Source organism: Brachyistius frenatus, unplaced genomic scaffold (genome assembly GCF_029030835.1).
Source record: "Brachyistius frenatus isolate BFR_SWC_R1_liver_20210118 unplaced genomic scaffold, ASM2903083v1 Contig_109, whole genome shotgun sequence".
In the NCBI taxonomy this organism is placed as follows: Eukaryota; Metazoa; Chordata; class Actinopteri; family Embiotocidae; genus Brachyistius; species Brachyistius frenatus.
The window spans coordinates 1,177,830-1,390,839 of NW_027210708.1; the positions used below are offsets into that span (position 1 = coordinate 1,177,830).

Here is a 213,010-nt window from a genome sequence, read left to right on the forward strand (position 1 = left end):
TCCTCATGATTGGCTTTGGAAAATGAAGCTTGATCTTGTAATAAATGCTCGGGAGCGCAGCGCCTCACCCTCGCAGTGCCCTTTTTTTTTTTTTTTTTTTTTTTTAGTTTGTTTTCCTTATATGGCCGAAGTGATGATTTGATGAATCATAATTTTTCAAGGTGCTTGACGATGTCCATGTTTTTCTGTTTGTGTCTCAGTGTGTTTGAGTCTCAGAACCCCCCCGACATTATCACGTGGTATCAGTGTTGAATCAAAAACTGTCTTATACAGCCTCTGTCTGAGAATGTGGCAGAGCCGGAGGTGCATGTTCGTGTAATATGGTCTTAACTTTTGGATCACTCTTGGTTGCATCATAAGGCAGGGATAACCATTCACATATTATTTCAGCAGAGCCATAGGAGGTCTGTCCTAGTAAAAATGATTATTTACAGATATCTTTTTCCAATTGTATTTTTTACTCTCCCTTAATATTGATAACTTATGCTTATTTTCTATAATCGCATGTTTTGCCACACTAATACAGCACTGTTGTAGATAGAGGACATGGTGGTTGATGGTGCCCACTGTCACCAACAGCTAGAGAGCAGAAAATCTTGCAACTAATGTTGTATGTTTATATCGCCTCAATGTCACTGTTTACATCTCTCTGGGATAATGCTATATTCATGTTATGTGATGTCATGAATAATCCATTGTCTCACTATGTAACACATTAAAGAACTGAAGCCTTCTCGCACATGAAGCTGGCTGGGGAGAGCCTGAAAACAAAAAGTCTTCCCCCCCCCTCCCCTTACTCCACGGGCTCCGCATGAGTCTCGGTAGATTTTTAAGTGAGAACCGTACGGAGGTACATAAACGCCTACTTTTCTGGTCATGCGGTGACGGGAAAGAGCAGCTTGTCTGGCCTTGTGATGAAACCGTTGGCTGTCATGTCCTGACAAACTGTTCATGTGGTGCCTGAAATGCTCCGCTCCAGCATATCTCAATTTGTTTTCTTTTGATAATGGTCTTGAGAAGTATTCGAGTCATGGATTTCTTCAGAGCAGGCTCTTGGATAGATCTGACTTAGTAAAAAAAAAAGAAAAAAAAAAAGAGGCATCACACTCATGCCTGCAGAGGACTTCTGTGAGTTAACTCTGCTGGCTTTAAGACTCAGCTATCTTATTTTTAACTCTTCACTATACTGTATATCGACTGTGTTATTTTACAAATGGCTCAGATGATCCTTTTCACGGCCTCTGTTGCTTTAGACAGCCGACCCGTTACTGCGAATAGACACAGAGGTACAATGCAGCAGATTTCTGCTAAAGTGTGTGTTGATGATTATGATGACGACGACGCAGCAGGGGGACGAAGACGCTTATCTGAGCTGCAAATATGTGATTACGAGTAAACTAAACACTAATAACAGGCCAAGGACTACGTTTACTCCCATGTTTACATTCCAGCGATGCGTGAAATGAGTTGGGGGGGGGGGGAAGGAAATGCACTTCATAAGTTTTTAGCTTGGTATATTTGAACATGCCAAGCGTCCACTAAGGAGGTACAGAGCCTGTCACGAGGAGACGTCTACAGAGTGGTCCTGAGATCATGTTCATGTCCCTGCCAGGCTTAGTTAAATGACTTCACGCAGCCAGCTGGAGGCCACACTGCAGATATTTGTCTTGTACAATTTATATTTAATTCCAATAACTCTCCCCTTCCTCCTCCTCCCCCCCTCAGACATTTTCTAATGTTTTATGACCCCTTTTGCATCACATGCTTACACTCTACTTTTTTACTGTCACTCATGTGTGAATGGTCTGAAGTGCAAACATCCGCCGGATCATTGACTGTCCGAAAATAAAAGAGGTTCAGTTCTTTTGCAACTTCACTTTGTGGTTTGTGTTCGTGTCTTGTTTTACTCAGACGCTTCTTTTACCTGCCGGAAAGAAGAAAAAAATAAATAAAAATAAATACAAGTCAAGTCTTTGCGGTGTTTACAGACGTCCTGTGTGACGCTACCGAAATCCCCCCTCCCCCTCCTCCTCCTACTCCTCCTCCTCCAATCACTGTTTACTTCCGGGTTGCGCGATTTCCAGCGGTTCATCAAGCTAACGTAAGCTCAGCCGATTCGCTTTTAGCGCCGTTAAGTTTATCCGGGGAGACATCAAAAAGCTGCCTCCGTCGGGAAAGCGGATTACAACTGCTTGGGTACGTTCACACTTTGTGTTTATGACTGTAAAACTTCCGACACAAGTATTTACAAACACGCTTTCAAGCTCGCCTCCTCCCTCCTCCCCCCCACCACCCCCATACCTTGTATCGGAGAGTCCACGTTAGCAGATAAGATAGCTGCCCTGCTAACTTAGCACTCAGCCGTAAACAGCTGATTGCTGACTAAACTAAGTCATACGTTCACATCGGTTTCAACTTTGAAGTGAGTTTTAAAACCGGATGAAAGTCGAAGTCTTCAGGTTCTTTTTTAATTTTCAGCGCGATAATACTCCCTTTCAATAGAAAGTACACAAGGACACAAACATCAGCAGCAAAACAACAACAAAAAATGGGGTTAAAGTACCAAAGTCCTGGTTTTGGTCCCTCTGACTGATATATTATCATATCTGACATCACTGAAATGTTGTAAAGAAGCACCGGTGTGTCGGCAGCTTGATGCTGTTGTAGGAAGTAGCTTATTTCTAGTTTTATTAAATATAGGAGAGTTCAAAAAAAAAGAAAAAAGAAGAGATTAGTGGGAACAAAGGAGAAAGGGAGAGATCTCTGTTTGTGTGAGCTGTTAACAGCTCTTGGACATCTGAAATGTGACCATGGCTGTTGTGATCAAACTGAACGTTGAGCCTATACTGGCTGCTTTTATTTTCCTCATGTGTTTCCATTCCTTAAGTTCACAGCGTCCTCGGGTGCGTTAACTCCTCAGGTCTTACTCAAAAATCGTTAACACCGCTTCTCTTGTGTGATTCGACGCTGTAAGCGGACAGAATCTAATTACGCGGGGCATTTTCCACTGTTTTCTGCATCTGAAGGTTCAAGTGTGAATTCAGAAAATAATCCGCAGGTTAGTCAACAGCGAAGATGTCAGTTTCAGCAGCACAAGTCGAGACCTCTCTGAAACCGTCGAAACCAAAATGCTGACGTTATCCAGAGTAATTGCAGAAAGTACAATTTGAGCATGGCTTTTGTTTTGTTTTGCAGGTTGTTAAAAGTTTCTGTCAACACGATGCGTGGACGGTGATCATGACATCTCAAACAAGGGACGGAGATGGAAAACCTCTGGTGAGCAGTAGCTGCGATTGCAAACCGTCCCTCGGCAACTGCGTGGAGCGGTGAAACCGTTGCCGTTTCTCTACATTATCCGCCATGTCATTACCGAAGGAGTCAGGAAACCGAGGGAAAGATCGAGAGAGGGGGGCACGTCCCAAGGTGAGACAGAGCCGGTCCGAGGAGAGACGAGATGCGGGCGGTGGTCGGAAAGGTGGAAAGGGGAAGAAAAAAGGCCTCGCCTCCCACGAAGCAGCAGCTGAGCGGCCCGTCAGCGATGGCTTTGAGTACGGGGAGCTGTTGAGTGACCTGGAGACCAGGGAGCAGTCCTCCTCGTCCCCTCTGAGGGACGGTTGGAGGTGGCAGGGCTTGGACGTTGCAGCCTCATCAGTGGGACAGGAGCGGGTAGCAGCCAGGCCAGGTCTGGGAACAGTTAGCTCTGCTGCAGAGTTCCCTGCACCCAGTGAGGGTGAGGGCAGGAGCTCAAGCAGCAGTCGCACTCTCAGGCAAAAAATTCAAGATGCGATGGGGCAATGTTTCCCAATAAAGACACACAGCGCAGCAGCAGCAGCGGCGGCGGCACCGGCTCCGGCTCCACAGGCTCTTTCATCATCACCCGCTTGTGCCTCCGCCTCCTCAAAGCGGAAGATCCATCTCAGTGAGCTGATGTTGGACGACTGCCCTTTCCCTGTAGGATCTGAGCTGGCTCAGAAGTGGAATCTCATCAAGCAGCACACAGCCCCCATTACCCAGCCTCCCCTGCTGGACTCTGCAGTAGTGTGCAGCGCCCCGACTCCCGCCATGGCTTCTGTGGTGGAGGACGTGGACGACAGGTTACGGGAGCGGAGGCGCATCAGCATCGAACAAGGCGTCGATCCGCCGCCCAATGCCGAGATCCACACATTCGAGGTGACGGCCCAAATTAACCCTCTGTACAAGCACGGCCCCAAGCTGGCGCACGGTATGAACGATTTAGCGGCGACCGACAGAACCTCTGCTCATCAGCAACAGCAGCTTCTTCTCCAAACGCAGCAGCAACACCAACTCCTACTCCAGAGCTGCTTGGACACTCTGGACGAGGTGGTGGCCTCGGCGTCGGCGTCGGTCCACACCGGCGACTCTGTCCCCGAGGTTTCGGTCGATCCGGAGGCCACGGCCACCAACGTGACCTCCGGAGCCGCACTTCCTCCGGCCGAGCAGAACAAGTCTCAAGACGGCTACCGCATTCACACCCAGATCGATTACATCCACTGTTTAGTTCCAGACCTGCTGCAGATCACCAACCTCCCGTGTTACTGGGGGGTCATGGACCGCTACGAGGCCGAGACGCTGCTGGAGGGGAAGCCCGAGGGCACTTTCCTCCTGCGCGACTCCGCCCAGGAGGACTACCTCTTCTCCGTCAGCTTCCGCCGCTACGGCCGCTCGCTGCACGCGCGCATCGAACAGTGGAACCACAATTTTAGCTTCGACGTCCACGACCCCAGTGTCTTCCACGCTCCCACCGTCACGGGGCTGCTCGAGCACTACAAGGACCCCAACTCGTGCATGTTCTTCGAGCCCCTTCTGTCCAACCCCATCCACCGCACGCAGCCCTTCAGCCTGCAGCACGTCTGCCGGGCGGTCATAAGCAGCCGCACCACCTACGACGGCATTAGCATGCTTCCCATTCCGAATGCATTGAAAAAGCACCTGAAAGAATACCACTATAAGCAGAGAGTGCGTGTACGGCGAATGGACACCTGGTGGGAATGAAGGAAAGAAAAAGCGGACTAAAAGAAACTACCAAATAGGTTTTTAATACCAGTCTCTCCTTACTGGACCGAACAACGAGTCTTGTTCTCGTTTGCCGTATTAACCTACACTACACTGTACTTATTTATTTTATTCCTGCTGTACACGTCTTAACAATTGTACTAAACTACACTGATGAGGCAACATGTAATCTCACTGATCTTGCACACTTAAAAGAGTTCTTTATGCTCAAATTAAACAAACTTATTTAGATCGGTGGTGTTGGGTGAAATGTCTTCTCGTCTTTTGTGTTTTCGACTGTGACTAAATCATCTTAATTATCTCGACGACGGGGGGAAGCAGCCGTAGTGCGAGTGGAGATAATTATAATAGAGTTGTTCATCAGTGGCATGCTGAGAAGGTGAATCACACGTACAGAAAAAAACTCCGTTACGAAGGTGTTGACGTGCAGCAGATCCGAAGCATTTATAATTGTTTTGAACAGCGGGCCCAGGTCTGATAATAAGGGCCGAGAACTAAGAGCACAAGTATGACCAGTTAATCTTGTTAAAAATGAAAAGGCTCGTCGTGTACTGAGATCAGAATTTATAGGTTCTGTGGTTTAATGGCGGAGAAGGTGGGAAATGAGGAGTAACTGAATAACCAGAAAACCTAGTTTTTGCAGAAATCCTGTGGCGTAAGTCCCAATTACATACTTCCCTCAGTACACCAATAAATAGTGCTCCTCCACCTTAGGACTCTTACTTGTGTAGTGCAGGAATTTCGACAAGAGTTGTGCTGTTTCAAATCGCACACTGACGTTCTGCACTCACAGGAAATGACCTCGCAACGTGAACGCATCACCCAACCAAAATATCTGCAGCTTTCATCATTTCACCCAGAAACCAGTGTGTTTTGATGTCCTCTGTTCAACACACTCAATAAACACACTTGGTTCTTCTGTCCAGCAGCAGCAGCAGTGGAAAAGAAACACTTTGCGCTCAGGAACAGCTGCCTCTTCCTCAGACGCCTTCATCGGCAAAATCCTAACGCTGGTGGCCCCGCCCCCTTCCTCTACGTAGCCAAGATGGCGACCGTTTAGGGTGGAAAGCGTCCCAACGTTTCACACACTTCTGCTTTTTGGGGACTCTGCATCATCCTGGTGCTGGCACCTGCATGTTTCTGTACTCGACAGTGTGAACGCACTCACGCGCTCAACACAGCGAGCGTTAATACACGAGTACGCCGTCTGGAACGCAGCGCCGGTGGTGAACTCCGGTGGATGTGGGGTTAGGTGGTGCGGCAAAGCACGCCTCTGGCCACGCCCGGTCGCTCCTGTCGCGGTGACACTGGATGCGGTCAGAAGCGACACCGGCGTGAAAATATCAGCCAAAGAACGGCAGTAAAAACCCAACTTCTCAGCCTGCTGCCGAGTCTGCTGCTTCGTTTTCAGCTCACATCAAATATCCATCCGTGGCTTCCCTTCCAGATTAAGTTGCACGCAGACAGTGCCAACGGTCTTCATTAGTTTTGAAGTGAAGGATCAAATATGGTGTGCGGGAACTCGTCAGCAGCTGGGGAAGCCGCTGTATTATCAGAATGCAAATGATGAAGCTCAGAGGTTTATGGCCCTTATTTTGCTTGAAATCTGACAGTTGTGCTGCCCACTTGTTTTAAAAAAAACTGCATCTAATTTAATGTGACTATCGAGATCCTTAAGGAGAAAAGGATTGTGTCGCAGTACGACCTGCTGTGCACATTTGAAAGAGGTAGGGTGTCTCCACGCTAATCTTCCTTTCCACAAGTTCAATGACAAAATTACCATAATGAATTAGCACGGGTGAATCTCAATTAACAGGAAGAATGATGGCAGATGGAATGTATTTTGAGATTTTTCTGGGGCTTGACACCAAGTCAGTCACAGAGACATGAAATCTGCAAGCGCTGAAAAGCTCTGCGTGGAGGAATCAGCCGTGAAGTGGAAACCCGAAGGCATCGAGGAGAGGCAGAGCTCAAAATGCAGTGAGGTGAACACTTGAAAGCGCTGGTAAGTTTAAATGTATTAATACATCGCTAAAGAATATGCTGCTTCACCAATAAACTGCAAATTCTTCAGTGAAAAATTTTATTATATTCTGAAGGATCCATTTTAAACAACTAACACAACACGTTCACTTTTATGCAATAATTCTCTTGAAAACTACTGTAACTATATTAAGATGGTATATGATCAAACATCTTCATATTTGAAAGTACAAATAAAATCTGTAAACATGCCACAACCAACACAAAGAGAGACTGAAGTATTTCTCGCAAGACAGACTCTTATTTGGCTTATTATCGATGACTCGTTCAAAGATTAATTGCCAGATTTACCCCTGCAGTGGACTCCTTTTCAGCCGTGTGCGAACAGCATTTGGTGTTAACGAAAACACACGAGCGAGACCACACTGCTAGCTGTTGTGGGTAATAATCACACAGGACAAGCATCCCAGTGTTAATTGGAAAGTGAGGAGAATGGCTCTCTCATGCTCCTCTGAAGCGCCGTGCTGCTGTTTTCTCCTTGAGATGGCCGATTTGATATTCAGGGTAGAAATCATCCGTGACAAGCAGCCGTCCAGTAATGAAGTTGCTGGAATTTAAACGGCGGCTCTGATGCGCCATTAAAGGCTGCATTCAAAATGCAAAGGTAGAACTTTTGACCTTTGTATACTTAATTAAGTCACTATAAAAGCTGCCCCGACGAAATAAGATTTACAGTGATGGAGGACCTTTTTGACCTGTCATGCATACACAAGTGTGAGCCACACCATGAACCCTCCACACATTCAATTTCAGCCCTCTGCCAGCTCAAGGCTTTTGTCTTGTATCTCCCACCACAATTCAAGGCTCTGCACCGGGATATTCCTGCACCTCATGCAATGATATCATGTTTAAGACATTTTGACACTTTAAATTACAGATAGATTCATCATTTCACAAAAGGAAATTGATCTCTTACTGTAAATCATATAAAGGTTCCTGGAATGAAGTGTCTTAATTTGGTCATAATTACTGGTTTAAACATTTACGTAATATCGCCTAATTTAGATGTATGAAATAAAATGTGATTGAATTAATTTCCAGTTTAGCAGTGAGTCTTAAGAGCACAGCAGATCAGATAAACATGGAAAAATGTGAAAAGTCTTTACATAAGTGTACAATTTCACACACACACACATATATATATATATATATATATACATGCATATATCTTTTTATCGATTAATAATGGATTAACATTTAGTAGTCCATAACAAGAGCAACACTCAACACAACTACAACTATAAACTGTATGTGTTTTAGTAAAACCTAATAACAAATGACATAATTCTTTATAGGAATTTTAATATAACATTATTAGGAAATTACAGACTTGTAAAATAAAGTACAATAATTCAATAACAAAACAACACCGTCTTTTAATTTAATATTCTATTTCCATTCGTGTGAAAATGCTGTGTTACATCAGGCACAGCAGGTGGCTGTAAAGAGCTTCAGTGTGTTTGTCACTGGTAGCTCTCAGACCTGTGTACTCTGTGTGTGTGTGTGTGTGTGTGTGTGTGTGTGTGTGTGTGTGTGTGTGTGTGTGTGTGTGTGTGTGTGTGTGTGTGTGTGTGTGGTGCATTGAGATGGTGGGATTGAGGGTGGTTGCTGCAGCTGGCAGCAGCGTTGGACTCATCATGCAGGTATTACAGGTCCTGGGGGGAAAAGCGGACTTTTCTTTTCCTGGATCAACAGGCCCACAGGGACGGGATGTTCAGGCAGAGCAGAAAGCTGATTGGCTACACATACTTAGTGAGTTTGTGCCTGTTTGGACCTATTTTTCCTCTTCTTCCATCGAGGGAAAAGCTTTTCCTCTGAGCCTAATCTCTGCAGTTGAGAATCATAGGGGTGGAGAATAAGCTTGGGTTGTTCATAACACCTGGGGACAATGACTTTCCCAAATAATCTGCCGGTCATAATCTAACAAGTCGCCTAAAAGGGCTCGACATGGGACAGCATTAGTTTATTTGAGCCTGAAAATGGCAGCAGCGACTCTGTCTATTTGTAGGTCTATGTTTCTGGGTACTGTATGGAGAGCCATATGAGCTCCACTGCTAGGAGATACAGTGTGTATCTGGGCCATTAGCACAGGGAAGGGCGTATCAAAGTGATTTCAAAGTCTTGCAAGATGCATTCGGCCAGACATGATTCTTGTTATCCGCCCAGAGAGGAAGAATACATTTCTGTGGCAGAGGAATCACTGCAGCTGAGAGAGAGGCAGAGAGTTATTTTTGGTCAGTAAATGAATCCAGCTGAATTCCTGCCTATTTGGAACCTCACCTTTTCAAACAAAGCGCTTCTTGTCAAAGCCGAGTTAGCAATTCCTGAGTTATTAAGGTTTCAGTTCTTAAAAGTCTCCCAATCCCCCCCCACCTCCCCCCTTAGGAGGTACATTGTCACACGGTGACACGCTACGTTTGATTTTTGTTTCCCTGAAAGCAAGCCTTTGACAGCACAATATTTCCTTTCCCACCTATTTAAAATCCAAATGCGCCCCTGTTTTCTCTCAGGCACGGCGGATCATATGAGGCCTTGTGCTTACAGAAAAACATCACTTTTGTAATTTGCAGCTGTTCGTGTCGTCGCTGCTCGATCTCTTACCGACTGTGCTTTCAATCTCCTCTGCGCTGACAGGTTGTTGATGGAATAATGGGGCTGTTGGGCATGCTACAGCTAAGCCGGTGGATACAACACAGATTGATGGGACTGCATTGTAAATGACACACAGCAGCCCAAATCTCACGCTTTGGTCTATGAAGTCGTCAACCAAGGGCCTGGAAGTAATGCAGGAATACACCACGGACACAGTCTAAAGTTTGATTGTGCCAGCGCTGCAAATTAACGTAATAAGTCATTTGACATGAAAATGTAGTTGTAATTTGTACCATAATGTGTTTGTACAAACAGACTGTAATGGCTAATGGATGGATAACACAGATATAATTATAGATAGGCATTGTTTGTTTTGATAAGAATGGTTAATTAGAGCCTCCACAATGACTGCCAAGAGGACCCATACATCATTAATAAAAGGTAGGGACGATGTATAATTGCATACATAACACATCTTCTCCGTCACTAATTATGCAGTTGCAACAGCTGCGGTGAACGGGATGTCACAGCGAAAAAGTACAAATGGTAAAAGAATCTGAGGAGCTTGCCAGCTGTATTATTGTAAAAGCCATTGCTCACAATGGGCACCTTTTGGACCCGGTGATATTTTTTTCAGGTATTCATTTTCTAACCAGCGCGTGGACAGGTTTAATTTGCAGACAAAAAACATGTTGGTTGAAGCCAGACACCTAAATTATCTGGACTCCAAGCAAATCCCATCCTTGGTGACTTGTTGTTTGTTTGATGATAACATGCTTTTTTAATTCATGATATTACTTTTGTTGTTAATCTTGTGAGAAAGTGTTTTTTGTGAGTGTCAGTGTTGTTGCCGAACTGGTTTGCCTTTATTTTCACGTTCTATTCATCCCATGCCTTACATCTACCTGGTTGTGACCTTATAAACATCAGATTGTGACGGGGCTGATGGAACACAAACATCTGAATAAATCTTATGACTCATTCTGTTCGGATATAAATAATAGTATACGATTTATTTGAGCTAGCTGGAGGCTTTTGTCTGTAGATAAAATTTCAGCAGCAATGGCGTCATTAAGTGTAAATCAAGTCCATAGTACAAGAACAAAAACAGCCATCGGTTATTATCAATTACATCTGTGCTATGCATATATATATAAAATGTCACAAGCCTTTTCCCCTCTCTCTCTCTCTCTCTCTCTCTCTCTCTCTCTCTCTCTCTCTCTCTCTATATATATATATATATATATATATATATATATATATATATAACATTTTGCATTGATGATAACATTAGAACCATTGAATTGTGGTTCAATGGATCTTTTTCAAACCTGAAGATGAATAGCTTCTATGTAAACAGAAGTTATTCACTCTGTTTCATAATATTGCAAAAGTTGTTAATATCCAGAAGGGATATAACCTTGTTTAAAAGTCCGTAGCCATTATTTTTTTTATAAGTAATTAAGAACATTCAAAATAAAACAAAATAAAATGAGATTAAGTCAATAAATAAACTGCTGAATTAACCTGTGAATAAGAGAATAACAATTTAGTCATGAGTGACAAAGACAATGGATCATAGATTCTTGATTTTTTTTAAATAATTTGTTTGCTTACGGCTGCCATATTTGTATGATTAACAAAGTTCAAAAGTTCGAAATCTCCTCTAAGACTGAGCATCATGAGAAACGTTAAAGGGCTTTAATTTGAAAGGATCGCTTTTAATTGGAAAAAATACAGGAAGCGGTCGTGTTCGTTCGGCCAATGGCGTGCACATCAATCAGTCACGCGGCCGGCGGCCGACCAATGGTATAACTTCTGTCTCCACTCTGTCTGACAGACACCGGCTAACAAGCAGGCCCTGCAGCTGTGACCCCGCCAGCATGTCTGTGTATCACAGGGAATAATATGTCCCTGTTCGACAGGAGACTCTTTGAGGTGTTTGGAAATGTGTTCAAAAAAGCAGAAACGTGAGTGTTGTCAAACGTCCTGCTGGGGCTTTGAGGTTTTGAATTGCCGCTCGCTAATTATGTTGGTGGAAAACGACTGCTTGGCTCTGAGTCCTAAACTACATGAAGTGCAAAACTATCAAAGGGCAGGAGCTTGAAACGACCGCCAACAATGTAAAAAGCTTTTTTTTTAATCTCTTTTTGTTTTGGACCCACACCTGTTGCTAACTGTTAACATACACAGTCAGTGCTGCCGTGCTACTAACCAGCTCCACATGGCAGAGGAGGAACAACAAAAAAAAAAAAATTCTCCTGCAAGTTGATTCACCACTGACACACAATGGACTGAAATGTTCCATTAAGAGCAGACTTTGACAGCCGCGCATGATTGAGACGGTAAGAAGACTCGGGAAGCAATTTTCAGCACAAACAGTGCTGCACATAACGGAGAGTTGGAGCGAGGATATTTGGAGAAGGTGTGCCGTGTGACGAGATGAACTGAAGCCCACTCGGATCACCCTGACCTGCTTGGGGGAAAGTGTGCGCAGTACTCCTCCAACAAAGTAAGTAATTCTTTTGAAATGTTATATCCCGTCGCTGTGTTGCAGCGAGAGTTAGCTGGGCTGCTCGTGCTTTGGTCTTTTGTTCAGCGTTGTAATTGTGGTCATTGAGTGCTGAAGCACGGTCACAGTTTGGCTCGCGTTTAGTTTGTCTGATTGTTTGGGATTAGTTGAGGTTGATGGAACATCGGCCTTACACCTGTGCCGAGCCTGTGTGTGTGTGTGTCTGCCAGCATATTGTTTTTGCTTACAGTATTTGTGTGATTAGGTTTTGCTTATATAAGCCACACCGACATTCAAATACGCACAAATGTTCTGCCTACGTAGGGTGATATTATAAAAAGAAACACAATTTTAAAGCCACTGGAGCACTGTGAATGTCAGCTGCGGTGCCGTGAAGCAGACACGACTTGCTCTAAAGCAGCAGCGCTTTTGGATTAAGCCGGTATCGACTTGTCTGCTTCTCCAGTGCCCATGGGAACTTTGGTCAAAGTCATTGGCCTCCATTCTGCGGTCAAAATGAGTGACACAAGTTGGTGGAAACAGCTCGTTCCACTGCAGTGCAGGCAGCAAAAAGTTACACATTTTAGCTTTAGTCACATCATTTTACGAGTTTTTGTATTTTTTTTTTTTTCTGTGATTTGTGTATTTTTGTATCACACATGCCACCCGGAGAGGAGGAGCTTTTTTTGTTGTTGTTTTTATTTTTTTTTTTTACAAGTGTGTGCTCCAGGTTAATATATTTCTCAAGCTTACTTAATCAAACCTGAAAGAAAGCAGTCCAACATCCCGGCATGCTGAGCAAACAGATTTAAGAGACAAATGTGCCAACTCAATTATGTTCAGTCCCTCAGAATTAAAAAAAAAGAAAAGAAAATTACTAAATAGACTGTAGATGCACAAACACTGTATGGCTCAGTAGACTGTGTAGATGAACAGCAGATGGACCCATCATAATACTGACATTTCTTTTTTTTTTTTTTTTTACCAAAGAAACTCAACTAAAAGCCACGACAACACAGATAAATGTGTTTTAGCTACCTTAAACTGATTTTGTTGATGATATGAATATGTAGGTCCATCCAGAGTACTTCCTATTAATTAATTAATTATTGTTATTATTATTATTATAGAACAGCAGATTTGAAATAGTCTCCAATTGTGTCTAAACCAGCAGGCATCTGGAATTGTTTCTGCTAGTGTCACATGAAAGATTCCCACATCTATCAAAGGCCAAGTCTTTTTTTTTTCTTTTTTTTTTTAAAAGAGAAAATGTCATGCACATCCCACAGACTCTACTTGTTTTGTATAATTGCTGGAATTTCAGGGGGAACCATGTTGTGCTTAAACTTCACACAGAATTTAGACACAAAATGTAAATACAGTAAAACCAGCAGGTGAGGAATTGCTTAGCCAGGTGGTTTGAGGTCTTTTTTAATTTTTTTTTATAGATGCCTTAACAATTATTAACATTGGCACACAATACAAAATCATACAGACACACACAAGACTACAACAATTCATGCCTCTGGGTGCAGGCAAATGTCCAACAAAGCTCTTCATTCAAAAGCGCAAATCACATCAGCAACTTCATTCAAAGATTCAATTCACTACGTTTCAATATCGGTCCTGCGTGCTCACAAATGTTGTGTAGACCTGCACTGTCCTGAGAGCTTTGGAGTTCTCTGAACATTTACTTAACATAGTCACTGGCTTCATTCTTCAATACAGGGAAGACTGATTTAGAGCCACTGAATTTACATTTTTGGATGCGGTATTTGGCGGGCAAAATTACAAGATTTATTGTAAAAGTTTTAAGGTCTAATCACGTGTGACTGTGGAGACAAGATACCATCAGCGATTGTCGGCGTTTGTTTGTCACAAAGGCGGAAAACAGATCCATTGCTGGGTCCCATTTCCTCGAGGTCTTTTTACATTAACGTTTTCTGTTGCCGTTTTAAGTCCCCACTTGACTTTCTCACAGTTTAACACTTCGACATGTCTCTCTCTCTCTCGCCGCGTTTAAGTGGAACTCGTGAGCTCGTGGCTACAACATGGAAAGTCGTACACACCGCGTGCTTCGCGTTAAAAGTCGTAAAAACACCGTTGCTGGGCAACGGCGCCGTGGACGGCGTCTAAAAGCCACAGAGGCGAACAATTTAGAACGCTAACGGGGAGATGACGTCATGCAGGAAATGAAGCGCAGAGGGAAACGACGAGGCTGTTGGGAAGATCAACGTTTTCCTCGGACGCAGGACGTTATCCAAGTTATGAAGACAAACTCTACATGACTCAAATTACCAATACATTAGCTGAACACCTAACATAAAATGTTCTTGGGGGGGGGGGGGGGGGGGGGGGGGGGGGGGGGGGGGGGGGGGGGGGGGGGGGGGGGGGGGGGGGGGGGGGGGGGGGGGGGGGGGGGGGGGGGGGGGGGGGGGGGGGGGGGGGGGGGGGGGGGGGGGGGGGCACCCCCCCCCCCCCCCCCCCCCCCCCCCCCCCCCCCCCCCCCCCCCCCCCCCCCCCCCCCCCCCCCCCCCCCCCCCCCCCCCCCCCCCCCCCCCCCCCCCCCCCCCCCCCCCCCCCCCCCCCCCCCCCCCCCCCCCCCCCCCCCCCCCCCCCCCCCCCCCCCCCCCCCCCCCCCCCCCCCCCCCCCCCCCCCCCCCCCCCCCCCCCCCCCCCCCCCCCCCCCCCCCCCCCCCCCCCCCCCCCCCCCCCCCCCCCCCCCCCCCCCCCCCCCCCCCCCCCCCCCCCCCCCCCCCCCCCCCCCCCCCCCCCCCCCCCCCCCCCCCCCCCCCCCCCCCCCCCCCCCCCCCCCCCCCCCCCCCCCCCCCCCCCCCCCCCCCCCCCCCCCCCCCCCCCCCCCCCCCCCCCCCCCCCCCCCCCCCCCCCCCCCCCCCCCCCCCCCCCCATTTCCGTAAAACGTCAGCAAACGCGTCACAGCTCGTGAACTCGAGGCTTATTGAAAGTTCTGACGTCGTGAATACCACAAGAGGGCGTCGTTCATGTGGACCCTTCTCGTGTACGCGGTAAGTACGACCCCATTCGAACGCAGTACATGACGAGCGCTGGTGAAAGTATAAAACTGATGATGGCTAAATGGCATTTAGCATCTTTAGTTTTCTACTATGCGCTGTCGCATTATAATGGCATCCATGAGGCAACATCAGTGTTGTTAATGAACACCTGTGGTCTTTTTTTTTTTACTGTGACAAGTTCAAACGTTTAAAAAAAAAAAAAAAAAAAAAGCCACTTGTAAGTGTAAAGTGAAGAGATGACCATAAAGTATATTTGGAGCATCTCATTGTTCACACAAACAAAAAATACCCCACATCTTTTCAATAACCCTCGCTAATTACCCCCCCCCCCACCACCACGTTGAAGTTTTGTCGATGTGCTACGAATCAACAAAAGTGTAATTTTAGGACATTTTTGATATGAATAAAAACTATTTTTGACGACACAGTTGCTCAAATTTTTACAAGACAGTACGGGCGATAGAGTTGCCCATTTCCCTGAAAAACACAGAGTACTTTAGATCCATGTTTAAGTTTTAGAAAGGTTGATAAGAGAAATTCTAAACCACAGTGTCAAGTGAGAAAATAGATGTCTGTATTGGAATATAAAAATGCGATGCAAGATGAAAATTCGATTTTAAATGCAGCTGAAACTGTCGTGGATTTTGAACATGAAAATAAAAATCGTCAGGTAAACAAATTAAAAGTTAAGCTTAATCGGCTGAAATATGAATATGAAATGCAACACAAAGCCAGATGGCTGTAGCAGGTAAACAATTTTTAAATACTGTGAGAAGTTTTTGTTAGAATTACAAATAGTTCAGTAATATGGGACGCTAGAGTACCTTCAGGCATGTAAGAGTATTGTGTAACGTTTCCTTTACATTTGCAGAAGGAAGGCCATGTTGTGTCAGGAATATTTGCATTCTGTGCCACATTTGAACCAAAGCTGGGATATGGTCCAAGGGATTTGGTCAATTTAATCAATCTGATCATTTCTAGTCAGAGTCTGTCAGGCATGTTTTAACCAAATTCAACAGTTTTGATGATTCACTGACACCAGCAAATTGCAATAAAATGTAAATGAGGCGTGGAATTTAGAGGAAGTCCTGAGGTTTCTGTGGCAGTTATTTTCCTCTAAATTCATTCAAGCTGTGTAGTTGAGCAGCCGAGCACGTAATTTCGTGCAGGAGAGTTGTGACGCCTGGACAACTTTGTTTCATTTCTTCTGTTTTTAAAGCCTCACTACAAATGGTCTCTAATGTAACAATCAAGGTCAGGGATTTTAATTCATCTCAAGAAAAAAACAAACAAAGCTGTTTTCTTATAAATACAGCAAATATTTTACAGAAATTTGACTGATTTGGTTTTATCTTTACCTTCAGTTCAATGATACAGAGTTCAGTGTAGACTGAAGCACTGCTGCATGAGGTAGAATTACAATGGTGATGTTTTATCTCGACAAATATCCACGATGAATACCGAGCATAGAGTTGAATTTAAAAGAAGAAGTTTGGAAAGAAAGCTGGACTGGAACATGGTTGGGTTGTGTTATATTAGATTTATCATTGTTTTATTTTGCACAGTAGCTTCGATCCACCTAACTCTGAGCTTCATACTCTGGAAGACAGCCCTGCCAAAAACCCATGTCCTAATGAATTTTAACATTGTGGTGATTTCTTTGGCTTTTCATGACCTGAACCGTTGTTCTTTTAAGTCCCAGCTGTCAATTTATAATCGATTGGAGGATGTGTTTTGTTTAAGGCATGAGGTGTTTTGTTGTGTTGTCTCTGACATATTGATGAGTCTTTTTTTTTTTTTTTTTTAAAGAGAGTGGTAAACCTGAAAACAATCCCTCCCAAACATTTTCATCATAAACATTTTAAAGTTCCTCTTCCCATTGCTTCAAAACGATTAAATATCACATCTGTTACAACTCGATGGGCTGTTATAAAAATTGGTTCTAAATTTCAATTGGACACTAAAGAGCCAAATATAGCATTAACTCAAAATGTACACTGATGTAGGTGCAGGGTAGAAGAGCAATACAAAGTATTTTTGTGGATATCCAAGTGTATTTAGAATTAATATAATTGGCACAACATTTTGATCATTAATTCAGTCTCCTATCACACCTACTCCTTTTTTTATACCAATAATGGAAAACGATCCCACCGGGAGGGAAGACCTTGACAGCTCTGAAGTACTGCGTTGTTTACTAATTTAAGGTGTGGTTTCTTTTTGCCTGTGAGCACACCTCCACGACTCGGCTGGATCCTCGCCTCCTTTTAGACTGCAGTATTATCACCCGTTCATGTACGAGTCTACTGTGGCCAATTATATTCTGTTTGGAAATTCTGTACCTTCTCTGTGTTTGGGCAGCGGTAAAGTTTTCATACATTTTCTGGATTGTTTTTTTCCCCCTTGCCAGACAAACTTTGGACTTAAGGCTTTGTTTTTGGATTTAGAGGCAACATCTAAATAGTGATAGAACAGCTGAGATAATAAATTCATTTTTATTAATGGACCATCCATGAAATGGGAAAGTTGATCCATCTGTTGGGATCATTTTGGACACCTTTAAGTACTTTTCAGTTTTATCATTTTTTCCCCCAATGTTTTGTGTTATGATTATCAATAAATGGGAAAACCCTTATGTTGAAAAAGAGAAGAAGGAAGTCAGGCAGAGTAAATATGCCCTCATATCTATTGAGCTGTTGATCTATTAAAATTATTGTTATATCTGGAGTAAATTAAGAGCTTGTATGACTGAGCGTAGGTGTTAACATGCCTGAGCGGCCATGGAGGCAAATGAGCAGATCAGGAGTCTAGGAGGGTTTTCAGATGAAGCTTAATTTATTTTTATATTTTAACAACACACCAAAAGTTCACCATCACCTATCAGTTCCCACCAGTCTCTACCAGACTCCCTACACAAACACACTGAGCTCCTTATATACATTTGCTCACTCTAATTAGCCCAGACCTACCATCTACAGGTATATCTATATAGCCACAATTAAAATATACAATAAATATTTACATTATTTCCCCAACCCCAAAGATATCCATAATAATTTACAACTATTTACAGTCCTATAAATAAAGGAAATGATCAATACATAATTTATCTAAATAAACAGAGCAACACATATCTTGACTTGCCGCCTACCGCTTCCTGTGTTTGGTACTTCCCGGGACTATAAATGGTTGCCTGAGCCCCCGGGGAACTATTTTGCCTGAACACCCTAGAAAGAGGAAACGGGCAGAGGTGAGTTGTTGCCATATTTAAATTAACATTTATTTTTAGCTTGGCAATATATATATATATACTTTGTTGTTCTGCCACATAACTAATTAGACATTATCCCAATCAGGTCTGTTCAATCAGTCTCTCACTGCAATTGTCTATTTGTTTTTTTCCCAGGGAGAACAAAAGGAACAACCCCGTGTCCTAGCTGTGCACACGGCTCCACAGTCCAATAATAAATACATCCAACAAAACTATGCGTGTTCTCCTTGGCACCTTCATCACACCACATCTCAAATACTGTCCGCAGCACAGGTAAGGGCGGTGCGTCGTTACAGTAAGGATGGTATGGATTTCTCAGGTTTGGAAATGAACAATAAACATCAGCTGCATTAAGCACAGTCTTGTTACACTGGGAAGGTTTTCTGTCTTTATTATGCGAAAAATGTTTGATTCACAACCAAAAAGTCTAGTTTAATAAACTGAATTTTGTGACCAATACTAACAAAACTGCAAAGAGAACATTTGTTTGCAATGCATCAAACAAACACAGTATGTAGCAGATTTAGTTCAGACTCTTGATACAATCCTGCGGTTTCTAAATGGCCTCAGCTAGTAGTTTAATAGCTAGTGCAAAGAAAGAGTTTAGATTGCCTCCATAGGATGCCGCTGACAAGTGCCCTTGACCTTGATGAATGATATCATTAACCTTGGTTAACCCAGTTTATTTTTCCAGGGCTAATTTGAAATTAAACCCAACAAGTAAAGGCCAGCCTATTCAATCAAAAGCCATTTCTCTTTTTTTGAAGGATGCCTTAATGGTTTTGGGATTATTTATTTCATATAGGTGGTCGATAAACTAATAAGAATAGGAGCCACTGGGTTCAGAGGGTGTACCCTTCTTTAAGATTTAAAGATGTCGTGGCTGAATAAAAGTAGAGGGGAAAGAATCTTTTCTTCACTGAATGGAACTTAATGAATCCTGAAATGTTTTATTAAAGCTAATAAAAATGTCCAAGAACGTTGCCACTCTGTAGGGAGTTTATTGTACTTATGACCTCAGATCACAGGTTAGTTGCCTCCCAAGAGCATTCTGGTCTGCTGCAGAGAGTGATGAAAAGACTAAAGTTTTCCAGAAAGCTATGTATAGAGTGCATGTCCAAGAGGTAGAGTTTTTCATAAGTTATTCATTATCCCTACTAGAGATTTTGTCTCCCGTTGGTTTCTCCCACAGTCATCCTTCAGCGCACAACATGGGAAGCACGTCTGTCCACTGCCAAGTGTGCAAGCAGCCGTCTTGGGTTGTAACCCATTTCAAATAATCTGTGCTTGGCAAAGAAAGATACTGAAGATACTTGAACAGAATTGCTGAGTTATTGTCTTTTAATTGCTTTTCTTCTAAACCGTTGCTCTTTAAGTGCATCTCGTTCCCTGCCGGTACAAAAGGAAATAATGACTCCTCTCAAATCTGTGCATCCCAGTAGTTTACCATATTAGATTCTGCTTTTCACAGAATTAGGAAATTGCTGCTGATTTGTTTATGGGAGCCGGTGCTGCTAAACAACAACAACCTGTGATTCTCTGGCTTAAAAAAAGAAGAAGAAGTGAACTGCCCCAGGTAATAGCGAAGATTGATGGAGACGGCTAGTACCCTGTCTGTGCAGTGTAGGTGTGGCAAAGCAGAGAAGAGGCAGACCTAATCACATTTCTTTCTTTTTTTTTTTTTGGTATGATGACATGGCACACTGCGAGTCCAATCCAGCTGCCAATTTCCTGCCCCTGTGGTCAGGCAGGGCCAATGTGAATAAAGGTTCAGGGCACAAAGCATGCATTTTATTTTACCCATTAGGTGCACAAAGAGGTTATTTTGGATTCTACTGAAGGTTTGCTGGTGTAGCATCGCTGCCCCGCTGTTCCTTTTTCATCTTCACCTGGTCAGAAATGGATCGCAGTGCGGTTAGGACTACTTTTCTTGTTTTTTTTTCCTTTTAAGGGCCGAGTAAAAACGGCTTATTTGTCAAACTGCTATGGCCAACTTGAATATTTTCCACAGTTTTTGTGTGTGCTTCAGGTTTTATTCTGTAAGGTAGTTGTTGTTGGGTGGAGGCTGTTTTAAGCATGCAGCGGCTTCAGCGCGAGTCAGACTCGGATTAAGGGTGTATTGAATTTGTGTTACTTTAACACGTGATAATATTATGATCATTCCAATACCTGCATCTACCTGGTTCACATATCAACACTGCAATTGGTGCTAACGTCACCTTATACTTGCTGCCATTCACTATACAGTTGAAAAGAATCAATACTTTTTGTCCAGCCTTCAGTGTCGTCAGTAATGCGTCTTTAGTTGTCATTTAGGTGGAGTTGCAGCTTATTTATTCCTTTCACGCATCTGGTTTAAATGTATCAAACCCATCTGCTGGTGCTGTGTTAGAATGAAATTGGTATGTATACCACATTCCTACCTTGTACACGAATGGTTTGAGTCACAGCCTGTTTTATTCATCGTTGTTTGTCTTTACTGAAATGTTCCAAAACTGCAAGTTTTGTAATAAATGAATGTTTCTCTGTATAATTCGATTGCTTTGTTCTCAAAAGTTCCGAAGCAGGAAGGCATACATGAAAATGTTTATTTGTTTATCCTCTCTGCTCAAGAGCAGCCTTGACAGTGTGTTTACACTGAGGTTGCTTCTTCACTCTGTCTTTATATGTTTCATGGTACTTAAGCTTGTCTTTGCATGGAATCACCAGCAAACTGTGCAAACACATATCAGAATAGCTGTTTTCCTCCCAGGAGCAATTTTCCCTTCACAAAACTTGAAAGCTCATTTTTCTTTTCTGGAGCCTTTTTTTTTTTTTTTTTTTTTTTTTTTTGCAGCACTGGTCAGCTGCAGCGTAACATAATTGAGATTGACGTGTGAAATAATAGTTTTCTTTAGCCCCTTCCGTCATCTCAAAAAACCCACATATGACATATCACGAACCAATTGGCCTTTCTCAGCATGCCCTCTTCCTTCGTAACTTTTTAGAACTAAGAAAACCAATTAAATAGGTCTAAGTAATGGGTAGAAATAACACTGGTTTTATTATAAAAGACAAAGATAAATAAAAAAGGCCATGACCTTAAAACCAGAAGTGCAGCAGGTGGAAAAGTGGTATATACAGCAATAACAAGCACAATAGATGTATCTGCAGTGGTGCATGGGTCATAGGCTGAAAAACTTGACCCACAAATAAATTGTTCCTCCATTTGAGAATAGACCTATTCTTGAGAAGTAATTGAATTAGATTGGACTTCAGTGTGCTGCCTCACGTCGTGGATGGGTTTTATTCCAGTAGTCAGGAGCAGTATAGGTGCATTGCAACTTGACATCTCTCCTAATATAATTTTTGGGAATTGTTAAGATCATAGTCCATCAGTTTTGTGTTTTATTTGTGAAAATTGTGTAGTGAAACTGCAATTTCTTTAACAGGTGTTAAAAACTTCAGCCTAGACTCTTGAAGATCACTTCAAGGGTAACAATAACTTCTGATTCATATTTATTTCAAGATCAATACATTAAAATCCGCATGCTGTATGAGAAATTCAAGCATGTGGAGTTACCATCAGCTACTTATTGAGAGTGTTTTGTTGAATTTGATTGAACCATTTATTGTACAATGATGTTGCGTCCTACAGTGCACATTTTCTTTTCCCCGTGTAGTGCCAGAAATTCTGTACTTGTTCAAATGAGAAGTTCGATAAAGGGAATAGTTCTATAAAATGGTTGTAATGATAACTCGCCCGCTTTTGCCTGGTGTTCCAGATTAAAAGGTTTTTCTGTTCAGAGGACAGAGCTCTCAAATGTCCATCCATTTATGATGTTTAACACTGCCCCTAGAAAACATTTCACAGCAATAATATCCCTTATGTTCAGTAAACATATGAATGTGACTACAATATTGATATACGAAATGGCTACAATTTCTTCCATCAGCCTGAAACCGTGCTCAGTTTAGCCAGAAGTCCTTTTCAGTTGTAGCTTGCATTGACCTGACATCATGTAGCTAAAGGCTAGCCGCTGACTGACAGTGCCATGTTTTATCAATGAGAAAGCAGTGACAGTCTGCGACTGTGCCCATCTAATGTGAAATGATATGTCCCTCTGAGATGCAGAAAGCAAAATAGAGGGTGAGGTGAATTTTAGCAACACTGATAAAGGTCTCATTTAGACTTGTGCAGTGCAGGACTTTATTGTCAGGATTATTTCTACCTCCGCCAATGAGGTTGTGTTTTTGACGTGGTTTGTCTTTTTATTTAGCAGGAGTACTGAAAAACAACCTGCCCGATTTTCATGAAACATGGTGAAAGGGTGTAGCAAGGACGAAGCCATTACATTTTGGAGCAGATCCCAATCTTGAGGCATGCAGGACTAAATGCACCGCATCTTAAAATCTAGTAATACATCAGGAAAGTTCATTAATGACAAAACATAGGCTAAACTAGTAATGCAGTCCACATTCAGAGGTACCAGTAATCCTCTCGGCTACACATGCACTTGTTTTAACTTAATAAAGGCAAGCACTCACGGAGCAGTCGGGTACAGTGGTTTCAAGAACAACAGTTGAGATGTTAAGCTTCAAAGAGGCACAGTTGTGTTTTTAAATCATTCTAATAGTTTTCTATATATATATATGTAATCATATATAGTGGTTGTAGTAGTGTATTTTCATTCCATAAAAGAGTGGACTATTGGCCTTGGTAGAGGTCTAAGCTGTCTGAATGCCTTTTAGTTGTATGTTGGATTGCCTTTTTAATAAAAGCAGCACTACTGCATTGAAGGATTTCAGCAATCAGCTGTGTCCAAATGCAGGACAGCATTCTTAGCTGTATTTATTGTAGGCCAAAGATGTAAGAAATAAAACAAAAATATAATGAATAATTATGACCATGGAGTTGGTTTAAGCGCAGTTCTGACAGAAATAAAATAGAGGAACAGGGAGGAAAAATGAAGGTAATGTCAGCTGCTCAGCAGCATGCCGAAAGAAAATGTGTCTATCGCGACTAACCCACTTATAAAAAAAAAATCCATACCGAGAGATACGATTCCAACACAAGTTGGTCTGAGAAATTCTTTACCTGCTGAGAGGACTGGAATTTAATTTGCATGCTCTACTCAACCACAGCATCCTGAAAGACTGAATCACATGCTGCTGCACACAGTACGATGGGCATCCTGCCCCCAAGCCTGGAATAATAGCAATGTCAGCACAGTGTACACTACCTCACTAGTTTCTACATGCAACTATAAGAAACCCAGCGATGAACCTGTTTTTATTATGTTTGAATAAGAAGCCAAAAGATCTCCGTCTGTGTAGTTGAATAACAAGTAAAAACAGATATGATGGTTTGGTGTCATTTTTAAGGATTGAAATGAGCCTTGGATTGACGGTTAGAAATACACATTTCAACACCTGTCCTCACGGCATAGAAAACGATGCGCCATACCTGCAATGATCAGTTTCACCTTGAGCTTGAAGTGGGGAGTATTCTGCCAGGTGGTTTAACTTCGCGGTCAACAGAGAACAAAAGAAAACTGACCGGAGAAACAGCATCATGGATGAACACGGTTTGTAAAGCGGGAAAGAGAAATCATATTATGAGAGTGATAGTGACAAATTAGCACAGGTGATGTTGTAATAATTCACTCCAATCTGGGGTTGGTAATTATTCAAAAATGTTTAAGAGCGGTTACCAATGGCTTGAATTTGATTCCATTTCCTCAGTGATACTTTTATTTTTATAAAATCCATTTAAAAACAATTGTGATACAAACATTTAGTCACATTTCAGGGGGGAGAGTCAAACCCAGGTTCTTTTATGCTGATCTGATTTACACATGCTAGTGCTAGATGTTCCTTAAACACCTCACAGGGAAGCTGTGGCGAGACGCTACAATTTTCCGATGTTCCCTAAACGCCTCACATGCTATCAGTACTCACGAAGAATTTCTTTTCCCCTCTAAAAACGTTCTGAGAATTTTCTGCAACGTTTTAGTCTTGTTTTCAACAGGATGTTGGGAGAGAACATGCGGTACATTAAGGCTTTACTACGACTGATTAGAAAGACGACACAGAATTAGGTTTGTGTGGGAGTTATGATCATACATTTGTGCACTGTGCTGTGGCTATTAAATGAGACCTTGGGTAGACTTTGCATATAAAAGAGTTTGATTTGTAGAAAAGTATGAAAGAAAATTAAGAGAAAGAGAAGAGTGAAGCGTTTTATTCCCCCCTTGTGTAAACACAGACCACTGCTTTGAACATCAATCAAAGTTTGGTTTTAAGATTGTTTATTTTATGCAATATTTTATAACATTTACTTTACGGTGATGTGACAACAAAATATATTTTTGGAAATTGATTTCGGCCACATTAAGTAGCTTCTCCGTCAGTACCAAGAAAAACAAACAGTTCAGCTGATGGACTCCTTCAGTCTTTCACTTTACTCTCCTATTTTTTTTATGAAGGAGGGAAAGAAAGAAAAAGAGATAGAGAGGTTTTTATTCATTTTGGCATATTTAAGCTGAAAACCAGTTGTTGGCTGAATCAAACAAGTCATGTGGAATTATGCTGGATAATGGAGCCTGAGTTTATTCTGTGATCTTGATTCATGAGATAAGAGTGACAGATAATGCAGTTGGTTATTGCAAAAAGAGCAGCCAGCCTTCCTTCATGATTTGCCTGGCTTGGACAGAGAGTGAGGAGTTAGTAATTGAAATACATTGAAAAAAATTGTCTGAATCTTTCTGTTTTGATTTGTCCAATACAAAGCTAACTGACGCGTATCGACCAAACTGAAGAGCGTAAGTTTGGCTGCATGTGTGCAAGCTAAAAAAAAACCCAGAATGAACTGAAAGTAGCATTGTGGTTTAGGTTATTGTGTGCATGCTCAGATACAACCATCGTGATATTTGTTTTGTAAAACGCTGAGGCTCTCTGACTTTGTTTCCTTCGGCTCAGTGACATTTTGTCCAGGACATTTTGTCTCCTGCTGGGGGCTACTGTCCATTTTATACACTGGGGATTTTGGTTGTGTCTCTTCATTAACAAAAACAATATGCTTCAACGATATATGTTCATATACTGGAAAATTATTTCTCCTTATCTTGTCTAAATCTACTGATTATCAAATAGAATAACTGTGACTGTCCAAATGAGTTTTTGTTCACTATCACTTGATGCTGTTGTTTCTGTGTGAGCTCCAGACTACACATTAATAATGATTTGCAGGGTGATTCTTGGATAAGAGGTAACATTTAATGGGATAGTGGCAGTGCGACTCGATATTAAGCGACCTCTGGTGCTTATCTCCGACCTTCTGTGTGGAGTTAACATGTTGTAGTGTCCCAGCAATCCAGTGGATTGGATGATAAGTGCTCATTACATGTTTAAATAGTTATGTAGTGTTCCAGCTTCACCGGTGGCTGCCTTTCACTCAAAATATACAGGGTTTTATTGCGGAGGATATAATTAAGCCCGAAGGGAAAATTTATGTTAAAGGCCACTTCAAGTTTGATTGGAGTGTGTGCTTATTTCCTGCATTCCTTCATCGTTTTACACCATGAAACTTCTGTGCTGTTGTCAGCTGGTTTGTACAGTATGTGACTGACAGGAGGCAGGTTCATCATCACTAAATGTCCCCATTGTGGGATTAATAAACTTTAAATCTAATCATAATTGATAAAGTAAAATCTGAGGTGATACTCTTCAGTAGTGCTGCATACATGATTCAATCGAAAGAGAAAAAGGGATGTTTCTCGTATTTAAAAAAAAACGATGAAAAGAAAACAATTTCGGTGTACACTGGGAGAGTTCCCCTATTATACAGCTACTAACTGTACGTCAAATTTTTAATTATGTTCTGTGTGTGAGTGTCACGGTACCCCAACAAGCCTTCGTGTGATGGCTGTTTGAAGAGAGAGACTGATTGCATCTTTTGAAAAACTTTGATGTAATAAGATTAATTTTCAACGCAGCAGTTTAATTTCTCCAAGCTTTTGATCAAGAACTGGCTTTGAAATCTATTCTTAAATATGAATTGTGCGTCATTCGTGTGAAGCTGCGAGGAAGTGTCAAGCCAATTTGCCTTCATGCTGTGAAAGTGCATTGTGTGTGAAATATGGAAAGAAATTGGAAAAGTGCATATTTCTCGAAACTACATTACATTATTCTATACCATTGTCAATTGGCAGCAGGAATGAAAACTATTAAAATATTGACATAAATGAAAACAACAACCAACTAGCAATTTCTGAATTACACAACAATCTAACATTTCTGAACAATAACCGAATTTTCTTAGTTTCTTAGTAGTGACATTCTTAATAAAGCAGACCTTTAAATAATGATCCTGTCTTTTTATGTCATGATGTGCAAAAGTATAACCTGCACATTTACATGTTTTTGGTTTGACAACACACCCTGGTGGTTATCTGTGTCTCTGAATGTGTGAATTCATCAGGAAGGGTGTGTTAAACTTAGCATCCGTCGTCGAGCCCTTTTCTCCTTTCAGAAATACTGACAGAGTGCCACAGGCCCTGGTCACTTTCATTATAACGGACAGCCGAGAAGATTTAGTTTCTGCTGCAGTCGTCAGGCAGCTGCAATCAGGACCACGGCGCTCTCATGCTCTCGCTCGGTAATTAGAAACGGAGAGGATGGAGGGAAGAGCTCGTGTTTAACCTTCACGTCCCCTTGTTTTATAATAAGTGAATTTTCCCATCCTATCATTGCAATCCTTTTGCACGAATTATGTCTCTATTTATCCAATTTACCTCACGTGACAGTCCTCTTTTATTACACACATTCAAATGTATTGGTTATCAGAGCATTTTTGTCATTGCCGGTGTTCTGACAATAATTTGCTCTCGAGTACAGGTTTGGATTTGTTTGTAAAAAATTTGGCTTTTTATAAGACACTCATACTTATCAAAAAACACTGGACTTTGCGAATGGACTTCAGGATAATGAGTTGTGAGGTGTTTGCTTCTTATCCACACCACAACTAATTGTGTATGCTAACCAGGACGCTTGGCTCGCTGCCCTTCACTGTGCGCACCGAGGGAATCCCAAATTCCTGTCGTAAAAAAGCACAGGAAGCTGTGACCTCTTTTGAAAGACTATGAATCATCCTCTTATCTCCATCTCCTCAGCAGCAGGTACTTTCATTCCAACGTATCACTGTCGAGTCGGGGCTCGGTTAACGAAGTGGGGAGGCAGTAGTAATGACATTGCCGTGTCATTTTCTGAATTGAATTGAGGGAATTTGCATGGCCTCCGATATAATAACAAATAACATTACGCACAAACTCTAGAGAAAGTTGATGCAGGTGGGAGCTTAAATTGTGTAAAAGGCAGGCTGATAGAAAGATCTGTTTAGTAGTACTCTTTCCAACAGTGTAGTCCCAGGCTGGGGTAATGAAGCACAGACAGTCATTAGTATGCCCTATGTGTGTCTCGTCAAATCACCTCTTGGCCTTGCTGCTGTGACAAAACAACCAGCCCTTCAAGTCAGCTGATTAAATGCAGCAAATCCCTGCGTTGCCTGAGTCTCTCTTAATTGGTTGTGAAACCTCAAACCGTGTTCACACTCAAAAATATAATTCTTGGGATTCCCCATGTCAGAACGCTCTATATTCAAGCTCACCAGGGATCTAATTTATCTGGGAACTCTTACCGTAAAATGGTAATTTGGAAAGACAGTCACAAGTGAAAAAGGTAAACTGTTTTTTTTTTTTTTTTAGAGCAGCACAGCATCTCTTTTTATATTTATTTGAGTTAGCATATGCACACTGCAGCCTCATGCAGGGATTTGACTGGTTCTCTTTGATCGGTTTTATTCTTTCTGGCATGCACATTCGGTCTGTATCATCCTCCACGGTCCTCCAGATAGGATGGGATTTAGACCCATTCATGCCTATGAAAGCAACTGGTAAATTTTAAGCATATTTGCTATAAACATGTTGCTTTTTTCCCAGCAATAATCCTGCAGTGTTATTATTCATGTTTGTGAGGGAGACCTCAGAAACATGGAGGACATATGATTGATAAAAGGAGGGATTTGTGCACCCCCTTCTCGGAGGAGAATGAGTCTCAAAGGTCACTTCCCTACCTCAGACAGACCTAATGGATATGTCACTTCTCTCCTGTTTGTCGTGGCTACAACCAGAACATACACGTCACGCCACACGTTAGACATGTATCCTCAAGCATGGAATTATATCCCACCCGCTTTAAGTAAGGCACTGTAACAATTTATATTTGATAGTTTTAAATTGCAGTTTTACTACTCTGAGTCGACGAGCAGGAGTTGGCCATTTTATTTGCCTGCTTTAAAAAAGCACAGAATTTGACGACAGCATTGTAGCGCAAATTCATTGTCAGGAACGTGTCAGCGGCAAGCCATTTGCAGGTATGAATTATTGTGTTCATACATGCGCTCAGGGAATAGACATTGTAAATCACAGGCAGCGTTCACATGCAGCACAATGCCAAATTGAATTCTTCAGTGAAAAACAGTTTTAAGCTGGCTCTCTGCCAAAATGCTAAGTAAATCTTGCCTGTTCCAAATTACAGTGTTATCCAAGCTACATTTGATATGGTTTATGCTGTGTAAAGATGGCTAATAATGGCTGTTATACAAATGAGAAGATTCTGGATTAAGAGTCCATTGAATAATGTACCATCAAGTCTACAATATCACTTTGTGTGCCAGCCTCGCTCATATTTTTTTTTCCCCTTGAAGAAGCTAGGTTTGGTTGGATTCTCTATTGTTAATGACTGTGACATTTCTAAATGTCTTGTAAAATAGGCCACATTGCCCGTCTTTGAAAGGGGAGTTGGGACACCTGGTGGTCCAGAGCTGGCCAGGGGCCCAGGAGATGGAGAAAAGGCTAACCTTTTAAAATAAAATGAGATTAGGTCATTCATCCTTGTCCCGGCATTTCCATTGCAGAGAAAAGATGAAATCATAGCAATCTCAGGCCCCCACACACAAAACCTAAACTCCAAGATTAGGTTTCACGCCGGCCGTCTTCGGCATACAGCGCAATACATATAGAGGAGTAGGATACTGGAAAGACGCACAGTTTCTCACAGCGTGGTGCTTCTGTCTGGCATGACTTTGTCTCCGTCATCTCCTCCAGTGTAAGGTCACTCCTTATCTCGGTTAACATATTGATTCTGGGAAGTTATTGTGCGGACAAAACCATCATCATGCCACTTCCCACTTCCCTTCGACTCTGTCAGGATGATAGTAATGTACATTACGTTGCACATCACACTGTTGTTTGCTGGGTGAGATCAGTGTGTTCAAAGGGTGTTCTCATCCCAGCATTAACGGTTATATAGTTCGGATTGGAAGATATCCAGAAGTGATGATTAATTCTCTGAAAGTTGCCATCTCTTCGTGCAGAACCATTCTGTATTCCTTTTGACTTAATATTCATGTGTTCTTACTTTGATCAGCTTGCTGTCAGTGGGAAATAGCTCATGATGAGGTGCTGCTAATCCCCCAGAATCAGTGCAGTGTTTGCAGTGATTAGTATTCTCTTGAAGTTAATATTCATAGTATTTAAATTAATTCATTCCCACTGTGCTCGAATAAAGCACCTGACACCTGTACAGAAGTAGACAACAAATTTATGACATTTGGATTTTTCTTTTCTCCTGGATTGCTTTTTATTCCCACATCTGTCTCTTTGTCACTCCTGGAATAAGTATCACCTGACTCAAAATCCCACAAAGCGAGTTAATTCGATGGGAGACTTAAAATAATACCTGAATAATCAATAGTGTCTCTACGCAGCACAAATACTTCTGATCCTTTTTTATTGATTAAAATAAACAACAAAACAATTTTTCTCACCCCACTTGTTACTCACTGAGGATATTCTCATTGTGGATGCTTAGTTTGATGATTCTGTTGTGTATCTGTTGTTGTTGGACTAAACTGCCATTTTGTTGCAGGTTTAGGTTTACGTGTTTTTAAGAAAGAGACCGTGGACATTAATAAACATGAGGACTTAATTTCGCCATAGTAAATGTGCCAGATGCTGCCATACAGGCTTATTTTCACTAGTAGTCTCCTGGGCAGATTCATGGTTTAAGGAGCATGAATAAAACATAACACACATGTCACACTGGTATCACACTAAAGCATGTAATACACCAGTCAGTCTAACAGTGTTATTGCCATGCTTTGTGTGATGAAGAAGGAGCTGTCATGTGCTGAGGTAAAAAGGAGCGCTAAAGAACCCATAGGGTGGAGGTTGCGGACTGTCACTGTCAAGGAAACAGAACTTGACGGCACTTCTTTTTTTTTTTTTTCCAAACTATAAGTTGTAGAATAGCCAGCAAGTTATTGAACATTGCCCCCCCCCCAAAAAAAAAAAATCCTCAAAATTAAGTAAAAGCACATGATCCTAAACTAAGTGTTGTAGTATAACAAACAGGAGACCATTGATGTGTGAAGTCATGTAAGTTAATGTTGGAAAAAGGACCATTAAAAAGGAAGTACTGAGAATGAATATCAGCTGATGGATGTAAATGGTCGCAGAGTGGGTGAATTGGGTCAAACTAAAACATGGGACGTTGTTCATGTATATTTTTTGTTCAATAAATGTCAACAGTTTTGAGTGCACAAAACCTGTTTTTGCGCCGGCGTTAACTTTTTTGTTTTGCGTGTACGAGTGCTTCATGTCCGCTGCAACACCTCCATCCTCGTGGAAACACTGACAATGTAATGTGTCATGTCAGTAACTTAATGATGCACATAACGTTCAGTAATGTAAAATTACTTATTTGAACCCGAACCCCGATCTCTTCATAAACCTAATGGAGCAGCTTTGGTAACTAAACCGAACAACAGGTGCAGCTGTGGCTTCAGATGGTAGAGCCCACTAATCATGAGGTTGGTGGTTCGATCCCCGATTCTTCCTGGCCACACGCCGGAGTGTCTTTGGGCAAGACACTGAACCCCAAGTTGCTCCTGATGGCAGGTGAGCACCTTGCATTGTAACGCGACTGCCTTTGGTGTGTGAATGTGCATGAAAATGGGAGGCAAACAAAAGGTCACCATATAAGTGCAAACCTTAAACTACTTATCTTTTGACTCTGCAAAGCGGGCGGTCGTTCAGAGAGTAATAATCACAGTAAGCTGCTGCATGAGAGGGAGCCAAATAGAGCAAGTATATTATACATAGTTAATAATTAAACCACACTTAAAACTTTCCAAATCTTAAACTTCCACCATTGCTTGAATTTTTCAGCTCTGCTTTGAAAGGGTACATTTTGTAGATATGCGACTGTAGCTACTGTTTTAATGCGCTCAAGATGCCAATGAAAATCAAAAGAGAAAAACAGTGTTTGATTCCTAAACTTTGTACTTTTAAGGGAACCAAAACAGCTGGAGGAAGGCAGAGCCCTGGACAGCATCGGTGAGTCAGAGGCATCAGAGCCTCCAGTCTTAGACCTCTTGTCATTCCCATTTAATATTTTCATTAAAGGGATTACACACAGAATCTTTTATAAAACTCATGTCATTGTTGTTGCAAATTTAATTCTCTGCCCTGAGGAAATTAACTGGGTGATGTTAACCTTTGGTGTGATAAAGATAAGTCCCCAACTTGGGAAAGGCGTTGTTTCATGAGGACACCACCATCCTGAAATAGAATAAACTGTTATATCATGCTTCAGTGGCGCTTGAACACTAAAACAGTATTGCAGTTAGTGCTCTGTTCTGCACGTCCACCAGCTCTTCTTTTTTCAAATCACAATCTACAGCTTATGCCCTCGGCATTGTCCCCAGCTGGAAGATCAAATGCTGGGTGTTCTGGTTTGGGGCCAGTGAAGTCGGTAAGGAACTTTTGAGCCACTGTGAAACCCTGTAATATGATCTGTATAATCACCACTTTGTTCAGTTTTGGAGAGCTGTAATCACAGTAGTTTTAATCTCGGGCTCTGCCGTGTGTGTGTGTGTGTGTGTGTGTGTGTGGGTGGGTGGGTGGGTGTTTTCCTTTGCAGTGGAAAAGACTTCCCATGTTTGTGTGCTCCGTGAATTACAACATTATTCCAAAATTTTCTATTGAACCAAAATAGATTGTAGTTGTTCCAGGCCAGTATTAAGGCGAAGGCTGAAGTACACCCTCTGTGAACGTTCACAAGAAATACATGGTGAACGTCAGGTTTTGCTTTCCCATGGCGTAAAAAGTACAAGTAGATAGGACCGGGGCTCAGGGGTGTGCCATATCATATCAATCACAATGACACCCGTGTCATTTTTCAAAGCTATAAAAAAAATGTATAGCATGTAATGACGTCATACTTTTACGCAGTGGAAATGTATAGCATACATTTGCCGCTTAGAAAGCAACAAGCATGGCTGAAAGCCGCTGTACTCTTCAGGTTTTCAGCTGAGTGTGAGTTTAATTGACGGTCGAGCTGTTTCTCCTCCGTTCCTCCTCTGTCCTCCTTGAGCTCCACACACTGAGAGCAGCAGGTGCACAGGTGAACGAGTCGAGTCGTAACAAAACAAAAGTTCAAGAAAAGCCCCAACTACGTTATTAATGGATAAACTTCAGAAAATCCGACCAGAACATTGTTGAATCTGCTGACAGTGGTGAGAAAGTAGTTGGAAGCTCTGCAAGTGATCTTGGTAGTCGACCTGGCAGAGCAGCAGCTCTCTGCACAGCTGCAGCTCCACATCTCCCCTCAGCTCTGTGTACAGGATCTGAATCTCACTTTGAGATACTTTTTTGTACAAACTAAAAAAACCGAGAGATGATTTTTAGTTTTTAATGAATACTTGAAGACATAATGTTATGTTTGTGCTGAAATAAATCTATAACACTTTTGTTGAAATTGTATGTAATTAAAATGAATAATCACATATTTTTCAGTATTTTGTCACATGGTCAAGAATATCATATATATATGGTGATATTATTTTAGGGCCATATCGCCGACCCCTACCGGGGTTGAGGAGGTGGTCATTAAACAAAAGTCATGTGATGGAGGTCATGTGATGAAGGGCAAATAGTGATTAAGTCAGAGAAGGGAAATAGACATGGACTGTATTTAAAACTAGATGTCATGTTCATGTAAATATGTAGAATTGGGGTCGCAGTGACCTTGAGCTTTGACCTTTGCTACTCAAATCTAATCAGTTCATCATTGCAATGAAGTAACTGTTTCTGCCAATAAGTGTGACCAGATTTCCTTAAGGCGTTCTTGAGATATCGGTTTCACGAGAATGGGACGGACTGACCTACGGATTTATGGACACCCAGAAAACGTAATACCTTCGGCTCTGACTATCGCCGGTGCGGAGGCATAAAAATGTATGTAAAATTACCCGCTGGTTTCCTGAGGAGGGGTTTTGAGGCACATTGTGGGTGCCTCCAACTATCAACTTCTTGGCAGTGCCTGACTCCGCCTTATTCCTTGATAATCCAAAAATATGGTGCGTGGGTGGAGGGGCAGTCTACTAAAGCCTGGTTGCTGAAACCAGCGCCCTGTGGAGAGTCTGTATGAATGGCTCTGACTAACAGTCTATGGTTGAAACCTATTGACCCCAGCTGACCATCTATACTGGTCAGTCAAACACACCTGTATTACACGCTTTGGCATTATGCCTGGTTAGCTGTTCACGCAGAGGTGTTCCAGCAGCCACATGTATTTCACTATATTTACACCTGGTCATTTATGAGGAACAACCATGATGAAAAATCAAACTAGTAAATATACACTTCTTCTAACACTTAAAGAAATCACGAAACTTGCAGTAACACCAGTCCACGTGCTGCACTCCTTCGATTTGACGACAACCTCTTAAAATCAGGAGGTAGCCAGCCACCACATAATCTGACTTTGGTGCCCTAATTTTAATGATTTGTCCTATCTGTGTAGAGACACAAGAAAGTTGAAAATAAATAATTACAGGATTTACTGAGACTGCAACATGTCCAACAAAGCAGCGTTGGACCAGATATTAATGGACTGAAAGTAATTTCACGGTAAAAAGAAATGGCTTTCCATGAACAAACAAAAAAGTTTAAAGCTGCAGGTTAATTATTTGAATAATGCTGCACCGTAATCACTGAAAATGCTTTTGTACCTTTGGCTCTAAAAGTTGTACAAAACTGCCAATATCAACTCTTCTAGATAAATACAGAGGCTCATTAATGTTTATGTCAAAACCATTTTTTTTTTTAACACATGAATCTATTTCATCATAATTACTGCTAAATCTTTAGCAGTGTAGACATTTGCAAATTAAATCATAAATATCCATTAACTATCCACACAGACTAAGTCCTATGTGGAAAGCGGCTGACAGGATTTAGATAAATGAACTCATGCATTAAAAATTCTGCCTGTAATTGTTCAATTTTAACCATATCAGATGGAGTTAATTGAATAATTATCTCCATTATATACCTTTTGTTAAAATACATGAAGGCCAAATAATAATATTGTGGATATTAGTATATTTTAGTGGTGTGATGTCTATAATTTATAATAATAATTGCTTGTGTTATTACCAAACATCATTTAAAATGCAATCCTGTACCAAATCACTGGGGTTGGCGAGGTCATGTTGATTTTGTGTAACCTGGACTGTAAAATGAATGTTTCCCGTCAAGTTCTTCATTACTACGTCACCGTTTAAAACCCGCTAAGGATACCAAAGGAAGAATGATAGCTTTTCATGGCAGCATCTGCAGAGCCTGATAAGCCGAGTCCAGCTGGTGTTAGTGAATCAAGACCCTTGACTATCTCCACAAGCCCTGTTGCAGTGGCCGGTTCTGAGATGTGGGTCTGGATAAGCTCCGGTCCGTACACTGTTGACAGCTTTCTAGCAAGGATAACCAAAAGGATGAAGAAAGAAAATCAGTTATGATACATGTTCTGCGGGTCACCACGCAGACCTCCTCCTTCAGTCAGCTGCTTTGTATCCAGCTTTAAAATGTGGCGTGCGGTCTCTCGGCTCTGCAGCTGCAACATGCCCTCTAGCAGGTATGATGGCAGGAGGGTGTAATGCAGGATTTTCAGAGACCTCAAACATGCGCTTGTTGACAATATGACACACAATTGTGTACAGGGGGTCTCACACAGACAGCCCCAGGCTCAAATATGAATAACCAGCTTGTGTGTGGTCAGTAACCAGTATGGAAATTGAGCAGGGGCAACATTTTGAATGACATAAAAATGGCCAAAAAAAATTATAGTTATAACTATAATCTTCCTCCTACTGCACAGAATAAGAAAGGAAACATTACTTAAGTTCAATTTAAATTATTTTTTTTGTATCATCCTTTTGTGTGAATTTTTCCCTGCTTCTTTCAACTGCTGTGGGAAGTAGTGCCTCATGAATTTTAGGTTGCAACAACACACTGATTAAAGTAAGCAGAAAAGCGCAGGTTGGGGAATGATAAAGGTTTGTTGAAGCTGTAGACGAGGGCTGTGCTTTGTCATTGAAAAAGTTGCAAATCAAATGGTTCTTGAAAATCTTTCAACAGTTACAGAAATACAGTGAAAAATCTCTGAATGTGTTATTGCTATCTGATAATGTGTCTTTTTTTTTTTTACTTGCTTTTTGTTGCTCAAGGATGACAGTTGATGTGCACAGGAGTCTCAGTTGCTGTTTTTAAATGCATCACAAAAATTCCCAATTTATTAAAGATGAGACGGAGGAAGAAAACTTGATTGATTGATTGCATATGAAAAAAAAAAAAAAAGCGCTACTACTGAATTCTTGTTTTACCGCAGCCTGCAGGATGCACCTGACATTTCAAAAGTTTGAGCCGTACATGACATCTTGGAGCAAATTAAGAGAAAAACCAGGAAGTCAAACGCAGACTTTTCTTCACAAAAACTGAAAACTAGATAAGCCTGTCTGTGGTTGCTTTGTCTTGTTATCGTCATGCCACATGGCTGAAAGTACGTTTTGTTTCTGTCTTAATTTGGGTGTTGTTGGAAGTAGTTTAACGTTGTTTGAAGCGAGATGTAAAAATTGAAGAAAGGCATTGGAGAATGGAAAACAGAGTAGCTCTACTCCATGTTGCTGTGATATCAGCTATAACACATAAGTTATGTTTACTGGTAATAATGCATGTATGAGTCGGGGGCCAAATTCATGAACTGAAAGACTTAGCCTAATAATTTGTAGCAAGGAGTGTTAGCCTAGGAGTGATTTAGAAAAACCCTCAGAGCAACTCTGAGCAAGGAAAGGACAGAAACTTTGATCTTAGTGAGGAGGTGTGGTTGACCCCGTTGCTACGTGTGACGCGTCCTTTTAAAACATGTGATTGGTTGATAAAAAAAAAAAAAAAAAGCACTCTTTGGGATAATGCAACCCAGTGTCACGGCAAAGCTTGAAATCGACACGCCCCTCCACTACAGCAAAACGTGAGATAGCAACGCTTGGGGTTGTGTAGGCGTGGCAGTTACACGTTTTGCTGTAGTGGACCCGCGTGTATATTACCCGTTTTAGGCGTGAATCTTACACGCACGTAAATGTCACGTGATAAAGGTTCACGTGACCATTGTACCACAACGGAGGCATTGGGATCAAAAGCTGTTCTTTAGTTGTTGTTTTTTTACCCTAACTCCAACCATTGGGTTGTGCTAGTTGTTTTTCCTGTAAATCACATGGTTAAAATGATGCAGTAGGTTTTTATTTTCCTATAAATCGCTAAACAGGCCGAAGCGTATAATAGACACGCGTCCACTTCTGAGAGGGCTATTTTTGTTTGTGATCTCTCTGGCTGATTGAAGGTTGCGATAAACCCGAGTCATCGCTGCTGCACACATTAATGTCTATAATTGCAGAATATCTCCATGCTGTGATCAATTTAATTTCCGGCATTGTTAAGTTTAGACGTGAGCGACGACGAACATCATCCATGCACAATATAATTTGTTTAACTTGCTGTCATTCAGCATTTGAATAATATTTCTCTTTCCTTGTTGTATTTACATTACATTTCATTTAGCTGACGCTTTTATCCAAAGCGACTTACAATAAGTGCATTTCAACCATGAGGGTACAAAACCCAGAACAACAAGAATCAAGAAAATACAATTTCTTCAAGAAAGCCAAACTACAAAGTGCTATCAGTAAGTGCCATTTTAAGCGCTACTAAAGTTCAACTATTCAAGGTAAAGTCGGAAGAGGTGTGTTTTTAGTTTGCGGCGGAAGATGTACAGAGTTTCCGCTGTCCTGATGTCGTTGGGGAGCTCATTCCACCATTTAGGAGCCAGGACAGCAAACAGTCTTGATTTTGTAGAGTGTTTAGCTCGCAGTGAGGGAGCAACAAACCGATTGGCCGATGCAGAGCGGAGGGAGCAGGCTGGGATGTAAAGTTTGACCATGTCCTGGATGTAGACTGGACCCGATCTGTTCACAGCACGATACACAACTACCAATGTTTTGAAACAGATGCGGGCAGCTACTGGTAACCAGTGGAGGGAGCGGAGGAGCGGAGCAGTGGGAGTGAATTTCGGGAGGTTAAAGACCAGTCGAGCTGCTGTATTCTGGATGAGCTGCAGAGGTTGGATGGCACTAACAGGTAGACCTGCCAGGAGGGAGTTACAGTAGTCCAGACGTGAGATGACCAGAACCTGGACCAGAACCTGCGCCGCCTTCTGAGTGAGAAGAGGACGTATTCTCCTGATGTTGTGCAGCATGTATCTACAGGAACGTTTTGTTGCAGTGATGTTGGCAGTAAGGGAGAGTTGACTGTCGAGTGTCACGCCGAGGTTCCTAGCAGTCAGGGTCGGGGATAACACAGAGTTGTCCAAGGTAGTAGTCAGGTCGAGGGTGGGAGAGTCTTTCCCTGGAAGGAAGAGCAGTTCCGTCTTGTCGAGGTTGATTTTCAGGTGGTGTGAGGACATCCACTGAGAGATGTCAGTCAGACAGGCAGAGATTAGTGCGGCTATCTGTGTTTCAGATCGGGGAAAAGAGAGGATCAGCTGGGTGTCATCAGCATAGCTGTGGTAGGAAAAGCCATGCGAGTGAATGACAGAGCCGAGAGAGTTGGTGTACAGAGAGAAGAGGAGGGGACCCAGGACGGAGCCTTGAGGGACACCAGTAGTGATAGGACAAGGTTCAGACACAGATCCTCTCCAAGTTACCCGGTAAGTGCGGTCGTTAAGGTAGGATGAGAACAGGGAGAGAGCAGAGCCCGAGACACCGAGGTCCTGAAGGGAGGAAATAAGGATCTGGTGGTTCACTGTGTCAAATGCAGCAGAAAGGTCAAGAAGGATCAGGACAGAGGAGAGAGAGGCTGCTCTAGAAGTGTGAAGCTGCTCAGAGACAGCAATGAGGGCCGTCTCTGTTGAGTGGTCTGCCTTGAAACCAGACTGGTGAGGGTCAAGAAGGTTATTATGGTGAAGATAGGAGGAGAGTTGATTGAAGATAGCTCGTTCGAGAGTTTTGTTGTATTTCTGCAATTTTCTCCTCTGCTTAAGACATTTTGAAACTTCTTCAAAGTCTTCCATCCTCCTAACAGTTTCTCACCTTAGGAGCTCTGTTAAGCTCTAAGATGTTTTGTAAATAACTTCTATAGAAGGATTTACTTTTCACTTTAAGGGAAACTTCTTAGAAAACATCATAAATATGGCCTCTTGTTTTTGTCTTTGATAGTAACAGTGTTTTTATTTCAGAAATCAAGAAATGTTTTAAAGAGTTGACAACAAAAGTCTTACAACCTGCCACAGACCAAGAAGTGCACACTCTGTATTGTCTATTTTGGATGAAATTTCTCCATCCACACGTTTGGCACATTTGTTTTCTCAGGTGTGCTTTGTTGATCGAAGGATTTCAGAATCTGCTGTAATACACGAACAGAGCCTGACTGTAAAAGACTTCACAGAGGTTATTAGTGTTTCATTGCAAATGCATTAATGAATATTCATCTGTATATTTTACAGTTATTAAATTACAGTCACCAGAGGAATTACTCTTTGTAATTATGCAAATGTTGCACATCAGTTTTCTGCATCTTTGGCTTTGTGTTAATGTAAATGTTGTTTGAACGAGACTATGAATGCTGCTTTAGATTACCTTTTTTTTTTTTTTTTTTTTGTTCGTTGGTTGCATGAAATAATCATAAGTGAAATAACATTACCGTGTATCATTCAGTGTTTCTTTAGTACGAATAAAAAGAAAAAAATGTATCTGAAGAACACTTTAAAAATTCAGAATATTATGTGAAGTTGTTATCAGGAGTGGATTTAGCAAGGTAATAGATCTTCCATGTGACTAACTGCTTTTTTGTTATACCTTATTTCCTTTGTCACGGGGAAGCTAAATGAGCTCATGTTCAAATGACAATGCAAGAAGCTGAGTCAGCTGGTTTGGGTGGAGCTCAGCTATGTGAATAAATGTTACTCAACATGAGTAGCCCTCAGACACTTTCATTTTGTCAAAGTAGCTCTCAGAGAAAAAAACAGTTGGAGAACCCTGATCTAATGTATTTTCATCCCAAACTCCAGTTCCTAGTGTTGCCAAACATGGCCTGACTCTTGTGTTGTAACTTACCGTGTTAACGACATGCTACCATCATTATTTCTAAGGAAGGAATATTAGATTGCAGCAAAGCAAATTGGAGTAGTGTTGCTGTTTGTATATGCATCACTTCAGTTGTTTGCTTTATACTCTGTAAAAGCTGTGATATTCTTACAGTGCAGCTGGATTGATAAAACAAAACAGTAATGAATAGACTGCCAGGGATAAGGCAAAATAAATTGGAAGATGTTTAATGAGGTGTAGCGACTGATGCACGATCCATTATAGAGTGATGTTATTCATAAATGATATGTCTTAACAAAATTGATTTGAAAATGCCTTTTTCCCTTTGAGGATTTGTAATTCATAAAGTATTGACTAAACTGATGTTTACAGCCAAATAACTCCATCTGTAGTTATGCTGTTTGGTTGATTGTCTGTATGAAGTGACACAATTATTCATCTAGTTCAGTAACACCTGAAAATGATAGTTGTCACTCGGCTCGTCTTTTCTAGGTCTGGACAGGAAAGTAGTCCGTCACTGCGTTTTTGTGTTAACACAATCGAGTCTAATCAGGAAAGAGTGGAAGAACTCCTTTTGCCATGCTCGACAAACATGTAAATACATGCAAATTTCTGAAGCACTGCTGTTGATCTTGAGATTTTTTTAGTCCACATATGCTCTGCAGGAATGAATTTTGACCCTGGCAATGTAGTGGGGGAATCAGGGAGGCTCTGCCAGGGTCCTCTTGTAGATCTGATGAAACCAGAGATGGGAATGAGGTGAGGGGTAGAACAAGGTTCTTTGATCTCCATCTCCTTGAATGAACACTGGCATAAATTGGCACATCCACTATCAGCAGTGAAAATCAAATGAGATCTACAAAGCACGGGCCTAGTTTGCCTGATGTGCTCTAACCACTGGCAGGGTCCAGTAAGATATCATTAACATCATTGTAGTGAGAAGACACAGATAAGACGGACAGATAGGCTGCAGAAATGTGATAGCTGAGTGTTTAGGATCTTTTGATCTATGGTCTTTATATTTAGTCTTTTTCAACTCATTTACACTGTACGGTGGCACTGGGATGTTTGTGTGGTGAGTGTATACCAGCGAAGGGTACTGGTACTGAACTGGTGGGGGCCGTTGTACCGATAAGCTCAGAAACCTTCAGCACCGCTATCCGTATTCGAGCGTCATTTTTGTATTTAATGTTCAGTGTCTTTGTTTCCCTCCTGTTGAATTAACTTCTCGTGTTGCATGACTGTGTCGCCATCATCAGCAAGTCACTGAGTATTAGAATTAGTTATCGTTACAACTTTCTTCTTTCAAAGAAAAATTGCATTTCTACATACTCCATAATAGTAAGTAGTTACTCAGGAACGTAACTTGCGTTATTTTTTAAATGTCTGCTTCAACCCTTTTATGGTTTTCTGTATATTTGTAGAGGGGGATCAGTTATTTTCCAATAGTCTTATCGGTTCTTTTCATTACTGACAGATTGTTTGTTTGTTTTTTATATACACACACACATACTAACTATATATATATATATATACTAACTATATATAGATCTAACTATATATATATATATATATATATATATATATATATATACATATATATATGTGTATATATATATAGTTAGTATGTGTGTGTGTGTGTATATATATATATTGTTAGAATTTTGTTTTGGTTTTATCCATGCTCTGATTTGTCCAGTTTTATTTTCCAATAGTCTTTTCGGTTCTTTTCACTACTGATTGTTTGTTTGTTTTTTAAATGATTTTCTTCAAATCCCTATAAACTCAAAAACATCTCACTGGAAAGAAATCTAAAACTGTCAGTAAAGCAAGACCTTTCTCCGCTTGCTGTTCAGTGAGATGGTCACTTCAAGGAGCAAAGTTGGTGCACATTATTGGTCAGTCCTCTTCAAGTGAACCCATTAGGGTGTCGCTAACTTCGGGGCTTTAATCAGCAGATGGCAAGCTGGACACACGAACTTGAATTGGTATGGCTTGGATGTTGAGGAGTGGTGGCATTTATTTACTGACAAATAGCTTAAACTGTAGACACATATGCTCACACAGCTGTAATGCGATCTTCATACTCAAAAACCATGCGCACATGGATATTATTTTGTCTGCCAGCCTACCGGCCCTGGGCTAAAAGGGCAGTTGCGATCCCCTGTCATTCTGGATTGCTAAAGATCTCTCACCTGGTCCGCTTCCGGAGGTGCGGCCCTTCGCCCGCAGACGCTTCATGAATAGTGCTGTCCAATGGTTGAGAAGATGCCAAACTAATGTGACAATGTGTTTGTGGTGTTTTAGATTTACTGCATGAAGTGTCTTTCTTCTCCGTTAGCGCTGCAACATACCCACTCCTAAGTTAACTAAGTTGCTCCGTGATAAGGTAAAACCTGTTATTGGATGACAAATTTACAAAGTTCCACCGTTTAATCTCCAACATGAACTTTAAAAAGCTACACCAACAATGTGGTTGAAGGGCTGATGTCCCATTCAGCGAGTTGCTGTCCCATTCTCGGAAATGTGTGATGTAGCCTCCTGTGTATTTTTAACACTTTATCACATCTACTGCGTTGCTTGGTGTGAAGCCACTAGACTCATTATGCATTACTTGACTCATTGCTCCAACACATTAGCTCCTGTCTGAAAGTTACCAACCATGTGTAGCCATCCATTGGTAGATCGCCCACACACTGAATATATCAACAACTGTAATTTGATTCTCTCACCCTCCCAGAGAACAGTAGTTAACAGGAAGTCATGATTCTTATGGATTTTTTTTATACCATAAACTATATAAAAAAAAAGGAAAAAAAAAGTAACATTGTGCACTAGTGTGCTTAGTTATACATTTTAATTGAATTAAAGTAAGGGAATATATTAATAAGTAATACTTTAGTAATAATACTGATAAGCTCAATCATACCGTTATCATGAGAATCTTAATGATAATCATATCTAGTGCATATTTTACAGAACTGCAGATAACAAGTAACAAACAAATAGATGTGTTTTCCAGGGGAGCAATTTTGGCAGTGAGTTACTACATTTAAATACATTACACTGTCAAACTATTCCCATGAAACATCCCCATACACTGTTGGGTGACGCACACCAGCCTGGAGGGAATAAACACAGCCACAGACAGATGTATTAGTTTCAGAGCAAAGAGTGATTTTTCTATGACAAACCCACAATGTGGGCTGCCCAAAAAAAAAAAAATCACCAAAGTTTTTATTTTTGTAAAAGATGCAGCACAATCAATCTCAGCCATCGATGAGGAGGTCACTCTCTGTCTTGCTGAAATTTGTTTTTGGATTTGTATAATCTGTGCAACCTGAAGACATATCGTGAGCTCGAAGTAATTACTCAGTGAAAGTTTTATGACTTCTTTTCGGTTGAAAAATCCTCCACAGCGATCTTTAAAGAACCTCTTGAAGATGAAAATGGTGATTCAAGTTTGATATGCAAGTTCTTTGAGGTGAGGCATTAATGTTTCAATCACAGAAATAAAGCTGAATTTAAAAGAAATGCATAAAATATGATTGAATAAAAATCTCTGTTCTTAACTGGAGAATAATTTTTCATCCGTCAGGTTTGAGTTGTATTTTCTTCCTTAACATAATAGAGTTAATTGAACCAGCTACTGCTGGTATTTAAGATTCAGCGTGACTTTACCTCATCACTCTGATTTATCAGCATGCGCGGGCCCTTGATGTGGGTGATGAACATTTAGGCAACAAATGAACGGCGTCTGTGTTCTGCTGGTTGTGTGGAGACAGATTCACAGTGTCTGGTCATGCATTGAAATTCCAGTCCTGTAAAAGACACAAGTGTGGAGTGGAAAGATAACAAGCTCACTCCCTAATCTCCCTAAATGTGTTTGAGGCAGGTGTTTCCTGTAAAATGAGGACAACACACCAAGATCAAAGCACATTGCTTCATAAATTCTGTCATCTCATTCTGCATTCAGAAGGAAATGTCCTAGAAGCTTTTTGGAACCGCAAAGGAAATACAAATACAGATGTGTTTGCGTCTGTGTTTGATACCGGAGTCGGTGGCTGACGCTGACAAGACCACAGGTTTCATCTTAGATTTGAGATGGTGGGATGTGGAGCATCTACTACGAGACGCGGTTAATGGATAATACAGTGCAGCATCCGGAAGCAGAAAAAACAAAAGATACTCTCAAGATGTAATCCTTGCCTAAAGAAAGGTCAATAGATGAAGAAATGGGATGAGAAAATACAATGGAAACCGAATAGTGCTGTGTTTTCATTGGGTGACACCTTATCTGCAGCAAATCTTCTATTTTCAGAGGAATGGAGAGCTCCACTTGCACTAATTCCTTCCTTACTGTTCAGTGTGAGGCAAGTGTTTCCTGTCTGGACTGAATATAACATCTTTGATCGAAGAAGACAGGATACCAATATTCCTCTGACCTATTTCAAACCTGCATCTCATCATGAATAACCTCCAATGTGTAAAATATCTACAGCTGACAACAATGTCTTTTTTGTTGGTATTCAAGGCTTAAAATTCTTTTTTTTTTTTACTTCTGCTAAAAGAGAACAATTCACGATTTTGATCTCATATTTGTTTGATCACATTGTTTAACCCAATAATATCTTACACTGAGGCAGAGCCGCTCCAAAACTGCAGGTTTTTTTTTTTCTTTTTTTTGTTTCAGAAAAGCAAATATACCAGAATGACTTTTATTCGAAATAGTCCAACATTGTCCCATGGATAGGCAACATTATGTATTTCAAACACAGCCTCTGTAATGAGAAATAGATTTGATTTCACACTGTAAAAATGACTCTGCTGTCGAGAGGAAATGCACAACATGCTGCTTCTCCCCCAACAAACCAAATTGAATCAGTTCCTCTTTACATTAAACAATTGGCACCCTGAAAGCAAACAGTTGTGTTGCTTTGTTCTGCAGAGGAAGTACGTGGACGGCGATGGCTTTTAAAATTCAGGCCATATCCCAGCAGACAGCATCTGAAATCGGTGACCATATGATCCTGTCTGCACTGATTACCTGCAGCATTGTAAACTGATTACTTTGGCTAATAAGTTGTGTTAATAATAATAGGGTGTGATATCTGCAGCGGAGTCATCTTCATCCCTTCTGATGGAGATATCAATGCAGATGTCGGTTTTTATAGCTCCTGTTGCTGTATCAGGGCTTATTTACACCTCATTTATGAAGCAGTAAATTATTTGTGTATCCGTCTCTGTGTATCTGTCTTCTTAGCACAGAATTATTTCCGAGTCTTTCAGCATCAACTCAGTGGATCACAGAATTAAATACGCACTGCTGATAACTGATTTGACACCTGGATTTTGTTGAAGAATCTATTCAGTTCAGTTTTCTCCATTATGCTGTTTTTTTTTTGTTACCAAAGCACGCAGGCAACATCAGGTTGAATAAAACCTTTCATTGAGTATTGATTTTATTTATGAATGAAGCTCTGAAGAGCAACAAGGTAAAAAGGTAAAGCAAAGAGTTCATTATTGTTCTCTATATTTAACCAGCTCGGTTACATGCATAGCATAAATAAGACCCCCTCTTTGTCAATATTTGCTAACAAGCAATACAATTTACTTTTAAACACTTATGAAGACAAATTGCTGATTTAAGTTGCATAAATAGTCCAATCACAGCTAACTCCCATCTCAGTTGGAAAACTATTCAGGTGCTGACTACCTTTCAATTTCATAATCATCCATTAAAAGGAAACAAAACATATAATTATTGTGGGAGAAATGGACACAGAAATCAGATGAAATCTAATTGTAATGTGTGCGCGCGTGCGTGCGTGTGTGTGATGGCACTAATTTGCTAGGCTTTTAAGTCTGCTTGTAAATACGTGTCCCTGTACTACTATTTAGTGACTAGTAAAGATGTCTTAGCTTTGTGCCGATAAGAATAAATTCATATGTAACCCAATTGTAATCACCAACATGTTGAATACTAACTAATTTATTTACATATTGTTTTTCTCAGTTACTGTAACAGTTTACATATTTATGTAACTCTATTACATGTAACTAGTTACTCCTCAACACTATTTTAAAAACAAAAACCTATTAATGTGAATGTAGCCTTGCTACTGCAGTTTGGTACCTAGTCCTAAGAGGGATGGACTTTTGAGACCCACAGGTTATGCAACACTAACGATGAAAAACCAAACCTCATTTCAATCTAGCCTCCATCCCCTTCAAAGTTGTCCCCTTGTGCAGTCATATAATAGTCCCAGTGCTCCGGCCCGCATTTGGTTCCCCTCTTCAGCTTCAAAACGGTAACGCTTCTGCTTCAACTTCATTTTCTTCCACAAAAACAAGTTGCAGGGAGCCAAACCTGGCAAATAGGGGCGGTGGGGGCTGACGATTATGTTGCTGTAGGCAAGAAGCTCTTGCATTTTTAACGCGCTGAGTGGGCGTGTTATCATGTTGGTCAACTCAAGTGCTATCGTGCCACAGTTCAGGTGGTTTGCAGCAAATGTTTTCCCTCATATCTCAGAACATCACAGCAGAGCTCTGTGTTGACAGTCTGACCCTGAGGGGAGAAATCATGGTGCACAACCCCATGAATGTCAATGAAAACTCACCTGCTTGTGCTCCTGACCTAAAGGGCCTTTTATTTTTTTTTGGTCTTGGACAGTGACATTCTGCCCCTTTTGAAACGTGAATGCCACTCGAAACACTTCGCCCGGCTCATTGATTCGGCGCCGTAGGCTCTCTGAAGCATCTCAAGGGTCTCTACTGCCGTTTGACACAAAATCTAATATTTCTCTGCTAATGTTTCAGTTCCATTGTGAAATCCCAAATGTTCATGTACCAGTGGTCACAAAAACACTTTGCAACGAAGGTGCTGTTGTTGATCAAGGAACGTAACTTTCTCAAAGGTTACTGCTTCCCCTTGCTCCATGCACATTACCGTGCTGCACTCTGTTTGTGTACAGCCGGAACTTTTTGATCGCACCTTGTAAAAGTTACTTGCTTTTCTGTGTGTTAGAAGTTTTATTTCTTTAACAGATTCAGTCCAAGTAAAATCTGTAGTTTTTCAGTTTCATTAAAATGCATAAATAAACAAAGTGGGATCTTTTAAGATGAAATTAAAACTACAGCTGAATTTGATGAATGTTTTGGTGCAGAATTGAGTATCTAAATCTCCTCATGTATGGGAAATATCCAAAATGGGTGAACTGAGGTGACAGCTTTGGCAGCTTGTTTACAAGACAGATGGAAATGCTGCTTTCTATTTATGCTGGGCATGACACACCAACCCCCTGAAGCCACTCTGAGAGTGGGAGTGGGAGAGGGAGAGGGAGGGGGCAGAAGACACAAAGTTGTTTGACAGTGATTATTCTGTCTTAAGTAGCATTAGATCAGTTTCACTGCAGCTTTTTGGACCTTTCCCTCACTACTAGACTGTCCTCAGCTCTGAGGGGAAGTCCTGACACGCACAAAATCCCTTTTGACAAATTGAGGCCAATGGGAAATAAAATTGCAGTGGTGGGTACACATCTATGACACTGCGGCGAAACAAGTGCCTGGACTGTTAATGTTTTTTGTGACTTCACACTCAAGTCTGCTGGAGCATCCATTCAGCATGTCCCCCTCTGCCCCGTTCATCGCTGCCCTGGGTCCCTCCAGGCCTTGGATTAGGATCATTGTGAGTCAGAGAGCTCCACCAGACCTGTCAGTTTTTTTTTCACAAATTGACATCGGGACCCTGCCAGGGAACGCGAGGTCTTAGACAGCCAACTTTTAACTGATACACAGCGCTTTGGTAATTGGCCTTGACAGCTCATTGAGAATTAAGGGGAAAACTTGAGTTGAAATCATGCCTATGTACAGTGATTATAAACCCGTACAGCCAGCGTGTGACACATTTGCCTCAGAGGCAGCAGTGAAAAGAGTGTCCTTCAGTTCTTTAATCTTTTTAAGCTGGTGAGAATCTGCCTTGCTAAAACATCCTTTAGCAAAAACATGAAATTGTGACCCTGCAGGCCTCATTGCGGATTAAAGAGAACAGAATAATCGAGCCACCAATAAAAAAAATAAAAATATTATTATTACTGCCATTCGCATTCATCGAGATGCCATAGATTTGCCCTAAATGATAGTGCACACCTGTGATTTTCAAACACATTCAAGGGGGGTGACCCTTAGTGGTACAGCAGACAAATCTGAAGGCTTATCGTAGTTCAACAGGATTTAATATTCCAATTAGTCTCCTTTATCAGCACAATTACACAGCATTACTATTTACAAGGAGAAAAGTCATTATTGTTTACAGTTGTGTGGGAGTTGCAATGGGAGGGCTGGTCCTTCTGCTTTTAAGGGAAAGGGGAGTGTTAGAAACTGGTATGCAGGTTCGCAGTGAAGGCCCATGGGGTCTTGCAGCAGGGTGTTTCCTTTGATAAGGTAAAAACTTGCACTAGTTCCTGGGGTCCGCAGCTCAGTGTAGAATTTCTAAACAAGAAAAAGAGAGGGGTATTGATGCTGAGGCACCAGGGGTGGGAGCTCGTCTTTCCTTAGGGAGAAAAAGAGTCTTCTGAGCATCCACATTTACTGGTGAGAAAAAAATGACTTCACTTGAACAGAGGTTCGACGACAGATACAATAAATGCTTTAAGACTTTCCTCAAACAGAAACTCTTCTATTAAACTAGAAATTAGTTCATCCATAAACTGTCAGACTGAACACGTAAAGATCACTGAAAACCCTCCTTTTCAAAAATGGACTTCGCAGCAATATTTATAATTTCAAGCTGAGAGCTGTGTCCCCATACCTCCTTTATGAGCGCTGTGTGTTATCATCACTGTTTTATGGGGCTTTAACTGGCGATCACACAACTGTCTTAGGACAATATCATTTAATGGTGTTGTGTCTTTCTGTCAACTTCCATTGTAGGCCTGTAATATTGATTTTGTGTGGCGTTAAAGATCACTGGCAGCTGGCCAATGTTCTCATCATTTTGTCAAGTTTTGAATCAAAGAGGAGCCCATCCGCAAGCGGCTCATGTTAGCCTCATCATTGCTTAGGCACTTTAAAGGCCAGACCAATTAGCACCCAGTGGCGGTGGTGAGGTCCGCTGACGTTTCGCTCTAAATTTAGTTGCAGAGGTGGAAGATTTTTAACATTTATGGTAAGCAATTCTGATTGGTTAAAGGCTGCAACACTGAATTAGAAATTAAACCGACATCTATGCTCATCAGGGTGAAACAACTGGAAATGATTGCCTATGGAGAGCGGTTATACCCAACTTCTCCAACCATGGTATGTGACGTTGTATGAATATAGACATGGGCGTACAATTATTCAAAGTCTCGCTGCTCGGAAAGACTCATCTGCTCTGCAAACAGATCCAAGCTGCCATTACTGCAGTGCAATCCCATTTGTTAGTCTGTGCAGTAAGTCTGTAAAGTATGTACAATATTTGGCATCTCTTTGAGCAGCTGATGCAAAGACATATGTGGAGAGAATCTTGAAGACAAAAACTGAGCTGGAGTTCATTTTAAAGACAGTTGTGCTGCGAATGCCTTGCATCCTTAGCATATGTTCCCTTGCTGAAATTCAAATGTGTTTTTTATCACAATGCTCCGAGGCCTATTACACAGATCTTCTACATCAAGAGCGTGGAGGTCGAAGGTCATGTTTTGGTGGGGGCAGTTGACAACTGTGTTTAACCCAGTCGTCTGTGCTTTTACTGTCGGCAAAAATGTGCTCGGTTCAGCTGAAGAACAGTAATGGCTGCGTCCCTACAGAGTAAACACACACAAACAAGTTTATGAGCTGAACAATGACAAGTTTTAAAATGAATACGATATTTTTAAAGAATTATTTTACCCTGGAACAAATAGTACAAAAGCAAGTACTCTCTTCTTTGCCCAGCTTTACACACACACACACACACACACACACACACACACACACACACACACACACACACACACACACACACACACACACACACACACACACACACACACACACACACACACACACACACACACACACACACACACACACACACACACCTGATGTGATGTTCAGCTGCTCAGTGATCTAGAACAGTGCTGTCAGGGAGCTGCAGGCTTTGTAAGACATGAGTTGTCAACCCGAAACAGCAAAAAAAAAACAAAAACAGCATCATTATAGTATTTAGCATCATTGTTACCTTTTCTACTCAGTAATGGAAAAGTAACCCCGTCTCTTCAAATTACAGACCACCGTGAGCTGCATTAGTCACCTGTTGATGTTGTTTTTTTTTTTTTTATTTCAGTCAACAGTGAACATTGGATGGAGGAAAGCAATAGACTCTTCTGTTTAAAAGGTTTTTTGCCTTTCTAATCCTTATTTGCAGCCACACTGAACTGGTAAACAACAATGTGCCACAGACAGTTCATGGATGTCACATTACATAATTTCTGGCAACTGAAATTTTCAAACTGTTACATCACATCACTATCTGCAGCTGCCATTGTGGGAATTTGCAACTTGATCCTATTTTCTGTCACAAGTGCGCGCTGCCCATAATCGTACTTTTCTCGGACAGTGAGCTTTCAAATAAGGCAATGGTTTTTTATACTTTGTCTACCCAACCATAGGGCTGGGTGCTGATACCAGTTCTTGAACGATACTTCAAATCCAAGAAAAAGAAAATGACATTACACGCTGTGGTAGAAATCTTTTGTTTTCATGCAGCTTGGAGGGGGGAGTGTAACCCAGGTTGTTTTCTGTAGCTGCAAATAACAGAAGCTCCTTTAAATGCCTCACATGCTGTTAATAGAAAGCTGTTTGTGCACAGGAAATCCTCCAGTTACTGCAGCACACGCAACTCAAACAGTGTAGCAGTGATAAAAGTTGTCCTAACGTAAGATTTACCTCAATGTTGTGGCTCACTGACGCTGTAAATGTAGCAAAAGGTATATTTTTTACAGCAAAAATGTGTTAGTGTGGAGGTATAAGTATTTGGTCCCGAAAGACGAGACATTTGTTTGATACTACTGATACTGAAGCATTTCGATCGGTGCCAGAAACGTATTGAAGGTCACTACTCGGCTCTACCCAACAGTCCAAAACCTAGAGGTATTTATTTTATATAAAAAGAGGCAAGTCCTCACTTTCTCACGAGATGGCTGACATATTTCCTTGATTTTAACAATGTACTAATCATCTGTGTACATCTTTGACTTTAGGCTGTAGTTGACTGACAAAGGAAGTTCAGGGGGTTGCCCACACAAAAAAAAAAAAAAAAAGCACAGACAAACACTTTTTTTCTCGTCAGTTTAGACCGACATTTGATTTAGTGAAGTCAAAATGGCAGTGAGAGAAGCAGGACTTAAGAGTAAGCGGCATTCTTGCAGGACATCCTTATCACCTATTCTTTCATTTGTCCAAGGCGAGGGTTGAGACCCTGAAATTCAGGGGGATTAATGTCTGCTGTGATAACCGACAGGATGTGGCGTCGGACTTGGAGCTGCAATCCACAAAACTGCTGAACCGTGACGCCCTTGCAGAGAATTTCATTTATATTTCAGGGATGAAATAAAAAGAAATAACTAAATCAAATGAATGATAAATGAAAGGACAAGGATAATGAAAAAACATTCCGTGTAATTTCAAATCCTGACTGTGGATGTAAGGTGAAAATTGGGAGTGGAGGCACAAGGAACGCTAACTTTATCCTCTCTGCCAGAGCTGAGGCACCTGCCTCATCAGAGAGGGGGGGTCAGGCTGCCCTCATCACTGCCAGGTGGGTTTCATTAAGTTGTCATCCTCAGCGGTGTGCTGTTTGTGTTGGTGGCTCTCCGGAGTGCTGAAATTCTTCACGCTGGCTGCCCGGTGAAACTAGAGCTCGCAGAGAAAATGTCCTTCCCATATTTGCAATATGTTTGTGCATGTTCTTTCGCCACGTTAGTTAGATTTAATTTATTAAGGAAATGTCATTGAAGTTTATGTAGCTTATGCAAGACAAACCAACACTTCAATTACATGTGACACTCACAAACACACTGCTTAAAGCAGTTGAGTGCTCAATGATTACATAACCTCATACCACAATATTGGTATGTTTTCATGCAATGAATGCTAAATGCTAGTAAATGCTAATTTCTTGCAACGGCATGAAATACTGCCGTTTCACAAACCAATGGGTTACGTCACAGTTGGCTGCTGCTTGGGTGGAGCTCAGCTATGTGAATAAATGTTACGGAGTAGCTCTCGGACACTTTCGCTTTGTCAAAGTAGCTCTGAGAGGAAAAAAGGTTGGAGACCCCTGCTCTAAACGATATATTTAGTGGATGCGTGTCTAGTGGATCCTCGCATGAATATTAAGCTTATACTTGGCAGACAGAAAAAAGCAGCTAAGACTGCACAGAAGGAAAACAAAAACGGTCAGCATTGCATGTACAGATTTTGTGGCCCAGAGACACTGCAAATAGAAATTTAATGTTACCGTTGGACCCTTTAACAGAAGATGACTAAAATTCATGGCTGTGCTGGTGTGTAAAGAAAATAAATAGTGTAGTGATGATTGAAGCAATTAGTGCCATTTAATTTAATTGTCCACATATTCCTATTTAATTGCCCCACTCATGCATATCAATCCATTGTGTCTAAGAAAAGGAATATGTTTACAAACTGTGACAGCCATTTGAGCCTTGTATAAATTGATGATGGTGACATTGCAGTGCATTTTCCATAACAAGGAGTGAACTAAAAAAAAAAATCAACTGTATTTTTTATTAGATTTTATGCAGTACAAAGGCTTGTCTGCATATAAACAGTCTAAGCAACTGTCTGTCACAAAGCAACCTAACAGTATCAGGCTATTGGCAGATACATTTTTCATATTTTACAGCAGAAGTACGCAATTTATTCTAATTTGTGTGGCTCTTTTGGACAGAAACATTATTTTCCTCGCTGCAAATGAATATTGTCTTCTCTCTCACACCGTCAAAATATACCTCTTACCTTAATAATAACATATTTCCCATCATTTGTATTAGTTTTTATAATTGTATCCACTGTTTATATAGTCCAAAGTGCACATTAAAATGTACAGTGTTTTCATAGCCTGTGTGTATGCCTGCTCTGCTCTGGACTGCACAAGAAATGCAGCACGGTTCATTAGGGACCATTTGGCAGGAGGCACCGGCTCATTTCTAGGATCCAATGAGGTTATAACTGTGATAATACCACAGTGACATCATTTGATAAACTAAGCTGCATCATCGTATCAAATCTGTGCGCAGACTCGTTTAGCTATCTTCTCTGCGGTCCACAGAAACAATGAAGACAGCCTTTCAGCAGAGTATTGAGGTTTGTCTTTTCTAATCACGCTGCCAAGACTACTGATTACATCCGCAGTAATCAATGTGGCATCTTTAACAGGGAAAAAAAGAGTGAGAGTATAGGAAGAATGATAGGATGACAGATTTTATTTGTTAAGACTTATAATTACATTTTTAAGCAGCAGTAAATCAGGTGTGTCCATGTTTGCGGGTGCAGCTCCCTATTGGAAAGACATCAGGATGAAATATGGGTATTGCTGCTCCGACCTGGGAAGATGCTTGTTTCAGCACGTTGGCCGTGTCACCCTTCCCACCACAACCCAAATCAATGGCGCCTTGACAAATCTCCCCCAGAGTGGGAATCATATTTTCAAGCGTTTGAAGGACGTTTGCTCACACTGGGCCTCTCGGTGACCCAGCTCCGGCTCACATTCACAACCCTTTCACTCTGCGTGACACATATCATCCACCCTGTGTTCACACACCGACTCCAGCATGTCGTATATCGCCACGCTGTACTCCATCTATACATCCGGTATATGGGATTAGCATTTGAGTGAAATATATAATTAGTAAAGCACCTGACAGATGGAGCTCAGTGTTCACATATATGACTATATACATAGAGCTCAGTTCTTGTCTTTATCTTATTTACTGAAGCCAAATTGTGCCCACTCGGCTGTACCAACTCCTCCTTGTCTGCATCTGTGGCTGCTCCTGTTTCTCCATCACCATTAGTTGTTTTAGTTATGCATGATTATGCATTTAGGTATCATTGTAATTAATAATGTATTAATCTTGAATCTGCTTTTCACTCCAAAGCAATCTGGATGTATAAAAAAAAGCATTTTATCAGAATAAACCTGGTTAGAAAGTGCGTTTCTTTTGGAGAAACAGCATCCAAATGGACTTTGCTCTTGTAGCTGTAGAAACTAGCCATGGTCTACAGAACAGGTTGAAATGAGGATGTACCTGCATTCAAGGAGGACTTATTTGTAAATCATTGAAAAAGACTTCATATTTTCCTTTACCCTCATTGGTGTTTCAGTTTTGTTGCGAAGGAACACAAACATGCTGTTCCAGCCTGAGCTATTTCAGAAGCCCACAGACTCACAAAAAAACACAGCTGCACGTCTCTTCACATTTACTGTATTTTGACAGCTTCTGCAGACTTTTCCCTGCTCGCTGTTTGCGCATGAATGCACCTGAGGTGCGGGCGTGTAAGTGAATATTACAAACCCTCTGACCCATGATGATCAGCCGGCCATGTGAACCAGTTTTGATGTTCAAATCTTTTCCTTCCCATTGGTGAGTTTGCTTCTCCTGTAATATTTGACACATGCTAACCTTTGAAATGAGAATAACTGAGGCCCCAGATGAAAGTATACATGAAGAGACTTCTGGGTAAGACGGGCAAAAGCATCCATTTAGCCTTCCTTGTTCTTCAAGTGCTGTCAAAAGCAGATCAGTTCAGTATGTTATCCAGCATTTGATTAGGCAAAAAATAGTCGTTGAAAAACAACGTGGAGAGGAGAGAACTTGCGAGTAATAGAGTGGAATTAATTGTGTATGGATCATGGTGTGTGTGTGTGTGTGTGAGGTATGAGGTACCTTAAATCAGGTTTAAGGTAAAAGACAATTAAGAGGGGAAAAAAGAAATATAAAAAATTGGTTTCTCCTTTTTAAAAAAAATTATTTTCCAATTGCTTTTCATAATCCACAGCGATAGAAATAGTTATCTAGCAATTCAAGCATTTGGACAGTTCCTTTTTTTGTGCAGTTGTTTTGTGGCGCTTTGAAGTTTAAATATATGTTTACACACCCTCCAGTCTTAATTAAATCTAAATGAAGCCATCTAACAAATGTTTCATGTCCTCACTTATCTACCAGAATGATTGGGAGAAAAGCTATAGTAATAATAATGGACGCACATCCCTCAAATCATGAGCAATATTCCCCAAATTTGAGCTACACTAAATTCCAAAGCTAACGCGATAACACTTGCGGTGCATGTTTTGATTGTCTTTCTCTTCTGCAACAATATGCGCAAGAAAGCAGAGTCTGAAATAGTTGATAAATACTCTGAGAAATCTTTCCAGTAAAACAGATTAGAAATCTAACTTCCAGGCAGCGGCAAACATTTTTTAATGAGAAAAGGGCCATATACGACTGCCAGATAATCTTTTAGCTCTGAAGGAAGACGAGTGAGTTCTTTTTTTTGTTTGGACAATAACCAGCACACAATATATGGCAGAGAAGACACGCAGTGTTCTTCCAGATGCAGAGGAAATACAAATGAAATCGTGCCGCATAGCTGAATATAACATTGTCCTGTTCAATTCAGGGCTTATTCAGTGTCAGCGCAACCCGATGTCACGCCAAAGCATGTAATTCCCCCGTCAGTCAGCCAGACAATACAGAGTCAGTGTCACGTTGTGGCTCGCCAAGGCATGAAAAGTAAGGTGCCTCAGATTTGGGGACTTTCGCTCTCTCACGGGAGGTCCTGTGTTTGTTCCACAGGACTTCAACACGGCTCATACAGGCGTGTGCTTTTCCCTCCGAGGCGATACTTGACACCGACATGGTGTCCTCGAGTGGACTGATGGCTGGATTACATGCTTCGGAGTGATACTGTGCTGGTCAGAGCCAGTCAGGGAGTTAATAGCATAAAATGAATTGCATTTTTTAATCCCTCATCTTAATCCCCCTAAAAAGATCTGAAAGTGCTGCCTGGAAAGAGCCTATCCTCAAAATCATCTTACTTAAACGTAAAAATATATAAATTAAATTACAGTTACATGATAACCTGTATGTTTTTCGAGTGATTAATTTTGTGCCATGTGAGCAGAGACCTTCCTCTGAACAAGCACAGAAGGAGCACTAAAGAACAACCTTGAGTGGTAGCTCTGCAGAACTGCAGTGACTTAACAGAGGTGGTAGAGATGAATGAATGCATAAATGTCATGACCTGAATGTAGGGCAGCGCAGGGATCGGACAAAAATAAAAGCTCAGACCCGACAACCAGAACCCCGGCTTCCTCTCGAAAGTGACAGTGCAGCTGCACGCAAATGAAAACACGGATTGAGGCTGCCATCTGCACTCCTAAACTTTCAAGGTGATACCTGATTCTTTGTATCGGCAGGAAACTGTTGCCAAGGGAACAGAATTACTTGACTGTTGATAAAGAATGTCAGGCAATCAAGAGGGAGCTCGAGGCGCTGAAGCACACTCTGATAGGGCAGCGGTACCTGCACCTCTTCTCTGAGCACGGCTGTGGGAAAGCTTACGATTCGTCAGCTTTTCCACGTATGCCGGTCAGAGTCACTGTGATCAGCACTACACCGCCGTGGTGGGCTAATTATCTCCACGCCAGCACCAACTGATGTGAGAGAAGCAATGTAAAGCAAATGCATTCATAATGGCAGTCATTACCTGAGAAAAATGGATACTGGAAGGTCACCTGCAAAGCACAGACAGTTTTACAGAGAGAACAATAGATGACAAATGTCAGCGCGCCGTTCTCGCAAGGCCTCAACCGGATAGTCAGGTAAACCAAAGATTTGAAGCTTGACATCTTTTTCTCCATTTTGACAGTGTGTCGTCGGCTGCATGGTTTCAGAGGACAGAGCACTAAAGAACACACACACACACACACACACACACACACACACACACACACACACACACACACACACACACACACACACACACACACACACACACACACACACACACACACACACACACACACACACACACACACACACACACACACACACACAAACAAACAAACACAGGGCCTCTTGTCTTTATGTAACATCTAATTTAATGCTACTTGTTTTAAGTGGACTCTCTCCTGACCACCCGGTGCACAAGTGAATGTAATGAGTTTTGTTTCTCGCTCTTGTATTTTAGAGGCAGTAGTATTTTTACTTCCTCTGGTACACTTGTGGGAATAGATGTATAAACAATGCATAAGCTCGGAGACCGTGCATACACCGTACAGCACCTGGTGTTTATTAAAGGTGAACGTGTGCATCTTGTTGTTTGAGTTAAAACCTTTTGTGTACACATGATTTTAGGGCCCCTGCTGCAGGTGATATAAGACAGAGATGACACGTACCATGATATATTTAACCTTGTAGTAAAAACATTTTGTTCAGGCTGTTTAACTGATCATAATATTCAGAGTAGAATCTACACAGTGATGTCTAAAATATCAAAACAAAGCACATCTCCTGTTTCTGAGTTTTACAATTATCTTACCGTTTATAACTATACTATTGTCTGTATTTTCCTCTAAGCTGTCATTTCCTTTGTTAATTTTCCTCTTTTCTGTTGCTGCATCAGTTCTCTGGGTTTTCACAATAATTAATAAGATGCCAAAAATAATGGAGCTATATGCAAATTCATAGCATACTTTCATGAATGTACCCGTGTAGTCTCACTGTTTCGTAAATACTTGGTGTTTTTGCTCTAACATCTTTTATTCTAAAGTTGGATGGACGCACATCAGTTTTGTCTTTGTGTGCCTGTGAAGCTCTTCATTTTGATGAATTATATGAAGACAGGTTTTACTGGCAGAATTTCACTCACAGAAGAGCTACAAATTGGTAGCTACAAAATGCGTTGGATAACTTTATTTATTTAAACTATAAGTAATGATGCATTTACTTTATCTTTAAAAAGACACCCTCAGATTGATGAAAATGCCTGATGTTAATATTGTTAATATGGCTAAATTGGATCATTACACAGTAACTGGGATTGCACTGATCTTTTAAAATTCTGAGCTCCGATGGAAGCAAAGAGCAGAGTGAAAACTCACTATGCGCTCATCTGAATCCCGCTCACTTTATAAAACTGCAAACTGCAAATTAGCAGTAATTATGCTCCACTTACCACAGAACCACCTCTCTGAAGACTCTCACGAGCTGACATGTTTGAATAACATCCGAAGACATTTTATTTCCATTTTTGTTCATCTAATTAGAATAATGAACTAAAATGATAACATATACTAGATGAATACTCTGGTACCCTGCACTCGTCCTCTGTGCTTGGAATAACATGAGAGCAATAGTTAAGGTAAAACTGGGAACTGAAAAACAAAAAAGCAAGTCAAGGATTTTTGGCTCATCATTGTGTGTAATTCATTGACAGTATGATGCGGAGCCATATTTCTAAGATTCTTGGCAGAAATGATGCAGAAAAAGCTGTGTGAAAAGATGCTGCCAATTTACCACCGATTCACAATCCACCAAATTAATAACCTTGACTAATTACAGTTGCTCAGATTTGGATTCACACAGAGCTTAGTTAGGATCATCCAAATGAAGGTTCATAACTTTTGTAACTACACAGGTATCCCATAACTGACACTAATAGAGGCCCTTATGTCTAACTGGGAATTTTCCTTTGATATTTTGCATGAGTGGATCCTATTTCTGTAAACTAATTAAACAGTAGTTTGTCATTTTTAGCTTGGTAATGTGACTAGCTGTGACAGTCTGAGGCATCATGCCATGTCTGAGCAAAAAACCTACTGTCACAACATACAGCATACACTGCCAAAAGTATGTGCACACTTGGCTTTTGAACATCTCTTTCCGAAGTCATTTACATTAATCTGGCCCCACAGCAGCCTTCACTCTGCTGGGAACGCTTTCCACTACATTTGGGAACCTGGATGCTCCCATCCAGACACAAAAGCCTTAGTGATGTCTGGCTCTGATGTTTGACGATAAGACCCGGCTCACAGTTTGTGATCCAATTGAAGGAAGACATTTTCAAGTCACAGCTCATCCCAAAGGTGTTGGAGGGGGGTGTTTTGAGGTCAAGTTCAAGGTCAAACTTAGGGACGCCATTACAATACTGTCTAAAATATTATTGTAACGTGGAGAATTCTGATTTTTGTTGGCCAACCCATGAAAAACAGCCCCAGACCAAAGACACAATAGTAAAGCGGGCAACAAACTTTTGACATATAGTGTCATTGGAAAAACATGTGGTACAAATAATTGTGCCAAAAGCAGGTTTCTTTTTTTTTACCTACACCTGACAATATATATTGTTGATTATACAGTATTTTGAATAAGAAGATATTTTTACCCACGTGTTGGCATTTATTTCAGTTTCCTTGGCTCTCATTTATTTCCGAACAAAGCAAACATTCATGAGGAGGCACATGAAAAATGTATTTTCAATCATCTTGCCCTGCTAGAATGAATCCCCATTGTGTTTATTTGGCCACTATCACATCCAACTGCCTTGACTCATTTGTTTGACAGCTGAATTAAATATAGTTTGACAAATTTCAACAAACACAAGCCAGAATTAAAACAGTGTGTTCTTTTTCTGCTTCAGTCAACTAATAAGCTGCTTGGTTTAAAATATCATTTATTTTTTTGGTCCAAATTAATCATTTCTTTTGTAAAAAATAAGTAACAATTAATTGTTTGAATTGGTAACACTTTATTGATCCCAGAGGGGACATTAGTCATGTTTTAGTTGCTCAGGTTTTTTTTTAATAGAAATACTGCAATTAAGTAAATGGAAATTAGATAAAGAATAGAAAAATGAGAAATTAAAAACGAATGGTACTACTGCATTCTAATACAGTATACAGAAACAATATAAATATGGAAAAATAGTAATTCAGAAAAATAAGAAAAATGCAACGCATAGCACCAATATACAAAAATACAAAACTAAAAATTAAATAATAATAAGAAAAAGAATAAGTTTAAAATCTTGTACATCAATAAGGAATAATACAAATTTGTGAATCATACAGTATTCATAAATTAAAATATGTGCTCCCATTTTACACCACTGAGTTACATTCAGTTCCATGTCTTATTTATTTTTTTATGCTTAATTTTCAGTTTTCCCCTCCAGCTGCCTGACATGAAATTACAATTTTTCTATCTGCTGCTGATTCAAAAGAAAAGCTGTCAAAGCACCAGCTTCCAGCTGAAAGTTGGAACAGGCTCAGCTGCAGAGCATCGTCTGATTCTGCCGCAGCAAACCTCAAATTCTTTTCATCTGTGAGTGTAACCTCTAAACACAAAGTTTCAGCCTCTGAAATGCATTTATTGCAAAGAAGGTTAGAAAATTTCATTTTCTCACACCTTTTAACTTTTTTTTTTTTTTTTTATTGAGTATCACACGACTATCTTTTTTTGTGAGTGTGAGCTGCTAAATGTGAATTTTATAATTGAGATGAAGTATCTACCGACCGACCGACCGACTACCAGCCTACGATTGTAGCTACCTACAGTGCATCCGGAAAGTATTCACAGCGCTTCACTTTTTCCACATTTTGTTATGTTACAGCCTTATTCCAAAATGGATTAAATTCATTTTTCCCCTCAAAATTCTACACACAATACCCCATAATGACAATGTGAAATAATTTTTTTTTTAATTTTTGCAAATCTATTAAAAATCAAAAATGGAAAAAAAAAAAAAAAATCACATGTACATAAGTATTCACAGTCTTTGCCATGACACTCAAAATTGAGCTCAGGTGCATCCTGTTTCCACTGATCATCCTTCAGATGTTTCTACAAGTTGATTGGAGTCCACCTGTGGTAAATTCAGTTGATTGGACATGATTTGGAAAGGCACACACCTGTCTATATAAGGTCCCACAGTTGACAGTGCATGTCAGAGCACAAACCAAGCCATGAAGTCCAAAGAATTGTCTGTAGACCTCCGAGACAGGATTGTATTGAGGCACAGATCTGGGGAAGCGTACAGAAAAATTTCTGCAGCATTGAAGGTCCCAATGAGCACAGTGTCCTCCATCATCTGTAAATGGAAGAAGTTTGGAACCACCAGGACTCTTCCTGGAGTCGGCCGCCCAGCCAAACTGAGTGATCGGGGGAGAAGGGCCTTAGTCAGGGAGGTGACCAATAACCCGATGGTCACTCTGACAGAGCTCCAACTTTGCTCTGTGAAGAGACGAGAACCTTCCAGAAGGACAACCATCTCTGCAGCACTCCACCAAGCAGGCCTGTGTGGTAGAGTGGCCAGACGGAAACCACTCCTCAGTAAAAGGCACATGACAGCCCACCTGGAGTTTACCAAAAGGCACCTGAAGGACTCTCAGACCATGAGAAACTAAATTCTCTGGTCTGATGAAACAAAGATTGAACTCTTTGGCCTGAATGCCAAGATGGCCAATACCATCTCTACGGTGAAGCATGGTGGTGGCAGCATCATGCTGTGGGGATGTTTTTCAGCGGCAGGAACTGGGAGACTAGTCAGGATGGACGGAAAGATGAATGCAGCAATGTACAGAGACATCCTTGATGAAAACCTTCTCCAGAGAGCTCTGGACCTCAGGCTGGGGCGAAGGTTCATCTTCCAACAGGACAACGACCCAAAGCACACAGCCAAGATAACAAAGGAATGGCTTCAGGACAACTCTGTGAATGTCTTTGAGAGGCCCAGGCAGAGCCCAGACTTGAACCCGATTGAACATCTTTGGAGAGATCTGAAAATGGCTGTGCACCGACGCTCCCCATCCAACCTGATGGAGCTTGAGAGATCCTGCAAAGAAGAACGGGAGAAACTGCCCGAAAATAGGTGTGCCAAGCTTGTAGCATCAAACTCAAAAAGACTTGAGGCTGTAATTGCTGCCAAAGGTGCTTCAACAAAGTATTGAGCAAAGGCTGTGAATACTTATGTACGTGTTATATTTTCGTTCTTTATTTTTAATAGATTTGCAAAAATTTTAAACAAACTATTTTCACTTTGTCATTATGGGATATTGCGTGTAGAATTTTGAGGGAAAAAAAATGAATTTAATCCATTTTGGAATAAGGCTGTAACATAACAAAATGTGGAAAAAGTGAAGCGGTGTGAATACTTTCCGGATGCACTGTACGTTCACAGGTAACAGAAGCTTTAAAGGTCCTGACTAATGGATTTGCATGCTATTTCCTTTTTCTATGCCTCTCCCAGTTGTTCTTGTGTTGTCATACAATTTACAAATCTCCCATTTTTGCTGAATAACTGAAGCACTGTGAGTATTGTTGAGTGACTAAATTGGATAGCAATTCAAATATTGTATTGGAGCTGGTGATTAATTTAGGCTGCCCATAGCTGCTGCACAAATTGAAAAATCACTTAATTCGAGGGGTTGAGAATAATGAGTAGTCTGAATCGGACAAATACCTGCCTTCCCAATGACTCCAATCTTGGCTGCTCTGCAACTGCTCCTAATCACTCTCTCTGACTCTGAAACTCTTTGACTTGTTCAGTGCTTGAAGTGGAAGTGTCTGCTGCCAAGAGTCTTCCACCTTTCACAGACTTTCTAAACAAATTGGTTGGCAAAGGGATGAGTTTGTAATTATTGCAGAATCATAGAAAAAGTTCCCGGACTTGCACGCTTTGAATAACTGAGTTCCCCCAAGCTAAACGAAGTCGCTCACAGTGGGTCATTTGAAGTCACGTATAACCTCACTAATTCGTGTTTTATCTCATAGGTTTGTCCTGAATTTTCAGTTTCAGGAAAGCAGCGACCAAATCTGTTGTTTTTCTGGCACCAGCGCTGTCTTTTGGCATTTACAGCTACGTTGTTGGTGACTGGAAGTACTACAGACTAATTAAACCGTCTGGGCAGCTAAGGGGTGCTCTCGACACTGAACAAAACCTTGCTCTCTTTGCTTAAACTACAATAGCTACACTTCCACCTTGTGAAAATGTCATCCCAAAATATGAGTGCAGAGGACGTTATAGACAAGGATCCATTTTTCAGTGTTTTGGTTGACTTGGATATTCAGCCATATTTATTCAAGCTAGAGTACACAGCAGAAGAAGAAATGCAGCTCAGATATTTTTTGCTGTTACATCCAGAAACTGAGCTGCTGAGAGCTAACGTTGCCAAATGAAACTGAATCATTATGCTGCAATCAATTTTAGTGTGGTCAGTTTGTTTTGGAGGCCACTGCCAAACAAGAAAACCGTGTGCATCACTAAACATGAAAGTTTTACTCTACAGTTTGACAAAGATGTTCTGGAGACGTGTTTTCGGACACCGATAATAAACTGGAAAAGCAGAGCTCCACCTCTGCTGCACTGACATGGTGCGGAGCAGACACCGGTGGAAGGTAGAGAGGGGAGATTGTCCACTTGTTATTCGATCGCTTTGATAGTGACGTTCTCTCAGAAAGATATAAAAAGAAAAAAAGAAAAAAGGCTGAAATAGATCACCAAACGTATTTGGGTGGCCGTGAATATACCCGAGTGGCCCGCTCAAGTAAGTCTATGTGTGGCAAACACTGCATATTGTTCAAACCTTTAGTGGGCTACTGGTAGCTCATGAGCTACGAGTCCTTTGCTCTCATAAAACAACATTGTATGGCTGTTTATCGTTTTTGTTGCGTGGAAGCGACACAGGGAGAGATGGCTCTTCTGGGTCAGTTGTCAGAAATAGTGCTTCCTGGTAGATGTAGGCACTGCCAGCGCACCTCCACGAGCAGGAAGCTCACTTTCTTGCTCAATACAGTGACATCGAGGGATGTATTGCTTCAGCTGGCAATTTACTATCAACACTGAGTCGATATCCACATCAGAAGTGGTGAATTTTTCCATTAAGCAGCAGCTTCGTACACCCACGGCACATGTCAATCACAGTTTCCCTCAAAAATGTGATGTCTGAAAGATACTTATGACATGTTGCTTTTCCTTCACGGAATGAGTCATTTTAATGATTAGGGCTATCAAATCACACGTAGCATTCTTCTATCAATGCATTTCTGAACGTTTACAACAGTTACAACACTGTCATGGTGTGAAAAAGAGATTTCACAGTATCCGCCACCGATGGCACAGTTAATCACTCAAAAGAGTCCCCATGCAGGAAAACCAAAACAGGATTAAACACCAATTGATCTTCCCCCTCATGCTTTACACTGACACCCTTTACCCGAGAATGTATATTGTAAACGGCACTAACAAGCGTCAGTCCTCACCGCTTTTCACATGCAGCTTTACAAAGCCGCAGTTTGGCTGCTGTTTTTTCTGAACGCAGCTCAATAAGACATCAATCTGTCAGAATAACTCATTAAAAATGTGATATCTGTGCACAGTCTCCTGAACTATTTTAAAATTTGCTGAATTTTATTGCTGTTAAAAAAATATGCACTTGGTTTGAGAAATGCTAAATGCATTTATGTGTACCTGTACTTCCTGTAGCATAAGGACCGTTTTGAAAGAACACTTTGTACATGATGATGAAGTGACACTGCCAAATGTATGCATTGCGAAAGATCAGCACATTAAAATGGATCACAGCCTGTCTGTATTTCATTCACTTATGCAGTCACTTTATAGATTTTTTTTCCCCAATGTATATTAATGGAGCAGACATATTTTGCATGTAACACGAGTTAGAGCCAAACTGACAACTGAGATAGAGAGAGATAGAAGATTTTTCAAAACAAGGTTATTTTTGTGTCTCAATGTGATCCAGCGATTCCCTTGCAGAGATTGTTTTGAGCTCCGATTATATTGGTCAGGAAGAAGCAGCCTCGGTAGCTTGATCCACAGTTGGTGCTGCATAACACTGGGTATTGAATATTGAATGATCAGCCCCTGGGGAAATTAATGGGGTATCACAACAAGCAGGCTCACTTGTCTGGTTAAAATGACAGTGGCAAGAATGAGGGAAAAAGAAGCTTGGGGGGTGAAAACGCTGAGCATACTTGGGGTGTTATCTATTGAAGTTGCAGAGCTGCGGGTGCCCAAGGCTCAACTCCACCTCTCTCTCTTCCTGTGTACACACTTGACTCCTCCCTGCAAAGAGCAGCAACAGCTGTTTAACCCCAAGCACGATTGTCCAACTGACGGATCTATGGATTAAGGAGTGTCCATGAAGAATAGAAATGGAGTCGTCGGAGTCTCCATGTTCACTATTCCAAAGTATGAAGCCTGAGCACCTCTCAAACTTAAATTTAGCAAGCTACCAAACAAAAGCAGACCCTATAAGGAAGAAGAGTGAGCTCAAAACCCATATCAAATGGGATTTTCTGTGTTAAGGGATTCTTTGAAGGGGGATCCCTGAACAGGCTGCCTCTCTGTTGGACAGCTGTACTAATGGAATGCTGCATAGTCTCAATTATTACCAAATCCCAGATGTACCCTTAAGTGCCAGGTGGAAACAAGACATTGCATATTTATAATGTTATTTCCCTACTGAGACCAGAAAGAAAGTACAAAAAAATAAATAAATAGTGATGAGCCTAAAGGCAAATATTGTAGATTCGAAGACAATAGCATTAAAAATAAAAAGTATAATTCAGTCAAGTAAAAATATTTAATTATTTATTTATACATATTAGAAATGATTTTTTATTGCAGACAGTGCATTTTTAATGAAATATTATAATGATAATCATCAGAAATTCCACAAAAATGCATAGTTTTTTAGTCCAATAACTGCCCATTACACCTGCTGCTATAACAGGACCACAGCTTTCCAGAAACCCTGATTAAGATACTAAATCTGCAAAAGTAAAGGGGATTTTTGCAACACTGTCTTTAATGGACAACACACACTCTTGTATGAGCATCAAAATACCGGCACCCATTGTTACCTGGACCAAGGGGGTTGTGTTTTTCGTGCCAGTTGTTTGTGTGTGAGCAAGATTATGGAAAAAGTGCCTCCTCGCCTTTCATGGAGCTTGGTGGGAGGGTGCAGTTAGGCCAAGGTAGAATCCATCAAATTTTTGAGCAAAATGAAATCACGGGACGGATCCAAGAATTGTTTTCCACTGCATTTACATTGCAAGATAAGGCATTTGGCCTACTAAATGTTATACATATTAAAATCCAGCAGATGGCAGGGACGTTCAAAAGAGACAAAACATAGGCCATTCTCGAAATACAATGACCCCCATAGACTGTATATAAAAGTGAATGTAGCTTCCGGCTCTGAAAAATGAGGCTGATGCAAGAGTGCCTTAAGCTGCAATACCACCGAGTGCCACTAGAGGTTGGCTCCATAGACTCCCATTCAACGAGTCTCACAAAATTCTCAGCCAATAAAATGTCTCCACCAGTTATCTCAGTGTTGTGAGCTAAAGCCACTACTTATACATTTTCTGGTGATGCATCTGAATATAATTCCTTCATAATTTGTAAATAAGCCTCAAAAAGCTGTGTTTTTGAGGGCGTGTCTGTTTGATTGACAGGCCTGTGGTGCAATCAGGTTATAGCTATCGGTGGGCGAGATGTGGTATCGCCGGGTTTCCAATCAGATCAGTCAGATCGACCACTCGCTCCTCCCCAGCCCGCCCAAATATGGTCACTTCCTGCTCCAAACTTCATAACGGCCGTTCACAAACCGATGGGTGACGCCACTGCTGCTTGATGACTCCATATCACAGTGTACATTCACAGGTACCAGTGATCCTCTGAGATGTACTTACTCAAACCTAATATAGAAACCAGTATTGGAAATATACTCAGACATATATAGTAGTTGCAGTTTCAGATTCACATATCACAGGATAGTGGACTGTTGGCCTAGGTATAGGTCATCGAGTGCACTTTGAGTTTTCTATGTACAAATTACCTCTCTCTGCAGTATAGCGTAGCAGGAAACCCAAGATTTAACCGCTGGTCTTTTGACTTTCTGAAAAACAACCACAGAAGAAGTGATATGAAAGGTACTCCAGGAAGCTTAATCTTCACGAGGTGTAGAAAAAAGGTTGTAGGTCAAATGGTCGCGCAGTCTTTGCTAACACAGAAGCCATTCGTTGCCCTGCAAGCGTTGGCAGGCTCACCGAAGTTGAGCCAAGCAAGTGGTAAAGGTGATATTGTTTGCTTTAAGTGGGTCTTCACTAAGCCGGCACTTGTCAGGTTGCACTGACCGGTCTGTTTCCAGGCATAAACTCTTTAAGAAGAAATGTACAGTGCATCCGGAAAGTATTCACAGCGCTTCACTTTTTCCACATTTTGTTGTGTTACAACCTTATTCCAAAATGGATTCAATTAATTTTTTTCCCCTCAAAATTCTACACACAATACCCCATAATGATGACGTGAAAAAGTTTTTTTTTTTACATTTTTGCAAATCTATGAAAAATAAAAAACGAAAAAAATCACATGTACATAAGTATTCACAGCCTTTGCCATGACACTCAAAATTGAGCTCAGGTGCATCCTGTTTCCACTGATCATCCTTCAGATGTTTCTACAAGTTGATTGGAGTCCACCTGTGGTAAATTCAGTTGATTGGACATGATTTGGAAAGGCACACACCTGTCTATATAAGGTCCCACAGTTGACAGTGCATGTCAGAGCACAAACCAAGCCATGAAGTCCAAAGAATTGTCTGTAGACCTCCGAGACAGGATTGTATCGAGGCACAGATCTGGGAAGGGTACAGAAAAATGTCTGCAGCATTGAAGGTCCCAATGAGCACAGTGGCCTCCATCATCTGTAAATGGAAGAAGTTTGGAACCACCAGGACTCTTCCTAGAGTCGGCCGCCCGGCCAAACTGAGCGATCGGGGGAGAAGGGCCTTAGTCAGGGAGGTGACCAATAACCTGATGGTCACTCTGACAGAGCTCCAACGTTGCTCTGTGAAGAGAGGAGAACCTTCCAGAAGGACAACCATCTCTGCAGCTCTCCACCAAGCAGGCCTGTATGGTAGAGTGGCCAGACGGAAGTCACTCCTCAGTAAAAGGCTCATGACAGCCTGCCTGGAGTTTCCCAAAAGGCACCTGAAGGACTGTCAGACCATGAGAAACTAAATGCTCTGGTCTGATGAAACAAAGATTGAACTCTTTGGCCTGAATGCCAAGCGTCATGTTTGGAGGAAACCAGGCACCGCTCATCACCTGGCCAATACCATCTCTATGGTGAAGCATGGTGGTGGCAGCATCATGCTGTGGGGATGTTTTTCAGCGGCAGGAACTGGGAGACTAGTCAGGATGGAGGGAAAGATGAATGCAGCAATGTACAGAGACATCCTTGATGAAAACCTTCTCCAGAGCGCTCTGGACCTCCGACTGGGGCGAAGGTTCATCTTCCAACAGGACAACGACCCGAAGCACACAGCCAAGATAACAAAGGGATGGCTTCAGGACAACTCTGTGAATGTCTTTGAGAGGCCCAGGCAGAGCCCAGACTTGAACCTGATTGAACATCTCTGGAGAGATCTGAAAATGGCTGTGCACCGACGCTCCCCATCCAACCTGATGGAGCTTGAGAGATCCTGCAAAGAAGAACGGGAGAAACTGCCCAAGAATAGGTGCCAAGCTTGTAGCATCAAACTCAAAAAGACTTGAGGCTGTAATTGCTGCCAAAGGTGCTTCAACAAAGTATTGAGCAAAGGCTGTGAATACTTATGTACGTGTTATATTTTCGTTCTTTATTTTTAATAGATTTGCAAAAATTTTAAACAAACTATTTTCACTTTGTCATTATGGGATATTGCGTGTAGAATTTTGAGGAAAAAAAATGAATTTAATCCATTTTGGAATAAGGCTGTAGCATAACAAAATGTGGAAAAAGTGAAGCGCTGTGAATACTTTCCGGATGCACTGTATTTGCTCTCCTGGTGCTTCCTCACTATTTAGGAGGATAGCATCTTCTGTCAGCGCGGTTTTATGTTAGTCGAGTGCTACAGCCTTCACTTTGCTCGCGTTAAACGAGGCCTCTGCTTGAACCGCTTTTAATCACACTCGCAGTCGTCAGTGTGAAAGCATACGGAAACCCGGGGCTCTCTGTGGATGACATTGCTCATCAGTGCTTGGTTTAATATAGTGTTGCACCACTAAGAACAAATAAGGCATAAATCAGCGCAGGGGTGACTCACCCTCCGCCCCAGAGTGTTTCCCTGTGATTCAGGCAGCTTTGCCATTCACCTGTGTGCCTTCATGGGCAAAGCAACAGACCAGTAGCTGTAACCTTTACTCAACCAGTGATTTAGCCTGCCTGTCTGCAGTGATAACACACTCTATCAGGGTCGGCCAGAGAAGAGGAAATGAGGGCTGCTTTGGGGCGCCGCTGTGCTCAGGAGGGGCCTTTAGTCACCGCCACCCCATCCTCTGTGTGTTAGCCGGCATCCTCCTTTTATCTCAACCTTGGTAGCCTCTATTCCATACACCCACTGAACCTTAACACTCATCTGTTCTACAGCACAAAACCATGGCGCGGAGCCTTGAAACTCATACATAAACTCACACAATGGGAGCCTACAGATCCATCTAGCCAACATGTCCTTTCACTGACTCCTGAGCTCAATTCACATCATCTGCAGCGGGACTCGAGCTCCAATGGTATTGGACGCTGGCATTTTGATAAGACTACTCTTCTTTTTTTTTTTCTTCTTTTTTTTTTTTTTTTTGAGAAGAAATGTTTAAATACCTCAGACATTCATTAGAAGCTATATGACTAATTTCTTTATTGAGTTCTTTCTGCAGTTCAGCAGAGTAATCTGCGTTTTATATTGAAGACCTTGATGTACTCAGCAACTTGTTTGCAGAGTTTGTGGTAAAGCCTAATTAGATGTAGCACATTATTAAAGTTCTGAAAAAATATGCATATTTATAAAAATAAATAAACCAATAAATGTGTTGAAAATGTGTTTTAAAGAAAACCCGTTTAGTGAAATGGTCTCAGGCTGAGCTTTAAAATAAGGATTAACAGTTCTGACTTGGGTGACATTAAATCTTTATTCCACTCCAAAGTTTTCATGTCAAACATCAAATATAAATATTCATTCAACCCATATGGCATCAAAGATTCTCTTTGAGTTTGCTGCCTTACAAATGATGCGTTCAAGCACATATTTTTGAGCGTGGTGTCTGCGGAGAGCTCTCTGTCCATGTTATTGATGACAAGGACTGTTTACAGAATAGTCATCACCTATTCAAGATTCACTGAGATTTGTGTATTTAGCACAAAAAAGGTGTTCAGCCGAGTTTTTTTTTTTTCCACATAATTTCCCACTGGCAGATGCTGTCTGATGCTGCGCTGTGAGTAATTATGTTTGTCAGGACGATGGTCTGTTTGGCGAGCACTGGAAAGGGAGATTGGAAAGTGTGAGTAGCCACCCAAGATAGACAGCTGCAGCGCTGTGTTGATTGCCACTTCCTCTTGTGTGATTTGAAATAGTTTTTTTTAGGTTAAAGAAAAAAAAAGTCTCGGCCAACTGAGCTGTAGACTGAGCCCTTCATCTCCCTGCCAAGTCGCTGCAGCCGCTCTCACTCCTCCTCTGGCTGAAGGGCCATGATGGGACAGAAAAACTGTGTTTGCACCGTCGTCCTGATGAGGAATACAACACGATGCTTGTGCATGCGCAATCAGACTCTGTTGCTCTCGCAATTGGAATAACAAATTGTCTCCCATGTAAACAGCCTCTGTTTGCATGCTGCTCCCATCAAAATGCTGTGAATGCTTTGTTACCATGGTACCTTGACAAATCTGCTGCCGAGATTTTCGTTTTAAGATATTAATGCTCATTTTTCTACCTGCTCAACTAGCAGACAAAATTTCTTCTGATCAATTTGAGGCAGAATTAGTACATAATACAAAAATGAATTGTATGAAGAAGAAAGAAGAAAGACATACACTTAGAGTATAAAAGGAATAATGTTCTGCTTTGTACCTTGTTCTGCTTTTTTGTTGAATTAATTCTGTCTGAATGCAAACACAAACACTAAAGAAATATGGGGATTGAAATTGCTCTTGGCAGGACTGTGGAGACTCCATCATGGGCAGCGGTTGTAATCACGGTCACCTCACAGCCTGCACACAGATCTCAGGGTGTCAGATCTATATACAAAACAAATATTAAAGGTTTTAGATTGAACTGCTCGGCTGAAATTCATAGTCTTTCTCTCAAAATACTTTTCAGAGAAGTGCAGTTAGGCATGACTTCCTCAACACCTGGATGATCCATCAAAAGTTCAGTGAATCACATTTGAGATATAGTGACTTCATTTGGTTTGAGTAAAGATAAAGTATTTCAAAATGGTCATTTAAAGCTGCACTGATTAATATTTGTATAATAAAAATGGTTCAAATGACTGTGAGTAATGTAAAACACAGAGACCTGTCACCCCACTCTGATATGATCCTCAGTGCAGTGACCATTTTAGCATTTTTCAGCTCATTGTTTTGGTTTTATAGCCCAAACCTGTATCTGTCATCACCTTTGTTTCCAGATGCAGCAAGAAGCAACATGTACACATACAACATCTGCATTAGGGACTGGCATTTCAAGCAAAAATGACTATTTGATATCAGCTGGGAAATGTAATTTATTAATTCAATTTATGAATTTACTAATACTTATTATACAAAGAGATCTATTATACAACAAGTAGTTCCGAGCAAGAAATCTGATTGGTCAACTGTACATTCGGAACGTGCTCAAATCAACACATCGTGCTCATCACTAGAAAATATCACTTCGCCATCATTGAAGCAGAATATGTCGTTAGGTATAAACATGTTGTGAATTTTGGAAATGATTACATCTATATTTCTTCAATGAATTTGGACTTTTAGATTTTACAATGCTCTGTTGGGTTTGGATCATATCACCTGAGCCGCTGAGTGGGTGACACAGTGTTATTTAGTTGGTAACTTGTTGTATAATGGCAATATTACAGAGGAGGATGTCCTCTAACATCAATTAATTGTGTAATATTTCTCACAGTGCCAAACATGTTCTACCGACACCTAGGAGAAATGTATTCTTCTTCTCCTCTGTTTGTTGTTTATTAGTAGTTGATAAACAGCTTTTAGGTGCATTACTGCCACCTTCTGGCAGTTGTAACACTTTACCACCAGGCACTGATAAAAATAAGAGAAGACGATAGTCATATAAGCTATTCTATTTAAAAAAAAAAAAAAAATAATAATTAAAGACTCTTTGAAAATGTTAAAATCATGACCCAAAATGGCAGACCCAGCAGCTAGCCTGCAATGCATTTAACAGCTTGAGTGTCAGATATTTCCCTACAGAGTTTGTGGAGACAACCTCCAGGTTTTACATTGATATAAACAAATGAAAGTGAAATGTGGATTTTGTATGTTTTAATCTGTTTTGAACTGATGTTCAAAGGCTATGAAAACAACACGCCACGATCTTGCATTCCCTCCTAAACTGAAGATCAAACAGACCCAGAGCAACAAAGCAATCCAGCTGCTCTGGAAGAACAACAAAGTTTTAATGTCGAAATCTCTCACTCCGAGCCTTCATCGGCGTTACGTAGTAATTTGCATTTAACCTTAAAGATTTCGCGCAATATCCAAAATGCCTGCGGCCTGAATTGACCATACACAAGAAATACAGAAAATGCTTCTGAGACTGCAGGCATGCAGAGATTCATTAACTCTAAAACAACAAGTGTGATGGATGATTTCATGCCCTTACGGAAAGTGAAGGAGAGTGCTCTTTGAAATACTACATTACTGAGTGAAGCAGCTCCATTAGGAGAGAAGGGGCCAGAAAACTGTTTTAAAAAGGCCAGACATCCCGTGTTGGCTTTTCCATTTTTTATTTTTTTATTTTTATTTTTATTTTTATTGAAAAGGTTTTTCTAATTTAAATTTCAGTAGAAAAGAAGAGCGAGACCTTTTGGATCTTTCTTTTTTAAAAGTCTTAACCCAAGCTGAATAAATGGGGGATATGATAAAACTGTAGCTGCTTTATTATAGTATTATGTCAGAGCCTGATTTACACTTGGTTATATAATTTTTCTTTAAATACTGCCGTTTGTGTGGCTTTTCGATGTCCCTGAGAATTAACTATACTGTATATTTCTTATGCAACACTGAGGAAATCTTTTGCAGCTGCAACAATTTCATGTTTACTCTTAAAGGTATATCTTATGCAGGATTCTTGATCAAAACCTTTTCAGCCCTAATGACCTGCAGGCTTGTGAGTGAGCTGCTGCTCACACTTGCAAAGTAGCACTTGTTTTGTTTAGAGTATAGCGGGCCAAGGCTGACACAGTATTCTTTGATTGCACTCGCCATGCAGGTGTGAAATTATGTGTGTCATTTGTGACAGAGGTACCTCGAGATTGACCCTTTAGTCACGCCTGGCAACAGCAGCCACGGAGGATCCTTGATTTTTGCAGTAGGTGTTCCGTAAAGGACGTTCAATTGCAACACGAAAGATGAAGACCGCTTTCTTTAGATCTGTATCATTTTCTTTTGAATCGATACAGTTCAGAAGCCAGCGTGCTTGAAAAGATAAAAGCAGCATTGAGAGCTGCACATATCTGTTGTCTGGATGTACCCCATACAGGCTGACGTGTGTTGATAACAAACCGCATCCTGCTCACGCCTTTTTTTTTTTTTTTCCAAGCAGGTTTAAAAAAAAAAAAAAAAAAAAAAGCTCTTCTAAACGAACCAATTAAATACCCTTATAGTGGAAATGGCTTCTATGGTGCCACTACATTTGATGGTGAGATGGACGGTTTAAAGCACATTAGCGGGAACTTTTTGCACTGTGTGCGAGAGCGCTAATGTACTGGGTGATTCAGTGGTATAAACAAGACTGTTACAGAGCACTGGATGTATCGTAACGATGTTGCTGTTCCTGAGGACTCCATTTTATCGTCTCTCCCACACTGCACTCTTTTTAAACTCCCAATTCAAGGTACACATACACACACACACACACACACACACACACACACACACACACACACACACACACACACACACACACACACACACACACACACACACACACACACACACACACACACACACACACACACACACACACACACACAAACAAAACCATTCACTAACATGCTGGAGCATCACATTATTGGTCATTTGGGTCACACACACGGGCTGGCCATCGGGAGCGGCGGGACATTTCCCCGTGGCCTGGGGGTAATTTTGACGTTGACATGTCTGCAGGCACACCAGAAAATGAGATAATAAAACATGCCATAATATTTAGACAACCAGCTGTTACACTAATGATATTTACTATGATCAAGCTATTATAGCTATTTACTGGTTTATATTGGTATCTTGCATTTTCTTGTCTTATGGCTGTGGCATGATTTAAATAATTTTCTTCTTTTTTTTTTTCGGATCCCAGGAACACTTTTGGACAACTATGTATAAGCTAATGGGAATCCACAATTAAAGATGACTGAAGTTTGGAGAAAGTTACACAATACTATTGTTTCTCAGAGATGGAGTACCATGTTTGACCAGAAATTCATATTTTCGCATGTATGCATAGTAGTGTTGGGTCTTAGTGTAACACAAGTTACAATATCAGTGTATCAGTGATGTAAAACAGGTAGTTGTCGTGAACGGGGTGGTCTGGGATGGAGCAAACTTCCCCGCCTGAATTATAGTTTCAGTCCGCCCCCGCTTTGGGGTCAAGGGAAGGGGAAAATAATTGGGAATATTTACTGTCCTCAATTGAAATTGGTCTGAACAATTTCTCAAAACAGCAACAAGGGCAAACTGTGTTGTGTCAAAAATGACATTTTGAGATGGACACGTACAAAGGCTGCGCACACCTGAGCCCAGATTGAGCAACCTGAGTGAGTAATATGTTCCAGGTCATTAAGCACACCCTCTGAAGGTATTAGTGACTGGGTGGATCTGAGTGCAGACCCCCTGTCATGTTTTGCATTTTAGGGCATGGTAAATTTCCTGATTAGAGTGGATGAATCACAATAATCTGCCATTATGCTTCCAGAGACTAGTGCGCAGTAATTTCATCATTTTGGCGAGTGAGAACTGTTAAGACAGACAATATCTCAATAACACACTAATCAATCACTTTGAGAGTGCATTACTGTGAGAGCTCGCTTTGCCCCCATGGAGTGCGGCCTGATATAAATAGCAGATTGGCTTCCTTCATGGCTCTTTCTTTCAATTTCCATCAGTATTCGCTGCGCGCGTCTCGCGCGCTCACCCACCTCATGAACACACACATGCTCATTCAGATCGGGGCCGTGAGCATCTACACAATCAAACTTAGATTCCACAGCACGTCCTGCAGCAGAAGGGTGTTTTTCTTTTTTGAAGGATTGGAATCTGTTTAGAAGACACAAAATAGCCTTGAGGGTGCATTTAAATCTAAATTCCCATGGTGGTGTTTGTTGAGGTACAGTTAAGTTGGTGTGTTTTGGTGTGAATATTCTCCTTCAAACAGGGAAGCTCTCTTTTTGCAAGTGCACGTGTCTCCCAACATGAGTTAGTGTCACATCCCGCTAATCCATCTAAAATGCCCTGCAGGTGCCCCACCCATTTTGAACTGCCCTTTAATTATACTAGGCTGCTTGTCTTGTACTAACAACTGATCATCAGATAACTGTGACACCTGTCATGTCGCACTAAAGTGAAACAAAGATGATGTGAAACCCGCATTGTATTTATTTCTGAAAAGAGCTGCAGCTAAAGATTGACTGTTCTTATAAAGTGGGCTTGTGCTCCTCTGTTAGACTTAACCTTGTTATTTATGGTACTCTAACTCTTATGATCTCCATGGGTCTTATATTTTGGGACTTGTTCTGTCTTTAATTCTACCTTAAATTTTCTTATCTGATGAGGCACCGTTTATGGCTTATTAATTCAGCTCACACAAGACATTTAAATCAACTCAACTTTAAAGGTGAATCTATAATTTCCTCTTCTGAGTTTTTCTGCATATCTCAGGTCTCTGTTTCATATTCAATACAAAGCCAGCGTCAGTCTGTGCAGCACGTGTGATGCTCCTGCAGCCAAATCAATCGGATTTGACAGGATTTAGGAAGTCCACACACAAATTCCCTTGTGCTCATCACGGGACCTTGTGGCCTCCGCACATGTAAGGCAGACAATAACACTCGAGGATAAAAAACAACACAAAAAAAAACGCACATTCAAAAACATGTGGCGGGTGTTGGCATTATGATGAAGGGTGGGTTATGTCTAGTTTTTTTGGGTTTTTTTTTTTCAACTCTGAGAGGATTACCCATTGTTTTGTTTTTTTCTTTCATCCAGTGAGAGGATATTCATGTTTCTTTTCCTGCAGGCCGAATTTCCCATTTCTGTTCTGATCTGGGGTGAGGAGTGTTTGTCCCAGAGGAAAACAGAGCAAGGAGGTGTTTGTCTGAGACATGTAAACAGCATGTGCTTCTGATTTACTATGATTGACTCTTGTAAGATTGTAAAAGGATAAGAAACAAAACAAAAAAAGGGGGGAGCTGAACACAAAGCAGAGTGAACACTTTGGGGTACAGGGATTTTTTTTTAATGCAGCAATGACCCCACAACCCCTTTCCATCCCCCCTCCCCTGCAGTATCTTGTGCCGGACTGAGCTGCCAGCCCATCCCGGACTATCACAAATAGCGCCCCCCTCCCCCTCGCCCCTCCCCCTCCCCTTTCTGAATCCACCTTCACGATAAAACAATCTCTTCTTTCTCGTCTCCACCACTAAGACAGAACCCACCCCACCCCACCTCCACCACCACCACCACCACCTCAGTTTGGCCGTGAATTTGTCTTTTTTAAACGCAGCCCAAATGACATCACGTTGCTGCAGTGCTGCACTGTCCACGAGCGGTGTCAGTCGTTTGCGCTGATCCCAAGAATTTCAGTCCAGCGGCCACTTGGCTCCGCTCAGCTCCAGACATCATGGCGTGACAACGTGTATTCCTGTTACAGCGGGCCCGCGCTACGCAGGTGGACGCCCGCAGGAGGAGCAGAGGCGCATTATTAAAGGTTAGCCTTGTTTCCCCGGGACGCAGCAAAGATCCCCCCCCCCCCACCCCCACCGCCCGGAGAAATCCACTGCGTTGCTTTTTGTTGTAGGAGCGGACGGACCAAGTCGAAAACTAATTGCTCGCATGGGCATGCATAGTATTACAGGAGAAAGAGAGAAAGCACCAGTGCATGGGTGGGATCGCTTCATTGCGCTTCAGACGGGGGAAGTTCTGATAACAGAACGGCGACAGTGATGGCAAAGACAACGGCTGTGAAGCAGGCGTGAGAACTGCCGGATAGGAAGCCGGAGACTTTTTGACCTTCGTGATTTTTTGTTTGTTTTGTTTCTTTGTTGATGGACTCGCAGCCCAGATATTGACGCCGTCAGAAGCTTTTTACAGGAGCGAAACCTCTCGCTTAATAATAAAAAAAAAAGAAAAAAAAAGAAAAACCCTCCCCGGACTGCAGTTCTCCATTCCGACACCATCTCTGCTGCAATTCATAACAGGCGTGAGATTTATTGGAAATATAATCCACCGTATTCCTGCGTTACAAACCCGGAGGTGGTGGTGGAGAAGGGGGGAGGGAGGGAGGGAGGGGTGGATTTGAGACGACTACGTCCTGACGCTTTAACCCATTTGAAGACGGTTCGGACGTGAAGCCTCGGACCCTCCAGAGCTTTTTTGGATTTGGGAGATTTCGTCTTTCCGTTTTTTTTTTTTTTTACTGCCTTCAAACCTCAATCAGATCGTACTGGGATTTTAGGTGGTTTGTTTTTTTAAATTTTTTTTAATTTGTATCCCGACGCAGGTAACTGGAAGATACCCCTGTGTGTCTTGTTGATGACACTTCAAGCAGCAGATCGCTCATCTCGTACCCTTTTGGATTTTTTTTTTCCGCACAATTCTGAGCGGTGTAGTAAATCAAAGGTTTTTTTTTTTTTTTTTTTTTTTTTTAACGCGTGAATTTGGAATAAATGAACTCTCGCCGCCGTCTGAGATGCGTTGTGAATTTGTCCAGTGAGACAGGTGTGTGTGGACAGCTAAACCATGTCCTGTGGGATCAACCCTTCGGCATCTGCTATATAGTCCCACTTTTGGTAAGTCCCCGAGACTTGGGAGAGAAATGGGAATTGGACTTTGGCAGCTCTGACACATGTGGGTGAAATACATGTCTATGATAACTGTACGGTTTTCTCTGATGTGCTGCATAGATTATGCAAACTAAGTATGGAATGATATGAATGCAATATTCTATCTATCTATCTATCTATCTATCTATCTATCTATCTATCCATCTATCCATCTATCCATCTATCCATCTATCCATCTATCTAGCCCTGCCTTGCTTGCATAATGTGCAACTCAAAGCTACTTTAAAGGCAGCCATTGACAGTAGTGCGCTGGATAATAAGATGTCTGTCTAGCAGAGATGTGTGCAGGCTACTTGAGATAATCAGCCCTCATGTGGCGGAGCAGTTATAGTATTAGTGCTGCTATCCAGTCTGTTGGACTGAGTCTGATGGGCCCCCAAAACAGCCCTGTCATACCGTGGTGCTGTAGCGTGCTGTGCTGTGGCTCCCTTACCATGCAGTAAAGCTGGTTAAACAGTGACACGAGTTGAATTCCCACAGACAGAGGCGCATGTGGAAATGGCCCGGGCGTGTCTGCATCAGCACGACGCAGACTTTTCGTAAATTAGCTGCAGCAGCAGCTGGAAATCCTCCCATCAAGGGAAAACTGCACTTCTTGCTCGGAGAGTGGGCAGCTTGAATGACGAGGAAAACTTGTCAATGTCAACCTGTGAGCGTAATAGGCATACAGCTAGATGATTATCTGGTTTTGTGGTGAGCTGGTGGGGGGGGGGGGGGGGCTGCTGCACACCACCCTTGTTTTGGACCATTCAGCTCAGTTTAGAGATGATAAAGGCCATCCAGAAGCACTGATACAGCATGATAATGATCTCATGGGTGCTGTAAGTGAATGCTGGCAATTACTTTTGCAGGTGGAATTTTTTTTAATTTTTTTTAGCCCCTCTCATCATTTTCTAGTTACCCAATAAGCTCAGCCTCCTCAGTTTCAACTCGGCATCAGTGGGAAGTTTGACAACACACTGCTATCCAAATCTGGAGAGGTTTAGTGTCTGGTCTGTGGACATATCTGTTCATCACTAAGAGGCCATCAGCAACAGCAGATAGGAGACGAGGGTTCAGGATGGAGTTAGAGGGGCTGTAAGTCTATCAGACGGAGGTGGGGTTAGATGTTAATACTGCACGCTAAAGTCAAGTCAACATCCTTCATTTGGCTTCTGCTTTATCCACACAATACCTTCCATGACATCCCCCGGGGAGGATGGAGGCATTGGCCAGCTGTGTTCGCACTTCAGGGCAGACAGCGAATGCTGCTGCATCTTGCAGTGCCATTAGAAAACACATGACTACCAGCTGTATCTACAGTATACACCCTCCCGTACCATGCTTGGTCCTGCACAGCAGTGCTTCTCGCCTCTGTCTGCAATCAAACGAAAAACGACAGCTGTCACATGGCCCTGGCATTGCTTCATTTTCTGATGGATGTCTAATGGCAATACAATCTCATACGTTATTTGTCATGTAAAGCTTTTATGGTTAAAAAAAAAAAAAAAAAGAAGAAGAAAAGAAAGCGGGTATTTCAGAAGCTCGGCTCAAGGTCTAACACTGCTGTTTGTGACTGGCTGAGTGACAAGAGCAAATTGAAATGAGGTTTGGTTAAAAGTGTGCATCATACAGGTTTTAACATAAAGGGCTTGAAAAGACTCCTAAAAACAGGTTAATGAGGGTTCTTCTTAGGGAGGTTGATACCCCTGAGCCTAATTGGATTTGTAATTTGAATTAACTGCATGTAGCAGGGATCTTATGTATTTAGATGTCTATTTTTTGGTTGTTTTTGTCTAGCTGTGTGTGTGTTGCAGTAAGTGGAGAAGATTCTTTGGCTTGTCAATGTGTTACAGGATGTTACGGCAGAAGCTTAGAGCACTTGCTGTCATGTGTTCACCTAATGAAATCAGACAGGATGGTCATTATCATTATCATGCATTATTGCCAGCGCTTCCACGTTCAGCAGGCAGGAAACGACTGCAGAACAAATTCACTGACTCAGCAGGTAATATATAAAATGAAAATTACAGTGACATGTGTGCAGAGATGTTTTCTTGCTCGTGGTGCCGGTGTCGGGTGTTAGCATTGGTGTTAGCATTATGAAATCGCGATCAGTAGATCAGCCACTGCAGGAATGAGAGAACAACAAGCACAAGCTATCAATCCATATTCAGGAGTATAAAAAACGTCATGAGACAATATGTTGTTCTATAAGTTTTATTAAAACAGTCATGTTTGTAGCATGACATTTTCAAATTGAACATATTTTCGGCTACTTATTACAAAATACTCTTAAGTTATAATTCTATGAGTTAGAATGACTGTAACTTGTGTTTTTTTTTTTTACCATCATTTCCGGTGACCGCTGTGCACTTTATGGTGCAATATGATATTGTGTTGTTATTTGGTGGTGTAGAGATAAGACGGTGATCCCCGCATTATTGAAAAGTAGTTTGTTCAGACTGAGAAGGGTCAGTGGTCATAACATGTAAAGGAATTTACATTTTCACTCTCAAAACTCATCCTTTCCATTGCATTTGTGCATTATTTGGAGATAAACAACAAAGGATTTGAGGGTAATATGACTCAAGCCGTGACAAATAATGAGTGGTGTCAGGGGGGATAGATCAAAAAAATAGACCCACTTGTTAATTTTGTTCCCCGCATGTAGAAAAGGGAAGAGTCAAGAAGGGGAAAAAATAAGTACCAATTAAGTTATCAGCGGACAGAACGAGATAGATGTTCCTCCCAAGGCAAGTTGATTCATTTAACGCTCGAGATGCATGAGAAAAAGTTGAAGAAATGGCGTAATTACAACTAGCCAAAAAGATCAAAGGAGTAGCCACCAAAGCACTGAAGCAATTAAACTAGAGCTATACTCCAAATTTATTTTTTTAAGGTTTTTAAAGTGACAGAAAAAAAAGAAGCAGCGGTGCACTCAGCGCTTAACGCTGGAGGAAACAGGTAAATAACACAAAGGCCTCAAGAGGATGGAAACACTTTCCATTTTTCAACTTTGCTGCATCATGAAATTCAATTGAAAGAAAAGGTATATGAGAGCAGGAAAATATTACACGAAATGGCTACTTCAGTAATATTGTTCAAGTCATACATAGAGCCATTTATTACGTATGTGAGGTGCTGGGTTTGTGTGCATGTGTCAGAAAAATAAAGCCATGCAGAGCCAGAAAATATGCACATCAGATGGATTTGAAAGATTGTTTTGCCTGTTTGAAGGTGACTTTGAGTTGAGACTTCGGATCTGTCCAGAGTCGCCTCCCGCCCATTGCATGCTGGGACGGGCTGCTGTCCCCTGCGACTGAGAACATGACGAGCAGGGTTGTAAATGGATGAATGGATTGTTTTATTTGCCCTAACTGACTTTCTCTGTTGCCTGTGTTGCTCCACATATGTTACACTCAATAAAATGTCGGGAGATGAAGATGAAACAAACTGCAGTGAAAGTGGAGCAGCAGAAAAATCCACCAAAACAGCCCGACAATACAATTTAATGGCGCGCAAACCAGAGTAGATACTTTGTTGCTTGTGTACCTTTTGTATGTCTCAAGAACATTTGTATTCTGACTTGGTAACCTTTGGAAATAATGACTAGTCTGCGGTTCCTACTATCTCAAAGGCTTTTATTCTCTCAGGTATGAGCAGTATGAACTGAACAAGGGAAAGTGTCATCTACTGTCACAAGGTGTGATGGTGTGCCTGGAGGGGTCACTGTTAACGGCGTGAAGAAGTTGCTATTGTGGTGTTTCTGACAACGAGTGATGAGAAATAAATGCTTAGCGATACACGTGACTGACACTGGCAAAATGGAGCTATAGGTGGTAAGCAGAATGTACAGTTGGTTCCGTTGCACGTTGAGGGAAGCAGTGGAGAGTCATATTGAGAGAGGCGAGCTGTTTTTGACTGGAGGGTCACACTGAAATCCATACGGAGGTTAGAGAGCTAATTCTTTCAGGAATGCTGTGCAGGATCTGGTACAATGAGCTGATCCTGGTGGTAAGCAGCGCCTTTAATCCCCAACGTAGTATAGTCTGCCCGTCGAGAAGAGCTCGAGTCGTGACACAAATATTCAATTGCAGAAAAATAATGTAAGCTGCTGTAGAGCACATGACATTTAAACTGCAGAAGAACATCACTTTTTTATAGCTCTGCGATCTGCTGCATTGGTACCAGCCAGTCGCCTGTTTTTTGTTTTTTCTGTCGAGTCGGGTAAGAAAATTGTTGGTGGCATCTGTCCCCCTCAGTGTTGTGCAGTCATCCTTCCACTGCCGCAGCCTTGAACTCCTGACACTGTGTCAGATTTTTCACACGGCCATCTACATACTGTAAAGTGATATGATATCATTATGTGAACAAGGAAGGAATGAATGAGCTTGGTGTAATAGCAAACTTCCAGATGCCTTGAATCGCGTCTTCTCCTCTTCCAACCGTGATTTAGTTTAGATGCTGCTTTCAGTTGCTGCATCTGCTCACATTGATCAATATCTCCTACTAAAACAGCATTTCTCTTTGGCTGTCTTCAGAAAGCCAATTAAGAGAGCTGCATGCTCTCATACGGAATTTGAAATGTGCACGTCCCCAGTCTACCCCACGGTCCCATTAAATAATGCATAAGAACAATATATTATTGTGCAGTGCATACTACCACAGGTCTCACTGTAGTCCTATTAAGACTTTGTCCTCCGAACTAAAGAAGCATTCGACAGAAGGTAGTGCATTTCATGCGCTACTCAATCTCGAGTGAGCATTAGGAAAAAGCTAATGCCTCTGTAAATTCCTCCTGCTGAATATATCATTGTGATGGGAGATCCTTCTGTCCTTTCTTATTGATTTGTTTGTCAGAAAGATGTATGGTGCACGCTTCATCTGACATCAGAGATGTCTCACTCTGCTCCCTATTAAAGGCTGAAAGAATAAAGAAGCATTAACTATTCTAGTGAAGCAAATGGTTAAGAGCCTCAACCTTCACATTGTGTTTTCTCTGTTACACTGAATGTCTGGCTTTAACAGAGACACGTGACTAATCTAGCACCTGAGCGCAAAACACAAGAAGCCTGTGAAAAATGTCCTGTCACTGACCATATTTTAATCCAGTTGTCTTTCACAGTATCTATGCATGCTGTCACTGGATATGCTTCACTTTGTATGCGGTTTTTGATGTTGTGCAACCACAATAAGAATTGGTATAGATCTAGTTTGTTTTATTTTTTCCACAAAGACTTTCTATTTTAATACCTAATCAAAGAGCACGATGAGTTGTGAGAGATGAACAGTCAATCAGGCATTTTGATTTCCTGCTTTTCGAGCCGACAAACAACAGTGGCATAATTCGACTCACCTTGATTGCAACTCCCTCTTGACTTAATGTGTGTGAGCAGAATTGCACAGGACCGCTCCTGCATTGACATGACTTTTAACAAGGCTGCATCATCACTAAAATGCACAGCTTAAACAAGGTGAAAAACAGGTTACCTCAAAGAAGCAGCAGCAGCAGCAGAAAAGCCACACATTTGGCCCAAATCCATAAAATAAGTTTAGCTTTGGTGCAGTCTTTTGTGAATGGGTTATTTGGTATTTATCTAATATGTACACAAGACCCACAAACTGATGATTTATTGCCTTGTTTTTTTTTGTGTTTTTTTTTTTTTTTTTTTTTAAACAATAACAACTTGGTAGGTTTATCTGAAGGTGCGGTATATATTATGTTTGTGTAAAAGTGCAGATTATTGCGGTTTCAACCTTTGAAAGCTTTATAACTCTGAAATACGGAGCTCATTCTCCGCTGAATAGATTTAAGATAGAGCTGGGCAGAAATGTAGCGCAAATAATTATTGATTAATGTTTTTCTTACAGTATTGGATGTGGAATAGGTCCCCTCTATAAAGATAACGTGTGTGTTGTAAACAATATTTGATTTTATGCGTGATCTCTTTCTGAAATGTAAACGCGGAATTAAGAAAATCCCTTCAGGAGGTGTTGGTGCACTGTGGTCTATCTACTGGGCTTTTCTTTTCTTTAAGTGAGCAGTATAACACTTAAATCAGCACATTATTACACATAGATGAACTAAAGGACACTTAAGCAGGCAGAATTTCTTGCTGACACAGCGTGAACTCCGGCTCAAGAAATCTATCCCTCAGATCAACATTTATTGGAGGTTTCTATCCTTGTTTCCAAAGTGTTCGCTGAAGTTCAGCTATTTATTACAAGAGCTGCAGCTGCTGAGCTGCTGAACTGCTGTTTCCAGCTGTGAGTTTTAATTCAGCAATCCTTTAATTGTGGCAATCTTTATGGGTTTATGTCTTGACACAGATTTTTTTTTTGTTTTTTTGTGCGCAGTCACTCCCATGTGTCCACAGGCTGTTTAGTAGGCTGTGCACAGACCGCAGAGCATGAAATTTCCATCTTTTGCATGCATTCAGTGGTTGACCATGCTGAGTGTTGCATAGATTAGCATATCATAATTTACATGATAAAGCTGTACCTTATTTCCTGGATAAATCAGCACCCATTCTCAGTCTTTCCTTTGGCTGTCCACCCACCTACACTTTGTTGTCAGCAGCACTTCTTGGTTACCCCTAACACCCTGGCAAAAATTAAAGCAATCTAATGCAACAGTCCTCCAATAAGTCATGCCTTTGCTACAAAAAGGAATCGTTTCTCTTTGTAATAAATTAAAGACAACAAAAGTGACAATACACTTTATTGTACAAATCTTTTGTTTTCATGCAGTTTAGAGGGGGAAAGCGTAAACCAGGTTATCGTTCTGTAGCTACAATTTAGCAGATGTTCCCTAAACGCCTCGCTGCCAAGTTATTGCAACATGCTACAATTCACCAATGTTCCCCTCACAGCTAGACGCTACAGTTTACCAGTGTACTCTAAACCCCTCACATGGAAGCTCTCATTAGACCCTACCATACGCCAATGTTCCCTCAACACACGTGCTATCACTAGGGACTAGCTACCTGTCACTGCAGCACACACAACTCGGACAGATATGTGGCCAAAAATGAGTTTGAAAAGAGTGAAATAAGGCGCTTTAAGTAAAAGATTTAACTGCGTAGCTAAAGTTTCATGTTTTAAAATGAAAATGTACAAATGACAAGACATTTCTCAATAGTAGATGATATTGAAGCAATTCGGTCGGCAGCATTAAGTATCAAAGTTCGGTAATCATCCCTACATAGCAACCACAATGCCTTCAAAATAGTAATAATCATGCCGTATCTAAATTCCATGCTATACTAGTTGTATACAGCATGCATTATACTGTGTATGTTTTTTTTTTTAAATATAGCTCTAAGATCATTTCATGATACAAAATGTTTGTCACATTGCACATAAATCAAATACGAATTAAGAATCCCACCAGTAAAACTTTAATCCTTACAAAGAGTATGCAAAAATATTATCATCAAGATATTTATGAGGCTGTTGCACCACAAGTTTATTTTAGTTTATGCAGCTGTGAACAGATCCTCGATTTCCTTTGATCATTGAATTGTGGGAAAATAGCTTCGATCAAAGAAACGAATCAAAAATCTTTCAGCATGCTGTCGGCCTTTTTTAAGTTGATCTATTTCCGTCACTTTTCCACATTGAAATGTGATTTCAAACAAAGCTTTTGACCTTTTATTTGGTCCTTCTGTCTGGGTATAATTTAACTATTTGGTTATTTTATGGTGCCTAATGACTCCCTTAAATCTCACCAAAACAGATCCATGAATGTATGTGTCTGTTTGTTTCCATCTTTCTTTGGTGTCTCATGGAACCACCCTTTGTGTCTAAGCTCATTTTCTGGGCTATTTGATTCATTTATACATAATAAGAGTCTGCTGTAGTCGGTGATTGAACAAGCCAAGAAGAAACTTGACTTGAAACTATAAAATTGTCAAATTGTGTTCAACGCTACAATGTGATGTGATTAAAACTCAGCCATTCCACCATTTTGCAGACAATGAACAGTGACATTGTTGAAACCGGGAGATGCATTCAAGAAAGAAAAAGAAAAGACAATGGCTCCGAGGGAATTTCTGTCCAAACCTTTTGGAGAGGATGCTTCTTTTCTTTAGAGGGGCACTGACAATAGCCTAAAAGAAACTGTCTTCATTTCTTCTGGGAAGGCCGCATGTGAAGTGGATCATGTGCACGCTATGCTTTATGCAGCTACTGACAAGTCACAATGCAACCTCAGCCAAAAATAGCACATAACGGACGGTAATGGTACAATCTCTGCACTTGTGCTTGAAGCTTGTCGGGGGCCTACTTACTATAGGGGTACAAAGCAGCTGCAAGTACAACTTAACCGTTCATTGGAAAGAAATTGCCAGACTGACAATGTAAGCACGACAAGCTGCAGTTTCCACTGTAAAGACAAAATCCTACATGCCAATGATTGAAGTGCAAGTCTCTTGTGTCGCCTACATAAATGCAAATTTTCAAGTTGCCGTGACTCCAGCACACCGGGTTGGATCTCTGACTGCAGCATGATCTTAATGCTTGAGATCTTAATCTGATCCAATGCTGTTTTATAATTGAATATTGAAAACCCCTTTTCGATTTGCCTCTAATGCTCGTGTGAGGTTTGTGAATTCTTCAAAGAAATGAGGATTTTCTTCCACTCAATATGTGCAGGGACTGACCACACCGCTGGTAATATTCTCTTTAAAACTGCCCAATTTCTAAACCGTAGTGCTTACATGAGTCAAATCCGCTGAAGGGTAGGGGTAGTTTGCATGCCGTCGGACGTTTTTGTGATGTTGGGAATCGTCTGTACAGGCCCTGCTCTCGGGGCAGGTGGGGATAACGTTGGCTCACATGAGATATAACTCAAACTTTTACCTTTGGAAGAAAATCAGCAGTGGCATAACAGTCTCAACCCTCAGCGTACCTGTCTGTCAAGATGCACTGAGACATGCCCGCCAAAGAGAAAACAGCGCCCAGGAGAAGGTCAGCTGTATATCATGTTCATGTGGGCGGCACTGAGACGTGAAGCGAGATGAAAGCTTCATGGTTTGATGCTGAAATCAATATACAATGTGGCAAAATAGCAAACAAACAGGCCCGGCACTGTAAAGTTCTAATCTTGTTAAAGAGTGATAATCTTCCGACAGTCTTTTGAAGTTTCGGAGTCATCCGTGCTTAAAGTTATTGATGACGGGCTTCAGCGAGATCAGTTCATTAGATTTTGGTCTGACAAACTGCTTTCTCCATGGTGACACTTGATAGATGATGACCGGGTGGAGCTGTTGTGGGCTGCCTGTCTATCGACTAAAAAGGCCTCATTTATGGAGGCCAAGATTAGCGATGTAGGACATTCATAAATGTGTCAGCCTCCTCCTGGTTGTTTGGATGGATGGATGGTTGAAGACTCCAGGCTTATCCGGCAGATAATGTGTTTGTGCATGTACTGTGGATATTGGTGCTTGACCTCCGGTTTACCACGCAGCACAGATTCATGCCTTTTCTATATTTCAAGGGAAAATATTGAATGCTGAGAGTTTAAAGGGTTTATTCTCCTGAGTGAAAGGTATTACTTTTGATAGTTCAGCACATTTGCTTAATTCATTCCAAAACTGACATAGGGAGCGATCTTACGCCGCTTCCATTACACACAATAAGTGAAGGATTTGAACATTTTGTGTGACATTGTGTTCACAGACTCATACAAAGAGGCAGGCCTGCATCAAACGATAGTTTTTAATGAGTATGCTAATTGTTTGGTCTTTTAAAAACATCCAAAAAAAGGTGCAAAACGTCCATAACCTGAAGATAGTCTGTTCAAGGCTGCAACCAGTGACTTTTTTCATCATCAATTTATCTTTTTTATTAGTTGATAAGAACCAGAGAATATTTGGTCATTTTCAACTATCTTTGCCAGAATTTTGTTTTAAAATCATTATTTAATTAATGAATCAGTTATCAAGAAAGCTAAGCGGCTTGTTTTTCAGTTCATCCACTTCAGCTTTAATTGAGTTTTCTAGCGCCCAAGACAAACAAATGCAGCATATCCCCCATTGAGAAGCTGCAAGAAGGGCAAGCTTGGTACATTTTCTTGAAAAAAACAAATTCCTTAATCATCTATTGATTATTAAAATAGTTCATTTTTATTAAAGTCAAATTGTAAAATATTATTAGAGTATCCACTGTTAGGACAGTGGGACATTTCAAATAAGTTTAAATTTCACTTTCATATTGTCTTATGCCGTAACTATATTTATTCAGTCTCTTATTCCATATACTGTTAGTTATAAAGGACAGAGCTTGAGAGTGGCACTTTAAAGATGAAATAACTACCTCTGCTGGTTTTCATCCACTTTTTTATTCATGCACACAAATCTCGACGGAAGTGTGCAGCGAGGACGGGACGTAAATTTAGGGAGCATTTTTGCCATCAGCACCTCTCATTATTAATCCTCCCAGCCACAGGAAACTCCCATTATTGACTCTGGTTGTCTTCTGTCACCTTCCTTACCGGATAATGCATTCCTACATGACACAAATACGTGATTGAAATGGTAAAATTGTGTGTGTTAATGTGACAAACAGGAAAATACAAAAATGACACGTCCTCTTGTTGTTGTTTGTCTGTTGGGTGCATGTATCCGAGGGAACGAAGCTCTAGTTGGAGATGAAGGGGAGATAAGGTCTGAGAAATCCTCAGACTGAAAGAGTGTGTGGCATTAGCTCCGTACAGGCAGATGGATCCCCGTTTGATCCCCCATTGGGGAGGAGAAGTCGATTGAGTGACTGTGATAAGACATTCAGCTGCTAAGCGCCTCTATTTTATCTTTCAGTTAGACTACGCAAGCATTTTAATAACACTATTATTCAAACAGGGGATTGAAATAGAATTACCACATACGTTATATTTCTGTACTATCGCTGCAACCATCTCGTCAGAGTTTTAAATTGTGAAGGCGCTTTGAAGTTGGAATCACATGTGCTGTCACTAGAGAAGATATGAGGAGCGTGTGTGCAACTGGAGTAAGTTACAGCCACTCGGTGTCAAATTGAGTCGTGAAAATAAAAGAATTCCTCATGAATAACTGTACAACTGAATAAAAGTCTTTGAATTCTGACATGTTGGTAATTTTTAGATTAGACAGCTGAACAAGCAAGATGCTCGGCAGCTGGTTGTTACAGGTTGATTTGGAGAAGAGACCTCATCACATTAGACAGTGAAATCCGATGTGCATTTTACTGTCCTCGCTGATTTCCCCTGTGGTGGTTACACACAGCCACGAGGAAAATTATGCTTTAGATCGCACATTTAAAGAAGTTACTGAGATTAAAAAGTTGATGCGTGTCCACTAAAGCTCGCACAACAACCGAAATCACTGGCAATGTTTGATCTGGCCTTCCTCTGGGGAAAAAAACAACCCCAAAACAAGTGATTTTTGTTTTGTTTTTGTTTTGTTTTTGCCTTTCTGTCTGCTACAAAAACTACAAAAGCTCTTTTATTGGAATAACGGGGAATGACAAAGCTTTGAGCAGATTTCCTCTCCTGGGAATCTGCGAAACAATTTTGAGTCTGTTGACAATGGCGTTGACTTTACTTCACTCGTGTGACACAGTGGCTCCATCTTTTTTTTTTTTTTTTCCCTCCCTTTGTTGATAGGACACGGTGGTGTTATTTGCTTTGTTGCCATGGCTGCAAATATCCCTTTAAAAACCTGTTAGGTGTTGGTGGCTCAGCTGGATAAAGTGTGCGCCATGTCATCGTGATATGCTGTGTTTCAATCCAGGCAGGGTCTTTTTTTCTCTCTCTCTCTCTCTGTCCCATCCTTTCTGCTTTATTTGACCATGAAAATAACCTTTGAAGCTGTTACAAAGTCCTACCGCCCATCGTTCCCCCGATTCTCTATGTTTCACAGACGATGGGGAATGTTTGCTTTGGAATATATCGATCAAACCTGAGTGAAGAAATCACTCTCCTCTTGCCTAATGTGCTGGTAGGCGGTGAAACTTTAAATCAAGTGTCCCTTTCAATTAGATATGCAATAAAGATGCAAAACAAGCCCTGTCCTAAACAGATGCATGCTTGTGTTTGACTTGAGGGGTAGTGTTTCTCTCAGCGTGGCTCGGGTCTAATCGGTGGCCTAACATATGGCGGATGAGCCTACAGCGCATTCTGCTCCAAACACACTTAATAGACCGCAAATGACTTGGCTCCAGGTGGAATCCTTACTCTGACAGAGAAGGCCTCATTACAGTGGAGTTCACTTGATACCTAGAACACAGTACCACTGTGGATATCCTCAGCCGAGACTATTTCTAGGCTGTTTTTAGAATCCTGAACTTTGTTATCCTGCATAATTCAAGATATATAGTCTGTAATTGTACATACCTCTTTTTCATTTAACTGAAAAAAAACCTGCCTATATTTACTCCTGGAGTTCGTGAATATTTATATCATTTAGTTGATTAGTGCTGCACGATTCTGGATAAAGTTTGAATTACAATTCTCAGGTTTTTTTTTTCAGTATAACATTTTATTGCACTCAAAAACAGAAATGTTTGTTTTTAGCTTAAAAAAAAAAAAAAATCCAGCACTGAACATTAGAACAATCAATTCCAGTTTCTTGTTTTCTCTCATGAAATGCTGTGAAAAGTTGACTTTAGGTGGCTTTCTTCAGAGTTTCTGCATTTACACACCGGTTAAAGCATGAAGACCAGACTGAGAACTTCTAAGCAATAGTTGACTTTCACAGATGGTGATTTTATAGCTAAAAAGGCGGATGGAAATATGAATCAATAAACAAATAAACTGAAATAAATCAAATTCAAAGCACTAAACAGTCACTAAGGAACAAAGAAACAACAGTAACTTTAACCAAAATTCACAAGTTATTCAAATCTAGTGCACATCAACTGTAAAATGATGGGGAGCCCCACATGGAGATTAAACAAAAGAAGACACTGAAGAGGTGTGGCCTGATAGGTAAAGCCCCGCCCTCTTGGCCCAAGCAGGAAGCAGGATTTTCCTCAAACACAGTATATTTCGGTGTGTTTTTTCAGTGCCTCTCTCATTGGCTTTACTTTCCTTGCTGCCACTTTCTTCCGCTCTGCATCACGTGGTATAACAAGGTCATTTGTTGAGGGAGAAACTGGGAGCGCTTGTTTTGATGCAGCTCATGTCCTGAAAGAACATACCGCCAAATCATTGTCATTTAGAAATGAGATTCCACACAGGTGTGAACCGATGTTGTGTTGCCCAAATATAAATCTTTAATTTCACTCACTAAACCCCTTTTTCATTTGATGGAAAAAAACCGCACCTGTAGTTACTGCAGGAGTTATTAAACATATATCGCACTGTTCATAGAGGTAATGATATGTAAAAGTCAAAACGTTCTTTCAATCTTATAACATCAAAGCTTTTGATTATTGAATAAATTAGGCCTGAGAAATACTGGAAAATTAGCAGTGTGTATTTTTTAAATATTATATTACAAATTTGAATTCATATGTAAACAACTGCAGTGCTGTACACAAAGTTGAAGGCACTAAAAGAAGAGCGGGGATGCTTTCGAAAGCGATGCGATGAACAGTTGTTCTTGAAAACAGCTTGAACTCTCCTCGCTAGTTGACATGTGGGCTGTTCCGAGCATCTTGGAGAGCCTGTGACACTTCTGTGGAGTCAGTCTGTCTCAGTGTCTTCAGTCTCTTCATGTAATCCTCGAGTGACTCCATGATATCGAGATCAGGGCTCTGCCAGGCCCACACCATCTGCTGCACGACCCCTTGTTCTTCTTGTGGCTTGTAAGATGGTTATGTATGACTCTTACTGGATGTTTGCCTGATAATTTAGCACCTTTGTCTTCTTTTTGTACATGTTTGTCTTCTTCACTCGGTTGGATGAAAAATCGACAGTCTGTTTTTGTCTTGTCTTTTTCCGAGGCTTTAGATGATCTGTAAATGACTTTCAACTTTATGTTTCAAATTCTGTTCATGTCAGTACATACATGATCACATTCAGAAAAAATAAGTTTCCCCATATTGTGTGCTATTTTCTGATACACAGCCGTGCTTCATAGGAAGGTGATGCTGATTTTTCTCGAGTGTTTTGCATATCATTTACATTTCATTTGGCTGGTAGCATGTTAATTTAGCATTACATCTATTTAGACTGCCGTCTTGTTTCCACTTAAATAGGTTTCAGTATGTAAAAAAAGCAGCTAATGCACCCCTGCCCACATCATCATAATGCAAGTAGAGCTGACATTCGTTATGGCTCCCATACAAAAGTCTCCCTGACGTTCTATTCGAGTATGTCATTATTTTCTGAGTAATGTATTTGTCATTGTTCATCGTGCTGGATCAGATTACTGTAGAATCGTACATGGACAATTATGTTTACTTTACGCAACAGTGATCCTCAAAACTGCTCCAGTTGTCTTTCATAAATTAGTTTTTAGGTAATATGCTAATAACTAAAATGAAGTTATGAAGTTGTCAGTCTGGCAGGTGATGAGGTGCCTCAGCAAACAGTTTACATGGGAAAGTCAGTGTAGATGTGCCAGAAATAATGAATGATCAAGCAGCATTTAGAGGGTCAATGGGATGAAGTATCTGCTGATGGTAAATTATTGTAATACTTCTAATATTTAAGAATGTATTTCAGTAGAATGCACGCAACTTTGATCAACTGTTTATTTTGTTACATGTTTGGAAACATGTCCCTAACATGTTTTTCTCTTTGCAGTTGCGCCACTCCTTTACATAAGTGATAATCACTGTGGCAAACGGGAAATTATTTTTTCATCTTGACAAACTCACAATTGCTCTAATCTGATATGCACTATGTTCCCATTTCTGGTGGCAGCGAGTAACATAACTGAAAAGCCCAATGAAAGAGACTTTTGACTTTGAAGCAGCTAAATTAGAATGACAAAAGACACATGAAGATCCATTTTAAAATGAGTACCAATTAGCAGTATGCATCAGCTCTTAAAATCTTTTGGTACAAAAAAAAAGGCTCGCTGTGAATTATAAAACAAAAGAAATCACAGCCACAGCTGAATTAAATATTAGGATATAGCGGCATCACAGTTTGAGCTTAAAAAAGGATTGTGGTGGACGAAGGGCTGATGTAAGAAAACCTTGTGGAATAATATGGATAGAAGACAGTTGTGCTGCTTTTATAGTGAATATTCATGGTTATATGTTCCTTCATGGTTTTTTAAGTAGGTAATTAAATGGTTTCCATATGTTCCAGTTCAAAATTCATGATTTTAGGCCCCTCATCCCTGGCTGTGTTCCCTGAGAAGGAGGTTGTCTATGAATAATTAGCTCAGTTTGAGCTTACTCGTTAAGAAGCTTAAAAGTTCTATGAGCTAAAGTATAAGCCGGCTTAGCGAGGTAAGTCTTGTGCACCAACTATTGACCACATGTTGTCGTGTAGTACAGACATATTTTCACAATCTTTAAGAGGGGATGCGCTGTAGCCCGATCATCTATCGGATTATGGTGTTTTCTGAACCTGACATCATAAAGAAAAAAAGAAAGGCACCAGTGGAGATGCTAGAGCACATAAAGGACTGAGCTGTCACCCACTGCTCCTGGTCCCACTCCAATCCCACATCCTGTAAATGCTTGAAAATGACTCTGGTAGGAGTAGTGTTTGGGATAGACCTTGTACCAACCTATGCCGGCAACCATCACTAAACGAAGTCCCTGTGATGGCGCCTCCTTTTCGTTTTGGGCCGTAATGCTTATTAGAAAGCAATAAGCTAGTGACCCTCGGTGTCAGCCTGTCTAAGCTGTGATGGGAGTGTCACTAGGATAAGAAATGTATAATGGCCCTGTAGTCCCTGTTGCCTTTTAAATACGTCCTGATTTTCTGAGCCAGTACCTTTGAGAGATGAGCAGCGGTAAAGAGTGAAATATCCTGTTTGAGCGGCGTGTTCGACGTCAGCATCGACTTGCACGGAAGGAGACTTTGTTTTTTTTGTCAGTAAATCAACATGGCCTGTGAGTCTTGGAGCTGCACACGAGGAGTAATCATTGGCAGGTCCCATCCTCCAGGTTCGCCTCTGTCGCCTGCATCTGCGACTGCTTCCAATGATTAGCGGGACTGTTAGAGACCTGGAAGGTGCTGCAACCCGAGGTTTACTTTCCATCTATAAAAACGCCTGCAGCAAGTCACATTTAGTCACATTTATCGTGAAAGCAAAGCTCATTTGTCCCCAACTACCTATTAAACAGGACATGAATTGTAAACCTTTCTATTTTCAGGAGATGTAGAATTAAGGCTTTACCACCATTAGAGCAAATGGAGCATGTCAGTGCAGTGTACTTCACATAGCAACCAGCTAAGTGCCAATAAATGTACCCTTTTTGTAATTCAGGCTGATATTTTTTCATCCACCATTTCCCCTTGAGATCTTTTTCTTTAGATTAACAATGAAAGCTCCATCTGTCCATCCATTTTGAAAGTACAGTAGAGAGAAATTTCGACCCTTCTTCTTTTTCTTCTTCTTCTAATGGCGGCATCGGATGAGATTTGCCAGAGGTATAAAGGCTTGCTCTTCAGACCCCTCACAGAAGCAGATAGTGGAGCAGAGAAGAGAATCTCTGGGTCATTTCACAATGGCTGAACTAAAAAGAAAGCCTCGGCCCACTAGCTTTATTCAATTTCGAACTTTTTAATGTGCAGTATGTCTTCATCAGCACCAAAATGTTAGTTAACAAGAGCACCCTGGTGTCTTTTTTTTTTGGCCTAGATACAGCATCCTCCTTGCTAGATTTTTAAGAAAGTGCTTGAGCTTTGTTTGATAATGGATGTTTAACTTTCTTTGTTTCTGTTTAAACTTTGTAAAAAGATGTAGAAAAGGCCCCGGGCAAATGAACCTATAGCTGGTTCATGTTTGACATGTGGCTCGCACTGTATGTCATATCTACATTAACTTGTTTGCTCTACAGGCTTGGCTTCTCTTAGATCAAACTAAAATAAAATTTCCTGTTTGCAGCACACCGCCTCAGCCACCAGTGAAGCTGCATCTAAAGTAGGAATGACGCAGATGTTACCGTCTGTTTTTTTTCTCTCGCATGTATGTAAATTTGGAGCCGAGCCGTATAATATCAGTTTATAAACATGTGCTACAGTCTCACGAAGGGGCAAAAAAAGGTTTTGGACTGAATTTAACATCTTGACAGCTGTTTCATTTCATAAATGTTATTAAAATAGGATAACAGTAACGTTGTGAGAAATCCTTTGTGCTGAGCTTCATTGTGGAGTTAATCCACTGTATTCCTGCAGACAGTTTGCCCGTATAATAACCCAGACAAGCAGGACGTCATTCATTTATTGAGGATATTTTTGCCCATGATTTAGTTCTTTTCATAAATGTCTTATAAGGGGGCCATCTATATTGCTTTGGTGCGGAGTAGTTTCCGGAAGCACATAGTTATGATGCAGGCGTATAGCTACAGGGCAGGCTCTGACTACGTGCTTGAATTTCACTGATTTCCTGTATCCAGTTGCTGCAGAACCACAAGAGAGGATCAATTTAACGTCGTCAAGTTTAACTCTTAATTGTCTCGGTTGATTTAAACGTGCTACATCTGAGACGTGGCGATGGAAGGAGGCACATTTTCAGACCCGTGTGGTGCAGTTCACCGCTCCGCTGCTCGCCACGGCCATCGGCAGTCACACTATGTCCATTATTATTCACATGGTGCTCAAGGACGACATCTGTGCAAATTAGTATGCTGAGAGCGCGAAGATCACTTACCAGCAGTCACTTCAAAATTTTGTATTAACAACAGATTTCTGGCCTTTTCTAGCTGTGCGCTGAGGTTGTATCTTTCTCCTGCAATGGCCATGGGGAATTTGCAGAAAATTTCAGGCTTTACAGTGTTTGCAGCAAAATTGACTGTGTGTGACAGATAAAGATATTGCTGTAATATTAATATTTTTACTTTTGCCACCTTATCTTTGAATAAAGCTTAAATAAACTGGAGACTCGCTGAATCCCTCCATGAAATCTATTTTTCAACCTGCAGTATGAACAGTTCTAATCATTGCTTTGAGTTGGCTTTTATATTCAGTTTATATTGATATGAAAAAGGACAGCTGTGTGAGATATAAGTAATGCCTGGAATCAGCAGCTGACAGAACAATCACCTCAAAACCGACCTATGTAGCTGTTTGGGAGCTTTTGATAATATCCAAGATCTTCATCTCTCCTGGATTTGTAGATGCTCAAACCTCCTCTCATTACTTTATCAACCCCTCCAGCTATTTTTTTTTTAAAATTTCCACCTGAATAAACGCCCTCAAACTCTGTCAGTTACAGCTCCACTAACTGGAGGGCCAAATTGAAACCAAGGGTTCATTGATAAAAGGTACTTGCAAGGATTTTAAAACTTAGTGAGTATTTGTGGCCCCATCACCAGGCCAGAGTGAGAATTAAAATAACATTTGTACTTTTGCCTCAACAAAACTGTTAAGTAGAGGAGTCGGTGACCCTGATATATTAAATATTCTCAACTGCAACTAAATTTAATGCAACAAAAATGATGCACGATAAATGCCACATCCTTTTTAATCATAGTGGCACTCTGCAGCCTCTTCATTCAATATGCTGTATTTGGCAACCTTTGAAAAACGGTTGTGTTTTAAAGAACAGCTGCAGCCTCGTCCCAGTACAGTTTGCAAAGGATTAATTTTGCGTTCAAATGGGGTCGTATTTACCGTGTACAGGAGAAGAGTCCATATGAAAAGCAATATAAATTGTTATCCTCTGTGGCTTCTGGATGTCATCCATGTTTCCGTTGCCTAGCAATTGTGTTTTTAAGACTTAATCGATGTTCAGGAACCAGTTGCGCAAGTTGTTAAAAAAGACAAATTTAGCTTTGTTAAGGTGCAAGTTTGAATTGTGTGGAAATTTTACACATCACTGAATTTAAACTAGATTTACTACCTAGAGTATTTCTTATGGGGATATTAGTTCTGATTATTCAACCCGGGAACTGACAGCTTCTGCTGCCATGCCATTTGACAAACCAACATTAGCTTGTTAAAAATATAACATTAATATGACCTCACTCTGTGAATTGTTGTTTAATAAGGAACATTTTAAATTGTGTTTACAGTCAACCTAAAAGCAGCACAGAACAACCAACTAACACCTCAGTCACATGTTGCTGAAAGAGACGACATGCTGCAGATTTTCTGATTGCCAGATCATCTGTATGAAAAAAATAAATAAATTGGGAGTCAGGTACAGACCGACAGAATAACCTCAGTCAGCTTTGCTTTGTCAGTTTAGTTTGTAGCATGATGAAATACACACACTTCTAAATCAACATTGATTTGTCGTGCGTTCAGGCAGCTGGGAAGTGGGAAAGTTTTGATTTGGTAACCTCCGACCTCCCAGTTGAGAGCTTTCACATGACAACAACAAAGAGGCAACACGGCAGCCTGCAGGAAATCTGCTCTATATCTGCTGTCTAAATACAGAAAAGTGACAAACAACTCAGTCACCCAATTTAGACCATCACGGAGACAAAATGGAGTTCAGAGGGTCATTAGTATTTGTGTACCACATTTCTAGATATTGTTTTTAGCAGATAACGTTTAAAACAGCCAGCAAACTAATGGCAACAAAGTAACGGTTGTGTAGGAGGACTGTTACGACTTGTCTTTGTCTGTCAGCACAGTAATTAGTTGTTTAACAGCACAACACCCTGCTGTAACTAGTTTGACCTAAATTAACCATGAAGTGATTATTTTTGTGCTGAGCGTGTATATCTCTACCTTGTGGGAAATTCCCAGTTCGACAGGCGTTCAGGTGTTTTCTCCCACTCGGAGGTTGAAACTTTCCCACTTCCCAATTGCTTATGAGCACACCCAAAATTGTATTAATTAATTTACAAAGTGTTGTCAGTTATAAAAAAGACTACTGATTTGTAGGTTGCAGTTCTGCTGATTTCCTGTTTACCTACTTGATTTATTTTGATTGGATGGGACAACTGAATTACAAATAACAAAAGCCAAAGACAAGTTTTGATCGTTTAGTAATTAACTAGTTTGAAAGTAGCGAATTGTCACTAAGAACTTTGACAGGGTTTTAAACATAAACTGCAGTCCAGTGGAAATGATATGACTGAAAGCTCTGCAACAGCTACTAAATAGACGTTGAGGTAACACTTGAGTTTGGAAGTTACACACGTTTAGTGTGGTATAGTTTTGGCTAAATTCTATGTTTTACACACAAAATCCTTTTCCCTGGTTGCGGTCCGTGATAAACTGGCAATGATCTTTGCGTATCTGTGGTGTCTGTGGATTCTTGGACAAGCTTATCTGAAAGGGGCCCGTCTCAGAAACCCATCTTCTCTCATACTGAGATTGGAAAATGAATATCTTCTATCACAGTAAAAAAGAAAAATCACTTTATAGAGGGCAAAGGTTCACAGATGAAGTTCCATTGAAATTTTCTTATCAAAAAAGAGAGCCATTATATTATTAAATTATCTCGTGGAGGACTTCAGTCTCACTAAGGGTCCCCTTTCATGTGGTGAACTCTGGCTGAAAGGCAAAGCGCTGCCAGTGCACACTTAGTGGCTGACATTCAGCTAATGAATCGTCATGCTGTAATGTATTCATGCCCCTGCTGTTTCTGAGAACAAGTCGGATTTGGGCACGGAGGGATTCATCATGCACTTTCATTTTATCAGTGGGTGAACAACACGAGCGAGTAGGGACTGGTCACGCACTCAGTCTGAGGCACAAACTGTGCCACTTTTTCATCAACAGCCCCGTGACACAATTGACCCCTCATTGAAAACGGGGGATCGATGGACTGGCAGACTGAAAGGGATTCAGCAAGTTCAAAGAAATGAAAGTCTGAAGCCCAAACTTCACTTTCCTCAAAACCTATTGTGGCACTTGAAGGTAGCAACGGATCCTCAAGGAATTGCACAAGAACAAAACCATCTAATGGTGAAAACATCATTTTCTTTGTCCAGAATTACTCTGCCAAACTGCTGCTGTCCCAGATTGAGAACAGACTCTATCAGCACTGTGACCTCTCACTCGTAAATAAGTGCACTCTGCTGACTTGGTGGTCTGAAGACTTGCAGGACCTCATGCAAATCCGATTTATGGCGTTCATACAGTTTAGAAAGAGTAAGCAAGTAAGTGAAGTGTATTCGTGTAGCAGGATTTTGAACAGTTAAAGTCACAACAACAGTTCAAATAACAGTTCAAATCACAATAACAACAAACAAACGAGGACACTCGTGGAGAAATACGCCATTTCGATTGTGTTCTATTTATATAGCGCCAAATCACCACGCAAAGTCATTTCAAGTTGTTGCAACAGAACTTTACAACATTATACAGAGGAACCCAACGATTCAATATTCAAAGGAAAATGTTATAGTTCAGAGCAAATATCGAACAGTAGTTTTGTTTGAAATACCCATCCCTAATATACACAGGCTAACCAAAAACCTGTCTGAATAAAAAGGTTTTTTAACTGTCTTTTAAAAATGTCACCGGAGTGCACAGTTCGTGGTGACGGGGGGAGAGAGTGCCACTACTTCGGTGCAACAGTTTAAAAAAGCTGGGCCAGCTCGGGTTTTAAAACGTGCTCGAGGGACGGCCAGTACATTTTTGATCGTTCAACCTAAGTGATCGACAATGTACCGGGGTGTTGGAACATGGAGATCTCTCAAGGTTAGCGACAGTATTTTAAAATGAAAGCAGAAGTTAAATGGAAGCCGGTGAAGTGAGCATAGAGTCAGAGTGACGTGCGAGCTCTTGTCGTGATCAGATAAAAGACTTAAAAGAGGTTTAAAAGAAGTCTGACTTAAACAGTTTAAAAGAGCGTTACAGTAGTCTACACGAAAAGAAATACAATCATGACTGATCATCTCCACCTTTGTCACATTTCCTAGAGAAGTCATAAATATACCTAATTTATGATACGTCAATAGTCTAAAGATAATCTGATTACCACTTTGTGGTAACTTGAGGAAACTACCATCTGTCGGTTCTCACGTGTCTTTCAGAGACTCATGAGGAAGAATGTTCAATGCAAATGGAGAAGTCCCCAGTGTCAACTCACTCAGGCTGACTGACTCACTGACTGAGATGTCTTTGAACTTGAGATTCCAAATTGATTTTCTTTAAGTTGCTTTAATGGGTCGGGGCTGTCATCCCACCACCGCCCCATATCTCTCTCTCTCTCTCTCTCTCTGCCTTTTTCCCCATCATGTGCTCATTAAATTTGAATGTGATCTGGGTGTGTTTCAATCCGAAATGAATCATCACAGCTTCCCTCTATTGTAACACGTTTCGCCCTGCGGTACTCCCCCGTGACGTTGGCTCGCGTTCCTCATTGCGTTTCTCCGTCGCGTAGCCACGAACACCTAATACGTGTGATATGTCACCGGGCACCACGCCACTCGGCTGATTTTGGAAATAAGATAATGTGGCGTAAGGGTGACTCGTTCCCGAAAAGCAGCTAGTTTAGTTAGGTCCTCGGGTACGAGACGCTTAACCTGGCCAGTTAATCAGCCGTGCTAATGGTGTCTGCCCTGGGTCCATGTTCATCAGCAGCCAATAACCAACAGCTTTCATCCAAACCAAAGATTATTGTGTACTTCAAAATCTTGTGCTTGATGTCAGTTCAGGAGTTTCACTGTAGGCTCCACATTTTGACTTGCATCCAAAAATCAATCCTGCTGTTTGTAAAATAAATGATCAATTTATGAGCTCAATCTTATTTGTTTAGTCTTTCTGGATTAGGTTGTAGAATAAATTGTGTTTTCTTTCTATATTGTAGTGATTGTGACAGAAGAGATTCAGATAGGAGCAACCAGGAGCATTGCAGCTACTTGCGTTACGCTGTCTGGGATTGATCTAAAAACAGATTTAAAAAAAAAAAAAAAAAAACATTTTTAGGAGGGCTGGGTCATGATTGTCGAATAGTCCTTAATAATTAATCATAATTAACAAAAAAAAACAAAAAAACCCCGAATTATTTCTGCTACTATTTGACAGCCTCTTCGATTACAAATAACGCAGATTTCCCTTCATGTGAAGTTAATGAATTATTTACTTCCTATTGGATTTCTGCAGAGTCATTTCAAAGGGATCTATTAGTCTATCTTATATCTATGAAATATAATTCTTCATTGTTTACCTTATCTATTCAGGTCTCATCTCAATTGCTTTAAACTATCAGATTGAGTCATACAATTACCACCATTCATTTCTCAAGGCCTGCCATTACCGAGGTTATATAAAGCCTACTTTAATCCTCTTCTTGTCGGCTCTCTGTATTGTGTGATCGACGGAGGATGTTGAACTGAATCAGGACTCCAAATAAGAGTCAGACATGAAATGGGTTTAATTCTCATGCAGATGCCGTAATATTGTACCGAATAGGCAAACACTTGTGCCAGTGTTCTGAAGTAGTCTTTTTACTTGCCGGTGTGTGTGATTTTTTTTTTCCCCCTTTCATATTAACAGTGTGGAAAAACCACACACAATTTCCTTTCACTTTGCTTTAAGGCCCGACACATTTGTACTACAGTCATGTTTTCATTCTCCCAGCTGACACACTATCGAGGTCCTGAGGTTGTGCTCAGGATTTCTGTGGCATTTAGCTGAAAGGTGGTAAAAAAAATTTTTTAAATGGTTTGCAACAACTCACCAGTCATACAAGCACACTTGTCTCATAATTTAGTTTGTATGCCCCTCCGCTGTGACCACGTTTTAGTTGTAACATCTCTGTGATGTGCTTTCCCTTTTTTAACAGGGCTCACAAAGACCTCTTAGAAAGATCACAGTTAGCTCGTGTTATACTGCTCACACTTAAGAAAAGATTTCCGGCTCTGTAACACGATGCTGTCAGGGCCTTAACTGCGTAGAACAGCCTCAGCTCCATCCAGAAAGGTAGATTTTATGCGCCACTCAGATTACCATTGGCGTGTGCAACCCTGTGTTTACCCAGTCCTTATGGAGCACCGCTGTTCAAGGCAGAAAATACAGTAAGAAAATGAGTCCAATTTGCCAATGCATTTGTTCCCTCATTAGCTTGTTCGGCCTGCCTTTTAATGCTGCTCTGCCTAATGTCTGATCGGCTATTACAATAATAGAGGAGACGGTTTAAAAGCGAAACGGACTACGAGGAACGCTGTTATGTGTATGATTTCATTTCCTCCTTGTTCAGATAGATGGAAATAAGATGGTGGGAAGTGCAAGGTTAGACCAGCAGAGGTTCAGATCACTGCACTCTGTGAACGTGTTGGTGAAAGAGAGTCCTAATCTCTCCTCTCCCTCGGTCGCGACTGAAAGTGCTCTTGAGCAGGAATGGAGGCCGGGCAGCGCAGAGTGAACAGAGACAGCGGAGTATGTACAAGGGTGCTTTTGTGTAGCTGCTCTTTGTTCTGCTCTTTCCTATAGGAGAGCAGGAGGAAATATGAAGCAAGATGAAATGATTCAGGGCTGGGCAATATATTAATATCACATTGATGTCATCGTATGAGAGTAGACATCTTCCATCTGTGTCGTTTCCTGGTTTTAAAGGCTGCATTACAGTGAAAGAATGTAATTTTCTTTACAGTACCAGACTGTTCTAATATTTCCCTTTAGTCATTACATCCACAATGCTTATGATTATTTATCCAAAATATCCATGTGAATATTTTGTAGTTGTCCCTACAATATTCATATTACGGTATATGGTCAAAAATATTCATATTTCCTTTAGTCCATATTGCCCGCATGACAACTCTTCTGATTGTGATTCGTTATTTAAAGCATTCAAGACAACCCAACAAACGAAACCTAGTTTCAGCCTTTGGATCAGCCTTTTTCACAAATTTTACAAACCAAATAACTTAAAATAATGACAATATACTTATTGCAATTATTATATATTTTTAACATTAGTAGTGTAATAACTCACACTTTTGCCGATACAACGGTGTGTAAAGTATTTTAAATGTATTATTATTATATAGTATTCTTGTTAGTTATGTATGGAAACAGTGATCTTTTGGGTGAATTGTTTTACAATCATTGGACTGATGGTGTTTTATTTGCTCTCTGGAGCGCCACCTTCTTTCCTGACTTTTTTTTGCCGCAGTCTCTTGTGCAGCTTGGCTTTATTGAAAAGAACCATTTCCTGGAAGTATCCCTGGACAAATGAATGTTAAAAAGAAAATGCGAGCTCTAGTACCACACACACACACACACACACACACACACACACACACACACACACACACACACACACACACACACACACACACACACACACACACACACACACACACACACTCCACTATAAGCCATAAAATAGAGGCTTTACCACTTTGCTGTAATATTAAATTGTTCTCAGAAATACCAGTTTTCCGCTTTTGAAGATTTATCATGGAAAATGTATTCCGCAGTCCCCCATTTGTCTTATTGAATTTTTTATTTTTTTAAATGTTATTTTATCTGCTTACTGCAAAAGTTCTTCTTGTATACAAAGCCCTGACTGATACAGTTTTTCCTCTGCGCAAAAAAATTGTCCAACCACGAGCCACGAAATTGGATTGTAGCAGCAGCAGTCCCTTTGAAGTGTAAAGACTTCACAGATCAGTTGTGACTTGTTGCCTTGATAGACATGGCAGCCTTCAGCCCGTTCAGGGTGCCCGTGGCTCAAATGGTCGTTCTCCGTGATGTCGTCGCATCAACTGTTTCAAGCTTTCTTTATACAAACCTCGTCGTAATCATTTATGTTTGGTGAGTACATTGAAGGCACTTGCAGGTAAAAGGGCTGTATGATATGGAAGCTTTATGATGTTCAGAAGAATGAAGCCTCGCTGCAGTAAAATGGCTTTCTCCTGACCTATAATAATGTCCCGGAGTGCAGTATAAATGATTTAACTTGGTGAAATTCTTGAACATTATGAGGCCCTATAGTATGGGAACATATCATGACAACTTTTTAATTAGGAGCTGAGCCTTTCTGATGTTTGACATGTGTCTCCTGACAGCTGATTTATTCTCCTCTTGGAGACTGATGGGCTGCTGCTTGATGCAGTGCAGCACCTTGCATTATATAAAGAAAATCTGGAAATGGTGAGAGCACGAGTAGGACTTGATATATTTCAAATTGGATCATGGGCTGTCCAGTTCGGTTTAGCTACGGCCGACCCTGCAGCGGGAGTCGATTTTGTTGTCACTGTAAATTCACTCTCCCTCAAGCATCTTTGGCATCATCACTCACGTGCACGTTCATGCCTCTCCATCCTTTTCACACCCCTGCATTTCCACCTTCTGGCTCCCTCAGAAGTCATTTGGTCTCTGCTTCTTCCTCATTTACAGCACAGCTCTTTGTTCCTGCCTGTTATACCACCTATACTCTGGAAATTTTTTGACTGGAAAGGAACTAAACATCAACCTCCCAGTGTTTTTCTGGGTCAAGTGCAAAATGAAATACAGTAGGACTAGTCAGGGATGCACCAGTGCTGGTTTCTATGGTAACTGCAGGGCTGTATTTAGTGCAGTTGTTCCACTGCGCCTGGCTCTCTGTTTTTTCAGCCAGGCAAGGAGGGAAGAGTGAGGCCCATCCCCAAGGGGGCTAAGCCGAAAGTGGGGCAACATCTTCTATCACCGTCAAAAAAATATTTTAGCTTGGGAAGGGATCGTGTCTTAAATTCCCCACCTTTTTTTAAGGGAGTGACGATGCAGAGAGAAGGAACACACAATCAAACAGTCAGAGATGTAACAGGCATCACTTATCTGTTGATAGAAACTTCTCATCTTTCAAAGTCAGCGTCTTTCTACGGTGTACTGTTGGGAATAAATTACTTTAATGTTGGCAGCATGTGTGTTTAATAAACCACCACTACTGCTGCTGTGTATTGTTAACAAATATTTATGATCATTTATACCAGTAACTGTCTGCTACAAAGGTTCCGCTACACTGACTTTAATGTTTTTAATCATGATGAAAGGTATAAATGAAGGTTAATAGGATTTGTTGTTTGTGTGGGGTAAATTATTGACTGTATATAAAAGTGTTCGTAGTTTCCTGGTCTGAAAAATGAGGCAGATACGGAAGTGCCTTAAGCTGCAATACCACCGAGTGCCACTAGAGGTTTGCTCCATAAAGGCTCCTGCTCCATAGACTCCCATTCAACTTCTCTCATGAAATAAGTTGATAGACTTTTTTTCCACAAGCCATTATGGTGTTGTTAGCTAAAGTCACTCCTTAATAGTTTTCTGGACGTCCATCTGAAAATAATCCGTCATTAATGAGAAAATAGGCTTCAAAAAGACCGAGGGCGTGTCTGTTTGATTGACAGGCCTGTGGTGCAGTCAGATTACAGCTGTCAGTGGGCGAGACGTAGTGTCGTCAGCTCGTCCCAAATATGGTCCCTTCCTGCTCCAAGCCGCTCCGAACTAGCAAGATGTGATGGCCAAAATCTGAAAACAAATCCAAAATCGAGCCCTCAAAACGCTCGTTCACACACCAACGGGTGACGTCACTGTTGGTTGCCGCTTGGATCCCAATTAGATCATGTCAGATCCACCGCTTGCTCCTCCTCCATCTTGTCCAAATACGGTCAATTCTGGCTCCAAAAAAGTAAGTTGGCAACTGTCGAAATCCAAACACAAGGCTTCAGAACCGTAGTTCACAAATCAATGGAGGACATCACTGATAGTTGCCACTTTGGGTAAATCCATTACTGATGTAGATACTCTCTTAAAGATATTCCAAGAGACTTAAGATCCCAAGTAGGGCTCTAGAGTCTTTGTTTCTGAGTGAATACCCATTTTGTTTCGCCTTATTGGTGTGTGCAAAATATGATTTTGACACAATACACAGTCCTGATCATGTGGCAACCCACCATGACGTCACGAGCGAGTGGTGGATCTAACTGAGAACCCGAGGACACTAAGCCCCACCCACCTATACATGGAAAGGTTTCCAGAACAGTTTTTGCATGAAAAGTTAATGAGGTTAATATAAACCTGATTATAACAACATGTATCATCCAAACAACAGAAAAGTAATCACATATGCACATAACTTTAAAGACTTGCTGTTGTCATTTGTGGGCTTTGAAGGTTGTGTTCAAACCATATTTAATGGCCATGAGAGTATAATAATCCATGTTTTTCAGTAGTAGCTGTTTTTCTACCTTCCGTCTCATTAAGTCTAGATTTGTTTGATAGGTTTTTATAAGAAAATCTTTCTTTGAACATGATTTTCTTTTTGAATAATCACATTCTTAGAAAGAGCAGGCTATTAAATACTTGGACTGAAGACTTAATTATTGAACACTCTTTTTTCCAGACACTGTGCAGTCTCAGGGTCATTGATTGCATCAAGCACAATAATAAATAATTGAGACTTAACATAACCAAGGAGTTCGGTCGCTGTTTTCAAGTATTCAACGCAACATAAATGAATGATGTGCAGCACATCTGGTCAGACGCATCACATGTTTTCCAACCCCCGAAACACTAGCATGAAGACAGCATCTCCTATTTAATCTTGGATAAACCTGCTGCTCAGGAGAAACTTGTAAATCAGAGCAAAATTTGTTTGTATCAAAACACAAAGGTGCATTTCGGTGCAAGGTGAATGCGAGATGTGAGAAGACAAGTAGAGGGTGTTCAAAGATGTGGCACACTGGGACATATTCAAATAAGGCTGGAGTGGAGGTAGGACGGGGGGAAGGTCTGCAGCTGTTTGAAATTTGGCAGGTTTTCTTTTCTCATACTGTGCATCAAACACACGGATTCCACGTTCAAGACTGTTACACACACACACACACACACACACACACACACACACACACACACACACACACACACACACACACACACACACACACACACACACACACACACACACGGATGTTAACTGTTTGTGCACATAATCATTAATTAAGCATTAAACAAACTACTCAAAAATGCATTCGGTTCCTATTTTCGTCGATATTTTATGAGTGACATGAGTTTGCACACCCTTACCTCGTGAAATACTTGTTTTATTTCCCAGTTTTATTTTAGGAATTTCTTCATAAGCCCTATGAAACATCTTATTAGAAATTACAGGCAGCTGCAAAGCACTGCAGCTCTCACACGGGTATTTATTCGGTCTCTTAATTTGAGCAGCAAATGAATTATATGAATTAATGGTTAGAGGTGAAGGGTTCTGTCCCATAAATGCAGCGAACAAAAATTATAACAGAATGGGAAATGTTTTATGAATAATGCAAAACCGGAGGCATGAGGAGAGAAATGAGCCCCCCCAAAAAACGACCTATAATGTGCATACATAAGGAACAAAGTGTTCATGGAGAGGAAATGTTACAACCCTTCACAGTTCTTGAAGTTCATCTGTCTCACAATAAATGTAAACTGAAAATTTTGTGACTTTATAAACAAAGAGAACTGTCAGCGTGTCGGAGAGCTTGGTCAAAAGACGAGACTGTCAGCACAGCATCTGTTGCACTTAAGAATATATTCGCCCCCTTGACTTTTTGTTCTACATTTTGTGCTTCAGTTGATTTTTTTCAAATGCAGCCAATCAGGACTTTCCTGGCAGAAACATAGAGTGGAATAGTCTTAACATAAAAAAAAAAGGAAATTGTTGGATTGTGTAGACTTGTGTTTTTCTTCCATGATGATGTCACTGGATTTTCCCTGCCATGTTCACCGACTCGTGGCGACTGAGCATGGCTGAGTTTTCAATAATCATCCAGTCGTGAGTGTGTAAAATCAGATAGTCTTGACAACTGCCCTTTTATTTTCCTGTTTTTTTTTCTGCTCTCTTCATCTGCTGCAGTAAGCTAACCTTCCTTCATAAAGCCAGCAGCCTCACATCTCCTGCATTTGGTGACTCACAGTAAATTTGTTAGAAGACTGGGAAGCCTTTGTGACACCACCTCAGACCGATGCCAGTGAGCTTCGCTAACGTCTCTGAGAAAGCAGAGTGGATCAGAGGACAGCAGGGACTGATGTTAGCTTCAGCAGATGGGGGTAAAAAAAAACAACCACCAACCCAAAAACTATGCTTTTTTTTATTTTTCACTTACAAACCAAAAACCGGCAGAGCTGAAGTGGTGAGACGAGACATTAAAGACGCTTTGCACAAACCTTTCAACCAACATGTAACTTGCACCTGTAGACCTACTGTGGGCTTCAAGTCAGCTCAGTTCGCACCTCAGCACTGCTCCTATAATCTATATCTGCACATAATGCCAGTAGTCCTTCCTGAGCAACTGTGTGGAATGTAAAAATTTGTCCCTACGGGAAACCGCCAACGTGCGATCAAAATAATTAAAGCAAATTTTACCTATAACCGCCATGTTCATTTTGCAAAATATCCCCGATTTCCATGCAATAACAGTTCTCTATAGAAACTGCTGAAGGAATTGCAGCATAAATTAAGCGTTTGGAAACAAACTTTGCTCTATCAACAAAAATATCTCCTCATTTACAGTCAGAGAAGCTCTTCAATGTTTCCTCGCAACATCGAAACAAACCACATGCTGGTGGAGTGGCGAAAAAAAAAAGTCAAAACCAGAATTGAAAGGATTTATGAGAAATGTAGTGTTATCATGAGAATGGTCAGACTTCCCTGCGTCAGTCAACCCATTCAGTATGTGTTTAATTACATGAGTTTATACACCTGTCAAGAGACTGCACTTTTGCATACAGTATATGTTGAATTAATATTATTTAAAGAGCATTCAAAGCCCTTAGTTTTTACATCAATGCTACAGTATCTGGTCCATATTACAGCCACAGACTGTCTGTTTTTCTTGAAATATTTCAGTGATGTGCAGTATGCATAATATTGTGACATGTTATCAGGCTGTACTTTTAAAAATAAATCTCGATTTTTGGCCTTGACATGCATTTTTTTTTGCCAAATCCTTTGGAGAAAAAAACCCCACTGTAAAATCAAGTATTTTCATGGCAACAATCGCAAACCTCCTCCCTGAAATCCTGAAGGGTAAACTACCATTTCTGAGAGAACTACATTTGCACAATGTCTGTGTATATTATCCACATTTTTCAGTTTGTAAGACACTTTTCTCTTAAATGTACAAACCACAGCTGAAGGACAAAGTGACAAAAACGACAGCAAAACAATTTTTTAGAACAAGTGAACCAAATGCATGAATGCATTTATAAACTGTTGATTCATTTTGATGTCTTTTAGTGTGTCTCAACCAAATTTCAGAGTGCCCTTTCAAATCAAATCACATATACCAGCATCAACACAGACAGCTGGGCAGCTGAAAAACAAATGATTCTGTCACAGATGTCATCTCACACTGATTTATTGCTCAGATGGCGGTCATTTAGAGGTAATTACAATTTCAGTATACATATGACATTAATAGGATATTACAGACAACATTTCCAAGATTGAAAATATACCCCTTCGTCCAAGAGTCTGTCACAGCGAGCCTTTTTCATCCAGTGGAAGTTATTGTTTGTAGGTGTGCAGACGTTGGTCTGGACGTTGGAAGAAATGGATGAATGCTCATTTATGCATATACGGTACACTGCCTTCCGTGTAACACAATTTTTTTATACGAATGATTATTTTTCCATCATTATAAATCTATTTATCTCTATTTCTGTCCATGTGGGCAAAGATGGAATGTACAAAAGTACATTTATTTACATCCTTAAGATTAGTGCTTCAATTTTACTCCATACAATGAATTTGAAAGCTCAAGTTAATACTTTGAAGCTCAAGATTATAAATATGATACATGTATAATATTATGAATTCAATTGTAAACATTACAATGATTTATTCAATTTAAATTCTAAATAAAGTTATAAATATTACATATCTATAGAAAAATATTGTTACAGAATAGAACATGCAACACTATTAAAATAAAAATAAAAAATCCTGTTTACATGTTACTGCATATGAAGTAATAATCTCTTATAACAATAATTATAATCCCCTGCATACTTTTTATTTCTGATTCCTTAAACCTGTTTTGCTCTTATACTTCTGCTGATTGTATTTGTACTGGAATTGCAACATAAAGGCTCATAACTTCTTCCCGCCCTAAATATATGCATTAACAGGCAAATTCACCAATTACGCTTGTCACACGTGCAATTTAACACATTTCTCAAAAGGAAACGTTGGTCTGAGTTTTAGACAAGGGATGGATATTCCTGCAGATAATGTCTCCTGTTTGATTTATTATGAGTGAATTTGTAGAGGAGTAATCTACTTTAGAGACGCTCATGCAGGCCGAGGGGAGAGCTGTATGACTGCGAATAAAAAACACCTCCAGACTGCAGAGCTGTCATTAATCACACCCTGAGCTGACAGTCCAATGCCTGCTGCTTCATTCCCTTCAGACCCGGTTGTAGGATATTTATGTTGAGTGTCTGTATCCGCTCTTCCTCCCTCCCTGTCTGTCCTCTCCCACCGTCTTCCTCCTTGTCATGAATTAAAAGCACGTAACAAATTTGAACTCGCAGCTCTCCTAAAAAATATGCAGTCATTTTCCCGTCGGGCTGTTTTTCTTCGGCTCGTCTCTTTCCGTCAGTGCTCCAGAATACTACCCTTTCTTTTTTAGTCTGACTCTGGACAAACACGGCTGTGTCTTCAGCATACACAACGGGACTAATTTCCCCCTTCTTGTGGTCCTTGCTTAAGCTGCATTTAACACACACAGTCATCAGTGGGTTTGCAGCCACGAAGCTTATGGGAAGTGTGACTTACTATGCCGGGGATGAGCAGTATCTGACTGTGACAGTGTGTGTGCTGTTAGACAGGGGATGGCACGGTGTCATTTTCAAAATAACACTGTCACAAGCGAGCGGTTCAGCAGCTACTGCTGAAGTATGTAGATCAGGCCGACATGTAACCGTTTTGTTGTGTCGGAGCCGCAGCAGAGGGCCGACACACTGTGCTATGTAGGCAACCTGAAAACAAACAGAGAGAGTCTTGAAATCAAAAAATCTTTCATCTTTTTTACGTCTCCGCAAACACGCCACTTTACTCACTTCCGCCGAAGATGCAGCTTGCTATCATAAGATAACCGAGAGAGCTCCCTGTTGGAGGAGTGCTCCATTAGAGCTACACCCACACTGCTTTTTTCTCAGACATACGAGGTGTACCATTTATGGATTGAGCCATTGTTTTGCATATGCAGCAGCAGCAGCTCACCTGGAATCGGCAGCAGAGATTGTCAAAGCCGAGGATCGTTTTCTTTTTAAAACCGCTGTCGGGATGAGCGGAGAATCTTGATTCCATGGCAGATGGATGCCAACTTTCATCTCTTTCTAGTTTCCTTCAGAGAGGCGCGATGTTGACTGAGAACGTAAATTCAAAGTGAGCCTGAAAGTCAATCTCATGGGGATTTGACAAGCAGAGTATCCAAGCCACATAGGCACCTTTTGATCAACTTTGTGGGTTTATATTAGGATTGACATTTTCTTCAGCCTAATGCGGCTTCAGATAGAATTTCATGAAAAATGAAGTGTAAGAGTTTTCATTTAATTTAATAGGTAAAAAGGATTTTGGATATTTTGAGACTAAATTTCACACATAAGCTGTGCTGAGAGAGTCAGGCTTTCATTCTGACTATGGAGGTGCAGCATTGTTGTGGGTGGGGATGTTTGCCCTCCGGCTGAGCAGCAAAATCATCAAACAAAACACACAATACTCAAAGCTGGCCATTCTCCAGAAGTTTGGAGGGTGTTGTGTGAAAATATGTTTATGGTCCGGTGAAAGCACTCTGATTTCAACGAAACGGTTAAGATTTATTGAGTCCGTTCAAACCCCACAGTCATTTATCAGGCATGAAAACTTACTGCGGCGGCAGAGGCTCAACTGTGGAGTAAATACAACACAGAAATTCACTCAGTATGCTGCTCTGGTCACCTCACGGGTCAGACAACAGTATGTTTTCAGAGCTCCGCTTTACCCTCTCATCTGACTCGACTCGCTCTCCCTTAATATACGACGGAAGTTCTTCCAATTTCAGGGTGAATTCTGCCCTTGAGAAACTCTGAGGATAGATAATTAGCAATCATTTCCGTGATGGCCTCAATGTGCTGCTATCATCATGTATAAAAAAGAACTTATAAGAACGGTCCTTTATTTTCTTCTTCTGTCTTCTTTTTTAATGAATAATCTGGGATGAGCTTTAAGGGTCATCGTAGCAATTAATTATTTAAACATTAATAAAACATTCAAAGTTTTGATTAAAGAATTAATTCTGAATACTAACATAGCAGACTATGTAAAATTGTATTTCATAACACAGTTATTATATCAGTATATACTGCAACAGCAATGTATTCAGTTGAGCAAAGCACTCAGTGGTTCTTAAAAACCTCTAATTTGCAGCAGACACTAATTTCAGTGAGATATTTTCTTATTTCAGATTGATGTTAAGTGCAGAACGCTGCACGCCTTCATTTGACAATGAAAAATATCAATATGCGTTTGCTGTGATATTGTTTGAATTTGTGTCGACATTTTCCAGGGTACACTTGTTTCCATGTGAACGTGGGTTGCTGAGGGCTCGACACGGTTGTTAATGATGTGACACACGCTCTTTGTTTTCCTTATAGCTAGATTAAAACCGTTCTGTAGCTGTTGTCGTTATGAAAAGTTAACCCCAGATCTGCTTTATTTGAGGAGATGTCAGTGTGTTATTAAAAACGAAAAAAGATATTCACAAGGGAATCTGTATTTAAACAGTGCCAATATCTGCTGGTGTGTGCCATTCAGTGGAATAAGTCTCACAATGTTATTAATAGATTAGCAACGCACAATCAGAGCAACAGTACACAATCCCTGGCTGCGTTTCCTCCGTGTTTAGATACCTTCCTTGTTAAAATGACTTCCTCATCAGCCACATTCAAGTTTAAAGTGATTTGAGCATAGCACTCCTTCTGCAGATTTAAAGTAGCTCCAAGTTTGGAGTTTGCCTCCTCGCGAACAACAAACGCTGCGGTTTGCCTGACAGCTGCCGCAATGAGGTCCAAGATCAAGACACAGTGGAAACATACAGGCAATAAATGCCTACTGCTGCAGCATTATCCACCTCTCTGCTTCATCTCCATATGCTCTGCAGATGTTCTGTCTCGGTTGTCACATATGGTCCTGTCATGTGTGTCATTGGGTACGTGACATAATATTGTTAGTTTTTAACAGTTAAACATTCACTTCCTGTTCCTCCCTCGGTCAGGGGAACACTTCTGTTCTGTCCAACTTCAAGCCATGTTGAAGAAATGCTGCCACTCAACAATTTTTCTTTATTATCATATAATAGTCAGAAGGTTTACATGACCTGTGTTTCATCTAGTGTGAGAAAAGAGCTACAGTTGGTGAGGATGCACGATCATTTGAGCTGGCTCACATGCTGAGACTTTATTTTAATTGAGTCCAGAAAGTATGTAAATATTTTAAATGTTGATTCATACGGCTACTTTTACTGTCATTTACTGCGGGACAGTTATTGACACAATCATAAAATGGCTTAAACTGGTTCCATATCTACGGAGGATGAAGTAATGATTTAAGCAAATCTCTTTCAAATTAAATTTCAATCAAAATTCAACAAAATGCCTTTTTTATGATTATAAAACAGGTCATGGTGCTATATAAATACTGACACAAAACAAACAACTTGTTTTTTGGTAGAGTTCCAGAGAAAAGCTGAAGGGAGAAAATGTAAAACAATGCTTTTAAGTATTTTAAACATCCACAGAAGGAATTAGAAATGTAGTTCTACTTGGCAGTGTTTGTCCTAATGTACATTAAGTAGTCCAGCATTCAGAAAGTCCCCGCTGTTTCTTGCTGAAGACTTGCCTAAACGGCAATAAACTTCTTGCAGCAGTGTTGTAAGTGTCTGTGAGATTTTCAAGCCAGCTCCTCTTGTTTGTATTGTTCGTTAAGCTTCGGAGATCAGATAAGGTCTCAGATGTGTGATTATTTTAACTGTCATGCTCCGGTCAGGCTGCTAAGGGCCCGTTCAGTCATCGCTTCCCGGCTTGTACACACTGCAGCCAGAATGGACTAATTGAGCATTTACAACAGGGGTCTCAAACTCGCGGCCCGCGAGATGATATTTTGTGGCCCCCACCTTAATATGAAAGTTTAATGTTAGTGCGGCCCACGAGTTTTATATGAATGGCACTTTACAGTGTTGTGTGCGGAGCTGAACGAACCTACCAATCACGGTGGGGTATATGGCTCTCGGGGGCGGGACATCGACCGGGCTTGATGCCAGCAGAGAAACATTTCTCAATGAGTGAAAGTGACAGCAGCGTTGCCATGGAGAGTTTTCTTGTGCCTGGCTGGCTGCCTCGTTTCTATTAGGCAAATGCGGACATTCGTCCCAGCGCGCTGCGTTCACAACACTTCCAAAAAAAAGTTTTTTAAGTCGCTGCCCAGCGGGACATTATACGTATATATGTCTCTCTCTGACAAAATAAATCAAAGTGATGCGTACGCAGCGAGATAAAAGAAAGGAAATAATGTAGCCTAATGTGGTCTGCAGTCACATACCGACACCTGTCCGTCGGCAATAACAGTCCCCGATAACCCGGACCAATTATAGGGTCGCACCGTTATTTGGGGGTCATTATTTTTTTATTTGCATTGCCTCACACGATGAACACTACATATATTTCTATATGATGTCATAAACACGGCTAAACACGACAGTGACACCAAGTGGAATTAAAATATATTCCACAGCCCCAAACATGTCTTTTTCAAAGCCTGCAGTGAAGAGAAAGGTTGGTGATGAGCACAGACAATTCCAGGAAAAGTGGGAGATGCAATATTTCTTTGTTGAGCACAGGGGCACCCCGACATGTCTTATTTGCACAGAGAAAGTTGCGGTGCACAAGGAATACAATTTGAAACGTCATTACACAACTAGACATGCTGAGGAGTATGCAAAATACCAGGGAAATGAGAGAGCCAACCGGGTTGCAAATCTTAAAACATGTCTACTGAGGCAACAAGATTTCTTCAAGAAAGCAACCAAAGAGAATAATGCAGCAGTCGAAGCTAGCTACGTGGTTAGTGAGATGATTGCTAAGGCGGGAAAGCCGTTCACAGAAGGTGAATTCGTCAAAAAGTGCATATTGCAGGCTGCAAGTATAGTCTGTCTGGAAAAGAAAGGTCAGTTTAGCAACATCAGCCTTTCTGCCAACACCGTAGCAGAGCGCGTTTCTGACCTGTCAAGTAACATTTATGATCAACTGTGTGAGAAAGCCAAATATTTCAGCGTATACTCAGTCGCTCTTGATGAGACCACAGACATCAGAGACACTGCCCAGCTCGCAATGTATGTCCGTGGTATCGATGACAATTTTGAAGTGATAGAGGAGTTGCTCAAAGTAATTCCAATGCATGGCCAGACCACTGCTCAGGAGATATTTCACCAGCTGTGTGATGCCATTGAGAATGCCGGTTTGCCATGGAAGAGGTTTGTTGGAATAACAACCGATGGAGCGCCATCAATGACAGGGAGGAAAAATGGACTGGTGGCACTTGTTAAAAAAAAAACTGGAAGAGGAGGGTGCAGAGGAGGCCATTGCTCTGCACTGCATTATCCATCAGCAGGCCCTTTGCAGCAAATGCCTGAAGTTTGACAATGTGATGTCGGTCGTTGTGAAATGCATCAACCAAATCAGATCCAGGGGCTTAAAGCACCGAAGGTTCTGTGCTCTACTTCACCGAGGTACGTTGACTCAGCAGGGGAAACGCCTTGAAGAGATTTTTTTTGAGTTGAGAGCAGAAGTGAAAGCCTTCATGGAGAAGGATGGGGTGGCTGTTCCTGTGCTAAATGATCCCAAATGGCTCATGGACTTAGCTTTTCTTGTTGATATCACACATGAGCTTAATGCACTGAACAATAATTTACATGTGCCATGTGCTTCTCTAACCCTTCCTGTAGCCATTGCTTTTCATTTCTTGCCGTGTGAAACCAACTTGAACTGATTTTAAGTTTGCTTGTAAACACTGGACAAACTTGTAATATTTGTATTTTTATGAACTGTTGCATTGCATGCATTCAATTTAAAGCAATGTGGCCTGAACAATATGTTTGTGTGGTGCCATAATGTGGATGTGGGATGAGAGACTTGAGAGCTGGCTGCCAAGCATCTTTTGACGGCAAAAAGCTTTTAGCATGAGCCGATTGAGAACATCCATTCCTCCTTGATGTTTGTCTTCCTTGTTAGATCTCATGAAAGCTTGCAAATGGAACTCTGTGTGAAGTCACCAGGTCTCAAGCATCAAGATATTGTCAATTCATTCAAATTAAGGAACGATACAAAACAAGAAATGATGTGAAATGTTCTGTTGACTAGTAATCTTGCACTGTTACCTACCGACTCATTAAATGCAGTATTCAAGCAAGGTGTGTCACACCATGCAGGTGTTGACAAAAGCCGTGATATTTCAAAAGACCAAAAACTGATGTTACATTAACACAAACTATGATTCTGTGATCACACTATGCTCGAGTCTGTTTGATTTACACTCTAACACTCTCCCCCACACTGATTGTCATGCACTGTATATCCTTCAACAATAGACTCTTTCCCCTCGTTGTCAGGTGTTCTTTAGTATTTTGCAAGTTAAAAAGTAGAAAGAGGATTCACAATTTATCCATACTGATGAATTGAACAGATCAAATTTATCTGCTGATGCCATCACATTGTGTGAAAATGCGACAGGTGGATATATATATATATATATATATACACCACTGTCCCAAGTTCTGCACAAATTGTTTGAGTTACAGCCTAATTCATATAGCTTTGTTAGTCTGTATTGAAATGTTCCAAAACTGCATGTTCTATGATAAATGAATATTTCTCCCCATCACTCAGACCAATATAATTTGATTGCTTTGTTCTCAAAAGTTACAAAGCAAGAAGGCGTGCTGGGAAATGTTGATTTGTTTTTCCAATGGCCTCACTCGCTGTCTGTCTGTCTGTCTGAGCGGTCCACTGGAGAGCAGCCTTGTCAGTGTGTTTACACTGAGGTTGCTCCCTCAGTCCATCTTCATATGTTTCAGTGCACTGAAGCCTGTTTTTGCAGGGAATTGCAGCAAACTGTACACAATATATCAGAGTTATACCTAGTGCTAGGTAATTATACTTTGTGCTTTCCACCCAGGGGTATTGTTGCTTCCATAAAAGTAGAAAGCCTGTCTGTGTCTGTCCGGTAAGCTGCTGCTTAACATAATTGTGATTGACCTCAGTGCAAATAGTTTTCTTTGACCCCTCTCTTCACAACAAAGACCCCACACACAACACATCTCAAACTAATTAGTATTTCCAAGCATACCCTCTTCCTTCATAACTTTTAAGAAAAAGCCAACAAATTAAAAAAGCGGGACGTTTTGGAAGCGTTTGCATTGATAAACCGGATAATGTAAAGAGTGTACCCATGAGCAGTGTGCAGCGCTGTCAGATTTGGCTGTCTTTTACTTTGAAAAAAAATGCAGGAGTAAATTAGTGTGGAGAGGAACCTTATAACTTCATTAGTAACTTACCTACTTGTTCCTCCAAGCATTCATGGGGAGTGGATCTCATGCAATGGTGTTTTATGTAGGATAAGATTGGCAGATTACATAATGACTGTTCTTGCTCACTAATTACCATCACTGGTTGGAAGGATGGTAATTGTTAGCATTGGAACTCAAATCAAAAAACAACATCCATCTGTGTACCGTTCTGCCACATTTTACCTCATGATACTAAATTGAAAGTGAAAATAAGGTGTAATCACCCCGCAGAGATTTATTCTTGGAGATAGCGGTGAGTTACTGAGGAGCTCACAAACTAAACACTACGTTCTGGGCAATACATTTGAATCTAAAGCAAAAGAGGCTCCTAGAACAGGTTTACTTATATTTAACTTCTGAATTCAGTTTTAGACTTTTACTGGCATCGGCGGTACAAACTTTGTGTCCAGACTTTGTTTCAGCCCTAAAAAGGCAGGAGCGAACCCAGTATCGTACTCCAGAGCACATTTAAAAGGCCATGTATCGGGGGCTTTGCTGAACTGGGCATAAGCTCCCGGTGACAGGGGTCGCGGTAAACTCCTCCTGTCTGGGTTATCGGTCTCTGACAGCCTGCTGCCGTCACAAAAGCATGCATCACATACTTGTCACAGCGCCTCTCCTCCACCCACCCCTTTCCTGCTGAAAGTCAACACCACGGTCTCACCACACATATACTTACGCCTTGCAGACACCCTCACAAGAGTCGCGTACGCACGAGCACATGCACACACATGCCAGCACACGTATACAGACACGTTCCCATTATGGTGACAAATCCTGCCCGAGCTGGCTCCCATCTGTGAGTCACGGTGCGATGTGTTGTACGAGTCAAACTCCCCCGTCATCTGCCTTTCACAGATGGATCTGCGGGGCGTCCAAAGGTCTTGTCTGGTGGCACTGATTGAAGGACGGTTTAGTATCATGCCCCCCTCAGGATCCAGATCATTCTCAAAGCTTTGAGGTGTTGGACGGAGGCAACTCTCCAACAAGGGGTCAGGTTAATCATCGTGGTTTGACTGGGTTTAATCCATTATACTATGAGTTCACCTTTACATAGCTTGGCTGACTGATCTCATTTCCTCTATATACATATCCGTCCTTTCACCCAAGCTCCTATTTGCCCCTATAATGGGATTAACTCCAGTGACACCAATCTGAAATCTAGCTTTAAACTCTGCAGTGTGAGTCTTATTTCACTGCATATTCCCATAAGGGATAAAATATTGCTCAGCTTCCATAATTAGATTCCTCTCTCCAACCTAAATGTAAATGATGACAAATTAATGATAAATAGCTCTGTGTTTGCGCTCCTTGTTGTCTGCCGGCCCGGTCAAGATGCCTCCAGTAACACAAAGCACAGCTGACAAACCAGGTTAATTAATGTGTCTGTGTGAATATGTACAAGATGCTATCATAAATAATGGATGCTGTCAAGCACAGCTCAAATTTGTTGCAACCTAACGCTGCATCGATGACTTTGTGTCTGTGCTGTTTGTCCAGTGTTTACTTATTTACTTAAGGAGAAAATACATTTTAGTCCACGCCAGCACTTCAAAACCATTCTGGTCTCGGTTATTGTTGCTTTACCCACCCGTAACTTTTGAAACACTGATTTAACAAGCTGATCATCAAGCTATTTTCCACCTTGTAATAAAATTGAAGTGTAACAATTGACCTTGGCAGAACAAAAAAAAAAAAACTTTCCCTCCTCTCTTTCTCATTCTCATGGTGCACCAATACATTAGTAAGTAGTTGCATTCCTCCTGGAGCCATTGAAGGTCAACAATAATGGTTTTCTTTTTTTTTGTTATTGCAACGCCCCCCATCTCTTGCTCTCTGTGGCTAAGCGCAACCCACTGCAAGGACATCCAGTTTGTATTAATTCATCTTAAATGTGCAGAAAGGCATATGTTTGTTAGTGATGACTTGTGGGCTTGCAGTGAACTGTTGCTAACTACTTTTGACCTCATTAATATAAATATGCCTCAAGCTTGCAGGGTTGAAAGATGTTTTTTTTTCTTAGAAGGAGTTACGATTTCATGGAGGTCAAATGCAGGTCAAAGTCAAAGTAACCGTAATTTTGTATTCATTGTCACAAGGAGTCAAATAACATCACGCCTCTTCTTGCTCAATGTCCATTTCATTCTAATTTTACTTTATAATTGTGATTCAAATTGATCCACACACTGTATTCCATATGCATACTGCTTAAAACAAATTTCCATCATTGCCTCAGAGTTTCGAATATCTTAGCACCTACTTTGCCGGCTGTAGATTGCAGTAAACATTAAATCATGCACTTCATACTGTTTTATTGTCACCATTGCCCTATGCGAACAGCAAATTTGCATAAAAGTAAAGAAATGATGCAAGAAGCAGCACTAAACATTTCTACAGCGTGGCGAAATTGAGAGTTAATCCATCGCCGGGTTACATCACTCTTATCTTACATTATGACACGGTAGAAAAAACAAGGAGATTTCAAAGGAGCTTTTGAAAGGGCACAGTATAGAGCAGGGTACAATTTAGGACAAATTCACATACTATATACATTAACTACTTAATTGAGTTCAAAGTAGAGGACTCTATAGAGAGACATGGTTAAGATCTGGCTGCTATTTAAAATGCAAGTGGGAGTGTCCCGGTTAAAGGACTGTGGAATATATTATTCAGATTCGGCGCTCATTAAATTATACAGTATTGATGTGTGCAGTTGTGTGTTCACATCTATATGGGTCCTTTAGAATATTCTGAACTCAAACTACACTTTACCATCCCTGTAATCCTTTAAACTCTGTTTTATGAGTCCTGTAGCTTTAAAAAAAAAAAAAAAAAAAAAAAAAAAAGTGGTGGCCCAGCCTCCAAACTTACTGTGACATCACAAGAAAACAGCTGTCAAACTGTAGCCTGACTGTGTGCCGGGCGGGGGCAGGAAAAAACGCACTTAACCACTGCCGCTGGTCGCTGATTGGTCCGCCCTTCAGAGCAGCTGAGCGAACGCTAATATGAGCAGGATACCCAGACTACAATCTGTGAAGCTGTGAGGAATAATCTGGCAGAGCCAGGCCAACTAAACTGTGCAATACCAAAACATATTTGAAGGACACCTTTTTTTTTTCCGTGCAGAATTACATGAGAAGATACATTCAGTTCATGAAGTTATAACAAGGCCATGGCTAGCTTAGCTTACCATGAAGGCTGTAAACAGCTGACTCCAACTCGTGATGTCCTCTTATCTTCCTGTCTCTCTAACACTTCTTCTTCTGTTATTATTATTGTAGTTCTCTGTATTTGTCTATTTTAATTTAGCAATTTACCTTTTTTTTTTTTTTTTCCTTAAGCATTCATTATGTTGTGATGTCATAAAATCTCCTTAAAATGGTACCATCTTATGATAAAATGCATTTATATGGAGGCATTATAAAGCTGTACTGAATGACTTTATTACTAGTTAATCAATCATTTACTCACGATTCATACAGAAGTCCTGGTCATTAGTAAGGGCAACTTTTGGGTTACCATGCCAATGAATTTAAGTCATTAACAACAGTTGAATCAGGGATTGTGTATTGATTTTGAAAAGTCAATAATACAATACTCTGTAATTACAAGAAATTTGGGATTTGTTATCCTTTGATAAACTTAATAAATCGTGACAAATTGGGAAATGCTTCCAACATACTGGATATATTTTAGACTCTCCCTTCAGTCTCTGTGCAGGCGAGCTACTCCACCTGCACTCGAGGGCATAACATTTTGATTGACATTTCTTAGCAATTTCTGAGCAAACAAGCTGTTTGACTGCAGTCCTATTTCATCATGTCCTCCCTGCCTCTCGCTGCCCCGCCTCCGAGTCTAGCGGATGGTGTTGAGAGCATTTGGTCAGTAATGTCATTTACTCAGGCAGACATTTTTCTCTCCCTTTCCCTTTTTTCATATTTTTATCAGGCACAGATGTCCATAACTGCACCCGGCTTCACATTTTATGGAGGATTTAAAATACGAAGGAGGATGTGAGTTTTTCCTTCGTAGTAGCCCTACATTATATCAAACAATCAGATCAGGTTTATATCTCTATTGTTCGCTCAGAAAATTCACAAATGTACTTAGCATATCTGTGTGGCAGGAGGTCTGTTCAACTTTTTCTTTCTATAATCATGTCGTAAACAGTGAGTTTCCGTGGCTCCTCCACCACAGCATGATCTAAGTAATCCTAAGTGAAATCTGCAGATTCTTTGCCCAAGAGAGACAAACAGAGAAAGAAATGAGATTTTAAAGTGCATTAATAGTAAATTCAGGATGAATGGATGTGATCACCGCAGTAAACAGGAACTACGTGTGTCTCGTATGCCCATCAGACCGCCACAGTCCTTATCAGTGATGACTTTTTATCCCAGTCACTTTGAACCTGATCGGCGCTCATTTTCACTGGCGTGTGGAGAAGGTCCACGACGAGGCACAAAACGGATTGCGCGTCCATGGTGGCTAATTCCGATTCGAGGAATAGAGGGAGCTGTGTTAAGGATGTTAGGCATTAAAGAGTTGTCTTTTTCATGGGATTATCTGTGAAGGAGGAAGTCGGTAGTCAGACGGCGCTGACTGGCACGGCAAGATCAGCCTCCATCCAAGTAGAACACTTCTTCAGGCATGCAAAACATGCAGACTTAAGTCACATAATCCCTTCCAATATCAGCAAGGATGTCAATACGCCGACACAAATGGATAGGATACAACGCTTTTTCAGCCTTATTGTTGCTTCTGATCCCTGTGTTTGCAGTGGTGGTTGTCAGCTTGCTGTTATTGGCCACCGAGGATCCACAGACACTAAATGACAAAACATATTTAAACCACTGATGAAACGCTGTTTCAGGCACAGCTTTATTCTTCGCACCCTGATGTTGTGGCATTTATGGGTCCTGCTGATATTGAAGTAAATAATCGGACACACAAAGCTGACACTCAAGCACATCTCAGGGGCTAAACAAACAATGGCCGGCTCTGCACATTCAACGCCCGAGTTTAAATGAGACTGTAACTGTGGATCATAACAGGGCTTTTCTGGTGTTTTGTGGAAGCACTGTTCTGTCAGCGTGACTAAGCGAGGCTGTCCAAGTCCAGCTAACCATGACTGTTTGAGAGCGAGGGAAACAATCGCTTTTCAAAAACAAGTGGGTTCAGGCAAATTGTTGACGTTACACTTTCAGATGTTGCTAAATGTTGAAAATGGCATTGTTTTTGCTTCTGTGTTGTGCTGCCAAGCATTTTAAATCCTGTGCTTAACATATTGGAAATGTTGAAAATGTGCTGAACGCAACATATTTCAAGACGCTCTTATTCTATCCCATCAATATTTGCTGCTGAAGCAGCACAGTTTCTACATGGTACTCATTAAAGTTTCATTGCATCTCATCTCATCTCATCTTACCTTGCCTCATCATGGACTGCTGTAGAATCTGGACGTTTACAAAGATCTCACTGATCAAGTGAAGCTTTTATGTGTTGGAATGTAAGAAATGTGGAACACTTGGAAAACATAAATACATCCATTTTTACTTTATTGTAATCCTGAAGCTGCATCCATACAAGCAATTATGTGGTGCAAGCAAAGGAAAATACCCTGAGCTCTGCTTCATTGAGACTCATGAATTCCATTTAATGATTGACTTGTAAGAGAGTAGTTAACACTTGAAAATTACAATGATCTGAATCTGAAGGTGCTAAAAAATACAATGCCTTTCCTTTTATTGGCGTGAGCTGTAATAATTTCCACTGTATTGAAAAGGAACTTAAAAATCAAGCAGTTACAGAAAAACTGCCTTGTATGTCTTCATGCTTTATTATGATGTGATCCGTCATAGTTAAACTCCACCCGCTGGATCATAGTTTGCTATTTAGACCTAGTTTGCTGTATTTCAGATCATTTAGAAAATTGGAGCATTGACTTATCACTGGCATCATTAGATAGGTGTTTGATGAGCTGTGGGGCCGTAAATGACACATTTGGATTTAAAATGAGCCTCAAAATGCCTTTAACTTTGTTACTCCAGAAGACTTAAAAGGAAATCTTTTCATTTCTCATTTTCAACCCCGACAGAGCTATAAGCCGTGTCTCATCGCTTTCTCCGACCTGTGTCAAGTCATTTGTTCGTTACTGGATAGATAGAGCAAACATTAAATGGCCAGTTTGATCAGAGAAACCGCTGCCTGTACAGTATGTAGCAGAGTTGGACTTATTTTTTTTTATCATATCGCCTCTACAGTAACGAGGGAAAACAGCTGCCTCTTGAAGTGGCAGCCTTGGCTTCTCTTTTCAGCTTCTTTATGTACTGAAACCTTGACAGTAACAAAAGGCTTGCTGTGCTGTTTCCATGCATTGCAATGCCAGGTCATGTTTTCTGCATGTGCCTTTTGTGGTGATTTTACAGTTAAAATCAAAGCTTGGATGCAGCATAGCTCAATGAGGAATCGTCCATTCATCCATCGTCAAAACAGCTGTTCTGACAAGTTTGTGAATGTATGCAAGCCGTGAATGCATTTCTTTGGACCGCCGCTAAGTATTGCAGCAAGCGGCAGGAGAATTTTGCTCAGCTGTGTTTGATGAAGGCACGCACACAGTCGTCTTCAAAAAACAGAACACGATACATTCTCATCAATGAAAATTAACATCTAAAGTTTGGTTAAGCTGTTGATCTGAATAATTATGAGGATTAAGTATTTCTCGCGTGTAATATCATGCACAACGACATGTAGGATGTATGAGTGTCTTGATGGAACACAGTAGCCGTGTCCACCACGTGCTACATGGGTTCACTAATTTAAAGGACATTTTCAAAGTAAAATCGCACAATTACTCAAATCAGCGGGGCTGTCCCGATTAATTAATGAAATCATCTGACATGGTGGCATTGTGTATAAAGCTCACACATACGTCAGACCAGACACATGTGCAGCGTATCAGTGCCAGTTGTGCGTGATGTGATTCGGTTAAATATGAGGGTGGGAGAGCTGTTACTTTATCATAAAACATTGTTTGTATGCCAGTTTCATGCAAATGTATTATTATTCCTGCAGGCTACAGCGTTCAACATGTCACTCAAAGGCACATTTAGGAGTTTAATTTTATATTATTTTGGGGTTATTGAAATGTAATTGTTTGCTTTATTTGGATTTCCCTGTGTTGATGATCTTTAAATTTTGTCCTGAGTTGTGAAGCACTTGAAGTCTATTTCAGTATTCAGCAAATCAATCATTGAGCCACCTTCTGACATTTAATATTGATGGGTAAAATATCACATCACATGATGGTTGACAGGTACACGAGAGGAATTAGTGCCTTGGTGCTATAAATATTTACAGACGAACATATAATGATGTCTGCTCTGGTGTTGCTGGGGAGCCTAACTACAGCGTGGGAGAAGGAGGCTCGTGCACGTGGCCAGTTCCATAATTACTGAAATGTATAGAATATTATCAGGCGTACGTAGCCGACAGAACAAGTTCATATATTTCTGTCTTTGTGTGTACACATGTTTTAGTCATGAAAGGGCAGGCCTGCTAGGTAAGCAAGAACACAAACACCAAGTATGTGTGTGTTTCAGTGAGAGCTTCACCATGGAACATTTTCTTAGGTGCAAAAATGTGCTCATATAAACCTAATTATGTACTGCATGATTAATTTAACTGGAACACACAGACCGTGCGTTCCAGTATCCATACTACTGAACTATTTAGTGTGCCAGAAAAAGATTTGGTATGTCCTATTACACAGTATGTTAAATATAGTACACCAAAAGTACCAGGATGGCCTACTACACCCAGTCGTGTGTTGCAGTATGAAGGCCAGCACGCTATTCGAGCTGTTCTGACCCACAATCCTCTGCTCAGTGAAAGATACGTCACATTCCTTCCTGGTGGTAGTAAGACATTACTAGGAACCGTAACCACAAGGGAAATGAGACAAGACGATAGTTGCTTCGGCCATTTGATTTAATTAAATTGGAAATTCATGACCCATCTCTGAAATGCATATACGCATGAAAAGAATGCTGAAGCATTCCACCCAAATTTAAACATGATTTAACTTTAGAAATATTCTTAGGTGCGGTACAATTGTATTTGGGGTTCAGTGTAATGGTGCTTTGGGTCTTGGCACCTCCTTTAAAGGAACAGTTTACAAACAGAAGAGGAAAGACTGGCTTCTCCTTTCAGCCCATTAGTAGACTGCCGGCTGCTTTTAAACAGGATGAACACAGCAGACATGATCTACCATCACAGAAGCTTATGTCAAACCAACCGGCTGGTGATACTGTATATTTCTCCTATTTCTGTGCAAACACGAGTATAAAAATATAAACCAGGGATGGGATCTTGCCAACCAGATGGTTAGTCTACTCTAGACAGTCTAAGAAAACAGATTATGCTCCAGGAGGTATTCATTACTAGGGAGCTTGAAATTGAAAAATGAAGATGAAATTTGCTGGACACACCCATGTGTGTTAAAATCATTTGTTTGCAATACATTTCAAATTTGCACCTATTTTCCCAGAAACAAAACTACGCAGTATTATATTTCCATTCCATTTATATTTGTGTTAATACTAGCATCAATAGGATCTATACAGAAAGGCTTCTCTGCTGCCGTCGTGTGCAAAACGCATGTTACCTGTTTGCTGCTTTGGTGCATTTATTATTAGCTTATTACTGCTGCGTTCACCCCATGTCTCTCCCACAGCTGATGCTGTTGCTTTCAGTAATAAAAGTGTCAGTAATTGAGGCTCTGTCATTTGCAGGAGCAGTGTGACTGACCACTTTAGATCCAGAGCAACCATTGAAAATAGCAGAATTCACTTGTTGATTTATTAAATAAAAGCATTGGAAATTAGGGAATTTAAAATTCACTCTGAGCTATTCAATTAAAGACTTTTTCTGCTGAGTTTCATTTTTTGAAGGAGTTCCTCAGAATTTTTTGGATGGCTGTAGTCGTCTTTGCATGTTTCTGCTGTTCGCACCATCGCATGTATTCTCTCAGTGAAACTCCTGCAAAGGTCTGGAGCCTTGTAGTAACTTCTTCTCCTTAGGTTGTCTAATCGCGGCTGGCAGACCGCTTTTCGGTGCATTACTGCCACCTACTGACAGGAGTAATGCATTACAACCAAGACAAAACGGGAAATAAGAAAAAATGATAGTCACACGTACTAATACATTTTTGTATAGTTTATTGACTATTTGAATGTTAGAAAATCGAGTCCCAATCCTAATGGAAATATACATTAGTGACTCGCCACTGTAGGAAAGGTTACACCTTAGAAACGAGCCGTCCGTGTGTGCGACGGTGCACACTCTTCACATGCACACTCCACTACTTTATCAAATAGCACTACACCCCTGGCTGCAGTCCATAAGACCATTAATGATTTTGGAGTTAAAAAACAAAACACAAACAGTCAGCCACTTGCTTATGTCCTCATTAATAAGTTAAAACTCAGTTTGGGTTTAGAGACGAGTACATCAACGAATGATGTGATAATAGAGGTACAGCCAGAGGCGTGTTGTTGCAAACCTGGACCGTTGCTCTGTGAAAGGAGGCAGCCAGAATTTGCTGTGTTAAAGCAAACCCATCCCTCTTGCAGACTGTCTCTCATACCTACTGATTATTTATGTGGTGCTGGTAAATGTGCTGAGCATGCCTAAGTGTATAAATAGCAGTACGGACATCATCAGAGGCTTCGGCTCGCAAAAGGGGAGGGCGGGGTGGGGATGTGGGTGGAGGGGGCTTACAACCAAAGCATCAGATCATGAGCAACAGAGACGATCCTCCCTGACTCATCAGGAATGGAGGGAAACTCTGATCTCTGACATGCTCGCAGTCTGCAAGTTTGAGGGCTCGTGGGTAACCCCGCTGACCTGTGCGGCCGCTGGTGCACAACTTTGTGTTGTGCTTATTACCTAATTATTCATATGAGATGACTTATGGCATTATTAAATTAACATGATCCCCTTGGTTCAGTGATTACTGTACATATGTGGGACGTGGTTAAGGATAACAAAGACTAACTGGGTTGTTGTTTTTATATTCTATTAAAAATAGCTGCATAACCTGAGCAATTATTGGAGCATATCTTATTTGATGTGATTCTTCGAGGCAACTTTTATTATTGCTCAGCATCGCGGCGGTCACTGTCTGCACCACGCAGAGATTTCCTTCCGACCAAAGAGAGTCACAACATCCTGGTCATGATGAATATTACAGTCAAACCTTACCACATATCTCTCCCTCATCATTTTACGCCCCCACCATTATCTCGGTGTACTCGTGTGTTTCTGCTCTCTGCAGTGCGGCCCACAGTTGCAGGCCTCTTCGTTTTGCCCTAGGTTGTTGCCTTTGTCTGGAGCTCTTTCATCTCTGGAGGTCACTTTGCCTGCCCTGGAGGGACTGGTGGTGGTCAGCATGCCAACTGTGGGCATGCTAAGAGAACCATATGCTCTCTGTTAAATTGCACTCGGCAGAGGCAACGTGGCTATTTGGTTTTCTGGGAATCGCAGGGTGCTTAGCACCACAGTCAGAACCATCAGTAAAGCAGGTATTTCTCGCAGCCTGTCCTTTTCTCACCATGTCACTTCTCGTTTTGTATTCCGCACTGATCACTTCCTGAGAGGGGGGGATGAAACATTCAGAGTGACCGGGCCTCGCTCGAACGCCATAGACTAGCCCTCCTGCTGCTATTCATAATTCATCCAACTGGTTAAGTTGACCATGGCCCCAGTCTAAATATGTGTTTCTTTATTTGTTTTTTATCAGGGTTTAGCAGCGCTCAGGGTCCTGGCCCTCAAAATGTTTACTCTAGTCTTGTGGCAAGTGAGGCAGAGAAATAGAAAAGTGCATGTGCTATGTGCCTTGCATTTTCACACATGGTTTAGACAGCACTATAGAGGTGTCGCGTAGCAGCTTGTTTTTCACTCGTCATTAGGAATTCTAGAGGGTGTTTCAAGTGAGAGGCGATAATGTTTCTGTGGACATCGCAGGCCTCTATAGTCGCGCAGTAAAGAGCAACATGGACTGAAAATACAAGCAGTAATAGGGTTCAGTTTTTAGTACGAAGCTGTTATAGTTTTTGTGGAATGCTCGTCTGAAAGGAAAAAAAAAACATAGTGAGAGTGAAAATATTTTTAAATAAATCTTTAATTTTCTCACTGTGCAGACAAGAGCCGAGCTTACGTTCATCCAGACGGGTGCCTCGCCGTGTGTGCTGAAGCTCCGGGGTCCCGAAACACTGAACAAATAACTGTTTGTCCTTGAGGATGGCTGCAAATGAGAAGGCTGGGTTGCTATGCTGGGTTTATAAAGGCAGGGAGAAGCAAACCACCACCCCGACAGCTGCAGCATCTGATGAATCATCAATCTTTTAGAAACCATCAGTCTCGCATATTCTAATTGTATAAAATGAATAGACGGGTGTGAACCCAGAGCTGGAATGTTTATTTTAGTGCCGATAGCTCTGCTAATAAAATGTCAGGTGATTAACAGAATATTCATTTGCAGTTATTTAGTTTCCTTTTACACATTTCTCAAGCAGAAGTATAAAATATAGCTTGCTACTGTGTCATAAATGTCAGGGCAGATGGTTAATTAAAATAAGTAATTTTAACATTTCAGTTAGGAAATTACAAACAGCATTTATGACCATTTTGTGACAAATGTGAAAATAACATGCAAATGAATTGATAAGGAAAGTAAGAACTAATATTTTGAACCACCAGAGTTAAGCTGTAAAAGCTGCACATCATCTGTTTTTGCAGAGATGAAAATCTGGCTGGAGGCAGTCTATGAGTCTGATGACATTGGATCTTGAAAAGATGTTTTGCAGCAAAAGAGCTTTTGTTTTTGAGTGTGCAACCTTTCTCTTCTCGGCTGCAAGTTCACACATCCCACTGCTTTGTATTGGGGTTTTTTTTTTTATAAGAAAAATAACAACAATAACCCAAATGTTGTGTAAAAAAAAAAAAAAAAAAATCCTCTCACTGACCTCATCACTGTCACTCAACTGAAGCATGTGTGTGTGAATGTGTGTATGTGTCTGCATGGGAGTTTGATGAGTAGATGGAGGGGCAGTTAGGGTGCAGTCACAATATGTACGACGACAGCTAAAGCAGCATGAATAGCTCGGGTGATATTTGCAGTGTGAGAGTGTGTGCAGTGTGCATTAATCAATTCCTCAGTGTTGGGTGCTGCAACATAGGATGGACGTCTCGGTGATGTGCGGCATGCGTGAAATTGTGCTTCTCACATCGCTGTCTTTGGTCAGTCAGAAGACCTGGTTGTTTAACATCGTGTAACAGCATTGTGGAAATAAAGGATGCAAGTTGTGTTGGACGTTATTATAAGATTTCAGATTTTATGATTGGGACAATAGACAACCAGCAGTGATGTCACCCGTTGGTTTGTGAACGGCCGTTATGAAGCCTCGAATTTGGATTTTGGCCGGCACCATCTTGCTAGTTCGGAGCGGTTTGGAGCAGGAAGTGACCATATTTGGATGAGCTGGTGGGGAGAGGGGGGAGCGGTGGATCTGACTGATCTGATTGGAAACCTGACGATACTACGTCCCGCCCACCGATAGCCCTAACTTGACTGCACCACAGGCCTGCCAATCAAACAGACACGCCCCCCCCAAAAAAACACTTTTTGAAGCTTATTTTATAATTAATTACAGATTATTTTCAGAAGGACCTCCAGAAAACTAATAAGACGGAGTGACTTTAGCTAACAACAGCAAGATAACTGGTGGAGACATTTTATTGACTTTGTATTTGATGAGAGAAGTTGAATGGGAGTCTATGGAGCCGGAGTCTTTTTGGAGCCAACCTCTAGTGGCACTCGGTGGTATTGCAGCTCAAAATAATTTTCACACCCAGAAACTACATCCACTTTTATATACAGTCAGTGGTTTGGCGTATAACTAACAGTACATGTTCAGAGAGAGCTCTCGTTGCAAACATGACACTGAAGAAAAGATGCACTTGACACTGGCTGAACAAACTCTTAAGGTTGCTCTCGGGGTCCTTTGTGGTGGCTTCACTTGTTTACACTTTGCAGAGGGGAGAGGTTGGGTGGTAAATATTTCTCGTGTAGACAGAAACGCTGCATTGCTGCAGATGAGGCTGATGAAAACGTCCTGTTGAGATTCTAATCAAGATTGCTGTTTTTGCAATTAAATTTGACAGAGGAGGATCAGAGCTATTCCTGCGTTGTCATTATTCCTGAAAAAAGAAAAGCAGAGAGTGGATCCCTTTTTCTTCATCTCCACGAGCTTCAATTAACTCTGATAGCTCCATGTGTGCTTTTAGTTGTGCACTGGGGAGAGAGGAGAAATTGCAGCTCCCTCCAACAGTTAAGCCTATATGCAGGACTGCAGAAATTTAAATGAGTTTGTGTGTGAAGTTGAACAACTATCTACACCAAACCTGTGTTGTTGGTTCATCCCACTCCTGCAGAGTTTAATTTTGTGAGAAGGATGCCACTCAAACCCGCAGTGTGCAGGAAAGCACCGAAAACTTCCAGCTGCACTGATGTTCACACTCACGTGTGGTATTCATGAGCTCTCAGCTGGGCGCATCATCAGAGAAGATAAGTTGAGTCTGTAAATGCAGTTATGCAGACTGATTCACTGAAGTCAGTTACTGCAGTAAACTTTAAAGCATTTGCGATACTCTGTATTTAAATTAGACAAAGGTTGGTGTATTTAAACCATATTTCTACCTGCGGTATTAACTGAGCATCACAAAGCCCCATGAATGCATCATTAGTGAACTATAGCCTTATATATGTTTGTGGATAAGAGCTCTGTTCATTCAGGGGGTGTGTAGAGTTGAACTGTGTGAAAGCTGAATCCGGAGTTTAGTGTCACGTTCGCAACAGTTTTCTGCCCTTTATTGTATTTAGAGAACTTTGCAAGCCATTGTTATTTAAGATGGTGTTACGTTTGCCAAACCCACCTCCCACTGCTCATCCTAAAAGCTGTTTTTTTCTACTACTATTAAAAGTGTAATGCCATTTGAAAAAAGAAACAAAGATGCGAGCTAAGCAGTCAAAGTGTGTTGTGTTGGAAATAAAAATGAAATAATGGTCTGATCTGACAAGTTTACATATTTTTTGTAGTGTAGCTAGTTTCACACTGCCGCAGAAGAATGATGCTGTCTCTTTAGTTTTCTGTGTGGATCATCAACTTGTGATAATGCAACTTCTTTCCGCAAAAACATACAACCTTCGAGAGAGACATTTAAGACCCTTTAAAAAAAAAAAAATTGTTTTAAACCTAGAGAACCTTAGCTTAGCTGGCTTTCTAGATACAGCTGACAAATTGTGACAAAACTGGTGGAAATACAAAACCTGCTTCTGGCTACTTCTGTTTGAAACCAAAGACCCACTGTTCAAAAGGAGGGAAATTTCCACCCGCCGTCATGTTAAGCTGCATCTTTGTGACAGACTATAAAGAACATGTCATATCACAGCTATTCAGAGCCGCAGAGGAGCCTTTGTCTCTGTCCACTCCTCCGTCACTTGTCTTGTCAGATCAGAGGGCAGAGAAGAATGAATAAATGAGACTGTAGTTACATCTAAACACACATCCCCAACAAACTATATCTCTCTGCTAGCTGCTATGATCCATGAACTACGGGTGCAGTTTTTATGATCGCTTAAAAATAATGTTATGCCCTTAAATGTGGGATGACTTAGATATTTACAAGAAAAGAAAATATGTAAATCAAAACAGTACAAATCCGCCAAACAGTTTTTTGACCTGTTGCTGTTCAAAGGTCTGAGACCAGACCAGAGTGACAGAATCAAAGCAGTTGTCATCAGTTTATAATGGCTTAATTTAGCTAATTAATTAATTTAATGAACTAATAATTAGTAAACTGAAAAGATAATTAAACGTAATGAGATGTGGCGGATCGCCTGTGTAACACTGCTGTCAGTGTGGAGGCTGCCGTAGCACCGGACTGCTATAAACTGAAATGTATTTCATGTATTCATCACTCTAGTGATGTTTCTTGGTCAATGTGAAATGGATCGGCTCTACTGAACGTCAAGGAGTTCACTTCACACTTTCATTTGTGACGACAAAATGACACAGGATGTACTGATACAGCTGTCTGCTACTTACTGTGCAGCACATGAGGAGAGTTCAGAACCTCCAGACAGCACATGTTCAGTGTTCAACAGTCAGAACTCCTTGAGCCCATTCGCTGCAGTTAAAAACATTCATTAAGTAAATACATATGCAGACATAAAATAGAACGTTGAGGTTCAGGCTGAAGCAAAACATTAGTTATGCGTGTAAAGCAGGAAATAATTTTTTACAAAAGGAGGCAGGTGAAAATATTTTTTAGCTGGAAATTTTCATCTGAGGCTCAGAGGCTCAGGGCAGAAAGTGATTGTTCCACCGCTGCAGAAATATCAAATCATTTGTATTAAGGCTGGGATGGGATGAAAGACCGAACCATGAATTGATCGTTTTTATGGTTCTGACACTATTATATCGGTATGCGCGTACCCCCCCCCCCCACACACACACACACACACTCCATGTTATTGGTGCTTTCACATTAAGATGTGACCGTTTATTTCTCTCTGCAGACTGTGCTGAAGGGAAGCCTGTGAGGAGCATCCGAAAACAACACGATAATTCTGGTGAGTTTCCCCAAATCGAAATTGAAACTCTCTTCAAATTTAGATAATAATGCTGTCACATATTCAGAGTGTAAATGTGACGGGGTAAGTTGGACAGAAGAGAAAAAGGCTTTGATGCTGAAAGACTGTTGTCGCCCTTTGACCTGATTGGTCACTGGGGGTCATTATGCTTGACTCATCGTGCAGGCACATTCTCTACACAAATGCTACAGCTTTACACTCCTTTCCTGTCTTTTTTCTTTCCCATGTAACAACCGAAATGGAGACACAGAAGAATTCAAAAGCACAGCATCTCATTCTTTCCCTCCCCTCTGTCACATGCAGCTTTAACCACATGTTCTGCTCCAGAGAGAGAGGGAGAGGAAGCCAGAGGGAGTGACACTGTTAGCCATCCTCTCGCTGAGGCAGAGGGTTGGGCTGGCGCCACGGCTGTTTGCCTCATAGCCTGCGCAATGGGAGTCGGCTCCATTATCAGAGCTGCTGCCTCGCCACCCTGCAGCAAACCCAGCATCCTCTGCTCCTGCAGATTTAATTTCTTATCTCAATAGGGAAAACAGCCCCTCTGATGAACGGCAGCAAAACACCCCAGGCTTTGAGAAGACATACAATAGATGGGCTGATAAACTTATGAATTTGCATGCCACTTACACTCCTCATAGGAATTTGTGGTTGGTCATAGATATTTGATACTGGAAAAAAATTATCCATGGAAGGAAGGCTCTCTTTAACATTATACACAGAAGCAATTATCAATGAAGCTGACATCAAGCGCATATCAAACCTTAACCAGCCTCCCTGCAAGGTGAATGTGCTGCTGTTATTCTAAGACAAACCAAGTTGTTCTCCCATTTCTGTCTGCAGACAGATAAAGGTCGCTCTCCAACTGCTGCGCTCTCTTGTGACGTAAACTCAGCGTGAACCGGCGCCTCGTGTGTGTGTGTGTGCTCCTTTTGTTAAAAGTCCTGTGCAAGGACATTATCGCGTCTCTGAAAATGGAGCAGCTGGATATTCTTAATGACAGCATTTCATAAATGCCTTTGTTCAAAAGAATGAAAAAAAAATAATTATCCAAGCTTCTTACTGTGACGTTACTGTGGATCTTTTCTCCAAATTTGTTCTCCATTTACTTTATGTTTGACAACCCTTAACACTTTTGACATCCGAGTCTGTAATGGAATCGAAATATGTGACTTTATTTTTTGGGGGGGCCTTTCCAGCATATCGCTAACAGCTTTGTCAATGTCATGAAAAGCTACTACAGTGGTAATTGTGTGTCAACTTTCCCAGATCCTGGAACAAAAGTTATTATGCGAGGACTCGAAGTTATGAAACCCTGGCTAAATGCCTTCTGTTGTGTATTACACATAGCTGGTCTGTATTTACCGATAGTGCTGCTGTCTCACCTGTGGTCATCAGGAGTCATTTATTACAGTCATTAAGGTTTCGATATCTTCTCCGCTTGTAAAAGATGTAACCAGCAGTCAAGAAAGCAATCAGATCCTCAAGGCCAAGTAAGAATACCGCAATGTAAAAATACCAAGTGAAATTATGGGATTCAGAGTTACTGTCTTTCTCTACACTTCCTTCAGTAAAAGTACAAAGATATTGGCACCAAAACAGTATATCCTTTTCTTTTTCCAGTATTATTCCTATTGAAGCTGCTGATGTAAACATCATTTATGTTGTAGTTGGTCGAGGTGAAGCCGCGTTGAGCGATTTTCAATCAGTCAATTTATTTAAAGTGCAAAATCTCCATGCAACATGGTCAATATAGTCATTTATGTACTCTCTGCTGTTACAGCGGATACTAGAACTTACTAGACCCAGTTTCAATGTGTAAACATGGGTCTGGATACGCTCTATAGAGAATAGTTTACAGTCTTTCCATCCTACTAGGCGTAGACCTCGGTTTAATTTTAAATCAGCATGTTTTTTCCTGAATACAGAATATTTTTAAATTGTTTTAATGAAATGTTTAGTCTGAACGTTGAACGTTCTGCTTTTCTCCCCCCGGTCCCCGAGAGTTGAAAAATGTTAACGCTGCGCTCCCCACCGTCACCAGCCATCCAATCACAGTGAAGGAGAGGCGGGACAAACATGGTTCACAACCATTGATTGGTCCACCGTTTGGAGTGGCTGAGCTAAAGCTAATGCTAGCCGAGATACCAGATGGCAAGCACAGCAGAGAAAAGATTAAGAACATACGGCAAGTGAAGAAGATGTCAAAGTTAAAGAAAGGCAACCACATCATGACATTAGTGTTAAAAAACAAAATGCAATAGTGGCATACACGTGCATGGAGAGCGAAAGAGAGGGTAAAGCTTATGTAAAATCGTATTCTATTAAAGTACAGAAGAAATGTTGCGTAATTAAGTCAAACCAGTCAGACTTGCACGTACTTGCTGTATTTCTTGGTCCACCACTGGTTAAAGATTCCTGAAATTAAAATTGGTCCAAACACTGGTATACATAACATTGTAATAGAACATGTGTACCAGTGCAGGAGTAGAAAACATGTCTAAAATTCACAGTATTGCACAGACACCATATCATAGTATGTAATAGAGACATGGAGACGTACACGGCTGTTAAACAGTGCAGATGTTGAGTGAGATCGTTTTCAGGAGGCTCGGGTTTCCATCATGTGATGCAGTAAGAGGACATTGATTTTTTTTTTTCTTGCTTTGATCTGGACGCTTCTCTGAACAGGGGGAGTGTCTGGTTTTTAGCGTCGCATGGGGAAGCGGCTCTCGGCTAATTCGGCAATTGGGTAGAAATAGAAAGTTAATAATCCAAAGAATGAGCAATAACAAAGCCTTTAAAGGCAAACCCACTGAATTAGCCATTTAATTGATGCAGAGGAACATGAAAGGAGATGTGGAGCTTCTCATAATTTAATGAAATGTGCAGATATCAGGGAGGAGAGGTTGAGTTGAGGCAGAAGATTTCAACGTATGGTGTTTAATTAAACACAAATTGATAACATTGTCCTAAAATGTTAATCATCTTCAGAAACATAATTATGTTTTGTTTTTTTGGTTGAAATGTGAACGTAGGAAATTAATTCAACACCTTTGGTATTTTGTTAGATCCAGGTGGCACTGATTTTATTAGTTTTTCCTCTCAAAGCTGTTATATAGATTTATATTTGCAAAACTCAACAGTGGCCAAATACCAAGTCATTATTATTGATGGTCTTGGCTCATGTATTTGTTCTTGACTTCATATTAGTGTAAAAAGTTTGGTTTATGGAGCTGTTTTTAATGAGAAAAACTAGGTGCAAACATGATGACACTTTGTCGCCACTGCTCTTTGAATGCTGCATGTGAGTTCAAACAGGCCAGTAGTGCACACAGAGCTCCGGAGGGTGATGATACAGCGAGAACGCTTGATTCAGGGAAGTTGAAAGACACTTGCTGACATTTCATCTGTTTATTTGGAGTAAAAAGTAAGAAGGAAGAAAAAGACTCAAGTCTTTAAACTTCCAATTATGTTGACGGGAAGTTTTTATAGATTAGTTCCTGCTCAAACTTCAAAGATGCAAAACAAAAACAACATTTTTCATTATTATTCACTTACTTTTGTATTAAAAAATACAAAATGGCAGCCTTGTTAATCCAACATACCAAACTAATCAGGTTTATCTGTGTGACCGCAATCGCTGAGGATTGCACAGTTGACTCAGTTGAAATGCATTTGATGTAAATGAAAGGTGGCGGCGTAATAAATAAACAAAGTAAATAAATAAATATCATGCGATTTAATTAGTGTTGGTACTTTGGGATGTTGTTAAAATGCTTATTTAACAGTTCTCCCTCCCTGAAGTTTGACAAAGGCTTCATAAGCGTTACCTCGGGTCATGAAAATACCCAGTGTTTTCTATAAAGAATAAAATCATTACCATAATGCTAAAAATAATTAACCAGCCCTGAGCGAGGCATTTTATAAATGATTGATGATAACCAGCAATGCAGAGGTTTTGGTATGTATTTTTGAAATTGTGAGTGTAATTTTTTTGGTTATTACTCTTTATTAAACAGTGAACGATTTCAGCCTCTGCAGGGTTTTGCAGCTGACTTGTTTTTCTCACGTTATCAAAGCAAAACCAACCGACACGAGTCGAACGTCTTCGCAAAACTGCGAGTTCTTACATTCACCGTTTTCCTCCATGGCAGCACATTCAGCGTGGCAAAAATATCAGCGCACCAAAATATGCATTCTTGACTGATTGTGAAATCAGACCCTCTTCATGCAAATAGCTGTTTTGATGGCTTTTGTTGGCATCTGCTGCTTTTCGTAAGGCGCTATAATTAAACAGGAGGAGGCCACAACCCTTCTTTATTCGGTGTCAGTTTGAGAAATGGCTTTTTGCAAAACATACTGTGTCAAAGCAATTTAAATTGAACAAAAGCTAGCTATTACACACAATGGTGTCCATTTATAGGAGTGTGTGCGTTTGTGAATTAATCTTCATTACCACGGCGACTTAGATGTCTGAAAATGCATCAAAACCAAGTTTGTGGCAAATGTTTCTGTATTTATCACATTTACAACTACCCGTGAATCAAAACTTATGAAGACACATTACTTGTTACTCTGCAGCAGATATCCGATTGAACTGCTTTGATCTCTGAGTCTGGTAATGGCTTAAGTGGTGACATTCTCAATTACAGGTAAACGAATTAGAAGATGAGGTTAATGGTCGCCGTTAAGATCTATTTAACAAAGTTAGACCACCTCAAGGTTGTGTCACTTGGTTCCCCACATTTTCAGAGCAGCACACAAGATTTCAAACTACGGAAAAAAAATACCGTATTTTATATTTTTTATTTACCTTCCCATGACTCACCCCTACAACCCCCCCTCAGGTTTACACCCACAGCACCATCCCCTGATCTGACAACATATTCTGGATAACGCTTATATGTCATCATTAAAGAGCACAGACTCTGGCACTTTGTCAGAGTTTGCAGTCTGGTGAAAAAGGTACAAAAAGGGGGCAGAAAATAGATCCTTTTGATGAACAACAGATTATGATGGAGGGGTAAGCAAACATTCCTCTCATTCGCTGCCCACATGTGCAGTGCTGCAAGACTCGCTACCTCACGCAGCAGCAAATTGATGTCTGATCCCAAAGACAAGCTGCAAATGGGACATAATCCTCTTGGATCTTTGTTAAAAGCTGCGGGGACATGCAAATCTCTCTTTTCATTTGAGATATGATACATAAAGAACCATTTTCCATAAAAGTCATAGGTAGTTTATCGCCGTATTATATTTGCATATATTTATTATTTATAGTGTAATTATATACAGTATTAATAGGCTATGCACATATATTTACACTCCAAAGACGAGCTTTCTTTCAGTCCTGTGTGCCTGTATTATCAGAGGATCAGCAGCCTCTTTCAGCCAACTGATTCTACTTCAGCTGCAGTCCCTGTTTTCCTCCCTCAATTTTAGCTAGCCCACCTTTTAGGAAAGTGTCTCCAAATTTGGAAACCTTTCTGACAACACATAAGCTCTCAGGTGCAACAGGATGCAGCAGCGTGTGTGTTTTTTCAGTATATACAATAACACGCATATTGTTCGAACCGAGCTACTCAAAACAGGTAAATGGGAAGCTTGCGAGCTACAGGTCAGAGACCCCTGCTCTATTGTGTAAAATCCTGCTAACAAGCAGCGCTAATTGTTTGCAACACAAAGCTACTTACTATTTGCATGTTTATGTTATAAAAATATCTGCTTGTGCACAGCACTGTGTGAAGGTTTTGGAGCGTGGAACATAGATGTTTAGATTCTGATCTGTCTCGCAGTGCCATCAGGGAGGCGTCTGATCATCCCTGGATCATTCTGCAATATGACAACAAGTCAAAACATAAATTCAGAGTCATAAAGAGATATCTTCAGCAACACAAGGAGCAAGAAGCCTCACAACAGACAGTCTAACTCCTACAGACTCTTGATCTCAACATCAAGTCAGTCAGGGATTACATGAAGAGACGCATAGACGACCTAAATCCACCGAAGAAATGCAGCAAGTTCTCCAAGATGCTGGAACAACCCACCTGCAAAGTGACACGATGGTCACACTAAATATTAATTTGTTTTAGTTTTCTCTCTTTACTATTTACAAACGATGGGTTGATATTTTTTGAATTTTGGAATAGTCCGAAAATCCTCAAAAAGTCAAATACTTTACTCAACTATTGTCTTGTCCTAAAAATATAGTTTCCCTTCTTTTTACAGGTGCCTGGTAGTAACGAGTTGCTACCGCCACGGGGTGGCAGTAATGTACCTAAAAGCTGTTTGCCAACCATGAACTTACAAAAGAAGATGATGATACGACCCGGCTCATGTAAAACGTGTGTGGTGCTGTGAGGTTGGATGCTGCGGTACAAAGAACAGAAACATGCAAATACAATAATAGCCATCAAAATATTTCTGGATGGAATTCCTTCAAAAAAAATGAGTTGCAATACAAACTCTGACTGCTAAAGCTAACATATCAGAAGTCTACTACAGCTATCATTTGACAGCGAAGCATCAAGCAGACAGATCAACAACAATGACTGGCTTTGTCACAGATGAAATACATTTGATGTCGGACGTGCAGATTAAACAACGGCCCCCACCTCACCTCATCTCAGCGATGACAACCAAAGACATTTTTCTCATCAGATTTGATGGCACAGGTGAAGGCAGAGTTTGCATCTTCAGTGAGTGTCTTATGATTTTTTTACTCTGCTAACAGCTCCGTTACCCTGGGGCTTACAGAGAGGTTAGCTCTGGGCTAAAAAAAAAAAAAAAGCTTTCACACTGGCACAATCCTGAAACAATCCAAAGAGGACTAAGTCTGACTTTAGCCTAAGGGTTAGCCCTGACTTAGCAGGGTTATCTCCTGAAAATCCACTCAACGAGTTGGGTAGGAATGTACCAGTGTGAAACGGGGCTGCAGTAAAGTTGGCGCTTGCTGTTAAAGAGTTGCCTGTTAATGCACCAGTCTAAAATGTAAACATTAGATACCGACATTTAACCCAGGCAGAAGTGCTGTGGGAATTAAATAGCCGTGGGCTTAGCTCAACCCTGATGAGTTAACGATGTTGGTGTGAAAAGGTGCAAAGTTGGTCCAGGGCTAAGGCTAACATTGGGCAAAGGCTTTGCAGTGTGAAAAGTCTATCTCATTGCTTATGTGAGTGTGTGCATGTGGCTAATACTAATTTATTAGTTCCCAAATATCAAATAGTACTTCTTAAAACGCCCATCCCAATTATTTACTTTCTTGGAAGTTAATTATTCAATAAAAACACTTATTCACAGAAATACATGTGCCTATTTATGTATCAGTTCTTGGATGTAAACTGGAAGTGGGCGAATTTAGCTGCCAGTAAAATATAACAAGGCAAAGAAATACATGCTTAAACTTTAACAGTATATAATATATAAATATTATATAATTATATATAATTATATAATATATAAATATAATTGTACAGACAAATGTCTTGGTGTCTAAAGATTATAGGGAAGCTTTAAAGAGACAGAACCTTTAACACTCTGTGCCAGTCGGGCCTCAGAATAAATACATGTACATTATTTGTCCCCGTTTAAAAACAGATTCAGAAGAAGCAGCCAGTGCCAAGAGGAAAACTAGCGCTGATGCTGAGCAAGTATTTCGTTAACGTTCATCCGGTTTGTTCGGACATGATTAGGAATGTGGTCACTTAAATGGCAGGTAATTAGCAAAACAATTATGGGGATGCTTATTATTTCTGCTGTAGTGGAAAATTATTGCATTTATGAATGCGTCACATAGTTAACCAGTAATGGACAAACCAAGAATACGGAACTAGAGTCACATGAAGTGTGCATTGTAACTAGGCATTCAACATGACAAGGGGAGCTGCAGTGTTTGCCTGTGAAGTTTTGGATACTGTGGGAGAATGAATAGATTAAAACAAAGCTTTTCCTCAGAACCAAAAAGCCAAATTGGCAAAACACACAAGATTTACTGAACACGTTTGATTGCCTTTGCCAAAAAGCTAATTATCACCTCAAAATATTGGCAAAGACAATTCGGCTATTGAACAAACACAGCATTCTCACGGGCTTCAGAATTATTGTCTTTTGTGACTTACTAGGCAGTCAAAACTAAAACCAGTTTTAGTTTTAGGTAATTGTTTGTATTGTGTTGTTAATAGCTAACTCTGGTTCTTTCAGTCTTTCTATTCACTGTCCAACTTGGACAAGTGAAAGAGTAATTTGAGCTTGCAGCCATTGACTGAGGATCTTAGGTTAAGATCAAAACCGCACAGAAAAATAATATGTTGCCGCCCTAAGTGGAAGGTATACGGTGTTTCCCCTACCGCTGCCTTGAAAGAAACAAATTACTCCTAGAACTGCAGTTACGACCAGTAACTACTATTTATTTAGTTTCTGTGCACTTGTTCTATTTCAGATCAGTGTGAGATGAGCTCATGCATTTTTTTTGTCACAGAAAGTCGCGCTAAGTTGTCTGTTTCTCAGCAGAGCAGAAATAGGACCCGCAGGTGAGCGTTATAGTTGATGACAACTTTACTTGATATGTGACAGTAAAAAAGGGCAATAAGAGCCTAAAATTAAGCTATCAATGGACAAACCTCAAACTGCTGAAAAGCAGACCTGAATATCAGCATTTTTTTTAAACTCAAACTACCTGTATCTATTGAAATTCGTAAGGCTGCTAATGTTAGCAAGCTAACAGTCAAATCCCACAAACACAAATGCAGAATACATACAGTAAATCTCTTGTTTTCCTGTACTAATATAGCTACTTGAAAACATCTAGATTGCATGTCTTTTGTGGCATGTTTCATCCACTGCAGAAGAGGTAATAAATTGTGTTCAACTGTTCTGGTGGAGTTTTGGTAAGAAAAGGCAAACAGCTTCGCAGTATGATGTCTTTCAAAAGTGCCATGTTTAACAGCTCCCGCTGAGTTTCTCTGGAGATTTGTGTCAGTGAGACCTGGCGTCTCTGGAGACCGACTTAATGGGACGTCCTGACCTGCAGAGAGATGAGAGTTGTCAGATTAAGATCGACCTGAAAAGCAGGTTGTTTTTTTTCACTCTTCGATCCAAACACACACTTTTTTTTTGTAAATGGCTCGGGAGGCACGCACTACTGCATCAATTACAAGTTAATGTCAGCAGTTTGATACATCAAATAAACTGAAGCTAATGCAGATGAAAATGTGGAGTACAAACATGACAGAGGGAGACAAAGCTTAACAGAAATTTATAAGTGACATCATGTTGCCTTTGTTTGAAATAAACCTCCCCTGATTGTGAAGCACTACAAGAGGATCCATAAATTATTCAGGTTCTCCCCAACGGACGCCCATTTACAGCCGCTCGCTTGCATCCGACTGGATGTATTCGTCTGCTGTATTCCTCGGTGATCTGCCTGTTTTAAAATGGCAGCAAAATACATGTGACCTCTGAGTAGGACTGTGCCTTCACTCTAATGCTTAATTTATTCATTACTCTCCGCCTGTACTGCACCGCAAAACCCCTAATTGGAAATACTCCAGAATATCAAATTGAATGTGAAGCGGAAGGAACACAGTGGATTATTACAGCTATATGTAAATAACAGAGTAAAACATGTCTCCGTCTTCATCACAGTGCAAGCAAAAGAAGAAAGGTGAGAGAGGAATAACAGAATGCAGTGTAGAGATAATAACACCATTTGCTGTATTGTAGTCCATGAAGGACATCTCCTTTCAGATAGCACAGCGTGTCATTTTCCTTCACTGTTGCTCCCCCATTCATGCTGATGTAAGCTTTGCTCTGGTGACTGCCAGAGAAAGGGAAGATGGTTGAATGTTCTCTCTATGAAGAGGTTTTTAAAGCTCACATCTCCACGACTAGCTGTCTGTACTGTTGTAAAAGCTCTCTCAGTCTTTGCAGATGTAGTTTCATGACATTGGAAAATGGCGTACTACAATGAATTCCAGCAAAATGTGAGGCTGACTCCGGACACATTTGTAGACTTTACTTCAGTTGTAATTAAGATTGTTTATAAAGTCAAACACAGTTTTTGGGACTATTATTTTCAAAAATAACCATTTATTGTATTCACCCTTTGTATTATAGTTTTTGTGAATTATTGGCGTAGCTCGCCATTCTCGAGCTGGATACAGATTGTCTTCACATGCACAACTGACTCACAGGAAAATAATGCATGCATGTAATCCAGTCAGGCCGTCCTCTCTAGAACAAATACGGCATCAGTCAGTTCAGCGAGTGATGCTGTCACGTTCAAGTTACAAATCCCCCCCGGGTGCAAGAATAATTATGATGGGAGCAAAAGGGGAAGTAAGGTGACGCCGTTGTCGAGCGACAAAGTGTGTGCGGGGGAGTACATAGGTGGATAGATTTGTCAGCAAAACAGCAGACTTCAAGATAAGAGAAAGCAGTTTATTTCCAACCAATACTCAATGTTGTTTAATTTTGAACACGTTTTTTTTTATTATAAACATGCTGACTCGGGGTAGCCAGGGGCCCAAACCAGGGACTCATACTCAGGACATATGCATGTGATATGTGCTAATAACTCGACTGTAGTGTAGGCCCACAAATACGATATATATATATTTTTTTTTAAACAGAGAAAGTCAGGCCTATGTTGGAGACGAAACAGAGGTCATACCATTGAGTTCTCAGGGGTAATTAACCCACCGCAGTCTTTTCTGAAACCTAACCTAGTAGTTTTTGTGCCTTAACTTGCTCCACCTGAACTGAAGTGATACAAAACCGTTTTTGAGGGTTTGCTGCTGTTTTAAACTGCGCTGGCTGTTACCACAGTTCACAGGCTGAACAAATATTGGGGGCTCGTGGGCTACACACAATACTTTTTCAAATAATGGCTAAAAATAACAACAAATATGGAAGAAACTAGTCAAGTATATCATTTTCTATTGCTTTAATGGTCACCAAATGTTACCCTCATAGATCAGCCGTAAAAAACGTCTGAGGCCAAATTCCACCCGTTAGCAGATAGTTTAATAGGCCTGTTTTAAAGACTGCAATTTAATTTAAAACATAAATTAAACCTCTACAACTTGTTGTATAATGTATTGTACAAAAAGCAATAAATCTCTCTGAAATGCCATGCATGCCATATCACAAATCTCCTTTTCGGTACAAAACTGACTTCATTTAAATTCATTCATTTTGATTAGGATCTCACTCGGCAAGAGAGAGAGTCAAAGATAGTTTCAGTGATAAAACAAACACTAAATGGCCCCTCTTCTATCGACATGTTGCAGTGTTCATGTAGTCATTCACATCTACTCTTGACAGCTCTACGCTCCAAGTGTACCAATCAAAAGGCAGGCAGACTGCAGGCTGGGATCGTTCTCTGATTGCATGCAGTCACCAGGAGACTCCTGGACAGATTGAGGTGAAGTCCACTCTCTTTTAGAGTGCTTGCCCAAATAAATGGATCAATAACTCTTCTAATTACTTTGCTGCTTTGATTCTGTCTGGCTGCAATATAATTTCTCTTGAATCTAGTTTTTTTTTTTCTTCTGTTGTGAGAGTTTGACCAGAAAGATATCGTCTGACAGTTAACACAGAATGGTGTTTTTTAATGTCTGCTGAAATGGAATGACCTCAATCAACATTGTCTCACCTAACAAAATATTTGTCAACCAAACTTGCCTCCATGTTATGATTGGAAATCTTTGTCCCACTCATTGAGAATTGGTCATGCTTCGTTGCCCTTATTCAGATGTGCATGTCATGGAGAAGCTGGCTGCCTTACAGAGCAGAACCGGGTTTCAGCATCAGGTTGGCCCTCTGATTACATTCCCAGCCTCCGCTTGTTCCCCTGTGTCCTCTCCTTTTGGCAAATAAATTGGAGCGTGTTAACCTTTCATCAGATATGTACACTTTCAAACTTCAGTGTGTAGGCTTCACGCACCAGACATGTTAACGTTAATCAATCGTGAACACCATTACAGTAGGGGATGTATGCGGGATGGTTCGCTGCACCATGCACATATTTTACTCATCATCCCTCAGAGGCATCACTTCCTGTCTCTGTCTCAGCGGACGAGGATGATCGATGGCCTCTGTTGCGCAATCGCACACTGCTCTGCAAGACCCAAGTGTATGAGTGGACCTCTCTGTCGGCCACGCATTAAACAAGGTGCCATCAAAAAGTTCAGGGAGTGCTCCTGTTAAGAACAAACAAACAAAGTGCAGCACAGTAATGTGCATGAAACGGGGGAGCCATAACTTTTGCCAGAAAGTACTACATCGCTTGATCAACATCAGCATTTGTAATTTCGACATTCGACCTGACACGTAAACAGAGAGAGGACATCAGATTTTGTGTCAAAATTTGGAGGAACAGAAAGAAGTTGTATGGAGTCAGATACGGTGAGTAGGAGCACGGCTGTCACTTTTTCCAAAAATTATATTCACGCAATTCGTTCAAATTATTTCCCAACAATTTGGGACATTTTACCTTTCGCTGATCAACAACTAATGATCATATCGGGTCAAATAGGGGCTGCAATAGGTAAATCTGACGGTAAATCGTTAGAGCACCCTCTGCTGGATTACAAGGCAAACTACTTCAAACGGTCTGTTGCACATATAGACTTTAAATTTTGAATTCGAACACATCATTACGAATTTTAATTCCTTTCGAACATATGTTTTGAATTTAGAAATACAAAGTGACAGCCCGAATTAGATTAGATTAGATTTGACTTTATTAATCCCACAATGGGAACATTTACTCGTCATTTATTCGAATTAGGAATGGTGGGGAGCAATGACTGTGTTGTTGTGGTGGAATTTTTTTCCCTCAGAAGGTCCCAGTAATACTCAGTGTTGACAGTCTGACCCTGGGAGATGAATTCATGATGCACAACCCCACCAACGTCAAAGAAAACCTACCTGGTTGCTTCTGACCTGACATATCTTCTTCAGCGTTGGACAGTGACATTCTGCCCCTGTTGAATCATATATTTATGCCCAGTCAGTACTGGTTTACGGGGTAACACAGATTCATAAGAGCCTTATCTTGAGCGCTGTGTATTTAGCACATTTTCTAACCACAAAGGCCACAAACAGCGAACCCAATTCAAGTAACGTTCAGCCTCAAGTTTTCAAATCTTCTGAATCTCACAAAACATTTAATCTATAATACAAGAAAAGAGTAAATATTATATGAATAGTCCATCTTAACTTCTCCTGCAGACATCTGAGACAACTACTCCAGTTTTTGATCGTCTGTTCACCAGAGCAGGTCAAGCATTTGATGAAAAATAGACCTCCCTAAATCACCACAATATATAGACTTCAGAACAAAAGGAAATGGGACTTGCCTCACGTCTCCTAAATCTGACAACACACACAATCTGTTTTCTCCCTGAATATTTTTGAATCTGCCAACTGGAGGAAAACTACCAGCTCATAACAGTGCAGCTGAACATCTTTTGCCTCCAGATAGGTGAAGTAGGACTTCCTAAACTCATAGTTTTCATAGCATCATTTATTTTTAACTTGAAAATGCAACAACTTAACTAAGACTTTACAATCGATTTCAGTCACTGACAGAGTAAGACACAGGTAAATGTATTTATAAATTGCAATGCAAAAATTCCTTTTAAAATGTAATGAATTCAGCGAATGATGTGCAATTAGTTATCCACACAACAGCAAGGTTATGTGTTTTAAAATAATGCACTGCTGCTATAGTCTATAAATGAAACAGTTGACTCCAAAAATTCACTGACATCGATTTTGATGCTCACTAAATATTTTTTTAAGAAATAAAGCCAAGCATTCCCTTATTTCAGTGTTTCAACTGTGAACTTTTAAAGCTATTCTGTTTTATGTCAGATTGTCTTTAACGGTTTTTTTTTAAGCATTAGACTTAGTGAGGCGTTTGAAGATGTCAGCACGGGCACCGTGAAATCAAAATGTGAATTTTTTTCCACTATTTTCTGACATTTTAAAGACTAAACAAATAATCGGTGGAAGAAATAATGGACAGATTAACTGATTTAACTGATAATTATGATTTGCAGCCCTATTATGAACACTGACAAATAATCATAGCACACAACGATATATTCAACATAAATTTTTAGTTGTACGTCTATATTTTAAAACACAAACTAAAGCACAGCCCTAGTGCAGAATAATAATACTAAAAAGGCTTCAGAGAATCAATATAAGTCAATGAAGCAGGCAGAAAAGCCAATAAAAGGTTATAGTTAAACGGTAAAGGGGCAGACATGATTTAAAATAAGGTCAAAGTAGGTCGAGGTGAAATACAAAATGATTCCTGTGGATACAGAATGCCTGTATAAGAGTTTTCCTTGTCTTGGTTATGATAATTTTTCTAACCTCAAGCCACATACAAAGTTTCATAGTCAAAGAACCTTGAAAGGAAAAGTCAAATTAGTATTAAAAACTATAAAGCACTACTATAATATCACATAGTTTTGGTTAATATGATCCTGGCTCTGTTTATATCTGCAGATTTCCAACGGTTGTTAAAAATCATGTAAGTGAAATTAAGATGAATTAAAAGACTGAATATCTTTCTCAAGGTTGATATTATATCAGTAATTTCACTAGAGGATGAAACATTTATCTTGATCTTACAAAAACATTTGGGTAAAAAAACAAAAACTCCAACAGATTCTTATGCCCAGACCTGATATCCTATATATTTTTTTGAAATTAATAGTAGCCTGATGTCACCGGACCAAAATTCACTACGTGAATATATGGATCTGGCTACGCTTCATAGGGGAATCGTTTGCAGTCGTTGGATCCTTCTTGGCGTAGACCTCGTGTTAATTTTGAAACTATTCGAGCAGCCTTTAACCAATCAGTATGCGCCAAAACCGGCCAACGCTGTGCTACCGCTGCACTTCAAGGTCATTGCAACTTAACCACCGACACTGGTCGCTGATTAGTCCTTTAATAGGAGTAGCGAGTCCAGACGGATCAGAGTCATCATTACTGACTTGCTGAAGTTTTGGTCACTTCAAGCAAAAATTTATAATTTGAAAGAGAAATGTTTTCCTAAAAATGTTGTCACAGACTAGAAAAGAACATAATTTTGTTTTTTTAAACATTAACAATACATCTTAAAGGTTTGAAGTAATGGGTGTTTCCACTGGGAAAATCGATCTCCTGTTTGCAAATGGGACCAAGTTGTATCCTCCTGTATTATTATTACTTCGCAGAGGTATACGTGTAATGCAAATCAAATTGGCCTGCAAAACAGAGGACATTGTCAGGTGTTGGAGGCAATTCACTTCCATTCATTTGTAGTAATTTGACAGATTAATGCTGTCCCAAATAATATTGAGCATTTAGTATTGACTTTCATTTTGTATTGCTGGAACATTTCCTCTGAATAATTAAATTATAGTCGGAGCCACTGCAAACATTTTTGAATACTGATTAGCGCCTCTTCGGAGACTGATTTTAAAAGAGGGGGTGGGGGGGACACAGTCAATCTAATGCACAACTTCAGCAGGACATGATCTATCAGCAATTTATGGTCTAAACTGTTTGAAGGGCACAACAGTGACTTAAACTCTTTTCTGAGGCTTTCAAGCAGAATGACCTGGTCTGTGGTGTCAACTGCCTCACTGAGATCAAAAGGGATTCAAACAGAGCAATAACAAGCATGAACAGCAACAAGGGCAACTCAAGGAAAACCATCTATGTGCTGTGGCATTTCTTAAAACCCAATGAAAAACTTCTCAGCACATTAGCATTCGTCAAAAGCAGTAGTTTGTGATTTTTCTGAGAGATAAGTACCATTTGTATAACATATATTAAAACTGCTGTATTGTAATCAATGGCACACTGCACATGTTCAAGTTTTGAAGATTTAGTCCCGGTTATTAAATACTGACTGACTACAGCTAACCAAGGTGGAGAACAGCTCTCCAGTGACATTTATTTAAGAAAGACATATTTTCGCACTCTAAAATCTCTAAAAGCCAGGCAGAGAGCAATTGACATTTTTATATTCTTAGCCGTGGATATAATATTTATGAAAATGCAGAGTATATTTGTAGTGGCCCATTTGAACATTTTATAGTCCTAGTATCTCACTCGAGGTGACGTGTTCCACCCCGCATGCCTCCATATTCTTTATAGATAGCTAGCTCAGCCAAGCTAGCAGTATACATATGTTTACAACTGTCAAGTGCACTGCGAGGAGTCACTGAAACTTCTGAAAAAAAACAGCTATCCATCTGAGCCGGATATATCCCGAAGACCTTGTTGTAACATTATCTTCCAAGTATATCAATAATGCATGCGGATATAAATGTGCCTGAGTGCAGACAATCCAAAAACAAGGCAACCAATGCAGCTTCAGGAATATGATGCAGTGTGTTGAAGGGGCTGGTAGATGTTCACATTCAATTCATTTGTTTTATTTACATATGCACGTTTTTATGTCTCTGCACTGGTGTCGTCCCATGCTCATGAACACTCATATCTCAGGAACGCTTTGAAATTTGGCACAAATATTCACTTGAATTTAAGGATGAACTGATTTCGATTTTTTTTTGGACAAAGGTCAAAGTTCGAAGTTGCTTTGACCTCACGTCCATCGCACTCTTGCGAACGTGATATCACAGGAAAGCCTTGAGATTGGATTCAGGGATGCACTAATTCGAATTTGTTGGTCAAATGCTTGTGGCCATAACTTAACAATTCATACACTAATTATGGAAAAAATTTCACACAAATGTCCAACAGGATAAAATGATGAAGTGATAACATTTTATTTCCAAAAAGTCAAAAGTCAGCTTCACTGTGAGATCAAACTGCAACTGGACTGGTTAACGAAGGCGTACAACCTCCAGGCGGTAATGAAAATTTCTATGCAAGGTTTGAAACATTATTATCATTCAGCTTTATTTGTCTGTTGACAAAACATCTAATCAGAGTAATTATTTACTGTAACTAGTTTAAATATATAAAACCTTGGATTAGCACATGATAAAAAATCTAAGTCCTGAATTAAATTAATTAACAGTGAAACATAACTGTAACATGAGGGTGGAGATAATAAGGTTGTCTGCAGTTTTGTTGACAGTAATAGACAGAAAATGCTCACTTACCTGACTGATTAAGAGGTTGGATAAGTATTTTATTTTATTTTTTTAAATGGTCCATCTTAAAAAGCAATTTTTCTCAGCAATAATCCAGTTCATGCATGGGGTGACACAGAATTTAAGATTACAGTGAATCACATGAAAGATGTCCCCCAGTTAAACTCATTCGGTGCGTGAGCTCTGTTTGATTGTGCAGTTCAAGACCATGGAGGGCTGTGAGGTGTTATCGGTATTTCACTTTAAAGAAGCACAACGCCAGATCTGGTTAATATTTGATGTGTTAAGGCTGCTGGTGTATAGGCTCAGTATTTATTTTATGCAGCTGGGGAGATTTCTTCCCCTTTCAAGTCATTCAGTGAGACTTTGGAGAATCTCCAAGATATTTTTGTCTGTAGGTCTGTGTCATTTATTTAACAAGTTAGTCTGCTCATGTATGTGAACGGAACCAAGCAAGTGAGGTATCATGTTATTTTTTTTTTTTTAAATTTAGCTTTCTTGAGAATCAAACTTTAACTAAAACAAGGCAAAGTAATTAAGTTTTTTTTATTCCTCATATAAACAAAGGCCAGTAACACAAATTTAATGCATAAGTGCGTTCACACTGTCAAGTACAGAAACATACAGTGCACCACAAGTACCAGGATGATGCACTCAAAACGGTCCAAACAATTTGTGTAAGACATTTTTCACCCTAAATGGTTGACATCTTGGCTCGGTAGAGGAAGGGGCGGGGCCAACAAAGTAAAGACTTTTTGAATTAAAGCGTCTAAACACCTCACAGAAGTGTTTATTTTTCACTCAGTAGCACCGTACTGCTGTCGGACAGACGGCATCCGTGTGTTCGTTGCGTGTTAAACAGAGTGCACGAAAACATGTTAATTTCTGGGTAGAATAGCTGCAGATATGTTGTCGGGTGATCCACTCACATGCTGCTGTTATTACTACGCTCTACACAGGCAAGAGTCCTAACATGTAAGAGCACTATTTGTTAGTGTACTAAGGGAAGTACATCATTTGGAACAATGCAATAATGTCACTCAGAAAATGCGAACATGCCAAAGTTTAGCAGTTCAGCTAAGGCTGATGGGAATGTCAGATATTTCAACATTTTTACCATCCATCCTTTGAGGAACATGGCAGTCCCGTCCAATACTTGCTGTGATTCAGCTGGGAACTAAGTGACACAGCCGTGTCCCGAGTCATGTCACGAGCATGGATAATGATGGAGGCAAAACGTGACACTGACACGGGATCCTCTTGTGGCCTGATGGGTGCATTACACATATTGGCGTGATACCTGGCTGTGAGATGACACGTCAGGATGCAGGAGACGAACAGCACAAGGACAGGCAGGAAGCTCTCGTGTCCGAATGGTATAATAAACACTCTGACAGCGCCTGAGTTTTTATATGACAACTGTAAACGTTACCTACTCACAAAATAAAATGTGCAACGACAAAGTTTTGCAGAAGTACAACTGAACCTCTGCACCTACTGTGAGCCTGCACGCTACTCTTATAGTGCTGCTTCGTTAATCTAATTATTCTTTTGGGGAAACCTGTAAGACCAATGAAATATGTTGTGATTCAGCACCAGTGAAATGAGAGCCGGCTGAGCAAATCAAACCAGATCCCTGAATTCCCGCTTTGACATACTGGAAACGTTCTTACCAACTTTCTCTTCTCCTGATCGGTCTCTTCATCCTGACAAATCCTTTTACAGTTGGCAACAAATTCAAGGATGAAACACAAATTTCAGAAGCCCAAGTGTTTACCAGTTTTCCAAAAAGTAGGGAAATGGAGAGCATTTTTTTTTTTTTTTTTTTCAACCTGTTTTGTTGGTGAGTGCTGCACCACCACCTCCACAACCTGTCAAAGTGACAGCTCTGACGGCGCCTGGGCACAACTCTGACATTATTTGCAGATGGTAAAAAAGAGAAAAAAAAAATCTTGTGAGCTGGTGATTCATTGTTAGTCCCAGTGCTTGTTTACAGACAAGTTGTCACATTCGTTTAGCAAATTACACTTGTGCTTGGGGCTCAGTAAAATGGTATTGCACCTCCCTCTTTATTGGGGTAGAGGAAAGAGTAGAAATATGAAAAGCCATTTTTTTTTCCACTTCAGTCTCCAAATGTTTTCACTCTGAGTCCATCATTGATCTCTGCGAAGAGTTTATGCAGAAGTGGTGCCAATAATTTTTTAGTATTCAATTAATTGTACAAAATTTTAACCAGCGGAAGGCTGCTCCATTACTTCCTCATAACCCTGCTTAGAGGCTTGTATGTAACAGGATATGCTAATACTTGGCGTGCTAAACCCTTGTAATCTTCATGCTTGAATTTGTGAACAGAGGGCCGTGTCTCCTCCGCAGACGTAAACTTTGATGGCATAATATAGCCATGCAGAAAAAGCGGTTTGATTTCCTCAGGGGGTTTTAATGAGCTCAAAAAGAGTAAACTGCAATGCTGCGGCATAGACATACAAGTGCGCTAAATATAACTGAAGGATTACAGAGTGAACAGTCACAGATTAACATAAGATTCCCCCTCTCCTCTAATACATTTTCCTAGAGACTGCAGACCATATGCTTATGTAGCAGCCAGCGATCCATGAAATCACTTGGTTTTCATGAAGCTCATTTGCATTTTCAGGTTAAAGCTCAATGGGGCAAAGGTAGTTGTAAAACCTTCATTTAGTAATATCAGACCTGTCTTTTCCTATTATGGCGACACAAAATGATCAAAGTGTCACTGTTACTGAAATGACACCGCACGCTAATGGCATGAGACGTGCAGACAGTAACACCACCTCGCACTGGTTTTCAACAATCACACAAGCGTATCAGATTTGTGTTGTTCTCCGTCAGAATAGCTGTTTTGGATTTTGGATGCAATTTGCTGAGTTAAGGGAGGTTAGATATGACTATTCAACCCAATGAATAGGTCGACACAATTAGTCCCAAACATGCTCCTTGTAAACAGACCCATCTCCATGACAACTGAGCAAGTTTCCATCTTCTGAAGAAAACCATGTGATGTGGTTAAAAGCTACAGAAAACATAACGGTAATAGATGTATTTACCATAGATTTACCTTCATATTTTCATGAAGAATTTCTATAATAAAGGTTCAAAACAAATGACATTCTTGTTGCAGTCCACACTCTTGATGATGCGGTCTGTTTTGTACTGTTTCTGCACAAATTTGACCGCAATCAAAGCCAAAAGTAAGTTCATTATTCATACTGGCTGACTGCAATCTTAGCTTTAATGATTCATCACTTGTCATTAATTAATATCATATTAGGATGTTTGATGTTTAGTAAACTATGACCTACTACAAGTTTTACAAGATTGTGGCTGATTATATATCCAAAGCTTGTCCAGTCCTTCCCCAAAGTATTCTCATGAATCTGGAGCCAAAATGATCCCATACACATTTCACAACAGCATTTTTAAACAATTATAGGATCTCTTCACTGCACATGGTCAAAATGTTACTGTTATACAATATCTCTTGTGGCTGTAGTTTTGATTTTATTCTGTTGCACCTACAGCTGAAAAGATTAATTAATTAAAGGATTAGTCAACAGACAGATACATTTATCTCAATTGAATTTATAATTTCATATTCAGTTAATTCTTTGTGTGGTTTTTCTAGCAAAAATGCAAAACATTTTACGGTTGCAGCCACTTATATGTGAAGATTTTCTGTTTTTCCCCACATCCTATGATTAGCATTTATAAACTCTCAGTAAACAAATAGAACACGCTACAATATAGTCCTAATCAGATACATGTACATTGACTGTGTATTTTTCCATTATAGTGGATACTATGTGGGTTATGTGCTTAAATATTTAATATTACATTTTAAGTATTGATTTGTGACAACTGAGCCCACTCAGTTCGCTGATGAAGGCCACAAGATGCCGATAAAAGCCAGTAAGTGGATTTAGTATTTTTATCATCTCAAGGTCAAGAATAAACTATAAAGATTAACAAGTTAAAAACCGCCCGTGATTGATTAGTATAAACAGATCATATTTTCTATGGTATACTGTGTAACAATTTATTCATCAATCGCTCACTGATTGCTGATTGTGTTAGAAACCATTTGCTTTTTAATGTTGAATAGGAAGAGGGTTAATCAAGTGTAACTTTTTGTTGTTTCTTTGTAAATTGAATATTTTGTTTACTGACTGTTTATCTGACAGAATTAATTGACTTGTGAGCAGTTTTCAGAAGTATTTATAGGACAAAAGATTAAACCATCGGTGAAAGAATGATGAATATAATCATTGATCACTGGCTTAGCAACACTGTGTTTGAACTTTGTTAGAAAATTCAACTCTCAGGATTCAATGGTAACATCAGCATGAGTTAACCCACCATGTCATGTACTGGTTTTGACATTCTTTGTCCGCCACCATCTTGTTATCTTATCTTTTTTTTTTTTTTTTACGAGCGACCATATTTAGATGTGCTTGGGAGGAGCAAGGGGACTGAGAACCGCCCACCTATACTGCAAACCTGACTGCACCCAGGCATGTCAATCAAATCCTCTCTTTGAGGCTTAACATCTGATTAATTGTGGAATTATTTTCAGATGGACCACCAGAACACTGATCGGAAGGAAAGTATATAGCTAATGGCACCATAATGATTTGTGGAAAAAATTCACTTTGTATTTTATGTGAGAAATTTACGCTTTTTGAATGGAAGTCTTTTGGCGCCAGACGTTTTTATGGAGCCAGCCTCTAGTGGCCCTCAGTGGTATTCATGTTGACCTTCGCAGTGGGTTTCTTTTTATGGAGACGAGTTCTATGTTTATCGACAGTTTATGGGTCAGGCCTAAAACTTGACAGGATGAAGATTCATTAAACAGTTTGTCCGCCTTCAGATTACAGCAGACATGGCCCACCGTGAGCCTTGTCTCATGGAGTCTACCGATAATACAACCAGTCGTCATTATCAATGAGAGCTTTTTTTCTCTTGATTCCAAACGACTTCTTAAGTTCCTGGCAATATCTTGGCAACCTTGCCCTCGAGCATCCCCGGATTCATGATTATTGATTGGTTAGGAAACACACTTGCACACAATTAATTTTGTCTTGACCCCCTAATGGCAAAAGGTTGTAAAGGCTAATTAAATGCTAATTATTCAATCAAACTGCTCCTACAAGCAATTTTCCTCGAAAAACTATTTTTTTTTTCTCATTTCAAGTAAAGAGCTCGGCTCAGCTGGAGTCCAGCCAGTAGGATGGGAGCGCTCATTAGAGTCTGACTGTGTTTCAGATTAGCGTACACGGCTCGGACGAAACCAGCTGCTTGTCCTTAATAATCACCTCACTCTTGTGGTCCTGTCCCCGGTTGACTTTGAGAGGTGTGTACCAATAAATACACGGATACATCTGATGTATTTTAACACGTTGGGGCTCAACTCTGTGACATATCTTCAATACGTTCACTGTTTCACAGCGTTGCTGTTCACCCACCCCTATTGGATAGATGTAATTAGGCTTTGGCTGCAGCAACACAACTGGTAAAATCCATGAATGTGCTATGATTGATGCCTTGCCATATACTGTACAGGATCCTGTGTGTAAATCAGGTCATTAATCAAAGTGCTGACATGAGGACTAAATGACTGTGAAGTTGGAGGAAAAAAGAGGAAACGGTCTGATGGCGTTCGGTTTCGTGGATCTGCTGAGGATGAGTTTGACCTCACGGTTACAACAGCTATCAGGCTACTCTACACCTCCGAGCGACACTGCTGTTTCCTGAGCGAGTGGCTTTGTGCGTCCACATGCTGAGTCATGATGACATTGAGAACGTCCTTTGATAAGTGTGTTAAAGCTGCGGCTGCTTCATTGCTCGTCTTTATCTCGACACTGTGATCTCTGCAGTTAAAGAACGGAGTTCCTAGCTGAAAAATTAAAATGCTTACCAAAAGCTTTACTTCAGTCAGGCAATTTAGAAATAATTAGAGCCTGTAATAAACACACAAAAAAAAACCTCCTGACATGGCTACGGTGGAATTAATTTCCGAACCTGCTGCAGTCCTTCCTAACCTGCTAGTAAGCTTAGCACTCGCCACCACTTCTGTCAATACCTGGGGGATGTAACACAGTCTCCAGTATGAGTGCATACACTCAAATCTATAATTGATTGAAGCTTTAAGGCTTGTTTTCGTCTCCCTGGATGGTCAGCAGAGGCTGATGTAATGACATGCCTGGAGGTTTTTTGCAGAGATTTATTTTGTTGCTTTTGCAGAAAAGATATCTAAGAAGGAAAAAAAATACCCTTTCTTAAGCCAATAGAGAGCTGATTCTGACACTGTCTTCTAAATATATCATTTGTAATGTGTGTCTGAAAAGAATATAAACTGGCAGTTCTGTTATATTCTGCTCTCTAAATAAATGAGTATCGCCCTGGTCTGCATCTTTTGATTGCTGTAGGCAGAGTTTTCCAAGCAAATTTGATATTCATTTGAAAGCTTGCTTCAGATATCTCACATTTGCAGTCTATCAAAATTATATCCTGCATCTGCTATTGCCTTAGCAAGATAATTGTTATATATATTGATGGATAACTGCTTTCACTGCAGGTACATTTATGATTATTTACCATCAAAGTCTGTTGCAGAAAATAGAAATCACATATTAATGTCGCGTTTATTGTCTCTCATGACAATATGTTGACTGTGAAGGTGATTTTCAAGGTAGAGGTTGTTTTGACAAAGAAATGTTTTTCATCCTTCCTGTAACCTGGCTGGCCTGTTGTTGTTTTTTTTGTTGTTGTTCTTGTTGTTTTTTTGATGCCACTCATATCTGGTCGTCCCAATGTGAATGAGTGAGTGAGTGAGTGAGTGAGTGAGTGACAGACTATAACCACCGTGAGGTAGAAAGAGAAGTCTCAGACACCCCTGTTGTCATATTGAGTTTTCTAAGTAACAAAGCTGGCAGCACAGGAGGATGACTGTCTGCCTAACAACTGTCTTTGTCTTGAACAGATAGGAAGGAATCACAGTGATGGATAATGACTTGACGGAGTGTGTCTTTGGGCTAAAGTTTCCTTGTGCTGTCTTTTTTTTTTTTTTAACTTCACATAAAAGCCTGGACAGAAAAGAAAGAGCCGGTCATGTTGTGGCTGTGAGAGGAAAATGGAGCAGGGAAGTGGAGTGTTTGATGCAGTGAAGGGGAGCCATGTTGGAGATAAAGTGAGGCCGGCGTGTCCCGGCGCCAGACTTTACACGCCGGTCCAGGTGATGATTCAGGGTTTGGATATGAAGATAAAACTGAAAAAATTCCCCCGATGAAAGTCTTTTCTCCGCCGTGGGCGGAGCCTGCGTTACCGCCGTGAGTCGAAGCTGCTGGTGCGCTTAGACCATAAAATGATAGACTGTGAAATGTGTGACACCTACACTCCCACTTTGTTTCTCCCCTTCATTTCTTAAACTCTGACATGACAGCCCTGACTGGAATTGGAAGAGGGCTGGAATGACGAATCAAAAAGCAAAAGCTTGCGTCATAAATACTTCATTGGCTGGATGAATAGCTGAAGGTGACAAGTCGAAAGCTCCTTTCCCTGACTACAAATTGATGTACAGTAAAGCTGGAAGAAAAACCTGAGTGGAGAAGTCTGTTTTTTTCATGCATGAAGGCTCTCTGCAGACAAATGCGAGCGATATGGTAATCTCTCTTGGATTGCATGCAGCAGCACTGCAAGCAGAGGTGTGACATGTCACGTAGCTTGTTCTGAATCTTTGGGACAAGTGAGAAACTGAAGGCCTGTGACCTTGTCAGTCACTTTGTTCCAAAAAAAAAAAAAAACACAGCAAAAACTAGAAAGAAGGGTAAGAACTTCCCTCTTAAGTGAATTGCAAACCCTCGGTATCATCCATCTTCATCAGATATGTGCATATAATGGCAATAACCCCATGTTGAAGCGTCCAGTTATTATTTGGGCACATTAATCACCTTATTTGTTTCCCAGTCCCAAAATCTCATCAAGAACGGAAGATTCGCCCGGTCTTTGTTTTGCACAGATAAATTCCAAAGGGCTGTCAAAATATGATAAATTTTTCATTACGCTCCCCTTTACACTTTGTTCTCTCTTTGCTACAATGATGCAGTGAAATATTAATGACAGGACACACATTCATAGCCGTGGTGTCTCCAGCTCTGTTTTTCTGGTGCCTCTCCTGCTGCTTGTGCTTCTTTCCTGTTGTTTCATAATCAGATCAACGTTCATTTTACACCCAAAGCTGCCAAGTGGAAAAAGGAGCAAGCTCAGTCAATGAGATTATAAATGTATGACTGCATCTTGAGTGTGTTGAAGGATGTTGCTTACTTCACTATAATACTGTCGAGAACTCTATAATAAACATCCCAGCTTGTGTTAAAACCGCCTCTTCTAACCTCAGCTTTAAAGTGTCCTAATTATATTTCTCGTCCTCTAGGGGGAGCTTTCCCGTGACGTCAGCGGGAGTCCCCTGCCTCACCTGTGTCTCTCTGACCGCCAGCTGATCAGGATGTGGAACCTCATGGAGACCAGGACTTGATATCTGGTGAGTGTGTCGTGTTTTCCGAGTCACTGCATACAGACTGAGCTTCACCGCTAGCTGGGGCAACTCGAACTGTGCTAAAAAATGTTGTGTAAGCAGTAGTGCATCAGCAGATTGATGATGCAGCGCTATTTAGATCAACGGTGGGAATTTATTACAGAAAATACGGTGAAAACTACAGGTGCACAGCAGAACTGGGTCAATGTTTTCTCTCCGCATTTGTTCTCGGCCTGGGAGGAGTGTATCTGCTCTATTGGCCAGGTACAGTATGTTTAGGTGTACAAGGAATCTGACTCAGGTTTCCAGTGACCTTCAGTGTGCCTACACACCGTGGAGGGAACCTGACACATAGAGACGTATATCTATAGAAAGGCAGGAGCTAAACAAAAATCTAAAAAAAACATTATAGTTTGGCTATTATGTACCAGCAAAGGAGAATGAAAGGCAGATAAGTGGACAACAACATTCAATGTCCACAGGGTTGTAAATAGTGTGCAAGTGTGTGGGAGTGTAATGATTACTGGATGAGTGCTGTATGGCTAATTAGAATTAATAACCCGTTGGTAACTTTGTATACTTGTTGTGGGTGGTTTGAGGACAGTATTATAGAGTCTGCTTCGGTTCATATTTGACAGTAATGGGTTAAATAAACACATTAACTGTAATATATGTCATCTGTAGTAACCCTTCATAAAATCATGCTCAATCTACTTGATAGGAACCTAAAATTTGGTATTAGATGACAGGTATTCTGAAGTGCATTTTAAACTTTTGAGTAGCAGCTGCTGTCTTTCTCAATCCAAGTGTTATTGTTAGTTTCAGACCGCCACAGTTGTCATTTTCCTGTCCAGCGCCCCCTCACTGTTTAGATAGCAAATGTACTTGTACCCATATGTACACCCATGTGTTAGGTCTTACGATTATGGATGGGCCATGATTCATCAAATATTCAACTAGTCATAAAAGTATTTAAAAAAAAATCAATAAGTATATGCGACTATCATGCTTCCTTATTTCCCCTCTTTTTATCAGCGCCTGGTTGTAATGCGTTACACTCCTGTCAGAAAGTGGCGGTAATGCACCTAAAAGCTGTCTGCAGCTGCCATTAAACAAGAAGAATAATAACACGTTACTACCAGGCTGTGAAGCTTTGTCAAGTAAAACGTGGTGGTGTGAGATTAGACACCATGGAGCGAACTGGAGAAACATGCAATAGTCGATTAATAGTCAGTTAGTTGTGAGCGATTATGGAGTTGTATTTTTGCGTTAAATGCTCCTCCCCTCTTACAATGAGGTGCAGTCAGACACTTTGCTGGTGCGTTGCTGTGTTTGGGCAGCGGTAGGCGAATGACTATTAAAAACCTGGTCTGAAGTCAATTGATTTTACTGTTGTTTTAAAGGCTCATTATCAAGATTCGCCTACCCAGGCAGGTGAACAACGCACATACATTCTGATCATTACACAAACAGCAGCACTTAAACATGCAAAAGATTACAAACATGCAATGTGCCCAGAAGCAGATCCGCCTCCACTCCAAAGGAGCATTCTTTCCTCCGCCAAGATGCAAATTTACCTGTCTTTTATTTTGGTCTACTTTATTACATTACACGAGAAAAACACCTTTAATTAGGGCATTTTAAACCATGCGCGGTACTTTGTGCTCAGATAATCTGCACTTAAACTAGTAGGAGTGGATTTGGACACCATGCGCTTTAAACTGTGCATTTAGATTGTTAAAATAGAGCCCTATATCTAGCCTGAAAGGTAAAAACGGATAAAATGTATAACATCTCTTCTACTTCATTATCTTGACATCCCATTATAATGTATATTTACTTTAATAAGAAAAGAAAATGGAAGCTGTAAAACTGAACAAAATAGGATTTGAAAGAGTGAGGAAGAAATACTCTTCTTTGAATCATTACCCTCCTACCTAAACAGAGACTCGAAGGCAAACCCTGCCCACACAGCACCTTGTGTTGAATTGAGTATCTCTACCAAGTATTTGAAATGATGTGACCCACGTGCAGTACCAAAAAGGTTCTATCTGGAGTCGTAGTGTAATCGACTGCATCTCTAACCAATCCATAAAACACTCTTCAAAACGCCACAGTAGTACATAAACCCAGTTTCACGTTTCAATTGTACATCACATAGCATGAAACTATTAATTAAGACTTTGGTCCATGGGAGGATAGAGTTAATGACCTGTGCTCCGTCTTCAGAGAGCAGTCGGCCAAGAGTAATTGTGTGCATGTGAAGTGCAGTCAGTACCTGTATACCCTCAGCATCTGTCTGCTGTACTCGGAGTAGGTTTGCATCCTGAAAATGTCATCGCAATACATCTAGGCACTTTATCTGATGCAGCGTGCTGCCAGTAACTGTACTTCGCTGATGGCGTAGTTTTAGGAAAAGGTCTGGGTAATTCCTCCGGGGGCAGCTCAGTGCGGAGGGAGCTGAAAGGTGAGATTATTTTACCTACCCTTTGACCCTATGTGGTCAGAGCCCCTGTGGTTTCAGCGGTCAGGGGGGAATCACAGTGCTGACAACAAAAGAAATATGATGGTTCTCTACCTACCTACCTACCTACCTACCTACCTACTTGTCCTCCTCTGGTTCAAAGGAAATGGCAGGGCAATGCTAATTAGCCAGCTTGTGTTAGCGAATTGAACATAACTGCTGTTCCCTTCAGTGTCCCTCCTCCCCGCTGGCCGGACACCTAACAAGCAGCGTCTACGGCAGTCATGCACCCTGCATAACTCTGCATATTTTGTGCACCGTGAGACATCCTGTTCTGTTTGTGTCCTAAAAAAAGGAACAAATTCTCCATAGTTACATTAATCCTTTCTGAGATTTGAATTCACCTTTTTTCCAGTCAAATAACAGAAAGTACAGTAATCTTCTGTATCTTCTCTCAGCCGCTCCTCTGAGTGCGGCTTAATCCTGGTTGTCAAGTTTGAGGGTGATAAGAGGCGTAACAACAGGATTCCCATCAGTTCTTCTCTGCTTTTGCAAAAATTGCATTACTCCAATCGGAGAAAATGGTGAAGTCGGTGATGACTGCACTATTTTAATCAGAGATGGAGTGGAGAGAAATGGAGAAGGAGGCCAAGTTATTACCTTCCCATATTCAAATTCCAGTGGCGGCGCTGCACACATGCGCCTCCCCCTCCCTGTCTTGTGGTCTGCATATCTGGTCAAAGTAATCTGAGTCTCTCAGTTAATGTTTCCTGGAATACCAAGTATTCACAGCAGTGACAGGCGGTGTCGATTTGCAGCTCCCGGTGTTCTTGAGGTTTTCCAGCACGGTGCCATGTTAACACATCATCTCAGATTCTTGTTACTGCGGCTGTAATCATGCACAGAAATTAAGCTGTTTACACTTTGTCAGTCGGAGTAACAAGCGCTTTGTGAATATGAAATGGCGTGGCTGCAGCTTTTTTCAAATAACAGTCGAGAAAAATATGGTGAAATGAAACACACCTGCGTGCGAGCAGCAGTCAGATACAATAGACGCGTAGCTCCAGGGGAGTTGTGCTCAGCATCTTGCTTTCGCTCTCTCAGTCAAATATCTTTTTGTTGCTGCAGATGCACTCAGGGTTGGCAAACACATTGAACACTGAGTCACTTAAACATCCTCAGCTGATTCACAATCTATTGATTTTTCCATACAGCATGCTCTTTTGTACTCTTCGTTGTTATGTATGTATACAGTATTGGGGGTGTTGTTTGGGTTCCTCCGGGGCACGTACAGTGTGTCTGTCTCCCTGGGTTGCACAATCAGAGGCATGGTTAGTGACACATGGGGGTGCGACTATATTACATCAGCTTCTTCATCAGTTACAAGCAGTATAACTGAGTTTAAGAATCCATTTACATTAATGACCAAGAATAGCACAGTCTGTGTTTTTGAGGGTAAACAAGTTTTTCTCCCAGAGCAACAACACAAGACAATCCCTGATCTCTGTTGTCATGCAAGTGTAAACCCTGGAGCTCGTTCGTTCAAAATAAAAGGTGCATTAGTGTTGATTTAACTTTTAAGGCAGTGCCTGAACCCATAGAGGCAAGCTCTTAACCTAAAGAGGTTTCTGTAACTACAGGAAAGTTCTGCACTCGCTGTTGTTATTTATGAATTTATCATGTTATCTACTGCTACAGGAATTAGTCAGGAGCAAGCGGCAACAAACAGTGAATTTACCAATTGGTTTGTGAACAGCCGTTATGAAGCCTTGAGTTTGGATTTTGGCCATTAGGCTAGTCCTGGTTTGGAGCAGGAAGTGACCATATTTGGACGAGCTGGGAGAGGAGCGAGCGGTGGCTCTGACTCAATCTGATTGGGAACCCGACGGTTCTACATCCCGCCCACCGATAGCAGAAACCTTACTGCACCACAGGTCTGTCAATCAAACAGACCCCCCCCCCCACCCAAAACGTGGCTTTTGCAGACCTAATATGTCATTTATGATGGAATTATTATCAGATGGACCGCCAGAAAACTAATAAGAAGGAGTGACTTTAGCTAACAAAACCGAGACTACTGATGCAGAAATTTTATTCACTAAGAATTTGATGAGAGAAGTTGAATGAGAGTCTATGGAGCCGACCTCTAGTGGCACTCGATGGTATTGCAGTTTAAGGCACTTCTGCATCAGCCTTATTTTTGAGACCCAGAGGCTACGAACTCTTTTATATACACTCTATGGTAGGGCATCACCAAGACAAACTTTTCTGTCTCCTTCCTGGCAGACATTACTGAGTTATAGAAGGTGGACACAAGTTCAGTAATGTGGACAGAAGCACGCTCAAGAATTAGCAAATCCTACTTAAACACCAAAGTTAAATTGGCTTCCTTGAGGCAAGCCCAAACATATCCCAACTGGTCTAATTATGCTTTGTAGTGTATATTGTGTGAATATTATATAGATGATGTATGTTCTAACAAAGTAGTGGTGCATTCCCTGGAGTTACATTAATTAATAATATTTGGTACTTTTTTTTAAGAGAACCAAAGTTTTTTTTCTCTCCGTTCCAAGATAAAAATAAATGGTCATTGCATATGTCTTTTGTCCAAATAGAATAGTCTGTTAATTCAAAGAGATATTAATAAATATCTACCAAAGCTCAAGGGAAAGGTCCCCAACACCTGCTGTGCTGATAACCACGCAGAAACAAACCTAATGTTCTCCTCTGGCTTCTTTTTCATCTTTGATGTGAACATCTGAGCATCCTTCCTCCAGTTTCCCTTCGCTGTGCGCTGTAAGTGGCTCGTGATATAATGTTGCCAGTATCTGTGTCCATCTGTGCATTGGTCTAAACAAGGCCACGACAGGTTTCCATCCCTTCCTTTTTTGTCGTTTTTCAAATAACAGCGTATGGGAGTGGGCCGCCTGATAGTGGCAGACGAGTAGCTGGTTATGAGCCACAGCTCCTCCATTGTCTACCATGCTGGAGAAAGAGTGGGAGCCCCTAAAGACGCCTGGCAGAGTCTCCGCTTCCATCTGCCTGCAATGCTTCGCCATGGAGCCCAGCTCGCACCACTTGAGAATATACTCGCGTCCAAGCTGTTACTGTAATTTGCATTGGCTCATAGGCAGAGGAGAGTGAGGAGGAGGAGCTGCGCATGAGGCAGGGATGTTGTAAGTGGTCCTGGCAGCACAATGAGCTTGCCTGGGTGTAGTATTATGGACAAGTGGCATGGGTAGAGCTACATTAAAGTGCAATAATGGGATTGAACAGGTTGCCCCGCTTTCTAAGATTATGGTCAGTGTTATTGCATGAGGTAAATTATAGAAATGTCCTGTTGGAAACTGCCTCGGTCACATTCACTATTGATGTTCCGTGCTTTACAGCTGCATTATTCTCAGTTCATTCTCAGTGCTGCGGCTCTAGCAGCATATGAAAACTATCATTCACGATGCATGACACAAATATAATACATGTCACCCTTTATGTATTCCACTAATTACCAAGTCATTTCCCTGCAATTCATTCAGATGAATGATCACACACCAGGAGAAAACCCACGCAAACACTGGGAAAAAATAAATAAAGAAGATGTAAAAAATAAAGAAGACGCAAAGTGTGCAGAAGAAAAGCATCCAGGGCTACGGATCAAACCGTAAGACAAAAACACCCAAGCTACTGCCCTCTCTGCTTCAGATCACACATCAAAGCCTACAATGTGATCGTCACATCTTCCTGGAGAATTTATTGAAATCCAAGGCGGCAGCTTTGTTTACACTTTTTCTTCAACTGAACCGGTGCTTGCATGTTGAATACGGCAGCGGCACCCATTTGGGAGAATGTGTGAAGACTTCTTGTAGGATTAAGAATTAATAAAAGGAAACCAAAAAAGCACTTTAGGCTCGATCCCAGTGAATGTTCTCTGATGGTGTCATGTTTCAGACTTCATTTCTTAATTTTCTTAATAACTTGATAGCTTTTGAACTGCAATTTGGTTCAGCGGCTAATTTATCAAAACTACTAGTTAACAAAAGACAGAAAAAAAGGCAATTTCTGATAACGCCACTTTCATAAAATATATTGTGAGCTAATTATATATGGTACAAGCACAATGACCAGTAATTAACTTTCTGTAACTGGTGGCAAAGTCACAGCATGTGAGGTATTTAATGTGTCCTTTCCCGAGCAATTATTCTGTCCATAGAGCTTCATGGTATATATGCAGGAGGTATATTTCCAAGGGTAAAATAAAGAAAATAAGACTAGTTGAATGGAAACTATGGTGGACTTTGAGATTCAAAAATCATTTTGATTTCCTTTGAGAAGTTTGTAAGCCATCAGCAGCTAATTTTATGTAACAGTGACTTCCCATTATAAGGATAATACATTTGAGAAGGATCCAGCCATGTTAAGTTTGTGCAGAAACAAAACATTAGGTAGGTTAGGTAGTTACTTTATTTATTATAGATAAAAAAAATAATTATGTAGATGATAAGAGAGAGCTAAATGTGTCTGTTCTTCTCAAATAACAGGCCTGACAGGTTTGTGATTAGAGACTCGTCAAGTGTAGTTTGAGCTTGTGTGCGGTCGTTCTAAACATTTCATTCACATAATTACTAATTATGCTCGTATGTCGTGGATTAAATGCACTGCCTTAATTTCCTCCCGAAACATTGTAATTGGAGGCAGAAATGTCGAATATGGATTTAATTTTCTCAGAGAATCACAGACTTCTTAAACGTGTAATGTTTTTAAAGCAGACAGGTTGAACAACCAGGCGAGAAGCTTACAGGTCGTAACTTTATTTGTTTTCTTTCTAACACATTGACATTGTAAACAGTTCATTGTTATTGGATATGTGATGTAAAATTGCTCCCGATGGTGTACCATCGGTGTGTTGTAAGTCGCTTTGGATAAAAGCGTCAGCTAAATGAAATGTAATGTAATGTGATGTGAACCTATTCGTTTAGGCTAATCTTTTCCTCTCGAGTGAATCACGTCATACGCACAAGGGTGACATGATTCACAGACACACCACACAAAGCCAGGTATGTTCATGATTGTGTCTTTTTCCATTAGTTTCGACCTTCCATCCAGACTGGACTTGCAATTTTCTCAAGTGAGCGTTTCCAAAACAGGGAAAAAAAACAAAAAACCTGAAAAGAACACCAGCTTGAAAACGGTATAAAAACCCTGGTCTTCCCTGGATTAATTTTTGAGTTAATGGTGAAAAAGGCTGTGTGGCATGTTGCAGCATACACAGTCTGTGTTCACACCTTTGGATAGTGGAGCACTTAAATGGAAAAAAAAATCACACTGTCACAGCTGACAGACGAGTCTTCATAGAGATTTCAATTTCATACCAAGCGTACCAGTGTATTAACCTTTCCCATACTGAGCCACTGATCCAGCCCGAAGATGTTAAAATAGCCTATTATAGTCCAGTAATATCGGCCTCAGGGATACACACAGAAAACTCCAATGGGTCTCTTTAAATTAAATATAGTTGGCCATGGCCTCTCAGGGCCTGGGGACCCCAAGGCCAGGGAGTCCATGGCCTCAGAGAAATTACTTTTACTATAATTAACCATTTACTTTGCAAAATATAAACTTCACTAAAGTATAAACTGGAATTTAAGGGGCCTCTATGCACTCTTATTGAGGGGCACTAAATCTAAATAGTTTTTTTACTTTAGATATTGCAGATGCCGTTGTGCTCACTTGATATATGCTTGATATTTAAAACAAAACAAATAAGAATAATCAACTTTAGTTGTATAGCACCTTTCATACAAGAAAAGCAGCTCAAAGTGCTTTACAGCAAGAGAATTACATGCAGTGTTTCACATAAAAATAGATATAAAGGAACATTTAAAAATATAGAAAAGAAATGAGATGCATAAGAATAGATAATAAATGCGTTCAATCAAATAACCGCAAATCAGCAAACCCTAAAGCGGATCCGTTTTCTGTGCCACTCGGGAAAAGGCTCAACCGTTGTTGCAGTGGGACTCTGTAGTGGGTTAATCCGGCTCTGAAGTTTGAGGATTACATTTTTTTTTAAATGAGAAAACACCAACGCGTCACCAATTGTTTATGCTGCAGCCACCCCCAAAACAAAAGTAAAACAACATCAGTGCCAATGCAAATCCAGTAATTACACTTTATAAAAACAACTGGTGCGTAGAATTCAGATGGATGTTGTTTTGTTTTTTTTTTCCATGGAGTTGCAGCAAACGAAGTGACCGGTCGGTGATGAAGTGCAGCAAGTGTTCACTTTAATTCATTCTCTTGGGCCGAAGCCGTGTATATCAACACCTCGTGTGAGTTTACTGCCACTCTGTATGCATGTATTGACATTACAAGGTGCTTTATTTGACACAGAAATAGGATTAAGTGAAGCCCTCAAAATATGTTTGACAAAAGTTCTGCCTAATCCTCTGCTCTGCGCGGGCTTTCTTATGAAGTGTGTCAAATTGAAGCTGTGCAGTCCAATATTTGTGTACGCTGCGTGAATCACATGCAGTCAGAGCCGCCTCCCTCTGAGGTAGCAGCACACACTCGCTAGCATTACAGCCTTCGGCGATTTTGGGTCACTGTCTTCTGTATCAATTACAGCGGTATGAATTTTCCATTATTGCGTCCAGTTATTTCAGAAGATTTATTCATGTGGATCCTGTTGGCAATAAATCTCAATCGCTGCTGTTAATTAAATGATACTTTGGTCAGAGAGGAGAAGGTACACATTGGATATTAACTTTGTATTTGACTTACAAAATGATGAATGAGGTCACATCATGTCTCTACGGTCCAGTTGAGGAGCAACGAAATGCTTCAAGTTAACAAGACTTGCTAACAGCTCTGCAGGGCTGCATGCACAGCGCTATCCTGAGGTAAATGCTGCTGTTACCATGCTAGTATGCAGCAACAAAGCTAAGTGACTGATATTACCAGGTTTTTTTCAAATTAGTTTCACGTGTGTTCCTGCTAATTAGCACAAAACACCCAGTGTGGACAGGTTTGAAAAGACGTGCTGCCTTCTCTGTAGCGCATCATTTTCAACTTATTGTTCATTTATATTTTGCATATTGACCCAATAATAGCACTGCAGTAAAATCCAAAGGATCACCAAATTTATTATGATTAAAACCACACATTTAATAACCATTGTTCTTGGTAATCAGAGGAAAAGCCCGTAGATCATTAAGATGAACAGGGTATGCTTTATTTGAACAATTTAGGCTCATGGGGTAAAGCGCATGTCCAAATCTACTTTAAGTAATTCAACAGCAGATAATCTGAGCTCAAAATACGGCGCCCCGTTCCAGGAGTTGTACTATTGTCACAGGTGTGTTTTGGGTGTAACGTCAAATAATCCAATTAAAAGCCAGGTGTGCTTTTATCTTGGCGGATTGCTATTATAACGCCAAGTTTTGCCAAGTTGTAGAAAAGAACATTTCTCTCCAGAACAATCAGATCTGCTGGTGTGCAGATAGATATTTACAAAAATAATATCTCACCTTGTTTGATTTTTCAATCTAATGCAAGTTTGTGCGCTGCTGCATGTCCCTGTATGAGAAACAAGCAGCAACACGCACGGTGCCGCTGACATTCATTAAATCCAGATTTAGTTACGTTCAGCTGCCTCAATATCGGAACACATCAACAAAGCGCCTGAACACACCTAATTTTAAGACCAATGGGTCTTAAAATAGGTGCGAGTACATTTCCTATTTTAAACAACGTGGGCGCTGGATAGGAAAATGGCAGCGGCGTCGGTGTGAAACTGACGATTTCACCGGCTTTGTCCTTAATGACAAAATCATTTTCCATGCAGTGACAGTGACATATGTTTTTGTGTTTGAAGAAAATCCAAGTATTGGCTGCTGTAACTGTTGTAGTTGATTTAAAGGGATTCATTGGGATTCTATTGTTTGCTGATAATGACTTTGATTAATGTTCAGGAGTTGTTCCTTTAATTAAGAACAAGTTGGTCAGTGATCCAGCTTCAGTATATGACACAGCTCATATTGATGGTAGACTCGTGCATGGTTGTCTCGATGTAAAATGAATACCGGGAAAGGTTGTAAGTTCAGCCAATTGATACATCGTCTATCTGGAGCTCTTTGCTTGAGTCTGCCATGGCAGTGAGGCACAAAACAGGCATGCATAATACCTTGCAAGGGTACATACAGAGAAGGATCAATGCAGCAGGGTAGCCTTGGGAGGAGGATTTGAGACCAAGTGTGGATTCCTTAGCATTACTGCAGCAGAATGTGGCACCATAAGACACCAATTCAAAGGCTCTATTCAGCTCACACAATGCGACGAGGGCATGCTAAGGAACAAGAGGAGAGAAATATAATCATGCAGCAAGTCAGTGGGTGAAATGACAAAGTGTAGAGGACAAACAAGCATGCATCAGTGAGAAAAATTCCAAAACTGTTACCACATGCTGCAACTACTTACAGAAAGAGACAATGGGGCTGCTGCAGCATTTGTGACCACCAATTCTTGTCACCGACCTTTGTTGGATTTTAAAATAAATAAGCCTGGAAATTGAAATCCCATCAGATGGATGTCAGTCACAGTCACTGTCTGTCCTCTTTTTGTTTGCTTGCAGCTTCTGCTTTTGACACCGATTGTTTTTCTGTGCCCTGTTCATTTTTTTGGACAAATATGTCAGCATCGCTTCAGCAATCTCTTGGAAGGTGTCAGAGAAAATGCTTCACGGAGAAACAAATAACAGCCACAGTGTGTATTGTCGAGCTGTTTGTTGATGTCCCAGCATGCTACTTCCTTAAAATGGCTCTAAAAAAAGAACATCTAGGCTGAGTTTAGACTTATATTTTAGAGCTAATGATTCACTGTTCTGAGGTCAGTAAAGCAAAAGTGTATTGGTGGTTTCTACTCTGACATTAGCAGGTTGTTTATGTCATTTAGTGGAAGAAAATGGTTAGTGCTTAAAGGTGCAATTTAAAAACATCCCCATAGTACCCCGGTGTGCGTTCAGGGTCGGTAGTGTGTCACTGTAGTGTCCAGTCTGTCCTCAGTTTGGCTTTTAAGGTTTCTTCAGTTTGGTCTAATTTAGCATGTTGTCGATCCATCATTAATTAGTTAGTAGCGGACGTTTTCAAATAAAATTGATAATTGTAAAGTTAGTATGTATCGACCCAGTAGTGGATCGGCTACAAATATGACGATCGGTTATGTCCACAGTTTACATTAGAGCTTGCATGTCTTTGTTTTTTTTAGCAAGCACGTCCACAACAAAAGCAAGTTTTTTTTTTGGCATCGTTTGTGCAGTCATTAATTTGTGCATTAAAGCTCCATTTTTAAATTGTCCAAACAAGGTCTGCTCTCCGCATTTGTTTGTGTGCTACATACTTGCTTTAGTTCGGTAGACAGTGAGGTGACAAGCTAACTGAGCGACTCACTCACGGCTATTCTGGACCGCTCTGCACCCCGCATCAACAAACAGCCCGCTAAATATACGAACACTGTCAGTAACGTTGTACAATTAGTTACCTTCTATCATTTACTCTCCGACGGTGGAAAACAACACCGACGGTAACTCCTGTTCAACTTCTGTTTTTCAAAGAATTTCAGCCGTCCTTGTGTTTACCGATCCATTTATCGTAACAACTTCATCTTCGTGTCGTGGACTGAGGGCAGACTGGACGCTACGGTGACTCACTAACGCTTGTTCAGGCTTGGGGTGGTATTACTAGATAAAATGGGACGGAGCTAGCGGGTTGGCATGCTGACTTGAGTAGATTCGTCTGCAACACATTACGTAAACATCTTTGACATGATGTCAAAACAGCTAATTATTCACATTCTGATAATAATTTTAGTTATTTTTTTTCAATGCTTCTAACAAAAAAATTCCATATTGCACCTTTGATTTTGGGCTACTTGTACTTTAGTTTACTTTTTTTTTTTAATTGTATGCTGTTTTATACTCTACAAGACACCCACTATAGCACAGAGTGAAATATTGTATTTTTTTCCATCGCTGCAATTTTTTAGGAGCTATAGTTACTTCTTACATTGCATGGTTTTGATGTTATTTAATCGTAATTTTCATATTCAATCACTGCTACTTCTGCTAAATAGACATATTTTGATACCTTTTCCTGTGCTGCTATCATTAAACATGAAACAGTTAATCTTTACCACAACTGCTGCAGTTCTCTGTTGAAAGTGTGAACTTCAAAAAGGCTCTCTTCCTCTGTAGGTGTGAAATTCAGATAAAACCTCTCAGCAGATCTAAATTAGGCAACTGACCATGGTAAATCAAAGGGCGGTGCATTGTCCTGTGTTTTCTAAAATGATGAGAGCTAACAGATGGGATTCAGTCAGAGAAGGGTTTTTTTCTCAGCAATTTGTGCATAAAGTGGTTCGGTTGAAACAACACCCTGCGCAATAATCCCATCTTGCATCATGTGGTCCTTGTGATCAGCGATAGTATTTCAGAGAAGAATACGGTGGAGATAGACTAATCAGCATTGTGTGCAGAGACGTGCCACCTATGTGGGCTGTGAGACTTTTAAAAGCAAGAAACAATCACTTCACATGGAAAAGCGTTCATATGTCATTAGTGTAAATCAAGATAATTTCTCCTCTGATTATTTAAGTTGTCTAACATTTTTAGGGAGCGTTACATAGTAGGATTATTTGTAAAGATTGTCTGATGTAAAGAAATGCTTAAAGAAATGGAGGAAAGAGTATGATGCAGGACTAATATGATTTATTCATATTTCAAAATCAGTTATTTCGATCATGTATTTAATTAGGCAAAATGGCAAAAATTCTCCAGCCCGTCACAGGTGAATATTGTCTGGATACTAAATTGGACTAGCTTTAAAATGTTTGCTGTTGCTTCGACAAAGCAGATAAAAGATAAATAAAATGGATGCCAACTTAGATCTCTGGGATATTGGCACTTTTCACCAACTCATAAACCCCGATTTGGGAGATTTTCCTCTGTGAGATGACACCATTTATTGCAGTTAATTACAAGTACCTCCTTCAATCCATTCCCTTTTTGTATGTAAATAAATGTTGCCTGTCATTTAGCAGGCAATACTCAAGAGTACACACATGCTGTCAGAAATATTGATTGACTAAACCGCCATAACTCGCGGAATGTGATGTTATTTTACCTTAAACAGTTTTGGTTAAAAGCATATTTGAATTTCAGTAATTTGTATTTGTAGAAAGAGCTATAGGGGGTTGATTATATCTGTAAGGGGAAGAATTCAAATTACAATGAACAGTAGCAGGTAAAAGATGACAATCATTCACCCCATTGTTCAATCAGTAGGTGCACGACGGTCGTTGTGCAATGTCGATACAACCCTAATGTTCTCTGTCTGGTTTAGCAAAGCTCTTACAATTAAAGTTTATGGAGCTGTAGTGGTTTGTGCTTCTTACCTCTTCTTCATTGAAAGTTTTAAATGGGATGTAATTGAATAGACTGTCTTTGCATGCAGACATAATTATAATATGTAAATGCCACTCCTGTTTGCGACAACACCTTCCACCCCCGCCCCCTGATGAGATGTGACCAGAAATCCTCGGGACCGAGCAGCTTCGGTTTAGCCATCCAGTAGTGGAAACAGAACTGACTCCGATGAACCCAGCTGTCAATAATTGTGCCTGCATCCTGACAAGAGTCACACAAGGGCAGCTAGCAGTTCACTGCCGGCACCGTCTAATTGGCATTTACCGTTTCCTGACAAAGTCATGTCCAGAAGATGTCCTTACGATCTACCGCCTCTGGGCACATGTTTGTCTCAGCTAGGGACGCACTATATCCGTTGGTATATATGCACTTCAATGTCACATTTATTGTCATGTGCCGTAATTACTATACAGGGCTGCCACTAACAGACTATTTTTTTATTATTAATTCAACTGCAGATTATTTTCCTCTGTAATTAATTTTCTTTTGGTTTATGAAATGTCATAAAATCGGGAACAATGTCTGCCATAAGTGTCCAGAAAACTGGAATGATTAATTCAGTTATCAATTTTCTGCAAATTTTTATATTTTTTCGGTTTATAAAAAGTGGGAAAATTGTGAAAAACGTAATGTGACGTCTTCGAATTGCTTGTTCTTTTGTCCAACAGCCAGATTGGTAATAGCACATTCCTGTCCAGTTTAATGATGGTAGTAAAAATGCCTTTACATTATTGTCACAGTGGGCAATAATTAAAGGGACAATACTTTGTGTGTCATCGCCTTGTGACCGTTTTATGATGTATGAGATAGTGTGAGTTACTAAAGCCCTTTCTTCTTCCCACTTATTAAATTATGACAATATCCTGGAGAGATTGTGGATGCCCTAATTAAAATCTCCAACAATATTATCGTGGACTTGCACCATGTAGGTGGACGTGAGCAGCTGAAATTCAAACTGTTCTTATGGCTGTTAAAGTGAAGATTGACAGCGCAGTTTATGGATTTCACGACTTTTCTCAAAGTTGTGAAGATGCGAAGATGTGAAGATGGCGTGTTAGGAATGTAGCAGCAGAGAGGAAAACTTTTTTCAGACGACATCTCTTGGCTTTCATTTGGACTCATTGATAATGACACTATGATTTCTTATATGTTTTAACAGATTTATATTGTGAATGTGTGACCCATTAAGAGCATTTTTTGCTTTAACTGATACACACACCCTCGTATTTGTTGGAGGCAGGAAACCACGTGGCACATGCAGCGTTATTTTATTCTTTTCTTTGTTTTGTCCTCTTCAGCAGTTGCTGTTTTTTCTCAAGATGTTCAGCGGTGTTTGTCTGTTTGTTAATGTGTAATTACATGCATGTGAAGCCATGCAGTTGTGTTTTTGCATGTATTCTCCTGTGTTTGTGTGTGGGTGGGTGGCAGTGTGTTGTAATGTATTCACATGTACATGCCTGGTGCAGGTTTGTGATTAGTGCATTTATTTATGGTTAGCAAAAGGTAACATTTAATAATGTGTTCGGGATCCCTCAATTAAACTGCTCGGTGACACCCTTTGCATTGGGTTTCCCTAACTTGTTCCGGATCAGCCACTCAAATGTAAAACATGATGCACGACCTTTTTTTTTTTTTTTTAACCAAAAGTTGCAGCAGACTTGTTGCTTTCATTTCACGTTGTTATTTTTTATTATGTATGATGGGATTTTTGTTACCGCAATATAAGGGTTCTATTGAATTGGTGCTGAAGTATTGGTTCTCGTGACATCCCTACTGCAATCGATAGTCCAAAACTAACTTATATTTACAATATGACAAAGACTGTAGCAACTATAACCATTAAAGAAGCCGTTAAGAGGCTGAGTTAAGCTTATGCCTGTGACACGCTTCAACAAAATACATCCTGAAGAGTTTTATTAATTAACACAAAAATACTAACAGTTACTGAAAATTAAACAAAACGTATCCATGGTAATACAAAATAGCGATGACGGTCAACAGATAATACTTTTTTACTGTCTCAGTGCCGCCATGCATTGAGCAGGTAAAAGAAAAGGTGAAACACCGAGTCACAGCAGGTGTGCAGCCCGACAAACAAACACAAATTAAACATACACATTTTGGCTCCTGAAGACAAAAGCACACCTCATAGTTAAACAATTAAATGATTGTGAATTTTTTTCTGTCAGGTAATCCTGATTTATTGATAAACTGGGTAATCTTTTCAACTCTAGTTGCCATCAGGTTTGGTGCGGTGTCATTGGCAAGACGATTGTCAGCACACAACCAACGTGCAGTAGAAAAATCTACAACCATTACGCAGGATAGACAGAGCAACCGTGTGAATCAGCATCAAGAGGCAGAAACTCCCACAAAGTTAGTTAGAGGATCCGAGCCAACAATATGGAGCATCCCCACCAAGAGAAGGGCTGAAAAAAGATTACTTCCAGCCAATAGTGCCTCTGAAGAAGTCTGTACTTTGAGCAGATTTCTATATGTTAAAATGTGCTCTCACAGAAATGCATAGCATACCAGGAACTAACTGCCAAAACACTGTATAAGAATTTGATAATAGAAAATGAAAACCTTGCCTCACTAACTGAAGGGGGTATCTGACCTCCTGACGCAAGAACAACTTCCTTCCCCATGTGACTGATGTCACGGTTGGCAATACCACAAGTTGCAAACAAGTCCCGCCTGCTGCCGCCGTGAACACTGCAGTTTGTTATCTCACTCACCCTCCAGCTTTTTAAATTCATGATTTTCTTTCCACCCACTACAAAACACCTCAAATACATATGAGTCATCTCTGATTAGTTTCCATGGAAGGAGCTACTTAGCTTTATAGATGCAGTCCTGCATTTTCTATAATAATTCTGATGTGTATTTTAACCAGTGTTATTGAGACAAAATTTGATTTAAAAGAAAGAACCTAATTAAAACACAACCGGAGGACTTTTTATTGACAGATAGTTTTATGAGGAAATGAAGTAATGATTTTTAGAATTCGTTTGACTTATACAATGCTTCAATTCTCACTAGTTTAATTTAAAAAAAAATATTTAGTTTGGATATTTCGTCAAACGAGTGTCATCATTTCAGTGTTTATTTTTCACCATTGGCTGGATTTGTATTCATATTTCATATTTCTGCTGCTCAGATAGTTCGTTGTTATTTTCTGCAGGTCTACAAGTTTTTATGCCTCTCAGACATACTTTATAAATATGCAGTTATTGTAAATATTTGTATGAGTTCATAGGTATCGATGTACGCGCGAGTGATTTCCTCATTTTATTTCAATAGATTAAATAAATGAAATCAACCTGAATATGGCCCAATGTGAATGCAAACTAATTCAAACTCTATACATCCATCACAGTAATCCCTTGTTTAAGTTTGTACTCCGGCATGACTTGACACAAAAACAAACCTAAACTCCAGTTCACCCTGTGCTTTCGCCTGCTCGCCGCATATCCATTCGGTGGCACTGATATTAAGCAACATACTAAAGATAGAAATGTCAGGCGGAGCTGTCCTTTTCTTTTAATTTCCTCGGCCATTCATACACCTGGTCACATCCTGTCTTACCTTCTCAGGAGCTATTAAGAGTGAAGGCGTGCTTTTTCGGGCAGCTCAATATCATCTTAATGTAATTCAAAGACCTACATTCTGTTGCCGTGGCAACAAAGTTCCCCCACACACCCACCACCCACCTCCTCCCCGAGATGGTGAAAGATCAATAGAGTATCCTCGACGGTGTGGCAGGAAATGCTCTGGCACAGATGGTCCTCTGAGAAACCACAGGCTTTGTGGCCTAGTTAGCATCTGAATACTAACACTATCAGGCAAGGTCACTCTTATATTAAAATTTAACAAACCAGTGCAAGCAGCTCTCATAAAGGAATCTGTTTTATGGGAAGTACTTCGGCCTGCTCTATAGTTTTGAGTCTTTAGAAATGTAGAGAATTGATTTAGACAACAATAAACGAGCGTTGCTAAATAAATAAATCCTCTGTGGGGGGCTCAGAAATGTTCCCGCTCAGTATACCACCTAGTGTGAGTTTTTTCCTCAAAAAAGGGGTTTAACCTCAGTATAAATGTGTCTGATCACAGAAAATAACCACGTATGCATTTTGTATTTTGGTGGCTCTGTCTTGGATTTGGAAGTCTTAGCTTTGCCTGCAGAGTTTGTCAAAACAAAAGTCTTGGTTTAGTATCATACTTCAATACAGTCTAATGCTACAGTGACCAGGTGTGTAACATAGAAGTAATACTGTCTGTGTTGAGTACATTTTATCAGCCGTCTTGGAGAAACTATCCCACTGGTTCAGTGCTTCGAGCTGTTCTGCGTCGATCAGATAATGACATCATACAAACCCAGATCTTAATGAGTACTCTGATTGGACAGCAGTATTCCATAGTTACCGAGGTGCCTTGTTGTCTGTCAGACAGTAGTCTGTGTGTGTGTGTGTGTGTGTGTGTGTGTGTGTGTGTGTGTGTGTGTGTGTGTGTGTGTGTGTGTGTGTGTGTGTGTGTGTGTGTGTGTGTGTGTGTGTGTGTGTGTGTGTGTGTGTAATCCAAGTGCAACGGCAGTTGATGTAAAATGACAGCAGTCCACCAGCAGTTCTTACTTCTCTCACTTTTTTTAAACATAACAACTCTCATCAAATCAAGTTCAGTTAGTTTAAGGTGAGTAAAAAAAAAAAGAGTGTTTGTCCAAGCATATAAATAGAGTAAAGCTTGAGAAATGGAGGAAGAGCACTTAGCTTATGCAGATACATCTGTATTTGTGTTTTTTTGTAAGGGAATTTGACGTGGCATTTAAGATATTCCGAGAATTTTACCACAGGCATTTTTAAATTTAATTTAATTTCTGGCTTCTGGTAGTGTGAGCATTAGATGATTTTGCTTTTGGGCACAAAGGGGAACAAAATCAGTGGTGTTAAGGATGTCAGCACCACCTCAACATGGTGGAAAATAGATAAAGGGGCTCTAAAATTAGTCATGACAAATTGGATAAGGCTTCACAAATTGTGAAAAACAGACACCATTTGTATTTCAAATCTACAGCCAGCTTTACCAGAGCAAATTAAAATAATTGTGCTGGACCTCTAAAAAGCAGGCAGTGCTGTTAATTGACCCACTGAATCTGGCAGGGAAGAGAAGTGTCACCCTGTGGGGTTGAGTGGACTGGTACACTCTTAGAAATACAGGTACTAGTTTGAACCATAGTGGGTTCCTTAGCTTGTCCCCATAGGAGATCCCTTTCTTGTCCCTGGTAGAACCCACTAGAGAGGGCATATTTGTAACCCTTTCAGAGGGTTCTACCTAGAACTGTCTGGTAAAGGTTCCACCCAGAACCCCTAATGAGAGGTTCTACAGAGAACACTTCTATGTATTCTATATAATGGACCTAAAAGAACACTCTCTGGGGGTGCAATCTACAACCTTTCCTTAATTCTAAGGGTGCTAACAAGATTTGACCAAGTGGGTTCTACATTAAAAACCTTTTTATATTCCATGGGTTTCACTTAGAACCAAACAAGGAAGTTCAAACTAGAACTATTTTATATTCCAAGGATTTTCCCTAGAACCAACCTAGGGTGTTCTACTTAGGTCCCTGTTATACTTCTAGGGTTTCTGCTACAAATCACCCAGAGGGTTTTACCTTGAACCCGTTTATACTCCAAGGGTTTCACCTTGAACCAACCAAGGGGGGGTCTACCTAGAACCCTTTTATATTACAAGGGTTTCACCTTGAACCAACCTATAGGGATCTACCTAGAACACTTATAGTCCAAGGATTCTACCTAAAACCAATTTGGTCTTCTCTCAAGAGCCCTTTTGTATTCCAAGGATTACACCTAGAACCAACCTGGGGGGAGTTCTACCTAGAACCCTTTTATATTACAAGGGTTTCTGCTCCAACCTAACTAGGGGTTCTACTCCAAGAGTTTCCTCTCAAACTGATACACAGGGGGCTCCAAAAATAACTTTTTATAAGGATTTTGCCTATACCTTCTTGTCTTTTGAGGGTTCTCGAAAGGCCCTATTTTACAGATGTGGCAAAAATGATTGAATCCCATATATTGTATATTGTGTTTGTCCATTGTTTTACTAATGTTGTACTAATGTAAATTATCAATTTACATTGAGAAAATTCTTACCTAAAAATCTCAGAACAACCATGAACAAGTAGGGGAAAACTCTTTGAGAACAAGCCAACAGAACAGGAGGGCCTGTGTAGGTCCTGAGGAAAAAAGGTCAATAGTAAGCAGAGGACCAGTGAAATCTGCAAAATGACAGGACACAAGCCAGGCACATCAGGCTGTCCTGAGCAGGAGAATTCATGTAATCTCCTACAATGGTGACATAGCAGAAAGGGTAGAGAAAAACAAGATGGTAAGCAGCATCATGTCAATGTCCCCTTACTACACCAGATGAATCATAAGCCATCTACAAACAACAAAGTAATGCGGGCACCAAGGAAAGCAGTAGGTGTATGGGCACGAAATAGTGGTGACAGTGTAAAAGAGTGAATAAGCCTGACCTCCAACGCCCATACTGAGAGCCTCCACTCTCACACAATCGGGTAAAACTGAAGGACTTCCACAAGGTTTTCACTTTTTTAAAGTAAATTCATATTTGATACCTTTCAGTAAAAATACATTCCTGTCATGTGAGATGCACAAAAAAAAACTTTGCTTACTGAATCTGTGATAATGAACTACTAGGGACTGGACAGCAACATACATTTCAGGAATAATTCTTATTACTATCTAGGAAATCCAGCTTCTGGTATCGATTCTTACATGGATAGACATGTAATCACACCTCTATACGGTTGGTCACACATTGAGTTAACAGAGGGAAGGGGTGTGAACAAACTAATAAGCAGAGTTCGCCAAATTACAACACCACAGTAATTACTATTGATATGTCAGAGAGGAAGAGGTGGCAGAGCAGGCAATATCTATATCTATAAAATCTGTATGTCAACCAGCTCTTCGCTCCCATCCCCCACACACCAAACCCCATCCTCTGGGAGGCTGAGCTCAATTCCCAGCTCTAACACCCCTCACCACTGTTGCCCTCCAGTTCACCCCAAAAATCCCCCCATCCATGACGAATTGTGTTAGTTGTAGTTACAGTGGTTGAAACAAAACTAACATGGTGGCTTAGCAGTTATATCAATCATCATAGCAGTGCTAGTCTCATTATCTAAAATCACCATATTCTTTGCCACCCTTTATAAAAGCACCCAGTAAGTGCTGTACATCATGTACTTTTGTCTCCATGGTTTCCCCACAGCCTACGACACACACACACACACACACACACACACACACACACACACACACACACACACACACACACACACACACACACACACACACACACACACACACACACACACACACACACACACACACAATGTATTTCATCTTGCAGTGACTAATCAATTAACAAATTAGTTTCTGGTCTGTTCAGTGCTCAATTAGCTGTTATGTTGCAAATAGCAACAGCATAACTCTCTCTAGTGTGTCAGGTGCAGATAAGTAGATACTGAGTCATGGGTTTGAGTCACAGCCAATTTAATGTGTCTTAATTTGCCTTTTTTGAAGTGTTCCAAAACTGCTTTCATTATTTGAAAATTAATTTTATTTATTTCCATTACTTTGCTTTATTCCCAAAAGTTAAGAAGGAAGAAGGCATGCTGGGAAATGCCAACCTGTTTGTCCAATGACCTTGACATGAGTTTACATGCGTAAACATTTGAAGATTTATTAATTAAAATTGAGCATTTCTTAGCACCATGCTTTCCACAATCTTTGAAGAGCTCTTTATTCCAAAAAGGGTTCTTTGAAAGAAATTAGATGAGAAACCTTCAGTCGAACAAAGAACCCTTTGAAAATACATCCTTTCTTCAGAAGTAAATGGTAGAACCTCAGCCTGTCAGGTACCTTCCAATACCATCATTTCTGAAAGTGTAGGCTGCAGAAACCTATGTGTCAGTCAATTTTCATGCTTTTACTTAATCAGCATTAGAAGGCTCTCTCATCAACAGTGCAGCTTCAGGCATGAACAGTCAAGATGGACGCCAAAGAGGGTAAAACCACTGGCAATATGACCGGCACATCGCTGTTTGTGTTCCACTGGGTTCTCTTATGGTTATCACAGCCAAAGATCACTTTTTACTCCTGTCACCACAGGCGTGTTCTCTCAGAGTGAAATCAATACCTCTAAATGGGAATCAGAGAATTAGAGCATCCTCTAAAACCGGAGAATCACCCAATATTTCCTCCATCGAGCGCACTGGAAAACAAGCTGTATTTACTCTGTTTTTAACCTTTGCTTTTTCTTGCAGGGATTTACATGACAGGTTTCTGTCTAATTTTGCAGTACATCTCAGAAGCGTAGGGGAGAGCAGAGAGCAAGAAAAGGTTATGAAAGTCCTTGAGCACTTTTGACAAGTGCCCTTTTCTACCTTTAATTTTCCACCCTGATGTGAAATTCAGAGCAACGAAAACACTTGGGACTTGTTATTTGACAGAAATGTACATGGCATGCTTACCAAATACAGGAAAACTGCCCTGTGATCATTCAAGAAATTATATGGTCCAGTGGTGATGCTGCCTGGTGGCTCAGAAAGACATTCAGTCATTTCCATTAAAAGACTACAGAGACACGGGCTTCCGACAGCGTTGCCACAGCCTTTCATCATCCCAGGTGCCATTATTTCAGCAAAGCTCCATTTCATTTTGTGATTGATACCTTGCCAGCAGTCTCAGCAATCTTGGTCAGACTCTGGATTTTTGCAGCAAACTCTCATAAAGGCCATGATTCTATTTATTAATTCAAAAATGTCTTATTTCTTTCTTGACTCTATTTCTTTGTGACTGTCTGACACACAGGACCTGGAAACTGATCAACAATGGACCGGCTGGTTCTGTGCCTGCTGCTGTGTGCAGCTGTGGTGAAGGGCTACAGCTGCCCCGGCCGCTGCATCTGCCAGCATCTCTCCCCGACTCTGACGCTGCTCTGTGCTAAGACCGGTCTGTTGTTTGTCCCCCCCACCATCGACCGCAGGACTGTCGAACTGCGACTCACGGACAACTTTATCACCATCATCCGCAAGAAAGACTTTTTCAACATGACTAGTTTGGTCCACCTCACCTTGTCCCGTAACACCATCAGCCAGATCACCCCGCACGCCTTCTTCGGCCTGCGTGCCCTGCGGGCGCTCCACATGGACGGGAACCGCCTCAGTGTTATAAAAAGCGACCACTTTAAGGGCCTCATCAACCTGCGGCACCTCATCCTCGGTAACAACCAGATCCACCAGGTGGCCCCCACCTCCTTTGATGAGTTTGTTTCCACCATAGAGGACTTGGATCTGTCCAATAACAACCTCCGTGGCCTTCCCTGGGAAGCTATAGCGGGAATGACTAACATTAACACGCTCACACTGGACCACAACCTGATTGACCACATCGGAGCGGGGACTTTCACACTGCTCACTAAGCTAGTCCGCCTGGACATGACCTCCAACAGGCTGCAGAAGCTGCCGCCAGACAGCCTGTTCCAGCACGCTCAGGTCCTGTCCGATGCCAAAGGCTCCAGCTCATCGACTCTGGCCGTGAGTTTTGGCGGGAACCCCCTTCACTGTAACTGCGAGCTGTTGTGGCTGCGCAGGCTGACGAGAGAGGACGATCTGGAGACCTGTGCCTCACCAGAGCACCTCATGGACAAATACTTCTGGTCCATCCAGGAGGAGGAGTTTATCTGTGAGCCTCCACTGATCACCAAACACATCGCCACTAAACCCTATGTGATGGAGGGGCAGGGTGTGACCCTTAAATGCAAAGCTGTTGGTGATCCGGACCCAGACATTCACTGGCAGTCTCCAGACGGCAAGCTGGTGCCTAATAACTCCCGCACCATCCTGTATGATAATGGCACCCTTGATATTCTCATCACCACGCTGAAGGACAGCGGGGCATTTAATTGTGTCGCCTCCAACGCCGCAGGCATCGCCACAGCTGCTGTCGAGATCAACATGATCCCCTTACCCTTGTTTGTCAACAACACGGGCCACATGCGTGAGGACCCCGGCCTCTCCGACATCACCACCTCCTCCAAATCTGGCAATGACACCAAGGGTTACGACAAGCAGGACAGGAGGGTGATGGTCACCGAGCTGACCTCCTCCTCCGCCGTGATCCGCTGGCCATCTGAGCGCCATATCCCCGGCATCAGGATGTACCAGATTCAGTACAACAGCACAGCAGACGATACGCTGGTGTACAGGTAAGCCATGTTGGAGCCGGGATGGATGGTGGGAGGAAAAGGGTGGTTCCAGCAGGGACATGTGGAAAGGTGAGACATCTGGAGTTACCATCTGCTGAACGACACACCAGTAGAGTACGGCAGATTGACACACCCCAAAGATGCAATATGATTAAGTGGTCTAGAAATAAGCAGAACTCCTATAGAGCAATCAGGGCAATAAACCAAGAGGGGATTTATCCATAAATTAAAACACATTTGAGGGCACTTTAATACGCACAAACTGTATGGTGCACTAAAGTTTTTCCCATTTTCAGTAATTAGGTTTTACACTGTGACTGAGTTGACTGTTGCAAGCAGCCTAATATATGGTGAGTCCAGCACCCTCGTGGATTAAATTGACTTTTCAGCATCATTAAAACATAATATGACAACAACAATAACAGCATGTAACAGTTTGTGTCGTTAATGTTGCAACCATTAATTGGTAAGAACACAGTGTGATTAGATGTGGTTCTACTGATAGGCTTAGCTGTAGTGGCTAAAGAAGTATTTACTTACTGCAAGTTCAAAATAGCACATTAAAAATTTCATTTTTCCTCTGGCACCTTTAATACATAACAAGATGCATCTGACAGGTTGTGACAGGATTAATTTAAGTTTAGTTACATAAATTTGTGTTCATATTTTTGATTTTTTTTTTTTTTAAAGCTCAGCTGTCAGAGTATAAGTACAATATTTTCTTATGAAGTGTAGTGGAATAGAGGTCTGAGTAATTAAGTATAGCACTTGAGTAAATGTAAATATAATATACAAACATATATTTAGAATATCATATATGTTTAAATATCAATCAGGTGTGAAATGGGTTCGACCCTCATTTAGGGCTTGACGACGGCTTAATCTAATCACTATGGTGATTGTCTTTGTTATTTTTATTATTATTTATTTCGAATTTTTTTAATATCATGATATGCTTCTGTTTGGATTGGGGATTGGCAAACTTCACATGCACTGATAAAGTGAGGTATGGTAGGAATTTTATCTGATTGTTGTTGTTTTTTTATACGTATATTGCTCATTTTTATTCGGTTCAATTAGATGAACGTTGGTTTGAATACTTTTTATATTGACAAACTCTTCACCTTTTATTTTATCGTCAATGACGTCACATGTTTGTTATGTCGCATGTGTTTTTCTTGCCTCGATTTGACTGTTTTGTTTTCTTTGTGTGGGAATTTCAGAAATAAGAATCAGAAATACTTTATTAGTCCCCACAGTGAAATTGTAACGGCATACTCACTCACGTCAGCTCAGGACAGAAATAACCGAAGAATGTAAGAAAAACAAGATAATAAATATACAGTAAATAGTAGTATATTATGATAAAATAATAGTTAAGATACAAAGTTTGTGCAAAATGTTTCCTAAAAACTAAAAGTTTATATGAGGTCGGTATTGGCTCCCAGTGTGCACGAGATGCTCTGATGGAGGTGTTATAAAGTTTGATGGCTGCTGTCAGGAATGACCTTCTGACCTCCAGAGTTTGAGATATGGGGAGTGATATTTATGTATATGGCCCTATATATATATATATATATATATATGTATGTCTGTATTAACAAGGAGCACCTACTTTAATGTTGTAAGGAGTTGAGCTGATTTTAACCATTTCATAATTTGAGAGAGTTTGATCAATAATCTATTGTATAAATTTAGATACTTATCATATGTTTTGTATGTAAAGTTTAAAAAGTAGCTGAGAATTTCAAATACAATTCAGTAATAAGTACTCCCTGAAAATGACTTTGCTGCTTTTCATCATTATTCGCATGCAAAAAGTAGAGGAATACAAATACATTGTCATTGTAGACAAATTACTTAGTCACAATATAATGTATAAATTCAGCTGCAATTATTCATACAATTGGGAAGAGAATATAACAAAATGAATAACCCGTAGTAACTATTAGAAATTGTTCATGCTTATGCATAATGAGCTCACCCCTTTTAAAAATTGTAGGTAAAAACTACCTTGTAAAAATGTGAAAAAAATACGTTGTGTGTTTCTTATGCAATATGTGACGCATATGACCTGAATCTATTAAACCGAGAAGTATTTCAGGATTCATGTATTCATGCAGTGAGTTAATAATAGTGGTTGACTTTCTCTCCTTTTTTTTTCTTTTCTTTTTTTTTATCTGATATAATGAGTAGCTCTCCTGTATAATTTTCTCATCCTGCTTCAGCATGGAGCTGAGTGTTGTTTTGTCTTTAGGTGGTACATTATTACCTACAAATGATAACCATCAAAGTCCCCCTTCAGGGAAAAGGAACAAGCTTCTAATTATATTAACGCCTGTGTTGACCTGGAGACAATGCCTTTCTCCTTCGTATTTAGAGTCGAGTAATCTCACGGTTGCCGACAAACTGTGACCTCAGGTATTCACACATCCCATCATGCGTCAATTGTCCTGCAGTTGTTGTGACTTATTCTGGAGACGGCGAGTATGTTCTCCCTTGTTTATCACGTTAGTTGTCATTTTATTTATAAAGCCGATGGAGCAACTTCTTTCAGCTATTTCATGAGCATTCTCTCATAATCCAACTTTAACAAAGTGTGGGGGGTTTTATGTTTGTCGACCAGAATAAGTGACGTCTAATGCGTCAGCGTCAAAGGCCCTGTTGCCTTTTGTGTGATTGAATACACCATGTGCAAAACAGTGTACGTGGGTGTTTTAATTATCATGATTAGTCCTGTACATCTTCACCGCCACGCTGTTTTCTCTCTCTGCAGAATGATCCCATCCACCAGCAAGAACTTCTTAATCAATGATCTGGCTGCGGGACGGGAGTACGACCTTTGCGTGTTGGCGGTGTACGACGACGGCATCACATCATTAACGGCCACGCGTGTAGTTGGCTGCGTGCAGTTCCACACGGCCAGCGAGGTGAGCCAGTGCCGCTTCATGCACAGCCAGTTCCTGGGAGGCACTATGATCATCATTATCGGCGGTATAATAGTTGCTTCGGTGCTGGTGTTCATCATCATCCTGATGATCCGTTACAAAGCCTACAGCAGCCCGGAGGACAGCAAGACCAAGGTCAGCTCCAGCATGCACTCGCAGACCAACGGCAGCCAGCAGCGGCTGCAGCGCTCCACCTCCAAGCAGCCCTCTGACGAGGGCCTGCGTGAAGCCCCGGCACCCAAGGAGTGCATGGCGCTCGTGCTGAGGGTGGACAGCGATAAGAAGGAGCATCCAGCAGCCACCACCACCATCCTGGAGGTGGAGCTGCCTCCGCTGGCGACAGACAAGATGAAGAGAAGAACCAGCCTGGATGCACAGCGCTCCGGCCCTCCGTCCGAGGACACGCAGACAGACAGTAGCCTGACGGGCTCCACCATGTCCCTGTGTCTCATAGGCCCCAACGCTGGCACCAAGGAGGCTCCCCGGCTCAAGGACAAGAAAAGCACCCTGGCCAACATGGGGCTGCTCCCTAATGAGCTGGCACGAACTAGGCACAGATTCTCCTTCGACGGTGGGGATTACTCCATATTTCAGAGTCACAGTTACCCACGCAGAGCGAGGACGAGGTGGCACAAGTCCACCAACCAGCTCAACATGGAGTCATCGCCGCTCGCCAACAGGAGAGTTACGTTCAGCAGCACCGAGTGGATGCTCGAGAGCACAGTCTGAGGAAAAGTGTAGCCAAATAAAAAACAAACTAAAAAAAACAAGCTGGCTCAGCCACTCACCAAACATAACACATGTAAAAACACAACACACACTTCCCCTTCACACAGCGACTGATAAACACAAGCACATTCATGACACATGCAGACTTTCTGCGAGTTGCTGGAGAAGAACACAGTCCCATTTCATCCTGCCTCCCCATCATACTCCCAGAGAGGTTTGTTGGCCATGTCCTTTCTTTAAGCAGCAGTGCCTTATTCTAAAAAAAAAAAAATGTACGAATGGAGGATGCTGCTCACTGTAGTCATAAACTTTCCTCTCTCTCATCGCCTCCCGTCCTGATAATGGGAAGCATTACTTTTTGGATTTTTAATTTTCTCCTTTTTCTGTGACATGCCAGGGGGGGGGGGGGGGGCATTTAGATGTGACTGTTTAATTGTTTAAAAAAGGAAAAATAATTGAAAAAAAAAAAAAAAAAAACTTCATCATAACTGTAAAGTGAACAGCCAGGTATCCTGTTATGTCAATCATGTTTTGGGTTCTTTAAAAAAAGAAAAAAACAAAAACTTTTGCACAGAAGACACGAGATACAAGGACAAGTATCACCACCCGTCTATACAATAATAATAACTAAGAAGAAAACAGAGCAGAGTTTTACAAATGCCGATTTTTAATGTTAGTGTAGAGAGGACGGACCCAGAAACCTGCCATGGAGTCCTCTTTGACGGCCGGACTGTATGATGTTAAATAGGTATTGTTCCAGATGTGGCTGTATATTAATCGGTACTGTATCTGGCTGGTCTAGATAAAAGAACACAAACAAAAAAGACATATATAAGTATATTAAAACATTGGTGTATGTGTACTAACTATGTAAGTAAGTAAGTCATATGTCACATGACTTTTTACAAAGCATTTGGGTGTTGGCTGCAAGTTTTTACATTAAAAACCTGTGTCATCACACCTCTCCCTATTTAGTATGTCAAAGTTTGGACCATTTATCCCCTCACGAAGGGTATTAAATTTTTTGTGTGGGTTAACTGTACCGGTGGCGTTTTCTTCTTGTGCTGCAGGAGTTTAGCAGTGTGTGTGTGTGTGTGTGTGTGTGTGTGTGTGTGTGTGTGTGTGTGTGTGTGTCTATCTGTCTGTCTGTCTGTCTGTCTTGTTTGTCTGCTTGTCTGTTTGTCTGTCTGTCCGCCCGTCCACTTCAGGGAGAGGGACACGCGAACAGGGACAATAAATATTTGATTCCTGCGTGCTATTTATAAGGCTTCTGTGATTCGGCTACGACGACCACGCAGAGGAGAGTGTGGGACGACGGGGACATGAGGCCAGATGTTATTAACAAAGGGTGTAAGATGTGATCGCGCCACCAGGGGGAGACAAAGCTCAGCAGGGTTCCTAATTAATTGGAGACGGCAGTAAAGACGCATTAATAATGGTTATTAGCAGAAAGCCTAATTTTCAGTCATGAAAAGGAGGATCAGATTTGACTTTGTTTCCTTCTATTTAGTATTTAAAGGCAGCACTGTGTGTAAATATTTGATGACTAGTTTATGACTCATTATAATGTCGTTGTGAGCTGATATTAGGACACTAGAGGCTATAACTCCTCCCGTGAAGAATCCATAACTAATGTATAAACACATCATTATTAATTAATTACACAATATAATAAAGCGGTACTCATACTTAATGATGTGTTTAAAAACATCTCCAAATCCTTACATTAAGTTACAAAACATTCATTAATCTTTTATTGAAAAACATTACAGGTTAAAAACACGTCATAAATTTGGTTGCATCTCATGGCCTTCATTATCAAAATATGAAAATGAGTGAACACAATAAACAAATATAGATATAAAGCGTGAAAACATTTTCATATTAAAGGCGGAGAAATAATTCCTGTCCATTTATAAAGACTTAGAGCATCATAATATTTGCTCACAGCTACACTTGGATGTGTTGTAAAGCATTTGATATTGTGTCAGATGCTGCATGTAAAGATGTGATCTGGTTGGATGAGGGATGTTTGTTTGTTATTGCGACAGAAAACACCCTCCTCCCGCTGATTGCAGCTACTTAGCACGTGCTGAGATGAAACTGAGCCGCGCGGACAGCAGAGAGATGAAACATGCAGCACAGAGATAAGTCACACTGGAGCTTTTCAATCCTCTTGAGTCCCCCATTTGCATCCCGAGTGACGAAACGGATTGAGCCTGAGAACAAGGTCATCCCTTCATCTTCTCCTCATCACACTTAACCAGTTTACAGCCAAACGATTCACATTTTACACAGTGAAAAAAAATCTACTTTACAAGTTAGAAGAAGAACTTTAAATGCTACGCTGTCAGTTTGTGGCACACAAAACTTTTCAACCCGAGTGCATCTACTCATTAACTACTGGAGCTCAACGGTGTGGAAATATGCTGCAGACCATTTCTTTTTTTTTTTTTCCTTCTTTAATCATTATTCAACACAGAATATGTGTAAATAGGAGGCGGCTGAGACATCCTGCTGTCCTCGAAATTGGCAAACTAGAGCTAGGTGCGTTGTGTCTCATCAGCAGTTCTGACTGCAAAAAGATGTGGTTCCATTTAGGGAAGGTAATCTTTTCTTCTTTTTTTTCTGAAGATCCTATCACGTGTTTAATGCATACAAATGTGTCAGAAAAGTCCAATCTGAGCGAGGTTTAGTACTTCTAACATTTAAAGTCTGCTGACCATGCTGTCTACTCTAACTATTCCAGCAGTGCTGAAGCTCAAAATTCATGGCAATAATTGGCTATTTTTTTTTATCATGGTTGAACAAAATAAATAACTTAATAGAAAACAATTAGATCCCAGGTGTTTTCCTGACAGCCTCTCACCTGTATTTTGCATAATCTTGACCTGCACTCCTTTCAGCTACACTTCAAATTCAAACTGTCACACTACTTGTTTTTAATCAGCCAATGTTGTGTCCCCTGAAAGTGCAGCAACACACTTTATACATGTTTTTATTTGAGAAATGATCTTTCTGTATTACACCATTACAACTGTAAATTGTGCTAACAGCCCAGTTCGTTAAAGCTGCTAACATTGCAACCATTAGAGAAGATTTGCAATTTAGCAGAGGAATAGCTTTTTTCTACACTTTATCGTGCACATATATATCACAGCATTCGTTTTTATTTGCAGTTATTTCTGTGCTTTTGTATATTGAGCTAAATAATTACAACACTTCATAAAATTTGAATGTGCAGGAGGTGAAGTTCATCTTTTCCACTCTTCTAATTTAAAGTAGCAGTTGCTATTGTTCGCTAATTAGCACACGTTCAGGAGGCCAAAGGAAGTTATGGTGTTATTTGTTGTTATTTTATTACCCATCCACCTCGGAACCAGGAGTGTCTGTACAAACTTTTGTTTGCGGCGATATTTCAGTCTGGAGACAGTAACACTGTCATTCCTACAGCCACAAGGCCACAAACTGTAGAGGTTCAGATGTGTGTAACCGAGGCAAGTTAGGACAACGTCACCCTAAAAGTTGATGTGACAGATAGTGCTAATAAAATAAACTGACTTTTTAAACTCGTCCTAAAATGAACAAAATGTTATTGCCACCTTGCCACTGAAGCTCGAGGAAAAAGGATCAAATCGATAAGTCGTCAGGAGTTAGATGTGTTGGGGCTTTTCTGCTACCAAGATGCTCAGAAACACACACACACACACACACACACACACTTGTGAATGCGTTGTCACCTGAACACGACAAAGCCGAACGATAGTGTCGGAGTTCAAAGAGCAGGCAGCTACCAGCTCCTAGCAGCAGACACAGTGAAGGGACCAGGGGCGCCAAAAGAACAAGCAACCTGTTAGTCTGGCAGGAACGGAGGGGAAATTCAAAGATAAACCGTGCGAGAAGGCTGAGGTCAGATCAGGTAATAGGAAAAGAAAAAAAAAGTCAAACACAACAGCAAACACCAGCAGTTGTTTTTGACATTTCCATGGCCCATCTAACGAGCTCGATTAATACAAATGAGTGTGTAATGTAATTAAATCTCGGAGGCAGAGATAGCAGCACAGTAGCAGATAGGCCCAACAGCAGCAGCTGTGACAACCATACCATAATGACAATTAGAAATCCAGTTAGCATAAAGCTTCCTAAATATCTGTAGACTATTTACTTAAAACAACTCAGTATCTGGAAACCCAGATTTGGCTCCACAGTAAGCACTACCTGAGGCAGGACGTTCAGGGAAGCAGTGTCATGTAAACCAATGTAATACATCACAAATTACACAAAATGACCAGAATACAAGGTCACTTTTCACCTCAGTGGGAGGTCCGCTCCTAATGCCCCCTCTGCGGTGACCTGGTGACCTCCAGCGATAAAGAGGAAGACCTATAAAACACGTTGCATCTCGGGAATTTTCCCTTTTGCCAAAACGCTTGGTTAACCGTGGCAACAAATTTTGTACCGATTTGAATTTGCTGAATTTCCTTTTTTTTTTTTTCGTCTCCAAGATTGGAGCAGCTGCAGCCGAGCTCACTCGCTGCTGCTCAGAGAGAACACTTAGCCTATTGACACAGACTTAGTGAAGTGCTTCAGGCTCTTCCACTACACACTTTCAAAGTGGTTTACCAACACTTCCCTCAGCATCAGATTATCTAAAAATACTCAGGCTCACCAGTTGTTACCAGGTTTGCACACAGGATGAGGAGCGTGGTGTAAAAAAAGGGTTGTTTACTGGATCTTTTTCTCAGGCATTAAATAGGCACAAAGTTCCACATTAAATAAAAAATGAGACCTTACAGGGCACGGCGGTTTTCTGCGCTTTAGTAATTTGGATTAGACTTGCGTAGCAGTCAGGCAGCTCTTCCCCAAATCACTTAATGTATTCACTTTGATCATGAGTAGCAGCTTATTAAGGTCGATCTTCTGCATCATAACGGAGACTGCATGTTCAGACAGAGACAGGACTGTGGAGAGGACTTTGATCCATGAGGCCGCCAGGTTTTCTTTTTTCTTGATAAACAACCTGACAACTCTAAAGAGTGACAAGGAATCGGAAGTGTACTTTTTCTTATGCCGGAGTGTTAAAAGGATGAGTCATTACGTAGGTTATCTAGATTTACACTGCTGTCTCATTGCAGTTTGTTTTTTTTGCTCTAAACATGTGAATGTTGTCTGCGCAGGTTCAGAAAATACATATTTAGAAGCTTTTTAAAGAAAATCATTTCTAATGCCTTAAAGTGGCTTAGATATAACTCTACACACCTTTTCATTCATTCAGTTTTTGCGCCCCTCTACACTTGCTCACTTAGTAGATATATGGGCTGTAGAGTAATAATTGTGATTGGCCCCAAGGCTCCTCCCCTCCCATTTCCCAGCATGCCTTCTCACTTTGTACATTTTAAGAGAATAAAGAAACCAAATTAACTTCAATAAAAACAAATTACGACAGCCCTCCAAAACTAGGCTTTGACTCAAACCTTAAGTGCACAAGGTGGGAAAATGGCAAATGCAGCGCAGCATTGTGATGTGCATGGAGCACAGAAAAAAAAACCTTTGGGAGTTCAAAATCAGCACCCAAGATACGCATGCTTTTGTGAGCAGTGGTCCCGTTGCGTTGACGATGTTTTACGCACCAAAAACTTAAGCAGAAAGAACACATCAAAGTTTGTGACAGATTATTCGGGGAACAGAAAGAAGTCGCAGGGAGCCGAATCTGGCAAATAAGGTTGGTGGGGAGCGATGATTGTGTTTTTTTTGGGGGGGGGCAAGAAAGTTGAGCGTTTTCAAATTTGCTGTGTCAAGCTGGCTAAACCAACTGCCGTCAGGCCACAGTTCAGGTGGTCTGCAGTGAGTGTTTTCCCTCAGACGCCTCAGAAGGTCGCAGTAGAACTCGGTGTTGACAGTCTGACTCTGAGGGGACGAATTCACGGCGACACAAAGAAAACCCACCTGGTGTCTCCTGACCTGACGAACCTTCTTGGATCTTGGACAGTGAAGCTCCGCCCCTCTTGAAACGTTGAACGTCACTCGGAACACCTCGCCCGGCTCATCGCTTCATCGCTTCATCTGGATGATGATTTCCAGAGTTTGTTGAGTAAGTTGATGTGATTGGTTCCTTAGGTTTGTGGCTGTTTGAGTCCATGTTTATGAAATTGTAATTTCAGTTCAGAAACAGAAATGCTCAGCCACGGTGTTGACGGCTTATTTAACTTGCAACATATAAAAACAACCTGTTAACCTTTTAAAACAATGAACTTATATTTGTGACCATTTCATCGTAAAGACCCTCGAAAGTTCAAATGAAGTTGCTGTTCTTGTTAACTAGATTCTGTAAACAGTTTTAACAAATGTTGGTGAAACCGGAGTTGGCAGTGCATTTGTTGGGAATTATTTTCAGCTGTGGGTTCATACATATCGGTGGTTTTCTGTTTCACAATGTGCAGTATGCGAGATCAAGTCAAAATCAAATGTTCTATGATCATTTTAAGGAAGGAAGATGTTTTAGTTTTGGTGTTTTAGTTTTGTTCTATTAGTGGAGCTCTATGGGACAGAGAAATAAGGACTATGTGGAAATTATGGAGATGACGGACACTAACGGTCAACTTTAAAAAGTCATCATTTTATTTTTACTTAAAGAAAAACTGCAGTGCCCTCTCACAATATTTAACCATTTAATTTCTACAACTTGTGTAATAGGAACGGCAATTTAAATCCTACTAGAACTTGTAATCTGCACCACCAATGTGCACATTAATAAACCTCAAAGGCCCAATTAGAAATGGCGACTTCTGAGTAAGGTCAAATGTATCTTTATGAATCACAGCACACGTTGTTCATAAAGGTACAGTTCTTTCTTTATTACTATATTGCTACTCTAGGATGAAACCAAGTATAGATTTATCTCTTCCAAAAAAGAAAAAGAAAATTACAAATACCCATCCCTGATCTTGACCCCATCCTCCCCTCAACTTCCTGAAAGTTTAAAAAAATATTGGTGCTGTCAGGCAAGGAAAAATATTTTAAAAAAAAGTTTTATTTTTCATCTATGGCAATGTGTTAAAAACATTATTAAAAGCAAATGTACATTCTGTCATTACTGATGAGTAAAATTGCATAAATTGAGTCTTTTTCTGTTAAAAAAACAAACAAATACTGGTCGTTTCAGGACAGAAGGTCTCCACGTGAGTCAGACAGTCTGAGAGCCGACGATCGATCAATCAATCAATGAGCCTGCAGCTCTGATGAAGCAGGTGGTGAAAATCCCCCCCATCCCTCTTCATGCTGCCTGCTGACTGTACTGCTGTACGCCAGCCTCTGATGAGATATTGCTACGCAGAACGCCCACGGAGAGATGACAGCACAGGTTTGTTGATGTCGAACAAAGTACAACACAGACTAGCCGTGCGGAGAAAAGTCCTCTGTGCAGCTGCAGACGAACAAAGGAACCTGGAGTAGTTTTCCTGGTTGTTGGCTGAGCTGTGCATCTGCTCACATCTCAGTCCGCTGAACTGTCGTCTGATCTCTTCTCGCCAGCTGCTTTCCAGTTTTTCCTCCTCTTCTTTTTTGAGTCAGAGTCTTTGCGGGAGTCCCGCTTTCGCTTTTTGTGACTGCGAGTCCGTCTCTCTCTTTTTACCTCATCATTACTGTCCCCCGAGATGCTGTCCTCACCTCCACCTCTGGATTTGGCCATTTTCTTGGTTTTATGTGGACTTTTAGTACTTTTTCTCTGCTTGTCTTTGGTTGCGCTGCTGTCGTCGCTGCTGCTATCGTCGCTGCTGCTATCGCTGCTCGAGGACTCTGCTTTCTTATGCTTTTCTTCCTCATCTTTCTTCTTCTTCTTTTTCTTCTTTCGAGAGGACTTTTTGGATCGCTTCAATAAGCACGCCTCTGTGTCAAACTTTGACTTTTTCATTTTGTGGCGCCCAATCTTCTTTGTAGCTCTTGTTTTTTCCCTAAAAAAAAAAAATACACATAAAATGTGGGTAAGGCACCAGCACCAGTAGGATTTTTTTTTATGTCTCATTGCAGCAATCCATTGATTTTACACTTTGAGATCAGTGTAAAGAAAATCAATCATCTCTTATGATAACTTTGATAGATGGAAATGTGGCATAAAAAGATGCTATCAAACTGCCATATGAGAAAGGTGGGATCCAGATTTCAATTTAATTTTTTAATGTTCGACTACCAGCTTTATAGAAGGACACTTCTAAATCCCTGGAGTGCTCCTTTAAGATTTGTTTTGCTCATCATCTTGCTCCGTGCTGTATTTTTGCTTACCCGTCACTTTCAAACTCCTCAGGATAGAGCTCCTTGAAGCCGCTGTGTCCCCATCTGTGATGAGCAGACATGAGATGATAAAGATGTGTCAGTCTTGCCAAACTCTCCTACGTTTACATTACAGTGTGGGGACATGAGCATGAATGGATAAATAAATAGAAAGAATACAAATAATGAAACCATCTCATTAACAAAGTTCGCTGTAAGAAAAGCACCAAAAAAAGATTTAGTTGTGTATGTACCTGTCAGGATCCTTGGACTCAAATTCATAGTGTTTGCGAGTCCAGCATCGAGCGTCTCTGTCGTCGTGCTCCGAGACCCTGCTTCTACTCTCTTCTCTGAATTGATCCGGCACTCGATCGCAGTGCATGTGTCTTCTGGAAAACGAGCATTACCAATAAATCAGAAAGCCAATATACAGTAACAGCTCTCTGAACTCATTATGAAACACTCAGATGAGCGTCGGCGTCACTTGTAGTTCGGCGGCTCAAATTAAACTGGGACTTCCAATGCTCCTACCTCACACACTCGGTATCTGGGAAGTGTTTGTGGTGCGACGTTTGGACCTCCCAGTCTCGCATTTTCCACATCTCCGTCTCTTCCTGGATCTGCAGTTGGTCAACAACAACATGTACATGAAGTGCTGCCAAAACACGCCTTCATGTAAACAGTATTAAAATATTTCCAGAGGTTAAATATACACAGCTGCTAAAACAAAAAAAACTTCTAATCAGCGTGTAAACATTCCCTCGGCTGCTTAATATAAGAATTAACAACCATTAACAAGGTCTTCTCTGGGATAAAACGTCTTTGAGCTTTCATCTATTAAAACATCACCTCTGTGCAACTTATTCAAGCTCAAAAAAACTTGGCCATTGTTACCTCTGTGCTCCAGCTTGTCAAGTATCAGGATAAGAAGTAAACCACGTAACAAAAACCGAAGGCATCATCTTAGGCTTAGGAACAAACAATGAATCAATAGTGTTGACTTGTTGCCCACTCAGGAGCCAGTTCAAGTGTAACACAAGCTAAAGTCTGAAAAAAAACCACCGTAAAGCTGGATCAACAGCCCACTAAAACACTTTTAAAAACTAAACGCTAAACCTTCATGCAGGTAGAATTTATTGCAGGACTGTTGCGTTACACTACATGAGGTTCAGCGGTAGAAGAAGAAATACTCGGAAAGGCCAGTTCGTAAAAACACTCTCGCCCCGCCCATCAGCAAAATGTATTATTGGCTTCAAGAATAGAAGTATTTTATCGTGCAGAATGGCCGCTGACAGTGATAAACGACAGAGCCACTGAAATCCAAGAATAATTACCTCTGAACAAATTAAAATAACATTTCTTCAGGACCTCTCAGCGGTTGAATTAACCTGTTGAAAGGGTGCACAGGTGTTTCCACCTATTTTTACATGATCACTTTTTTTTTTTTTTTATCTCAGGACGGTGGAAGCGGCCACAGACTGAATTTGATAAGAGTGCTCTCTCTCTCTCTCACTATCTGGTAGGTCTCTACTAATGCCTTAGTTTTACTCACCAGAAGACTATTTTGCAAAACTACTATCTGACAAATAAGGTGCAATAAAAAGAATAGTTCCCTCTAAAAAAAAATGTACTGGAGACGAAAAAAAGGGGACATAATCGAGGACAATACCTCAAAATTGCACTTTAAGTGCAATTTTAAATGAGCAAATACTATATAAAATAATAATAATAATAATAATAATAATAATAATAATAATAATAAAAAGGATGTGAACCAAACGCACCTTGTTGTGTGCGTCTGTGTGTCGGATCACATTCCGCAGCAGCGTCGTCTTCCCCATCGGCTGCTTCGACATGACGGCCCCTTGAACGAAACACAAGTAAGTCACGGACAGACCAACCCAAGATATAAAAGTTGTGGAAACAAACAGAGTATTTTTTATATATTTTAATATATATATATATTACCGGAACACTCAGCGTGACCTGTTAGCCTAGCCTGCTATAAAATGTATTCCTTGCAGCTCGTCCAAACCACACACACACACACGCACACACGCGCACACGCACCTGTCCTGCTCTACTACACGTTCACAACCATTTCGTAAACGTGCACAAAAACTGTACCTGTCAAAAACGAGCAGCATTCAAGAAGGTAAAAACACAGCTTTACAGCTTCTGCCGGTAACTTCCGCTCTGTTGTCGTACTGGAGACGTCACTGAGCTCTGGGACAAACGATTGGTCAACGGTCCGCCAATCATCGTGGTCGAAGCTGTGAGCCGCTGCAGAGTGTAGTTCGTGTGTAGATGTGAACATTCAACTGTATTGGCAAAATTAGACATTGCGGTAAATAGTTTTTTTTTTATTTTATTTTTTTCTAAATTGAACAGTTAAAACGATTTATATATTTATTTATTTTTAATTACAATAAGTCATTATTTTGAAGGGCTGCAGCGAGTCAACACCCCAGACTGCTGGACCAAGAAACCAAAACATAAGTGATATTTATCTGTAAAAGGCAAACTGAACAGACCAGAATACAACATCTGTCAAGAAAGAACAAGAAAAAGAGGACAAATAAGCACGACGTCGGTGCTTTGTTTTTCTGCTAGATGAGTAAGTATCCACGTGTTCGCTAACTTTGTTTCTGTGACGTTTTGTAGGATGAAGCTGTCTTTTGGCATGAACATGACGGCTATTAGGAGCTCTATATATCTTAAAAGGTGCGTCGGCATATCTTTAAATAAACATTGAATTGTCAGTGTTATTAGACCTTGTCAGTGTTATTAGACCTTGTCAAGGTCATGACATCACTTTGGGATCACTTGAGAGTTGTGTTGAGACTTCAACACACGGGAAAGCTCCACTGAGACCAAACTGTCTCACTTCCTGTCTCTAGATGTGTCCGTCCCACGTGATTCACATGTGCAGAGCTAGACACGTCCTGTCCTGTCTTATATCGGACCCTATAAATAGAGTAACAGCTATTTACACTGGTGTAAAGTCCTCAGAGAGATACACAGGAATGCAATGAAATCTGGGAGCATCCAGAGGACTCGGCACCAATGTAAAACATTACATTACATTTCTTTTAGCTGACGCTTTTATCCAAAGCGACTTACAATAAGTGCATTTCAACCATGAGGGTACAAATTCAGAACAACAACACCTATGGTAATTCATCTTCCCACCATGGACCACTTTGTGCAAACAAATTAGGCTTGGCCTATTTAGAATACCCTGACAGTTATGGATATTTCAAAGGCACATTATGATGAAGAGAAAGCAGCTTTCAATTAAGTAGGAAGCCTAATTAAAGGTTCCATTAAGTACTCTACTGGTTTCATGTATGGAGCTGATGAAATGATTTTGTGCTCCAGTTAAAGGGACTGTTGGGAGTTTACATATCATCGTGTTTTAGATAAGTGTGTATCAGCTTTATGCCTCGGTGTTTTTAATTGGTAGAGTTGTGTTCTGCATTTTACCTGAACAAACAGCTTGAATCCCTTTGACAAATGCTCTTTCTTAGTTTTTGCTTAGCCTTATTTGTTTGTCTCCACTTGTGTAATATGATTCTAATTCCGAAGAGGCCCTTCAAGTTCAGTTCATTTGTTGTGAAGAAAACACATTTTGAGGGTTATTCTGAGTGCTCGACCATCTTCAGGCAGCTATTTGATATGCAAATATTTTGGACAATACATGATATATAAAAGCAGGGACTTATTTTGAATTATCTTTGCTCCAGGGTTTTCTCCCAAACAAAAATATCCCGAACAGCCAATAGACTTCTTTATTTCTTTCTTCTTTAAATTGCATCTGCCAACAAAAAAAGATGCGTTATCCGGGGAAAAAAATGGTATGAGTCTGTGGCGCTTTACGCATATCTGTTTGAAGGTCATTGAAATACAAAAAGAAAAACACAGATAACTTTTGTTTCATACAGCAGGCATAATAATCTGAATCCATAGTGACCGTGCAAACAATCTGTTCTATTTTAGCAACTCATTTGATTTACAAATTGGCCGACTGCATGTTGTCTCTGTGGCAGCCGCTCTTCTCACCTCCTGCCTCCGCAGCGATGGAATGACTTTCCAATCACACTTTGAACGGCAAAGTCACTGCTAGTAGATCACCCATACATGAAAAGAAGAGTCCCTGTTAAAAACCCTTTGTTTCCCCCAATTCCCTCAGTCACAGCTGGGCCGCCCAAATCTTCGTCGTCGGCCCGTTCGATACCACAGTTTGTCCTTGTCTTTTTAATATTGAAGCAAAAACAGATACTGAGAGGAAGAAAGAAACAGAAACAAGTTTATGTTTCGGGAGACAGTTTTCAAAAGGCCACTAACTTTGCCAAACTACTATCAGCGTAATCTGTCTGCGTGACGTTCATGCCTCTTCTTACGCATTACAAACAATACTCAGTTGTTTTTCTTTCCAATGGACAGAACCACTATAAGTTTAGCTGTTTAATACTTACCTAACGCCATCAAAAAAGGTGGATGGGCATTTGGCAGGGTTCGTAAGATTATAAATAAATAGTTACCCAGTTAAAAATGTAATAAGTAATGTAAGAATTTTCATTACCTAATCAAAGTAATGTAACTTATTACAATGGATTAGTTTTCTAACAAACGTTGTAAACTGCACTACAAAGCTGAACTTAAAAAAAAATGAATGGAAGAGTCGGTGTAAACCTTCAAACTAACACTAATTCCTGTCAAACTTATATTAAACGTTTTTCAATACAATTTGATTTCAAATGGGAAGGTTTTGATTTTACAGCAGAGCAACCAAAACAAATCATAAGTATGTAAATCACAAATGACTGCAGTGAAGGAAAAATGTTCCCAGAACCTCAAAACAAGTTGACAGTCAGGTGGACTCTATGCTCAGTGATGACAGATCTGTCAACAGGGTTCACACAGTTGGTTCACACCGGTTCCTGATAACCCCTTTTTGAATATCTCCGTCTTATCTGACGCCATGGCCAACCACCGTGGTGTGTCTGTTCAGTACGGCAGATGAGAGGCTACACATAATATTTGCCTCTCATTTCCACCTGTTGTCTGTTCCATTTGCAGGTGAAATTTATTCACAATCAGTGTTGCTTCCTAACTGGACAGGTTGATTTCTCAGAAGTGTGATTGACTTGGAGTTACATTGTGTTGTTTAAGTGATTTCTTTATAAAAAAAAATTTAGCAGTGTAGTTACTCCCCATCACTGGCATGCTGCATGTCTTTGATTTACTTTCCTGGCAGGATTTGTTAAGCCACATTTCTGTGAGTCTTTGTGTTTGCATGTTTTGAGCCATCAGCTGAATCCCTGTCAGGAGTTAACACATCTGAAGCTCCCATAATCTTTCCATCCGAGTGATTCTCTGTGGTTTTTTCTATCCTCACTGTCAATATGGATTACAAGTGTTTGGTTTAATTGGTGAGTATTATTAGTTGTGCAACAATTTTGAGTAATATGAGTTTGTCTAAATAATCCTGTATTTAAATACTGATGAATATTAATGTTGTGATGATATACAAACAGGCTGAGATTTGTGATTTATCTTAAAATCATATTCACATGCCTGCCTGTACAGTGCATCCAGAAAGTATTCACAGCGCTTCACTTTTTCCACATTTTGTTATGTTACAGCCTTATTCCAAAATGGATTCAATTCATTTTTTTCCTCAAAATTCTACACACAATACCCCATAATGATAATGTGAAAAACGTTTCCCAAAGGCACATGAAGGACTCTCAGAACATGAGAAACAAAATTCTCTGGTCTGATGAAACAAAGATTGAACTCTTTGTTTCTCATGGTCTGAGAGTCCTTCAGGTGTCTTTTGGTAAACTCCAGGTGGGCTGTCATGAGCCTTTTACTGAGGAGTGGCTTCCGTCTGGCCACTCTACCATACAGGCTGCTTGGTGGAGTGCTGCAGAGATGGTTGTCCTTCTGGAAGGTTCTCCTCTCTTCACAGAGCAACGTTGGAGCTCTGTCAGAGTGACCATCGGGTTCTTGGTCACCTCCCTGACTAAGGCCCTTCTCCCCCGATCGCTCAGTTTGGCCGGGCGGCCGACTCTAGGAAGAGTCCTGGTGGTTCCAAACTTCTTCCATTTACAGATGATGGAGGACACTGTGCTCATTGGGACCTTCAATGCTGCAGACATTTTTCTGTACCCTTCCCCAGATCTGTGCCTCGATACAATCCTGTCTCGGAGGTCTACAGACAATTCTTTGGACTTCATGGCTTGGTTTGTGCTCTGACATGCACTGTCAACTGTGGGACCTTATATAGACGGTGTGTGTCTTTCCAAATCATGTCCAATCAACTGAATTTACCACAGGTGGACTCCAATCAAGTTGTAGAAACATCTGAAAGATGATCAGTGGAAACAGGATGCACCTGAGCTCAATTTTGAGTGTCATGGCAAAGACTGTGAATACTTATGTACATGTGATTTTTTGTATTTCTTTTTTTTTTTTTTTTTCATTTTTTATTTTTAATAGATTTGCAAAAATTTCAACAACAAAAAATTTGTGCGTAGAATTTTGAGGAAAAAAATGAATTGAATCAATTTTTGAATAAGGCTGTAACATAACAAAATGTGAAAAAAGTGAAGCGCTGTGAATACTTTCCGGATGCACTGTATTTTGACAAAAACTGGTCACTGTAATTGTTCTTGCTGTTCGCACAAGCTGTCAAAATATACCCTCTATATCTCTAGAATTTATGACAGAATCCATAGCCCTGATTTAATGAAAAATATTAGGCTTAAACGGGTGACAAATCAGGTCGGTATCTTGTCATTGAAGCAGCAATTTCCTCCTTTTGGGTCGAAATGACATCGTTTCTCATCTGAGGAACAGCACAAAAAAGAGACAAGGCACTTCAGAGGCCTTTACACCTTGTGTTTAAAACACAAAAGGCATCAAAACCAAATGTAAAAGTGTGAGAAATGATTATTTGATTTAATAGCAAGTCTCAAGTCTTGATTGAGAAGGAAAAATACCCAGTTTAGTGCACCGCCTCCTACTGCAGCCTCATATTAGCTGTAGCTTAATGGAGAAGTCTGGATTTTGTTCCCGGATCTTTTAATGGAATCGAATTAGCAAAGGATGTTTTCATGGTGTAGATGGACAGGAGGAATCACAGGAAATGTTTCAGTGTGTATTTGGGATGTGAGTACTGTTTTAAGACTTAAACCTATCCTAAATCCAATTTTGACTTTAATGCTGGGTAATAAATACTGGAATTAGAGGTTATAATAAAGCTACTAAAGCGTTAAATTTAAAGGTATGCATTAACGTATTCCCAGTCTAGGAATACATTGATATGTGATGTGGATTCTTTAGTTTACAAAATATTCTCAATATTTCTTTTTCAGATTTTAACATTTTCACTTATGCTATTGGTCAAATTGAAATAGTTGTCCTTAAACACACAACTGTCCTCCACCTCGGCAGTTTTCTCTGCATCAGTCTGATGCTGCATTAGTCTGCTGGTTTACATACATATTCATGGCTCCACTTTAAAGTGGCTCATTGCAGCAGGCGTCGATGGTGCTCATGCAGAATTGAAGACACTGTCATTTTGTTCTGGGCAGAACTGCGAGCTGCCACGTGGAGACCCACTTCACATTTTTGCTGATGACACCGACAGCTTAATGACAGCTTGTGCAGGCAGAACGCCTTTAAAAGGAGTTCCTGAACACTAACAGCACATGTTGGAGGAAAATATTTTTGTCTGTATTGTCTGCTGTTAAAATTATAAAACGGGTTCTTTTTGCATTTTGGTTTAATCTGATGGCTTGGATGTTTTGCTGTATTGTTTTGGCCTTGTCACAATTGCAGTAAAAATGCTGTCCACTTCATGAAGCATGTGAAAAGAGCTGTAATTGTAGGTTGATGTATTCAGCCTATAAATACCATTTTCTCTCTATAGGGGCCTGTGTAAATATGTTTTTAACCTCTCTGTTTTTTGCATGTTGTGATTTAGTCAGTAAACAAAAGACTTCAGACTTTCCTTTCTTTCTTTCTTTTTTATCCAATGTTAGTTATTATTTTAGCTGCAGTGACATGCAGTACTCAAAAAGCAAAGAGAAGGGAGACAGAAGGAGAAAATCTCCCTCTCCCTCTTCCTCCTCCTCCTCCTCCTCCTCCTCCTCCCCCTCCCCCTCCTCCTTCTCCTCCTCCTCCTCCTCTTCCTCCTCCTCCTCCTCCTCCCTCCTCCCTGTGAGAGGAGGGAGCAGTGGGGAGAGGAAGGAGGAGGACTGAGTGAGACGGAGGGGGGGAGGGTAAACACACCCAGACAGAGCCATGTCTGACATCCGTGCTCACTGAGAGAAGGAAAGGCTGATACAAGGCTTGTTCGACCTGGCAGAAAGAGAGGGAGGGAGGGAGGGAGGGAGAGAGGGAGTAAATGCAAAAAAAGGCCAGCAGAGGATAACACAAAAAGGGTGAAAAAGATGCACAAGGGCTGCATCAGTTCCTGTCATCAAAGAACAAAAAAACATTGTGTTCGTGAACAGGAGCTGGTGAGCTCAAGCACCAGGCGAGTGCAATGAGAAAGCAGGCAGACTTGAGTCACTGGTGCTGCTAAGCTCTCTCTCTCCCTCTATCTCTGCCAGCCAGGACTGAGCCTCGGTAGGATTCAGGGGGAAGGGTTTTGGGGCTTTTTAATTCAGATTTAGAGCTGGATGTTTTAGAGAGTGTGCTGTTATCTCTGATTGAACACAGTGTGCGACGTGGAGCCTCCTCCGGTTGCTGTTTTCTCTGGCTGCTCCCCTCCCTGTGCTGCCTCTCTGTGTCTATGGGTCTATGGGTCCTGACTGAGAAGCGGGGCATCACCCAAATACGGGGCTCCGACTGTATGGGAGGTTAAAGCCTGTGAGCACCAGCATGGGAGCCAAACAGATGAAATGGTAAGAGATGCTTCTTCAATTCTTATTTTAACATCATCTCCACCCACGCTGATATTTTTGCCTGCGGACATGCTATTGTGCATCAGGCCTAAAATTCAGAGGACTTTACATCCCTGTAGTCACTTGGTAAGCATGTGTGACTCAAGGTTAGCCTTAGAAATGCTTTTCATCCCCACATCATGACTATGAGACGCAAACTGTGCAGGTTATTGTTCGGTGTCTACGGTGCAGTAGGTGTGGGTGTGTCCCTCTGTGTCTGTGTGAGCTGAGCTGCTATTGCCTAGCAACCACTGTCTAACTTGCCATTACAGGTTATCCCATCTCATGAAACAAATAAAAACAAATACACATTTTAAGTGACAGCAGAACAAGAAACACATTATTTTTAGACTTGTGAACATACTGCAGCTTAAAAATCCACCTTCGTTTCCTTGATTTCAGACAAGCCAAATATAGGTGTCTATATTTAACCAGTCCTTTAAAATTATCTGCTAAATAACAGTCTGCTAACTGGTTAATATATATTCCCAGATTCTTAAACATATTCCACAAAATCTGAGTATAAAAAGTTAAAGCCTTATGACTGATATTTTTTATTATTATTTATGGCCTAATTGGATCATTAATACAGATGCATCAATAAGCAGCATTTTTGCTGTTATAGGGAGGTGAGGTGAGACTAAATTACTTGATAATTTACTCTTTTTTAATCCAATGGTTTCCAGACAGGATGGCGGGACTCTTCCATTGGACCACAAGATAAATCTGGTTTAATCTTTGGTTTAACCTATATGTTCCAAATCTATCTGTAGGAATACGATCTCTTGGTGCAACAGATCAGCAGTGAGCATCTGAAATGGAGTTTATTGAACCACTCCCTGAGACAATGATAGAGGGTTGCCTGGTAATGTCATCATGTGCAATAATGAGTAGGAGGAGGGTGCATCTTTGATCCCTTTCGGATAAACACGTCGTGGTAATTACAGCAACATCTGATAAGACACTCAGTTTGTGTTTGTTCATGTGACCTGGTCCTTTCTAAGGAGATGGGAAGACTGAACTATTAGATGTTACTCAGCACGGTGAATGTGGACTGTTTTCAAGGGTTTTTAGCAATGTTAGCGGTATGCAAGCCGAAGTATGGCTTAAACCACTTAAATAGCTCAACATCTACTGGATAAACTGCCATGCGCCCAGACTATGAACCCTGATGTCTTTGGTGATCCTCTGACTTTTCCCATATCGTCATCAGTTTGATGTTTGTGTGCTTTAAAAAAAAAAAAAGAAATTACGGATTATCATGAAATTTGTCCCCTTTAACATTGATTTGCAGAAGCTGGGGTGATCCTCTAAGAAGAAATTTCCCCTCGGGGATTAATAGAGTACTATAAAATTAAAAAAATTAAAAAAAATTAAACTTTTTTTTATCAAGCTCCATCATCAGGAAAAAAAATTACACTCTGTCTGGAGCTTTTTGTTTATGACTTGCAAAACATTCATATTAGCCAGAGAGGTTTGTTTTTTTGGGTTGTTTTGTTTTGCAAATGTTAGCATAACTTGCTCAAAACTGTTTCCGTCAGCATGTTTGAACTCACATTAGCATTTAGCATGTCAGTAATCTGTAACCCAGAGGTGTCCAAACTCTTTCCTTTGAAAGGCCAAACATTAATCTGGACGGTGTGCTGCGGGTTTATTTTTTTGAAATTTCATTCAAATGTGATGTATTTTTCAGAAAGTTAACATTATATTTCGAAAATAAAATGTCAGAATAATGGAGGTAATAGTTTTAAATCTGCGTAATAGAAATTTTTATTATTTTGCGTCCATCTTGCCAATTGTCAATTGTGTCACTGCCTCGAATAACATCAGAAAACCCTCATTCTTCGTAGATAAGATGTAGGCCAACAAAATTGAATAAGAAAACAGTAAACGGGTCATACTGTTTAGATTCACAGAATTTACAGTCCGTAGTTCTTACAGTGAGGATTTTACAGAATTTAAGAATGAGGCCAATAAATACAAGATTGTGAGCAAAGAAAACATAGAAGGTGCTCCGTTGTCACCTATTACATTTTAAACGCAACCTTCCCAACGCTGGCGACTAATGACGCGACTGTTTGCTGTCGGTTGTGATATGAGCTTGTGCTGAGTAATGCTACTAGATTCGCAGAAAATTGGCTCCAACCTAAAACTCGCTCCACATGCATGTGATGGGAAGAGCGTGTTCGAGTGTGCAAAAGCAATCCCTCGGGACATTCTCTGGTTTCTAAACACAGTTTTGTCCCACAGTCAGGTCCTGCTTGGTTCTTCAGCTTTAGTAGTAGGGTGATGACTTGCGATGCTTTGCTAGCACAAGAGTTTAGATCTGTTTCTGCCGTCACAGGCTTGTTTTCACACGCACACAGACGGTAAAAAATAAGAATCCCCCACCATGCATAATGCCATAGGTCGCGGGTCACAGAAGCTGTATCCCATTTCTACAAACAGAGCAGAGGGAAGATGACAGCTGGCCTAAACCTCAGGCCGCTTCAGATGCTCTTAGAAAAGAAATGTATTATATTCACCGAGGTGTAAGAAAACCTGCGATTCAGAAGCCATGCCAGCATTATGTTTAGAAATCATGGCCAAAGGGGGAGCAAACTATGTGAAGAATTTCCTGTGGGAACATGACAGACTTGTGTGCATTCCTGCTCCCACTGTGTCTGTTCCAAACAGGTTTCAGACCTGTTCGATCATGTGTTTTATTAATAGTATTCTTTGAAATAATCTATATATAATACTCTATATTACTGTGGGCATTATGTGTTCAAAAAGAGATTTGGTTCAAATTATTTAGCCCAAATGGGATTAATTGACATTTTTGTTCTCCTGGGGGAGTTATTATATCTCCATTTTATGTTGCTAGCTTTATTTATTTCCGTCCATTTGGCTGGATACAAACACATTCACTGCTGTCTGTGCCCACCATCTGTTTCAGTCTCAGCTCACCCAGCCCCGCCCACTCCCCCAAAGAAGAGTATGTTATCACCCAGTCCGCTGACACCCCTAAAGAAGAAGCAGTCCATGATCAGTCTGAGAACCGGGAGGAACCTTGGGATGACAAATCTGAGCCGACAGAGAAGAAATCTGTGACAGGTTGGTTGGCTGCACATCCAGCCGGATACGATGCGATGGCAAAAAAAAAAAAAAAAAAAAAAAAAAGCTTCCATGTCCCCATCTTCCTTTCAGAGGAGGTGCCTCTCTGCGGGTTGTGTCCCTCCCTCGGGCACGATGGGCAGGAGGAAGAGAAATCCTGGGAGGAGCAGCTAGATGCCCACCAGGAACAGCTGGAGAAGGAGATGCAGGAAGCCAGGAGGATGGTGTTCCGCCTGCAGGTAACTCCTGGTGATAATAACAAACTGCAAAGCGGCTTTGAAAAGCTCCACAGAAGGTGCCCACACTCCAGTTCATACAGGGAGGTTTTAGCCTGGTGTCACACTTCTGGTACTCTGCAACATTTTGAGTGATTCAAATAAATACAAAAAAAACAAAAACATGACAGAAATATCAAATAAATAATTAAAAAAATAAAAAGGTTCAAAGATGAAGTCTTAGGCTCCAAAGCTTTGTCATTAACACCGGATTTTCTCTCGACTCAAAATATTAGTTAAGGACATGTTTCATCACTATAAATTGTATGAGGTTAATCCAGTTGTGACATTAAAGCATTTCATTTTATTCCCCAGTTAAACTCACTATATCTCTATTCGCTCACTTTAATATTTCTCTATTTTGAATTTCTATAACTTCCTGATAAGCTGACCATTTAATATCCTACCACAGTAAAATCAATATAAAGGTTGTCAGAATAACTGTGTATGACAGACAATTAGTAAATTCTATGTAATTTTATTTGTAAGACTTCATAAAATATACGTACTTGTACGTAAGTTATGAAATACTTTACATGCTGTCAATCTATTGTTGCTTCTCCTTTTTTCTATGTTGTATGCTTCTATTTCTAGCACATTCTTTTATGTTCATCATCTTTGCAATAAAATAATTCATACGCAGACGGTATGCACAGATCAGCACTTAATACCTTAACAAGAATACGTCCAATTATGCAACAGAAGGCTGTTCCCTCCCCCATCATTGACAAATAAACAAGAACTTTATTTATATGTATACAATATCAATCTATCCAGTTATTGTTAAAATATATATATATAATTAATTCTAAATTATGCCTTTTTGATGTTTATTTTTTGTAATTTATCAAGCCAACATGTTGAAAATTGCAGTGGCGTGCTGCTTAAGATAAGGAAAAAAAGGTTTTATATATATTTTGTAATATAAAATGACAGATTATTTCTTATATCCAGCTGAAGTTAGTGTTGCAGCTCCAACAGGTCGACAAACTGCAGATATTTTACACAAGAGGCCTTTATTACTAATTACACAGATTACTGTCACTTCCAAACACATTGAAGCCTTTGTGAACTCCGACAGGCTTTTCAATGTGATTTCAATTTCACCGTGTTCAATTCACTGACTTTATTAGCTGCAACGCAAAGCATGTTGTGCAGCCACGTATGAAATTGCACTAATGCATTAACAAATACAAACAGAAATACATCAGGATGGATATTTACATTTTACAGACCTTCAATCTGTGTGTCTCTCTGTGTTTTTGGTCCTCAGACCTTGTTGCTCCATGGCTCCCTCCCCGAGGAGGACCAGGACGGATCGGTGGGCATCGGAGAGAGCCGGGCCAACGCTGAGCCACAGCTGGTACAGTGCCTTCTCTCTGCTAACTCCAGAAAACAACACTCTATGTGTGAAGTGTCCGTGTCAGCCCTTCTGTTGTGGCGATTTTTGCAGCCGTCGCTCCCCAGGAGAGCACAAACGAATCTCTCTGATCTGCCCGCCCGCTGTCATGCTGGCCCGTTGCCTCCTCATGTGATCTGACATTTTTCTATTCTCTAATTACCCCGCTTACACCCTCTTCCCTTTGAAGGTTCTAATCCGCAGTCGTTTGGACCAGAGCATGGAGGAAGCCCTTGACCTCAAGGTACAGTAAAGTAAATATACTTGGGTTTCATATACATAAGCAGTGTCCCTTTTCTCTAATGGTTCTGTGTCCATGTGTGTGGCTCTCAGAGAGAAATCCTGAGACACAAACAGGAGACGCGCCACATTCAGGCCATCAAGGTAAATCCCTTTCTCTAACATTGTACACTGGTTGTGAATTAAACCGGATTAAAGGATATAATTCAATCTATTGCAATTCCACACCCTTCCAAAGTAAAGATTCTGCAGTTTTTTTTTATCATACACAAAATGTAGTTTTCATTTCTTCGCGGACATAAATATGTTTTGAAGTGGGTGGATGCTATCGATGTGGCAGGTGGAGGCAGTTTATCTGTATTCAGGTCTCCTCTGGACGTTTCTTTGATCTTCCCCCTCCTTCTCATTAGGATGCTCTGCAGCAGCGCCTGGCAGTGCAGGAGGATGCCGTGCTGCAGCTAAAGCAGGAACTACTGAGATGCAACATGGCCAAAGATCAGCTGGAAGGGGAGAATGTGAGACAAGTGATGATTCCCGTTTGACATGATAAAAAAAAAAATCTGACCGGCTCGACCTGCGGGTTCAGGTTTTATGAGAGAGAAATAATGCATCGCGTTTAATACATCTGTTTGCAGGTGGAGCTCAAACGCAAGCTGAGTGAAAGAAACAAATTACTCAGTGAATACGAGGTAGCGTCTTTTATTATTTACACTACAGTGCATTCTTCAGGAAGAGTGCGCAGGTAAAGGCTCATGTCATCCATCTCTATTGTCGCAATAGCAGCAGCTCGGGAGGAAGGAGAGAATACTGCAGCAGCAGCAACAAAAACTGGATGAAACTCAGCACAAAGCACGTGAAGTCGGCCTTGGGCGGGTATGAAACATGACATGTTTCCACAATGTACTGTCTGTCTGGATGTAAATCACATCGGGAGGCTGTGGCTCAGACGGTAGAGTGGGTTGCACACTAATGTGAAGGTTGGTGGTTTGATCCCAGCTCCTCCTGTCCACATGCCTAAGTGTCCTTGAGCAAGACACCGGACCCTAAAATTGCTCCCAATGGTGTACCATCGGTGTGTTGTAAGTCGCTTTGGATAAAAGCGTCAGCTAAATGTAATGTAATATATAGAATATTTTATTCATAGACACCCTTTCTAACTACAATTTCAAAGAACTTCACGCAAGGCAACTATAGTATGACTATTTTTTTCATAATTTTGGACGACATACTATAGTATTTTTTTTAATAATTTGGACGACATGCTATAGTATGACTTTTTTTAAATTTTGGACGACATGCTATAGTATGACTTTTTTTAATAATTTGGACGACATGCTATAGTATGACTTTTTTTAATAATTTGGACGACATGCTATAGTATGACTTTTTTAATATTTTTTTTATGACTTTTTTTTAATAATTTGGACGACATACTATAGTATGACTTTTTTTTAAATAATTTGGACGACATGCTATAGTATGACTTTTTTTTAATAATTTGGACGACATACTATAGTATGACTTTTTTTAAATAATTTGGACGACATACTATAGTATGACTATAGTTTTTTTTTAATAATTTGACTTTTTTTTAATAATTTGGACGACATACTATAGTATGACTTTTTTAAATAATTTGGACGACATGCTATAGTATGACTTTTTTTTAATAATTTGGACGACATACTATAGTATGACTTTTTTAAATAATTTGGACGACATGCTATAGTATGACTTTTTTTTCAGATTTTGGACGACATGCTATAGTATGACTTTTTTTTAATAATTTGGACGACATACTATAGTATGACTTTTTTTTAAATATTTTGGACGACATACTATAGTATGACTTTTTTTTAAATAATTTGGACGACATGCTATAGTATGACTTTTTTTTAATAATTTGGACGACATACTATAGTGACTTTTTTTTAATAATTTGGACGACATACTATAGTATGACTTTTTTTCAGATAATTTGGACGACATACTATAGTATGACTTTTTTTTAATATTTTGGACGACATGCTATAGTATGACTTTTTTTTTTTTTGGACGAATGCTTTTGGACGCTATAGTATGCTATATACTATGACTTTTTTAAATAATTTGGACGACATACTATAGTATGACTTTTTTTTTTTTGGACGACATACTATAGTATGACTTTTTTAAACATTTGGACGACATACTATAGTATGACTTTTTAATAATTTGGACGACATACTATACTATAATTTGGACGACATACTATAGTATGACTTTTTTTCAGATTTTGGACGACATACTATAGTATGACTTTTTTTAAATAATTTGGACGACATTCTATAGTATGACTTTTTTTTCATATTTTGGACGACATGCTATAGTAGATTTTGGACGACATACTATAGTATGACTTTTTTAAATAATTTGGACGACATGCTATAGTATGACTTTTTTTTAATAATTTGGACGACATGCTATAGTATGACTTTTTTTTAATAATTTGGACGACATACTATAGTATGACTTTTTTTTAATAATTTGGACGACATACTATAGTATGACTTTTTTTAAATAATTTGGACGACATACTATAGTATGACTTTTTTTTAATAATTTGGACGACATACTATAGTATGACTTTTTTTAATAATTTGGACGACATACTATAGTATGACTTTTTTAAATAATTTGGACGACATACTATAGTATGACTTTTTTTAATAATTTGGACGACATACTATAGTATGACTTTTTTTAATAATTTGGACGACATACTATAGTATGACTTTTTTTTTCATAATTTTGACGACATACTATAGTATGACTTTTTTTAATAATTTAGACGATACTATAGTATTTTTTAAATAATTTGGACGACATACTATAGTATGACTTTTTTTAATAATTTGGACGACATACTATAGTATGACTTTTTTTTAATAATTTGGACGACATACTATAGTATGACTTTTTTTAAATAATTTGGACGACATACTATAGTATGACTTTTTTTCAGATTTTGGACGACATACTATAGTATGACTTTTTTTTAAATAATTTGGACGACATGCTATAGTATGACTTTTTTTTAATAATTTGGACGATATACTATAGTATGACTTTTTTTTAAATAATTTGGACGACATGCTATAGTATGACTTTTTTTAATAATTTGGACGACATACTATAGTATGACTTTTTTTTCAGATTTTGGACGACATACTATAGTATGACTTTTTTAAATAATTTGGACGACATACTATAGTATGACTTTTTTTAATAATTTGGACGACATACTATAGTATGACTTTTTTTTAATAATTTGGACGACATGCTATAGTATGACTTTTTTTAATAATTTGGACGACATACTATAGTGACTTTTTTTAAATAATTTGGACGACATACTATAGTGACTTTTTTTTAATAATTTGGACGACATACTATAGTATGACTTTTTTTAAATAATTTGGACGACATACTATAGTATGACTTTTTTTAATAATTTTGGACGACATACTATAGTATGACTTTTTTTAAATAATTTGGACGACATGCTATAGTATGACTTTTTTTCATATTTTGGACGACATGCTATAGTATGACTTTTTTTAAATAATTTGGACGACATGCTATAGTATGACTTTTTTTAATAATTTGGACGACATACTATAGTATGACTTTTT

General features: G+C 40.5%; 4 protein-coding genes across 9 annotated transcripts; 3 read left to right on the forward strand and 1 right to left on the reverse strand.

Annotated features, from left to right (window-relative positions):
* The first annotated feature begins 2,078 nt into the window (after positions 1-2,078).
* Positions 2,079-5,265, forward strand: socs9 (suppressor of cytokine signaling 9). Its single transcript, XM_069712402.1, has 2 exons — positions 2,079-2,196; positions 3,196-5,265. Exon 2 carries the CDS (start codon positions 3,361-3,363, stop codon positions 5,011-5,013), a length of 1,653 nt encoding a protein of 550 aa, XP_069568503.1. The 5' UTR covers positions 2,079-2,196; positions 3,196-3,360; the 3' UTR covers positions 5,014-5,265.
* A 22,920-nt stretch (positions 5,266-28,185) lies between these two features.
* Positions 28,186-188,143, forward strand: lrfn1 (leucine rich repeat and fibronectin type III domain containing 1). Of its 4 annotated transcripts, XM_069712359.1 has the most exons (6): positions 77,489-78,145; positions 95,176-95,211; positions 133,404-133,457; positions 159,075-159,182; positions 182,029-183,424; positions 186,201-188,143. In XM_069712359.1, the coding sequence occupies exons 5-6, from the start codon at positions 182,049-182,051 to the stop codon at positions 187,099-187,101; spliced, it is 2,277 nt and encodes a 758-aa protein (XP_069568460.1). In that variant the 5' UTR covers positions 77,489-78,145; positions 95,176-95,211; positions 133,404-133,457; positions 159,075-159,182; positions 182,029-182,048; the 3' UTR covers positions 187,102-188,143. The 4 variants fall into 4 exon arrangements, with proteins under 4 accessions (XP_069568461.1, XP_069568460.1, XP_069568457.1 ...); XM_069712360.1 differs by lacking the exons at positions 77,489-78,145; positions 95,176-95,211 and adding an exon at positions 28,186-28,204; XM_069712356.1 differs by lacking the exon at positions 95,176-95,211.
* Positions 188,144-194,121: 5,978 nt separating this feature from the next.
* On the reverse strand, positions 194,122-197,561 carry nkapd1 (NKAP domain containing 1). 2 transcript variants are annotated; one of them, XM_069712396.1, is made up of 6 exons: positions 197,494-197,561; positions 197,151-197,230; positions 195,898-195,986; positions 195,621-195,755; positions 195,379-195,432; positions 194,122-195,050 (listed from the first exon to the last, which is right to left on the reverse strand). In XM_069712396.1, exons 2-6 carry the CDS (start codon positions 197,220-197,222, stop codon positions 194,594-194,596), a joined length of 807 nt encoding a protein of 268 aa, XP_069568497.1. In that variant the 5' UTR covers positions 197,223-197,230; positions 197,494-197,561; the 3' UTR covers positions 194,122-194,593. The 2 variants fall into 2 exon arrangements, with proteins under 2 accessions (XP_069568497.1, XP_069568498.1); XM_069712397.1 differs by lacking the exon at positions 197,494-197,561 and adding an exon at positions 197,335-197,412.
* A 6,125-nt stretch (positions 197,562-203,686) lies between these two features.
* On the forward strand, positions 203,687-210,230 carry LOC138628972 (dixin-A-like). 2 transcript variants are annotated; one of them, XM_069712398.1, is made up of 10 exons: positions 203,690-204,009; positions 204,103-204,287; positions 207,265-207,422; positions 207,516-207,661; positions 208,971-209,060; positions 209,287-209,340; positions 209,430-209,480; positions 209,747-209,851; positions 209,972-210,025; positions 210,117-210,230. In XM_069712398.1, exons 2-10 carry the CDS (start codon positions 204,265-204,267, stop codon positions 210,213-210,215), a joined length of 780 nt encoding a protein of 259 aa, XP_069568499.1. In that variant the 5' UTR covers positions 203,690-204,009; positions 204,103-204,264; the 3' UTR covers positions 210,216-210,230. The 2 variants fall into 2 exon arrangements, with proteins under 2 accessions (XP_069568500.1, XP_069568499.1); XM_069712399.1 differs by having other exon boundaries at positions 203,687-204,287; positions 210,120-210,230.
* The last annotated feature ends 2,780 nt before the right edge of the window (positions 210,231-213,010 follow it).

Coding starts and splice junctions, on each gene's coding strand:
- nkapd1 (XM_069712396.1), bottom strand. CDS start 197,222: ATGTCGAAGCAGCCGATGGGGAAGACGACGCTGCTGCGGAATGTGATC. Junction 195,987..197,150: donor ACACAGACGCACACAACAAG/GTGCGTTTGGTT, acceptor GACCAACTGCAG/ATCCAGGAAGAGACGGAGAT. Junction 195,433..195,620: donor GAGTCCAAGGATCCTGACAG/GTACATACACAA, acceptor TGCTCATCACAG/ATGGGGACACAGCGGCTTCA.
- socs9 (XM_069712402.1), top strand. CDS start 3,361: ATGTCATTACCGAAGGAGTCAGGAAACCGAGGGAAAGATCGAGAGAGG.
- lrfn1 (XM_069712360.1), top strand. CDS start 182,049: ATGGACCGGCTGGTTCTGTGCCTGCTGCTGTGTGCAGCTGTGGTGAAG. Junction 183,425..186,200: donor GACGATACGCTGGTGTACAG/GTAAGCCATGTT, acceptor CTCTCTCTGCAG/AATGATCCCATCCACCAGCA.
- LOC138628972 (XM_069712398.1), top strand. CDS start 204,265: ATGGGAGCCAAACAGATGAAATG. Junction 207,423..207,515: donor AGAGAAGAAATCTGTGACAG/GTTGGTTGGCTG, acceptor TCTTCCTTTCAG/AGGAGGTGCCTCTCTGCGGG. Junction 207,662..208,970: donor GGATGGTGTTCCGCCTGCAG/GTAACTCCTGGT, acceptor TTTGGTCCTCAG/ACCTTGTTGCTCCATGGCTC.